General features: G+C 44.0%; 3 protein-coding genes across 3 annotated transcripts; 1 reads left to right on the top strand and 2 right to left on the bottom strand.

The window, feature by feature from the left end:
• Positions 1-65,061: 65,061 nt before the first annotated feature.
• Positions 65,062-267,643, bottom strand: CTNNA1 (catenin alpha 1). The gene is made up of 18 exons (XM_084637020.1): positions 267,498-267,643; positions 231,500-231,606; positions 224,143-224,338; positions 213,804-213,970; positions 212,919-213,038; positions 206,809-207,075; positions 202,196-202,399; positions 139,705-139,785; positions 138,752-138,904; positions 113,846-113,938; positions 99,318-99,474; positions 90,757-90,957; positions 87,581-87,732; positions 83,984-84,094; positions 79,580-79,761; positions 78,716-78,821; positions 70,173-70,307; positions 65,062-66,292 (listed from the first exon to the last, which is right to left on the bottom strand). Exons 2-18 carry the CDS (start codon positions 231,602-231,604, stop codon positions 66,005-66,007), a joined length of 2,718 nt encoding a protein of 905 aa, XP_084493146.1. The 5' UTR covers positions 231,605-231,606; positions 267,498-267,643; the 3' UTR covers positions 65,062-66,004.
• LRRTM2 (leucine rich repeat transmembrane neuronal 2) lies at positions 143,615-148,259 on the top strand (the record flags this gene model as incomplete). The annotated part of the gene is made up of 3 exons (XM_084637948.1): positions 143,615-143,710; positions 146,219-146,292; positions 147,013-148,259. 3 exons carry the CDS (start codon positions 143,615-143,617, stop codon positions 148,172-148,174), a joined length of 1,332 nt encoding a protein of 443 aa, XP_084494074.1. The 3' UTR covers positions 148,175-148,259.
• Positions 197,832-199,913, bottom strand: LOC311525098 (uncharacterized protein). The gene is made up of 2 exons (XM_084636902.1): positions 198,905-199,913; positions 197,832-198,317 (listed from the first exon to the last, which is right to left on the bottom strand). Exons 1-2 carry the CDS (start codon positions 199,461-199,463, stop codon positions 198,163-198,165), a joined length of 714 nt encoding a protein of 237 aa, XP_084493028.1. The 5' UTR covers positions 199,464-199,913; the 3' UTR covers positions 197,832-198,162.
• Positions 267,644-288,358: the final 20,715 nt, after the last annotated feature.

Below are 288,358 nucleotides of genomic sequence, written 5' to 3'. Positions count from 1 at the left end.
GTAGGGACCTTGAGGCACCATCGTAGCTCAGTCTCCCTGGACCAATCCATCTGACGTCTGCCAGCAGAGGAGTTAGTCTGGATGCCCATCCACCCCAGTCAAGAGCAGCCAACAGTTTTTGGCCACTCCTGAAGAAAGGGCTGGATTTAAACCAATAACCTAAAGATTAGAGATTCTATAATCTGCTGCTAATCCTACTTCTTTGAAAAGGATTTTGAATAAACTGTGTTACTGGAGCAGTCAGAGTACGTAGTCATGGGGCAAAAGGTTTCCAGCCAAATCCCTCAAAAGCAGTGGTAGGTCCTATCAGAAGCACACACTATGTAGACACAAGAGGATAGAAGCAAATCCGCCTTGCTGCCCCTTCAAGGGCCCATCATCATGTTGCAAACATCTCAAGTAGGGAAGGACATCTACAAAGTAACTAACAGCCCAGAGAGTCAGGGCTGGCAGAGGAGGACATGTGCAGAAATCTGATGATGCAGGAGATTGCTGATCAGAGGATGATTAAAGTATTATCGTGTCTAAGGTGCGACAAATGCTTCCAGGAAAAAATCCTCTGCTAGCAGCTATGAGGGGATGGGAAGGAAATGAAGAAGTAAACATTGAAAGGGTACTTTGGACTGGAGATTTTGGGGGGGGGGGGCATTTTACTAGGATCTCGTCTCGCCTTCCTTCCTAAAGCTCCAAGGCAGATTGACCCATCGTCTTTCTGGACTGGAAGGGTAGGATTTACATCGCAGATCAAGCAGCTGAAAGCAAGATGGGATTCAAGGTACTGCCTCCGTAATGCTTCCAGGCTCTTCCCTCCACAGCAAGAGTGGTCAGTGTTTTTAACTCATTCTTTGCTGCCTCACCTGCCCAGTTCCATAGGTAACTCTAAGCAGGAGAGTGGATAGTTGCTAATAGTTTATAAAAGAGCGAGAGGACTGAAAGGCAAGCCTTTTTCCCCAGCAACATTACATAGCTTCATCACATCTACATTGCCATATATTTTTAGACAGGTTGATATTTATGGTCCGTGTTAGGTTTATTTTTAAATCCCAGGATGCAATCATGAGTATCAAGGAAGCAGGGACTTACTGATTATGCAAGCAGTCCTGTGAATAGAGAAGGTTATGTTTATAACATCCTCTCTTTAGCAGCTCAGTGTTCTGAGTGTTCTGACTAAAACTGGGTCACTACAGTCGTTTCTGAGGAACATCCCGCGTAGGCCTCTATTTTCACTTTGTCTTTCCCTGTTGCTCCATTTTTGCAAGCCTGGAATTTTCAGCTTTCTTGTTTGCTAAAACTTCTGTTGCTAAATACCACGCGTCCAGGTCTGTCGAATCTCAATGTACATCTTGGCCAAAGGCCGGAGCCTAGGAGGCCTAGCAGATGGAGGGACCCATTTGGGCGACTGACAAACCACTATAGAGGCTGCTGGCACTCCGCCACCAGAGGGGTTCTCCTGTCACAGGGTCTTCCTGGTGACACAAAGATACACCCCTCATCCATGCCGAGGGTTCTTTTGCAAAACAAGGTCAAGCTATAACCAATCAGCAGGGCTAAGGGGTGCTGAGACTTCAAGGTAACTCCTCCGGATCCCTATCAGCCTGTTTTCAGGCCTGCTTGTGCACCAGAGACTTTCTTTCCTTTTGCCAGGGAGGTAAGAGCAGGTGCCGGTGCTGAGTGTGTTAGCTCTGTTGGCAGACAAGTCGTCCCCAATTCTCCCTCAGGACCTGGCAGGGGTTGTTCTTCAGTGGCTCAAGTCCTCCCTTTTTGAACGGGGTTCTCTTCCCCTCATACAGGGTCCATCAGCGGGTCCATTTTCTTGCCCCTCCTGTGCCCTGGTGGAGGCTGCAAGGGAAGGCCGTGAGACAGAGTGGGCCGCGGTGCTGTTGGCACAGGTGTGATGCTCAGCTCTAAGTCTCCTTTCCCTCGAGCCTAGATGTTGCAGGCTCCATCCTGCTACAAGAACAAGATAGCTAATGCTCAGTCTGGCTGAGATGGGGTGCTGGGGCTGGTGGGATGAAGCCACTGGCTCAGCATTTCTCCATCTTTCCATGCTGGCAACCCCTTATTCAAAGCCAAAAATGTTTGCAACCCCCTTACAGAAGCCAGAGTATCATGTATGCCAGTGCTAGCAGTGATATGCCGATAGAACTCCTGTGTGTTTCTGGAATGGGGAATACCTGACCTTGAAGGGTAAGGGTGGGCGGGCAACAGGGAGCAAGGTGGTGGGAGAGGGGCGCTCGCATGGACATGAAAGGAGCAGAGCTACAGCTACTAAATTTGGCCTCACAATCTCTGAAGCTTTTGGTTGCCCCTGAGCCACTCTGCAAATGTTGTTTGCTTTGCTTTAGAATCGGAATAGCAGCTTCAGTGCCTCAGGACCCTCCAGGATTGCCTGCCATGACCTTGCTGGGGGTTGTGACCCACTATGAAACATTGCCCTAGATAAACTGAACATGCCATCCACAGGCAGAGTGCTTGCCAAGGAGAGTCTCAAGCCCCTGGGCATATCTGAAGTCCCTTCATCCAACTCTTCAAGGCATTTAGAGAGTTTGAGGACCTAGGACCCAACCCCTCCCGCGGCTGGCTACCATGAGCTCCTCCTGGAAGGCCATGCTGAAGCCAGCTGCTTAGTGGTAGGGGGTCAGTGTGAGCACGTGTGCTCTGTACCCACTACCCCACTGCCTCCAGGTGCTGGGTTTGCTGGCTAGGTCCTGGTTCCTGAGAGGGCCTCTCCCCTTTCACAGGAGCTGAGAGGATCTGGTGCTTGTGCCGAGAGTCTGCCCGTGTGTGGGGGGAAAATCAATGCCCGCCTGGAAGCCCATCAGACCTGCAGCTTGGTCACCTTCAGAGCACCACACTTTGCCCAATCTACAGTGCTGCCTTTGCTCTTGGTGCTCCCAAGTTCCTGTTGCTTGTTTTCATGCATGATGGGCCAGATGCCATGGCGATACAAACACCATCAATTATCTAAATGCAGCCTGGCCTCTCATTAGCAGGTCACTCTGAATCATTCAACAGGAGTTGATCTCACAGGCCTATTTCAAATCAGAACCCTGCTTGCCTCTCTCTGCCGCTGGTACCTGAACCAGCTGGCAGCTCCCCAGACTCCAGGGTACACTGGTCACTCCCTGGTGGCGATGGGAATGAGCCTTCCCAGTGCTACGGTATCCTGTCCAGAACTGCACCGCACTGCTCCAGTTCCATCCACCCTAGCAGCAAGCTCTCACCCTCCTCTGCCTCCCCTCGACCACAGTAGGCTGAGATGTTGCATCACCACCTACCCTTCCTCCTGCTTTTCTAACTATTGGAGGTGGGGGTTAAAATCACTGCTGAGCTGCAATATTGCACCCTTTGGTGTCTCCCACTAGTTCTAGTCACAATCATTCATTCACAGAGTCCAAGACCAGAAGGAATCATTCTGATCATGTCTGACCTCCTGCACAGCACAGGCCTGAGAAGCTCACCCTGTGAGTCCCGCACCTAGCCCAGTCCTGTTGGCTGAGCGGTAGTCTCTCTTTTAGAAAGATAGCCAGTCTTGATGTACAGACCTCAGGTGACGGAGAGTCCACACCTCCCTAGGATTCAGCACAGCTGACATCCGTCCTTGCTGTCCCTTCCACTCCTTACTTTGCCCTTCTAGAGCGCTTTGCATACAAATCTCAAGGCATTTTACAGGCATCAGGTGGGTATTAACACCTTCACTCTACAGGGGGGAGTCATTATCAGCGTGTCAGATGCGGAAACTGAGGCACAGAGCAGTTCACATGGCTTACATCGCTGGGAACGGAATCCAGACATTGCTGGTTGCCAATGTCTGCTTTAACCATTAGACAACACTTCCTTGTTACGTCTAACTTCCTCATGTCAATCCCCCAAGAAAAGTGAAAGTAGCCCCTCAGAGCCCTGGGAGCAGCAGTCCCCAAGCCCCAGTCTCCAGAGGAGAGGGTCATCCCCAGAGCATGGGGGCAAATGTGTATCTGGCAAATGTGTATCTGTGATAACAGGGCATGTGCTCTTGCACAGATACCCATGCTCTGCACTAGGGTCCCAATGGGCACTGCCAGACTGGAGCAATGTCACTATCTGAGGATGGCCTGGTTGGAGCAGACGACATGATCTTCACTTGGGATTTGCGAGTTGTCATTGTTGTCTGTTGTCATTTGTGAGTTCAGTGTATTTTCAGGTCAGTTCCTGCCCTGTCTGGATCCACTGAGGGCTGGAATGTGTCTTTAAGGCTCTTTCCATGTCTGGTATGGTTGGGAGGGGGGCTGCTCACAGAGACTGTGGAGCAAGATCCTGACCTCAGTTAAACCATGTGCAAATGGAGGTAAGTGGCGTTAAGGTGGATTGGAGGAACTCTGCAGTCAGAGAGCTCAGAGTCCGACCAGTGTTCCGGAAGGGTCCTTGTGGCTAAGTGTGCAGACCTGCTCAGCCCCCATACTGACACATACAGCCAAATTTTCAAAAAATTTCACTCAACATGCTTCCAGTGTGCTGAGCTCTTTGGCACATCCAGCCCTAGGTGTCTCAGCTCCTGATCCTTAACTCCCCTCCCCCACACAATAAAGAGGGGAACTCAAGGCCCTGTGTCTTTTTCAGTTTGGTTTATTACCTAAAGCTAACATTTTGGGGTCAGATTTTAACAAAACCCCAATCTCTCTTTCACATGTGTCCATCTGAGATGATTTTATTTTTAAGTGCTCTGGAAACCGATTTCATGGACAAATCATTTTCCCACAGCCTTTGCAACCCAGATACTGAAGCATGTTCTAGTGTGGGAGATACTCAGGATGACTTGGGCTAGTCAGTTTCCACCTTGGTTTCAAATCAAAGGGGAGACAAAGGAAAGAATGTAACAAATGGCACATAGATCAATGAGTAAAGCAAGTTAAAATTCCTGCTGTTTTAAAAGTCTGAGGTGTGAGAACCCCAAGGCAGGGCTGGTGTTTTTAAAGTTTGTAGCTTTTGACATGACAGCACCTCTCTACTTTGTCTTCACCCACAACTATTTCACATTTGGGAACAATATATACCTTCAAGTCAGCGGTACCTGCATGGCCCCACAGTATGCCAACATTTTTATGGCTGACTTAGAACAACGCTTCCTTAGCTCTCATCCTCTAATGCCCCTACTCTACTTGCACTTCATTGATGACATCTTCATCATCTGGACCCATGGAAAAGAAGCCCTTGAGGAATTCCACCATGATTTCAACAATTTCCATGCCACCATCAACCTCAGCCTGGACCAGTCCACACAAGCGGTCCATTTCCTGGACACTACTGTGCTAATAAGCGATGGTCACATAAACACCACCCTATACCGGAAACCTATTGACCACTGTACTTACCTACATGCCTCCAGCTTTCATCCAGGACACGCCACATGATCCATTGTCTACAGTCAAGCTCTACGATACAGCCGCATTTGCTCCCACCCCTCAGACAGAGACAACCTACAAGATCTCTATCAAGCATTATTAAAACTACACTACCCACCTGCTGAAGTGAAAAAACAGATTGACAGAGCCAGAAGAGTACCCAGAAATCTACTACAGGACAGGCCCAACAAAGAAAATAACAGAACGCCACTAGCCGTCACCTTCAGCCCCCAACTAAAACCTCTCCAGTGCATCATCAAAGATTTACAACCTATCCTGAAAAATGATCCCTCACTCTCACAGATCTTGGGAGACAGACCAGTCCTTGCTTACAGACAGCCCCCCAACCTGAAGCAAATATTCACCAGCAACCACACACCAAAAACTCTAACCGAGGAACCTATCCTTGCAACAAAGCCCGATGCCAACTCTGTCCACATATTTATTCAAGTGACACCATCATAGGACCTAATCACATTAGTCACGCCATCAGGGGCTCGTTCACCTGCACATCTACCAATGTGATATATGCCATCGTGTGCCAGCAATGGCCCTCTGCCATGTACATTGGCCAAACTGGACAGTCTCTACGCAAAAGAATAAATGGACAAAAATCTGACATTGGGAATCATAAAATTCAAAAACTGGTAGGAGAACACTTCAACCTCTCTGGCCACTCAGTAAAAGATTTAAGGGTGGCAATTTTGCAACAGAAAAGCTTCAAAAACAGACTCCCATGAGAAACTGCTAAGCTTGAATTAATATGCAAACTAGATACCATTAACTTGGGTTTGAACAGAGACTGGGATTGGCTGGGTCATTACACATATTGAATCTATTTCCTTAAGTTAAGTATCCTCACACCTTCTTGTCAACTGTCTAAATGGGCCATCCTGATTATCACTACAAAAGTTTTTTTCTCCTGCTGATAATAGCTCATCTTAACTAATTAGCCTCAGCTGTAGCTCACGAAAGCTTATGCTCAAATAAATTGGTTAGTCTCTAAGGTGCCACAAGTACTCCTACACTTTGTATGGTAACTTCCAACTTATCTGTGTGTGTGTGTGTGTGTGTGTAATGTTCCATTCTATGCATCAAATAAATTTTGTTAGTCTCTACGGTGCCACAAGTACTCCTTGTTCTTTTTGTGGATATAGACTAACATGGCTGCTGCTCTGAAACCTCTCTACTAAAGAAATTCTTTAACAGATTGACAGGTCACTCCAAAACAAACCGATAGGATTCAGTGGTGCCAGAACAGGAGGGGCCAGAGGGCCATGGCCCAACCACTTTTTGCTGCCCCCTCTGCCCCCTTCCCCTCCTCTTCACCCTGAAGCCTCAGCCCCCGGCCAGGCCAGTGTGGAGCCTGGCTGGGGAGAGGAGCCTGGGCAGTTGTGGGAGCTGTGGCGGACCCTCCACCTGCTAGGAGGAGGGGGTGGTGGGGGGCACTGAAAGCAGCTCCAGGCCCTTGTCCCTGTCCCCCGGCTCCCCAGCTGGCCCAGGGCAGGTGGACATGGAGGGTCCGTGCCAGCTCTCCACAACCTGGATCTGGCTGGGGGGGCCTCGGAGCAGCAGCCCAGCCATGGTAAGAGCCAGGCTGTGGGCAGATGTGGGGAGCCATGGACCTTCCACCTGCCCTGGGCAGGAGGCTCGGGGACATGGGCAGGGGGCTGATTTTGGCCCGGCTCACCCCACCCCGGGCAGAGGGGCACTTTGGCTTCCAGCTTAGCCGGGCATGGGGCCTCAGCGGGGAGAGGAGGGGCAGGGGAGAAGCCTCAGAGGGTGGGATTCCCGGCCCTCCACTTTTGGAAAGGCTCCGGTGCCCCTTACTCTCCAAAAGGACTGAACTTCTGTCCCACCACAGACCCTGCTACCATACTAACATGGAGAGAGCTAGAAGAATTCTTCTGATTCCGCCTCCAAGAATTCTCTCACGTCGACATCACCCACAACTGCCACGTCCCCACCAACAGTTGTCAGAAAAAAGAATCATCTGATTGAACAAACCACAGTGGATGAAACCACACACTTGATCATTACATTGATTGTTGCCTTCAGGAAAAAAAATTGAAATCTGTAGTAAACATCACACCCACCACAATCTCTCCACCTCCAAGAGGACAGCCATACAGTTCCTGATATCCAATCGCTAGACCAGGGGTTGGCAACCTGTGGCACGTGTGCCAATTTTTACTGGCACGCTGCTGCCAGCTGGGGTCCCGGCTGCCAGCCCCGCTCAGCCCGCTGCCTGTCTAGGTGAACGGAACCCCAGGCAGACAGCGGGCTGACCAGGGCCGGTGGCTGGGACCCCGGCTGTCAGAAGCCGGTGGACGGACCCCAGACCGACAGCAGGCTGAGCAGTCCGCCAGCCCCTTGCCAGCTGGGATCTCGGCTGCCAGCCCCGCTCAGCCCGCTGCCAGCCTGAGTGAACGGAACCCCAGGCCAGCAGCGGCTGAGTGGGGCCAGCGGCCAGGACCCTGGTTGGCAGGAGCTGATGGAACCCCAGACTGGCAGTGCGTGAGCCGCTGCCAGTCTGGGGTTCTGTCCACCACCGAGCTCAGCCCACTGACGGTCTGGGGTTCCAGCTGCTGGCCCCTTGCCAGCTGGGGTCCCGGCCATTGGCCCCGCTCAGCCTGCTGCCGACCTGGGATACCAGCGCTGGCCCTGCTCACCTCGCTGCTGGTCCGGGGTTCCAGCCGCCTGGCCCCCTGCCTACCAGGGTCCAGGCCTCCGGCTCTACTCAGCCCTCCTGCCAGCTTGGGGTACCAGCAGTCAGCCTAGGGCTCTGCTCCTGGCCTGGGCCCAGCGCTCTGCAGCCATTATCAAAAATTACACTACAATTAGCTTAAAAACTTGAAAACTTAAAAACTTTGTATATTACAGTAATCATTAACAAATGTATAATGTTAATAAATACTTAAGTTTGATGAAACAAAGTAGTTGTACTTATGTGCCTGTGCTTAATTTGTGTTTTTGATGATTTACCTTCTAAAAAAATCTCGCATGTGGTCAGAAAGGGCATCTCGCACCCCTAGGGGGTGCATGCACCCCAGGTTAAAAACCACTGCACTAAACTGATAAGATCTGCATTTTAATTTAATTTTAAATGAAGCTTCTTAAACATTTAAAAACCTTGTTTACTTTACATACAACAATAGTTTAGTTATATAATATAGACTTAGAGAGAGAGACCTTCTAAAAACGTTAAAATGTATTACCGGCATGCGAAACCTTAGCACACTATTTCTGAAAGGTTGCCGACCCCTGTGCTAGACAGTGATCAAACCAGCAGACAAAGGGGGTGCCATGGTAATTCTCAAGCATGACGACTGTGTCGATGAGGCCAAATGACAACTCTCCTGCACCACCTACTATAAAGCACTCAAAGAAGACCCCACCCCACAATTTACCCAGGATTTAAGGATATCATCAATTCCCTCTCCAAACAGCTCCAAGAAAAACTCTACAAACTCATTCTCCATGAACCCACCCAGGGACCTTCTGCGTGCTTCCCAAGATACACAAACAAGGGAAACCAAGCAGACCCATCCTATTGGCCATGGCACACTTACTGAAAGAATATTGGGACTCATAGAAAACATTCTCAAACCACTCACCACACAAAGGGCCAACTTCCTCCAGCACACAACTGAATTCCTCCACAAACTCCACCACATTAACAACCTCCCTCAGAATACCATCCTGGACACCATGGATATCACCTCTTTATACACCTACATTCTTCACAGTGACGGCACTGCTGCCTGCCTCAAATATCTACAAGACAATGGACAACCCTTATATATCCAACCCAAAGACATTGCCACACTCATCCATTTCATCCTCATCCATAACCATTTACATTCAAGAACAAATACTTTGTTCAAACCATGAGAACAGCCATGGGTACTATGATGGCTTCCCAATATGCCAACCTCTTCATGGGCCACACTGAGGAAGAATTTCTGGATAAATGCACTACAAAACCAATGCTATACCTGAGATACATTGGTTTTGTAGTGCATTTATGGTTGATGATATTTTTATCCTCTGGACAGATGACCTAAACTCCCTCATAAATTTCTACCACAACTTCAACAACAACCACCCATCTATCAAACTCTCTCTAGACTACTCCCGCACCAGCATTAACTTCTTGGACACTAGGATCAGCTTCAACAATGGAACGCTACAGCCAACTATATACAAGAAACCCACAGATCACCACACCTACCTTTCCAGATCCAGTAACCACCCCAAGACAGCAAGATATCTGTTTTCAACATCCAGGCACTCAGATACCACAGAATATGTTCTGAGGAGAAAGTCTAGGATATACACCTTCACACACTTAAAACCACCTTTACCAAACAAGGAAGCTCTACCAGAGAAGTAGATCACCTCATGGAACTGGTCACTCAAATACCCTCAGAGGACCTGCTTTATACAGGAAGAAAAAAACCTTTGACTGCACACCCCAAGTTGTCACCTTGCACCCCACACTGGAACCCGTATGGGGTATCATTAAACAATTACAACCCAGATTCGATGGGGACCACATCCTGAAATAAATCTTTCCTGAACCCTCTCTTCTAGCTTCAAACAACCCCCAAACCTCACCAAGCTCATCATCAGAAGCAAGCTCCCCACAAACCAGCACATACCACCTCAAAGCAGCACCAGCCCCTCCCAGAATAACGGACACAAAACCCACAGACATATCTCCACTGCTGCAATGGTCAGCACCCCCACAACACACCTTTCAAGACCTGTTGGTCCTACACATGCCGATCACAACATGTGCTGTACCTCATCCAGTGTCCTAAATTCCCCAATAACAACTAGGTGGGTGAAACCAGATAATCACTATGGTCTCTAATGAGCTCACACAGAAAAATGATTAGATAAACTTGTGGGCAAACAATTGTCACAAAATAATCACTCCGTATCTCATCTCTGAGTCCTCATCTTCAAAGGAAATCTGCACAACACATTCAAAAGATGAGCCTTGGAATTTAAATTATTAACTTTGCTAGACACTAAAAATCATTGTCTTAATAAAGATGCTGGATTTATGGTTTATTGCAACAGTCTGTAACCCATCAACCTCCCTTTTTTGTCTTATGACTGCAGAGGTATTAACGAGCCACTTCACTTTGAATGGCCTTTCATAATGTGTGTTAAGTACTTATGCTAAACAATCTGTCCCACCTTGTATTTAGCTTATAGGCATACCTTTCCCAGGGCTTGTCTTCACTACTGGGGTAAATTGACCTAAATTACGGTACTCCAGCTACGTGAATAATGTAGCTGGAGTCAATGTAGCTTAGGTCGACTTACCCCGATGTCTTCGCTGCACTGTATGGACGAGAGATGCTGTCTGGTCAACTAATCTTACTCTGCTCAAGGAACTGGAGTACGGGAGTCGACCAGAGAGCACTCTGCCATCGATTTTTCACTAGATCTCCTAAATCCACCCCTGCTGTATCGACTGCAGCAGCATCGATCTCCCTGTAGCGAAGACCAGCTCCCAGACCTGAAGAAGCTTGTCTCTCTCTCCAACAGAAGCTGCTCCAGTAAAAGATATTACTTCCCCCACCTTGTATCTCTGATATCCTGGGACCAACAAAGCAACAACGCTGCAAACACGATTATTGCTTTACAAAAAGAAAAGGAGTACTTGTGGCACCTTAGAGACTAACCAATTTATTTGAGCATGAGCTTTCGTGAGCTACAGCTCACTTCATCGGATGCATACTGTGGAAACTGCAGAAGACATTATATACACACAGAGACCATGAAACAATACCTCCTCCCACCCCACTGTCCTGCTGGTAATAGCTTATCTAAAGTGATCATCAAGTTGTGGATTTGGGCCACAAATCCAGGTTTTCTCACCCTCCGCCCCCCCCCCCCGCCCCCACCCCCACACACAAACTCACTCTCCTGCTGGTAATAGCCCATCCAAAGTGACCACTCTCTTCACAATGTGTATGATAATCAAGGTGGGCCATTTCCTGCACAAATCCAGGTTCTCTCACCCCCTCACCCCCCTCCAAAAACCACACACACAAACTCACTATCCTGCTGGTAATAGCTCATCCAAAGTGACCATTCTCCCTACAATGTGCATGATAATCAAGGTGGGCCATTTCCAGCACAAATCCAGGTTCTCTCACACACACCCCCGCCCCAGCCAGGGAAACACACACACACACAAACCTGAAAGCCTGGATTTGTGCAGGGTGAGAAAACCTGGATTTGTGCTGGAAATGGCCCAACTTGATGATCACTTTAGATAAGCTATTACCAGCAGGACAGTGGGGTGGGAGGAGGTATTGTTTCATGGTCTCTGTGTGTATATAATGTCTTCTGCAGTTTCCACTGTATGCATCCGATGAAGTGAGCTGTAGCTCACGAAAGCTCATGCTCAGATAAATTAGTTAGTCTCTAAGGTGCCACAAGTACTCCTTTTCTTTTTGCGAATACAGACTAACAGGGCTGGTACTCTGAAACCTGTCCCTTTACAGTTATCCATCCCTTTACATGTTCTAAGTGCTTCACAAATATTAACTAATTGAATGAGGCTAGTCTTGTACCCTCATTTAACAAACAAATTCCAATCACACGAGGTATTTGGGGAGTCATTTCAAACTGGTTTACTGAGGCAAACTGCTTAACATGGAGGAGAAAATGAGCTGGATTCACACAAAGCATAACATTCAAGAGAATTAAGTACAATAGCTTCTGCAGCCTCCATCAGCTCCCACATTCTGTATGGCCCAGCCGGCTCCCCATCATCTCACTGTACTTACAATCCACTTCCCCAAACACATGGCTTTTTCCATATTTCAATGAGGGTATTTTTTTTTTATCTATCTTATGCACTGTCCATAAAACTCCAGATGCAGGAACAATCAATATCCCAGCACACAGCATGAAATAAATCTGAGCCAATGCAACGTCAACATAAACACGGCCATTCTCCCCAGTCTTCAGACACCAAGGACAAATCACACATGTGACCATGCCAGCTGTGACAGGACACAGTGAGGTGGGAAGATCTCTAAGATACACAGTCCAACCCATAAGGAGCTATGTGGTTACAATTAACCCCTTAGGTTGCACCCAGAAAAGCGACCAGGGCCCAATGCAAATAGCACAGGTGCAGCGTACCCCATGCAAGACACGCACCAGGCATTTCAACAGCTGCATCCTCGCACAGAGTGCAGCGCAACGGCCCACTAGAAATCCCGTCCGCCACTTGCCCAGTTCCCACACACAACAGCTAACCACATCCACTGAAAGACCTGTAGCCAAAGCCCCTGAGGCTGCATAGTGACGGGGTGGCTGACAGCGGCATCTTTACCAGATAGCTGCTAGTGAGGATTTCCGAAAGACAAGCTCAGCCTGCCGCGGAGCCCTGGCTCTGCCTCAGCAGGTCCCAGTCTGACCTCCACACACTGGGATATACCTGCCTGCTCCATGACACACCTGTTTCACCACCACCACCCACACACCTGCTGTCTTCCGCCACCTACCATTGACCAAAATGACACTGACCTCATCCATATGGTCATAGAAACTTCATTGGAGCAGCCCCTGTCAGGTATCTCCAGTGCTTCCTGGTCCAGGTCAGAGGTACCATCTATACTGGCCAAACCTGAGTGCAGGGTGAATGCTTACACTATGGGATAAGGATGCTGCTGGATGCATTTTGACACTCACGGCCAAGTCAGATTCACATGGTGTTGGGGGGGTGTGGGGGAGGGAGTGAGACTCCCTCTTATTGTCTCCGAATAGGGTGACCATATTTCCCAAAGGGAAAATGGGACACTGCAGGGGGCTGGCCCGATCTCACCCATGCCACCACCTCTCCCATGTGGGGCTGGCCCGAGCCACTCACCCGGGGCACGCTTCCCTCTCCTGCCCCCCTCGCAGGGCTGGTGTCATTGCTCACTTGAGTCCAGGCTGCCCCACCGTGTGAGGCTGGGGCTGGTGGTGCTGCTCGCCTGAGCCCTGTCTCCCCCTGTGCCCACTCATCCCCCGGCATGCTTGTTGGGAACACTGGGGCATGGCCACTAGGTAACTCGAGGGGATGGAAGACCACGAGTGTCGATGAAGCCCCCTCGCACTAGGCCCCGGTGTCCTTGGCCCCCCCCCCCCTCCTGCCTAGAGGCACTTGCAGCAGCTCTGCGTGCTAGGCCCAAGTGTCCCTGGCCCCCCCCGCCTGGAGGCCCACACAGCAGTTATGCTGAGAATCTGCAACAGTATGTTGCAGAGTCAGACTGCCTGAAACTAAGCAAGGCCAAACAGGGGAGATATGGAAGAACAATGCTGAATAAAGCAGCTTTATGTATAGTTTAACAAATGATACAGAGAATCAGGGAACTAGCTGGGAACTGGATTGGCTGGCTATATGGATACTTGGAGCAGCTTGCTATTGGATAAGTATGCTGGGAAAAAGGATGTATAAAAGCCTGTGTAACTTCCTGCTCTGTTGTGCAGGATTTGAGATTCAAATCTCCCTGTACCTTTTTGAAGCTTCAAATAAACTTTTCTGCTTCTCCACCCCATTGTGATTATTGGGTGCAGCACACCGGGTAATGAACCAACTCAAGCTGTTGTTCAGCCTCTCGGCACTGGGTGCCGGCAACAGGTTTTGGCGTCCCTGGGTGGGCTCGAGGCTGCAATTTAGCCTTGCCCGGACCCCTCCTGGAGGTCGAGGATTGCGGCAAGAACCGACGCCCAGCGCGCACCGGTGAGTTCATCGGGGGCCTCGGAGGAAACGCGATTTGATCGACCCCAGAGGGCACAACGGTGCAACGCACTCATATAGTGGAGAAGCAGTTGTGGACGGCGGTGAAGAACCGGTCCCTTAGACGTGGGGGAGGAGCAGCTACAGGACGGCGGTGAAGAACCGGTCCCTTGGATAAGGTAGGAACCTTTTAAAATCCAGATTATATGCTCTGTTGGAACCTGGGGACACCCAGAGTTACCCTGTAGGTATGGGACAGGGACAGAGCTCAGAGGTTAGGGCACGGTGTACGCCCCTTGAGTGCATTCTAGCAAACTGGAAGGTATTTGGTGCGGATCCGATGACTAAGAGCCAATTAAAACGATTCTGTACAGTTGACTGGCCTCAATATCAACTAGAGGACCAGGAGTGGTGGCCACCAGGAGGGTCAATTAATTACAACACAATCCTTCAGTTACTCCTGTTCTGTCAGAGAACAAGGAAATGGAATGAACATATGTATGCACATTTGTTTCTGACTTTATGTACTCGACCAGATATTTTACAGCGCTGTAATCTGACTCCAACTGGTTCGGTAGCAGCTAATGTTAGTCCCCAGACCCCCACCCCCACTGTAATGGCAGAGCCGGTGTCCCCTTCGGCCCCTACACCCACACCTTGTAAGTCCCCAATGGTTGGCCTATACCCCTTAATCACCGAAACTAAAGTCGCCCGGTCTGGATCAGACAGGCGTCCTGCCACAGCTATGCAGGTTTATACTCATGTGCCCTTTAATCCTGTGGATTTGGCTGCTTTCAAAGCACAGGCAGGAGAGTTTTCCACCAACCCAAGCAGGTTTATATCAGTCTTTGAGGGGTGCCTCAGTAGTCACAAGCCGATTGAGACGACTGTAATATCCTCCTGAGAACCCTGTTGTCTGAGGTGGAGAGGGATCAGGTTACAGCTAAGGCAAGGGGAGCGTCAGCTTTCAAGCGAAAGAAAGGAAGCTATCTGTCAAGTTCCCACCCCAAGTAACCGTAAGCGGCTCAGGGCATTTCTGGGTATGGCAGGCTTTTGCAGGATATGGATCCCAGAGTTTGGACTGTGGGCTAAACCCCTGTACGACTGTGTAAAAGGAGCAGATCATGACCCCTTCTATTGGACCCCAGAGGCTGACAGGGCATTTAAAATCCTGAAAAGAAAATTGATGGAAGCCCCGGCTCTGGGCCTGCCAGATCTCTCTAAGCCGTTTCAGTTGTATGTACATGAATGAAGGGGGGTGGCCCTAGGAGTGCTTACACAGTTGTTAGGAGCATGGAAGCGTCCTGTGGCTTATTTTTCTAAGCAATTGGATCAGGTTGCAAAGGGTTGGCCGGCATGTTTACGGGCGGTCGCAGCTACTGCCCTATTGCTTGAGGAAGCCGAGAAGCTAACATTGGGAGGGGTTATGCAAATCTATACTCCCCATATGGTCCGAGCCTTATTGGATGCAAAGGGAGGGCTTTGGCTCACCCAGGCTCGGATTGCTCGGTACCAGGCTAAGCTGTTAGAGAACTCTGAAGTCACCCTACAGCCTTGCCCCTCCCTTAACCCAGCCACTCTCTTGCCAGAAACAGAGGAACAGAAACATGACTGTTTAGAGATCATAGATGTCCAGTACTCCAGCCGTCCGGATTTAAAGAATGTACCTCTCCCAAATGCAGATTATGAGTGGTACACTGATGGTAGCAGTACTGTAATAGATGGACAAAGGAGGGCGGGTTATGCTGTTGTGACCCTCCATGACACTGTGGAAGCTGAAGGTTTGCCTGCTGGGACCTCTGCCCAGCTTGCTGAACTAATAGCCCTGACCCGTGCACTTGAACTGTCAAAAGGAAAGCGGGTCAACATTTTTACTGATTCAAAGTATGCTTTTGGTGTGCTGCATGCTCATGCTGGCCTATGAAAGCAAAGGGGAATGCTGACAGCCCAAGGCTCCCCAGTCAAGTACGGGCCCCAAATCCTCCGGCTCCTAGAAGCCGTACAACTCCCCTCGGAAGTGGCGGTGGTACACTGTAAAGCCCATCAAAGGGAGGATCAAGATGTGGCCAGAGGTAACACCCGGGCAGATAGAGAGGCTAAGCATGCTGCCACCCTGCCATCCCCTCAGGCTGAGAACGCCCATATACATGCCCTTATCCCATCAGTAGGGGAGCTTCCAACCCCTCAGTACTCTGGGGAGGAGAGACAGCTAACTGACAAACTCGGTCTCCGGGAAAAGGAGGGATGGCTCCATTCCCCGGAAGGGAAGGTCCTCTTACCAAAGGGCTTAATCCGGCCAGTGCTGCAGAAACTACATCAAACCACTCATGCTGGCAGGGAAGCACTTATCCAGCTAATGGGAAAATACTTTATCACTTCCGGACTCCGACCCCTGGCTGCCCAGGTACAAGCGGACTGCTTAGTCTGCCAAAAGAATAACCCCCGACCGGGACATCCTGTGCCACCAGCTGCCCTAGAACCCACTCCGGGCCCCGGACAAGTGTGGCAAATAGACTTTACTGAGTTTCCCCGGACCCAAGGGTTCAAATATCTCCTTGTTATAGTGGATCGGTTCAGCGGATGGCCAGAAGCCTTCCCATGCCGTAACTGCACTGCCAGGACAGTGGCCCTCAAGTTTGTTAAGGAGCTCATTCCTCGCTTTGGACTCCCCCTGTGGATGGAATCTGACAATGGGACACACTTCACGTCAAAAATCATTCAAAGCATCTCACATGCCTTACAGATCCCCTGGAAACTCCATACGCCCTGGAGACCGCAAGCCAGTGGTGTAGTGGAGCGTACCAATCAGACCCTTAAACGGCATCTCTCAAAAGTGTGCCAAGAAGCCTCACTGCGATGGCCTGATGCTTTGCCCCTCGTCCTACTCCGTATCCGCGTTCTCCCAAAGGGTAGATTAGGGCTCAGTCCCTTTGAAATTATGTTTGGAAGGGCATGGCCCATGAATGGCACCCCGGTTCTGTCAGGGGAATGGGAGTTGGGTAATGTTTTTTTGTCACAGTATATGTGTTCCCTGTCTGCTGTTCTCTTGTCTCTTCACAGGTATACCAAGGATTCCCAGCCTCTCCCCTTGGACTCTCCCGTTCGCTCCTTACAGCCCGGTGACTCTGTGCTTGTTCGCACCTGGAAAGACGAGCCTCTCCAGGAAAAGTGGAAAGGACCCTATACCGTCCTGCTGATCTCCCATACAGCGGCAAAGATCGAGGGACACAAGAACTGGATCCATCACTCTCGTCTGAAGGCAGTACCCGCCCCCTCGTCAGCAGGACAGTGAACCGTCCAACCTGCTGACTCCTCATCTAGTGACGATCTCGGACTAAAGCTACTGTTTAAAAGACACAAATAGCGGGCACCTTAATGCTAAAATGGGCCCACCCAGGTACTGGAGACCCTGGGTTGGGAAGACTCTGGTAATAATTAATTGGGTAACATTGTTATTCTTTGTATTGGTATTTTCAAATTGTGCATATCGGGAGCATTATGAGATCTATGAAAAGGTGGTACAGGCTGAGGCCCATGCCCGAGCCGGAGCACAGGTTGCCTATACTGCCCCAGAGAACGATTGGTTGCAAACCTTGTTTTCAGGCTGGGGTCTGTCGTCTTGGCTTGGTGGTTTATTTAGCCTGCTATTGAAATTTCTCTTTCCTATACTGCTTGTATTACTGGTATTATGCTGTGCGGTATCATGTGTCAGGGCCCTTTTGCAAAAGTTAATAAGTCATTCTCTTCAGGGCTATCACAAAGTGCTTATGCAAAGTTATATTGTAAAGAAATAAGTAGCCCAAGTGAGAAAACTCAGAGCCAAGGCTGTTGAGTGTTCTCAAAGGGGGGAGTTGTTGGGAACACTGGGGCATGGCCACTAGGTAACTCGAGGGGATGGAAGACCACGAGTGTCGATGAAGCCCCCTTGCACTAGGCCCCGGTGTCCTTGGCCCCCCCCCCTCCTGCCTAGAGGCACTTGCAGCAGCTCTGCGTGCTAGGCCCAAGTGTCCTTGGCCCCCACACCTGGAGGCACACACAGCAGTTATGCTGAGAATCTGCAACAGTATGTTGCAGAGTCAGACTGCCTGAAACTAAGCAAGGCCAAACAGGGGAGATATGGAAGAACAATGCTGAATAAAGCAGCTTTATGTATAGTTTAACAAATGATACAGAGAATCAGGGAACTAGCTGGGAACTGGATTGGCTGGCTATATGGATACTTGGAGCAGCTTGCTATTGGATAAGTATGCTGGGAAAAAGGATGTATAAAAGCCTGTGTAACTTCCTGCTCTGTTGTACAGGATTTGAGATTCAAATCTCCCTGTACCTTTTTGAAGCTTCAAATAAACTTTTCTGCTTCTCCACCCCGTTGTGATTATTGGGTGCAGCACACCGGGTAACGAACCAACTCAAGCTGTTGTTCAGCCTCTCGGCACTGGGTGCCGGCAATATGCTCCTCTGCACCCTGCTTCTTTTTTACAAAAATGGGCATTTGCCCAACTTGCTCTTGCAACTGATCCAATGGGAGAAATGCTGCTTTTGCCAGAAATGGCCAGGACAGCCAGGATAGGGCTTTAAAAAGGGACTCACCCAGCCAAAACAGGACATATGGTCACCCTCGCTCTCAATCCATTTGCCCACCTCTGATGCCTTTTCCAGTGGGCCAGGCAGAGCCACAGCATTCAGCAGGTCCCTGGGGGCTCCAGATAGTCATCTCCCTCTGGGGCTTTCCACGTGAGTATTCAGATGACATGTCTCGATGCTGCAGGGTTGGTATCAGAGATGGGCCCGAATCACAGCATCAGACCCACACTCCAGTGAGCTTGGGAGCTGGATCCCTGTCTTGGAGCTGGGAGCAGGCTTTCGCTCCCTTCTTTCTCCTCCCACAAGGTGCCCTAGTTTTCCCCTCCAGTAATTTATTTTGATGAAAGGCAAAGTGCCATGCAGCCGCGAGTATGGGGCTTAGCACAGTGCACAGGGTCCCCACAAGTGCTGGCGGAGAAATGGTGGGTTTGCTGCAAAAAACTTTGAGCAACAAAATTTTAAAAAAATGTTTTGCAGAAATCCAGTGTTTTTATGACAAACATTTGCCTCATTGCAAAACCAGAACATTTCAAAGAGGCACAAATGTCCCATTTGAAAGAAAGAAGACTGTTTTTCATTAAAAAAGTGTTGACTGGACAATCCGTCCGGGTCTAGCCCTCACTAACCAATCATGGAGTCATTCAGCTGAGAAACAAGCTTGACCTTGTTCCCTTGGATTTGAAACAGCACCCAGGGTCTCTATCCCGTGTTTTAAATGGAGCCCAGGGCATGGTGGGGCAGGATACAGGGAGATAAGCCAGTCATATCTGTCATCATGATCTTCTGCTGTCAATGAAGAGAGGGCAGACATCCATTCTCATCCACCTGGACCTCTCCTGCAGCATTTGACATGGTCATTTGTGTGATACTGCTGCCTTGTGAAAGAGTGGTGGTGAGGGTCCAGAGGAATGCACCAAAATGGTGACTCTACTGCTGAGTAGTGGTGGGAAACCACACCTCCACCACTACTCCCTTCCATAGGTGCTGGAACTAGAGTGCTGGGGGAGGCTGCCGCACCCCCTGGCTTGAAGTGGTTTCCATCATATACGAGGTTTACAGTTTGGTTCAATGACTCTCAGTACCCCCACTGTACAAATTGTTCCAGCACCCCTGGTCCCCTCTTGTGGAGTCCCACAAGGATGAATCCTCTCTCTGGCCCTATTTACTATGGGAACCGGTCAGATGTCATGGAGTCAGGTGCCAGCAATATGCAGATGGACACACAGCTGTACTTCTCTGTACAGTCAACCACTCAAAGACAGCCAGCGCTTGGAAGAGATCAGTTCAGGAATGAAGAACAGCTGGCTGAAGCTGAGCAAGAGAGAGGGAATGGTAGTGGGCCGAGGAAAGTATTGTGAAGTGTTTGTAGCCATGGTGAAGTCTCCGTTGGTTGAAGGGTCACATCCACAGCTGGTCAATGCAAGCTGTAGTTTAGGACAAGAGTGACAGAGCCTGCCCAAAAGTGGGGAGGTCAGGGACCACAGCCCCCGCCCCTCCTCTTCTGCCTGAGGCCCCACCCCCAGCCAAGCCAGAGCAGGCTGGGAGCCACAGACCCTCCACCTGCCCAGGGTGAGGGGGGTTGAGAGCAGCCCTTGGCCCGTATCCCTGCCCCCTGGACTCCAGCCCAGGGCAGGTGGAGGGTCCAAAGCGCAGCTCCCCACAGCTGCCTGCGCGGCTCTAACCCTGGCTGGGCTGTGGCCCCCAAGCTGGACTTGGGTCCAGGTAAGAGTCAGGCACAGGCAGCTGTGGGGCACCGCAGACCCTCCTGCCCTGGGCGGGGGGAGGGCCAAGGGACAGGGGCTGCTCTCGACCCCCACACCCGAGGCAGGTGAAGGGTCCATGACATGGTGCCCCACAACTGTCTGGGCTCCAGCTGCTGGCCTGGCTGGTGAGGGGGCAGGAGAGAGACGGGCCCCCTGACAAAACATGGATGGGCCATGGCCCCCTGCCCTTCCCCCATCCTGGTGCCCTGGTTGAGGAGCACTCATGGATTCCTCACTGACAAAGAGTTCTCATGTAGCAGCATCTGCAACTAATGCTTTTTATCATCTCCGATGGGCTAGGAGACTCGGTCTCATCCTAGCCTCAGTTATACATGCCTTCGTCACCTCTCAGTTGCACTACAGCAGTGTGATATACCTGGGCATGATCTACCTTCAGTACTTAGGAAACTCCAGCTAGTACAGAATGCCACAGCGCCTCTCCCCGGCAAGACAGGCTACTGAGAGCACATCAGACCTGTCCTCCACTGTCTACAAGCTCAAAGTCCCAGTTTTATCTTCAAGGCACTCCATGGCCTGGGCACAAAGTATCTAAAAGGCCATCTAATGCTCCAAGCCAAAGAACATGGTTGACAGGTCTGCTCCTCTGTCACAAAAGAACTCACAACAATAAGAGCAAAGCTTGTCTGTGTGAGAAACAGAATTTTCTCTGGGGCTGGTCCAAGGCTGTGGAATTAATTCTTCCAGGACCTAAGGAGCACCCCAAACCTCCCCACCTATCACTTCAAGTGCAAGCCCTTCTCTGACACAAATACAGATCAATCTCTCTGCATGTGTGTATATTATTTATATATGGTATATATAATCCACAAGACAACATTCCCCGGCATACACTCCTCTTCTGGGGAGAGAATGAGAGAACACACACAGGACAGATGTTAGACTTGTCACTTAATGCCCTGCTTGAAGGTGCTCAGAGACTCTGGTGAGGAGTGTGGTATAAGTACCTATAATGGAATGGAATAGAACTACCGAGTCTTGGTGCCTTGATTTGAGGAGTTCCCCAAACCTGGAGACGCAGCACCTTAGCCCCTCCTTCCCCTCTCTGGCACAGGCTCTTGGTTCTTCCTGGGTCCCTGTGAGGTCCCAGAAGAAGACACCACAAACACACACAGGGCTTGTGTTGTCACAGGACCACGCATTGTTGTTACAGCCAGTGAAGCAGAGAGTGGGAAGCGAGGAAATGGTAAGCAATGTCTTCCCTCTGTGCCGAAGCAAAGGCTCCAGCCATGCTGGGAGTGGGAAGAAAGGAGCACAGAAAACCCAGGCTTAACACTGTTTGCACGTTGACTTGCAGTTCAGCATCACCATTTGCCTTGCAAACAGCCAGAGCACTAACATGCCACCCTAGCACCATCTCTGGCCTCCGGCTACTCTCCCTTAAAACATAAGGCTTCTTTCTTCATGCCTCACACGCTGCTAGTTGCATTGGCTGGGTACTCACTCCTGGTTAGGATCACTGACTGTGTCAAATGGTCTCTTCCCTCAGCAGACAATTCTTGTCTCTGCCCTTAACTCATCACCTGCCACAGGAGCACAAAGAAATGTGGCCAGTCACCTAAACCCTGCTTCTGATTTTAGCCTGCCCTTTCCTGTCACCGCGGCACAGCCACCTCCCTGATTTTATTGGGCAGGCCACGCAGGCTAATAGCTCAGAATGCCAATGAAACCAGAACCAATATGGGGAGGCATACTTTAAAATAATCCATGCATCCACCTCAATGGCATTGCACAAGCAGACAGAGCTATGCCCCGAACAACCCCAGTAACCCGAACATCTGGACTCGTAGAGCACCTAGAATCAGCACCTAGAGTTCCAGATGGCTGGTGAGTCCCACCTAGTCCCCCCTCTCCCCAGCACAGGGCTGTTCCTTACGCAGCATTCCCCAAGCCAAGGACCTTCTCCCACTTCTGCTGGGGAACAATACCAGCACCTAGCACCACTCACAGCCTCATTTGGGGCCAGATCCAAGCCCATTGAGTTAAATAGAAACACCCCCATTGGCTCCTGTGACCAGGCCCTACACCTTACCTTCCTTAACGTCCTCCCAGGACTCCTGTCCCCATGCACTCCTCGAAATGACCCCCCTCTCTCTTTGGCATTTGCATGGTATCTGCAGACTGCAGCTGTAGCCCTATAAGTCATTGTTTAACCACATGACACTTAGCTCTTCTCAGCTCTCCTTGTGAGCCAATCCCTCCTGCCTCTGAGGGGTTTTAATGCTCCTCTCTGAACTTTGCCCACTACCAAAAGCAAAATCCCTCCAGCCCATAATACTTCTACTTTGCCCTGATGTATCAAAGCAGCTGCTCAGGGTCAACCCCTGCAGCCAAGGTAGCATCTGGCGACTCCTGCTTGGGGCAAAGCAAGACTGTCCCCCCATCACAGGAGCTTGCCGACAGTCTCTGTTCCACTTAGCCATACTAGTGCTCCAGCCAAACACTGCCTCCTTGAAACGAGGCTGACGGGGGCAAAGGGAGGCAACCCAAGGAGTTGTTACAAGCAGGCTGCAGCCCCCTCTTTGCCCTTATTACAGAGGTACAGCCTGCAGAGACTACAGACAGTTCCCAGCATGCAACACTCCAGCAGCCTTTGTGAGGCAAGGGGCTGGAACAATGTACCTCGAGAGCAGTAGTCTCTGGGGACCCGGCCTTAGAAAGGAAAGCCTTTGCCATCTGTTCCATTTTATACCCATCCCATGGGTGCCTCAGGTGCCTAGCAAGTGGCCTGTGCATCCCAAAATTGGGGTACCTCGGGTGTGAGGAGAAATGTAACTGACAGCAGGTTCCAGTGCATCTGGATTCTGGTCCCACTGACCCACCAATGAGGTTATGATTCAGCTGCCGTGGAGATGCTTACTGAAAATGAAGGTGGTGGAGGGAGAGGTCTGATTTTCCAAGGAATTCAATAGTATAAAAAGTCTCTCTAAATTATGCATGAGGCAGTCTGCAAAAGGTCTAGAAGTAGTTTTGTTTACATCTTTCCCAGGCGATGAGAAAGGCTGAAGAGATGCACACAAATGAGAGAGAGAGAGAGAGAGAGAGAGAGAGAGATGGGGGTGGGTGAGGAGGAAGGGACAGTACTTTGAGATGTAGAAAACACTGTTCTAGGCCGTGTAACAACACTGGCCAAATCCCCCCCTCCAAGTCAGATCCTCCGGCCCCTGTGAGTCACTCCAGCAGCACCAAGGGGCGGGAAGCTGGCCAGATCTCACCAGCTGAAAATTGCCCAGGTGTGAGAGAGCCCTCAGCTCACAGAGCTCCTCTGGTGCCCCAAAGCACCACTGCACGCTGGCTGTTCTCAAAGGGCCCCCCCGGGTTACAGATTACAGCAGCCTCCAGGCTGCTCAGCGCTCTGCCATTGCAGCATAGCGCTGGGTTAGGGTGCTGCAACTAGCAGCCTGGTGGGCGTCTCAATGTCTGGCACTTTAACTCACGGAATTCAATCGCTTTGAGGCTCCCAGGGCCTGGTATTGTTCCATATGTTACATGTTATCAAGCATGTGGGCAGATACCTAGCCCTGGGGTTAACATGAAGATGGATAACCTCCCTTTCCTCCTCCCCCAGATTCTTAGGGTACGTCTTCGATCTATCGGGGACCAGTTTAACACGTCTCATCTAGATAAATCGATCCCCGAATCGACGCCTGTACTCCACCTCGGCAGGCGGAGTACCTGGTGTCGCCGCGGTCGACTCGCCGCCATGAGGATGGCCAGGTAAGTCGAACTAAGATACTTCGACTTCAGCTATGTGAATAGCGTAGCTGAAGTTGCGTATCTTAGTTCAACCCCCCCAAGCATAGCCTAGGCCTTTGTCAAGAGGGGATTCCAAAGCTAAAGCAAATGGTTTGAAAACTGCAAACCCATTGTCCTTGCTGGTGACAAAAAACACTAGGGAAACCCTATTCATCAGAGAGTCTCTGATGGCTCATGCCTAGGGTGACCATAGGGCTCGTTTTGGCCGGGACAGTTCCCTTTTTTAAGCCCTGTCCTGGCCATCCCTACTTTTTTGGCAAATGTGAGCATTTGTCTCATTTGCTCTTGCCAACTTGATCAGTTCTCAAGAGCAAATGGGACAAATACCCACTTTTGTCCAAAAAAAAGAAAAAAGAAAAGAAAAGAAAGAAAAAGTGGGGTGGGGTCGGAGGAACGTGCAGCTGCAAGCAGAGCATCAGCCCCACAAGGGGGACAGCAGGACTCTGTCGCAGGGGGGCTGGCAGGGTGCGAGCAACCAGCGGCAGCCTTGCGTGGGAAGCCAGCAGGGTTAGAGTGACCAGAGCCACCCCTGCGTGGGGAGAAGGACCTTGGACGAGTGGCAGGGGTCAGCCCCATAAGCAGGGTAAGAGGGCTCGGGCAAGGCGGGGGGGATCAGGCCAGGCCCATGTGGTGTCCCATCTTTCCCTTTGGGAAATATGGTCACCCTAGTCATGCCGAGAGCTGGAGTAATTCAGCTGGAACTTAGCAGTGTGGGCTGGGCATTGTAGGGGTGTTGTGGTTTTGGGAGAGGAGGGGGAGTGTTGAAGGGTGTCTGAGCATGTGTGAAAGTTCACGCTACAGTGCAAATCCCAGAGACACACACGCTACCCCTGGTGATGCACACCTATTGGGGATGAGCGGGTGTGTCTCTCTGCTCTCCACTACACATGCCTGCCCGGTTCAACTGTTAGGTAGGAATAAATGGTCAGTTTTCAAAATGGAGAGAGGTAAATAGTGGTGTCTGTTAGAGGGCTTTCCCTCAACCCTCCCACTTCCCTGGTTCTTGTCACGCAGACAGCAAGCAGCAAAAGACCAGAAGTCCAAAGTGCAGACAATGCAATGTTTCTGGGGTTAGTTTCAAGCAAACATGTCCATAGCTCTACAGTGTTCCATTCCCGGCTCTGAAGCCACAGAGCCTTGCCTTTGTCCCCATTCCCAACTCCTCCGTAGCAGGTCCAAATATACCTGCAGTGCACATTCACAGTCCCACCCCTTACAATTTAGGGTCATGTTTCATTTTGGGCCTGGGGTCCTCATCCCACCCATTTTGTATCCCATGGGAGGCGTAAGGAGTGAGACTGTGCTCCGGTTGGCATTTCTTTGGTCTTTTAGTGTTTTATACCCACTCACCTGCAAGCCCCTTTGACCCCCCAGACTGGTTGCTTGATTTTGCCTTGAGGTAGGGGTTCAGGCAATCTTAAAGTGTGCTCTGAGTAACACTTTAACTGCTCTTATCTGTTCCCATACATAGAATCATAGAATATCAGGGTTGGACGGGACCTCAGGAGGTCATCTAGTCCAACCCCCTGCTCAAAGCAGGACCAATCCCCAATGTACTAACAAATCCACCTGACTAGCCAGAAGCAACATCACAGTGACTTTGTCCCTTGTTTACACATATTATTATAAGAGTATCAAAAAGTCAAACCCAAAATTCTATCCCAGGCTAACAAACAGACCTATATACTAACAGCGTCCCCCAGAGGTCTGTACTGGGACAAATGCTATTCAACATATTCATAAATGATCTGGAAAAAGGGGTAAACAGTGAGGTGGCAAAATTTGCAGATGATATAAAACTCCTCAAGATAGTTAAGACCCAGGCAGACTGTGAAGAGCTATAAAAGGATCTCTCAAAACTGGGTGACCGGGCAACAAAATGGCAGATTTCAGAGTAGCAGCTGTATTAGTCTGTATTCGCAAAAAGAAAAGGAGGACTTGTGGCACTTTAGAGACTAACAAATTTATTTGCGCATAAACTAAAAGCTTATGCTCAAATAAAAATGGCAGATGAAATTCAATGTTGATCAATGCAAAGTAATGCACATTGGAAAACATAATTCCAACTATACATATAAAATGATGGGGTCTAAATTAGCTGTTACCACTCAAGAAAGAGATCTTGGAGTCATTGTGGATAGTTCTCTGAAAACATCCACTCACTGTGCAGCGGCAGTCAAAAATGTGAACAGAATGTTGGGAATCATTAAGAAAGGGATAGATAATAAGACAGAAAATATCATATTGCCTCTAAATAAATCCATGGTAAATCCACATCTTGAATACCGCGTGTAGATATGGTCACCCATCTCAAAAAAGATATACTGGAACTGGAAAAGGTTCAGAAAAGGGCACCACAAATTATTAGGGGGTATGGAACGGCTGCTGTATGAGGAGAGATTAATAAGACTGGGACTTTTCAGCTTGGAAAAAAGACGACTAACAGGGGATATGATAGAGGTCTATAAAATTATGACTGGTGTGGAGAAAGTAAATAAGGAAGTGTTATTTACTCCTTCTCAGAACACAAGAACTAGGGGGTCACCAAATGAAATTAATAGGCAACAGGTTTAAAACAAACAAAAGGAAGTATTTTTTCACCCAACGCACAGTCAACCAGTGAAACGCCTTGCCAGAGGATGTTGTGAAGGCCAAGACTATAACAGGGTTACAAAAAGAACTAGAGAAATTCATGGAGCATAGGTCCATCAATGGCTATAAGCCAGGATGGGCGGGGATGGTGTTCCTAGCCTCTGTTTGCCAGAAGCTGGGCATGGGCGATCGAGGATGGATCACATGATGATACCTGCTCTGTCATTCCCTCTGGGGCACCTGGCATTGGCCACTGTCGGAAAACAGGATACTGGGCTAGATGGACCTTTGGTCTGACCGAGTATGGCCGTTCTTGTTCTTCACCGTTTACGAACGTCGCCCTCCAATCGCTGCTCTATAGTACAACAGCAGCAAGCTGGGGAACAGACATTAAATCTCAAACTACCGTAGTTAGAGGAAGGGGAGCTTAGGGAAGTCACCAGATGAGGACGAAGCAATTCCGGGTTCTGTTCACAGCCCCAGGCTCCCACGTGACCTTGGGCCAGTCATTTCACTCTGTCTCCATTCCCTCTCTGAAGAATGGGAGGATAAACTAGTTAATGTTTGGGATGTGCTCAGGTATGACCCAGATAGACTTGGAGGTGAATCACCTGGGTCCTATACCGGCGTGTAGTTCAGCTGGGACCTGCTATTGGGAAAAGCAATCTTGCCAATAATGCTACTTGAATGTGGTGGCAGCTTGGGCCACATCCTGCCCTCAGTCCATGCACATGCCTTGCCACATGGGCAGCTGCAGGTGTTTTGGCAAGTCCAGACTAGTGGGAGGGTGCAATACAACAGGGATGGCCAAAATCAGAGCCCAAGAGGTACCTTTGTGTGATCCATGTAGAACAGAGGCCTCCGCATGCTAGTAGGTGGGTAGACCTGAGGCCTGTTGTAATCAGGACACAGTGGTAAGTTTTATGCTTTGTCCATTTTTATGTGAGCAGTTACTATGGCAGAGTTACAGGTGGGGAAAACAGGTGATTTATTGGCCCATTTTCTCATGTGAGGCTGGTGAATTAGGCAGCAGCATACAAATGGGCACAGCTCCAAACTCCTTGGCCTGCCTGGGATGTTATGTCCATTTAAGACCAACATAAAGCTGTCACCCAAACACACCAGCAAGGCTGGTGGAATCAGTCAGCCAAGCACAAGCTGTTGCAGTGTGGGAAGCAGCTGCTGGAGCTGTGCCAATAAGAGAGCGTGGTCCTCTTGCTGGGTGTGTATCTGGATTTACGGCCCACAAGACAGCAAAGTGACCTCACTTATTACAATGGCACAAAATCCATGCACCTCTTCTACCAAACTTGGCTCAAACTAGCCTCCCAAGTGGTCTGCCACAGCACTGCGCCAAACCCCTCTCCAACATGCCAGAGCAGTAGCTTCATCACAGCTTGGCCATGTATGTTACAGTCAGTGTAAGTTACACAGGAAGAAAAGCAATTTATCTTCAGGAAGCAGCATGGGCCAGCAGGCAGGATGCTGTCTTGGGACTCAGAGCAGGGTTCTTTTCCCAGCTCTGCCACTGACTTGCTGGTTGACCTTGGGCAAGTCACTTCACCGCCCTGCCTCTCCCACAGTTTGTGTGTTTAGAGTGTGAGCTCTTTGAGGCAGGGAGTCTCTTGCTTTGTGTCTGTGCAACACCCAACACAATAAAAGCCTCCAGGCCCTCTGTAATCCTAACAGTGACAAACTCTGCCTAGGTGAAGCAGGTCTGTGTTGAACTGCAGCGAGCCATTTCTGTTCTCTGTCATTTTAGGAGGAATTTCTCTCTCCCACCTCAACTCTGAACCTGCTGCGAGCAGCACTTTCTTCTGTGAACTAGAGCTAAATGGCTGATGTTTCAGAGGTACTGAGCTCCTGGGGATAGGAGCTGTGAGTGCTCAGCCCCTTGCCAATTGGGCCCACAGGCTCTGCTAGGGAAGGTTTTGTTAGCGTGGCTTGTTAAACTGCATAAGATGTATCATGACAGTTTCCCTTTAATGTAGAAAATAATACACAGCAAGACCACTAAGTAATAAACAGTGACTGCCTAATAATAGTGATTATCACCCTGTGCTGCAGATTGAACAGTATGCCTTAATGAGCATTGTCTTGCTTTCTGTATAACAATGCTGGGAGTATTTTAGCAGCATGAACCCTCCCAGCTACAGGAGACTGGGCTGGATGCGATTCTGCCTCTTGCATCAGCAGCACAGTCGCTAGCCATGCCTGTTGCATTACGGTAGGGCCTTGAGGCCCCACCTGAGATTGGGGTCCCATTATGCTGGGTGCTGCCCAGGTACACAGTGAGGGGCCATCCCACCCCAACAGGGCTTACAGGACAGAGTTTCTCAAATATGGCCATCATGGCAGCATGCAGCCCTCAGGGGCTTTTCTTGCAGTCACAGTCTCCTGGGGTGTGTGTGTGGGGGGTGCAATATAGCAAACCCTCCCTGTCGCTCCCAGATGCACCACCTTCGTGTTGATTGCTGGGGCTGCCAGCAGGGTTGGGTCCTGTCCCCCTTTGGAGACACCTGGGGCAACACACTGGAGGAGCAGGCAGCCAGTGAATTCCCCACCTTCCCAGTGGCAGTGGGGCTCAGGCTTTGGGCTCCAGGCCCTGGCTGCCTCCTCAGCCCTTCACCCACTAACCTCCATTGCCCCTGGCCCCTGTTGCCTTTCCCAACTCCCCATGCAGGGCTTAATTTGTTCCCAGGCTTGGCAGGGCTGAGTAAATCTGCTGTGAAAAGTGATACTTATATGTTTGTTAATATCACTTTTGACAAGAGACTTACCAGCTAGCAATAAATAAATAATGATTTGGATGTGTGTATTTATTTGTTTTTCCTAAAGCTGATTACGTATTTTAGGAAGAAGTGTGAGAGCAGCCACCAGCAAGAGTTGGTGGCCATACGCTGAGTCCACCAAAAAATTTGTCCAGAGAACACCCAGGGTGTGGCGGCACAGACAGGTGAACTAACTAGTCCAAGGTCACCCAGCAGGTCTGCGCAGGTCAGTCTAGCCTCCTGGCTGCTATGAAGTCCTGCCTGGCTCCAATGCACAGGGACAACCGCCCAGTTGCAGGTGTGTGTTTGTTTGATTTGTTACACCAATGGGGCACTACAGTCAGTGACAGGGTGAGCTCCCCTCACCATGCCCTGCCAGTGCTCCCTGACACCAACCACAGCTCCATCAGCCTCCACCTGCCCCAAGCCTCAGCCACCCCCCTGAGAGCGAGCCAGGGTGCCCATTAGTGCTCTCCCGTGCAGAGGGAAGACCCACAGTGGTGAGGGGTGGCAGATCTCTCCATCACTGCCAGCGCCACTTTTCAGAGTTTGTGACTGGGCCAGAGCTGGGGAGCAGAAGCTGGCCACCAAACGACTCACAGCACAAGCAATGGCTCAATTAGCTGTCTGCCCCCTGCTCCCACCACTATGCTAAGAACACAGGGGTTAGTACTGGTAGGGAAAGGCAGCAGCTCAGCCTGCAGAGGGTGTGCTGGGGGGCTCAGCGGGGGAGGCCTGCAGCAAGTGGGTCCCAAGGAATGGCCCCAAGGCTCAGAGTCCAGGAGGGGCAGGTAACGTCTGAGCTGGGAAGCCGCTCCAAGGGCCAGGGGAGAGGCTGGGAAGGAGCCAGCACAAGCTATTTTTATTGCTTCCGTTGAGATGGTGAACATGTGAGTGACCCACCTCAGCCATGCATCTTGTGACACCAACTCCCCCCCCGCCCCGAGGTTCCCCCACCTCCCCACCAGGCCTGAGGGGAGGGGTAGCGTTACTGTGGGCAGGAGGTAGGGAGGTCGAGAGACCTGGGAGGATGGGGTTTTAATCAGGATGGTGGTGACTCTCGCTTTCTCCCTCCAGCCCAAATTAACAAGAAAACATTTCCATGGTTAACAACAGATGGTGCATCTGCAGCTATGTGAGTACTTCGAGTATATGCAGGGGGGCACCAATGGGCAGAGCGCGGGGGGGCTGCTGGTCAATGCCTACAACTCAGATGTGGAGGTGTGGAAAGGCAGAATTGTTTATGAGTTAGGAGAAGGAAGGGGCAGGATAGAGTGCTTGCTTACAAAACCACAGTAGTTGCTTTTCCTGATTCGATCCTGCCCTGCTGCTCCCTCCATGGGTAAATTACACTATCTGCTAGTGACCACAATGTAACTTAAGGCAGCTGGGAAGGCACCTCTCTGCTTTTGTCTGTCTATGTCTGCCTGCAATGCCATGACTGCAACAGCCAGAGGCCTCAATCAGAGCTCTCCAACCAGGGCATGACTCCCAAGTTTTGGGACAGTTCAGTCACCACAGGAGACAGGGCCAAAAAGATTCCCAAACCCACAACCCCTGGCTGAGTTCTACTGTTTCCAAACCTGGCTCTTCCTAGTGCAGCAGGGCCTTGGGGAAGCTCAGGGCCTGATTCAATGGCAAAGGGTTCCTATTCATTTCAGGGGACTTTGGACCAGGGCCTACTTGAGGAGACAAGATTCCTCAGTGGAGATTAGAAATGCGGTCTGGAGAAACCGCTGCACTGCAGCCAACCCCCATAGCAGCAAGACATCACATCCACAATCATCACACAACTAGCAGTCCCCGTGCCTCTCCCTTCTTGTAGTTGGTGACACTTTCTGAGCATGCTGGCTCCTGGTGGTCAAGGCTGTTGCATACTACCTAACTGGAACATGTTAGGAACATCTGATTCCACTATAACAGCACTCAGAATTCCCCACAATTAGCATTGCAGCTTTTAGTAAGTATCTTGGTAGGACAAAACAGCTAGGTAAGCATGACACCTGTAAACCCTGCTACAGCCCTGTCTGGTGACATTGGCATGACCCACCTTGGCAATGGATCCCATATAATGTGCTGAAATCACCGCAGGACATTTTCTGATTTTCAACCTTAGCAATATTAGATCTTGACTCTGCTTTTTCTGCAGGACTGGAGCAGGCCAGCAGCCAGAGCTGGGTGAAAAACAGATTTTTCAGTTCACTTGCAATTCTGAAAACAATTGTTGTTTCAGGTCAAACTGAAAATAAAGGTTTTTGGGGGGGCAAATCACAAAATAGAAAAAAAATCATTTTGATTTTGAGCATTTTAAAATGTTTTTAATTTAAAAAATAAAACCAAGGGAAATTTTGAAACGAAAGATAATTTTGAGCAAAATAACTAAACTTTTTGATTTTTCCAGAATTCGTACTTTTTTTTAAACTAAAACTATTCGGCAAAAATCAACATGGATTTATGAAATGTTCCAGTGGTGCAGAAACTGAATTTTGCACCAAAAAAGTTTGGACTATTTTTTTTGACCAGTTCTGGTAATGACATCACAATAGGCAGTCCTGCACTGAAATTCTCAGGCATCTAATGAGTAGGGGGCAAATATAGCAAATCTTAAGTTTTGTCTACATAAGACAGTTGCACTTGTTCAGTCAAACCTCTGCGTTGATGCTCTTATTCATGTTTAAGGGTGGCATACTCAGTTCAAACAACAATTCCTAGCCAATTTATGCTAAATTCAAATAAACCAGATTTAAATTTAAATATGAGCATTTACATGGTCTTTTGCACTGGTTTAAAAATCACACCATGCAACTCTGCATGCAGACAAGTCTACACACAAAGGAGGTACTGCTATGATCAAAGTGGTAGAACCCTTCTTGCATAGATGCATTGATACTACTACAAATGTGCTTATACTAGTAAAGTTCATTCCTATAGGGGGAAGGGAAAATAAGCTACACCAGTAAAAGGCATCTGTAGATCCGTGTGAATTCATCCACACTACAGCTTAGACTAGCCTAACTATACTTGTTAAAAACCCCCACATTCCTAACCACCATAATTATACCAAGAGAGAAACAGTGCCTAGACCAGACCAAGCACTATTTTGGTTTGTTTATTTTGGTATGTTCCAATTCACTTTTAACTTGATAGAAAAAATATTCTTGGAATTCATATTGATGTTATCCATTAACTTTTTTTAAATGGGAATTCTTCGCAGCCTAGGTCTAACTGAAGCAGAGTTAACGTAACCCAGCCCCACCCAGCAGCTCTAAGGGTCCAGCACTATGGAAGGAGGCAAGGAGAAGAGGGGGACTGGATGTCAGCTCATAACGCTGTCCGTTCCATTTATCCTACTGCCAAAACGAGACGACGCCAAGGCAGAGGGATGTGTTTTATTAACTGCAGAGCATGATTGACAGGGTCTGCTCATCATGTGACTGAGATATCATAAGCAGCCCCGGGGCAGACTCAAGAGCTGGCTTTGTACACGGACCTAGCCTCACATTTTCAAAAGGTTTCCATATCAAAACTAACAAAATGCTCATGAGTCAGCCACAACTCATGTCCATCTGCCCAGGTTGGATCTACAGGAGTAGGACTCTCTGGCCTAAGAAACAGGATTTTTAAACAGACTTGAATGGTAAATTTAGCAAATTTACTAAACCATATAGTTAGCAAATTTCCTAGATTTTAAGAAGCCAAGTTACTTTTATTCCCTCTGCAGCATGGATAAGTTAGTGCTAAAAAACACCTAGTTCGACATAGAAACCCCAAGAGGAACATGTACAAAGATGTCCTAAGAACATGTATAGCCTTCGCATCTGAACACATAGCTATGGGCTGCCCCTCTGTTTCTGCAGGGTGAAGCCAAGACTGGCTGGCTACTGGGACTGAATGGCTACGGAACTCCACTAACTTCTGTTCATCCCGCCAAGGAGATAAGTGCATGAGTAAATACCCCGCTCCCTAAGTACCTTATAGAGGAGGCAAGGAGCATTCACTACACAGATAGGGAAACTGAGGCAGAGGGAGATGCAAGTTGCAAGGTGACCAGCCCAGTAGTAGTAGTAGCAGAGCAGGGAACAGAACCCAGGTCTCCTGACTCCCAGTCCAGTATCCCCTCAACTGGGTGAGGCTGTTCCATGGAAGGAGAGCAGAGTGTATTAATTTCTTCTGTGAAAAATTATAGCTCTGAACTGGCACTTCTTACTCAGGCAAAACTCCCACTGAAGCCAATGTAGGTTTTCCCTGAAAGGAGCAGATCTGGACTGGGCCCTATGTGAAAGTACATGACGGGGCATGGCTCTCAGGCGCCAGGCAGATAGCCAGCATAGCTCTCAGTATAGCAGCGTTTGGTCATTGCACGGCCCATTTTGATGCACTAAGAGACTACAGTACCCAGGCAGACGGAAGAGATGACTCAGGTTAGACAGGATTGGCCCTCAAAGGCTCACTGACATGCTGAAATCTCCAGGATAAAATACAGCCATCAAAAAATGCTTTCTCCGAGTACAAGTCAATCAGCTCCCAGACAAGGCAATGCTGCTCAGCTGCACTAGGAGAGGCAAAGGTATGTATTACTGACCCTTAGTACGTGCCTTGGGCTCCTAGTGAGGCAAAGGGATACTGCACATGCTGGAGTCACAGCTCTGACTGGGGGCTTGGCCTCTCACCATTAACTATTCTAGGACTGGAAGTCTCGTTCCCTATATAAACGTCCAATCTCCCCTGACTCTCCAAGTTGTAGGCCTCAGTGACTGCTGCCACCACCTTTCCTGGCTTATTCAGTGTGGCCAGGCTCAAAAATTCAAAGACCACAAGATTGGTCCCAAAATAATTGAAAAATAGATTACATAGAGGCTTTGCTCTGCCTTGCCATGTTTGAACTTCCCCTGCTCCCCCAACACGCGAGCAGCTGCTGGCGTCTAAGTCTCCCAAGTGCACAGAGCGAGGTAATTCCAGCCCCACTGCAGCTCTCACCAGACCCCAGCTGAGATCACAATACACACATTGGTGTAAGATGCCACCTAACTGTGCAGAGCTTCCAGCTTCTCCCCCAAATTCCAGCTAGTGAATTCCATGCTCCCCATGCGAAGCCTCCACATCAGTTCATCACTCACCCCCAGCCCTGCCTCTGCTGCTCTTGCAGCTCCAGGGAATCCTTCACCCCTCTCACCCCATGCCTGGCCCAGCTGTCACGAAGAGACAGGCTCCAGCAAGGCCTGGAATTCCAGCACTGGGGCTAAATTATGAGAGCTGGAATGCCACGATAGCTGCCCTCGCATCCACCAACGGGGAATCACGTGGGCTCAGTGCTTCTGCTAACATGAGAAGCAGTGCCCTGGCGGGCAATGGCCATGCTCCCTTTGCCTGTCCCAGGCATTGCACAGATGAAGGGGGCAAAGCCCACCTCCCCACTGACCCAGGCTGTCTGCAGACTCAGGCAGGCCTCCCTGTGCCTGTCACATTTAGAAAGATTCCTTCACAAGAATGCAGGTGAGAGGTTTAGCTATTTTCTCTTCATTAAAGTGGAGGGTTGGGAGCCGTTTTTGCTGCCAGTCTCATTCAATGGGGAATTACGTGGCCATTTACACAGCTCTGTAAGTGCATTGTGCACCAGGGCTGGGCTGGGCTGGGCTGGAAGCAGTGGTGAACTGGAGCCGGTGGTTAAATTTTGAAGCAGTTTTAGAACCGGTTGTTAACCCGCTTCCCTGCAGGGGGCGCTGAGGCTTCGATGGGCTCCAGCTGGGAAGTGACGTATTTTCTCCTCTGGCCGCCGGGAGCACTGCGCTGTGGGAGCCATGTGGGCTGCCACCTGGCCGGGGGCACGAGCACTGTTGCTGCTGCTGCTCCCCCGACCCCTGGCCCTGGGGCTCCCGCTGCTGCCTGGCGGGTCCCCGGCTGCTCTGCTGGGCCTGGGCTGCATCCTGCTGCTCCGAGCCGCTCTCCCCGTGAACGCCCACCACCCTGCCCGCAGCCAGCCCCCGCCCCCAGCCACCCCCTGCCCGCACCCCCTGCCCTGCCCGCAGCCAGCCCCTGCTGCACCCCCTGCCCTGCCCGCAGCCAGCCCGTCTCCAGCCAGCCCTGCACCCCCCTTCCCTGCCTGCAGCCAGCCCCTACCTCCACTCAGCACCTGCCCTGACTCCAGCCAACCCTGCACCCTCCTGTCTCCAGCCAGCTCCGCACCCCCTGCCCTGCCCTGCCCGCAGCCAGCCTTGCACTCCCTGCTTCCAGATAGCCCTGCCCCATGCCTGTCTGCAGCTGGCCCCACGTCCACTGGTGCCCTGCAGTTCCCAGGGCAGTAACCCTGCACACCTGCTTCAATGAGGGGGGCATGGAGCAGCTGGGACCCACACATGTGCACACCCTAGGGTGACCAGACAGAAAGTGTGAAAAATCAGGACACGGGGTTGGGGGTAATAGGAGCCTATATAAGAAAAAGACCCCAAAATTGGGACTGTCCCTATAAAATCGGGACATCTGGTCACCCTAGCACACTCCCAGAGAGTGGCGGGGACCCACACATGTGAAACGGAGCTCATTTCTAGTTCAGGCCCATCTTTTTAAAAAAGAACTTTAGGCAGGGTTAACATACATCCGTATTTTCCTGGACAGGTCAGGCTTTTTGGTTCTTAAATTGCCGTCCGGGAGGAATTTTTAATTTTTAAAAATTTAAAAAATTTAAAATTTAAAAATTTTTAAAAATTCCTCCCTGGGAAAATACGGACGTATGGTAACCCTGTTGGTACAAAAAATACATACGGGGCACATCCCTTAAATCAGAACTTTTTATAGGGAACCGGTTGTTAAGATTTTGGCAGCTTATCACTGGCTGGAAGTGTGCTTCTCCTGTGCACAGCTGGGCGAGCAGAGACATCCTGAAAGGCTTATAGAACAATTTGCAACATGCTGCCTCAAGATTTTTGCTACCCCATTAACTCTGAAGAGAGAGCAGCCCCCCCCAGCAGGTTCTTCAGGAGGGGTCTCTGCCTTTTTGCAATGCAGAGAGCTCCAAGATGAGCAGGGTCACAGTTGTGATGGACAGGCCCAGTGGCAGTGGTGATGGGGGAGGGGAGTGGCCTGTCTATCTCAGTACAGGCTGAAAGCAGCAAGAGCGGGAGGTAAAGAGAGTTTTAACATCCAGGAAAAACCACCTGACAAAGCCACTAGGAACTGTCTGGATTTATAGAAATGATCCCACTTAGGGCCAAATTCAAATCTCACTCATTAGCGTAGAGGCGATGGAGTTACTGTGACCTATGCTAGGAACAGAGCTGAACGTGGCCCTGCATGTCACGGTGTACTCACGGCTTTGAAGAGGAACCACACTCACGTGGGGCTCTTGACAATGACATTAGCACTGATGTGACATAGCAGATCCTGTAACCCCATCCCGTGGGCCTGTGCAGGTGGGGTATGGCAGGCATTGATCTTTGTTCGCCCCCCATCATTCCCCCACTGGATTCGACTCAATGGGGGCATGAGGACAGATGGCAGGGTCCATTTTGGTCAATTTTGAGCAGGGGGTTGGACTAGATGACCTTCTGAGGTCCCTTCCAACCCTGATATTCTATGATTCTATGAAATATCTGCCCTGTCAATAACTATAGGGAACATGTCACTAGCTGTGACATAATGTGAAGTTGCCTTAGTGACTGCCCCATGGCTGGAAGGAATGTTTGTGTTTGGAGCAAGGCTACATAGATATAGTGGCAAGCCCTAAGGTTTGAAAATAAGTCACTTTCATGTTTTCAGATGTTTATACTGTGAAATTGCAGATGTTGTAAGAAGGTCATGGAGGAGGGCGTGTCACAAAGCTGTTGGGGGTGGGGGTCGTGGGATTGCCCCCCTAACTTCTGCACCGCAGCAGCTCTGGAGCTTCCTGTAGCCAGAGGAGGTATCCAGAGGTAGGTCTGATCTCCCCCCACTGACAGCAGCAGTGCATGAGAAGAAGTCCTGTCCCTCCCCAGCCCAGCTGGGACTAGCAGCTAGGAGCCCCCGGCTGGGGCACTCCCAGCAGCACAGGAGAGATCAGATCAGAGGTGGGCAAACTACGGCCTGCGGGCCACATCCGGCCCGCAGGACCGTCCTGCCCGGCCCCTGAGCTCCCGGGCAGGGAGGCTAGCCCCCGGCCCCTCCCCCGCTGTCCGCTTGGCTGGCTCCAGCATGGTAAGGGGGAGGGGCGGGGTTGGATAAGGGCAGGGGGTGCCCAGGGGCAGTCAGGGGACAGGGAGCAGGGGGAGTTGGATAGGGATCATGGCAGTCAGGTAAGGGGGGCAGGTGTTGGATGGGGGCGGAGTCCTGAGGGGCAGTTAGAGGAGGGGGATCCTGGGAGTGGGCGGTCAGGGGTCAAGGAGTGGGGGGTGGGTGTTGGATGGGTTGGGGATTCTGAAGGGGGCAGGAAGAGGGAGGAGTCAGATAGGGGGTGGAGGCCAGGCTTTCTGGGAAGGCACAGCCCTCCCTGCCCGGCTCTCCATACAGTTGTGCACCCCCATTGTTGCCCTCGGGCCAAAAAGTTTGCTCACCCTCGGATCAGACCCACTTCTGGGAACCTCCTCTGGCTGCAGGAAGCCTCAAAGCTGCTGCTTTAAGAGCCGAGCTCTAAAGGCAGAGCAGCAGTGGAGTTTCCTGCAACCAGGGGTGTTATCTGGAGGTCGATCTGACCCCTCCACCGCCAAGAGTGGCCATGCAGGGGAAGAGAAAGTCCAGTCCCTCCCCAGCCTGGCCAGGACTAGCAGCTGGAGCCTGGCGCATGGCACCCCAGCTAAGGTGGCCCCAGTCCTGCCCCTTCCCTACCCCTCCAAGAGCTAGATGTCACAGCCAGGAATTTGGTAGAGCCCTATATATGTGTACTCTGCTCCAGCATCTGTGCTCCTGGGGGAAGGGCATACAGGTCTTGCTGCTCTGCTCTAACTCCAGGCCCCACTGAAACCAGCAGGGTCTCTCAGTAAAAGACCTCAATTCAGTGGTTAAAATCAACATGATGTAACAATGAACTAACACACATTATGTGGAAATATTGAACAGTAGAGCACATTAAGTAAAATCTGGACAATCTCCCTGCCGATTACCTCTTGCAGAGGCTGTCAAACGCATTCCAAGCAAAGAGTTGCAAAGCTAGCAGAGTCCCCCCAGGCACTATATGGAGCCCACGTGCCATGCACTAAATGGCAACATGAAATGGTCAATGGCTATTTACAGTCAGAGAGATTGTAAACAGTGCCATCTTGCTCCACAGATCCACTCTCTGGGGCTACTTGGACTCCATCTGCTTAGCTGGGCAAGGTTTGCACTCCATTAGCATGAAGCAACCATTTGAGATGGGAGAGCAAGCTGAATTCTGTTCCGGCTCCCACATCACCAACACAACCACATCTGTTGTTTGTATTCCAGGGACACCCCAATATGCTCGACTCTGAACTCAGAGTTAGAGACAGTCCCTGCCCTGAACAATATACCCTCTAAATAAATGAGACAGACTGGGGTGGGCAGAGGGAATATTTCCTATTGCACAAATGGGGAATGAGGTTCAGACAGACGAAGGCTCAGCTCTTAACTTCCACTGAAATCAGTGGGAGTTTGGCACCTACATGCCTTTGAGGAAATGGGCCTAAGTGACTGGCCCAAGGCCACACAGGGAGTATGTGGCAGAGCTAGGACTTGACCTCAGCTCCCCTGAGACCCAAACCAGTGTCCTGACACCTAGACCATCATGCCCTCTAAGCTGGCCTCACTTTTGTCTGCTGGTGGACTGACCTCTCTGAAGGGTGTAGTCCTCCATTATAGGGTACAGAGCTCACAGAGGCAGTTCAGGCTTGCCCCTCCACACTGCTCCACCAGTGAGCTTCATCCCAGCACCTGAGAGACCATCTAGGGGTAAAGAAGTCACCTGAAATCCCAGTCAATCTTTGATCTCTGCAAGGGTGGGTGGGGTGCGTGTGGGGACATCTTACAACTTCATGGAGCAGCTAGTCTGGCTCCACAGCTGAGGCTGAACATTGCCCTTAGAGCAGGGATTCCAGCTCTTTGCTATGTATAGAAAATGCAGCCTATCTGCACCACACTGATGGCTCTCACCCACCGAGCACAGAATGGGTTTCCTGAGAATTCACAAGTAAACTGGTGATGAGTTAGAGTTAAAATTAATTTACAGATAGGTCCTTTCAGAAACGGTCAGATGTTTTTGGTGCCCAATGGATCTTAACAGACGGATACAGTTTTTAAACTCCCCACATGGCAACTCCCTGGAAATTTGACGATAGGCTACATTTGAACACATTAACTTTTAATGGTCATTTCTTTTGCCATCATTCCCTCAGCACAGACAGAACGATCTTCTTCAGAATTCAATGAAGAGTTGTCCTCTTGTCCCAGTTGCTCTGCTACGCCCATCCTGCCCCACTGGATGGCCTGAAGATACTGGAGTGGCAGAGACTTAACTGCAGAATTGATTCTATCTCAGGGTTTTATACTGCTGTCCATCACTGTAGTAACTGAGTGCCTTCCATGTCTAATCAATAGCCACATCCCTAGAGGACTCCATGCAATCACAAGCTCTTCTCTCTTTGGTGATCAAGACTCTGCTTGGGGTTTGTTCTTGGTTTCTTGTTAGATAGTTTTTTTTTAAAGGCTGATTTGTTTTCAGTTCCTTTTGTTGGTTGGCTGGTGTTTGTGTGGAAGGGGCTGTCACCATTGTGACCAGCTGGGACAAAATACATTGGATGAAATCGCAATTGAGATCAAGGGCAAAACTACCATTGATTTCACCTCTGGAACCTCCTATGGCCTTTTGTTAAAGCAGAGTTCTCCTTAGAAACATGCCCATGGTTTATATAAGATGACTTTGATGTTTCCAGGAGTTAAGATCAGGGATATCTTATAGGTGTAGATGTACTGATTGAATGTGTTAGATTGTCTGACTCCCTAGAATACATACCTGGGCCATTCACATGTGCACTACAGAAATTTGCACTCAAATTCATACATGAAAACTGGGGAGTTGCAGAGTAAACAGCTGTTACGGTGCAGAGATGAGCGCTTGCTGCAGTATTTCTACTCTCTCTCTCCACCCAAGGTGGTTCTGTGACACCCATCACAGCAGTATCTAGTACACAATGTTGCATTGTAGGTCAGGAAAAGGACAACACGCTGGATAAACTCTGTGCACAGCAGGAAGTCAAGAGAAGATGAAAGAACAGACCTAGCAAAACACAGAGCCCTGTTCTAAGCTTCCTTTCTGGGCGGCCTCCTGTCAATATCTTGTATTCCATATGGACACCTTGACTTTACAGAAAGGATTGTAAGCATGTCCTAGCCTGTTTGCTGTGTCTCTGCTTGTTAAGCTAGAAGAATGGACAGGCAATGAATTTCCAGATCATTGTTAGGGGGCTTATTCCTTCACCCACTTACTTCCCTGGTCCTTCTCGCATGAACAGAGAGCAACAATACCCGAAGTCCAAAGGTGCAAACAATTCGATGTTTATTGGGGTGAACTTCCAGCAAGCATGATTCCAGTTTCCTTCCTTAGTATCCTCCTTCCCAGCTCTGACACCACAAAGCCTTACACCTGTGTCCCTGTTCCCATTCCTGCCCTTAGCCAAACATGATTCCAACTTCCTTACTCCCTTTCCCTGTTCCCATTTCCCCCTTTAGCAAAACAGGATTCCAATTTTCTTACCCCCATTCCCTGTTCCCATCTCACACACCCACATGCCCACCCCCACCCACACCCCGTCACTTCCTCATTGACTACAGATTATATAGTAAAACTTGAGTTCTGCTTAGCTATACCTTAACCAATCATTTTCCTGAAATTTAACTAACCAATCCTAACATATTGTAACATGATTATGTACCCAATTATATCCCACCACCTCAATTAGTTTACACCCAGCAAAATTAATTATACAGCAGACAGGAACAATCACAGAACCAGACAGAGATTATACAGACAAACAACAGCAAAGTGGGAACTATAATGACAAAACAATACAGAAGTGAGGATTTCACATCCCAGCTATTGATAAGTGAGTTCTTGCCAGACAGGATGCTATCAAACTAAGTTTCCTTTTACATTTTCTAGGCACTTCCCTTTCTCTGGAGGTGATAGGAATACAATCCTGTCCTGATAGTGCCTAACAGCCCAATAGCACCTTATTTCAATGTGACTAGTTTGGAATGTGAGGATGTGACCGTTCGCTTCCCAGCTTATGGCTGCCTCTGCTGCTTAGCCAAAGGCCTTAGCCTAAGAACAGGGCCTCAGACTGTCACAGTAAGAGAAGGCCCTTACACCAGCAGACAGTGATTTTGATTCTTTCTTTTATACCTCTATCACTAGCCAAGTGATAAGAATACACCTAAATTCTTAGAGTACAGGCCTTTGCAGACAGGCCTGAATATCTATATCCTAACAATCATTGCCTGCCCTGGGTGCCCAGCGGACCTACGGGGAAAGCGACACAACCTTTCCATCAATGCCCTAGGTTGTGGCGAGTCGCTATTACATGGATCTCTCAATCCAGGACAAGGCTTTGAAACATACCCTACAACTCACGCTGGGCCAGCTGTGCTGGCTATTAACAGTGGTGGCAGCAGGAAACCGACGCCGCCAAGGCATTTCCCTTTGGATCTGATGCTGGGCTGTGCTTGCCCAGTGCCGAGTTGTGGTATGTGGCATGCTGGCCTGAGGCACTCTGAGCGGCTCCAGGGAGCCAAGCACAGGCCCAGAGGCAAGGACTGGCTGTGTTCTCATTCCCGCTCCGCCCCCACCTGCTGGGAGGCCGTGGGCCAGTCCTTGGACAGCTATTAACTGGGGATAATTTACCCCCTCCCTCACCTGCACACTGGGGAGATCAGTTAACCCAGCCGTACAGTAGTCTCTCTCCCACTAGCCAAGAGTGAGGAACTATTTGGCTGGGTGAGCAGATCGTACCTGTCCTACTGCAGCACCCAGAAGCCTTGCTCCTGGCCCCAGGCTGCTGTATGGTGCCTACCAGGCTGAGCCAATGGCTCAGGAAACCCAATTCTATGACCCTTTCCAGTCATCAGCTTCCTGCAGTGCCCTGGGTGACTGGCTGCCAGCACAGGTGCCAGGCTTGTGGTCACGCAGGCCCTTGGGACATGGAAAATAGTTCCTGAGAAAGGGGAAACTGCTTCTCTGAACTCCCTAGAGCAGGGGGGCCTCAGCACAGGCGGGCCTCAGCACAGGCCAACAGGAGTCAGGGGAGATGGATGGAGCCAGGCCCAGAGCAGTGGAGGAGGGCTGGGGAGAGAAGAGCAACTGGGCTGGAACAGGGCAAGAAGGGGATAGCGGGAAGGAAGGGAGCAGCGGCTGGGGTTTGGCACGGTGGAGCCAGAGGAGAGAAGCGGCCTGTGACTGGACGGGGACCAGCGAGCATCTGAGCAGATGGAAAGGGAAAGCTCCAGAACAGAGGCAGAGCTATGGGAGTGGGCAGGAAAACCAAGTGTCATTTGGGGATGGAGCGGGAGGGGGAAGCTCAGGGAGCAGAGTCTAGCTGGGTGAGGGAGGCGCCCTGAGCAGAGGGCTTTTGGGAGAGCTGGTTCCTGGGGCTCCAGGAGCCTCACTGCTGCTGCCTGGCTGGACTTCTGTGTTTAGATGTTGCTTGTAATTATTAGAATTGGGAGCACTGGCTGTTGGGAGTCTGAAAGGACAGGAAACGGGGGGAGGAGTCGAAAAGACCGAGGGAGAGCTATTGAGGGTGCAACAGCAGCTTGGAAAAGAGGTTTCCACTTTAAAAAATAAAGTCCTGGTGAAGTTTGTTAGTACCTTGCCTGGCTATTACAACATTTTGGCAACGAGGATGGATCTTCTGCCTCTGAACCCACCTGCACCCTTTCTACAAAGCCCACCTGAGCCTCCAATTGCTTTTACTGCCTGGATCCATATGTTTGAGACTTATCTGCTTGCAATCAGTGCTACAGAGATTTCTGAAGTAAGAAAGCGTGCTCTGCTAATCCACGGCCTTGCAGCAGAAGGGCAGTGTATATTTTACACTTTTCCCCTTGCAGATGATAAATATGAGACTGCACTCTCTGCATTAAAGAACTTTTTTGTGCCAAAAGTGAATGTAGTAGCTAATTGCTACAGATTTCACCAGCGTGAGCAGAAACCAGGGGAGACTGTAATGCAGTATATTGCTTCCCTGAGGAGTCTGATTGTGATTTGTGACTTTGGGAATATGGCAGATGAGATGATTAGAGACCAGCTCATTGAGAAAACAACCATGCTTCTTGTAAGAGAACGTGTACTTCTAGAACCACAACTTGCACTAGAAAAAGCAATAACCATTGCTACCCAGATTGAGTCAGCTACAGCTGAAGCCAAAATAATGAGCATGGATACAGGAGGCACAGTCCAGGCTGTGACTCCTTTGCGGAAAAGTTCACTATCACTACAGGCAAACAATTACAAGAGGAAAACTAATGAAACATCACAACTTCCTCTGCCACAGGTGGGCTGGGCACACTGGAGCTCCAGGCTGGCAGAGTACATGGGCTGGGGAGGCCACGCCTGTGCGTGCTGAGGTGGGAGGAGATGGCCTCACAGTCACCACCCTAGTGCTGAGGGGGTGAGAGCCCAGGCACAAACCCTTACATTTGAGTGAGAGCAGATGTAGCCGCAGGAAGTGGTCAGTGCTAGAACCCCTGCCCACCTCTTGGCCCCAACCCATACAGGGAGCACCCTGCAGCAAGCTCCAAGGGCCGACTCCGAGGTCTGGCACCTGCCTGTTAACAGAAGTGTGCCATAACTCAATTCTCCCCATGCTCCTAACTAATGAGGATGCCTCCAGCCATTTAAAAAAAGACTAGCCTTTGAAGACAGCCCCTTCCTTTCCAGGGACTGCTGGGAAGGGACATGTGGCTGCACAGCGTACAGGATGAGAGACTGGCTGTCCCTGTGTAACACTCTGTGTAAGAAAGATCATGGACATACACTGGCAGCAGTTAACGCTCCAGCACAGGCTCATTCCTTGCAGAAGTCAAAAGGAAAAGCCAGTGTAATGTTTTAGAGCCTGCAGATTACAGCAGTTTGCTCCAAACCAGCATCCCAATTCCAGCTCCCTAGACAGAGGTGCGTGGGGATTATCACACTGATGTTGACAGTGGGGTCTTGGAGATTAGCTGCTGTGTCTCCAAATGCACCGCAGAACAAAGCCCACTATGTGATTAGAGCTGGGGAGAAATTCGGAAAAAATTCAAGGTATCAAACGTTTTCCTGTTCCAAATCAGAATGAAAAGTCAAAATCTTGAAAATGATCTCAAACTGAAAATCCAAACAACGTTTTGGTTCAGGTTAAAGGAAACGTTCAATTTTTGACACTTTTCTCCAGCCTTTAAGGGTAAATGTACCAACATTCCCAAACAAAATAATTTTGACTCAGCAACCTGAAACTCTTTGTTCTGAAAACATCGAATTGGGACACTGAATTTCAAAACTTTTGTCAGTAATTCTGAGTTGGGAGAGTCACTGAAACCAGTCCTTGGGAACAGTTTCAGGTTTAAGGAAATGCCATTTTTGAGGGAAAAGTTAGTAAAAAAAATTCCTGATGGCTCTAGCTGTGCTGTCACTAACTATCTGCTTTCCCACTGCTGCCACCCATGAATGATACCTTGGGGGCTGCTGCTGACTTTCACCCACCCAAAACTGCATCAGCATTGGGCTCACGTGTACCCCGGAAATCAGCAACATTACTGCACAACTTGTGCACTGACCAGATCAGACTGGGCTCTTCCTTTTGTTGGGCACCTGGGCCATGCTTTTGCAGGCTTTTAAGTAGGGCAAAACCAACAGCCACCCCCACCTACCCTGGCATTTGTTCCTATCAGATCTCACCAGCTAAGCAGGTTCTGATCCATCCTAGGATGGGAGACCAGAAAACCCAGAGGCTGCAGCATTTTTTGCTGATCCCTGTGATGCACGTCCCTGGTGACTTGTTTTCTTAACTCATGTGTTCCGAGTGGGCTTTAAATGAGCCCAAACCTGCTTCCCCACCTATTCCTGCCACAAGAGAGCTCACCACTTTGGACACAGTCTGATGACTTTGGCAAAGCAGCCCAAGAACAGCAAGGCATCCTGGCTCACAGCACTCCGATGACAGCAAGTCCATAGCAGCAGCAGTTTTCATGCCGTCAACAAGAGCACAAGCGGCCCCCCCCATTCAGCATACAGTCATGTCTAAACCCCAGCTGAGAGGCAGACTGTCATTCAGCGCTACCCACTAACTGACAAGGGAAGGAGCAGGTCAGTGTTAGTTTCACCTGTCCACAAATTTAATAACTGGATCCTGGGCTAGGATACAGCTAGCACCAAGCGTTAATTACAGGCTTGTTTCAGAAACGACAGGACCCCTTCCACTGGAGAGCAATTCATGATAATTACAGAGCAGCTCACCCCAACTGCCTGCTAAGTGTGCAATTAACTCCCATCACTTCTGAAACAGTCCTAGCTTATTTCAGTCCCTTGCAGGACACAAACAACCACCGCATCGTCCTGCCGACGCCCCGTGACAATCAGTTTGTCCAACCAGAAAACACATGGACCCACTGTTCTCTCCAGTCAGAGCTTGTGGGACTGTTGCCTTAGCACCTAGGACTGCACATCCAAGTGGGGGAAGCCTGGTCAGTTGGAGGGTGGGAGACCTCTGTGGAAAACACAGGTGTTACAGGCCATGGGGGTGTGTAGCAGCCTTTCCTCAGCCAAGGCCCCAGGAAGATGGGCACACGTGACTGCCCTTCACATCAAACCTAGGTCCTGCTCAGCTGTGATCAGTCTGCTGGCATGGTGCTTTTCACAGTTGGGGTGGTGGTGGTGGAGGGCACGAGTGTACCAAGGGCCCTGGACAGATCCCAGGAGGGTACGCACACTGCTAAATCCCATCTCCAGTTTTCAGTACAGATGATATTCTTCACTTCCTGTCCTAACCTGTTGGACATGTTCCTGTATACTGTTATTCAGGCTGCTGAATCCTGGCTGTAACAGGTGTAAAGAACTTTATGATCCTTTGTCACGAAAGGTCCCTATAAGCACAAGTATACTGATGGGAAAACTGCCATGGAGTTAAGGCCCCGAGGCAGTCTGGAATCCTAGCCCAGCTTGGCTCCTGTCCTCTCCCTCCCCAGCCAGGGAAAGCACAATCTGATGGCTAAGGAGCAGCCTGCTCTGGTAGAACAACTGTGGCAGCAGGGGCTGTGGTCCAGGCTGGGATGGATCCTGCATGCTCCCCTCCCACCTTGTCTCCCAGTGAGTATTTGGCCTATCCCAGCTGTGCTCCTCCTGGGCAGTTGTCATTCCTAGCAGCCACCCTGGCTCCAGGCCCTGGTTACTCCTGGCCAGTGTTACCCTGGGGGCGGGGGGCAGTTCCACTGGGAGCCTGGGGCTCCAGAGACATTGGATACTTCTTTTCACCCTCCCCTTCTGCCGCTTGGCGAGCCCCTGGGCTCCCCAGCCAGAGCTGCCCACTCCACGAACCCAAGGGCTGTTTGCTTGAGGGGCTGCCTCACTCTGTCAGGACCTTCTCTGGCTGCTAGGCTGCGGTGAAGCCCCCTGCTGTGCTGGCTGAGCAGTGGGGCCCCTGTCCCTGGGGGATTTGCCTCAGCCTTGCATCTAACCAATGGAACCCCACTAAGTCCTCATCCTTGGCAACTCAGCCCACAGCAGGGTTCCTGACCTGTGGGGTTAGGTTTGGCTCCCCATGCTAGCCACTCACAGATTTGGGGGAACCCACCAGTCTCTCTTGATGCACACCAACACACTTGGGGTTCTCCCCCCATCCCACAATACCATCCAACCCCCTTCCTGCCTTGGTGCCACTGGACAGGGTCAGGAGAATTGACCCTGCCCTGGCACTCGTCTTTCCCATCCCCACCGCCTGCACCTTCTCGGGATCTCTCCCCCCAGCACTCTCCTTACCCCCCTCCCAATCTCTCAGAACATCTCATCCCGATCCCCAATGCAGGGACTCAACTCTCCGCTCCATGCCAAGCCCATTGTCTCCTCCTCCCTGGGGACCCCCAAGATCATCACTTGGACAGGACTCTCCTGCTCAGGCTGCCAGACGCCATGCTACATAACCTCAGGAAGAATGCAGGAGAAAGCCACTGGCTGGCCCACAGCCAGGAGATTCTCTATGGGTCCTAGTGCAGCCTGGTGAACTGAGGCAGGGCCAGCACAGTGCATAGCTAGATATACAGTCCATGTGGAGGAATCGCTTCATACCCCCTGCTGAGCAGCTGCCGTGCTGTGGCCTGGCTCATCACACACTCAGCACTTGGTCAAGGGGTTTGGAGAAGAGACAGTTTTATTCCCTGAGGCCGCGTGACAGGTTGGGAAGAACAATCCAGCACCACTAACAGTCATAGCGCTCAGCCCTGGCCCAGAGCCATCAGCAGGGATCTCCACAGCATGGCTGAATGGAGAGAGCATTGGAGAGGGGCTCAGAAATGCTACGCTTTAGTCCTGGCTCTGCCACTGGCTGTGGGGTGACCTTGGACAACTCACTTCCCTGCTCTCTGATTCAGTTTCCCCACCTGTAAAAGGGGAATAATGATACTGACCTCCTTTGTAAAGCACTGTGAGATCTAGGGATGAGATCTGTTTCTCAAATGGTGGGTCCCCGCAAAGAAGGGTCCAGATGGATCCTGCATGCCCCGAAGCACTCCTCCCCTTCTCCACAATGCTCTCACTTTCGCAGAGAGCAGACAACAACAGAGGAGAGGGATCCGGGCAGCAGTAGAGGACAGGGCTGGAACCAGTGAGCAGACAATCAACAGCCTGGTAGTGATCACAGCATGGCTGTGGGAAGGGAGGGGCTGCAGGAAGGGAGGGACAAGCTGGGGGAGGCGGGGAGTGGGTATGGGCTGAGGAGGGGAGAGCAGGGGACTGGAAGACTGAGAAGGGGGAAACAGGGATAATAGCAGGTCCTCCAGAAAGACAAATGTAGCTGGTGGGTGACCTTAATATAACATGTGGGGAACCTCTCCACTCGCTGAGCTCAGCTCTTTGTTCTTATTTGTTCCTCTCTGCAGCTGAGATTTCCAAGCTGCCTAGGGGGGCTCAGGCCCCCAGATCCAGGCAGTGCTACAGTAAGTCCAGCTCCCACTAGTGGGAAACAGGCAGCTTTGAGAATGGGCGAGACTCAGGTTATTATTTATATTGCCGTGGGGCCTAGGAGTCCCAGTCACTGACCAGCCCCCCCCCCTTTGTGCTAGGCACTGTACACACACAGAACAAACATGCTTGATTAGCAGGGCACTTGTTAAGTGTCTGCTCCCACGTTCCTTACAGAAGCCATCGGCGTCTCTGAGCTTCTATCCCGCTTCCCACAGTACCCTGTGCTGAGGGCACTGGAGGTTGAGCTACTCCGTAGGGCCAACCACCCCTAGAACATACAGCATTGGATAGCAATGAACTAATCATGCAGTCTGTGGTTCTGGCCACTGTCACCAGTCAAACATCCAAAGGCCAGGCCCCATCCTCTGAACAGCTGCATACCTCCCATGACACAAACACCTGCTGTGCCACTTCTCCGCCCCCCCTCCACAGGGAGAGGGGGCAAAGAATCATAGAATCATAGAATATCAGGGTTGGAAGGGACCTCAGGAGGTCATCTAGTCCAACCCCCTGCTCAAAAGCAGGACCCATCCCCAATTAAATCATCCCAGCCAGGGCTTTGTCAAGCCTGACCTTAAAAACTTCTAAGGAAGGAGATTCCACCACCTCCCTAGGCAACGCATTCCAGTGTTTCACCACCCTCCTAGTGAAAAAGTTTTTCCTAATATCCAATCTAAACCTCCCCCACTGCAACTTGAGACCATTATTCCTTGTCCTGTCCTCTTCCACCACTGAGAATAGTCTAGAACCATCCTCTCTGGAACCACCTCTCAGGTAGTTGAAAGCAGCTATCAAATCCCCCCTCATTCTTCTCTTCCGCAGACTAAACAATCCCAGTTCCCTCAGCCTCTCCTCATAAGTCATGTGTTCCAGACCCCTAATCATTTTTGTTGCCGTTCGCTGGACTCTTTCCAATTTATCCACATCCTTCTTGTAGTGTGGGGCCCAAAACTGGACACAGTACTCCAGATGAGGCCTCACCAATGTCGAATAGAGGGGGACGATCACATCCCTCGATCTGCTGGCAATGCCCCTACTTATACATCCCAAAATGCCATTGGTCTTCTTGGCAACAAGGGCACACTGCTGACTCAAGAGAAGCTGCACTTACGCTGCCCCACGGCACAAACCTGCCCTAATCCCAGCCAACCGTAAAGGAAACTCAGAATTGAAGAAGCCTGCCAAGACACCATATCTAAGTACAGCAATGACCCTTACCTAGGCAGTTACATTAACAAGCTGATGGAGCCCAACTGCCAATGGAGCAGACTCCCAAAGGAGAGGGCTTCTCGGAGATTGAGGGCCGTGGCCAAGAGGGATTCAGCAGCCCTGGCAGTGATGCATTGAGAGGCTCGGGTGCTCTGTGATGCTGGTCTTACCCCAATAACCTAACAGCCTGCATAGTCGATGGGTATGTGTACACGAATTAAAGCAGGAGGCCACTTCTCTCTTATTTGCTGTGAGTAAGGCAGAGGTTCTCAATCTCTTCCATACGGAGACAGCCTCACCATCCCATTTAGCAATATGGAAAGTACAGGGTGGCCAGATTCCCATGCTCTTCTTTGCAATCCCCACATTGACAGCGCTGGTGGAAGGGCGAATAGAACCAGGAAGGCTGGGAAGGAGAGCTAATCCAGGTGTCATGGCCAAATTCCAGTCTGGGCATTTCCATTCTGCCTCCCTCCGCTCCCCCCTCCGCTCCTGCCCTAAACTCTTGTGTAGTGACTCTGTGCCCCATTGAACAGCTGCTGTGCTCCACCCCAGAAATGGCTGTATTTCTCTGGTGGATCCCTGTATGTAGCTTACATGGGCCCTTGAGAGTGAGAGTTGCTGAAAAGAATTAAATATCATTTCCCTCATTAACAGGGAGCCCAGGGCAGGCTGAACTGCTTTAAAAAGACCATTTGAAAAGACCACTTATTTCTGTAAATTTCCCAAAGCCACAAGACTCAGAGCCAGTCCCACCTCCCCAGGGGCACAGAGAGTCCTCAGCCAGAGCTTTAACTGGAGCAGCAGTTTGCCAGGAAGACAGTTACCAATCAGACTGTCACAGGACCATTGGGCTACACAGCAAAAAGCATCACCTACAGAAAGGTAAGCAGTGGCAGGAACCAGACAGACATGTGGAGGGATGTGACAGTGGAGGCCAGCAGCCTTGGAGGAGTCTCTGTGCATCTTTGCTTGAGGGACATGTGACTCCACTGGGCAGCAGCAAAAATAACCCATTCTAGCCAACGAGGCCCCTGCGGGTGCAGCAAGGAAGCCAAACTCAGTGTGGGATCTGACCCAGCCCTATAACCCCTACTGTGAAGCTCCCCTACAAGGAGGCCCCTCCTATTATCACACAGCTGTTCCCTGTGAATCCTCAGCTCCCAGCCTGGACTGACAGCTGCATGTCATACCCCTGTGGGAGAGCTGAGCTGGGAGTTCACTGCTGGCTGAGAAAAAAGCAGCTGCACCAGCTCTGGCTGGAACTGTGTTTGAGACTAACTCCAGCCCTGCCAGGTACTGGTTTGGCTGGGGCCAGAGCATGTTCAAAGCTGGCTGCCACCTTGACCAGGGACAGCATTCTAAAACCCCTTTCATAGATGTCCCATGCATACAGGCTGATACTGGTGTGAAGCCAGGGGAGCTGGAAGGCTGTGCCACAGGCTCCAGGCTTTGCAACCAAGGGAAGGCTCTTTCCCACACCCCTCCCCACCCAGGCCACAGGCAAGTGGCTGGTTTTCCCCTTCTGTTCCAATGCAGCCCTGCTGTTCTCTGACAGGAACAGCCCCTGGAGCAGGAGCGGCCTCCAGATTGCTCTAACTTTCACTGTGGGCTGCATGGGACCAAGAATACAAGTGGTATAACGGGTGCTTAAAGCCACCTTTGTCCCCCACCAGTTCGCTCCTGCTCCAAGCACTGCTCAGGAGGAATGGAGATCTGGCCCAGCCCGTAGCCCCCCTGACAATGGCTGGAGCAGAGGAACATGTGGTTTTAAAATGACTCCCTCTATCTGCTACTCCCCCCAGTTCCCATCTTTCACACATCTGCTTCTGCATTTGCTCCAGAATTTGCACGTTCTGGAAGACCTATCCTTTCAGGAGTCATGGTCTGTATATTCCAGATGTCACTGTGTTGTAGGAGCCAGCGAGCACGAGAGGAACATCTATTTTATAAGCATATTACAAACTCTCCTGTGTCAGATCAGAAGCGCCTGTTTTGCATTTCATGTGGAGTTTCTCTTCACAAAAAGAGCTTCGTGGATGTGCTGCACTGAAAACAGATACAATTGTAGGCTATCACTTTACATTTCCAGGGGTTTTCTTGGTTCTGCTTGCAAGCAGGGGGCTCAGTAAGGAAGACTGATATGTGACGTGGAGCTAGCAGCAGAGATCTAAAGACAACCTAAAGTGGGGTGAGTTGTGCCTTTCTATTTTAGGGAGCAGTCTGCTTTGTTGCTCTCTGTTTTGGGGTTCCTGTGTGTTATTCTGAATTCTAAGAAACAGTGTTACGCTGAAACCTTCCAGAAAGTGTTTTATATTTGCATTGTGGCAGAGCTCCGACCTTCTCCCCATGGGTCCCGCGCTTCCAGGCGGTCTATGCTAGCTTCAGAGGCTCACTGCAACCCTCCACATAGTCCTCCTCTCTCTAGGGCCAGGGCTACAGTCTACTGAGCCCTTTTCATCATAAGCCAGCAATGGAGGTTGGTGAGAGAATTCCCAGAGTCTCTATTGATCCTATGGCCTCATGCCAAAACAGTTTAGCATTCTGTCCTGACAGGGGCCTGTTTTCCCCTCCCAGGAGGTGTTTCTGTAGTGGTGGGTTGGGGGGGAACCCGGGCCCACCCTCTACACCGGGTTCCGGCCCAGGGACCCTAATGGTAGCAGCTGTTGGCAGCCAACTTTTCGCTGCCAGAGTTGCTGCATTTCCCTGAGCCATTTCCCCACAGCTCTCCTGCTTCTCCCTTCTTCACCCTTACCTTAGGGCTCCCTTACCAATGACTTGAGGGTGTCTTCATTATCCAGCCCTTCAGCCGTACTTCCTCTCCTCTGGCTCTTCTCTGCCTGATTGGAGTGAGCCCTTTTATATTATCAAAGGGGCCTTAATTAGAGTCAGGTGGTCATATTAGCTTAATGGCCTCACCTGACTCTTTGCAGGTTAATTGGACTCAGGTGTTCTCATTAGCCTGGAACAGCCCCTGCTCTGGTCAGTCAGGGAACTGTTAATCCAGTGGCCAGTATATCTGCCTTCTGCTACTCTGCTGTACCCAACTGGCCTAGGTCTATCACAGTATCTAACTTCTCTGTGCATGAGGCATGAACATAACACTGGAGTCACCAGGAGCTCCTGTACCAAGTGGTGGGCTTTGTATCAGGTGGAGAATTGATCTCTTCAGCATCAAGGTTAAAGTGAACCTTCCATTATAGCACCAGAGCTGAGCCCCTTCCAAACTCTCACATCCACAGCAACGCACCTGTCGCATGTCTGGCACAAACACAGGCTAGGTTTGAAGTGTCTAGCTAGTGAGAGATGAGGGTTTAACAAAATAAAGGATTTGCGGAAATTTTTCTTATTTCTCTGTAGTTCGTGATATCTCAAGCGCAGGTTAACCTACGAATGGCAAATTGGTTTAAAGGGTGATGGCTTTGGCAAAGACAGGGGCTTTAGCTAATTTGCTGGAAGACGTGTGTGGTTACTAAATACAATTGGTTCATGCACTAGGAATGCTGGAGCGTTTCCTATGGTAGCATGGCCTATACCCAGCACATAAGCTGTCAGGGCTCTACCCACACAAAACTCCAGATCCATAAAGGGACTTAGACTTCTGAAGTCCAGATATAGGCTCCTCTGTGAGCAACAAAATCCCTGTTCAGCTGTCATCAGTAGGTGCCTAAATGTCTGCTGTAAAAGTACTCCAGGTACCTAAGTTCCTGCCTCAGGCAGAGTGAGGCAGCAACATGCATGCGTCAAGTCCAGTGCGACCCACAGACAGGGATATAGGATAGGTGTTCCTCAGGGGCTGATCTGGTACCAGTGCTCAGAGGCTGCCTAACGCCACACAAAACAGTTAGGGGTGGAGGGAGAGGAGTCCTTCCTTGTGACCTTTAACCCAGTGGTTAAGGTATTCACTGGCGTATGGGAGACCGCTATTCAATTCCCCTCTTTGCCTGATGAGAAGGGACCTGAACAGGGACCTGCAACCTCTCAAGTGAATGCTCTAGCTGCTGGGCTAGAGAGCGATCCTCACTTTTTCTTGTCCAAAGAATAGTTACATTTTTAAATTAAAGTGGAACAGCTTTAACAGGAGAGACAGACCACATCAGAGCATGCCACAGCCTAGTGGTGGGCACTCTTCTGAATCCCTTTGTGGGTCCAGGCAAAGAGCGAAACTGACTATCCACAAAGCAAACAGCAACCCAGAGGTTAGAGGGAAGATGTTTCCCTTGGTCATTCAGAGCCATCACGAGTGTTGTTTGTAAGCACAGTAGCTAAAGAGACACAGAGGGGTGATTTCTAAGTTGACCATCTCCTTAAGCAGCCACTCAAGGGATGGACCATAATCATAGCTGCGGTGAGCTGTCGAATAAAGAGGGGCCAGAACTGTGCTCAGTATAGCTGGGGATACTGGAGTCAGTCTCTTAAGATAGGGGTTGCCTGTCACTAGTCTTATGGCTTTTGTTTTCCTTAAAGCTCCAGCTCCTGGAGTCCAGTGATTACTGGAGACTCGGCTTCCAGTTAAAAAAGGATGTTTCTAGCCCATCTCACTGCAGAGAAGTGCTGGAAAACCCAAATCCTACAGGCTCAAGAACTGGACTGCATATAAAAATCCAACATGTGTTATTTTTAGAATCGCAGGTTTTGGGGGCCTGACCCATGATTTTGAATGCTTGGGTTGGCGCTCCCAAAGGAGCTGGTGCCTAAATACCTTTGGGGACCTGGGCCACACCCCTCACAAATCAATGACAAAAAGCCACTGAGACGCTCCTGTACCGATGGGACAGCTGTGCTGTGCATCTGGTATCTCCATGTGGCACACCAACCCATGGGTGGTAAAACTGCCCGAGTCTTGTCTATGCTACTGATTCCATTGATGCAACCGGAGTACTACAGTGATTACTTTTGCTTTCACAGACAAGGTCCTCTGTTAGGAGAGTGCTGCAAGATGGCTTCTGTTCCTAGTCTAATCAGACTTTTCTCTCAGGAACACCCTAGTAATCCTTTGGCATCTGGAATGACATTTTGCCCAGCAATCATGTTGGCACAAATGTGGGAGCGTGAACACACCTCTAAACAAATGAGCCCCATTGCCAATAATTCAGTTAGCGCCAGGCTTAGCCATCAGCGCCTCGGGGCTGTGAAGTGCTGCTCCATTGTCAGAAGATTCACATTTAAAGAGTTCCTTTTCACTCTGCTACTGCCTGATCTGGACCTGGTGTTCGACTTAACAGCATTCTCAGAAGCATGGATGAAGCGTCAACATTTACCTTTTGTAAAATCAAGTATTCCACTCTGCCTATGGTTAGCCTCTCTCATTAGTAGCTGCATCCCTGACTGCACACAATTTATCCTGAAAGAAACGGAGGAAAAGCACAGAGGGATGCAAGTAGATCAAACCACAGGTGTGACACACATGCATATACGGAAATGTTTCTTGGTCTGCAATAACATCTGTGAGTTTAAAAAAACCTCCAATCCTCTACAGATTCCTTCCCATTTAGTAAACATTTTGCTGTATTTTTAGTGCTGGCTGAGGCACAAACATATTTTGTTTTGGTTGACTTCCCTCTGCTTGAGCACCCACCTCATCAGTATCAGAGAAACATGTACAGAACAGGAGTTTCACATGCCTATAATGCAAAGTGAGAGGGTCACCAGTACTTGGGGTGTGTGCGCAAACCGGCTTATTTTAAAACAGATTCACTGGTCAAGGAAATATGTTACTTACCATACAGGAATGAATTGGAGATGTTTTGTCCTTATGGGTCCTCCACTGTAGCATGTATGCACACCTGGGCACTTTCAACTAAAGAATGCAAAGTAGTGTCTATGGGCCCGCCCCTGCTAAAAGCAGCACCTCGCACCTCCAGACAAAGGCATACGGAGGCACAGGCCCACTGCCACTCGGTTCCTTCTGGACAGCGAAGCAGAGTCTCCACTCCTGAGGGGCAGAAAAGTGGAAGGTGGAGCAATTACATGGACAAAACATCTTGAAGAAGGACCGCATCGTCAAAGGTGGCAGCATCCTTGGAAGCTGGGTAGATGGTGTAATGCTGGGCAAAGGTGCAAATGGAAGACCAAGTTGCAGTCCTATGGACGTCTATTATGGGAACATCATTCAGTAGAGCTATAAATGTGGACTGAGAGCTAGTGGAATATGCTATCACTCTGAGGGAGCTGCATCCCAGTGGATTCATAGCAGGTTAAAATGTGCCTTGATGGTCTGAGTGGAAATAGGTTGTCCTTTCACTCTCTCCGCAAATGATACAAATCATCTGGGAGAGACCCAAAAAGGCTTTGTCCTGTCAAAGTAGAAGGCAATAACCCTTCTGACATCTCGTGTATGTAGGCTGGCCTCCTCTCTGGAACCATTGGGCATTGAGTAGGACACTGGTAGATGGCTCTTGATTAGTATGGAATTACAAAGAGACCTTAGGGAGGAAGCAAGGATGGAGACATCGTGTAACCTTATCTCTACAGAAGGTAGAGAATGGTGGATCTGCCATGAAAGCACCAAGCTCTCCCATTTGTCTAGCGATAAGGAACAAAGTCTTGAGGGAGAGGTAGAGGAGAAAACAGGTGATCATGTGTTGAAAAGGGGGTTTCCTCAGGGCACCAAGAACGAAATTAAGGTCCTGTTGGGGACCATATCGGGGTAAAAGATTGTGTAAGACCTTGAGAAATCTGGCTGTAGCAGGGTGGGCAAAAACTGAGAAGGCCTCAAGTGAGTGGAAGGTTGCAATAGCGGTCAAATGTACTCTGAAGTCAGTGATGGACCTTGTGTCTTCAAATCCAATAGGTAGTCCATGATTTTAGAGAGTGGAACCTCCAATACTTAAGAGTGATGAGGACACCAGGACTGGAAGAGTTCCCACTTTTGAAAGTAAGTTTTGTGAGTAGTAGGTTTCCAGATAGGAGAACTGACTGTACGTATCTGAACAGGTAGGTTCCATGCCCAAGAACCATCTAGGAACTTTGCTCTCAGGTTCAGGGTGGAGAGGCTGGGGTGGAGGAGGGTCCCAGAATTCTGTGACAGGAGAGCTGTTCTGAGTTGAAGTGGGAGAGGCATTACCACAGAGAGGTAGAGGAGGTTCAAAATCCATACGTTTTGGCCAGGATAACCCTCGCTCTCTGTTGTAGTCTGAGCAAGGTCTGAAGGATCAAATACACGGTCACTGTCTATTCCTCCATATAGCAGGAGCTGCATGGTGGCAGATCCCTGCCTCCTTACATGCCTGGATTTGGAGGCACGAGGTGCTGCTCTGCACAAGCACAGACACCAGACTCTGCTTTGCATTCTCTGGGTAAGAGTGCAGCGGAGCACCCGTAGGGATATGCAACTTCAGGTTCTTCTTGAAGTATATCAGCTCACCAGAGAAACTGATTCAAGGGAATTAAAGAAAAAATTCTTTCAGTAGAGAACAGCTGCCTCAGAGAAGTGCAGAATGTTAGAGAGCTCGATTTAGAAAGCTTCTCATGTGCAAAAGGCTAGGATGCTTTTTCAAATGCTATTTTAACCAAATCAGGTTGTTTTAACTGTGATTTGTTAGAAACAACAATGCCAAAACAAAGTAAATGATTTGTTAACTGGCTATCAATAACACATATTAATCACTGAGGAAGGTCTTAAAGGGGCAATTTGAAATCTAATTAATTTAAAAACAGCAGTTTCAGATCCTGCACTTGCTCACATAAGCCCCAGCCAACTTCTATGGTTCTGCGATCATTTTCCCATCTTTAAAAGTATTGGTTTCTCCCCTGGTGCTGAAGGAAAGACCCACACAAACAACTGATGGAGCAATCTGAAAGGGGAAAAGGAGTACTTTTTGTAACTTCTCACAGCCATCTTGGATGCTTCTGGAACCAGTTAAAAATAGAGACAGAGGGGTGATGTTTACCCCTTGATATAAAAGTCCTTGCACTTTTATATCATGCTTTCCTTTACTTCTCAGTCTCAAAGCACTTTACGAAGCTGAGCAATGTTATTGCTCCCATTTTACAGATTGTAATATAGAGGCGAGGGCAAAACATTTGTAACAAGTGGTCACTGGGTGAAAGTGGCCAAGACTCCTTGGGACAGGTTTTCAGTGGTGCTGAGCACCCACAGCTCCCATTATCTTTGGTACTCAGCACTTCTTGAACAGCAGGCATTAAATTAGCTACTAATCCTGAGGGTGGCACCCTCTAAATTGGTAGACATTTTAAAAAATGTGAAGTTGTAGTGATTTCCCTGCAGTCACCTACACTGACTCAGTGCCAGTCTGGAACAGGACCTAACAGCCCCTAGGCCTGTGTTTGGTCCACTAGGTCTAGCTGGCCCTGACTTGCTGTACCTGTACAGAAAATAAATTGCACTTAAAATTCTCTTCACATCAGAAGATCTTTAAATGTCAGGCAGGCAGGAAAACAAGAATTCCATTTTGCAAAAAAATGTTTGGAGCCAGAAGGAAGATCACCTTGTCTGACTTGCTGGATAGCACCAGTTCTGAAGTTTTCTTGTTCTGTATCATCATGAAAACAAGACCTGAACATTTTCATGAAAAAAACGAACAACAAAACACGATAGATACCCCTCACCCCAAATATCCAATTACCCAGTGGTTCGGGCACTCACCTGGGACATAGGAGATCCAGATTTAAGTCCCTTCTCTGTCTGATTCAGAGCAAGCAGAGCCCCAACCTGGCTTAGTCTGGTGATTAGGTTTGTCCGTCCAGGGGTGAAAGTAACTCAAAGGACTTACCGGTATGGAGGGTGGCCGGGGTCCTGAGCAAGGTGGTAGTAGGGGGCTCAGCTGGAAGGGGTGGGGCCTTGGGTGGAAGGGGAGGGACTGGGGCCAGACTCCCCCATGCAGCCGTTCAGCACCACCTGGTGCCGATTTAAAGGGCCCGGGGCTCCAGTAGCCGGGAGCCCCGGGCCCTTTAAATCACCACCGGAGCCCCATGGTAGTGGTAGCAGCGGCCGGGAGCTCTGAGACTCTGCTGGCAATTTAAAGGTCCAAGGCCTCCAGTGGCTGACGGGAGCCCCGGGCCCTTTTAAATTGCTGGGCCCTGGGGAAACTGCCCCCTGCCGGTATGGTCAGCTGTGTACCAGCTCTTACCAGTATGCTGTACCAGACCATACTGGCTTACTTTCACCTCTGTCCATCTCAACTCTATCCTAGAACTGAGAAATCTTCCAGATGAAAGTTTTGTTGAAATATTTCCATTTTGAAAAAATTTGGTGTTTTCCAACAAAAAACGTTTTGTCAAAGAGATTCCTGATCCGGTCTACATAAAAAGCTACCTGAAGTCCGTGCAAGCCAATTTGGAAATAGAAGTTCCAAAGGCAACAGTTTACAATCACACACATGCTTCCTTTTTGTGGGGAATAAAGTCTAGAAAGCACCCATGATAGGAACAAAGCTGACTGGCTGGCAATTAAATGGAGAGAGGTGAAAGAACGAGATAATTTCAGCCATAACCCAAACCTATTGAGTGAAGCCAGCACTACTTCAAGAAAGGAGTAATATGTTACCTCTTGTTAGGATGTCAAGATGCGAGCCCATACATTTAACGCAGAAGTCTAGCTAGAACTTTATTAGAGATCCAATTGAAAAGAATTACAGTAATTACTGCTTGATGTAATTAAGTGTTGGGGTAAGGATTTCAGCAATTTGTCTCATCCACTCCTGTCAAATGTGAGGAATATTCCTCTAACAAGATAAACGAATCAGCAGAACTGATGCAAGCTAAAGAACCAGTATGCAAGTATAAGGCTTCCAGTCTTCTACCCACCTGGTGCTTAATGAAATAGAGGCCATGTTGGATACTATGGTATCAGGTTTATTGGCGTACATCTAGCTGCCTTAACTTGATACTTACTCACTTACTAGAAAAATTTCTCTCATCCAGGATTTAAAAGATATGAGAAAGATGGCATAGAAACAGCAACTGTGTGAAGGAAAGAATCATTCCGTCATTGATGCAATGTGGAAATTTGGACTATACTGTACCTTCTAACTGCACATGGAAGTACTTCGCGTCATGGGTGGCTCTAAATATGATGTTTCCAAACACACTGTAACTATGGCTGCTAATCATGACACCATCACGATCAGCCTCAGCAGGCACTTGGCCCTCTGCCTGTAACCAGCTCCCAACACTTACTGATGTGTAGAAGAAACTGGTCTGCTTCCGCCCTTCTCTGAGTGCATTGCCCCCCTAATGGTGCTGAGGCAGCCCCATAGCCCCAATCTGGTACTTATGCAGTACTATCAATCCCAAGTGTAGCAACACCCTGCAAGGAATGCGGAGGGAGGACCATGGGTTGCAGGAGGCAACAGCGTAGAGGAGGCAAATGGCTAGAATATTAACTGCTGCTGAATCAGCTCTGTAAATAAAGCTTGCTTTAATAACGAGAACATTTACTTTAATAAGACTGGACTCCTTATGTTATTACTTAGCAGGGAGATATACCACGCCTTCAGAAGTCATGAGATGAGTCTCCAGGGGTTACATTTTCAAGCTTTTCTTCACAATCACAAGGGCTAGAAAAGAACGAATAAGACATTTGGATGCATGTAAGCTGTTCAAGAACAGCATGAGATGCATGTGCAGCAGAAGTGAGATCCACATGGACAAATACTCAATTTTTTTAAAAACTGAAGCTGAGATAGTCATGTAATCCTCTGACTCAAAGAGCTGGGACTCTTAAGAAAAACACCAGATATCAGAAGCATTAGCAACATTCCCTTCTGAAGTCAATAGGAGTACTCATGAACTTAGAATCAGCACATGCTTAAGCACCTTGCTGAACTGGAGCCTACCTGCTTGTCCTGCAGGTTCTCTATAGACATCTCAGTACATGCAGCTGGCAAAGGGAGCATGTTTTTGTCATTCACTAAACCCATTTGGTTTTTTAGACCAGGATATCCTCATCTGCAGTCTGCGTTACATTCATTGCTTTTGTACTAGATCTCTCCTATAAACTGCATCCCAAAACTCTTTACAAAGCCAACTGCAACACCATGGAGCGGGAATGCAAAGGCATAGGCAAGCAAGCTGAGAGGCTTCACGTAAGATCTGAAGTGAGATGGAGTGTCGATAAGACAGCTAACCTGGAAGGGTGTGGCACATCGCAAAAGCTACCCATGAGAAGGCACTCAGATCTACTGGGAACCAATTATGAAGAAGCAAGAGCATGGCAATTTAAGGAGCTGAAGCAAAGAGGGGAGGAGAGAGCACCAAAATACTTGAAACCAACTGGAGGAGTTTTAAAAACAAACACTTGAGAAAGTAGAATTCTGGAGTCTAAGGAGCTTGTTGGGGAGCTCACAGCAAAGTTGGAGTAGTCAAGAGATAAAAGCACACAGAGAAATTAAGGCAATGAGCTATTACAAGGAGCAGTGACAGGGGTGGCTGAATTTCAGTTCATTTACCAGTGAACAGTTTGTAAAGTGCTTTGGAATCCTTCAGCAGAAGGAACTTGTGTGTTACTTGATTCAGCCATCGATGTGATTAATTCCCAAGGTATGTAGTAACATAGGAAGTTTTGATTTCAATACAGAGCTATTCCGATATGCTGAGTTTTCAGCAGCTGAATTCTACCTTAAAATACAGGGGGCAGTATCAGCTCAACATTACCTCTCAGGGTCCAGGGTAAGGGCAGCTGGCTGTAATCTCATCTGCATACCCCTCTAAAGCATTTGAGATTTAACCTGATCAATGTATAAAAGTTGCACCAATGTAAATGGATTAAAAAACTGATTTTAGTTACTTGTGTCCCTGCGGTTTTGCACCAGTTTACAACTGGCCATTATCAATTGAATTGAATTAACCTAAACTAAATTGATGTAAATCAACTTGTGACTACACAGGAGTTTGCACTGGCTTAACTAAATCGATCAAAAACACAGATCTTTGTGAAGCTGGTGGACATTTGTGTTTAGACAAGCCTCATCAGGGTGAGCAGTGACCATATGAGAGCAAAGTCTTTGTAAACAAAACATTTAGCTGTTTATCCCATAACAAAAATTGAAAACCAGATTCAATGCAATATTAAACTAAGTCATCTCATTACTTAGACGTTTTTTCTCACACCAACCATTAAGAATACTTCAATTTAATTGGACCTGTTCTTTAGAAAAGTCATGTCTAAGTGTGTAGCCTTATGTAGTGAAGGGATCATTATCTCTATTTTAAATTTGGGGACAGAGGTACAAAGAAAGCAGTTTACCAAAGGTCATGCAGCCATTCAATAGCACAACTGGGATCAGGACCTCACAAAACTCCCACTCAGGTGCACCATCCACTGAGACAATGTTGCCTGTGTCAAAATTCAGTGATTAATCCAGATTACGTGCCACCTGAGGCACGTTGTGCATATGCTAAGAAGAGTCGTCAGCCCTGCCTTAGATAACACAGCGGAATAGACTACAGCATATGATGCAGCTCTCTCAGAAAGAAGATATGCATCAGATTTTAACAGCAGGCCACTAGTTACGCAGTGGGCTAGTTCCACACTCTATAAATCTCGCAACCAGGAACAAAGTGCTCATGAGGCACCACATCACCATGCTGTCTGAGCCCTTTAAAAGAACAGCCTACACTACTGAATGGGGCTCACCTCCATTCTCTTCCCCATCTGTCCACACTTGCTCAATTCCTATCCCCATTCAATTCTAAAATTGCCTTCCAGACTGGAAACTCCAGTAGGCCCCATTATAATCCTTCAGCTGGTCTCCATTGGCTTCTACTGGAGGACGAATCCCTCCCACTGATCTACTGCTCTGTTCCAAAGAGCTGGTGGTCAGCTGGAAAAGCCTCAGTGACATCTGGCACTTCATGGACTCTCAGCTACTGCAGAGGCAGGCGATCGGTGTAGGTACTCACAAGCTACCAGGACAGGCAAACCACTTTAGAAACTAGAAAAGTTGGTTCTTCCATGTGCATTTTATCACATACCTCCACTTTGTAGATAAACTTTGTGTCTTCCTGGACTTCAAACTTTTCCCTTTCTCATCTCTCCCTCATCTTCTACCTCTAGGAAGAGGGCCGAGGTAAGTTTCACTTTACTCCAGGTCTGCTAGAATCCTTTTCCTTGCCTCAGCCTCCTACCTTGACTTTTAGAGCTTTATATGATCCAGATCTCTTTGGTGGGCCTCCAGAATGCTATGGGTCCTCAACACACATTCCAGGAAGCAATTCAGCCCTCTCAGATTTGTCTAATTTGGGGAGTGAGGAAAATTTCCCAGGACGATCCTTCAAACAAGCCAGGATCCTGAAAGCTACTAGTTCCCAAGGAATCAGAAGGATGTGCTTACGATGGAGAATTGTCAATTCTAGACTAACTTGAGGCTTCAAGAGGTTTGGCTGTTACGAGGCTTGTATAAAATCCTGTAGTCCACCATACCCCTACCTGCTCTCACCTTTGTTTTTTTAGGAAGGGGTTGGAGGGGACAAATGGGAGGGACAGTGATCTGTTACATTCCTCTACCATTTTCCATGGGGAGGATGGAAAGCCCCACTTCTAGGAGGCAACTCACCCTCTTGTGAAGTGGAGCACACAGGGCATATCCTGTCTCTTCGTAGGCCTCACTCCATCTTTGTACAGCTGGTAATGGCTCCCTCCTCTGCACTCTACCAGCTGGGGATGTAGCTGAGGCATGGAGAGAGAGAGGCAGTTCCAAACCTGCTTCCCAACTGCTCAGTGTAACAACCTCTACTGGCTAGAGGCCCATACTGCTTCTGCAGAAGCCCTTAGGCAGTAGATGGCACAGTCCCCATGATACTGCTGGGACTGTCAGTGCTGAGTATGCATTTGTAAAACCGAGGCCTGGAAGTCATGCCTAACCACACAAGCATTCAGATTCCTATCCCTATTCAGTTCTAACTTGCCCTCCAGTTTTCATAGCCTCTCCCCTCCTCTCTCAGAAGTCACCCCCACTCTAACTTCAGTAACTGTTGAGTTCTCTCCCCCATCCTCTCTGAGAAATCCCTGCCTTCTTGCGAGGTGTAACCCTTAAACCACTCTAGCTTGTTTTAATCCTCCATACGAAGGACTAGTTCAGCCTCTTGCTAAATTTGGCTTCGTGGCATTTGATTTGGATTTTCAAATTAAATTTAAATCAATTGTGGCTATATTGAAATTTGTTGCTACCTTAATGACTTATAAGTTCTGCATACAAAATACAATAGCTAGCCAACTTTTATATAAAAATAAAGATTACTACTTTAAATTTTTCTGAACATCTAGAGAGTTTTTTTTTAAGCTAATCAGATTTTTTTAAACTAAGGTAATGTGTTTATTTTGGTGAGAGAGTCACCAAACAGCCTAGGGCAGATAAGGTTAAAATAACATTATTTTAAAGGTTAAGGACAAAAATGACTCTTCCCACACTGTTTGCAAAGAAACTAGCTCATTAACCCTTAAATGCCAGTGCCTCTGGCATACTTTGAGTCATCTTTTAAAAACAGATCCGTTTTGCCTATAGTATCTATAAATGCAGCACATTTGTAGGGTAGCATAAAAGCTCTTATATAATACAGACAGTACACTTATATTGAAGAGGACAAGATATAATTTGCTTGGAAAACAGAATAAATTCAGCAAAAATATCCTTACAGAAAACTTATATGAGTGATGTAAATGCTTATTCTGATCAGCATTTTTGTACTGAAGTAGCAATACCTTGAATATATTTTAAGTCTGATTTATTTTAAAAAGCGTAGTAAATTGCTACGTTGATCAAGGTAAATCAAGCCATACCTTCTTAACACATCAATGACTGGCTCTATAAAATTTAATTACCGTCAAAATGATTAAATCCAGAACAGGTCATTTTCTTTTTTTAAAAAGTGTGCTTTTAAATACAGCAAAGCAAACTTTGACCTCTACAATGCACTAACTTTTTTTTTTTAAAACAAATTCATAAAATTTAAATAAGACAGCAAAATTATACCTTGTAGCTAAAGTTATCACAAATAATGTAAAATCTAAACTGTAGCCTGAATAAACACTATTGCTGGATTTCTTTGCAAGCCTAAGGCAGGATGCATAGCAATTATCAGAAATGAGTACAACGATGAATTTGCATTTGAATGCTGGGGGGAAAAATGCTAAATTTACAGCATGACAACACACCAGCTGATAAAGCAACTTTATTAGTGTCCTGCGGCAAAGTACATTAGTAATTTGTAACCAAGCATTAAAATTCTCATTTTGTGTCATAAAAAAAGTAATCAGTTTCCTCCATGATGCATTATATGTTTTACTGAATTTCTTATGGGTTCTCCTCCTGGAAAGACATACATGAAAAACCCTTAACAAAAGGTCTATTGCAAAGTAACCAGAAAATACTTTACCCGCAAGATGCTCTAATGGGCATGACTCACCATTTTCTGTCAAATAGCTCTAATACCCACAGCTCAAGTAGTATCTTGGAAAACAGCAATTTTAAACAAATGCAACAAAAAGTTCTATTCCAAATTAAAAAAGAAAAATCAAACCCAAAAATCAAAGGTCAGAAAAGTGTGCAACAGTGTATTACTTTCCCAGATGTTTTTCCACTGCTGCCTTACTGTATAAGAAGTACAGCTAGCACCTGCTATCCTCATACTCTAACACACAAAGTTTATCCCCTACACACACCATATGTGACTACATGAATGCACCCATCAGTAATTTAATTCTCTCTTTTGAGTGATGTTTTCCTCTTGATCACAATGTAAAACTGCGGTCACTGAAAGGCATAATATGATCCAACTATTAAGGTTAATGATTAGTGTTACTGTACGATTCTTTGGTTATAGGATATATTTTAGTTTAGCACAGTTATACAAAATAATTGTCACCTAGAAATATGCCCCTGAAGTCTAAAAGCAACCTAATATTAAAACATTTGCAGACTGAGGTTGTATTGATTGAATTTATAAATTTGGAGTATTTCCCCATGTAATCTAAACAAAGTTATCCAAATTATATTAAGTAAATACATTTTAATGAATAGTAAACTTTTGAAATCCTTAGAATATTAAAAGTAAAGTTCTGGAAGTAGCAGTAGTGGAAAAACTTCTCTTTAAATACTCTCCATTGCCTTGAACTCGCTGAGAGCCTGCACAGGATTAACATGCTTCTTCTGGGATGCTCTTTTGATTTTGGTTTGAGTTTCATCCTGTTTCTCTCTCTTGACCAGAGGTTTCTTCTCTGGAGCCTTCATTTTCCAAGACACAGCAGGAAGGTTCAGGGAAGCCATTCCTTGGGACTTTTGATATTTAGTAGATGCCACATAGGAAGCCTTCACAGTTTGCACCACTGCATTCATCAGGTTCTTTGCAGCCTGGATCAGAGACATAGCACTGTCCACCTACAATAGATATCATAATCATCATCTGTGTTTGGCAATGCCCATAACTCGCTACGCACTGCAAGAACTAAGCAAATGCAAGAGGTTTCTAGAATTCTTACAATATTTTAAGGTAATACATCTTCTTATTAAAGGCACCCTCAGAAGGATTTCCAAAAATGATGCTATGTTTTCTGACTCTTGGTGATGAGAAACTGACTCATGCCATCAGACAAATGAGCAGTATTTCTGTGCTCTCAATGGTGCCTTTTCCATATTTATGACTATTTAAAATATTTGTACTTGGCTATTTGCTGTCAGTCTTGTGGCTGCCTGCTGTCAGTCTTGTGGATGCCCTATCACAGCAGCTTCCACTTCAATTAAGTGTATCATAGCTATGAGGATATCTTAATCGCTGACTGGTAAATATTTAAGTCACAATGGCATATTAAATCATATTAAGAGGAAGATACTATTATGCAGTTTCAGCCAGTGATGAAGTCCATGCAAGAAAGATTAAAGAGAGGAAAGCTGCATTAGAGAAAACAAAGTTCTTTTAGAGTAAGGAAAAGATGAAGGGTAAAATTATACTCTGGGAGACCAAATTTTAGCTCCTGCCAAATTACCAGTGTAGGAGATGAACCAGTGGAGTAGAGGGCCACACCCAATTTGCACAAAATTGAGCAGATTATGTCAGCTGTCCTCTTTACATATGGGGGTGTGGTTTGCAGAGACACGAGATGCCTGCAAGCACTGCTGCAGTTCAGACAGGTATGGCATGAAGGATTACATGCTAGGATCTCAAGTTTCTGCTGGATGTATCTTCATATTAATGGTTATAGATAGAGGCTGCCTTTGGGCTGTAATTTGGGCACCCAAATGTAGTTTATTTACTTAGCAATTTTTATTATGGAAAAAAAGGGGAACTTAAGGAGAAGAATGGAACTCAGCTTCTCTGTTGCTCATGCCAAGGGCCTTTTTAAAGAGAAGTTGAAAGGAAGGGGCAGTCTGAAGGAACTGTATTTATGACAAGGAGGTGCAGAAGGAAGAACATGCAAAAATGCAATGGAGAAAGACACTGGGGCAGATGAGAGCTGAACTAAGGGAAGAAGCTGGAGCAAGATCTAGGACATGAAGGCTGTGTGCATCAAGACAGACCAATACCACACAGTCTTGCTGAAATAATGGCTTATCCTCTCCAATTCTAGGAGTCTATTTTGAGCCCAACACTATGCAGCTTATGCGTCTGTCCTATTATAACTCACTGCCATTTTAAAACAGTATATTTTAAGTCTACTTTATTGCCACGAGTGCCCATACATATAACAAAAGGAATAGCTACATACACTTGAGAGTTCACATGCATAACCCCCTGGGCAAACTAACAGTCAGATTGATTGGGACACTCAGAATAGGCTGTAGACCACGTTGCTGATCTTTAGTGACCCTTGATTTTATGAAAATTTCTGTTCTAACTGAAAGCCTGGGTATTAAGCAGGTATCATACCACTTGTTGCCTTTTGGAAGCTCACTGCACAACTACACTTAAGCTGATATTTTTACCTCTTGGTAAATTACTACATTTTAAAGAACTGGTTGGCATGCCAGTCTTGGTGTTGTGCAGTTGCTCTGTGTGCTTCCTTTTCATTCTAGTCAAACTGCATATTGGCTGCTTTGCCAGCAAACTGGTGCAGCCACTAAGCAATTCTTGGAGTCTCTTGAAAAAATAAGACTGTGTCCTGGCTTTGAAAGAGACCTAACCATTGACTAATGTGATCCATCACATCTGCATAGACTGGCCAACTACATCAAGCACTGTAAGGGCACTCCAAGTGCCCAGATCAAGTATATCCTCCCTAGAACTCAAGACATTTTAGGATAATAAACTGCTTAAGAAGCACGTTGCAGCACTTGGAGTCTAACCCGAGCTGCAGATTCACTGAGTAGATTGTTTCAGGGAGCTGCTAACAGCAAACTGGCTATTTCTTTTTCAGAGGGCCTGCTGTTCTCAGGGTCTGTGTCCTTTAAAAAAAAATAAAATTACAGCTTTTCAAAAGACTGCTTGTTGTAGGTCCTAGAATGGTCTGAAGCAGTTTTCAGCCTGCGTGATCCAGAAGTGGTATAAGTACTTCAGACTCCCCCTATGATTTATATAGCTCCAGTGTGCTTGATGCTTTACCAATTAAGAGAGCCCTTGCCTCAAGGAGCTCACAATTTGGTAGCTAGTGACCAGATCTGAATGACAAGTCTGTGCTGGGCCCTGGTGTGCTCCCCTCCATTCAATCAATCTAACCTGCTGTCCTTAACCTAACCATCAATTTGGAAAAATATATTTTTATCTTCACTGCTCTTTACAGAATTTTTCCCACTGTGAAGAAAATCTGTATTATGCAAAACATGTGGGAGGGAAGCAACTAAATTCTTGAATTTTCCTGCTTGTATTCTCTTTGCCATAGTTCATTCCAGTTGCTCAGTGATGCTTTGCCAAATTCTTGCTCTGGAATTGTGTGTGTATTTGTAGTTCAGGGTACAAATTGTTAATATTTATTTTTTAAAGACAGTACCCGATTCAATGGGAGGCAGTGGACTATCTTTTACAGCACAGATTTTTATCCAATAATCTGGTAGAGGCCAAAAAGTGTGGGAACATTTAGCCATGTTCTTATTCAATGAAAAGAGCTAAAAATAAGGAGACTGTAGTAAAGATACTAGCCTACTAATATGAACTAATTTATGTCTGAAGGATATGTAAAATTAAAAAGGAATTTTATAATCACAGTAAAACCCTAGAGCACATTCTTGTATAATGACATATCTAGTATTTTGACACCACAATGCCTTCAGCTCCACAGATAACAGCCATGCATCACAGATACATAGCAACACATGTTTTGCTGCATCTTATCGCTCAGTTCCTCACTTCTGGCAGTTTGAGCATGTCCTGCTGCCAGTAGTGAGAGGGTGGCAGAGAAATCTCTTTCTGACATAAAGCTATTATGCAGCTATTCCTATATTCCTTCCAGTAGCCACTTGTCAGTGCAAAAAGCAGTAAAGTGAAAAACTGTACAAGATACTTGCACAAATAAGGAACTGTATAAAGGTTTCTAGTATATGAAACACCTTAGGAAAGATCAGATTTTAAATTTACTTTTAATGACTCAACTGTTAGTATTGAGTTACCAATCCCTTTTGTCCCTCCATAGACTAAACCCTGTATTAACTCCCCAGCATCCTTACTGCTTTCACCCAATTAGAACATAAGTGACTATAGTAAACAAGTTGGAGCATGGCAAAAGATTTCATAAATTTAGCTGTTTCCCTCCTATGTAATCTACAGCATGCAGATTCTTCTCAGTGAGGAAAAAAAGTTTGCAGTACAATGAAGACAAGAATGCATTTACTAAATTGGAGTAAGGAATAAGGTTGGCCTTACAGCAGCTTTCAGCTGTCACCAAATAGTGGAGCAACTAAAAAAAGTTTAACTTCAGGCATAGTTATTTTGAAATAAATATCCCTAGATAATTACAAGGCCACCCTATTCAAAGTCTCTATGAAAACATGGGATAGATTAAGAAATGTACATAAAATTATGCTGATTAAGATGATTTAATCCCACTGTATGTAAAATCAATAGCCTGTGGAAAAAGTGGTAGAGCATTACAAATTTATAGTAAAATGTCTTGCTGAGGGTTATCGGCTAGTAATGAAAGCTGAAAAGTAGTTTGAAGATTATTCTGCCTTCAAGTAGAGGCAGTTATAAAACTTGCAAGGGTTTAAAGTTTGGATATAAACTCATGTGCCTTTCACTTTATCTATAAGCCTTTAACACAAAAGCTTAAACTGGGAAAACTGTTCAACCTAGAAAGAAAAACATGAAATGGAACTATCAGATCTTACATACCCCAGAGACGACCAGTTCTCCTCCAAGGTTTTGAACTTCTGCCTTAACTTTGCTACAGATGTTCAACTGATGGCAGTATAAAGCAATACGCTGTAGATAGGCTAGAAGGTCTTGTTTGCAGGCAGAATCTGGGCACTGAAAATAGAAAATTGTTATTTCAGAATTTTGAAAAGCAAGCATACTAATTTTTAAAGCTAACTACCCTGACCCAGGTCAATCAAAAAGAAGCTTAACTTGTTCAGCTATGTATCTATCATGATGAATACACTTATTTTATGTATTTATAGACATCCAGCCATCTACTTTCACTGACAAATGGTATGAAAAAAGTGAATAAAGAAACGCTGCAGTAATAAGTGATCATATTAAAAATGGAATACATATTTGTAATATCTGTACAACAGTTCTGACATACCACTAACGCCACACAATATTTCTAGTAATGCAAGGCAAATGATAATTTTGAAGAATTTCTTGCATTTGAGTTCAAACCCCTTATTTAAGCCTAAATTAACTAGCAGCAAAATTGCATTTAGAAGTCATTAAACATTAGTATCTGCTAAATGTTGAGATTGTAGGATGAGAAGTCATTGACTTGCAAGAGATGATAAATCCACTGTGCAATCAAAATGTGTTCTCAAAAGTTGGCATTGGGAGACAGGACTTTCATGTTCTCATCTGCTCGTTCACTAGCCTTGTTGTGTGATCTTGGAAAATTTCCTAGCCTTTCTACACCTGTTTTGCTAACAGGTATAGTATTTGCACACCACATAGATACTGAAGATGCATTTGTGAAGCACTGATACAGCACTTTGCATCCTAGGATCTCAAGTTAGCACTTGTAAATCCTACTTGCAACTCAATCAAGAATAGTGCCTCGGACGGTGATCTTCCATTTTAAATGAAATGCTTGCACTAGTGAATAACGACCCCTGTAATTCCTCTTACGTAATATCTCCAAAAGAACAGATATGTGGTCCTGACTACCTCAAACCTCTTATCAGTGTGGTAACTCGATTCCTGATAAGGCGTGAAAGTGCTTCAGCAAATGCTATTGCATTAAATCACACAGATATAAATTTTTTAGCTGTGTAATAAAGTGGCTACTGGGCACAGTACCGCAATAGAGAAGCCCATTTGTTCAGCCCTTGTGGTGCATTGTGGAAGGAGAACATGCTCCCCTGATAGAACAAGATGGAAGTATGTTGAATGACCTTAAAGAGTCAAGTGCTCTGGTGACAGGTTTCAGAGTAGCAGCCGTGATAGTCTGTATCAGCAAAAAGAACGAGGAGTACTTGTGGCACCTTAGAGACTAACAAATGTATCTGATCATAAGCTTTCATGGGCTAAAACCCACTTCATCGGATGTATGCAGTGGAAAATACAGTAGGTACGTACGTACGCACACACAGAGAGAGAGAACACACATGAAAAAATGGGTGTTGCCATACCCACTATAATGAGAGTGATCAGTTAAGGTGAGCTATTAGCAGCAGGAGAAAAAACAAAAAAAACCTTTTGTAGTGATAATCAGGATGGCCCATTTCCAACAGTTCACAAGAAGGTATGAGTAACAGTAGGGGGAAAAATAAGCATAGGGAAATAGTTTTACTTTGTCTAATGACCCATCCACTCCCAGTCTTTATTCAAGCCTAATTTAATGGTGTCCAGTTTGCAAATTAATTCCAATTCAGCAGTTTCTCGTTGGAGTCTGTTTTTGAAGTTTTTTTGTTGTAGTAGTGCCATTTTAGGTCTGTAATTGAGTGACCAGGGAGATTGAAGTGTTCTCCGACTGGTTTTTGGATGTTACAATTCTTGACGTCTGATTTATGTCCATTTATTCTTTTACGTAGAGACTGTCCGGTTTGGCCAATGTACACGGCAGAGGGGCATGCTGGCTCATGATGGCATATATCACATTAGTAGATGTGCAGGTGAACGAGCCTCTGATAGTGTGGCTGATGTGATTAGGTCCAATGATGGTGTCCCCTAAATAGATATGTGGGCAGAGTTGGCAAAGGGCTGCAAGGATAGGTACATCTAAGATACAACCACATTTGCTCCAACCCCTCTGACAGAGGGGAACACCTACAAGATCTCGATCAAGCAATCTTACAACTACAATACCCACCTGCTGAAGTGAAGAAACAGACTGACAGAGCCAGAAGAGTACCCAGAAGTTACCTACTACAGGACAGGCCCAGCAAAGAAAGTAATAGAACGCCACTAGCTGTCACCTTCAGCCCCCGACTAAAACCTCTCCAGTGCATCACCAAGGATCTACAACCTATCCTGAAGGACGATCCCTCACTCTCACATATCTTGGGAGACAGACCAGTCCTTACTTACAGTCAGCCCCCCCAACCTGAAACAAACACTCACCAGCAACCACATACCACACAACAAAAACACTAACCCAGGAACCTATCCTTGCAACAAAGCCGGTTGCCAACTCTGTCCACATATTTTTTCATGTTCTCGGTGTACATTTATATCTTCCTACTGTATTTTCCACTGCAGGCATTGGATGAAGTGGATTTTAGTCCACAAAAGCGTATGCTCAAATAAATTTATTAGTCTCTAAGGTGCCACAAGTACTCCTCATTCAAGTGCTCTGGTGTTTCTCAGCCTCATTCCCATATGAAAAACAGAGGAGCCCATCTGAGTGGCAGCCACAGTCCACAATATGCTCTGTACATTTGAGATGAAGAGGATATATACACAATCACATAATGTATAGGAAGACTGGAGTTTAGCATGTATTGTAGTTATCTTTAAAAATGCCAGTAGCACGGCTAACTGGCATGGCTTCTGCAAAGAAAAGTGTTTCTCTCTAACCTATTAGAGTTCTTTGTGTATGTCAACAAAATAGTGGATAAAGGAGAACTGGCTGACGATCTGGAATTTCAAAAAGCTTTTGACAAAGTCCCTCAAGAGAGGCTGGTAAGAAACCCATGTCACAGGTGAGAATTAACATCCTTTCATGTTAGCAACTAGACAAAAGGACACATAACAAAAAGAATAAATGGTCAGTTTTCACCATGGCAAAAGGTTAACAGGAAAGGGTCACAAAGTTCAGTACCAATACTGGAGTTTAGCATATTTATCAATTACAGACACTGAAAGGACGTTAATGTTACAGGGTTGAGCACTCAAGAGTTATCAAATGCCAAAATTAAAATGATCTATATAATGAGGCCAAGAGAGATTAAGCCAAACATCAACAGGTGTCTCCACTAGTTCTGGGTGCTAAGTGACTCAAGTTTGGCTGCAGTCACCTAGAGACCTGCATCCTCCAGAGCAGTTAGCATTTTTATAGCACTCAACATATAAAGCACTGTACAGACAATTAATCCTCCACTTCCTGAAAGGTAGGCAGCTACACACTTGTAGTAGAAAGAGAGCTTGAAGCATGGGGCCTGGTATGATGTCTGGAGCCTGAATTAAAGTGACCAAAAGTCAGGCCCGGCTGATATTAAGCAAAGTTAGCAAGAGTAAGCCCTGTTACAAGACAGATGCCTGCTTGCAAGTTCACTATCCGATACATGAACAGGGCTGGCATTTCAAAAACACAAGCACTCCTAAGCACTATGTATTCACATAAATACATTCCAGAAGGATCGCGCCAGAACACTCTAATACAAGGTTATGGTGTAAACTAACTCCCTGAACATAATACAGGACACACTGACCCTTCCAAAGGGTAAGGTCAGGATGACAGGGTAACAGCTAGAGATGTTTTGATTGAACCAACACGTACAAAGTAAAGGGCGGTAACTAACCACACCAGAAGGGCAATACATAAACTTGTTTGTAATAGTGTATAAAAGAGGGGTCACTGAGTGGGTCTCTCTCTCCGGCTGAGTGGGGAGTGGAAAGTCCAGTCACTCACTCAGCCAAGTTCATTGTGATGGGAATACATGTATTAAGTGTACCTGTAGCACATATAGGGCACTAATACCCTGCTTTGTTGGCAATAAACCTGGCCAAGTGCCTTTGCCACTGAACGGAGTCTGTGGTCTTCCTGGGCAATTCGATCAAAGTCTGCTGTATGGGCTATCTGGCCAGAGCCGGTGCAGCATGCAGAGAGAACGAACGTTGCCAACAACTGACAACAGATGGAGAAACAGAGGAAGACCAAATGACTTGCCCAGCCTCATACTGAATCAGTGTTTGAGCCTAGACTAGAAATCAGGACCTCCTGACTCCTACCACTTAACATTCCTTCAGATTACACTGCCTTGCTGAGTAACCAAAGGTTACACTGACTTCAGTTATAGCTGTGTCAGCCTTTAAGACACCTTGAGCCTGATTTTCAGGATAGGCAACACATAACTAGTAGCCATGTGTAAAAAGGTTGGTTTAAGTGATTTGCCCAGTGGCACATACAAAGTCCCTGACAGAGATACATAAAAGAATCAGGTTCTGTTTCTGGCATTCACCTGCCCCACAACTACAAAACATTGCATATTGGAAGGAATAATTTGAACTACTTAGGCATTTTATTGAGTTCCAAATTAAGGAAACAGACATTGGCATTGGCCTCACTATAGATAGCTCAATGAATGAGAGCTGCTGCATGTTCAGCAACTGTAAAGAAAGAAAATATTGTTCAGCTGCATAAGGAATGGGATAGAAAATAATGTATTATGGTGTTATTCCACAATACAAACCAAAAGATCATCATCACCTGGAAACCTGTGTTCAGTTCCAGTCACACTACTTCTAAAAGCTGATTGCAGACATGGGGGTGGGGATGGGAGGTTTGTTCCGAGATTGTTTAGTTCACAGAGTACGATGAATGAAAGTGAACATGATGATGAAGGTATACAAGATAAGGAATGGTATCCAGAAGATTAAATAGGAGCACCCAATGTATCACTGCCCCTTCATGTTATGGCAACAAGGATTTTAATTAAACTAAAAGGCAAATTTAAAACTGCTAAAAAATAAACACTTCTTTATCAGCCAATTAACTTCTGAAAGAAAGAAAATTAAGTAACATTTCAGGGGATAAATCAGTCATTAACTGATTGGGGGAGTCAGGAAGAAATGGTCACTATGAGCAAGTTATTCTTAACTCCCATGACATTTTTTGCAGCTCCCTCAAAAGGATCTTGTATTGGCCATTGTCCAGTGTCCTGTCTGACTAGATGGGGCATTAATCTGCTGTGGTATGGCTCCCATCAGTGAGGTACCCATCTCTGTGACTGTTAGAGGAAGTCAATGTCATTCACATTCATCAGTTGGCCTCCAATAGCTCAAAACTGGAAAACTTGCTGAGGCACTTAGAAAAGTTCAACAAGATTTGGCTGTTAAAACTCAAACCTCAGATTGTTAATCATACAGACCTGACAAAAACACCATGCATTAAAAATGTGGACACATTTTTACAAGACTTCCTAAGAAATGGAACAAAACTTTCTTAAAGAAAACAAGGCCACTCCATTGGAATTTACTTACTAACAGAAAGCAACTGATAGGTTCAAGTTGGCAGGCAGAACCATTTTCCTTTCCAGCATGATACCCCCATTTTAGAATCCGAACATTGTAATTTTTGTGGGTTAAACCTTGACACTGTGCCAGTGACCCAGAGAGCAAATTCCACTACATGCATAATACATGAGTTTTGCATCATGCAGTTACAAAACCTGTAAGAGGACATTTAGTGGAGGAAAAATGTTTATTGCTACTGGATAATCATTTTGGCAACACACAGCAGCAACAGCCAAATGAGAAAGCACTAATCCTACATCAGAATACAGTTTTCCAAAAGCAGCCTTACATTGTGTTAGCATCAGGCATAATCAAAATCTTGCCTAATGTAAGAGCGCTAGGAGAGACTGCTATTACTTTATTGGAAAGCTGGGGAAATGCATAAGCTTTCCCTACTGGTTCACTGTGATTTCACAAATTGGCAATTGATGTACCTCCTACAACTATCAAAGATTGGGAGCAACAGAAATATTGTCAGAGTGATTTGTAAGTGTTCTGGTAGAGACAGGAGAATGAATTTTATGAGACCCTCCATTGTGTTGCAATCATTTCAATTTCTTAAGGTATTTGCAACTTACTGATATTCCCTCCATTCAAAAAATCCTGATATTTTGAGTGAAAGATGAAACACCTTTGGGAAAATCTTAAGTTGACACTTTTCAGCTGACTTGAAATACCTTTGATAATAGCACATTTCCTTAGAGGCCATAAAAGCTATAAAACTATCTGAGAGCAGGAGTTAGGATTTTCTGACACACTAACATGAGGGTCACGATTTACCTAGGGCCATGTGGTTAACACAACATGACAGTGCACCCCTTAATTCAGTTCCTGCCCTTGGCATATGAAGGCATTAACACTCCATTGGAATAGCTGTATTGCAAGTCTTCTGTAATTGTAAAATAGTTCTACATTAACAGATTACTGAACCGATTTCTATAGGTACATCCACACTTTATGGTGACATGCAGAGCACAGCCACTACACACACAACTACCACAGGTATAAATAGCAGCGTAGACTGAGAGGCATGGCCTAGGTGACAAGAACAGCGTCCCCGCTGCTGAAGATCTTCCCTCCTGTCCAAGCCTCTCCCTGCCATATGTAGTTACATATGTCCTACATGCTGCTGCAAGTGTAGCCAAGACCTGTGAGTATGCAAGCAGACTCAATGAAACATATAAACTGAAAGCTTTAGAAGAATATAGGGTTTGAAAAAAGTTATAGTCTTGCCAATATGACTAACAGTCACCTCCTGCTTGTCTCCCCATCTCCTCATGATACCTGTTAATTTTTTAAAAAATTGACTTTTGCAATCAAAGTAATCCAAAATATGCATTTAAAGAGTTTTATTGTCTATTTGTTGTGAGAGCACATCATGGCCTTTTCATCATCTGCAGTGTGTGCGTGGAACACTATTTTAATGTGTAACAACAGAAGACTTCAGCTAACAGAGTTCACTGTAGATTTCAGAAAGCAAGCTAATTCTGAAATCTTGCCCTGCTTGTCTGAGGAGGTGGCATCTCCCCATTCTTCACTTTAATGCCATATCTTCACTCACTGCTGACAAGTGGGGGAAAGGGGGGTGGAAGGGGGGGGGGGGGAACAGTCTGAAGCAGCCTTTCCATACTATCCCATTGAGCTGCTGGCAGTTTATTAATATTAAACATTCAGTAAAACTAATACATTTATATTAGTCACAATAACTGTCTCTGGAAGCTGGATGAAACAATTAAAACATCTGCATTGTTTTTAAGAGTTAATTCTTGTTTAAATAAAAACATTTGTCTCATTTTTGAATCACATGCTGTGAATTTGTATTCAGAGAGAGAGAGAGGGAGAGAGAGACTGAAAAAAAACTACTTAGCTCTGTGCAAAAGTAAAGCTTGGTTAATGACAAACCTCAAACCTAAGCTATTTGTATTTCAGGGCCTCTCAGGAGCACCAACTATCATGAACACCACAGATTTCTTTAGTCTTAGTTAGATGTCTGTGCTTATCTGATAACATTTTTGATAAAACAAGATTTTTGTTTTATTGTGATTGTCACTGTGGTATGAATACCTTGTGGGATGACATGAGCACTTGGTTCATTACATGACTGATCAAGCTAAACCCTGTTAACATTTCTGTGACAAAGCAAAGCTCCATTGACAGTCCTCTTGCCAATGGGCTTTAAGCTGGCGAGTTCAAGTACAGAATAAGGAAACAGCTGCCTACCCTGCTGACATTGTAGTGCAATATTAGTGGGAATGGTGGTCCTTTTTGAATAAAACACGAATAATAAACCTATTCTGCCCATCTCTCCCGTATATCCATATAGAAGATAGAGATCCTGTGGAGCATTTCAAATATAACTCACTGATAACTCTACTCTCAAACATCTCCGCAGAAACAGAAAGATTAAAATCAAGGCTGTGCCTGATCTATTGCTGGGAACATAATGATCTTTACTGTAAAAAGAAAAGGAGTACTTGTGGCACCTTAGAGACTAACCAGTTTATTTGAGCATGAGCTTTCGTGAGCTACAGCTCACTTCATCGGATGCATACCGTGGAAACAGTCCACGGTATGTATCCGATGAAGTGAGCTGTAGCTCACAAAAGCTCATGCTCAAATAAATTGGTTAGTCTCTAAGGTGCCACAAGTACTCCTTTTCTTTTTGCGAATACAGACTAACATGGCTGTTACTCTGAAACCGATCTTTACTGTGTTGCCTAGAGAGTCACATTGTTGCTTTGCGAAGCACTCGGGGATATCTCGAGTATGAAAAAAAAAATTCTATTCTTTTCAGCTAATATAAAGAAACTAGGTGCTTAATTTAAAACAATGAGCTGTTAAAAGTATTTTTGCTGTATGCGTTCGGGGTTTATGTTGATGGGGTAGCAAAGCAGTTGGGAGAAACAAGGTCAGAAGAGCTGTATTCAGGAAGGGATTGTAGAAAACTAGGTAAGTACTTAAGCCGCCAAAACCAAATGTTCTCAAGGATCCACACAGAACAATTACTCAGTTGTGATGGAGGCTTATGAAGATGAAGGACTACTTACATGGTCAGCAATAGCCCGTCCTAGCTTGTCCATTCTTGACCCAGCCTCTGCAATTTTCTTGGCAGCACTAATCACATCTGATGTATTTTTTAGTGGTCCTTTACCTCTGCAAAACAAAGTAGATTCTACTTTTTGGCACCAAAAACAAGCATGTTGCTTCTCTCATATTTTCCATTTTTCAGACTCCCTAACTGAACTGTATTCACATGGGTAAGGTGGACTTGCATATTAAAAATAAGCAGCTCACAGGAAAGCTATCACACATGCTATAGCATATCAATAGCTCTCTCATTTGTAAGTCAAGTTTCCTCAATGAGTTCACAAATCATCTTTGTCAAGTCTATAAAGGGCCCATGTTTTGTGAAAAAAACCTGCTTTTTAGGATATTTATACCAATTGTTTCAAGCAATGCAATACACGATTATACATTGTAATACTTCCGAAGTTACATATGTTCTGTGACTATCTTGTTTTTATGGAATCAATGCCTGAGAAAAACCTTCTCAGCTTAAAGAAAAGCTTAACTGTTAAATTTCAAACCACAAGACAAGTTTAAACATGTTCAGGAAAACAACCTTAGGCCAGATTCGTGAACAGACAAACCAATTTATTATCTGGTCAATTTATGACAATTTGTAAGTTTTGAAAACTACACATCAGTACACTTACAGATGTGTAGTTTTTAAATTAAAAACACACCGATAACACTGTTACTTCAAAGCTAAAATTGTAAAAATGCAGGAATTTCAAATATTTGCACTTAGAAAAGTTAGGGTTATATTGGCCAGGGCATTTTACTGAGAGAAGATGAACATCTGAGAAAGTTAGCACCTGTACAAGTTTAAGTACGTGAAAGAGACTCACCTGGTGAAGTCTGTCATTTCCATCATAATCATACACATTTGTTTTGCCAATACAATAATATCATTACCGCTGTCATCCCATTTTGATACTTCAGCATCCAATTTACTCTTCTCTTCCTGGAAGCTTGCTACTTGCTCAGCAATTTTAGCTTTTTGCTCTTGAGGGAGTTGAGCCATGATAGCCTGAAATAAAGTGATTTTCCATATTTCCTTATTCAGTTATTTGTAAAAAGGACTTTTTTGAATAGTGTCACTAATAATCAATCTAAAGTGATGCACATACAGATAACCTTTAATAGGCTTCTTTTGACCTAAAGGGCTGATAGGCCCATTTCTCCTCATCTTGAACCAAAAGTTTATGACTATATGATTATCTACCAACATTACAGAATAAGGGTTACCTGGAAAGCTGCTGGGTTGATTTCTCAAGAACTGTAATCATGTCTGTTTAACAAAATTGCTAGACTCCTTCAAAGAAGTTTAAGGTGTAAGACAGTATTTTCTCTTCCCTTTTCACAAAGGAAAGTTGTGTGAATGAGGACAGATTATCTTTTTGTGTGAAATACAATAGTTTTAATGACAAGCTATCAGGGTGGATAAAAAATCAATGTTTTTTAAAATTAAAATCAGATTTTATTTTAAGTTTTTCATTATGAAAATAAACCTTTTTAAAATGAAATCTGACCTAAACTTATCTAAATGTTTCAAAAGATTACAATAAATCCATAAGCCTCTATTAAAAGATCTCCGAGGTAAAGTCTGCTCTTCTACATAAAGAATGAACTGAGGAAAACATCGAACTTTGGAGGCCAAGCTTTATAAATATGACCCGATAGGTCATGTGTGTGTTAAGGGCTTGATCCTGGGGGAGGGACCAAAGGGCTGTGCTACTGGCTGCAACAGACTGGCAAAGTCATCACAGGTGTTGGGACCCAGCCTCTGACTCGAGGAGACACCATCATATATCTCATCAGAATTATCCACTGAGCCCACCTGGGTGGTCTCACACTTGTATTTTATAGCTTCTCCCTGCTGAGCTCTGATTGGCTCAGTTCTCAAGTTATGAATATTTCTGGACAGTTCTCGGCACTTCAAGTAAATGGCCTAGGGAGGCGTGCGTGTGCGTACATGTACACACACAGAGATACAAACAGAAATCCATTAACTTCTCATCGGCCTCCCTCTATCTCTAAACAAACAAGATACTGCAGTGGGTTACACGAGCAAAAATCTGGAGTGCTATTTTATTTTTCTGAGGATAGGGGTGGTGGGAGAGTTAGGGAACAAGGGAGAAGAAGCAGAGCATGCAACCAGAAAGGAGAAACACTGGTGTCAAAGCAGGACACTGAGAAGAAGGGAAAACATTCTTCAGAGTGCAGACTCTAGTGTTGATTTCAACACCAGGGAACTGGAGAAAAAACTGTCATGGCTGCAGGTCATAAAAGAGACCCTATTTGGAAATATTTTCAAGAAATTCCTCTACCTCTGTGTAAAAAAAGGAACATGTGGCCAAACTGTGCAAACAAAGATGCAAGCCCTGGCTGTCGGAATGAAACAACATTACGAAGAATGCTTCTCAGAAGGCAATGTCTTTCAAGATGACGTGGGACTTGTCTGAACAATCTGGATCAACTCGTTAATAAACTTTTTGCACTATTCTTATGGACTACCTAGGCCTTACTATGCTAGTAAATGATAAAAAAGAGACATCAGGCTAAAGAGAAATGTAGAAGATATACTCATTATACTGAAATATACTAATTCCATAGCCTAGGACAAACTGCAGAAAAACTGCTGCTGTATTGCTGATGCTGTTGAAACTTGGAAAATTTCAAGGAGATGCTGAAGAAATACTCAATGAAGTTAACTTGCAGGCAGTAAAGTAGATTGGTCAACAACCTTACTCCACTTCATTTTCTTGCCAATGTTCTCAACCCAACATACCAGGGTAGATGCATAAATGCTGAATAAAATGATGCTGCTATGATGTGCATATAAAGATCACCAATCAATCATGCCAACCAAAATAAATTTCAGGGCTGGAGGTGAAGCATTCAAGCAGTACGTTTGCTGCTGCTGTTTTTGAGAAAGTCACTCCACTGTACTGGTGGAAGTCACTAGCTAAGCACCTGGAACAATGTCTGTTGAAGTGCTAGGCCAGCTTTTGACAGCAGTAGCCTCTTCTGCAGCCACAGAAAGTGCAAATGAAGAAAATATTCTAATTCATTTGAAGTTGAGAAATCAACTGGAAGTTGAAAAAGCAGGAAAACTGGTCTCTCCCTTACAGATTATGAATAAAATACATGGCACGAGGGGATGAGATCTATTAGTTTTAAAAGTCTGAAGGACAGGTTAAATAACTTTGGAGACTGTTCTCATTTTCAAGAGACTTAGGCAAGCAGGAACTTAAGATCCAGTCACTTTCACTGAGCCCTGGTCTACAGTGTGTGTGGGGGAGGGGGAGGGAGGAGAGAAGAAATCGATCTAAGTTACGCAACTTCAGCTCAGTGAATAATGTAGCTGAAGTCGACGTACTTAGGTAGACTTACTGCGGTGTCTCCACCGCAGTGAGTTGACTGCTGCCGCTCCCCCATCGACTCTGCCTACGCCTCTTGCGGCATTGGGTACAGGAGTCGACGGGAGAGTGCTTGGGGATCGATTTATCACGTCTAGACTAGATGTGATAAATTGATCCCCGCTGGATCGATCGCTGCCCAGTGAACCAGCGGGTAGTGAAAGACATACCCTTAGGCATATTTGAAAATTTACCCAAGCTGAACTGAAATAATCAGTTTAATTCACTGACTACAGTTAACCCTTCTTTTCCTTTAATAAATCATTTAGTTGTAAATACGAAATAATGTTTTGATTAGAGAAGTTTACTACCCAAAACATTTAAGGTTGTTTTGTTTAATAGAAGTTTTATATTCTATCTTAAGTGTTTGTTTAAATTCCAGTACCATGCTGACGCAGGACACAAATCATAATAAAAAAAGTTATCTAGTAAATAAGCAATACTAAAATGTGCAATTAAGTATCTGAAAATATTAAGCTACATATCTGCTTAAATAAAAGTATATAGTTCTAGTATACCCTCCTAGATAGCAAAAAGATGTACCAAGTCTACCATAAAGGCTGTATTTAGTTGTAAATGAACATGTTTTCATGGTTATATAAACCAATGAAAACACACCTTTCTTTAGAAAATAACTAAATACAAATGAAAAAGTTGATTAAAATTGATGATTTAAATCGAGACTTTCCACTTGGTGATTTGTATCAATCCACCCTGCAAGCTACACATGGGTATTTCCAATTACTACGAAGTTCAGAATGAAGATTACAATTTTACAAGATTACAACAGATAGCTGAAGTGATTTATTAGGTTACGTTTACCCCCAACATGTAATATAGCAACTCAAATCTACCCTTCTTACAGGAAAAGTAGGAACACCATAGAGCTGGGTAGCAGGAATTCCATTATAATAGCAGGAGAAAAGGAATTCAAACAATGACAGACACCTGATATCAGGCTATGCCCCAAGTACACTACATACCTGACAACTTTTTTTAGTTTGGAGTGAGTTGGAGAGGGAAAGTGGAGAAAATGTTTACAGGGAAAGAACACACTCCCTGCAAGTGACTCCAAAGCCAAGCGTGCTAAAAATTTGATAAATAAGGACCAACTGCTCTTGTATGGCTTTAGGTGACTTAAAAAAAGTGTTGAACACCAGAAATCTTTTGTGGCATCATCCCAAGAGCATAAAACACTATTGACCTAAGGTGCAACAGTAAAGGCTGTATTACTTTAATATACCATTTCTAGTTTTTCAGTCATTAAATTATTCAATATTGTACATTGGTGCTTTCATTTTTAACTGTCATAGGAAAGGAAGTTGGCTTGAATAATTTTTTGAGGCTGCTGTCTTTCAGCAGACCCTTTCTTAAAAGTTCAGTGGACTTTCTAAAAGGCTTTTTGTAGAAAATGGCTAAGCTTGTGGCAGTATCTATTTCTAGTCTGCAGTTCCAACAACCAGGAAAAAGAACACATCAATTTGCCACAGATAGACTTGTTTACCAGCCAAAAATTCACATGCCTAAAAAAGGGGAGCAACTATTTCAGATCTGTGATGTGAAAGTCTACAATAGTTTATCTATATCGAGAGGATTCTGGTCTTTCAGAATACCCAAAACAAAGCAGACACTGATGTTTTTAAAATGTAATGTCTCTCTTAGCTGCCTCTTGAGGCAGTGGAAATGGAGATTAATGTCAGTTTTCTGACCTAGCATTTTCAAGAGAGAAATAGAACCAGGCTTCTTAAGTGACAGATTTAAACATTGGATTTTCAGAACAAGTTAAACTGTTTCTTGTAGAATATGTAATGTTTAAAATATTTTCCTTACTCTTGCACTTTGCCCAGCAATGAGCTGATCGTCTTCAGTTTGAACACTTGTTCTGCTTCTGACATCAAAGTCTTCAGTCTCAAAATCAGAGTCATCCAACTCTTCAGGAGTCTAAAGAGAAGAAAAAAGTATAATTCATCACAAGTCATTCAGATCAACAGAAGTGAATCAATCTTTCCACAACCTATAAAAAATACCTTCTGGTCAGCTGTTTAACATCGGGGGTAGGAGGAGGACACAGAATAACTACAGTGCATTATTTAGGCTTTCAACTGAGAGTAAGTCAGAATTCTCTCCAGTTTATGTTATTCATATGACTATATGTCTGACTGCTCGAACCTGAAGTTTACAGTTAAGTAATTGCAGAGGGCCCTAAAATGTGTGCTAAACATCGAATAAGGTTAAAGGAGTGTATTCAAGATTTGGACTATATGAAAAGACAGTTACACGGAATCCAAATTACATAAGGTATACCTTGTACTTAATTGTTTTATTCAGAGAGCCCACATCAAAACTCAAGTCCCAAAATCATCTTTTAAAGCCTATTTCAGAATAGCAGCTGTTCTACTGTTTAGGACAATTAAAAATCAAAGCTTAACAGGGTTAACAGTAGCTACAGTAAACCAAAATTTATTCTTACCATCCTCCTGGCAAAACTTAAAATTTGCAGTTAATAGGGTCAATTTTTATGTTATAGGCTAAGCTCAGCTGACCTAATTCCCATTTGGGGTTTATTTTTGCTGCTGTCAGTATACAGCTGAAACGGCAGCAAAATTTTAAACATCTGCTTATATTAAAATACTACATCTTTACCTAGGCTGCCACATTTTTATGACAAGTTTGCAGGGCTGTAGTAAGAAGGAACTTGACTGAAGAGTGCAATATTTGCTGTGAACAGGTTTAAAGATGTAAGTAGTTCTTACCCGCTCCTTTACTACAATTTAATTTTTATAATGTGTTTTCCAATACAGGCATCTTGCAATACAAAGGAAGATTATGGATGGTTGTGTTAGCCAAAAATGCAGGCTGGTCAAGTAAGCTCGTACTGAACCTGGTGTCCTTCCCAGCCCTCACTTTAAGTAAGAGATTGCTTCATTTCCACATACGAATGTGAGAACGCATGTGAACTACTACCTTAGTGTGTCAGAATAAAGGCATGTAAGGTACTATTCTCTAAGCAAATGGGGAAATATTCTTGTGTGTTTGTACTGTTTTTGGTTACAAAAACACCTGGAGATACAACTGAATACTGATGCAATATTAAATGTATTTTATTATCTGAAGGACTATGTACAAAAGACTTATCACTCAGATGGACTGCTCCGAGTATGTTCACTCATCTCTCAATACTTTCTTAACTTACCTTTTTATTATTTACTCCTGTTAGAGCCTCAGATATAACCCAGCTAACTGGATTCTTTTCTAGTTTAGGTATCACTAATGTTAACTATGTGTTAACAGAACCTATTACTATCAAAGCCTGAGACAGAAAGAATGCAGCCCGACTTTCAGAACCCAGGTCAAGAATCCATGGTTATCTTTTGACTCTAAAATGGAGCAAATCTGAGATGAAGACGAGAACATTAAAACAATGGCACTGAAAAAACTTGCATCAGTTGTCACAGGTTAACAGTTCAGTGGAGAAATTAGAGTGAAGGCATTTTTGCCCCCCACAAGCTCCTTTGTGGGTTAATTTTAGTCTTGGAATTAACTGAAAATGTGAGGTATAAGGCAACTACAGCATTTAGCATTTGACTTTTCATTCTGTTACCACAGAACCATAGTGTCAGTCAAAACTAATGAACTTCTTCCATTGAAACGGTGGAGATAATGCACACTAACACGACAATGAGGGCTGTGCAGCTTTATGGTTTCAGATCATAACCTTTTCTCCATGTTCCCACTCCCCACCAATCTCAGTGATTTCCTGTACTCCAAATTAAAGATAACAAATCCAAGTGAATACATGAGAGGTTTCTGATGTGTAGTTTTGTCTTGCAACATGGACTCTAGAAGGGAAGTATTTACCTTTATAGAAGAAAAAAGGGTTCTGCTCATGCACAAAGATTTTGGCTTTCCTTTTCAGAGCAGGGTTGCTTCTGAATTCCAATTTGAAACAGAAAAGCCTGTAAAAATGGTGCTCCTTCTGTTATCTGTTTTGAGGGCTCTATTTTATTCTAAGTAAGTTCTACAACTCAAGCCCTTCAGCACGCAAACAATCAAGTGTTTTAACGTTTTGACTTTTTTCAGGTCACTGATATGTCACCACCGAATGAACTGCCTTTAGCTACTGGCAATTGCAATATAGCCATGGAATCCTATCATCATAAACGTGTCTTCTCCCCAGCACAGATGAGCAGCAGGAAAATGTCAGGATTCCTGGCACTGCCAGCTCTGCTGATTGCTGAATGCATATAATTAGCAACTGTACCTCCTTGTTTTGAGCAACAAGACTCATAGAAGGGGGTGAATAAAATTAATTTGTAGCATGTCCAGGGAACGGGATCCCAACTAATAACGGTGCTCCATGGAAAAGGGGGTATATATCAAAGAGTCTTAAACTGCAATAGTTTCTCACTTTTTCTCTGCCCTCCCTTAGGTTTTCGTTTAAGCAAGCAAAGGTAACACATGAATATCATGATGGTTGTTACAGTCAGTGATGTGCTGGGGTTACGTACTGCAAATTTACCTACCAAGACATTTGGAACCAGTGGACAATATGAAACCTCTACAGGAAAGGCTCATTTCCAACCTTACACAAATTGTCTTCGGTAGAGAGACATTCACTGTTGAGGCATGGGAAGAAGGGGAGAGGAATAGAAAACCTTAAATCCATTTGCTATCACTAAGCCCTGGTTCATATTAAGGTCTGAAAAGCCCACATGTAAGCCTGATACTTCCTTTTTGTGCCTTCAAATCACTGCAGGTGCCCTTTTGCACCTTCAAGTAATACCATTTAGATGACTGTCTCCTTATCAGGTAGGGAGACATCCAAGTTTAATTAACTGCATTTGCAAATTGCAGGCACAGAAAAGGAAATGAAATTCTTACAAGCTAGCCCCCATTTATCTATGCCGCCTGGGTTCTCAGAGAACCTGAGAACAAGGTGAGTTTCAATACCCAGATCACCTAACCTCATCTTCAAGAAACTGGTATGAAATTTCTGTAAAGTTTATTTAAGATTTGAGAAATTAAATTGGAGGTTTCTTTAAATAAAATATAAAGTCAAACCATAGCAAGAGTTAATTTGCTATTGTCTAAATCAAGGGTCATTAGTTTTAGCATATATATAAGGCAGGCAATATTGCATTATGAATAGATGCATTATTAAGGATGTTTAGCACTTCAGCTTTAATTATCAGTGATGTCCAGACCTATTTGGTGAAGTTTGCATTTTAAGATTAAAACATACAGCAGACATTTTGAAGTCCTCTTTAAAGTGATTAACAGCTTTCAGATTCATAATCTTAAGTTGTCAGTGAAAAATCTTATACTCTCCACTCTGTGTAGGAACAATATATTTTCTTAAGTTCAATAAATGCTTAGTAAAGTAAAAGTAGAATGCTGTAAAAATAAGTGAAATACAAAGTCACTCACTCTGATCATCAGTACAGCTTTTCTGATATCCCGAATTCCATCATACACCAATCGTGAAGCATCAATAAATTCGTTTTCATCCATTGGCTGAGCAGGGTCAGAACTAAGTGCTTCCACAGCAGCTTCCACTTGCTCAGTAAAACGGGGCATAACTGAATTAAGAAAACAAGCAACTGAAGCACATTTGGCCATGGTGCCCCTAATCCCCCAGCCCCAATGTACTCGAATGAAAGACGGGTAAGTTCTGTGGTACTCAAGTTGACACTAGAATTTCTGCCGCAGCTTCAGTTAATTTTAAAAATGGAGGTTATTAAAGACAAAAAAGCTAACAATCAGTTAATAGCTCAGGTTTTCTTTTGATATTAATTGCAGTTTACTTTATGATGTCACCACATTTTTAGTTTCAAATATGCTCCATATCTGCATGGCAGAGGATGTTGGGGGAAAAACCAGTAGATTTATAGTACTATACCTAAGTGGTATGGGAGGCAGTTGGGGATTGTGGGATAAGAAGGAAGTATTTGCTAAAAATGATCAGCAGGGATATATTTAAGAGATAACTTAAAACTAAACCTAAAAATGACATTTTAATACTCTACTGAAACGAAGGGCATTCATAACCTTCAACAGCTTTTGTTTCAGGCTCTACATGGACTCAGGAATAGAACACTGGATTGGTTACCATTTGTTTTTTCAGTGCTCTCTTTGGTTTTGGGGTCTGGGTTTTTTTTTTTTCTCCAAGCTCTCATGATTGCAATTTTAAAGACACAAAAGCTCAAATTCTGGAGCATAATTCTGTGAAGTAGTATGGAGCGACGCAAGTCACTGGACCCTGCAAGTCCATATCATAAGTCCAAATTCAGAAGTGGTACAAACATGGCATATATTTTTTTACAACCATTAACACACAGAGAACAGAAGTTTTATAAGGGACTTCACCTGAATCAGAATATTAATTTTGTAATTATTTCTTCCAAATTGAAAACAAGACTGAATAGACAAAGTTTAATGCCCACTGGGATATTCTGTATAGATTGAGTTAAAAAAAGAATTCTTCAGTTATGCCTTTTCAGAGCCAGGCCCCTTTAATCTAGCTTTACATGTCACTGGTAACCAAGGACTGCTAGCACTTGACCAAAGTGACACAGAGTCTTTGCAGTGGCAACAAGAGTAAGGAGATCTGTGTCATAATTCAACATGGATAAGAACACCTTTAAAATCTTTGCTCATTGGTTGGGACTTGCATCCCCTGACCTCTTCAAAAAAGATTAAGTATTTTCAGCCATTGAGTGATCAATAAGACAATAAGATCAATAAGTTCATCATTAAGTAACTTCATTATTGACTTAAGCCAGTCATTCAACCAAAATAAAATCCTGATTCAGCAGCCTCTTTCACAGAGCTCCATTAACTTTAAATTGGGGCTGTCAAGTGATTAAAAAAAATTAATTGTGATTAATCAAGTTGTTAAACGATAATGGAAATACCATTTTGGATGTTTTCTACATTTTCAAATATATTGATTTCAATTACAACACAGAACACAAAGTGTACAGTGCTCACTTTATATATATTCTTGATTACATATATTTGCACGGTAAAAAAACAAAAGAAATAGTATTTTTCAATTCACCTCATACAAGTACTGTAGTGCAATCTCTATCATGAAAGTTGAACTTCCAAATGTGGAATTATGTACAAAAAATAACTGCATTGAAAAATAAAATAAAGTCCACTCAGTCCAACTTCAGCCAATCACTCAGACAAACAAACTTGGTTACAATTTGGAGGAGATAATGCTGCCCGCTTCTTGTTTACCATGTCACCTGAAAGTGAGAACAGGCGTTTGCATAGCGCTGTTGTAGCCAACGTTGCAAGATATTTATGTGCCAGATGCGCTGAAGATTCATATGATCCTTCATCTTCAACTACCATTCCATAGGACATGTGTCCATGCTGATGATGGGTTCTGCTTGATAATGATCCAAAGCAGAGTGGACCCCAATGTATGTTCATTTTCATCATCATGAGTCAGATGTCACCAGCAGAAGGTTGATTTTCTTTTTGGTGGTTCGGGTTCTGTAGTTTCCGTATCTGAGTGTTGCTCTTCTAAGACTTCTGAAAGCGTGTGCCATACGTTGTCCCTCTCGGATTTTGCAAGGCACTTCTGATTTTAAACGTTGGGTCGAGAGTTGTAGCTATTTTTAGAAATCTCACATTGGTATCTTTGCGTTTTGTCAAATTTGCTGTGAAAGTGTTCTTAAAACAAACACGTGCTGGTCATCATCCGAGACTGCTATAACATGAAACATATGGCAGAATGCAGGTAAAACAGAGCAGGAGACTTACAGTTTTCCCCACAAGGAGATCAGTCAGAAATTTAATTAAAGCGTTATTTTTTAATGAGCACCATCAGCATGGAAGCATATCCTCTGGAATGGCGGCCAAAGCATGAAGGGGCATACAAATATTTAGCATATCTGGCACATAAATACCTTGCAACGCCCGGCTACAAAAGTGCCATGTAAACACCTGTTCTTACTTTCAGGTGACACTGTAAATAAGAAAGCAGGCAGCAGCAGCATCTCCTGTAAATGTAAGCAAACTTGTTTGTCTTAGCAATTGGCTGAACAAGAAGTAGGACTAAGCGGACTTGTAGGTGCTAAAAAGTTTTACATTGTTTTGTTTTCGAGAGCAGTTATATAGCCAAAAAAATCTATATTTGTAAGTTGCACTTTCATGATCAAGAGATTGCACTACAGTACTTGTATGAGGTGAACTGAAAAATACCATTTCTTTTATCATTTTTAAAGTCCAAATATTTGTAATAAAAATAATATAGGAAGCACTGTACACTTTGTATTCTATGTTGTAATAGAAATCAATATATTTGAAAATGCAGAAAAACATCCAAAAATATTTAATAAATTTCAATTGTTTAACAGTGTGATTAATCACAATACATTTTTTGAATCGTGATTAATTTTTCTGAGTTAATCGTGTGAGTTAACTGTGATTAATTGACAGCCCTACTTTGAACAGAAATTCTGCACAGGTTTTATGAAATTGAAACCTTATTCTTGTAAGTTGCATGGATATGTTTGTACCCATTTACCATTGTAGTTGTATGCTGTTTGAACCCATACATCAGTATTGAGCACTGTTTATATTCCTACCTGTATTGGACAACAACTTTGTTGCTTCCAACACCTTTTCTGTGTAGACTCCAGGTTCATAGTTATCCATTTCGGAAGTTACAACATGAATGACTCTAGCTGCACGTCCACGAATTGCACCAGCTGTTCGGTCTAAACCATCAACATCTTTTTCTTGGAGAGCAATGACACATTTGTTTACATCTTCTAAAATATGATTCTCTGGTGGCAAAAGAAATAGTATTTAGACGTGTGTGTATGTATGTATGTACGTAGACCACCCCCCCCGAAATACAGTTTTTCAGCTGCATCTGAAGTGGTTTTTTACCCACGAAAGCTTATGCCCAAATAAATCTGTTAGTCTTTAAGATGCCACCGAACTCGTCGTCGTTTTTGTGGATAGAGACTAACACGGATACCCCCTGATAGTTTTCAGCAGATGAAGCTTCAACACCTCCTCTTTAAAATAAGCTCCAACCACACTTTCTGAAGCATTAACAATATTTTAAATCAAGTTTGTTGCAATCAATGGGCAGATGCCTCTCCAAACTGGCTGTCAAAATCCTAGTCCACATACTATGTGGAATACAAATTTATCCCAGTCCTAGGGCTTGGTTGTATCAACACAAGAGTTGAGAGTTCAGCTCATGTCTACCTAGCCTTGTCTGTTCTGAGATTCCTTCCTCATTAGTCCACACCCTTTCCACTTGCCTTGTATGTAGATGGGATAATGAGCCATCTTGCCTCTGACTCATCCAACCCTTTTAATTTTCTAACAGGATCAACATCTCTTAACAGGATGAGGTGTTTCTAGTATACATTACTAGCTTTGGACAATCCTGCTATGCAAGTCTACAATACAAATCACAATTTTACTACATAAGATCATCAAATGATTAATCCACATCCTATTTTAAAATTAGACAATCAAATGGAACAGTATCTGGAAGTTCTCGCTTTCAGGCTCCTTCATTCTTTCAACAAAAACCTCAGTTATGAATACCAGAGTTATGGACTGATCAGTCAACCACACACCTCATTTGGAACCAGAAGTACACAATCAGGCAGCAGCAGAAACCAAAAAAAAGAGCAAATACAGTACAGTACTGTGTTAAACGTAAACTAAAGGGAAAGTTTAAAGAAAGATTTGATAAGGTAAGGAAACAGGTTCTGTGCTGGTTTCATTTAAATTAAGGTGGTTAAAAGCAGCATTTTCCTTCTGCATAATATAACTTTGAGATTAAGTTAACTAAATTAATGTTTAGCTGTAAACTTTTGAAAGAACCACCACAATGTTTTGTTCAGAATTACGAACAGCCTCCATTCCCGAGGTGTTTGTAACTCTGGAGTTCTACTGTAGATATTATTCACTGATTCATAAGAGAATGGAAGTACTCCAGTTTTGTGATTTTTGTATTTGCTTTTAAAGTAAGGAATCTGAGATTAAATATCAGTTGAGAAAGTTACAAAATGCTCATATAAAAAACAATAGTGAAACATGCAGTTACTACTCCTGAGGGAATTCTGTACCCCAAAAATAAAAATTCTGCATACAGTATATTAAAATTCTGCAAAATGCTGCAAATTTTATTTGTCAATAAATGTGTAGGCTCCAAGGCGGCAATGGGAAGCACAGGCTACTGGCTGCATGGAGGTGGGAGATCACCCTACAGCCCTTCCTGAGCTCTCCCTCCCCCCGGACAGGGACTCAGCAGTGATGCTGCACCCATGACACAGTGCAAGGGCTGGGCCTGCCCCAGAAACACCCTGGGGCCCTGCTCCTCTGCACCAGGTGCAGGCAGGCAGGCTCAGCCCAGCAGGATCCAAGCGTGGGGCAATCTGGCTGAATATGGCTCAGTGAGGGATCTGGATGCACTGGGACTCTGCAGGGGGTCCAGGTAAAGGTGGCTGGGGCTCAGCAGGGGAGTCTGGATGAGGGGGAAGTGAGGCTCGGCGGGGTGGGGTCCAGGTGCAGCTGGTTGGGGTTTGGGGGAGTGGGGGTTCAGGTTCTGGCAGATCGAGTTGGGGGGGGTTCGATGGGCCAGCTTAACAGGGGAGCCCCAGCTGCTGCCAAGGGGCCGCCATATGCTGGGTTACCGCTTCCCCCCAATCGCCATCACTCCCACATCCCCCTTCCCTATTCCATCCCTCTTCCTCCCCCCGACCCCACTTGCCCTGCCCCATCGCAGGCACTCACTATTGTACAGAATACAGGGTGCCCAGCACACACACTGGAAAGACAACTAGCAATAGGACCCAGGCAGAGTCAGTGAGACAGAGCTGTGAGGCAGCTCTGCGCTCACAGAAATTTGGGGGTGGCGGGGAGCCACATGTACCCTCCCACACCTCGCCTCTGGGGACACAATGCCCCCCCAACTTTACACCCAGGGGCATCCCCAGCCCCTCTGCAGTGATTTACCCCTCTGCGGCTGCTCTGGAAACCAGAAACAAGGTGCCCCCGCTGTTGGGGAGCAGGCATATGACCACTCTTACAGCTTACCTTTGCTTGCCTGTCATTTTCTGCATAGAAGCAAAGAAATCTGTGGGTGACATGCACAGTGGCTCAGAATTCCTCCAGGAGTAAGTTATAAAAGCCTAGGCTGAGATTTTCAAAACTGCCTAAAATTTGGATACCCAGATCTGAGAGTCTTAGCTCTAATGTTTGGATATTGTTAGATGTCAGTTTTGTACACTTGTGCCGTTTTTACCTAGCATTAACATTTGAACATTGTGCTGCTAGCCAGAAAAATAACTAGCTCTGAAACACCGAACTAGCAGGGGCCCCCACGAGAAAATAGTATTCTGTAGTATTACAACTTTTTTTTATGGAAGGGCCAGTGGCGTAGCCAGGTGGACCAAACAGGGGCAGCGATCACAAAAAAGGCGCCACCCACTGCGGTGCTTTTACTCACCCAGAGGCACTCCAGGTCTTCGGCGGTGGGTCCTTCAGTGCTGCCGAACACACCTGGAGCGAATGAAGGACCCATCGCTGAAGACCTGGAGCGCCGCCAGGTGAGTAAAAATTAAAAAGGCCCTTAATTAAAGGGCCCCCGAAATTGCTTTGCGCCAGGCCCCCTGAATCCTCTGGGCAGCCCTGCCTCCCTGGCCAGGAGCCGGGCAGGATGGTCCTGCGGGCTGTAGTTTGCCCACCCTTGGGCTAGGGACACCCAGAGAATGGGGTTGTATCCCTGACCATCTTGGCCAACAGCCACTGATGGACCTATCCTCCAGGAACTTATCTAGTTCTTTTTTTGAATCCAGTTATAGATTTAGCGTTCAGAATATTTCCTGGCAACAAGTTCCACAGGGTGACTATGCGTTGTGTGAAGTAGTACTGCTTTTTGTTTGTTTTAACCCGGCTGCCTATTAATTTCTTTGGGTGATCCTTGGTTTTTCTGTTATAAGGGGTAAACTTCCTTATTTACTTTCTCCCTCTATCCTTTTATGATTTTATAGACCTCTATCACTTTCCCCCTTAGTTGTCTTTTTCTCCCCCTAAGATGAACAATTGGACTTTTTATGGAAGTTGTTTCAGACCCCCAATCATTTTTGTTGCCTCTCTTTCTGTACTTTTTCCAATCCATATATATATTATATATATATATATATTTAATTTATTTTTAGTTGTGACGATTAGAACTGCACAAAGTATTCAAGGTGTGGGCATACTTAGATTTATAGATTGGCACTATGATATTTTCTGTCTTATTATCTAGCCCCTTCCTAATGGTTCCTAACATTGCTAGCTTTTTTGACTGTCGCTGCACATTGAGTGGATGTTTTCAAAGAACTATTCACAGTGACTCCAAGATTTCTTTCTTGAGTGGAACAGCTAATTTAAATCTCATTATTTTGTATGAATAGGTGGGATTATGTTTTCCAATGTGTGTTACTTTGCATTTATCAACACTGAATGGATGGGAATCTGGGAGGCAGTGACCATGAGTTGGTTGAGTTCAGGATCCTGACGCAGGGAAGAAAGGTAAGCAGCAGGATACGGACCCTGGACTTCAGGAAAGCAGACTTCGACTCCCTCAGGGAACGGATGGCCAGGATCCCCTGGGGGACTAACTTGAAGGGGAAAGGAGTCCAGGAGAGCTGGCTGTATTTCAAGGAATCCCTGTTGAGGTTACAGGGACAAACCATCCCGATGAGTCGAAAGAATAGTAAATATGGCAGGCGACCAGCTTGGCTTAATGGTGAAATCCTAGCGGATCTTAAACATAAAAAAGAAGCTTACAAGAAGTGGAAGGTTGGACATATGACCAGGGAAGAGTATAAAAATATTGCTCGGGCATGTAGGAATGTTATCAGGAGGGCCAAATCGCACCTGGAGCTGCAGCTAGCCAGAGATGTCAAGAGTAACAAGAAGGGTTTCTTCAGGTATGTTGGCAACAAGAAGAAAGCCAAGGAATGTGTGGGCCCCTTACTGAATGAGGGAGGCAACCTAGTGACAGAGGATGTGGAAAAAGCTAATGTACTCAATGCTTTTTTTGCCTCTGTTTTCACTAACAAGGTCAGCTCCCAGACTGCTGCGCTGGGCATCACAAAATGCGGAAGAGATGGCCAGCCCTCTGTGGAGATAGAGGCGGTTAGGGACTATTTAGAAAAGCTGGACGTGCACAAGTCCATGGGGCCGGACAAGTTGCATCCGAGAGTGCTGAAGGAATTGGCGGCTGTGATTGCAGAGCCACTGGCCATTATCTTTGAAAACTCGTGGCAAACCGGGGAAGTCCCGGATGACTGGAAAAAGGCTAATGTAGTGCCAATCTTTAAAAAAGGGAAGAAGGAAGATCCTGGGAACTACAGGCCAGTCAGCCTCACCTAAGTCCCTGGAAAAATCATGGAGCAGGTCCTCAAAGAATCAATCCTGAAGCACTTGCATGAGAGGAAAGTGATCAGGAACAGCCAGCATGGATTCACCAAGGGAAGGTCATGCCTGACTAATCTAATCGCCTTTTATGATGAGATTACTGGTTCTGTGGATGAAGGGAAAGCAGTGGATGTATTGTTTCTTGACTTTAGCAAAGCTTTTGACACGGTCTCCCATAGTATTCTTGTCAGCAAGTTAAGGAAGTATGGGCTGGATGAATGCACTATAAGGTGGGTAGAAAGCTGGCTAGATTGTCGGGCTCAACGGGTAGTGATCAATGGCTCCATGTCTAGTTGGCAGCCGGTATCAAGTGGAGTGCCCCAGGGGTCGGTCCTGGGGCCGGTTTTATTCAATATCTTCATAAATGATCTGGAGGATGGTGTGGATTGCACTCTCAGCAAATTTGCGGATGATACTAAACTGGGAGGAGTGGTAGATACACTGGAGGGGAGGGATAGGATACAGAAGGACCTAGACCAATTGGAAGATTGGGCCAAAAGGAATCTGATGAGGTTCAATAAGGATAAGTGCAGGGTCCTGCACTTAGGACGGAAGAACCCAATGCACAGCTACAGACTAGGGACCGAATGGCTAGGCAGCAGTTCTGCGGAAAAGGACCTAGGGGTGACAGTGGACGAGAAGCTGGATATGAGTCAGCAGTGTGCCCTTGTTGCCAAGAAGGCCAATGGCATTTTGGGATGTATAAGTAGGGGCATAGCGAGCAGATCGAGGGACGTGATCGTTCCCCTCTATTCGACATTGGTGAGGCCTCATCTGGAGTACTGTGTCCAGTTTTGGGCCCCACACTTCAAGAAGGATGTGGATAAATTGGAGAGAGTCCAGCGAAGGGCAACAAAAATGATTAGGGGACTGGAACACATGAGTTATGAGGAGAGGCTGAGGGAGCTGGGATTGTTTAGCCTGCAGAAGAGAAGAATGAAGGGGGATTTGATAGCTGCTTTCAACTACCTGAAAGGGGGTTCCAAAGAGGATGGCTCTAGACTGTTCTCAATGGTAGCAGATGACAGAACGAGGAGTAATGGTCTCAAGTTGCAGTGGGGGAGGTTTAGATTGGATATTAGGAAAAACTTTTTCACTAAGAGGGTGGTGAAACACTGGAATGCGTTACCTAGGGAGGTGGTAGAATCTCCTTCCTTAGAGGTTTTTAAGGTCAGGCTTGACAAAGCCCTGGCTGGGATGATTTAACTGGGAATTGGTCCTGCTTTGAGCAGGGGGTTGGACTAGATGACCTTCTGGGGTCCCTTCCAACCCTGATATTCTATGATTCTATGATTCTAATAGTCATTCTGTTGCCCAGTCACGCAGTTTTGAGAGATCCCTTTGTAATTCTTCCATCGACCTCACTACCTACCACCTCTCGGGGAGGTGGATTACCGAAACTGATTACCTACCCCTCCTGTCGGCATAGACAGTGCCTCCAACTGAACCGCTACAGAGGCGCAGTGGTCTACACTTTTCAAGTGGAGGCACTGGAACAATAGTTAAGCTTATATAAGATTAGCAAGGCCAGGTACCACATTTCAAGAGCTTCTTGAAGCACCATGAGCAAAATTCTGCTTCACTTATACTAGGTTATTTCACTAACAACTGGGGTTGCACAAGTTCAGTTGAGGGCAGAATTTGGCCGTAAGAGTGCAAAGTGTGTTCATTAGTAATTTGATAATTCAGTGAACAGATAGGAGGTACAGAAAAGCCGGCAAAGATAAAATGTAATACAAATATTTAAAGCAATAGAGACAGAGAGCTTGGAAGTGAAACCACTAGAAAAAGCGGCAATATCAGAACAAAATCTACACTGTTTACTCCTCAGAGTTCCTCAATGAAAAAAATTATGCCAGACACCACTTAAAGCCTCTATGGTGACATTAACCTTAGTGAACTAAGTGAATGATGTGACTTCATTGCTCTGTGACAACAGTTACAGAAATGCAAGGTGCCCAGTGGAACCCCGATGCAGAGGGTGTTCCCAGGCACGGGTTGGTGTTGATAGCCAAGATAATCTTGAGCTGTTGGTTATTTTCCAGCTGGATAAGAACATAGGATAGTGGCAACAAAATTAGTTGTCTTCATATAAAGTAAAGTACTTGGGAGTATTGGTGAGTTAAGTATCCACTTGCTTCTGTGCTCCACTCTTTTGCTAACTGAAATGAACACTTGCCAATCTCCTATTTAGTGCACCAGCTTCACACTGAGCAGAACAATTAACTGCCCTGCTAGATACACTGTATTACAGTCCTTTTACATTCAACTTATGTCTATTACCAAAAGACTTTTTGTAATGATTTAATGACCCCAAATAAACCATCCCCATCACTAATTTATCCAAAATGGTTTGAAATGTTAGCTAGTATGTAAGCTGGAAAGTGTGAACAGATAAAGTAAATTGCTTTTATATGGAAAGTTTGTCAAAGTTAAAATAAAATTTAAAGTCTTATCACTTTGCTGCAAATCATAGATTCATAGATATTTAGGTCAGAAGGGACCATTATGATCATCTAGTCTGACCTCCTGCACAAATCAAATCTATCTCCTTAAGAATTCATTGAATACAAATACAAGGTCCATTTGCTGAATGCTCTCAATACCCTCAAGTTCCAGTATTTCAAAGACATTCTGTGCTAAGAGCATATTTGAGGTCATCTGTTTCTCTTTGTTCAGATAGTCACTGCTCCTGAGAAAGGTACTTCACATTTCTAGTGACTCACCAAGACCAGCAACAAGACCCTGAAATCTTTCAGAGTAATTAAACTCAGTGGGCTAACAATATAGTCTGCTTCTCCTATAGTTTAATACCAGTGTCTCTCTTGGGGTGAGATGGTGGGAGGGAGTAGGCCATAGTCAACTGTTTCTGCAGTTTGAGAACTTTTCCAAGCACGTTTTACAACAGACACATGCTGGGAGGCCTTATAAAAGAGGATGCTGCACAGCCCTGAAAATTTTTACAATTTGTTTATATTCACTGCCATATTCCAAACAGGCCATAAACATGAGACCATCAATTACTTATTATGCTTAAAACGAGTATACTTACCCAGAACTATGCACCTCTATTGCTGTGCAATTTCAACTACCAATACTGTAACAACCATGAAGATGTAAGATGTAGAACCCCATGGTATTCAACTGCCTTGCAAGCGACTATGAGCTCATCCCAAAGACAAAGTTGGTATTAAAAGTATAGGACGTCAGAATTCAAACATATTTATTGTTAACTCCCTTTTAAATTAGAACTTCAAGTTCTCTCCTATAGTTCCTACATAACTTACCTCCATGAACATCTTTTGAATACTGGTACTTTCACAGCATTTGAGATGCTCAGTCTGTTTGTACAAGGAAAACTGGGTCCCTAATTCTCCACTGGTAGCAGCAACAGTTGAAATTATAGTAGTCAGGACTCAGGTGTTTACATGGAGTTAAAAATGCCTGCATTATGTCTATACTGTAACTGCTGGTAGAGCTACACTGGTGAATTATGGATTTTAGTTTCGTTATTGTAGACAAATGCCTCAGCAAGTATTTGAGACATCTGGTAAATAAGGAATACATTTACTGAACTCTTTCAAAACAGAATTCCAATTTATCATGATGGGATAAAGAATTTCATTTGACAAACGTTGTCTTATGTGAGTGCCATTTACTGCGCCTATTAGTTTGTGTTTAGTTTGCAAGTAGGAAACCTTGTTGTTACCTGAAACAGCCAGGAAGTCATCGATGGAAGTAATGTCATCTACAGCATCTGTCAATACACGGACTTGCTTTTCCCATTGTTCTTTGAAGAGATCCATGTTTTCTTGCGCTAGTTTACTTTGTGGTTTGGCAGCCAGAGCCAATGCAGCATTGATAACCTGTAAAATGTGTTACATGTTCAAAATTTACTCTTATTTCATGCAGTTAAATCAGTAAGTTACATTCAGTCAGTCATTCAGGTGTGAGCAGGCAAGCTCAGCCCAGCAGGATCCAAGTGTGGAGGCTTAGTGGGGGGATCCAGGTGTGGGGCAATCTGGATGCAGGCAGCTCAGTGAGGGATCTGGATGCACAGGGGCTCATTGGGGGGTTCTGGGTGCAGGGGCAATGGGACTCTGCAGGAGGGTCCAGGTGAGCCCCAGTTACCTTCAGTGGGGGGTCATATGGGGTTTCAGTGGGGTGGTCCAGGTGCTGGGGTAGTAAGGCTTGGGGAGTCCAGGTGCAGCTGTTTGGGGCTCAGTGGACTTGGGGTCCAGTGGGTCTGCTAAACAGGAGAGCCCCAGCTGCTGCAGTGGGGACGCCCGGGCGCTCACTATTGTACAGAAAACAGGGCATCCAGCACAATGGGGAAGATGACTGGCACCAGGACCCAGGCAGAGTCAGTGAGCTGTGCTCACGGGAATAGGGAGTGGGGGGGGACAAGCAGTGGCACATGACCCCGCATGCCTTGCCTCTGGGCATCCCCAGCCCCATCCATATGGGGTGATTAATCTCTCCACTGGTTGTTCCAGGTGCCGGAAACAAGGTGCCTGCTGTGATTGAGGAGGGGGCCTGTGACCATGCTTGCAGCTTCACTTTGCTTTCCTGCAGAAAACGACGGGGAAGCAAAGAAATCTGTGGAGGGACATGAATTCTGCATGCACGCACTGGCGCAGAATTCCCTCAGGAGTAACAGCAGAAGTGGTATATTTTAGATGGGATAGGGTGTGCTTGACACATCTGAAGTGTTTCCTAAATACCTTGGCCAGAACACTGACGAAGGGAATGAAATGCGCCAGGAAAGGTGACATTTTCCAGAATTAGAACTACACATTATCTGTGAATTTGATGAATTAAAAGAAAATCTACTCTGTATCCACCCAATAAATCTTACAGCAGCCTAATTGTTCTAGGAATTAACTGTACAAGACCTTGATAGTCCAAAAATGAAAAGGCAGAAAGTTTGTTCATGCGGTTTTATCTGCTACCTCTCCCAAAACTGCTCCCACTTCTTGAATCAACCCCCTAGAGGCTTCTTCAAGCCTGCCTTCTAATTACTTCCATCTATTCAGGAAAAAAAACAATGTGACTTCAAAAATTAAGCTGTTGGAATTTGCTGAATAGAGAGTATAAAGAGAGACTATAGAGTACATATTACACAAGCTATTCAGTCAATTTCAAGAGTAAAAACCCTCTGAAACTTCAGTAAGAAACACTGATCTTAGAACCTTTCCTTGATTCAGCATTGTCTCAAAGTTTTATTACCCATATTTTAGGGACACTAGCTGGAAACATTATCCCACCATATTGCCACCAGACGCCAAGAAGAGAAATGGAAATGACTACATATGACACTAAAGAAAAAAATTTAGCTTAATGCACCTAAGTGGGGGTGGGTGAGGGGGAAGGAGATAATTTCCATCCCAGAATACTGAATGAATTGGCATATGAGATTCCTAGCCCAGTAACAAGGTTTTTACTAAGTCTATCTATTCAGGAGATCAGTCAGCATTGGGGAAGTGGGGGCGAACAATCTCAAATCTTTGGTTCGCCGATGACATTGATGGCTTGGCAGGCAGCGAAGATGAACTTACCTACCTTGTGAAACGATGGATGAAACCTCCGCAAAATACAGCGTGGAAATCAGTGTAGAGAAAACCAAGCTGATCAAAACAAATGTGACAGGATCAGCTCACATATCACTGTCAGTGGACAAGAGCTTGAGAGAGTGAAACAGTTCAAGTATTTGGGGGCAATCACAGGCAGAAATTCTGGCAAGAACCGCGCAAACAGCAGCAAAGCTAAAGCCAATTTGGAGGAATAAGAACATCTCCCTGCAATCCAAACTGAAACTGCTGCATGCATTGGTCATCTCTATTTTTCTATATGTGTGCGACACATGGACCCTTCCAGTAGAACTTGAATGGAAAATACAGGTAGTAGAGATGAGATACTTCCGTAAAATCCTGGACTTCTCCTACTTTGACTATGTTACTAACGAAGAGGTCCACATCATCATCACCCAATGCGCTGGGTCACATGAAGATTTCCTGATGATCGTGAAGAAGCGCAAGCTGAAGTGGTTCAGCCATGTAACAAGATCTGGCCTATCCAAGATCCTCTTCCATGGGACAGTACAGGGGAAGATAAGAGGTAGATGGAAGAAGAGATAGACTGACAACATAAAATAGTGGACAGGAATGGACTTCGCGAAGACCCAAGCTCTGACAGACAATCGTCAGGGGTGGAGACAATTAGTTGATTGCTCATCAATGATGGTGCCCCAATGACCAATGCGGTTATGGGAGTGATGATGATCTATTCAGGGGCGGAGATATAAGACTAGAGAGTAGCTAACATTGTATATTTAAGAATACCTCTTCTTACTGCAAATCCAGTAAGACCCAAAACAGAGAGGAAGGCGGAGCAGAATACAGATAGACACCACACAACTCTAAAAGCTTTTAATTAGATGTAAGGAACTTCCATTTCTTCTTCGGGTGCTGGTCCCTATGTGTATTCCATACATGGGTGGCAGACAAACAGTATTCAGACCAGAAGGGAGGTGCACATATGAAGTCAGAAAAGATACTTGAACTGTAGACCCCGCGTCGGCAGCAGAGGCCCAACTAGCGCATAATGTTTTGTGAATGAACTCCAGGTTGCCAGATTCCTACTGCATTAATAGCTTAAAGCCACTTAAAAACTAGCCCACAAGTAGCCTGAGTACCCAGATAATGACAACGCTGATTACAAATGAAAGAATGTAAAGAAATTTAATGTAGTTGGTAACTACTTATGTGCTTTACTTTCTGCATTTCTCTAAGCATAGACAATGGAAAAAAACCCATCTATTCTACTACCTTTAATTCATTTCACTTTCAGTGTCCTATTGCTCTAATGTTTGGGTTTCAAACACCGCACAGAAATCTTTGCCTACAAACTATTTTCAGCCAGATACTTAGTCTTTTTAAAAAAGGTTTTGGCCAGCAGCCACAAACCTTGTCCTGACCTCTCCCCTGGACACTCTCAGGGGGCAGGAGTGTGGGACAAAGGGTGTGCTCTGCCCACCCGGGTGCATGATGGGAGGGACACCTTGACATCAGCCCCTACATGGCTCTGTGCTGATAAGGAGGTTTGTGGTCCTGAGCAGCTGTGGCCAGCAGCGGCTCCATGGAGGAGCAGAGGCAGTACAGCTGGAGGCAACAGAGGAGGAGATAGACCTGGGTGTATGGGTTGATCAGAGGATGACTATGAGCCATCAGTGTGATACAGCTATGAAAAAGGCAAATACAATCCTAGAATGTATTAGTGAGGCATTTCCAATACAGATAAAGAAGCATTAATGCCATTGGACAAGGCAGTGGTAAGACCTTATTTGGAATACTCTGTACAATTCTGGTCACCCAGGTTCAAGACTAATTTAAACTGGAATAGTTGCAGACAAGAGCTACTGGGATGATCAGTGGAATGGAGGCTGTCTTATGAGAGGAGACTGGAAGAGCTTAGCTTGTTTAGACGAGCAAAAAAGGCTGAGCAAAAAAGGCTGAGAAGGGATATATTTGCTCTCTATACATGTATTGGGGGTAATTTTAGGGATGGTGAAGAGCTATTTAAGCTAGACGACAATGTTGGCACAAGCACAAATGGATATAAAACGTCCATGAACAAAGTTCAGGCTGGAAATTGGGAGGTTTCTAACCTTCAGAAGGGTGTTATTCTTGAACAGCCTCCTAATAGGAGCTGTGGGTGCAAACAACTTAACTGGTTTTGAGAGCACGCTGGACAAATTGAGTGAGATTGTCTGACCAGGTTGCCTGTGATGGTTGGAGGAAGGGTTCAACAATCCTGGGGCTCACTTCCAATTTATGTCTGTGTTCCTAAAGCTCATGCTTTAGGCTTTCAGCCAGCCACTGGCAGGAGTCAGGAAGGGATATCCCTCACCCCCACCCAATGTATTTTGGCAGTGTTTCGTTTTATTTAAATCTCCTTCCTGTGAAGAATCAGGGATGGCCACAACTGGAGAAGAAACATTGCGTGGCAAGGGCCAGGACTCTGAAGTGGCATCGAGCACATTCATTCGGTGCTTGGCTGGCTGGTTCTTGCTCACATACTCAGGGTCCAACTGATCGCCATATGTGAGGTCAGGAAGGATTTTTCCCCCAGGTCTGATTGGCAGTGACCTTGGGTTTGTTTGTTTTTTTTGCCTTCCTCGGCAGCCTGTGGATGTGGGTCACTTGCCAGGATTATCTGGGTGTCTCATTTAATCATTTTCCTGCCATTGCAGGAACCTCGAACACTGACGCACCTTGGTCCCTCCTATTTTCTGTCTGAGGCACAGAAGAGTCTAGTCTCCTGAAGGCTTTAATATTTTGGTTTCATTTCAGTTGTTGGGTTTAGTGTTTGGCTGCTGGGTGGTGTTGGTGTCCTGTGATATCCAAAAGGTCAGACTAGACGATCTACTGGTCCCTTCTGGCCTAAACTCCTACAGCCATGATAATAAACAATACTGATTTTTGTTTTCAAACACAAGCTTTGGAACAAATTAACTAAGTTTGGTCTATATCTTTTTCCACTGTGCCTTTTTAAAGCTATATATTATTTCCCAAAGCTGTGAGCAAAACAGTAAGCAACAGATGCGCCTCCTTTTATAAAATCCATTTTTTCCACCTATCTGATTCATTCAGAAGTGTCACAACCCATTCTTTAAATATAACTCACTAATTACAGAGTGATGATGATGTTAAACATGTCATAATGGCACTGAATGAATCAGACAGGAGAAGCTGGCTGATTTACTCAAGGGATCTCGGAAATTAGCAACGATTGGGGGGAAAAATGCAGAGAAGTTATATTGCGCTACGGAGACTAGTATGTTATGTTACTTTTTCAGCCCTGAAGATTTGGGCTGAAATCCTGATTTAAGTTACAAGTGAAAATGAGCTTGATAGGTTCTGTAATGTAAACAAATAATGACAATTTAGCATGAGTGGCAAGCTGCCTAACAGAGATGAAGGGCTGAAAAATGGCACTGAAGGGACTGCACTCTGTCTGGTGTGCTCAGTCACAAGCTTTCACAAGCACAAGTTTTACTTTCCCTCCACCCCAGGAAAGTAATGAAGACAAATTTACACTTGAGTGTACTGAATACACTAATTTACTAACCTGTTATGAACATGGCTCTTTCTTGAGTTTTGAAAGTTTCTGAGTGAAGCTTCCTATTGCCTAAGAAAATGGATTTCAAAGATATTTGGGTTCCCAACTTTTTTTTTTTTTTTTTAAATCTCACAAATGTTCAGCAATTGTTTTTAAAAGGAATAAGTTGTAATTCATCACCCTACGACTATTACGGTATGAACTAAATCAGAGGTTCATCGTAGCCAGTGTTGCACTGGATGTGCAATAGGAAGATGCAAGGGCAGTATGTCTTATGTTTAGGATCCTGTTATTCAGTCAAGGCTAATGTCAGTTGTGTTTCATCCTGGCAGAGAAGATGGAAGCAGAACCTCTCTCTCCAAGACTCTATACTCACGGTCTGGTACAGGAACTGCTGGACCTGTTCCCCCCGGCCTGGTTATTTAATGCATTATCAGCCTGTCAGTCAAAAGAGCAGGATCTAGACATCCACAACTCTCCGGACATGAATCTCAGTAATAAGAACCCTAGAAGGGAAGGATAAAAGGGGCAACCCTCCAGAAGTTCTCTCAGCCCTGTATTTTGCTAGTAACCATGACTACCAAAACAGAGGCTGGTAACGTAGAGCCTTAGAATCCTGAATTTATCCTTCTCCTAGTTCCCTTTGCAATTGCAAGCATGAAAACATGCTTCAGGGAGTATTAAAACCAGGTAACATTAATGCCAGTGACACACATGCTGCTTGTATCTGCACAATGTATGCTCTGAAAAAGGAAACTGTCTTGGTATTTTTTCTTAGAATAAAGTATAGCTACCCAACCTTGCACCCTGATCAGCTACCTTTCCCTGCAATGATGGAGGTGATTACAGGTATAAAAGCAGGCCCTATAGTCTCCTTGATAAAGCAATTTCTCAAAAGCTACAATTTTTAACATACTAATGCTGATAAAATTGAACACAAAAAATGAACTATATAAAAACCCTTCAGAAAAGGCAGTGAGTCTTCCAGGAAGAAAAGTGATTTTGGTTTTCCACATATCCCCCATAAAAAGGGAGAGCTAAGTCAGTGAAAGTGCTTCATTAAAAGTTGAGAGGTAAGATTATCTTTCCAACAAGCAGGTATGGCTATGAACCCTTATACTTGGGAAGTAGCCAGCAGCAAGACAGAAATGAAAGAAAAAACAAAGAAATCTCAAAGGCTGACTATAGGATCAGTGTGAAGTTTAAAGGGGAAACCTCACCAGGAAGAAGCTCTGTGCCAAAGACTTTCTCAGCTGAAACTCTGAAATCCAGCTTGTAAGGTCTGGCAAAGATTAGTGCAGGGCCCGGTAGTAGCTTCACAATTGTCTTTTACTGAGGCACATTCCATCTCCATCCACAAGGTGGCTACCAACCTGGAGTAGTATGCCCAAATTCCATCTGCGCTATCAGGCCTTTAACTCTGTACATACAGTTTGTGGTCTAAGCAGAATACCTCTCATGGCTTCTTCTTTAACTATATACATTTTCTGGATGGATTGTGGCTGTATCGACAGTCCCTTTTCAAGCATGTGCATTTGCATTTTTAGAACGCAGACACACCTACAGAACAGTCAGTCAAAGAAATCAAATGAATCTGCCATCAGCCACCCACTTCAAAGGAGAAGAAAATGGGCACACAGAGGAACCATCTGTCACATGGGACAAAAACTGTAGATTTATTTTGGAGGGCTCGAAGAGCAGGCTAACCAGCAGGTCATAACTGTTTGCTGACCAAGGGAATTGGAGGATGTGTTAGGGAACAGTGCACTGGGCTGAGCAGCTGTTGGAGAAGCAGTGATCAGCATTCTTCTTTTTAGTATAACCTATGTGATGCACTTCACCTTTTTGCACATACACCTCTCCTTGCACAGTCTGTTTCACTGCTGCTGGAGTCCAGCTCAAGGAGTACAGCTTTTTTGTGGCTCTGAGCCAAGTTGGCTGCTGGAAGCTGGAGATACAGTATAAGAGGAAGAAAATCAGTAGAAGTGGACTGAAAGATCGTGGGGGAGAAAAAATAAGGATGGAATGGAATTTGGGGGGGAAGAAAAAGCTAGTTATGTTAGTATTTGGGGACTGCAGCAATAAGAGCTCAGAAGCGGTCAGTCATCACTCCTGCAGGAGGACTCCTCCCAGGGCTAGCAGAGAGACAGCCGCCTGTTTCTTCAGGGAAAAGGATCAGAGCCAAGTGTACAGGTTAGTGGAAGTGTCTAATTCAAAAAAGCTGTAATAAACTTGGGAATTGCATTACATCCTCACTCCCTATTTATTTTTACTGCTGCTTGACAGGAAATGGAGAAGCGACTTTCCTGCTTTGCAATCCAAGTGGCTGAAAAAGTAAAGTGTTCAGCTCAAGTCAAAAGAGAAAAAATAGGCTTGGGTGACAGCCAATGGTCAACATGTTTACTTCGGGAAAAAAAACGTGCAAAGCAAGAACAGCTTAGCCTTCCTTCTCAGGTGCTTTTAACACCTGTAAAAGCGTAACTTCAGCGTTAAAATCTCTGCTTTACAGAAAAATGTAGGTGGTTTACTTAGGGGTAGAAAAAGTGTTCAAAATTTAAAACACTGCATGCTCTAAATGTGGACAAAGCCATCTACCATTCCGCCGCCAGAACCCCTCCCCCCTTCCACAAAGGCACGCTTAACTGGTGCAACAGATGTGCATATTAATGACAATTAAGTCATCTCCATTTACATCCAACTCCAGTGTTGGAATCATGTGCCAAACTTCAGTGTACTTCACTAGGACTATGAGTTGGGGCACTGAAACTGAAGCACCTCACCTGGAAGCCAAATGTAAGAAACAATGAGAGGTTTTGTCTTTTCTAGATGTGCTGGCACTGATCAGTTGAAAAATTAAAGTTGTGAGCAAAAAAAATTAATTGCTTTCAACTGTAATTCATTACTTGTCCCAATGGGCTTAGAGTAGTCAGTATCTTCCCGGTCACACTAGAACGTTTACTCTGGTAATGTTATAGCAGTTAAAAGGACGCTTAGGGCTTGTCTACATAAAAAAGAAATTTACTGCTATAATTTCCCATGAAGATATACTGACTTTATAATTAGAAAGTGCCTTTTTCTGATTTAGATTATACTTCTTTAAAAGGCATATCCACAGGGGGTGTTGTTCTGACATAACTACACCAGTAAATAAACAAGCCCTTAAATTTGTGTGTGTCCCAGTTAGTATAAGAACTGGAAGAACTTTTAAATAGACTTATTTATTTTTCAATATTTGTGCTGTTCCCACTTTGCATTTCACTGAATTAGAACAATGAAGATAAACAAAACCTCTGAAGCATACCAGTCTGTTTTTAACTAGCAGCTGTTCTCACACTACAGTCTATAGAGCAAGTTCTGTCCACTATAAAACAGTCTACAACAGTAACACTTACTGCTACTTGCCACCTTGCTTTTCAGCCCCTCCTTTCCCACCCTCTCTTCTAGGCCCAGAATAGCAAAATGGCTGCTCAGGATTCTTGTGCTGTCTTCTTGACTTCATCCCATTTGTCTCCTACTGGTTCCCTTCTAAAGAGAGTCTGCCTATTGACCCCTGACCAGATCTTGAGAGGTTCGGACCTGGGATCAAACTATAAGCTATATGTTAGGAAACGCTAAGGTGCTTAAGGAAATGATCATAAAAACAATTAAAGCTACAATGCACAGGAACAGAAGATGTAAAATAAAATTGAAAATAGGCTTTCAATAAGCTTGAGGCCTAACAGGGCCCAGCAGTTAGCATAAGACCTGACTAGTTAGCCTTGGGGCTTGTCTACACTTAAAACGCTACAGCGGCACAGCTGCATCGCTGTAGAACTTCAGTGTAGACACTGGTAGTGTAGGTAATCTACCTGCCCAAGAGGCGGTAGCTAGGTCAACAGATGAATGCTTCCATTGACCTAGTGCTGTCTACACGGGGACTCGGGTTAGTTTAACTATGCAGCTCAGGGTTGTAGATTTTTCACATCTCTGACTGAGGTGATTTAACCGATCTAATTTTCTCGTGTGGACCAGACCTAAGTGTTTGACCTAGGGCTAAAAGATTTAGCAATATGTATCTTGTGAGAAAATACAATATAACGAACTGATCTTAAATTAACAGATTTTAGGGGCTTTTTGGCACACATAATCATGAAGTGAAACCAGATTTATGTTTTGAAATATACTGATGTAAATAACTTCCACGACCAGACAAGACCTTCATTACTGTTCCCCAGTGTAACAGATGTGGGCTGGAGGCTGAAACCCAATCAAATATGGTCCCAGATGTGTGGGGGCTTGAAGTAAAACGGTTGTAAAAAATTGTCAGACCAACCCCTTAGCTGGGAAATTAGGATGACAGTGTCAATCCCACTTACCGTGCTTCTGCCAATTCTTTCCATCCTCACACCTGATGGTTTCCATCAAGTTGTGATATGCACAATGCAGAAGGCCATTCTGCTATATTTATCTTATTTTACTATGGTTGCAATTATAGTTGCTTCTATTTGGATACTAAAAGTCTTCATGTATCTAGATATGTGACTCAATCTCATTTCCTATAACAAATTTCAAGGAGCTACTGAGTAAAAGAACCTGAATTAATCAAATGCTACATCATCAGTTTCTGTACTGTCTAGGTACATTTATTTTCGTATTTAGCTTTTACTTCAGATTCTCTGTTTTGACAGAAGTGCCATTAGAATACTTCAAGACTCCTGAATTAGGCATTGGAAGGGTTAGGTCAGGTATTTGGCTGCTGCATTTAGAGGAGATGCACTAACCTTTCAAATGGGTGGAGAAAGGAGCAGGTACTGCTTGGGTAACAAAGTCTTTGGCATAAAAGAGGGAGGAAGCCTCCTTCCCCAAACAGGACAACAAGTGGGCTGGAGATATAACCATGTGCACAGTGGCAGCTGAAAAACCTGCAGCAGGGTGCGTGATTTCTTTTTTAAAACCATTAAAATTTTAAAGCTTTGTTTAGGATTTGCCAGTCTCTGCATGGGATTTTTCACACTAATATCCTTTATATGCTGTGTCAGTAGGTGTGATCAGCATATGTTACCATCTGTTTCATCAGGTATCTATAAGCAATTAGTTGCTTTTCAAGCATTTCAAAAATATGAATGTAAGGATGTGAAACAGAGTTATTAAAAACAAGATGTTAATATGATAAAAGGCCAAATTTATTTTTAAAAAGTGTCACTCTACCCAGGAATTAGCTAAAATCTGTTTAATAGGCCTGATTCACACAACTCTGTGCAGGGAGGCACAAGGTAGGCCAGGAGGCCCGTTTGCACTAATACAGGGCTGGCATTGACCCCACGGAAGGGCAGGTGATGTTGTGTCCTGTCCTTTCAGGGTTTCTTCAGAGATAGGGAAGTTTTAATACCACCAGGGCTCCCTAGGGTCCCTGCCTGCAGAGGCCATACGGAGATGTGTTGAGTCAGCTCCCACTACCCCCAACTTTTGGGTTAAGCCAGTCACCTATGACCCTCAGCAGAGGAGAGATCACAAGTGTTTTCTGTTCCTAGTGAATTTTCTGGCAGGGGGCTTTCTCCAGCAGGCTCTTTGCTGTCAAAAACTGACACCACCTGGAGTGAAATTTAGCCAGATATTAGTTTTATAACATTTAAATCTATATCACTAACATTCAGATAACAGTCTGCAACTGAGCTTTACTTGGGTCTATTCAAGCCTCTTTCCAAACATAAGTGAAGTGAGAGCAGTCAATGTCCAGCCGTTAAATAACAGCATCACATCACAACATTGCAAAGTATCTCCAAAACTCTACTTCCTTTCAAGAGCCGTACAACAATGTCAAGTTCCCCTCTTAGCTTTCTGCACACCTACCACGTGTGTTATGCATGTTATTCTTATCAACATTTGACGTCTATCAAAATCATCTACTCAAATATTCCTAACTCAAAATGCATTTTAAAATCTCCAAAAACAGATTTTCACGTTTCTAAACAGAGTTGAATTCCAGGGGGATTGAGTTTCTTTCTTTCAGTAAGATCTAACCAACTTCCACAAGCTACATTTTAGTTTTATCTTAACCAGTAGAATGCTACCCAGTATCTGAGTCAGGTGGATGAGATGGAAACTGGCGTTCGGGGCTGAGAGAGGCTCAGGTGAAGGACATATTTCCAGGGTTTATGGGAAGACAGCAGACGCTGGATGTCAGGAGGTGGGCTGTGGGAGTTTCCAGAACGAAGTGAAAATATTAGATTGCAGGAAAGCTAGTGGTATCAGTGTCATGGGGTGGGGGGTGGAAGAACTTGCAAAGGGGGGCGGTGAAAGAGTTAAGAGGTTTGCCAACCCAAGGATTACTATAACTGTTTAAGAACTAAGTTATTAAAAAACAAGTCTTTTAAACTTCCAAGTATCAAAGCAACTCTTGTGTGAAGTGCTTGCCATTCTCCCCAATAGTAAGTTTACGACCTATTTAAAGGCTTGGAGAGGGCAGAAAACATTTATCTCAGAATGTGTGGGTTGAGTTAGTGACATTACAAAAATCTCTCTGTTCCTCAAAGTCTCCAAGTTTTTAAACTTTTAGGTACTGGAGTTCCAAGATACAGCACTCTGCTGATTCAGCCCTTAGTCAGACTCTCTCCTATCGCCTCTCCCCAAAGCCCTGGCGATTAGTTCTACAGAATGTGTAAATTATTTGCTTGTTGCCTCAAAGTCCTCACTAACATTGTAATTTTACAACCTCTAAACCAAAAAAATCTCTTTAAAATGCACACTAGTTCCGAGGCCTGAAGTTTCAGATGTAAAACAGTGGAAATTAAATGTAGATTATCTAGGATAAATGAATAGAAAGTTTTTTCTTAAAGAATTCCCATTTTTACAGCAAGTTGTCCTTTCTTACATTCCATTTTGGTCTCATCCATTTCAGATGCAAATGGATAGAAACAACTTTATAATCAGCACTGATTATGTACAGGAGTATTTAAGAATATTCCATGATGTGCTGCTTCCTCTTCCAACATCTTTCTGAAGAATGTATTATACATTTGGTTTTTAGTGCAATATATAATTTCTGTGACTAAGGCTTTGGTTCCTTCCCCAACTTTACATCCGTCATGAATTTGTCTTTATTTTCACTATCTCACACACATATAAAAGCTTGTTTGAACGTGGTAGAGTACATGGAAGTTTTGTGATGCTGGTCTTGAGAAGTCAGAATCATGTTAACACATTAGCAGAAGACTTTCAATAATATACATCCTCACACTATGAAAAACATTCAGATGAGTTCAAAAGGTAATTTTTCAGGAAGGAAGCTCACACTGTTCACCAGGTCTTCCACCCCATTGGTGTGCTTAGGAATGCTCCATTTTTTATGCATAAACTAGCTCTTAATGTAAGTTTTAATGTAGTTTACAAATATGTAATATACTCTAAGTATAGTGCAGGGGAATTCAGCTGACCTAATGTTATGATTGTCCTAATGTTTCTTCCTGAACCAATAGAGAGTTCTCAATATTGCAACTGGTCTCCCCAGGCTTTAAATGTGGCACTGGTTAACTGGAGACTCGTGCATTGGAAGGGAACATGTTAATCTATATCTATGACTGAAAAGTCATTAGGAAGACTGATTTTTGCCAATTTGTCCAGACTTAGCAACTTTTAGTTCACTTAAAAGCTTCCTACAAGTAAGAAAAGTATCTTCTTGCTTTTAATGTAGCCAAACTGCCAGACTGAGAGCCTCTGAGCCCATATAGTAAGCCAGTGGTCCCCCAACTTTTTCCATCACCCCCCGCCTTACCCCAAAGGAACCTGTCCATGCCAACCCCCATCCACCCCTGAAACTGCGGTTGGGAGCCGGGGCTGGGAGCAGAGCGATGACTGGGGCTGAGAGCTGAGGAGAGGAATGGAGCCAGGGCTCCAGCTGGGGCCAGGAGCGGAGTTGGGACCGGGGCTGTGCCTGGGGGCTGAGCAGGGTTGGGTGCCTCTCCCTCCCTGCACCCGTGGGGGCTGGCCTGGGCCCCATCTCACATTCCTTCATGCGCCTCTAGGGGAGCACGCCCCAGTTTGGAGAACACTGTATTAAGCTGACAGAATTCTTTATCCGTATGCAATTTTTCCACTTTTAACAATGGATGAACAGGACATTATATTTTTAAAATATATATTTCCTTATCCTCTTGTAATTGTTTATTTCTGTATTTCAGATCTCTGAATTTGTCACTGGCCTTCCTTTAAGCGATCATGAGCATTGACAAGCACCAAACGTCTGTGGTTCACTCCTGCTACCTAGTCATAAGTATTTATGACATCAAAACTTAGGTGATTAAATAGGACAGCCTAGTGCTTTACTGTTTTCCTGGTTGCAATAAAGAACTGTGAATCAAAAAAAATGTGATCTTAACCAAAAGTTTGATTGGTTTGATCTATTTTTTTTCTCCCTATCAAAGAGGATCTTTAATAAGTTTATGAGTTCTACTACTTGGACAAGATCATTTTACAGCAACTTAGTAAAGGGCATGTAAAGTATTTAGCATTTCATATTATGGTCATATCTTAAACCTACTCATTTTGATAGATGCAATTGTACTTTCTTCATACCACATTCTTCTGCAACATGAGCATGCATATATACTATATATCTTTACTAGTGACTGTCTAGCAGTTTGTCTAGACATAACTATTTGAATCTAGTGGGTCACATATTATGTACTAAGAAAAGGAGTACTTGTGGCACCTTAGAGACTAACCAATTTATTTGAGCATGAGCTTTCGTGAGCTACAGCTCACTTCATCGGATGCATACCGTGGAAACTGCAGAAGGCGTCTTCTGCAGTTTCCACGGTATGCATCCGATGAAGTGAGCTGTAGCTCACGAAAGCTCATGCTCAAATAAATTGGTTAGTCGCTAAGGTGCCACAAGTACTCCTTTTCTTTTTGTGAATACAGACTAACATGGCTGTTACTCTGAAACCTGATATTATGTACTAGTAGATGTAGTAGTAGGCTAATCAGATAGCCTAAAATCACAAACCAACTCTTCTGGCATATGTTTTTAGGGAAGTTCCTGTCCCAGTTGTTCTTCCTTCAATACCCAGTCCACTTCCACTGCTTCAGATATTCCCTCCTCCCATGTACACCTATGAAATATTCAAGCTTGCAAATTACCTGAGGACAGAGAGTTTCAAGCTGGCTTGCTGACATGCGAACTAGTTTCACACCTTCTTCATTGTTTGAGATGGAACAGGCCAAGTTGGCAACCTATATTGGAGAGAGAGAGAAAAAAACTTTAAAAAAGCAGTTTTTATTTCTGTTTAACATGCAAAAATTACAACCTCTTTGTTCTGTGATCAAGAAGCCTTCAAGAAATGCTCTCCTAGTTCTTGAAACTCAATCTAATACAGCTTTGCAATCACCAGCAACATCTGTTTTGTCACAAGCCAGCAGATCATAAAATAGTCATTCAAATAAGAAAGGCTGTCATCAGTGCTCCCATTTACTCAACTGAGAGGTTGCCACAAGGGCACCATTAATGATACTTGAAGTCACAGTTAAGTGCCCATTCCTACTTATAAACTACATCAGAATGAAAAAGCTGTAAGCCAACTATTTTATTTTAAAAATGTAGGGATGAACAAATTGCTGACCATCTGAGGGTTAAGCCTTATAGTACTTATTACCTAAACCCTCTTCCCTGAACAATCACCACATGAAAATGCTGGAGCATACAAAGTCAAAATGTTTGAAGATACAACATACATATATAGTGCACAACTGCAGTAGTACCGTGAAGCTTAATCTACTTTAAAAAAAAAAAAAAAAAGTACCTTTGCATGGAAAGTGCCTTAGCTACTGTATATGGAAACGTAATTAGCTATTATTGCATAAAAAACATTTCAGTTTAGCTTAACAATTTGACCTCCCTTAAAACTGCAGGATTCTGGGAAACATAACATCCCCCACCACCACAGTGCAGAGAAAATCACTGACCGAAGTTACGAGATCTATGCAAAACAGTATTTACTGGTGCAGACAGAGCTCAAGAGCACCTACTATTCCCCAAGATTTGCATGGAGTCTTGTGATGCTAAAACAGTAGATCAAATTTTTAGCCTAAAACCTGACAGTTTCTCTTTAAGTGGGCCATCTTGAAACAAAGACCTTTTGGGTGCGGGAGGGATGGGGGAGGAAGAGAAGGGGCATAGAATATTTTTATTTTGTTTTTTTAGCAATGGAAGGTATTCTGCATATTGGAGCTGCTCTCAGGGGAGGAAAATCTAAAGTTGAATTATGTTCCTTATTTGACGGGTGAATGACAAGCTTATTTTGAGCTCCAATACAGTTACATTTGAGCCTAGAAAGATGTAAAAATAGCATAAAGACAACTGAACTAAGATAAACATTGTGTACCATCCTACTAGAAATGGCAAAAGGCACCTGCCCAAAGTAGTGACTGAATCTCAAAGACGATAACTCAAGTTATGTTCAGTAAGGCCAATAAATGCACCATATATCTAACCAAACATATTTTTAGAGAAAATGTGGGGTAGTTACCTTATTTAATTGAAGTATACTACCTATTCATACATAAGATTTTAGATAAAGTTAACAGGAACTACAGCCAGATATTACTTTTTTCAATGCCTTTCATTCACTTCCTTTACCATAGTCTTTACCGCATCTAGAAAACATTCCTGCAGCAGCGACAACAGATAATAATCACATATCAATAAACCTAAGTGAAGAGTCTTGCCACTTCCATTAGTAATACTACAGCTCAAAGTAAATTCATGATGCAGAAACTTCTCACCCCACACCCTCAGTTCCTAATTGAGTGATGAATGATAGAAGATCAAACAGTCTCCTGATCAGCGGTACATTTCAAATTCTCAATGGCTGAGTACACAATGGTGGTGGAATAATCTTAGATTATTATTCATCCAAGTGCATAAATGTACAAGAAAAATGATAATGTAATAAAGTTGCTCTTTCCAAAACTAGAGTTCAGGTTCTATCGGCTTTTAGTAATATCATTGGTGTGTTAGCCTTATAGCTTTTATTTAGTTTAATTAGTTTTCATCGAAAAAAAATTACATCTTAAAATTGAGCTAAGAGTGACAGAGTAAATCTTCAGCGGACTGCCAGGTGGGACAGTGGTTTTTATGGACTGTGTAGTTTCAAAGGGGCATAAAAAGTTTTTGATTTAGCAAAAGCTCATTTTTATTGGGCTGCACTGAGTGTGAAAACAGCACACTGAAAAATCCCTTAAACTGCTGTTCTGCTCTGAAAAATGACTTGGTATGGTTCAATGTTTTTCCTCTCCCTATCGAACTATGTTCAGTTTTGTACATAAGGATCTTCTCCCTAAAATACCATGCCTGCGTACTAAGAATCTGAGCATCAACCTGAGCTCTTTTCCATCTTGCATATCATCAACAAAGAAGATTCTGGTGGCCATTTAGACCCCTAGGTATTGTACATATCAAAACCCAAAGAAGATAAGACAACTGCTGAACAAACAATTCTGTTGATGCATAAAATGGAACAGAATCACGCTGTGCTGGTAGCAAGCTAATGATAGTAAAAAAAATACACAGTACAATTTTTACTGTTGGTCACTAAAATGAGTGGCTGTGACTTTGAATGTTCACCGTTGGCAAATTGAAGTAGAGAGTCATCATTTTTACACAGTCAATTTCCAGAGTTACTAGGGAGTCTATTATCCCTAGCACATGCTGAAATTAGTGACCACTGGTCAATGTAAACTCTACACAATGTGTTCAACTCTTGTGTTTTTACTGCATGTCATGATTTGATACATTTTTCTTTAAGCACCAGTTTGCAGAGTTCTATAATTGTGAGAATCTCCGCTTTCATTAAAAAAAAAGCTTCTTGCCCTCGTGGTTGTGGAGAAAGTCTTGAACCCTAAAGATTTAGAACGCAAAAGCAACTAAGAAGAGCCCCCAGTGTATTTTTTGTACTTGAAATTTTTTTTTTATTAATCCCAAAGTTTTTAGGACCTTCACTGGATTGGCAATATTGCCGACGGGCTACATTTTAATGTGATTCAGCTTCTAAATCTGTACCTAATTAAATGACCAGATTCTCAGTAGTGAACAGGACCTCAGAGCCCCCATGGCACACTAGCACCACACACACACACACACAAGTGGATACTGAATGGAAGCTGTATAGAACTGCCTGGAGAGTGGCATACAACAGCCAGATATGGGAGAGACTGGCTTCTCCAAGCATAACTTGCTGAATTAAGAACAGTGTATCCAACCTGAATGCAAAAAAGGAAATCAAATTAAAAATCTGATGCTTAGTGATATTTTAAGAAATTTATTTTGTATTGTATATTCATTTCTTCCCCTTATCTCCTTGATGCTGGTAATCCTTCCTTGATAACTATCCTGCCGGGACTGCAAGTAACTACAGAATATATGAAATTCCATTGCAACATGTAACCCAAGAATATGGTTTCAAATGATTTGCACAATGGTTGACAAAAACCTCAGTTTTGTAAATGATGTACTAAGCTCCTAATCAAGAAGGAAACTGCACTATAATGTGCATTTAAAATTCTTCTTCAATATTTCTTAGGTGTATTGTGGCAGATATTCCCAAAGACCACATAACAGTTGAGAGGAAGGACAGTCTTGTAGTTATGGCAATGGAGTGACACCCCAAAGAACTAGGTTTTGTTCTTGGCTCTGCCAGAGTTCCTATCTTACCTTGGACAAGTCACTGTCTCTATACTTTAGCCCTCCATCTGTAACAGAAGGAGAAGACCTCAAAATGATTGTGTGAGGATAAAGTAATATATAAGGATAAAGTAGGGAGTCATAAAAGTCTATAAAATACAGCTAATTACTAAGTCTCCTTTAAAACCAAATCTAAGACAGTTACCTTTTCCGTAACTGGTGTTCTTTGAGATGAGTTGCTCATATCCATTAAGAGCGCTCTTAGATATCACGCTGCTCCTTCATCCTAGGTTTGAAGGACTTGCAGATACAACTCATCACTGAAGGCAGGGCAGTAGAGTTCAAAGTAATGACCAGAGTGGCTAGAACAGGCATTGTGGGACACTTCTGGAGGCCGATCAGAGCGAACTAACAGACCAGGGCATCCACACTGACGCCGCAGCGCTCCAGTGGGGACGCACAAAATGTTATTCCACTCGCCGAGGTAGAGTACCAGGAGCGGACCAGCTGCAGAGTCAGTGCGCTCTACGTGCCTTGCCAGTGTGGTCGGGTAGTGAGCTAGTGTGCCCAGGGCTCCTTTAATGCGCTGTAACTCGCAAGTGTAGCCAAGCCCTAAAATTTTGAAAGAACTATTCCTATACTGGGATGGACTGAGGAAAAATAAAAAGTCAGAGAAAGCAAGAGCACACTAAGGGCTTGGCTACAGTTGCGAGTTACAGCGCACTAAAGCAGTCCCGGGCACCCTAGCTCACTACCCGTCCACACTGGCAAGACATGTAGAGCGCTCTAACTCCGCAGCTAGAGCACTTCTGGTACTCCACCTTGGCGAGTGGAATAACATTTGATGCGCCTCAACTGCAACGCCCCGGTGTCAGTGTGAATGAGGTTTTGCATTACTGTGCTCTGATCGGCCTCCAGTAAGGTCCCATAATCCCCTTTAGTCAAGTGGCCACTCTTCTCATTGTTTTGGAATCGTTGCAGGAATGCGGATATGCCCTTTCAAAGCTCCGTTTCTGACAGCTGGCAGCTTATCTGCTCCGAGACAAAGCAAACATTACTATGGAATGGTGTGTGTGTGGAGTATGAGTGGAGTGTGAGTGTGAGACAGACAGACAGGAGGGGGGTCTGCTGCTGTCTGAACTTACAAGATAGTATGTGGACATGCTCCCAGTGCCCCCAAAACCCATTCTCTCTCCCCCCACATACACACAACACATGACCTGTCACACTCCACCCCACCCCCCTCATTTGAAAAGCACGCTTCAGTCACTTGCATGCTGGGATAGCTGCCCACAATGCACCACTCCAAATGCAAGTGCTGCAAATATGGCCACGCCAGTGGCTTGAAGCTGTCTGTGTGGACAGACTATAGCGCTTTCCCTACTGCGCTCTACAAAGGCTGGTTTAACTCAAAGCTCTACTTCTGCAAGTGTAGCCACGCCCTAACTCTTGTCAACAAGAAGAGTAAAAAAAGTGCTACTTTTAACTTTTTAGCTCCCCCGCTCCATTTCCCCCCAAGTCTTTTCTAATTTAACGGTCAAGAACAGGTTTCCCTCCCCCCATACTGAAAAAAAAAAATGAAGAAGAGGGCGTGGAACTCGAAAATCCAAAACAAAACATTCATTTCAATTAGAATTTTCCTGCATTGTTCACAAATGTTAACAGAATCCATCCCCAACACACCATCCTTAGTTTACACACCATAATTAGTTTACACATCATACAATAAGTTGCAAAGGGGACAAAGTTCCACAGTGGATCCCTTTGAGAGTTTACATTTTAAGAGTTGAAGCCAAGAAACAGTTACTAGCCTATTAAACATTTACGGTCATGATGATTTTTTTTAATCTGCCAATCATATAGAAAAAACTAGTCAAAAGGTACACTGAGTGGAACTCTGGTCTAAAGCTAAAATAAATGCTATTCTTAGGGCTGTGCACACTTGATTATGCTGGTGCAAAAACAAGAGCAATTGTAATTTCAAGCTTCATTATAAACAAGGGATAAAAATTGGTAGGCAAAACGTTTTCAGGCTTCAAAAGGCTGGAGTCAAAGTTTAAAAAGGTTCTTGATTGCCTTTAAGAGAAAGTTAATTGGGCAGGTGACAGAAATGCAAAAACAGGGAAACAATGAAATCAGAGCCCTGGGTACTCACATGCCCCCTATCAATGTAATACTCAATCACCTCCTTAGTATTTAAAATTAAAACTCCACCCTTTCTTCCAAGCCTGTAGGAGATAACTTTACTCATTTATCAGTTGCGTTTGTACGTGTAGAATTTATCAAGGGAAAGAAAAGTTGAAGAGTTTTTCTTTTAACTCTGAACATGACCAGGCTTGTGGCCATTATTTCTTCAGGTATTGAGTTTTATAGTCTAGGTCCAGCTCCTATGAAAGCTCAGTGTCTTACACTGATAAGCCTCCCCCATACTGAAAGACAATTTCTTTCTTCAGTGGAGCGTAACTGTCATGTGAGCTCAGCCATGGAGTGAGGAAATTTCCTTAACAAGGCAGGGCCAGAGACCTTCCAGCTTCTGGGCTATGATTAATGGATCAAAGGAAAGACCAGTGATCCTGATTCAACCACGAAGACTCACTGATTTCAACAAATTCCAAAGCAGACTAAAAGATAGCAGCACTATACCCAGAGGACAAGGAATGGAGGACCTGGTGAATCATCATCATTGTATGGCTAACCTTGGCCATCAGCACACGCTGGACTCAATGGTCCACTGTTCCTCCCCATTGCCCACACAGATCGTTTTTCTGACACCTGGCACCAGTTGAAAACAGGGAAAGAAACTTGAATGCTGACAGCAAAAAAATAAGCTAATGCAGACAGGAATTAGATGTTTCATTCTCAAAGCCTACGCAGAGGCTATTACAGGCCAAAAGAACCTTCCTATTTTCCTCCACTGAAGCTGCCAAAACCTGCCCCAAGGGGCTACTTAGGGTGGTAAACTGCTTCATTCTTGAGCATCTGCAACCTGCATCAGAACTGAGCACCACATGCAAGAAAGAACCTCCTACTGGCTGAGATCACACGTATTCTCAGACAGCATGGATCTGCTCTACCTATACACACCAACAGCCCGCCTGCATTCCCAGATTTCATTACATTCACTCATCAAGAAGTTCTGGACACTCTTAAGGAATTTCAGCCTAAGACTTGTGACTCTGACCCTGCACTTCTTGGGCTTGTGAGAGAAAGTCATGAATTGGTGCCCCTCCTGAACAATAGAGCCAGCACATCATTCAGAAAAGGAATCTTCCCTTCTTCTCTTTTTCACATGCAAGAGCCCAATCAACTAGAAGAAACTGACCAGGGATATATCTGTTCTGGCCAACCATCATGCATCAAGTCTCCCCATTCCTGAGCAAGCTCATAGAGAGGCTAGACATGGGCCAATTATAAGCTCACCTACTGAAACTAACATTCTCGACCTAGCACAATCCAGACTCAAACCAGGATATGTAAATGAAACTCTTTTAGTGAGGTTCACAGATCTCCTCCCGTCAACTGATAAGAGGGCAGACATCCATTCTCATCCTCCTGGACCTCTCTGCAGCATTTAACACCACTGATCACGAGATACTGTTGTCTCAGAGGAGTCCAGGATAATGTATTAAAATGGTTTGAGTCCCTTCTGGAGAGGCACATCAAGTGAGTGGTGATGGAAACTGCACTACCACTAAACCCCTTTCAGGAGTCCCACAAAGATCAATTCTCTCTCTGGTCCTATTCAGCACCTACTAAGTGAAGAGGTCAAATGACATGGACCCAAGAAACCAACAACATGCAAAGCTCTAATTATCCTTTACCACATATGAACACACCACTGCCACCAAGATGGCGCAATGATTGGACAAGATCAGTTCATGGATGAACAGCAGCTGGCTGAAGCTGAACCTGAGCAAAACAGAAATGATGCTGGAGGACAGAGGAAAGTATTTTGAAGAGTCTGCAGTCTCCTTTGATGAACGTATACATCCACAATTGGTTAATTCAGTCCATAGTTTAGCATCAGCTAGAAATCAGAGAGTACTTCTAAGCTCTCACATAAACATGAGGCTATCATCACCATTCGCTAGGAGACTCCGTTCCCTTGTGGTGGTGGATGACCTGCTCTCAGTTATTCACATCTTCCTCATTGCTCAGCTGAGTACAGCAATGTGATATACCTGAGCACGAAGCCTTCAGACTTTAGAAACTCTAACCAGCACAAAACACTGCAGCAACATAGGGAACCACAAACATACTGACCCTATCTTCTCTCTCTACACGGTTTTCCAATAGAATTTCAAATCAAGGTCAAAGTCTCAGTCCTTATCTTCAAGATGCTCCATGGCCTGGGTCCAGGGCATGTAAACAACTGCCTAAACTCCAGGATGAAGACTGGTCAATAACCACAGCTCTCTGGCACAACAGAACTCTACAGTAAAGCAGGACACAGGACTCTCTTGGTGACTGGTCCCAGATAGTGTAATCAACACCCCAAGGAACTAAGCTCCATCACAAACCACTATCTTCCACTTGAAGTGCAAGCCACATTTCTTTGACCTTACTTTCTAACAAATACAGATATCTATTTAAAAAAACCCCAAACCTAAAATCCTGCCTAAAGGAGACACTTCAAAAGGACAGGCTTCTCATGAGGAGAGTATGAGAAAACACATGAGATGTTTAGTCATGTTGCCTTAATGCACTACCAAAAAACAATCAGATAGTACGGTAATTAGCGTTGTATATGAACCTTCATAGAATAATAGGTCAATACACTGAACTATTTTGGCTATAACAAAACGAACTGGTCTGGGGAGCCAGTGCAGAAAGCAGTATTTCATTTCAAATCACATCTGTGCTCTACAGATTTTCAGTCAAAAGAAAATGACTTCTACTTTCACTTGTTTTAAATCTTTGTCAAAGTGCTTCAGTATGCGTGCTTTGGCTTACATATTTAGAATGGTCTCTATGGCCCTCAACACTTGAGTCTACTTTGGCTATGCCAGGAAGTCCCAACTGCTGCAGTCGAAACATCTTTCCATATGACAGATTCTGACAGGAAATGGGTCAAAAGTGCAGGTAGTCATGAAGATTAAAAATGCTATGATCCTTTCTGTCTACAGCCAGGTGAGACTGCCAACGTTTTATCATGTACCTACCTTACCTAGTCTTAGCTATGAACACACCTTATGGTCCTTTTTCAGTAGTTCCTTGTATTGGAACTTTAAGCCAGTTACTTGTACTTGGCTGGGATGTCAATCTTTTCTCTCCACTGCCATTATTGCCCGCTCAACTGCTTAATATTTCTATGGTACATGGGGGCTGGTTAATGTAATTTAGGACACATTTAATAATGTAGGAAGGATAGCATATAAGAATTCAAAAATCAGTGTGTTTTACTAGAGGCAGTCTTTCAGACATCACTTTCACCAATAAAACCTTTCTATGTATTGTGGCTACTAGATCAGGTGAATTGGATACCAGAACACACACTCTCTCTCTCCACCTATGAATAGCAAGCAAAGATTATTAAGTTTATGGACTTTAGCCAAAAATTTCAAATGTGGTGCCTATAGTTATGTAATTGGGCCAATTTTCAGTGATGCAGAGCACCTGTGGCTTACAAATCCTATCTAATTAATGTAAGTAAACTGCATTTCTGAAAAAAGGGACAGAGAAAGTAATACTTACTGGAGGAATTCCTTCTACAAATGAAACTGATTACATTACTTGTCTCAACTCCAACACTGCAAGCGATTAATAAGATTAAAATTCAGGTACGCGCCAACTGCATTAAGCTATTGTTGGTAACTTATACATGAAGAATTAAAATACAGGTATCCATTCACAAACCATGCAAAAAAGCTATTTAAGTGCTGTTGGGATGAAAAGATTGAGATACCTAGAGTAGAAAGTAATTTAGCCTTTTACTGCTTTCCACCTATCTTGAATTTAAAAAAAAAAAGTCAGTGTAAAAACACTTTTACACTGATAAGTACAGTTGTGTAACACCTTATAATGACTTTTTCCTACTCATTGTCTCTGCCTGTCACTGAAGAGAACTGCTTCTATGGAGGAATGGGAGAGGGAGAGACACTAATACCCAAACAATGCCAGCTCCTCTAATTCCCATTTGCCTCCACTGCCCATAACCTTGGCATCTTCCTTTGGCTGGAAAGCTTAACATTTGTAATTCTACCAATTGCCACCTCTTCAGAAATCCTCTTATACAGCAATATTGTCATGACTTTGCTCTGCTGAAAAATATTCATTCAGGTTTATCTACATTTATTTTGACTACTGCCGTTCCATTGTATGGCTGCCTTCTAAGACCAGTGAATAAGCAGAATACTCAAAACCACCACCAACTGCCCATTCATCTCAAGATTCAGTTCAAAGGTACATCATCTATTTAATTTCAAACTCTCCATTAGCTTGTTCCAGGCTCTCTCCCTCCATTCTGGTCTTTATTTCTTTTCAGATTTCATTTTAAGTAAGTCCTTTGCCTATGCCCAGTTTTTCTTCTCCCTCTGCTTATTGGCCTCATGAATTAGTGAGCACTTTCAGTGCCCATCCTTCCATACACCAACATTTTATGGAACCTGCAATCATAGAATATCAGGGTTTTAAAAACTTCCAAGGAAGGAGATTCCACCACCTCCCTAGGTAACGCATTTCAGTGTTTCACCACCCCCCTAGTGAAAGTTTTTCTTAATATCTAACCTAAACCTCCCCCACTGCAACTTGAAACCATTACTCCTCATTCTGTCATCTGCTACCACTGAGAACAGTCTAGATCCATCCTCTTTGGAACCCCCTTTCAGGTAGTTGAAAGCAGCTATCAAATCCTCCCTCATTCTTCTCTTCTGCAGACTAAACGATCCCAGTTCCTCAGCCTCTCCTCATAGTCCTGTGTTCCAGTCCTCTAATCATTTTTGTTGCCCTCCGCTGGATGCTTTCAAATTTTTTCACATCCTTCTTGTAGTGTGGGGCCCAAAACTGGACACACTACTCCAGATGAGGCCTCACCAATGTCAAATAGAAGGGAGTGATCACAGCCCTCGATCTGCTGGCAACGCCCTTACTTATACAGCCCAAAATGCCATTGGCCTTCTTGGCAACAAGAGCACACTGTTGACTCATATCCAGCTTCTTGCCCACTGTAACCCGTAGGTCCTTTTCTGTAGAACTGCTGCCGAGCCATTCGGTCCCTAGTCTGTAGCGGTGCATGGGATTCTTCTGTCCTAAGTGCAGGACTCTGCACTTGTCCTTGTTGAACCTCATCAGATTTCTTTTGGCCCAGTCCTCTAATTTGTCTAGCGCCCTCTGTATCCTATCCCTACCCTCCAGCATATCTACCTCTCCTCCCAGTTTAGTGTCATCTGCAAACTTGCTGAGGGTGTAGTCCACGCCATCGTCCAGGTCATCAAAGAAGATATTGAACAAAACCGGCCCCAGGACCGACCCTTGGGGCACTCCACTTGATACTGGCTGCCAACTAGACATGGAGCCATTGATCACTACCTGTTCAGCCCGACGATCTAGCCAGCTTTCTATCCACTTTATAGTCCATTCATCCAGCCCATACTTTAACTTGCTGGCAAGAATACCATGGGAGACCGTGTCAAAAGCTTTGCTAAAGTCAAGAAACAACATGTCCACTGCTTTCCCCTCATCCACAGAGCCAATTATCTCATCATAGAAGGCAATTAGATTAGTCAGGCATGACTTGCCTGTGGTGAATCCATGCTGACTGTTCCTGATCACTTTCCTTTCCACTAAGCGCTTCAGAATTGATTCCATGAGGACCTGCTCCATGATTTTTCCAGGGACTGAGGTGAGGCTGACTGGCCTGTAGTTCCCCGGATCCTCCTCCTCCACTTTTTTAAAAGATGGGCACTACATTAGCCTTTTTCCAGTCGTCCAGGACCTCCCCCGATCACCATGAGTTTTCAAAGATAATGGCCAATGGCTCTGCAATCGCATCTGCCAACTCCTTTAGCACTCTCGGATGCAGTGCATTCGGCCCCATGGACTTGTGCTCGTCCAGCTTTTCTAAATAGTCCCGAACCACTTCTTTCTCGTATGATTCTATGTAGTGTTCAGATGCTGTGTAATATGCTACAAAGTTTGTACTATAAAAAGGACTGTGTTTTCATTTGTGTATGAATGCTGTGCTGAGTTTGTACATCTTGATTTGTTGAGAAATAGAAGAGAACAACGCTTTGAGGGTTTATTTTGCTTGCAGTTATAAAGCTGTGAGAAGATAGTGTTCTAAAGATATTAAGTGCATCAAATCAATTAATATGCAAGGATTAGCTGATTATAATTAGCTTGCTGAGGGAGGTTAGCTTGGTCTGGAAGATGTATCAGATTTTAGATGATATATTAAAGAAATGTTGGTCATTTACTGCACATATTTGTTTCAAACTGCTGTCTGGATTATCCATAGCTAAATTAGTTGAAGAAAAATGGAGTTGGCCTCCTGTTTGGTTGAATACAGACTTTATATATTTTGCTCTCTCTTTAACTTGGGAAACACAAATTAAAAATGATTAATGAATTGTGCATCTCAGCCTTTTCCTCACCCTGAATCTGGGGCCATTTTTTTCTCTAACACAAACTTAACTTTGAACTCAAAATCGCAAATCAAATGGGGACTTTGGTTTTCAGAGATTTCTGATAAAGTAGCTCACTGACCAGAGAAAGTAGGGGTTCTGATACCATGGTAAGGACCGTGGTATGAGCCTAGATAGATTAAAGTCCAAGAATTCAGAAGTACATGTTTTCATGTCAATATTTGATTCTTTCTGATGCCAAATATTTTGCTTCTTTTCAATATGACTTTTCATCTGTGACTTAAACTTCTGATTTTCAGTTACAACAGGACTGATACAAACTGAAAAACAGATTCTAAACTTTCATTTTAGAAAAGTTATTTCCTAGCCCTTCTAGTTGAAATAACCTTCAACTTCAGCAACTAGATTCAATCGAGATATAGCACTGGCTCATGCCTAAGTCATAAAGTTTTTAATAAGATGAGTATATAAAATTACCACATTTAAGGTTTTTTGAGGCAGGAATTCTGGGACCAAGTGTGAAAGTTACTGTAGGAAATGGGAAAGAGTGAATGAGTTTGAAGTCACAAATGGAAAAACTTTACTAATCCCTGAAATAGATCATTGACGGAGAAGGAAGCACCAGAATTTTATTCTCACTAAAATCATAATTTGATTCTCACTGGGTAAATCCTGACAATGGGGAAATAATCTCTACATGTGAGAACCTAATGCCCTAAGAAAAGCTGCCTACGTAATCCCTTTCGATAATCAGCATAGTTCCCTCTTCACCTAAGAAGTTGATGCCTCTGAAAGAGCATACAGAGAACTCTGCTTCCTGGTCTTACATCAAGCCTTCTTTGTAGTAAAGGCTTTAAGGTAAAATCCCATCTAAGAACAGAACACTCTGGACACCAGGTTGCTGGAGGAAAAAATAAATAATAATTGAATTTTTTTTTACTTTTTTTAAATTTTAAAATATTAGGAACATCCCCATCCCAAAATATCCTTCAGCAGATCTTGCGTCAAGTCCATGACATTTCTAGTTGACAAATGCCTACTGCAAGCATCCATCAGTGACTTCTTTCTAAAGTACCTTTTTAACTGCATCACTACAATCCCTTTTTTAAAGTTAAAATAAGTCTCCCAATTAAACTGCATAGTGCAAGACAGTTGACAAAAGTCAAATTTAAGGTTTTGTTTTTCTGACTTACTAAAAATGTTGTGGACACAAGCTCTTTCTTTTCTCAATATTTACTGGCCTTTCACTTTTGAAATAGGAACCGAAGCACTGAAGTTGATTTTACAAAGTTGTCTCCTGACATTTAGTGGCCTGTGCCAAATGTTATGCTGGTCTAAGTCCAGCTGTTAAGATAACACATGCATATAAGAACACTTTGAGAAGGGAAAGGAAAAGTCAACCAGGCAATGACACACAACTTTGGTTGGAATGGAAGCCATGCTTCAGGATAGTCTAGTGAGGGGACTGAAGAGTCACACAGTAAGCTTGAAGATTCTGCGGTCTCCCCTAGGGAGCAAACAGCAGGTTCTGCCTTAGGCACAATGGAGAAAAATCAGTGATTTAAATTACAAAAATTGATGTTTTGAGGTATTAGTTGGTGAGTGCTACAGACCACCAAATCGCACTAAGGAACAGGATGACTGCCTCCTTATGCGCCTAACTAACATGCAGGAATAAAACTTTGTGATCAGGAGGGGATTTCAATTTGAGTGGCATATGCTCAGATCTCATGCTACCAATACTAAAGCATGCCTGGAATTTCTAAACATTATAGATGACAATTTCCTACCTCAAAAAATGTTGCAGCCAACATGGGGGAATTCTTTATTAGACCTTGTCTTAACATATAAAAGAGGACCAGATCACAGAATAAAATAAATAATGGTAGCTTAGGTACAAGTGATCATAGTTTGATCACATTTATAATGTGGAAGCAAAATAAAGTCCAGATCAGTAGTATTACACATGCAGCTTAAAAGTGGCCAATTCCACAAAGCTGAAAAAACAATTATGATCCAAATCAGCTGGGAGAAAATTTAATCAGAAAAATGTGAATGACAACTGGGAATCATTTAAAAACACCTTACTAAAGGCCCCATAAGCCACAATTACACAATTGAGTAAGGCAGCTGGGCTGGTTGAAAAAAACTGACCTGGTTTGGAGGGGAAGTGAAGGCCACTAATACAACCTTTTTTTAAAAAATAAAAGACATAAATGGAAGAAAGGAGAAGTCGATAGTAACTGAGATACATGAGAGAGGGGAACCCAGTCAGCCAGTTAGCTATAAAATTACTCTTAGTAGCTGTTCTCTACTTGCTTTCCCTGTAAAGGATTAACAAGTCCACAGGTAAAAGAAAAGGAGTGGGCACCTGACCAAAAGAGCCAAAGGGAGGGCTAGAACTTTTTAAAATTGGGAAAAGACTTCCCTTTGTCTGGGTGTTGTGGTTCTTCAGGGAGCAGTTATGCTGTGAGAAGTTGAAGGCCAGATATGAAAATCATCAGATCATATCTAGAACTACTTATTTAACAACTCAGATATGTAAGTAAATCAAGAATGTTAAAAAAAGACATGATTTGGTTTATTTCTGTTTATTTTTATTGGCTTGTGGACTCCTCTGTGTTAACCCCAAATGCTTTTTATTTTTCTTGTAACCTTTAAGCTGGACCTCAAGAAGGTTATTCTTGATGTTTAATTTTTGTAAGTGGTTTTTTTTAAATCTAGCAAAAGCCTAAGTTCCAGATGTATTTTCTTTTTGTTTTTAATAACATTTACCCTTTAAGAAAAAGATTGAATTTTTGGTGTCCTGAGAGGTTTGTGCATATGTTGTTTAATTAGCTGGAGCAACAGCTAACTTCCTTTGTTTTCTTTCTCAGCTCTTTCCCAGAAGCGGGTTGAAAGGGCTTGAGGGTACCTCATAGGAAGGAATTCCCAAGTGCGCCTTCCTGGGTTCCAAGGGGTTTGCATTTGGGTGGTGGCAGCATCTATCCAACCAACGCCAGAGAAAAGCTGTAACCTTGGGAGTTTAATACCAGCCTGGAGTGGCCAGTATTAATTTTTAGAATCCTTGCAGGCCCACACCTTCTGCACTCGAAGTGCCAGAGAGGGGTATCAGCCTTGACGGTAACAAATATAAATCAGATGTTAGGAATGATAGAAAATTGATAGGGAGGCAAAGGCACATCAGCAGAAATCTATGGCCAGCAGAGTTAAGGGCAATAAGGAATTTAAGTATAATAGGAACAAAAAGAACCCTGAAAATGATATTGGCCTATTTCTAGATGGAAATGGTAGAATTATCATAATGCTGTAGTAGGAAGAGCGCCTGAAATATAAGCCCTTGTATTAGAGGCCTGGTATGAGGCAAAATCTGCTCACAAAATTTGGCAAAAAGAGGGCTAATATTGCAAATACACATTCCTAAGAAGTGCTCGTCAAAAAGTGCTCAAGCAAACACATCCCAATATTAGGTACCAGAACATCCCGATATCAAGGATGGTACAAAAACATTACCCATGGATAACAGGAACACACTGTACCCTCCTAAAAGATACAGTCACGATGACAGTATGTAATAAAAATGTTTTAATCAAACCAACACGTACAAGAGAATGGGTGATAACCAGTGACATCGGGGGCCGTAACTATGTCAAAGGGCAGTACTAACTTGTTTGTATCGGGGTATAAAAATGTCTCAAAAAAGTATTTGTCTGGCCTTAGAGAGGAATGAAAAGACCCGCAGTTCACTAAGCTGGTCTATTGTTTCAGGAATACATGTATTAGTGGTATGGTAGAGTCTGCGGAATACTAGTACCCATACTTTGTCAAACAGTAAACCTGGCTGGGTGCTTTCGTCCCTTAACGGATCTTGTGGTCGTTGTGTGGTTCACTTGAGGTCGCCGTGCCAGCTGTCTGAGCAGGGCTAGGACGGCACACACAGAAAATAAGCGTGCGCGCGCACACACACAGAGCCAAACATCTGTCAACATCTAACCACAAATGCAAGAAAGGCGGAAGCATTCAGTATTTCTATTCTATATTGGGGATACACAGTCTCATCATATGAGGAGAACATTATTTCCATTCCACTAGCACCTCTGGAGGATGTTACATTAGCTACTAAAGTTAGACATTTTTAAGCCAGCAGGTCCAACTAAAACTTGTGCCCAAGAGTTTTAAAAGAGTTGGCTGAGGAGTTCGTTGGATCATAAATGTTGATTTTTCAGTACGTTTTGGAGTACTGGGATAGATCCATAAAGCTAATATGCCAATTTCTGAAAAGGATAAACAGACCGACCCAAGTAATTATAGGCCAGTGAACCTGACATTGATCCTGTGCAAGATAATGGAACAGCTAATATGGGATTGGATTAATAAAGAATTAAAAGAGGATAATTAATGCAAATCAGCACATTTGACTTGGTATTGCACAACAGATTAAAAACTAGAAAGATAAAAAGTAACATGGCACACATTAAATGGATTAAAGTCTGGCTAACTGATGGTCTCAAAATGTAATTGTAAACAACGAATTATCACCAAGCAGGTATTTTTCCAGTGGGGTCCTACAGGGATGAGTTCTTGGCCTTATGTTATTTAACATGTCTATTAAGACCTGAAAGAAAACCACCACCATTGATAAAGTTTGCAGGTGACAAAAAAAGAGGGAAACAGTAAATAATAAAGAGGACAGGTCACTGATTCTGAGCAATCTCAATTGCTTGGTAAACTGGGCGCAAGCAAACAAATGTGTTTTAACATGGGTAAACTAAGTGTATACCTCTAGGAACAATGAATTAGGCCATACTCACAGGATAGGGCACTATCCTGAGAAGCAGTGACTCAAAGATTTGGGGGTTATGGTGGATATTCAGCCAACCATGAGCTCCCAGTGCGACAATGTGATCAAAAGAAATAATTCTGCCAAATTTTGAAGTGAGGCAAACCACTGAACAGGTGGAAGTCACTGGCTAAGTACCAGGATTCGTTGAAATGCTAAACCGGGGTGGGCAACCTATGGCACGCATACCAAAGGCGGCATGTGAGCTGATTTACAGTGGCACTCTGCTGCCGGCCTGGGGTTCAGTCTGCCAGCCCCTCGTCCCGGCAGCTCCACTGCTGGCCTGCGGTCCTGGCCGCCGGGCCCGCTCAGCCTGCTGCCAGCCTGGATAGACAGAACACTGGGCCGGCAGTGCGCTGAGCGGGGCCGACCACCAGAACCCCAGACCAGCAGCGGGCTGAGCAGCTCAGCCTGCTGCTGGTCCGCAGTTCCATCTGCCAGTCCCTGCCAGCTGGGGTCCCAGCCGCAGACCCCACTCAGCCCGCTGACAGTCTGGGGTTCTGTCCGCTGGCCCCTGTAAATGTAAAATGTATTACTGGCAAACCATTTATTTACTGTAATTTAAGAAGACTTGGCACCCCACTTCTGAAAGGTTGCTGACCTCTGTGTTAAACCATCTTTTGACAATAGTGTCTTCTGCACAGAGACTAGTTCAGTTCAATGACTAGTTCATTCTGTACAGAAGATACTATTGTCAAAAGAATTAAGAAACCAATTGGAAGTAGAAAAAGCAAGAAAGTTTCTTTTCTTCTTCTGATCTATGAATAAAACCTAAACGTACAGATGAGATACACTAGTTCCAAAAATCGTGACTTACAATCAGTTCAATTCACTACTACATTTCCTTTCTTTAATAAATTGGTTTTAAATGCAAAACAAACCTTTTTTCTTGTGTCCAGCACATTTAAGGTAGTTTTATTTAATAAACAATTCAAGTGCTATTTTTGTGCATTCTTAACTTGAATTTCCATCAAAACAGAGTAAAAAAATAACCTAATAAATCATTTTTCATTTTCTAACAAAAATGGAAAAATTAAGAATCTGAATAAATGTAAGTTAAGCTATATAATTGCTTAAAATGAATATGCATAGATAGCGTATCCTCGTATTTAGCAAAAAGCACCACCAAATTTAGTGTAAAGGCTATATTTAGTTGCAAATCAACATGTTTTATTGGTTACCAAAGAAAATCAACTTTTCTTTAAGAAAATAACTAAAAATTACAAATGGAAAACACGATTAAAATGATTGCTTAAATCAGGGTTTCCTGCTTGCAGATTTAAACCGTGATTAAAATTGGTGATTTAAATTAATCCACCCTGGCTGTAGGTTTGACTGCTGATGCTACTGAAGATGAGGGGGAAAAGAGTAACCTCTTACATTTTTAATTAGGGACATTATAATTTATAATTCATTTCTGCAGGACTTCTCCTATGTCACCTTAACATATCTGTTCTCAAAATAACTTTTTGATACTCAATTTTTCTTTTTTTGTATTAATTCCATTATAATGCAGGGTAAAAGATTGTTAACCCATTAAATTAGCTTAGTGATTTTGAAAGCCATCTGAAGAATGCTATCCAATGTGGCAGGAGGAAGTGAGGCAATCCACACACAGCCCTCAAATTAATAAAATGTAGTTAGTTTCCCCCCTCTATTGAGACTGAGTCACCAAACTCAATTGGGCATCCAACTGAAGCTCTTTGGGACATGGAAACTATTGTTTATCTGTGATGCACAGACCTCTCAAGTGTGCCAGATTTTTGTAGGATGTTCCACATTTTGGTTGCACAGTTGCACCACGGGGCATGCCAGTGACATTCTGCCAGGAGGACAGAAGAGCATGCAACAAAATAAGTTCAGCCTAGGGAGCCAGAAGGCATAGAGTTCAAATCTCACCTCTACTGATGTGTATTTTATTACTGTGCACTTCAAAACCCTTCTTATTGAGCAAGCATTTGTAGCCCTGCCACAGAAGGCAATCAATTATCTTTCCCCCATTATAAAAAGAAGTTGAGAGAAAGGCTGCAGAGTCACTTCAGGAAGAGCTGAGACTAGAACCAGGTCTCCAATATGAGAGATTCAAGTTTCATCCGCATTGCTACTGCTTTAGTAAACAATAAGTGAACAATACTTCCATCCTGGAGCCAAGAACCCAGGATTCCTGATCCGCAGTGTTCTATTTTTGTCTAGATTAGAAAATAGCTGTGTAAATCACTGGCAGAATATGTACTGCATTCCCCTCTCGTGGCTGGTCCACAAAGAAGATGGCTGTTATTCCTGTCGATCAAGTGGTAGAGATCCGTGCCAGGGTTCTGAAAGACCAGGTGTAAAGCCTTCTGGTGATCCAAGGGGAAGGTTAACTATTGTGTCCAGTGGGTCCATACCCGGCCTGTGCACCCATGCCAAACAGACATGGAGGGCTGAAGACATAACCTGGCGTGCTGGACCGCATATATGCAGGCTGTCATATGCTCCAACAGTTTCACGCAATTTCTGGCTGTGGTTGTGGGAAACCGGCGAAGGTTTTCGGTAATGTCCAAGAGTGCTTGGAAGTGCAGCTCCGGCAGGAATGCCGTGGCCTGCGTGGAGTCCAAGAGAGCCCCTATGAATTCTATTTGCTGCGTTGGGGACAGTGTGGATTTGGGCATGTTCAGTATGAGGCCCAGCCTGTAGAATGTGGCCCGGGCCAGGGACACGTGCTGTGCGTCCCATGCTTGGGACTCGGCCTTGATGAGCCGGTCATCTAGGTATGGGAATACATCTCTACCCTGATATAACGCAGTCCACGGGAGCCAAAAAAATCTTACCGTGTTATACGTGAAACCGTGTTATATGAAACTTGCTTTGGCCTCCCTGCTCCTTGTCCCCTGACTGCCCCCTCCAGAGATCCCCCCGTCCCTAATCACCCCCAGGACCCTACTCCCTTCCCACACCCCCTGCTCCTTGTCCCGACTGCCCCCCCCCCCCCATAGGCACTCACCAGCCGCGGCGGGAAGCAGAGCAACGTGGCCCCAGCTTGCTCCACTCCGCCAGCTCCCAACCGCGGTACTCCTTTCCCCAACCTCCCCACACTCACTGGAGGCAGGAAGTGGACCCCCCCTCCCCTGCTGCTGGTGAGTGCGGGGGGACAGGAAGAAATCCCTTCCCCCAGCCCCTCCCCCGAGCAACATGGCTGGGCCAGGGTGAGGGAAGCACAGCAGGCTGCTCCTGGCCCCCACTAATCAACCAGGCCACTCTGGGCCCCCAAAAGTGCCCACCCACAGCTCCTGCCTCCCAGACCCAGGGCACGGGAGGCCTGCTTTACTGCATTGTATTCAAACCCATGTTATATCGGGTCGTGTTATAACGGGGTAGAGGTGTACTTGGACCTAATGTTTGCGGAGGAAGGCTGCCATGACCGCCATACACTTAGTGAATGCCCGAGGTGCTGTTGAGAGCCCAAACAGGAGCACCCTGACCACGAAACATCTGTGGGCCGGGATAATAGATATATGGAAGTACACATCTTTCAAGTCAAGGGCGGCGTACCAGTTCCTGGGATCCAGGGAAGGAATGATGGTGGCCAGAGAGATTGTTCACCTTCCTTATGAATGTGTTGAGATCTTGCAGGTCCAGGATAGGCTGGAACCCACCTTTGGCCTTGGAGATGGGGAAATTGTGGGAATAGAATCCCTTGCCCCATAACTCCTGAGAAACCTCCTCTATTGCCCCTAGAGCGAGGAGCGATTGCACCTCCTGCATGAGGAGTTGTTCATGAGAATGGTCCCTGAAGAGGGACAGGGAAGTGGGGGTGAGAGGGAACAGAATTGGATAGCATATCCCACCCCTACTGTGCTGAGGACCCAACAACCTGACGTGATCTGGGATCAAGCACAGTAGAAGCGGGAGAGTCGATCCACAAAGTGGGGAGGGGTAAGGATCGAAGACTGAAGCTGACGCTCCGTCCTCGGGCGCATTTCAAAAGTTTGGCTTCGGGCCCGGGGCTGTTTGGCTGAGCCCTGGCCTTGGCCTGAGGAGGGGGCCTCCTATTATTTCTGCCCCATCTCCTTGACGAGTCTTGCCTAGGAGGCCCAGAGTAGAAGCGGGACAAGGGCTGAGGCTTAAAAGGCTGTCTTTGAGGTGCTGGGGTGTGCACCTCAAAGACTTCAAAGTCGCCCGTGAGTCCTTAAGGCTGTGTAGGCAAGAGTCTGTATTTTGGGCGAACAATGCCACACAGTCGAAGGGGAGGCCTGTATTGTGTTCTGGACCTCAGGTGTTATCCCCAAGACCTGGAGCCATGCACTGTGCCTCACTGCAATGGCGATGGCCATGGTCTGTCCAACCGAGTCCGCTGTGTCTAAAGTGGCCTGGAGGGAGGTTCTGGAAACCACCCTGCCCTCCTCAAGGAGCGCGCTAAATTCCTTGTGAGAGTCAGCAGGAAGTAATTCCTGGAACTTTGCCAAAGAGCTCCAAGAGTTGAAAGCACAGCAGCTGAGTACAGCTTGTTGGTTGGCCACTCAAAGCTGGAGCCCCACAGTCGAGTAGACCTTCCGGCCGAAAAGGTCCAGCCTCTTAGCGTCCCGTGACTTAGGCGCAGGACCTGGCTGTCCTTGCCGCATCGACCACCGAAGTCCCCGGTTGGGAGTGGGTGAAAAGGTGTTCATACCCTTTCTGTGGCACAAAATATCGTCTTTCCACCCCTTTAGCGGTAGGTGATATAGAGGCGGGAGTTTGCCAAAGCACCTCAGTGGTGTTTTGGACGTTCTTATGAGGGGCAAGGCCACCCTAGAAGGACCCTCAGGGACAAGGATGTCCACCATCCGGTCAGGCTCCTCCATGACCTCCTCTTCCTGGAGACTGACGTTTAGGGCCACCCTCCTAAGGAGGTCCTGGTGACCCTTGGTGTCCATCGCTGGGAGGGTGGTGGTGCCTGCCACCGCCTCGTTTGGTGAGAAGGAGGCAGCAGCCTGTGGGACAGGGAGATGGTGAGCGGCGCCACAACATCATAGACTTGCCATGATGATTAACCAGAAGTGGTGCCGCCATCAGTGCAGCAAAGAGTGATGGAGTCACATGCAGTGCCAGGCTAGACGTTTCAGCCAGTGCTGTTGACAGTGCCTGGGCTTGTGGTGCCGGGCCCCGCAAGTGCGGGGCCGAGGACTGCACTATCATGGCAATGAGGTCTTGCGCTGCCTCCAAATCCTTCTGAGTGGGGGAGTCTATCAGCACCCGACTCGACAGGCCTCCCATTGGGGCTGGAGTCAACGGTGCCAGGTCTTGAGGCCCAGACCATGGGTGTTCTGCCGGGGAATGCACCCCACTGGAGCTCCCTCGCAGCTTCTTGATGGGGGAACGACCCTTGTCTGCCTTCTTTTTCTTATGTGGCACTGGGGACTGCGAACGGTGCCAGCTGGTGGCACTGGCCTTACAGGTTGGGGAGTGGCACCCATGCTCCTTGGAGGAGTCCTTCCCCTGTGCCAGGACATCCTGTGCTGGGGCACTGCACACCGATGATGCTGGTGCCTCTTCCAGTGCCAGCTGTAGGCGGAGGGCCAACTCCATCAGTAGGAGCTTCAAACGATAGTCCCACTCTCTCTTAGTCCTGGGTCTGAAGCTCCTGCAAATTGGGCGCTTATCTGTCTGATGGCCTTCTCCTAAATACTTGAGACAGGCAGCATGTGGCTCGCTTGTGGGCACAGGTTTCGCACACCTCTCGCATGCCTTAAACCCCTGCGACCGAGGCATGCCCTGGTGCCTGGGGAAACTAGGACTGGGTTGGGGGAAAGCCCCCCGAAGGACCTCCAACTAATGTAACACAAGCGAACAACTATATACAACTAAAAAAAGGGAACAACTAGGTAGGCACTTGTGAATGCAAGAGACTGAGCTGCGCCAATGACCGTTATTGTTGGTAAGAAGAAACTGAGCAGGCGGCAGGGACCTATACACACTGCCATAAAGGCGCCACTCCAGGTGTCTCCACAGCTGACCGATAGGTACCGTTAGGGGAAAAAACCTTCCGACGATCTTGCACGCGGCGCATGCACGCCTATCGGACTGCACATGAGCTATCACTCGAAGAAGAGAGTTAACGGGCAAACTGGCAGTCTAAATTAATTTAGTCTAAATTAATTTAGTCCTGGTAGTCTAAATTAATTCCCCTTGCTTTATTTATGAATACTACCTCCAAACTGTTTAAATATATGTTAACTATTTCAACGAAAACATTATCTAGCCGTATGTGATTCCTGTGCTGAAAGACCTTACAGTCTCTCATGTGTATGTGCGATGGTACCAAGAGTCCCTTAAACTAGTGAGAAAGTGGCTTGCAGAATTAATGCAGGAGTTAGATCAATGAAAGATTGACAACTGCCTTGTTCCTGAAGAAAAAATAAATAAAAGAGTTGTATGAAAAACGCAAGATTATTCTAAAAGTCACATGGACTCATTTGTAGTTCAACAGCAGAATGGGATTATTATACAGTACATTTTGATCAGCATTTGACTTTTTAGACTGCAATTGAGGTTAGTGGTGAGAATTAATCATTCAGCCGACCACTTGACAGTATATACAGAATAAAACTTTTAAAGATTTGGCAAAAATCTAACTATGCACGAGCAGTAAACAATTACAACTGTAGATTTATGTTCCTTTATAATTTTGTTTGCAATATTGCACAAAACTAAATGTGAATAATAAGGCAGCAGGTCATTATTACTAAGACATATGCAGTAAGACCTGGAATGAACTTGAATTTTTTTCTTAACTGCAATACCAGTTGCCAAAGACATTAACTTTTATGGTAGATGGACTTGTATTATGTATTTTAATTAAAACTGATAAGTCTCCGATTTAAGTTAGTGTTCTTAGAAAACAGTCTTACAGACAGGAAAAATTTCCATTTGACGACTTATGTTTTCAAATAATATTCTTAAATTGACCTTATCTAAGGTTTTTGTATCAAAATTCTTATTTTTGTACAGAAATTTGTAGTGTTCATTCCACAAGCCTTTGCATAAAGACCAATTTCACTAGCAATAATAGATGTTTCAAATGACATTTACAACAACATATATTTTGGACTCAATACACCAGCATGAAGGAGACAATGATTACTTATGTCTCTGCTTAGAATAATCTCAGTTAGTGTAGTATACCCAGACAAACAACAAATCCACAGGTTGAAACTACAACTTTACAAACATTCAAAGTATAGTTTGAAAATACGATGCATCTTTTTATGCTATACGTGATCACTAAAAAACACAAGCTATGGAAAAAGAAACTGTTGATCACCACTTACGTAAGTGAGTTAGTCTGTAGAAAACTATCAGCATAGGTTTATACCTAGGCTTGGCAGGATTCGATCTAAAAATCGATATATGTCAGTAAACATCAATTTCCGATGACATGCTGAAATCAATGAAAAAGATCTATCGGTAACCGTGGGCAGCAATACAGCCTCTCCCATTTGCGCCTGCAGTCCCACTGTCATGGGAGTGGGAGAGGGGGTCTATGACAGACCTTCTGCAACTCTGCTGGTCAGGGCCCCGCTCTCTCACTCACCAGCCACTATTCAGCAGCAGCACCCCGTGCCCAGGGCTCATCCTCCTCTTCGCAGTCCTGGCTGGGAGGTCTCTGCTCTGCCAGGCTAGGACTGCAGCCTCCCCTGCAACTTGAGGCCAAGTATCTTGGCCCTCTCGGCTAGGCAGGAAGCCCCTGCAACACCACTTTCCACGCTGCCCTAACCCTAACACCAAATCTCTTCCCCTTGATATCTAACAATTGTAAAAAGGGTACAAAACAAAATTAATATTAATCATTGAAGTTAGAAAAAATCTAATCCAATTATGCCAAGCCTATTTATACTATAAAATGTGTTAACTGCTAGAACAGTTTGAAAATTAGAAATTATGCTAAAATTAGTAAAACTGTTAACTTCAGTTGGTTTGTATGACCTTACCTCAATCAACTTATTGGCATGTTCACGGAAAACCTGTGCATACTCCTTAACTTCTTTTTCATTCCCATTCTTGGCAGCTTCAATCAACACTAAAAGTGGAACGTTGGTTTCCAGAAAAGAATCGGACACATGATCCATAACAGCTTTGCGGAGCTAAGAATTAAAATGAAAATTAGTTGGGATTTTCGGCACAGAGTTCAACTGCTGTTTTCTTGCATCTTAACAAGAAAATGTTTACCACGATAAGGATCTTGAATATTTGTTAAGCAATTGCTCCCTCTGTTGCTGTGTGTGACCAGGGCTCTCTCTATTCGGGTTGGCCACGCAGTTTTTGCGCCAATTTAATCAAATTGGTTAAGTCAGTGCAACCCCCCATTTGAGCACATTAATATTTATTTACAATGTGAAGATATTGGCTTAGCTTCAGTGACTAAATCTGCACTTTTCCTGCTGAATATTAAAATTAACACCATTATTTTTGTATTTAATTCAACGTAAGGATTTTGAAAAGTTAAAATAAACTCAACTCTCCTATATATTTTGCTACATCCACATTTGGGTTTAAAGTGAACTTTTTCCCCTTTAATAGTGAACTGTCCCTAAGCGTTAGCATTATACACACTCTTGCTACAGGTGTACTTGTTTGTAATTTGAGTCCAAAGTGTTTTATTTTAATTCAACATCTAAAATGTCTTCTCTGTATAGTTATCTATAGGAGATTGCAATTCAAACCCTAATACTGTCACTCAAACAAAGCGCTGTAAGCTTCTAGCTTTCAATGAACTAGACAAGAAAAAGAAAAAGAAAAAGAAAAAAAAAAAGAGCGAAACTACTGTCATTACAGAACGTAAAGCACTCAGATAAACAAAACATTTCCAACAGGAAACATTCAGAATTGCACTAATTTCTATAAACACTTACTACATTACATTAATATTTTACTCATTCTGTACCTGTCTACGCAGGTCCCTGGTCTTTTTAGTCATTTTGTCTATTGCAGAATTCAGCGCGTCACTTCTTTCTTTGCGTCCAGCCTGTAAAGCAAGAGAGGCTAAGATAAATACAATATTTTGTGTTGGACAGGAGACAGTATTCACATCTTTAAATAGTAAGAAAAACAGCAGGTTACACCAATGGAAAGCTAAAAATGACCTCTGGATTCACCTCCTTATTCAACAAGGCTATTGGTGTTTCTTCCCATCTCATGCTTTCCTTCCTCTACATTTTCTTCTTAGAGGAACTATGGGGGAAGTTAGAGGGGTTTTCAGAGGTCTAAGCTAGAGACTGATCCAAAAAAGTCTTCAAATACGAAGTCTTAGATCCCTTCTTGATTGATCTGACAACCACACAGTTTCTTGTGCTTGATTCACTCTGATTCAGACTTGCAGCACATCCTGTATGAGAGCAATAATTAAGTCCTGAAACTCTTATGACTCCATCAGAAAGCATGAAAGCCCATGACTCCGACTCTCACATTGGTATAAAAAGATACAGACAGTACACGAACATTTGATGGCTGACCTTCACCCAAACATTTTAAGTACTAAAATGGTTAGTCCAAAGTGGTCACTCATGGGACAAGAAGCATTCCCCTAAAGAGTTTTGCATTTCACTTCAACCATAGTGGACAATTCACATGTAGCCAAAACCATAAGCCACAATTTAAGTACTTTTAAATATAGAAAGCTTAAAAAAAAGTACTTAAGTTCAACACAAATATCAAGCGTAAAAATCCAACACCAATCTCAAAACCAAAACCTATGTAAGGAAGAGCAGTGGATTCCATGAGCCTATGGTACAGTAGGGATCTGGGCAGTGTTGCAAAGGAGAAAGAAGGTTACAACTTGGCTTTGATTAAGCAGATATGAGGCTAGGAGAATATTGAGCTCAAATGTAATCATTTATATTAAGAAATTCTAACAGTGATCTTAACACACGATTAGTTTCTAGTTCTGAATATACAGTATATAGCTTTAAACTAGCCTTTAAGCAACCACAAAGCAATTTTACGAAGTTCTGCACTATGCTCAATGTAATTATACTGCTGAGAGAAGAAGAGATTAGCCACCATTAATGTGTGTGTATGCTGAGAAAAGAACACATTAACCACCATTAATGTAAGTGTATGCTAATTATCAAATGATAGGTTGATTTGGAAGACTTGGATCAGCAACTTTGAAATCTTAATCAAAGATCTGGAGTTCTGAATAAAACAGATGTTATGTGATTGATGGGATTAAACCCCAACTGGGAACAGCAAGGCTGGGTTTATTTTGACCGCTATTACGCGTGTGTCTGCACTACAAACAAGGTGACCTATATTAGGTTGACTTACAGGTCCACACTGCTTTCCTTCCGTCAGTGGTGCATGTCCTCACCAGAAGCACCTCCACCAACTTAAGAGTGGCCTGTTCTCAGCTCCCCACTCCCTGCCAGGAGCCTGGGCGCAGGACACTGAGAGCCCAGGCAGCAGCCAGGCTCTAGAGGGCGCCCTCCACCCACTCTGGGGTGATAGAGCTGTGAGTGGCTTTCTTGTCAATTTCACGTGTGAAATTGACAAGAATGACAGCCAACAGCCTATGTAAGTAACCCACAGTGTCTACACTGACACTGCATTGCCTAACTACACTGACGTACGCCCTTCTCCGCTCGTGGAGGTGGAGTTATGTTGGTGTAGTAAGCCACTTACATTGTGGGAGTAAGGCTGTAGTGTGTACACTGACATAACTAGGTTGATGTAAGCGACCTTACGTCGACTTAGTTCTGTAGTATAGACCAGCCTTAGTTACCAACCATGATAGCCAAGAGCTGTCATGTCCATGGTCAACTGAACTGATTCTGTGTCACAAAGTGGTTACAAGACAAAGAAGCACCACAAACTGAAGTTACTATTGGAACAAAAATTAGTTTAGCTATTCCCTCTTCCTTGTATCACAATGCAGCCCATTAAAATCTCACCCAACCCCTGCCAAAAAAAAATCATTTTTTTTAAATTATACAGAAGAAAAACTAATTATTCTAATTACTACAATAATTTCTACCCCCAGTGAGGGGCAGTAGCTTTCTCCAGCTGACAAAGTGCTGTCCACACCAGCGCTTTTTGTTAAAATTTTTGTTGGTTGAGGGGGTATTTTTTTTACCAACAAAAGTGCAACGTAGACATAGCCTTGACATGCTCTTAGTTCAACCACAAATTGCTGGGCTGGATGCAGGAATCACTGGGTGAAATTCTATGGCCTGGGTGACACAGGAGGTCAGACTAGATGATCATCATGGTCCCTTCTGGCCTTAAAATGTATGAATCTAGACTTGTGTAGTCTAAACTGCACCAGAGTTCTGCCAGTGCAGCCTGTGGCTTTGATGCAAATGTGGCCCAACAAGACTATGGGTCCCAACTTGCAGGGTTCCATTTTTCACTGGTTGTGGTAAAATGATGGATTGGTTGTTGGGACTTGTAGTCTCTGCAAGCCTCATCTCTTACTGAAAGATATGGGCAGCTGAAATATGCTTCATTTTTATGCAAAGTAGATACAGCCCTTTGGCTGCTGGCAGATTGCCAGTGCAGCCCTCAGAAGGGCAAAATGTAGAGAAATTCGAGAAATCCTGTGAAAGCTGTCTTATTCAGCATTGTATAGAGCCTGTGTACTGTCACTTGAGTGCTTTGTAAAGCTAACAAACTGGAAATTTACAGCTTCTCATTTTAATTTCAGATCAATTGTGTTGCTTCTCCTACCAGTAGCACGTTGCTGGTGGTACCGGTTAACACAGATGAGAATTACAAAATCCCAGTGTGGTGTTAAACTAATGCTTAGGAGGGTTACTGTCTAAAGGCAATAAAACAGTTTTCTTTTTCTTTGTGGAGCATGTTGTTCTTCTGCCATGTAGTGGTTGATGTTTGGCACATTGCAGGTTGGCTTTCTGTTTCAGAAATCAGTGACATGTAGTCTCTAGGTATGCAGACAGTCCCGTCTTTCAGAAATCTCAGTCCACTTCCAGGGGTCCACTGTGCTTCCAGAATTGATTCTAGTTAAAAGCAGAGAATAAGCTCCTGCTGCTTGCAAAAACTAACAATACAGCACTACTTGTCGTGTGAAAACTTGCTTGCACGGTCAGAAAAAAATTTAAGACTATGCATAGCAGTGTCATCTACTAGTTTCTCCCATAGCAAACATTTTGCAGCAAAGATTGAAAGGGTGTGTATTTGGGAAGGGGAAAACAGCATTTCTCTCCCAGTCACACTAGTGGTACCAAAAAGGCCTCACAACAATTCTGTTTCACCCTACACCTTGGTTTTATCAGAAGAACTGGATGCTATGGTAAAGGAATCCACCAGAAAAAGTACACACACTCAGACTAAGATCAGAAAGGTCCATCATGATAATCTAGTCTAGGGGGTTCTCTCAACAAATTTTTGGTGGCCTCAGCGTGCGGCCACCGACTCTTGCTGGTGGCCACACTGACCATTTTCCCTAAAATAATTAACTTTAGGAAAAACAAATAAATATGCACATATACACATGTCCAAATTATTGTAATTTATTTATGGAGGGTTTATTCAGACTCAGTAATGAAAAATAATTTCCAGTTGTCTCTATTCTTTACTGGACCTAAACAGAATAGAAACACAAATAAGGTGCTTTGCATGTTCTTGTCTTTTTGTTGTTGTTGCTTTTGCTTTTTCGGTTGTGCTTTTTTTTTTTCTTCTTAAACTTGTTACCTGGTAAGTCTTCTGCTGTGAAAAGTGATACTTGTATGTTTGTTAATACCACTTTTCACAGCAGACTTACGCAGCCCCAGGAAGCTCTGGGACAAATTAAGTCCTGAATCGGGAGGCGGGCAGGGAGGCAGCAGGACCCAGTGACAATGGCAAGGATAGTGAGCCTGGGGCCAGAGCCTGCCACCACGTGGATGGAGCCTGAAGCCCCGTGGCTGAAGCCTGCCTCCCCTACCCCTGGGAAAGTGAGGAATTCACCAACTGCCTGCACCTCCAGATTTTCTGTCCCCGGAGGGGAGGCAGGGCCCAACCTCTGCTAGCAGCCCTGAGAGGGGCCACTGCTTTCTCCTCCCACCCATCAAAGCCCAGATCGCTGTGGCCGCAAGAAAAGGCCCTGGTGGCCGCATTTGAGAAACACTGGACTAGAGCAAACTTGGAAATATTTAGACAGTGTAATTTAATACACAACCAGGACACTTTAATTTTCTTAATTATGGTCAATTATAGTGTTCATATGGCTCTCTCTCACACCCAAACTTCTACTTGATGCCTCAATGAAATCATAGCTCTGTTTAAGGCAAAACAGTCTGCCACAAAATTACAACTTCACTACAGGATCGGAGAGAATGAAGAGTTAGGGAAAGAAGGCACAAAGTTTTGTTTAAACACAAAACACTTCAGAAAGCAGTAACACTGATTATAAAGTATGGAGGGATATTTTTTGTTTTTAAGTCCTGTATTTGAGTTTTGCACCTTTCCTATCAGTATGAAAGTCCCCTAAGGCCATCTTACATTAACATGAAGCAAAAAGAAAAGGAGTACTTGTGGCACCTTAGAGACTAACCAATTTATTTGAGCATGAGCTTTCGTGTCCTTTTCTTTTTGCGAATACAGACTAACACGGCTGTTACTCTGAAAATTAACATGAAGGTTTTCCTTCTCTGCAGTTCATGCATTGAAGACATTTCCATGTCACTGTGTGGAACTCAAAATGAATATGCTGTTGTAACAGTTTAAAATGCACCTCATTGCATCATAACTTTAAGTCACAGGGTAAAGGAATCAAAAAAGAGAGCATACTCAAGAAAACAGAAGAGGAAAGTTAGAAACAACATTATCTGGGTTAAAGCAGCCTTACCAAAAAATAGCCATGAAAATTCGCCAGCTCATTTACCCTGTGTTATCAGTTATCATGGAAAATAAGTGGTATTTTTGTGTACCCTGGGTGCATACAGCTAGTTAAGAGTTGTTTCAGAGTAACAGCCGTGTTAGTCTGTATTCGCAAAAAGAAAAGGAGTACTTGTGGCACCTTAGAGACTAAGGAATTTATTTGAGCATTTATTTATTTATTTGAGCATTACACTAGTTAAGAGTATAGTTCCTCTAAATCTCATTGAATGTCTGAGCTCTTGATGAGAGACACTGACTTGGCAGCAACAGTACAGGCAGACAGCTTTACAAGCTTTCCCAAGAACATAGTTCTACCAGTGCATCTTAATTCTAAACATGCAACATCACTGTTGTTCTGGCCTGGACGTTCTGTTGCACAGATTCCCAGCAAAACTAATGTGAACTTCTAGTCACGGGGGTGGGGGGATGAGGAGGAAGCTAACTTCTGGTGATTAAAGTGAACCATCAAACTCCTCACTTGATCTCAAACCTGATTTGAGCCCCAGCCTGAAATGCAGAGCGCACAGCATTACCTCCACCCAATCCCCAGGAACAATCATCTTCAGTTTTGTTAAAAGTTGAGAAAAATATGATTTTGAAAGTAGCGACAATCTAATTTATTCTAAGGAAAACGAATTTCACACACTTGAAGTTTTATTTTTTCAGAGATTTGTCGTTCTTAATTGTAAGTTTATTATTTTCTTTGTTACTTTGGAGATGTGAACAACTTAGCTTCACTTCCCCACATTCCAGCAATATCTAAGCAAAATGTTTTCCTTCTTGTTCATTCTAAAGACAAAGAAGGAATGTAGCTCTAAAATGCCAGATAATTCACTTCACTGTTCCAGTTGGTGCTAAATCAGCATTCTCCTATTACTACTCAAACAATGTGTGCAAAGTTATTTATGTGCAGGAAAATACAATACAAAATGAGCAAGAGCCAGGATTAAAAGACTGTTCACAATCCTAGCTGTACACTGCTTGAGGCTGTCTGAAGATAGCAAGCAAAATGTACTACAGAAAAAACTGATTACAAATCATTCTTACTCCTTGAATTGTACGGATGAAGTGTTCTTACAGTTGATTTTTCCTCTATCAGTAGTTTAACAGGATCACAGTATGCATCATAATGCTTTAAAACAGAAAAGCTTCTGGAAAACCCAAACAAAAGGAACGTCACCAAGTGACGTCAGCCTATATACAGTTCTGTGTGGTCGCAGCGCATAAGCAAATCCATTCTTGTATCGTTTCCCTGAAAAGCTTTTCAGTAAATGCACTCATGCTACTACAGGAGCTTCTCTCAGCAATAAGCCACCCATCTGCCATCAACAAGTTAAGATTAAAAGAACCCACAGCCGTGGAAAAAGAACGTGAGCTTCAATAAAACCACTGAGCAGTCACAGGAGGAGGAAAAAACCAACAATTTATATTCAGCATTGATTCCACAATTACAGACCTGTCACATGAAATCAAGCCAACGAATTTAAAAGGAGTATTTTGAGAGAGCATGGTGGATTCAGTCTTACACTAATATCGAAGGACACTAGAAAACAGTAAATTATTCAAAGGCTGTCTTACATTAGAGCCTTTTACAGACTCACTGCGTTGAGTCTAAAACTACGACTGAATGCAACCTCCAATGTACTCAAAAGAATGGGTAAGTTTACACATTTATATATACCTTTTATGACGAAAGAACAGCTATGCTTTAGAAAAACAGAGGTACTAAAAATAGATTTTCTGAACTGAAGCCTTTTAAAGGCATGTTCAGATTGTCACTTATTGAAGATTATAATGTAGATAAAGATTTGTATGAAGGACAATATCCAAGTACTCTGTATTTAGTAAGTTTATTAGTTCTTACATTCAGAAGTAGCTTTTTAGAGATGCATGAAAGTAATCTGCAGTGAAATCTTTCACCATAATGTTCTAAGTGTACATGATCTGATAAGAATATCCTATCTTGTTGTTTCCCTAAATTATATTCTGCAGGCTTACATTTCAAGTGGCCATTAGGGGCTCCTATGCTGGCAGCACTATATGCAATGAGTATGGTTTTAAAATTGCTGCCTGCCTTGGGCATGGCTTGTCCACCAAAATGTCGCTGTGAGAAGCTGCTCTTTTACTGTGACTCTCAGGGGTTTCACTCAGTGCCAAACACCACTGACAAGGGCTCTCTAGGTTTGTCACTGAGGCACAATTATATTTCGGAACTTGAAAGGGATCAATTTGCAAGCTTCAGTCAACTTACTTGGCTTCACTTAGATCATAATCAAATTGCAACAGTAAGAGAAGATTCTTTTCAAGGACTATATAAACTTAAGGAATTAATCCTAAATTCAAACAAAATCTTTTATTTGCCCAACACAACTTTTAGCCAACTGCTGAACCTGCAAAATTTGGACCTCTCTTTTAATCAGTTATCCTCTCTGCATCCTGAGTTGTTTTATGGACTTCGCAAACTGCAAACCTTGCATTTACGTTCCAACTCCCTGCGGACTATCCCAGTCCGCCTTTTCTGGGACTGTCGTAGTCTGGAGTTTCTGGATCTGAGCACAAATCGCTTGCGAAGTTTGGCTCGCAATGGATTTGCAGGATTAATCAAACTGAGGGAGCTTCACCTAGAGCACAACCAGCTGACAAAGATTAATTTTGCTCATTTCCTACGGCTAAGCAGTCTGCACACGCTCTTCTTGCAGTGGAACAAAATTAGCAACTTGACATGTGGGATGGAGTGGACCTGGGGCACCTTAGAAAAACTGGATTTGACTGGAAATGAAATCAAAGCCATTGATTTGACAGTTTTTGAAACTATGCCTAATCTTAAAATACTCCTAATGGATAACAACAAGCTAACCACTCTGGATTCCAAGATCTTAAATTCACTTACATCCATAACTACAGTGGGCCTCTCCAGCAATCTGTGGGAATGCAGTCCAAAGATATGTGAATTAGCCACATGGCTGAGTGGTTTTCAAGGTCGGTGGGAGCACTCCATACTGTGCCACAGCCCAGACCACACCCAAGGAGAGGATATTCTAGATGCGGTTTACGGTTTTCAGCTTTGCTGGAATTTATCAACTATTGTTACATCCATGGTTACGAGTTACAGATCTCCAACTACTGAGTATACAAAAAGAATAAGCTCATCAAATTTCCATATGGGAGACAAAGAAATTCCAACTACTGCAGGCATAGTCGTTACTACTGAAGAACATTTCACCGAACCAAACAATGCCATCTTCACTCAGCGGGTAATTACAGGAACAATGGCTTTATTATTTTCTTTCTTTTTTATCATTTTTATAGTGTTCATCTCCAGAAAATGCTGCCCTCCCACATTAAGAAGAATTAGGCAGTGTTCAATGATTCAAAACCACAGGCAACTCCGATCCCAAACACGGCTACATATGTCAAACATGTCAGACCAAGGACCATATAATGAATATGAACCCACCCATGAAGGACCTTTCATCATCATTAATGGCTATGGACAGTGCAAGTGTCAGCAACTGCCATATAAAGAATGTGAAGTATAATATCTACAAGTCATCAAAAATTAAAACCAGATAAGTAACTTATTTTAAAATTGATGGGGACCTACATATGATTCTAATTTTTAGAAATGTTGACATAAATCCTAATTTTCCAAACTATTTAATGGAGGCATTGTTTTTGAAGTGGTGCAGTATTTTAAAGTTTTTTTTAATAAAATCATATTTTCAGTGTTAAAGCAGCAATGATTATATTAAATTTGCACTCAATGTTTGAAAGTCTAAAAAGATGCTCACCTCAAAACATGTACAATGTTTCATGTTATGTAATTATATGACTATGTGTAAATATTTATACTTAAGTCTCCATAGTCTACTTTTTCTAATGAAAATAGTCTGAATGAAAGGAAGCTAGATATATGTACAGAGATCTGTGAGGGAACATACATTACATTTGTTCCATTGTAGCTATGTGATCACAAACATTCCAGTTGGCTCAGTTCACTTTTCAAGGTTGACTTGCAGGAAGATTTTCCTTTTGTGATAATCTGACTCTTAAATCTACAATCAGAGAAGAATGGGAAGGGGATTTTTCAAGCGTATTGGAGACTGGTGATTTTAAATATTGTTTTCCTACCTCCATATTGATAGTCAGCCTTGCCTAAATGTACCTTTGCTAAAGCTCACAGCAAATTTACAATACAGCAGTTTTATAGAATTACAAACCGACTCTCCAAATGCTTAGAAAGTACTCAAGTGCTTATGTAAGAAGACTCGATACAATGCAATCAATTTTAAGTATTAAATGTGTTTAACTCTGATTAGATCTCTGGTTTGACTTGATAATTGGCACAGCTTTTCAAATAATTTAGGCAAATTATTTGGGACTATGAATGAAGGGTATTTCAACAGCTTCTCATGTGTAAGTACTCTGAATGCAAATTTTAACGAAAAGCAAATATCAATTTGGGGGTGAAAAGGGACTAGGGAGGGAAGAAGCCCTCTCCTGTCCTCCCCACAGCAGTTTCTTCATCTTGCCTAGAAGCTATTTTCATGCACTAACACGACAGGTTTCTCTGGAGACAGAATTAACCCCTGCAATATAAGCTTTCACTTATCCTATTCTTGTGAAACCCCCAACCTTCCCAAAGTCAAAGTAGTTAAACATTTTTTTTAATTGTTCAGTTGATAAATTATAATTAGCTTAGAAAGTATTTAATTGAAAAATGTTTCATTTTATACTTCAGTGATATGAGATGAGAAGGCCCTATGCTATTTGCTATTTACTCACCTTGGAAACTCAATTTTCTTTTATCCAGAAGTAGCATGTGCTATAAACTCTATTATGAAATTACATGTAAATATTTGGAGATCTATGCAGCCACAGTGGTTTTAGACACCACAAATATAAAATTACAATATTTTAAAGAAAATTGCTCAAAATATTGTAAACTTTAACCAAAGTTACTAGACTAAGGGGGAATTTATATATATAAATATGTATATATATTTAAAATGTGTTCTGTGTCAAATGCTGCAGTGTTCGACAATTAGCAGCAGCACACAACTGGAGAAAACAATTCCTCAGTGTTGACATACTGTAATTATTGATTTATTCAAGGTATGTTAATTATGTGTTGTACCAAACTTCTAAAAACTTTTAGAACAGATAGTCAGTGCACAAGTCTGTTTGCTTTTAGTAAACTCAGCATTATATTTACACACACACACTTAGGGTACAACTATACAACATTGTGATGTTTTATTGTGAAAGAAATAGGTCTCAGATAAATAAATGGGGCTTCAGATAATATTTTTTATAAATATTTTTAAATTATTCTCTTGTGCTATCCACATGCTTCCCATTACCTTTATGGAACACATGACTTATGAGGAGAGGCTGAGGGAATTGGGATTGTTTAGTCTGCGGAAGGGAAGAATGAGGGCGGGGGGATCTGATAGCTGCTTTCAACTACCTGAAAGGGGGTTCCAAAGAGGATGGATCTAGACTGTTCTCAGTGGTGGCAGATGACAGAACGAGGAGTAATGGTCTCAAGTTGCAGTGGGGGAGGTTTAGGTTGGATATTAGGAAAAACTTTTTCACTAGGAGGGTGGTAAAACACTGGAATGCGTTACCTAGGGAGGTGGTAGAATCTCCTTCCTTAGAGGTTTTTAAGGTCAGGCTTGACAAAGCCCTGGCTGGGATGATTTAGTTGCGGATTGGTCCTGCTTTGAGCAGGGGGTTGGACTAGATGACCTCCTGAGGTCCCTTCCAACCCTGATATTCTATGATTCTATGTTACATGAAACTGTAGTGTCCCAAATTAGCAAGAAAAAAAATATATACATTTTCTTATTCTCCAAGATTTTGTATTCTATTAAGGCAAGTGCATTCAGTAAAGACTAGGTTCCCATAATTTTTTTAATGAACCCATTTACTGTTAGAACCCAACTACAGACTGATTATCTTGCATTACAACTATCCCAATTACTTTCAGCCATATAGAGTACCTTCTAAGCATACAGAGGAAGTGGTAGGAGGAGGATGAGAAGGGGATGTTCTGATGATTAAATCACACATGCAGTGAGGCCAGATCTAAGTTCAAAAAGTAGATTTACTGGCACCAAGTATATTGAACCACTTGTGATAAAAGATTTAATTTAATCTTTTACAAATATTAAGTATTCGTGGCCCTTCATTTACATCTAAGCTTCAGTCTTGCCCTCCGATATGTGAGCAGGCATCATTTCGTATCTTGTTAAAAATCTGTGCATGTCTGTGAAAGCACAATAGCTTTACTAGCTTTAGTCGTGTAAATTACTGGGTATTAGCGGGCAGGATCAAGCCCTTGAAGTGCTAGCTTTCATAAGAGTCTTTGCAAGTGCAGCCTTAGGTGCAAACAGATGTGCTCAGGAATTAGAATCACTGATCATTCCAGCAATGGTGGGTAATCAAATGCTTTTGCTGCGGTATCCCCACTCAGGAAGTTAGGGCTAAATTTCTGCTGCTCACAGCCCCTAACACAAGAGTATGTTCTCTCCTTATCCAATAAGATCCTACTGTTGTCCTTTGGTCGAAAAGTGACTTGAAATCCTTCACTCCAGCGTGGAGAGGGAAGTAGTGGGTGGGGCAATGGCTGTCATGCTATCCCCAGGAGTATGTGGCTGTGTTGCATTTGCAATTCTGAATACGAGTCCTTATTAGCAGTCATTTTTAACATAGTTTACAGTCATGATTAAGGAATGCTAGCAGGCTTCCAGCCTACCTTGTCAACAGGGCTATGTCTAAAACCATTCCCCTTGTTTGCCATGCCCCAAAACCCAAACAGAACAATGTTTGCCCCCAACCATTAGTAACCATCCAGTCCTCTAGAATTTCACCACTCTCCCCTCCCTCAGACTTCCAGGAACCAGCTTTCAGCCAATGCACCCACACCCCTTTTGAACCAGTACTCTAGGCTCAGCCTTGCCTAGAGATGGTAAAGCAGTAAGGCACACACACAATCTAATGCCATGTAAGCTGTGGAGACAAGATAAGATTTAGCAGCCTCTGAATCACCCATTTTTACACAAAGCTAATCTCCCAACTGCCTCAGAACATAATTGCCACTCCCTAGCAGCATTTAGCCTTCAGAAGTCAACGTCCACCATTCAGCGAATGACTGTTGGACGTTCACACATTAGACCCCAGCAGTGAATATTACATTCAATGTAGTGTGCGGTCATGTAATCTAGATGATAACAAATGCTGGCAATGAAAATTTAACCAGGTTTCCCTAATAATAAGCAGTAAGTAGCGAGCTATGCCAGTGTCCTTTGCAAGAACTCATTAGAGGGAGCAATTCCAAGTGATTTAAAAATTGTTTTCCATTCAATTGTTTGTGACTCCATCACCACAATAATTTTATTTCGTTTGCCAAACACTTATTTCTTGTGTTTCTTGTTTAGCACAAGCCAAGGTGGCTTGGTTTAACTTGTGTTCCAGTAGCAGGACTAATGACCACGGCCTACGTTCTGTCTTTTGGTTGCTGAGTCTACGTTCAGATGCACTGCATGCAGTCACAGCTCCTATCAAGTTTAGTTGGAATTCTTAGAGCTTAGCACTTTTACACACACAATTAATGTATGTGTAGACAGCTGAAGAATTGCTTGCCATCCTCTAGAGCATTCTCCAAAGCCCACTCACCCTCTGCTCCATTCTCCACCCAATTTGCTCATCCTGTGGGCCCCCCCCCACACCTTCAGTCTCAGTGACATTTGAATCCAACATCTGGAACCAGTTTAAATCATAGTACTTGAGTGGACCAGAATAAGGAAGACTGAGCTCTCCCATTTCTAGTAATTTCTCTGCAATGGTGGATTTTTCCCCCCACTTATTTTTTAACTTTGAAGAACTGCCTGATAAGGCATTGGGCGAGTCAAGTCTTGTTCCTGTACTACTTAATAGTGCTCAATCAACAGGAGGTTAATACTGTTATCAGACGTAAGGCTACCCGGGCCCATAAGCATTGGGGGATTAAGCTAAATTTCAATGACAAACTAATTTATGTGCAAATTCAAGTGTCTGTGTCCACATCAAGCTACAGCCCTTTGAAGACAGCCACCTATTGCCAACACTTGAGAGCAGAAATATCAGCTTGCTTTTTAAGACAGAAATCTGCACTAACACTTGTTTCCTAATGTACCTAAGTTAATTTTTTTACTAGTTTAATGAAATGAAAGTTGATTGAATTTTGTAATTGGGGTAGTTTAAAACTTATCTGTTTAGCTTAATGTAATCAATTTGGAAAACTAGATTTCATCTTCCAAAGAAGTGGATTTCCACACAATGACGACACTTCAGAGGGGGATGGAGTATCTTCCTTCTCCCACAGATAAAACAAAATCGAGGGAGGTTTATTAGTAGTGCCAAGTCATTCATGTCAATTCCTCTTTCCAGAACTAGAACTGAGATTTATCCATAAACTGAGGCTGTCAGTTTTTTCTTTTAAATGATCATCCATTGATTGCTAGTGGCACAGTTAAATGCCATTGTGCAGTCAAGTTGGGGATCATGCATTTCATATTTTGTATTAAACACCTTCTTTAGAGAAAAGTACTAGGGAAAGGTACTAGGATCTAATCAAATCTTATCTACTATCTAAGGTAGGCAAACTCATACTACCTAATAAGGTCAAAACAACAAGCTTTCAGATCTATGAAGTAAGCATACGAAAGGCTCCATCTGCTACACTTTCAACTAAACTTTCATAATGGTTAAAAAAACCCCACAGATTTTAACAGAGTAGTGAACTTTTTCTACCAACATTGAGACCAGAGATTAAAAAGCAGAGTCCCAAATGCATTGTATTCAAGTCATGTTAAAGAGCCATTTTCTGGTGGGGGTGAAAATACAAAATGGAGTAAATTGAAGTGCAGTGTACAGAAAGGTTTTGTTATTAAAACTGTGTATACCATAAAACTGAATTTGCCTCTTTTTTTCCTGCCTTCTCAAACAAATATCTAGAAATGTCCAGTTTTATGGTAATGTAAAATTAGTAGTCACACCACTTCAAAGCGGACTGCCTAGAAATCTCAGTAGTGAAGTGTCGGACAGTCTGTTTACTGTACACCAATATGTTGCTTTCAATTACAGTTTATGGACTGAAAAAGTCTGAGTATCTGAACTCTTCATGCAGTCTGTTTCTTTATTGAGTCTAGAAAGTTTCTTGCAGAGGGAATATGAGTTATTGCTCATGAAAGGTGACAGATTAATGGCTCTGGAGACAGAACCCTTTGTACTCATCTATTTAATATACAGCAATACCTTCCACACATCACTGACAGTATGCCTCAACTATGACCTTGGAGTAGCCATCTGCAAGATTGAGAGAATAGTTCCCTCTCTATTCTTGTTCAGTCTTTAGACTCTCTATTGCCACAATCAACAATCAATGGTGCCAATTGGGGTGGTGGGTAATTCAGACAGAGCCACCTGTGAACTCAATAAGGACAAGCAACCCAAATCATTTAAAGATAGTATGTGCTGGTGGTTTAGTCTCAACTTTGAATCATCACCAAGCAGAACCAGATATGAACTGCTGACCTCAAAGAAAGTTCCATAGCCCATTATCACGGTCTTGAATTATCCAGTACAGTTCTCAGTACAGGCTACTTGCAGTGATATTCTCAAACACTGGTTATTAAATCAACAAAGATGCTTTTCTTCCGTCGCTTAAAGAGATTCAGAGTTAGAGGATGTTAACTTACTAAAATTTCTTTAAAAGTACTTAACTAAAACAAGAGAACTTAAAATGACAGAAAAAAGTTTACTTAATTTGCAAACAACCAAAAATTAAATAGTTTAATTGTAGCTACATTTACTATAGGAGAATATTTCCTTAAAGAAAGGTTTGTATGTGCAAAACAATGAATAAAATGACTACTTTTAAAAAATGCAGAATATCAATGTTTACTATAGTTGGCTCTAACAACCCCCTAAATTCCTTTCTGCCTTCAAAAAACTGCATAACGTTTAATCTAAAATCAATACAGAAATATAAATGGGATACTTAGAATTTTCCATTTAAGTCCTCCTATGTGTGACTAGTAACAATTAAGGAACTTTATTCACAATATGATTAATGCTGTTCCTAGTAATTTTGACAAGGATACTGCAGAACTCCAAATCTCTAGCTAGAAATTCTTGACTAACACCTTAAAAAGAGAACTGCAAAAGTGATTTGAAAACTGAGGCAAGTCTGATAATGTGCTGAAATACCCCAACAAACAGGAGGTGGGATACATTCAACACAAATCTTCCTTAACATTAAAAGCTCCTTCCCCAAGCCTTTAATACCAATTAATCAAAATATGCACAGAATACATGATTTGTTACTGATGCTAGAGTCATGCTTTGCTATCTGATATACAGAAAATGTATTCTGGGGTGTATTTTTTGAAAAAGGGCCAAATGACAACACTAGAATTTTTTTAGATGAATTCAGCACAAAAATAACTCAAGAATCTGGCTACTTGAGGCATTAAGCACGTATTTTTACAATTAAAGGCAACCTTCAATATTGTGGAAGGGTAGGGAAGGCTACAAATAACTACTAGTGGCCTCTTCTATTCTTTCTGATGTATAAAAATCTAAAAACTGTAGAATTGCTTGCCTTAGCCTTCTAGACTGGACCGGAGTTTTCCATGTAAACAGAGATGACTTGAGAAGTACTGAAGTGATATTGCAAGGGAAAAAAAAAGTGAAAGTTGAGCTATTAAAACAAGGGTGTTTTGCAGAGAAAGTGGATGAAATATCTTTTATTGAACCAACTTCTCTTGGTGAAAGAGAGAAGCTTTCAGGATCCACAGAGCTGCTCTTCTTCTGAACAAAGAGAATAAGCTATGACCTCACATACTATGGTGTGCTTCATGTTCTGGCACCAACATAGCTACAACACTGCAAGCAAAGGAGTTTTAGTCAGACTATTTAACTTCAATTATTAATTAGCATTTTGGAAAAATGATCCTTCATTCAAGAGGTCTGAACTCTAACAATACACATCTTGAGACTTCCAGTAGGTTTGTCAACAAACCCAGCTGACATTCCTGATTACCAAAAAAACGTTATAAGCTTTCAGGCCCTCTTTATGTAGCATACAGAAGCACCGATAGGTACACTCCCATTTAAAAAATTCTTAGTCGGTCACTTAAATCAGTTCAAGTTTGCTTTGACATTAACTTTTCAGGCATTTTTCTTCACATGTATTTTACAAACTGAGTATTTGGGATTCTTTTTCAAAGCCAACAACTGAAGAAAAACTGTTTCCCTCCCCACATTTTCCATCCTGCAAGCTAGGATCAACATACTCACTTGGTCATGTAGGACATGTGCAATTGTTTTATACCAATTCAATGCCGCTTAGTCTTCTAAAAGAAGTCAGGAAGTAAGAGTTCATTCATCAAGAAGAATCATAAACACTGAAAAGGTCATAATTCTTTACAGGCAAGAACAATTAATTCTGTATTATAAATCAAGAATATAAATCTTACGTCCAACCTAATTGCTCAGAGTCTGAACTTCAAGTGTTACAACTGCTACACTATTTTAAAAATAAGTGTATTGAGGATTTTTTCTCAGCTTGAGCACACAGCCTTCTAATAAAAGGTACAGGCATCTTACATTTGGTAAGTAGCAAAGGTGGGCCAATACTTCCCAGATACTTTAAGAGTCCGCAGATTTTCCTTCATGTCTAAAGTTCTATTTGGACAATTTTAAGACTACCATGCAGATAAGGAATATGCCAGTTCAGAAACAATGAGATAGATAAGATGGAGGGATATATTTCCTGAGGAAAAAGGAAGGTATAGTTTTACGGTACACCTTACAATGATTAATAAAAGACCAAAAGCAGACAGAAAATGGTTGCTAATTCACTCACCCTATGGACAGTCTTCTTCATTACTAGCAACACTGTCTTCAGATTTCAGAACTCTAAGAAGATGGTAGCCACAATAGGCTTAAAGGGTGACAGGTAGAGAAAAGCACACCTAGTTTAAAATGAAGGCTCTGAGGAACATATAGCTCTGGGCCATTCAGGGTATGTCTACACGACAATTAAAAACCCACAACTGGCCTGCGTCAGCTGACTCAGGGTAAGGGGCTGTTTAATTGCGGTGTAGAAGTTCTCCTCTTGCTGGAGCCTGGGCTCTGGGACACTGCAATTAAAACAGCCCCTTGACCCAAGTCAGCTGCCATGGGCGTTTAATTGCAATGTAGACATACCCATACTGGCAGTACAGCAGCAGTGAATCCTGGAAATAAGGGGCTGGTGACCTTGATAAAATTGTCAGTCTCATTCATCTAGGCTCAAAACCAACACCAAGCCCTAGATCTTTAGAGAGGCGATAGCCAGGCATATGAATAGGCTAGACTGCAGAGAGCACAGGCTGAACAAGATGTGGCATGTCTTTCATCTTTGACCTGACAAGCATCGATGCACCATAGTCTGCAACAGCATGACAGTGGGGTTCTCCTTTTATGAGTTACTTTTATACCAACTCAGTCTTTATAACTACCATCTCTTTTTAACAGGTGTGTTTCCACACAAATTTTCTAAGTCAGAGTTCTCCCTGAGATGCTGATTAGGAAATTTCCTGCTCACAAGAATCCGTCTGTTTGCATAAGACTACCACACCAGGGCCTCAGAGGATAGTATGAGGTCATTTGGATGATTTCTCACTTTTAAGATTACTTTTAGGTTCATAGAGAAGAGTGAGAACAGCCATGCTGAAGGAATCCATAGTCAAACTGAACTGGATACCAAAGGTAATAACCCCTTGTCTTTTGTGTGCGGACAGGAAGTAAGATGTTTAAACCCAACTGCCTCCACCTGTTGGGAAGCAACTAGAATACCGCCAGAAGAAGGGTCCACTTCTCCCAGGTGGATGAATTATTTGCTCAAGTCACCTGCAAAGATTTATTTCCTTGCAATTTGTGAAGTAATTAATTAGTAATTGAGAGCTTTATTTTCTAGCCTTCAGTTTGAAATTCAGGCTTCTATTGTTTTTGGACACACCTTGCTTAATTTCACTGGAGACAAGTAGATAGCTGCCTTCCCTCCTGTCTGGGAGAAAACCAGTTTCTTTGTGTTCATTCACAGACTTCAAAACATAATACCAGTGAGTATCCACAATTCCTCATATAATGTTAATAGAGTCATTTTAAAATAAATATTGATCAGTGTGTCATCAGCTTTCATAAAAGACCTGACTTGATACGCTTTTGTAATACAATTGTATTGTATATAATAAGTCGATTCACTTACTTATTTAAGGTTCAGAGCCCTGTATTTAAGAGACTCTTCCACAACCAACTATCCAAGTTAATGTCTTCATTTACCTTTTATGTAAATGTGCCTTCATTGTCACTGCCTGATGATCAGGCTAGTCAGACTAACAAGTACAAACTCCTTGGTCTAAGGCAGATTGGGCTTCTGCATGACTTGGCAAACACATTGTAAAGAAAATAATTCTAGCACATACCCATAATTTTTAGTATACACCCTGTGCATACCTCACACAAGAATATTATGATCAGTGAGTTAGTTTTCCAAATGACTTATTACATGCCACTCTTTGGGTATATATCATGACAACAGCATGTTAGGTTTGGTGAATATGTCAGGCCTGACAAAAGTTGCTGACGCAATAGTGAACCACCAGCATGCCTCTGAATCACAGCCAGTTGCTTGATAATATGGAGAATGAAGACAGACTGACTCATGCAGGAAAAAAATGTTGAGATGCCTGTTTTACAGTTAACCACTTATCTTTGAATTTCAAACCCAAGAAGTCTAGATTAAACAAAGAAATGGATAGTGAATTCTGAAGTCTTCTAGATTCTTATTTCCTCTTTTTCATGACAGCCCAATAGACTGCATAAGGTGATCAAAAAGCTGTTGACCTGAAGACAAAGATGGTGGAAGCCAACAGATCTCCATGAAAGATGTGAGTCATTAGGATGATTTAAACAGTTTTAGTTCTAACTAGTACAGCACCCAGTGCTGGAACCTCTATGTAACTGTTGAAGAGAACACATTCATGTTTCCTCATTCATTTGGATGCTTCCTTTCATAATACCCAGGTAATACCTAATAGATTCTCTGAACGTATCAGGCAGTTGTGAGTAAGCTGCCAACTGGAATTTTGTCAGCCATTAGCGATGTCTACTTTACTGGCACACAGATCTCAGTAAGCACACGTCCAGGTGCACGAGAAGTATACTACTAAGCTAGAGTAGAATGAACCAATACTAGCAGATTAGATATTCAATGTATAAGGGAAATCTACTCAACTATGTAGAAAGTAACAACACCATATTACACATCACTCTTGGTCCAAAAATGGCAATGCTGGACAACTATTTCACAGAGAACTACTGCATAGCTCAAATATTAGTTTACTTGGTGAAGCTAAAAAATGCTTACCAGACACAGCAATCATATTTCTCTTTCAATATTTGACATCAACTACATTCAGTTAAATTCTTTTTTCAGTAACTCCACTGACTTTGGATTTATGCCGAGCTTATCCCCTACTTTGTAAGTATTCACGACAGTGCCTACTTCTTCACACACTACAAAACAACCGTATTACAAGGCTTTATTTGCAGCTCTTTTCTTGTACTGATATAAATTCATTAATGGCTTCACTATTTGAGATCTAGAGTAGAGCTGCTGTGCTATTGTTAAATAAAACTAACAGGCATAATCTACAACTTTTAAGTTAACAGTTTTAGTTTCTACTTCCTATTTGAAATGGGGGGAAAACAGGACAGTGGTTTTAAATTTCATAATTGCTAGAAATAGAAAATAGAGTCAGTTTAATATTTGGTGCATTTATCAGTCTACTGTAGATTTTAATAGTCTTTTCTTTACAAACCCTTTTCTACAGGTTTATTAATCATTAGTTCACATTTCTGCTGCTTACCTGTATCAGATCTCTTAGTGCAAACTATTCCACTTACCAAATTTTCACAATTAAGAAAGCAAATTCTCCATCTCTACCAAACCCACTATTCATGAACCCTGTTCACCACCCTTCCTCTTCTCCTCATACAAGTTTCTGTGGGGAGCTCATCTTATTTTATCCTATCCCTTCTTCTCTTTCAGGGTCTCTAAATACCAAGGACTCTAGATGAGGCTGGTAATTTCTTTGATTTGTTTCATGCTTGCTGGAAACTTGTTTTAAATTGGAGTGTCATACATTTTAATTTATGTTGCAAATTAAAAAAAACCCAACAACCTAGTTTCTGGCCTTAAATGACCACTTATTTATTCCATTGTAGCAAGGTGAGGGAAGATTGGTAATGAAACCAAAATTCACAGGGAAATACATCAGAAATGGTGAGTCCTATATTTTAACACTGTAACTTGATACCAGCAGTGAACAAACAGTGAAAGCTCAGCAAAAAAAGCTTTCATAATTCAAGGAAGGAATTTTCAGGAGAGACTTACTACTCTGAAACAGCTGCCAGGCTCCACTGTTTCATACTTATGCTTAGTTATAAACATCGGCTAAGATGAGGACAAAATTATGTTGAAAGCAAAGAGACTTACATTTAGCATTTTAACCAAGTCTTTGTTTTACTATAATTATCCACTATGGATTTGGAAATTCCATCTTCCCACCCAACAACTAAACACTTTAGGCTCCCAGCACCAGTGTACTAGCTATGTGTGTCAATAGTTTTTGACTCTACGCCATAATGTAGAATGGAATATAATCAGCATTTCTTGGTTATTCTTCAGTAAGATTGCTTCCACATGCACCCCCCCCCCCCCCCAGCAAAAACGTGCTAACGTTAAAATAAAACTAGGTCCAGGTCAATTTCCAATTAGAACTCAATCATGGACCGCCTTGTAGAAGCGGCATGTTGTCACTGACAGGGAATGCTTTAAAGTAGTTCAGAAACACTCTTAGTCTAATTAAATCATTTATATTCCCTCAAGATCCTAATGGATCCTAACCCACAGAAGGCTAGACTAGAAGGGTGAAGCCTCAAAGATATAGGGGCACTGCAGACAAAAAACAAAAACAAAAACAAAATAAACTAAAAATCAAAGTTCAAAATCTAGGATTTTTATTTTAAATCAGATGTTTTTATTTAAGTTACACATTTTGTTAAAATAAACCAATTTAAAATTAAGTCTGAAATTATGAGAGCCAAAGTCCTAAATTTACTATGATGTATTAAAATGATTAAAGATAAAGAAAATCAAATAGTGTATGTTTGCTGCTGAAATTTTAAAGAAAGTCAAACCCTGAACTGGTGAAACATATTGGCTAAGCAAATGGAACCAGAATTTGACAATAGCAACCTCTTCTGCAGGCAACTCCTAATATTCTCTTGATTTCAGTTTATTCAACTAGTTCAGTTCATTCAAAATTAAGAAATGGATTGGTAGCTGAAAAAGCAGAAAAGTTTGTTTTTCTCTTCTAATCTATGATTAAAAATGAGGTGGGAGGAAATGAGATCTACTAGATCTAAAATCTTGAAGGATGTCAAGGACAGAAATAAGCAGTTCAATTCACCAACTATATTTAATAAAGCAGATTCAAATACTAAATATATTTTGATAACACTCTCTTATCCAGCAAGTTTAAAACAAATTTAAAATGTTGGGTTTTACATTTAATTAAATTTCAATTTCCAGCCAAATGCAGCTTCATACAAATAGAGTAAAAAAATTAAATGATTTAATAGGAAATGCATCATCTACCATTTTGTAACAAATGTAAAAATTAAAACTCTGAATAAAGGAATGTTAAGTTAAGCTATATAATTGCTTAAATAAATGTGTATTGATTAGTGTAGCCTCCTGATTATCAAAAAGTAGTACCACACTTAGAGTAAAAGCTAATTTAGTTTCAAAACATGTTTTAATGATTACCAACCAATGAGAATCTCTCTCTCCTTAGGAAATGAACTAAAGTACAAATGCAAAACAAAATTAAATTTTCTTTAAGTCAAGGTTTCCTATCTGCTAATTTATATCAAAGTGATTTAAATCAATCCATCATGTACAGAAGTTTAAGTGGAAATGGCAAGATCCTCAGGAATAGGGATGCCCCACTTCAGAAAGGCTAGAATAATTTTCAAAAAGAAAAACAGCAAGAATGCCAAAGCCTTTTAATGGCACAGTTTACCACAGTTTTGTTATACTAATAAGACAAAAACCAGCAGGATCTTATTAAAGGAGTTCTGTATTAAAATCACAAATGAGTTTGATTCCCCATAGTTTAAATTCCAGGGTATTACTAATTAAGAGGTCTCTTGGTTTTTGGTACTGTTTCTCTCCCTGTGTGTGTGAAACTTGCAAGCTGCTAATTGTGTTATGTTCTCAGAGCAATTCTTTGTAACTACTACTCACACAGAGAGATACTCAAAGCAATACTCTGTAACAACAGAAACAGCACCCATAGACTCCCCGCCCTTTTGTTGTATTCATCTTGCTTTGTTAACAATTGTGATTAAAATAGAGAGAGAGGATGTATGTGGATGGATGCTTGGTGTGGATAATAACTGAATGATCAGGGAGGTGCCAGCCTAAGAATGCAGTGTCCATCGGCTGAAGAAGGCGTCAAGTGGAAATAACCAGAGGACCCCAGAAGGGCAGAGTGGAATGCACCCAACAGCCTCAAGAATGCGAGAACCAAAGAACAAGATAACATCTGGCAGCACGGAGCCGTCAGGAATGTTTCGTCTGCTCATTGATTCAGCAACAGCATGAGGCAATTCCCATAGACTGGCATAGGAAGAAATGCCTAATAAAATGGGCTCTAGAAAGTGAGAACTTTGGGGTCTGATTCTGCAAACCAACTTCCAGGAGCATCACATGAGCATCTGACAAGGCCCTGCTCCCCCCTCATGTCCAGGCCACCTGGCCAGTGGCTTGGCATGAGCAACTCTAAGGCTGGTAACTATGATAACAACCTTGCAGAACCTGTGTGTGTGTGTGTGTGTGTGTGTGTGTGTGTGTGTGTGTGTGTGTGTGTGTGTGAATAAATATGAAATTGAATGGAATGTTATAGCTATAAACTAACTGCTTACTATGATTCTTTCTGTATTCACAATAAATGTGGCATTTTGCCTTTTCCCCTTTAATGAGATCCTGCTGGTTTTTATTTTATTGGTATAACAGTTTGGACCCCAGTATGAAATCCCTAACATCAAATGGATGGAGTCCAGGATTTGCCACCTAATTTCTCAGAAAATACTGGGTCCTATTTGTATTCCAATATGAGTTCTTGGCCTAAAAGCAAAGTGCCCAGTATTAGGTTACACTACAGGTCTAGGCATGAAATCAACAATATCTGCAGATTTCTCGGACACCTTCTCATCCCCCAGGAATCCCAACAGAAGCAAACATTCCTTGTAAAGAAGCCTCTTCAGCTTTTAGCATAGAACTGTGGAATGGAAGACCGAACTAGAAACGCTCATGCCAGATCCAATGGCGCAAAAGCTACTAAAAGCAGTTGTTCGGTTTCTGAAGTTAGTTAGATCTTCTGGAGAACAATCCAGAAGTCTAATATGTCCAAGTTAAAACAGAACAGGCAAATTAGAACCTTTGCCGCAAAACAAAAAAAATTATAACAAGTATGAACATCAACAATGGAACTCTTGACAGACATGCTGAAACCACATTACATGGTTACCAGGGCACAAGGATACACATTCAAGAGACCTGAGAGAGGGGAGAAATTTGGAACAAGAATTTCCAGAAGCTACAGATAGATCTTGCCAGCTTTTACATTAGTGAACATAAGAGAAAAGCCAATTAGGAATTATTTTAATTGAAACTGTGAAATTTAGCTACCAACAAAAAATGACTAAGGTTTTAAACCTTGCCGAGTAGCTACTGTAATGTGTTCCTTTCCTCTCTGAAAAAGAAGCCAAATGAATCAATGACAGACCTCCTTCCCACACTGTGTGGGTAAATTAGGGATTTGATCCTCTCTCATCTTCACAGACAACTGTAAAGAGAATTATAGTTCAGTTCATTAAGGTGAACCAGGCTACCAAGATTACAGAGACTATATTGATAGCACCTAGACAGTAAGAGTGAAAACATATTGCCAGCACAGCCCCAAAAGCCTTCACACCTATTGTCAACCAGGAACTCAGACTACAAACTGTATTTCAGAAAACCTGAACATGCAGCTGCCACCAGATTCTCAGATTATTTTAAGTCGTTTAATATTTCAGTATTTAGTTTAACAAATGAAAAGTGTTCTCTTCAATCTTAATTGAATTGATGGGTAATGGTATGTAAAAAAAAGCAAGAGTGATTGAACCCTAACATACCATTCCTATTAGTGAAGAAAAAAGGATCTGGTTATACAATGAAAAAGAAACACTTAAAGGGGTGCCAGAACACTGAGAAAAACCTCAAACAATGAAATTGTAAAATGGGCATTGAAGTTTTTCTTAGCCAGAAGGCAAATGCTTTTAAAGATTACAGTTGTCCAAACCAAATTTATATTAAAGTCAACATGACTGCATTATGTACTTGTTACACCAAAATAAAGCCACCTATTTATTACAAGCAAGGTTTTGACCCTGATTTGCCAAAACAAAATAAATTGGTTTGAAGTCTTACGGGCAAAATGCCCCAGGTTTAATTTTGATAGTTTGAGGCAAAATCAGACAAGATCATTGGAAGAGGTGATCTCATCTAAAGTTTCTCATATTCTTTGCTCAGAACTCCAGAAATGTTTGCTCTAGAAACAAAGTTGTGTTAAAACTATTGATAAGAGCACACACGCAGGCCTTCAATGACCTTTTTGGGGAGGAAGGAAGAGAGAAGGAACCTGTAAATGGCAACAGCTTATAACTAAGGCTATGTTTATGTCACGGAGGTCATGGAAGTCACGGAATCAGTGACTTCCAGAAACCTCCGTGACATTCTCTGCTTCAGCCCCACGGGCTACGGGACTCTGGAGCTGGCAGCCAGCAGGGCCCTGGCAGGGTTCTAGCAACAGGGAACAGACTCCTGCGGCAGCCCTCCTCAGGGTGCCAGTGATGGGCGACAGCCTCGGCAGGGGGAGGGGGACGCCTCGGGTGAGTGGCTGGGGATGTCCCGTTTTCTCTTTGGGAAATATGGTCACCCTGCAGCTCCCAGCCGCCGTGGGCAGAGGGGGAACCCCGCATCTCCCAGCCACAAGGTGCGTGGAGGGGGAAAGAATGGGACGATGGGGCCACAGCAGCAAAAGTCACAGACAGGTCACGGCTTCCGTGAATTTTTGTTTATTGCCAGTGACCTGTCTATGACTTTTACAAAAAATAACCATGACAAAATCTTCACCTTACTTATAAGTATCATAAAGGTTGAGAGTTGAGGAAACCTGAATAGCCTGGAAGGAGGGAGAGATGGAATCCTGAAGACAGGTTCTTAAGGGTTCAGTATTAGAGAATCAAGTTCAATGGTTTCATCCTTCAGGTTCTAAATATTTAGAAGATACTGAACTTCATATTACCAAAACTCCTACCTCCTCCCTTCAAGAAATATGCTTCTTTTAAACAGTCTTCCAGCGAGCTGTTTCTCCACTTCTCAACTTGCTCCCCTCCGGAATGGAATCAGCAAGAGAGTGAAGTAAATCTTACGTACGTTGGAGAATAAGTATTTCATGGGGAGCCGAGTGACCCCACATAGGCAGGCCGGGTGGCAGCCCTGAGAAGTGGCTAGGCAGAGAGAACAGGGTCTTCTATAGCTTTAAAAGAACAGAGCTACAGAGGTGGGAGTGGACGAAAGGAAAAAAAGGACAATAAGAAAACAAGGAGAATTACTCTGCACCTGTCCCTCAAATTAAAACCCTATAACGGAGCATGCTTGTTCTAAGGGTTAATTTAGGTAGTAAGTACAAGGTTGCAGAAGGAGACTCATATTGGATTGTCAAATCAATGGGAAAACAACTGCAGACACAATCTATAATTGGAGTTTAAGACACAATCCTATCTCTTCCCATACTATAATCAGAATCTGATAGCCATAGAAGAACCCCAATAATTCAAAGAGGTTATTTTTCAACAAGTCCAATACCCAGTACTTGTTTGCTCCTCTGACATTTTACAGCTCTACTCTTCCTTTTATCTCCCTCCACAGTTCTTTTCTTGGTCATCCTCCACCATTGTCCCCCAGTCAGCCCACTAACTCTGCACTTCCCTGTGCTGCAGGAAGTTTACCAATCCAGGTCGGTTTCACTGCTGCTACCTTTAGGGTTCTGAACAGTGAACCTGAAAGCTGACCAGAATTCTTCCCTTAACTGTTCAGGAGTACATAGACTCAAAGCCCATATCCTACTCTGCTGTCTACACAGGGTTTTCAACATGTGCCTAATCTTTTGTTCAGCTCCTGTGGCCAAAGTAGGCTGCAACATGGTTTTGATCTGCCCTTGTGGGCAGGCATTTTTGAGCCCTAAAGTAGTACTCCAGACAGAAAAAAGCCAGACAAGACTAGAGTCTGAAAGTGATAGCTCAATTAGCAGAGGTTCCCAAGTTGCAGGCCACAAATCACTCAGTACTTCCCTAATATTACTTCCCCATTTAAACTGCTATAAATACCACAGGATTATTATGTTTAGAAGCGAGAGAAGAGATATTTACAATTGTGCAGACTAAAGGTGATCTATAAGAAACCCCAATTAGAATGTAGTCGTACATGCTATTAAAAAGTTTGACAATCTCTGAATCAAGGCAAGAAGGGTTAGTGCCAGCTTTTAAGAGAGATTCAAAGTAAGACATTCCAGAGTAGACTATTTTTATTTTCCATTTCAAAGTGACAGGAGCCCCATGGTGTGATTTCTATTCTAGTGAGTGACTAGATCCTGTAGGTTTAACAGGTAGCCTAAAAATACCTTAAAAAGTCTATAGGATGAAACCTCAATAGCTTATTCCCAATACTTCGATATATTTTCTCCGACACTGGCAACAGAATCACAGTTTAGCATCAACATCAAATGTAAACTCCTGGGCAATTAACTGTCTAGACCAGTGGTTTTCAAACTTTTTTCTGGGGACCCAGTTGAAGAAAAGTGTTCATGTCCGCAACCCAACGGAGATGGGGATGAGGGGTTTGGGGTGTGGGAGAGACTCAGGGCTGGGGCAGAGGGTCAGGCTCTGGGTGCAAGTTCTGGGGTGGGGGCAAGGATGAGGGGTTCGGAGTGTGGGAGGGGGCTCTGGGCTGGGGCAGGGAGTTGGGGTGCAGGAAGGGATCAGGGCTCTGGGTTGGGGGTGCAGGCTCTGCAATGAGGCCCAGGAATGAGGAATTTGGGGGGGCTCAGGGCTGGGAGTGCAGGCTCTGGGGTGGTGCTGGGGATGAGGGGTTTGGGGTGCAAGAAGGGATTCCAGGTTTGGGGGGGGCTCAGGGCTGGGGATTGGGGCACAGACTTCACTCCAGCGGCTCCCGGTCAGCAGTGCAGCCAGGGTGCAGAGGCAGGCTTCCTGCCTGTCCTAGCACCATGGACCGCACTGCGGCCCGGAAGCGGCCAGCAACAGGTCCAGCTCCTAGGCGGAGGTGCACAAGTGGCTTTGCACGACTCTCTGGCCAATGGGAGGGCGCAGCTGATGCTCGGGGTGGGGGTAGCGCGTGGAGCCCCGTGGCCCCCCGCCTAGAAGCCGGACCCACTGCTGGCCGCTTGCAGGGCGCAGCGCAGTGTCAGAAAAGGTAGGCAGTAGCCTCCCTTCGCTGGGCAGCACCACCCACGGGACTTTTAATGTCCCAGTAGGCAGTGCTGACCAGAGCAAGGCGACCCAGTCCCTTTCATGCCACACCCAGTACTGGCTTGCAACCCACGGTTTGAAAAACGCTGGTCTAGACTGACATGTCTGTTCCATGTTCTTTAGAACGACAGAGAATTGTGTTTATCTACTACTTTTGGTAAAATGTACTCTAAAAGATGCAAATGTTGGATCTAATCAACTGGATGGCATAGTGTGGGGAAGAGTTTAATGACTAAAAATATGAATCCGAGAAACAAGTAGGCACTCTAGAAATAAAGTTGAACCAGTGTTCAAATTATAAGTCTGATTTTTAACATCTAACACAGGAAGAGGAAGATCACTAAACATTTTAGAAATTACTTGAGATGTAGCAGAGGGAGGTAAGGAAAGCACCATTATTCCACCCTAAAAAGTAGTTTTGTAAAATGGCTTTTATAGCTGGGTTAAAAATTAGTTCCTAACTCTTTGGCTCTCCTTCCTTTATTTCAAAAACAGAAAAAATAAGTATGTATATGGATCTGTAGAGCAGCTCATGCAGAGGGCATATTAAAAAGTTTTTCATGGAGACATCCATCCATCCACCTTAGGCATAAAAAACCATCAACCACAGTATTTAAAGAACCAAATACACATTTTAAAAAAACTGAAATTGACTTGGAACAGGTTCTGTTCTTGTCATCATAGAATTAGGCTGAGTATGGTCCTCCTCTGTACCCAAAATTTCTCCAAAATATACCATATATAAAGTAACTTCCACTACAGATCCTCACATCTTTCACTCCAAGCAAAAGAGCCAACTCTCCTCCCAAAATACATAAGCCTTACAGCAGGCTTTGAAGGTAATCAAATTGGGGCCATCACACCAAACATTCTAGAGCAGAGGACCCAACACAAGATACTCTGCCAGTAGTCCCCTCCCTTTTGAGCCAAAGGATTGTTAGGGCATGGCTACACTTGCAGATGTAGAGCGCTTTGAGTTAAACCAGCCTTCGTAGAGCGCAGTAGTGAAAGTGCTGCTGTCTGTCCACACTGACCGCTTCAAGCGCACTGGTGTGACCACATTTGCGGCACTTGCAGCGGCATTGGGTGCGGTGCATTATGGGCAGCTATCCCAGCATGCAAGTGACTGCAACGTGCTTTTCAAATGGGGGAGGGGAGGAGAGAGTGTGTTGTGTGTATGTGGGGGGAGAGAGAGTGGGTGGGGAGGCTGAGAGCATGTCTGCATGCTGTCTCGTAAGTTCAGACCGCAGCAGGACCTCCCCCCCAGCATTCCACACTAATGGTTGCTTTGTCCTGGAGCAGATAAGCATGCCAGCTGTCAGAAATGGAGCAATCAAAGGGCATATCCAAATTCCTACAGTGATTCAAAAACAATGACAGGAGTGGTCACTTGATTTAAGGGGATTATGGGACGTTTCTGGAGCGTGATCAGAGTGCAGTAATGCAACACCTTGTCCACACTGGCGCCGCGGCGCTCCAGTGGGGGTGCAGCAAACGTTATTCCACTCACCAAGGTGGAGTACAAACCACGCTGTAGCCACAGAGTCAGAGCATGCTACGTTCCTTGCCAGTGTGGATAGGTAGTGAGCTAGTGCTCCCGGGGCTCCTTTATTGTGCTGTAACTCACAAGTGCAGCCAAGCCCTTAGTGTTAGCATCTCTGCTAATCTCAATTGCTGCAACATCACTTAGAAAGAAATGCAGACTGAGGCAGCTGGGTTCCAAACCATTTTGGGCTTTATAGGTCAAAATCAGGATCTTGATGTTTATCTGGAAGTTAGACAGAGGCCAGTATAGCCTCTGAACTGTTGGTGTAGTGCACTTTCTATGCAATGCACTTAGTAAGCAAACAGCTGCAGCCTTGACTACTGATATTTCTAGAGCACTCAAGAGCAGCTGATGACCGAACAAACCCTAAATTACAAACTTAAGTGGCAAGCACAAGATAGCCAATACAATATCTGCCAAGTCTACAAGCATTACCTTAATTTCACTGTTAGCCAGTCAAGCCCATATCCAAGTTCTAGTGTAATTCGGCTATGAAGCAAGTCATTCAATTCCATCAGATGGGAAAACTCAGTATACTAAGTGAGAGTGACAACACCCATGAGACAAAGCTGTCTGAGCAAACAAGCAGTTGCTCGGTATTGTGGAGACCTTTCAAAGAATGGAAGGAAATCAGTCACAAGCAATTCTTTTCACCCCTAACCAGGGATTGCAGATTTATCCAACTATATGTCAAAAGCTATACTGAAGCTAGGAAAAAAAGACTAAAAACGTGGTTACCTGATCAGTTACTGTTCAAAGGAGATCTACCAGTGCAACTAGCAGGGTTTACCGTGCTCAGACCTGAAAACAGATTTATTGGAGGAATTAAGTTGAGGACTAAGTATTACCAGCATTGCTTTGCTATCATCTTCGCAAAATGATCTCTCTCAGAAAGTGACATTTGAAACAGATTGACAGTGAGCAAGACTGTAAATGTTCGGGACTGTTTCTTGTTCAAACACTTAATTGTGCTGCTCTATTTGAGGACGCATTCTTCTCCTGAAGGGAGCCATAAAGGATGGCCTCTAATAAAGTACATAGTAATTCTCCTTTGAACTGTACTCCTGACTGGTGAAGGCTGAGTCTGGAAGTTAACCAGTACTTCCAAAAGATCTATGTACAATGCTAGCGGAAACGCAAACTGAGAAGTTCTTTCATTTTTCCCCATCAACACATTGGTACAAGATTCTTGGTAAGATGCAATCTGCTGTGGTCTTTTGGTGACAGTAGGAAGTTGGGATGGAGAAGAAAGAATCTCTGATCAATTAATGGAAAATAAGAGGCAAGATGTTGATATATCTTTGGCCCATAATGAGCAAGTGAACTGGAGGATGTTCATGGCAGCATAAATGACAGGAGGACAGTGGTTTGTAGTGCATATTTCAAATGCGGCGTAAGTGGGTGTAAGTGTCTGTAGTTTCCATTTTGAGGCTGGGTGGGGAATTCCAGACCACAGTTAAAAGGTGGTTTTTTGAATGGGAAATATTTAGAGATTGTGTTAACTATGACAATATTTGAATATTTACCTTTCGTCTACTTGTTGATTTCCATACTTTTAATTGTGCAGGCGTTTTTAACAAGCATTTCTTCATACAATGAAGTCTTAACACTAAAATCTTCATTTTAACGTGAATCAGTAGCCTGCACTAAAAAAAAGTTCAAGGTTTTCTTCTTGAGGAATTATTTGAATCATTAGCAAGAAATATGAAAAGCAAGTAAAGCCCTGAAGTTGTTATAAGAATGCCACAAAATATATATTCTTGTAGACATTACATACACATGAGCATCCCCCACCATGTGAAGCCTAGAGAAAAAGTTGTCTGAAGGACTATAATTGGAATATCACAAGACACCTCTAATGCAAAACTCATAGAAGTAAGCCAGGCCCAGGCAGAATGTGCACTTCGCAAACGGAAGAGGATGCATTATGAATCTGGGAATAAAGCCATCAAATTCCTGGCAAGACAGACCAGACAAATGGATAATAAAACAATCCCACAATCTCACTAAGCCAGAGACAGTTAATATAGCCTTTACCCATTACTACAAGCATGTACATAAATAAACCACAAAAGCTATTTGAATATATCCTTCAAAGGAAAAAAGAAAAAAGAAAAAAAAGGGACCAACAGCTTCTACTCAGATGATAGTGAAGAGAAAAATGGAAACTGAAGGGTCTTCAACAGGAAGCCCAAGCTATTAAAGATTTGGAAGTAGCATCACCAACAGATGACTCATTATCTGGGGCGTTTGCTAACAAGCATTTCAAGATTTCTAGCCTTAATGCTATCACAAGACAGTAGGGAAAAAAATACCCTCTCTCTTTCACAAGTAAAGTCAAAACTTACTCCAAAACCAAATTTTAAATCACGTGAATAATAAAAATCTTTACCATCAATCCAAGAATTAACAAATGATTGAAAATGTTTTATTTAGAGGAACCAAGCATGAATGTCCCTCACTCCAAACTCCTTTTACTGGTAGACCTCCAACAAGCAACTAACTCACTGAGGAACTGTATAGGATTTAAAAGGAATTAAGATGAGACCTGTATAGCATGATACTTTAGAGAGACAATATCATGCTATTATTTATAAAGCCAACTAATGAGACCACTATTGTTGCAGCTAATGAGAAATTTTTAAAATATTTATCTAGTATAAGCTTGACACACCTGAGGTAGTCCCCATTGTTTAAAAATCAGAGTAGCAGCAAACCAGCTAACCAATTTACGATTAAGTAACACTTGGGATGGAACAGCAGTGTAGTAACAAGCGTGCTGCAGATGTGCCTATGAGGGAAACTAGGTAATACTGGCTATTTACGGTGCAGAAGGTTGAATTTATACAGAGGCAAGTGTGTTTTAATCAGTATTTTCCCTTTTACCAATACAACTTTTTCTTGCCTATTGAATGCTTTCTTTGACAACCTGAATAAGGAAAAAAATAAGCAACCTTCGTGGAAAAGGCAAATAAAAGATGAGAGATTACAGGTATCTAAGACTGTAACTTGATGAAAATCTTCCTGATGACATCAAGTGTGGTAGATCATGGAACAAAAAAATTTTAACTGAACATGAATTTCATCTCAGCCTAGTAAGGATGCTAAAGGCACTAGCCATGAGCAATATGGCCAGAGCGAGGCTTCGGAATGCAGATATTGGCAAAGTTTGTCTTTCCAGGATAGAAGTTGGGGGGGGGAAAAAAAAACTTCTGATGTGTAGGTAAAATATATTCTTGCCCTTTTACAGAATTTCCTAAATGTCATATGGCAGAGCCCATATTTTAAAAATAGTCACATCACTTTATAATCAGCAACAGACGACATTTTTACAATTGTGTGAAAGCTGTTCAAGATGAAACTTTAAATGAGCTTGGCCAGTTCAAGGCTTGTAGCCAGAAATGCAATTTTAGACTGTATTGTGAATGTCTCTTCAGGATATGCAAGACCTAGTGCTTAATTGCTGCCATTTCTCTGTATGGTTACTTTTATCATGTTCTTGATTTCCCCATTTATTTCAACAGTACTTTCTAGGAGTTTCACTCTGTGGGAACTGTATATCCAGGAATATGCTTTTTCTTTCATGAAACTTACTCTAGGCTCACATACAAGGACACATGTCCTGGGCTGCTAGGACACTACAGAAATATTGAAAGGAAGGGAGAATGAGGACATACCAATTCATCAACTCCCAATTCAACGAAGGAATTCTGATCTTAAATCCCTTCGCTCCCCCCAAGAATTTATATCTACTAAATAAAGTTTGCTAAAATTGGACTATTGGTATATAGTATTACATCCCATAAGCTTTTTTTTTTTAAAATTGCTTTTGTAGCAGCCCCCCTCCACCACTACCACCACAGCTTTTTAGTCTAATTAAGTTAAGAGGTCCAACAGGAAGCAGAATGATTGCATTTTAAAATAAATGTTGGGGACCATTAATCCAGAACATCTCACTGCCCCCGGGCAAGAAAGGGCAGCTTTGAGCACTGCTCTCTTGCCTCATTGCAATGATTTCTGCACTCACTTTTTATTTTCTTTGCTCTGTTTATTGACGTCTACAACAAGGGAGACAAAGACCAACCCTGCCTTGGCATGAGACAGACAACTTGATCAAATAGCACAGATCTATAACAGTAAACTTCAGTCGTGTTTTTGAATTTCCACCAATTATGTTACCTATCTCCTATAGTCCGAAAAGAGCCAAGGTACAATTCATTGAGTGTCTTCATAACCTCTCTCCTTTCACTCAAGGCAAACAGTCCATCACAAAAAGGATGGAGGAAAGAGCACATAAACCTCAAAATACTAAAGGAATCCATGTGGCATGCACTATCCTGCAATGAGACTCAGAAAAGTTCCCCCACATAAAACAGAAGAGGGAGTTTCTGAGATGAGGAAGATGTATGTGTGATGGGTTTTCCTGGGGTGCAGCACGAACTGTGGGACTGCTGGGCACTCTGTTCCACCAACCTGGGCTCCCTCTCACACTGTGATGCTGTTGGCAAGCTACAAACCTCTGGCAGGTACATCCGATGAAGTGAGCTGTAGGTCACAAAAGCTCATCCTCAAATAAATTGGTTAGTCTCTAAGGTGCCACAAGTACTCCTTTTCTTTTGTGAATTTACACAAACATCCACAGGCAGGGACATACTCAACTGAGTTACATGAATACTTCTCCCAGCCACTCATGAACCAACAACAGAGGCTCCAGCCAATTCCCTCCAGCTCCCCAGTTTTGCACCCCAGAACTGTGCTATCTTCCCAGGCCAGAAGCCTGATCAGCGTAAGTTTATTACCCAGTCTGCCCCTCCCTCAATATGGGGAGAACATACAAAAGCCTTTGTAAACTGAGCTGAGATTTCCCAAGCACTTCAACCAAAACACACGGTTTTAGGTAAAATATAAAACAGACTTTTTAAGTACAGAAAGATAGATTTTTAAAGTTATTATAACTGATAGGCACAAAAGGTCAGAGATGATTACCAAAGAAAATAAAAGGTAAGCACATATGCTAAATCTTAAACCTTATTACACTAGGCAGTATTTAGATCAAGACGTTCTCACTCCACTAGATGTTACAGTTCTTAATACTCCTTAGTTGAAGTCTTTGTCTTCCCAGCGTTCTTGTTCCTTCCAGTGTAGGTGGGGAGGAGAAAGGCAAAATCATGAAGCCACTGCCCCCATTTTGATATTTAGGAGGATTTAGTTGGGAATTGGTCCTGCTTTGAGCAGAGGGTTGGACTAGATGACCTCCTGAGGTCCCTTCCAACCCTGATATTCTGTTATTCTATTTTATATCCTCAGTCCATATGCCTGGAAAATACTAGCTCAGACACGTCCTGGTGGGCTTTGCTGAGTCACTGAGTTGGGCAATCCCCTATTGTGTGATGCTTGGGCAGGCCTCTTACAGTATTGTAAATCCCTTGATTACAACTCTCCTGCTAATGATAGTGTAATACCCTCCTGGGAGTGGTTCACCTCCCTACATTTCAGTAACAAATATACAACAAAATTTCGTAACTTCATACACACTAATAATATACATATTTGGACAGAACAATGGGTTTCAGCAGATCATGACTTTTCATATGACCTCTTACATGGCATATTTTGTATGAAATGTATCATAATTATATGAGAGGGTGAATATGAAGGTTCCAGGGTGCTGCTTTGAGGTACAGAGTGCCACAGTATGTAAAGCTCCTATGAAGTACAAATCCAGGCCATCTAAGCAAACAGCAGCCACCTGGCATTGAGGGCCTGCTAAATAAGGCACCATGCCCAATTAAAGTAATTGTTCAGCCAGCTAACATGAACAGACTGGATCATTAATTATAGTTGGCACAGTGCAACTCGCTGAACAACAAAGCCTACTGAAGATAAGACTCCCATTACTATTAGCTGGCTCTTCCTAATAACTGGGATTCCCTCCCGAGGGGGTAAAAGGATGCCATAACATCATCTAGAAGGAAGGTCTCAACTATGGGATTGCTTCCCTCTGCTCCAGCTTGATGTTCTCCTTCCCTCAGATCTTCTTCCTCTTTAATAGTACAGAGGCTGTCAGACTAAGGGTAGGACTGTTCTATTGTGTAACTGAAAGTCTCATCTATATAATTCTGGGTATGCCTATGCTGAAAATGCTATAGCGACACGGCTGCAGTGGTGCTGCTGTACTGCTTCAGTGTAGTCACTACTTAAGTCAACAGGCAGGGTTCTGCCATCAGCACAGGTAATCCACCTCCCTCAGAGCAGGTAGCTAGGCCAACAGAAGAATTCTTCTGTTGACCTAACACTGTCTACACTAGGCATTAGGTCAGCATAACTACATCTCTCAGGTGAGAGAATTTTTCACATCCCTGACAAGATATAGCTATGCCAATACATGTTCTCACGGTAGACCAGCCCTAGATCTCTCTTAGCTCCTCTAGTTCATAGAATCATAGAGTATCAGGGTTGGAAGGGACCTCAGGAGGTCATCTAGTCCAACCCCCTGCTCAAAAGCAGGACCAATCCCCAAACAAATCATCCCAGCCAGGGCTTTGTCAAGCCTGACCTTAAAAACTTCTAAGGAGGGAGATTCCACCACCTCCCTAGGTAACGCATTCCAGTGTTTCACCACCCTCCTAGTGAAAAAGTTTTTCCTAATATCCAACCTAAACCTCCCCCACTGCAACTTGAGACCATTACTCCTTGTCCTGTCCTCTTCCACCACTGAGAATAGTCTAGAACCATCCTCTCTGGAACCACCTCTCAGGTAGTTGAAAGCAGCTATCAAATCCCCCCTCATTCTTCTCTTCTGCAGACTAAACAATCCCAGTTCCCTCAGCCTCTCCTCATAACTCATGTGTTCCAGACCCCTAATCATTTTTGTTGCCCTTCGCTGGACTCTTTCCAATTTATCCACATCCTTCTTGTAGTGTGGGGCCCAAAACTGGACACAATACTCCAGATGAGGCCTCACCAATGTCGAATAGAGGGGGACGATCACGTCCCTCGATCTGCTCGCTATGCCCCTACTTCTACATCCCAAAATGCCATTGGCCTTCTTGGCAACAAGGGCACACTGCTGACTCATATCCAGCTTCTCGTCCACTGTCACCCCTAGGTCCTTTTCCGCAGAACTGCTGCCTAGCCATTCGGTCCCTAGTCTGTAGCTGTGCATTGGGTTCTTCCGTCCTAAGTGCAGGACCCTGCACTTATCCTTATTGAACCCCATCAGATTTCTTTTGGCCCAATCCTCCAATTTGTCTAGGTCCCTCTGTATCCTATCCCTACCTGCCACCGTACCTACCACTCCTCCCAGTTTAGTATCATCCGCAAATTTGCTGAGAGTGCAATCCACACCATCCTCCAGATCATTTATGAAGATATTGAACAAAACTGGCCCCAGGACCGACCTCTGGGGCACTCCACTTGACACCGGCTGCCAACTAGACATGGAGCCATTGATCACTACCCGTTGAGCCCGACAATCTAGCCAACTTTCTACCCACCTTATAGTGCATTCATCCAGCCCGTACTTCTTTAACTTGCTGACAAGAATACTGTGGGAGACCGTATCAAAAGCTTTGCTAAAGTCAAGATACAATACATCCACTGCTGTCCCTTCATCCACAGAACCAGTAATCTCATCATAGAAGGCGATTAGATTAGTCAGGCATGACCTTCCCTTGGTGAATCCATGCTGACTGTTCCTGATTACTTTCCTCTCATGTAAGTGCTTCAGGATTGATTCTTTGAGGACCTGCTCCATGATTTTTCCGGGGGACTGAAGTGAGGCTGACTGGCCTGTAGTTCCCAGGATCCTCCTCCTTCCCTTTTTTAAAGATTGGCACTACATTAGCCTTTTTCCAGTCATCCGGGACTTCCCCTGTTCACCACGAGTTTTCAAAGAAGCCAGAGTAGTTCAGCTACTCTGGCTTCAAGAGTCCACATTGTGTCTGAGGGCCATGAGCTTCTTACACCATAAGCACACCTGTCTACAACGCAGGTAATCATACATGCTGCATTCAGTACAGTCAACTGGATAGCCTCCATGCTGCTGCTGGACTTCTGCTTTTTTACTTTTGCAGGTTTTTTGTGGAGCTGGTGTGGTTACTGGCCTAAGTTTATAGTATGTTTATTAGGTGTAGTTCCCTCACAAAACTCCTGTTTGATGAATGTGTCTTTTTGTAAAACCAACCCCATACTAACAGGTAAACATCCCTATTTTCCCTCCTTTAATGGAATTAAAAAGCCCCAACCCTGCCAAGTATCCCCTATAAAAAGGTACTGAATACCCTTAACTTCCATCAAAACCAAAGGGAGTTGAGGGCACTCAGCACCTCACATGGTCAAGCTCTAAATCAACACATCTCCAATAGTAAACAAGAATCTATCAGAACCATAATTGATCACAGTGGCAGAATCACATTTAAGAAGTCATTCAACGAGTCTGAACAATGCTGTAAACAAGATTAGTTGGATAATTTACTCTGAAAAAAGTTGTTCATGGACTCTACTCAGGGTAGTCCCATTTACTGAATACTATGGATTAACTTCATGCAACCACATATTTGAACATGTCTACAGAGTCAGACCCACATCACTCAAGTTTCAGATTAACTTCCATTTCATTTTACTGGCATGAAGGTCAGACAGTAACTATAAGAACTAGCTAACTACAACCTATAAAGGCCACTCTCCAGTCTGCCTCAACTGCCTTGTAACTGCAAACTCATTTGGTAAATTATTGACTGGCACATTATACAGCACACCATAATAAACTAGGGTAGAGTGACTTATAAGGTATCCTATGCAAGATTCCTCTATTTCAGAAATGTAACTGTTTGCATATGCAATCATATTACAGTAACAGGTTTTCATATTTTTATTTTTAAAGAAAAAAGTTTGCTGGGTCACTAGTGAGGTATAAAATAAATGCACAACTCCATGGTCTTATCACAAAACAAAAACAGACTTAGCCTAACTTGTGCTAAGTATTCTATGCCCCTCCAGCTGATCACCATCCCAATGCCTCAAAGCACGTTATGCATGTCAAACTTATTCACTTAAATTTAACCCCCCACCATCTTAGATTACAATTGCACATTGCAACATTTGAGAAACATCTGAGCTGGAACAAGGCCATGTCAAGGGAAGTAAAAGAGCTGGAGATTATTATGAGCAAACAAAAACAGGGAATTTAAAAGTTAAATTGCAAGTCTAAGCTGCCATGACAGACAGACAGTGGGGGACCATTAAAAACTTTCAAGTTTCACTCAACACAATTACTGCAGTACTGCCAGTATTCCTTTGCATTTCCCCATACTAACAATAGAAAATACCAACACAATCACTAAGGTTATGTTACTGCAAGGAGTTAAATAAGGCAGTTGGCTTTTTTTTATTATTATTATTATTAAACAAACCACCTTCTATAGGTATAGAAAGCCTAACAGCTGGTCAGAACTATCACATACCAAAACAAGCCACAGTAAGAGTTAAAACATTAACATGTTTACATTTTCTACATTTCCCCTTTAAGTAACAAACTTGCACAATTTTCCACAGAAAGTCACCTGATATGCAGTCAGAACTTAATGCTCTGAAGCTACTGAAGAGATGAATATATGTCCCCGACATCCCCCAACAGGTGAGTTTTGGACCAGAAGTGATGCGAGTGAGCACTACTAAGAGAGCTAGGCATTTACCTTCCCTGTCTAATGAACACAGTCTTTTCTCATTTAACATAGGTACCATGACCAATGGAGTTAAAGCATGCTCACTATAGGTTAAAACAGCAGGAAGACAGAATATTATGGTTTATTCTCTTTTGGAAGAAAGACTGAGGCAATTACCATTTGTCACTAGATTTGTCAGATGGGTTCTTAAATCATTTTAAGATTTCTCATTCACTAAACTGCTTCAGCAGCAAAGCTCAATTGCTAGTCCTAGAGACATTTTGTGCATCATGATGAGAGATATTTAACTTCAAAGCCTTTTGGTCTGAATAAGAGCTAGAATACTGCATTTTAGAATTCTTTGGGTTTCCTGTTGATTTTAAGTATAATCATCTCATTTTAGAGTACAACGTGGGTATTTCAGGAATGTGGGTGCACAGCATCAAGATTTTCGTGCTGTTTTTCACAATCAGAGGGCACAAAACACTGAGATTCACTTTAACGAAGTGGGGGAAAAAAAACGCAAGTGCCTTTCGGAGCCTCAGATTGGAAACTACACTTTGAGAACTGGCCCACCACAGTGAAGCAAAATGAAATCTAGCTCAAGATAGCCCATTACTACAGCCTTCAGAACAGTGTGTGTTAAACTAATCTGAAATCAGCTCTGTTAATCATCCATAGAATCATAGAATCATAGAATATCAGGGTTGGAAGGGACCCCAGAAGGTCATCTAGTCCAACCCCCTGCTCAAAGCAGGACCAATTCCCAGTTAAATCATCCCAGCCAGGGCTTTGTCAAGCCTGACCTTAAAAACCTCTAAGGAAGGAGATTCTACCACCTCCCTAGGTAACGCATTCCAGTGTTTCACCACCCTCTTAGTGAAAAAGTTTTTCCTAATATCCAATCTAAACCTCCCCCACTGCAACTTGAGACCATTACTCCTCGTTCTGTCATCTGCTACCATTGAGAACAGTCTAGAGCCATCCTCTTTGGAACCCCCTTTCAGGTAGTTGAAAGCAGCTATCAAATCCCCCCTCATTCTTCTCTTCTGCAGGCTAAACAATCCCAGCTCCCTCAGCCTCTCCTCATAACTCATGTGTTCCAGTCCCCTAATCATTTTTGTTGCCCTTCGCTGGACTCTCTCCAATTTATCCACATCCTTCTTGAAGTGTGGGGCCCAAAACTGGACACAGTACTCCAGATGAGGCCTCACCAATGTCGAATAGAGGGGAACGATCACGTCCCTCGATCTGCTCGCTATGCCCCTACTTATACATCCCAAAATGCCATTGGCCTTCTTGGCAACAAGGGCACACTGCTGACTCATATCCAGCTTCTCGTCCACTGTCACCCCTAGGTCCTTTTCTGCAGAACTGCTGCCTAGCCATTCGGTCCCTAGTCTGTAGCTGTGCATTGGGTTCTTCCGTCCTAAGTGCAGGACCCTGCACTTATCCTTATTGAACCTCATCAGATTCCTTTTGGCCCAATCTTCCAATTGGTCTAGGTCCTTCTGTATCCTATCCCTCCCCTCCAGCGTATCTACCACTCCTCCCAGTTTAGTATCACAGGCATCCAAGTAACACAGGCATCCAGTAATTAACTTGTACATCACACGGAAGTTAGATGTCCTGCCTCAAGCCGGTTGAAAGTAGAAAGGGACAGAAATGCAGGCAGACAAGCCAGAAAAATTCCATACCTTAAATCCTTGCATCCTCAGTCTTCCGGAGTTACTTACAGAACTGCTCCACTAATAATGCAGAATTTAACTTCTGACTGTACTCATAGGAACAGTACCTCAACTACAAAATAGTCTACCCATTTGCTATGTCCATTGATAATTCTCCCTGCCCCCCCCCCGCTCTTTTTTTAAGACTAAAGATCTTTAGTCTTAAAGACTCCTACAACAGATATGACAACATAATTGAAAGTGTAGTAATACAGCCATTTATACCAAGGTATAGCATTCAAAGAGAGAGTTGCCAAAACAAAGCCACCACAGGATTTTGGCATGTTATCCATTAGCCATTTGTAAAATGACAGTACACCTACCCAAATGTGTCTCCCATTAAATGGCTTCCAAGTGACTACTGGGACTCAGTCTTCAAGAGTGATTCCAAAGTGGCAGCCATAGTTGATTATGGGAGCTTCAATGATTTCTGGTCCTTGGAGACTTGCAGGCCAGAAACACTAAATAAAAGCACTACATTTGCTAGTATCCTAGAATCTTAAGTTCCCCTCCCATATTTTAATCTTTCTTCCCCCAACCTACCAAAAAGTTTTGCAATTCCATCAGAACAATGAAACAAAAATAAAAGTAGGGTGAAAATTCCTGCTTAAACGCCATGAAGCCCAGTTATTGCTGGACTCTCCATTCAACATCTTATGCATTAGGAAACTCAAGGACCTAAAAATGGGGAAGAGTAGAGGTGAGAGCAAGAAGAAATTGAACTTTTGCTATCAGTTTCCCCAGCGTGGAAAACATGGGGCATTATTGCACTATTTTCAGGAATGTTATGCAAGACTCAGTTTACCCACCTACTTCTGTAATGTGAACTAGCTAGACTCAAAGGGTTAACTTCGGCACAGAGCTCTCCACCAACGTGACCAGGAAGAGAAAATTATCTGAATTGACTCAGTCCCCCAGTACTTCACCAGGGATAGAGGTGATAAGGATTTCAAGTACTGTCTCTGGCCCACCTGGCATCCCCTCTTTGGAAAAGGATCCTCCCGATCAATCCTTAAGGTGGGACAGCTGAAGCAAAAAGGGCTGGGTTCTGTTAACTACAAGGTCTGACAAAGTGGAAGAGGCCTCTGGTAGAGATGCTCTGGAGACAGAGATAGGAGCAGCAGACATGAAGGTTCCCTACAACTCAAGGAGGAAGGCAGCCTGGGCTAAGCAGAGCCTGATTACTTAAGCAAGGAGAAGTTAGGAAAGGTTAGGTAAGAGTCCTATATATAAGGCTGCTTTGCTATTTTAACTCTTCCTTGACCACAGTGTTCCTGTTAACAATTAAATTGTTTGTTTTTTTAAAAACACTGAATTGTGTCACTGAATATGCTTTCTGGTTACAAAGCTTCTGAGAGCTAGACTACTCCTCCAGGGAACCAAACTAATCTGGCTCTGCTTAACGAGCCATGGTGCGAAATGGGGTGCTGAGGCCTAGAGGCCCAGTCTGAAGGTATCAGTCACGGGAATCCCTCTTGAGTGAAGTGGAGGCTCAGTGCCTATCACTAGGAAGTTACACTCACACAAGATTGCAGAAGGGTACAAGCCATAGCATGCACCATGATCCATGACATCCAGAATTATACTTAGACCACATCTTCATGAAATACAAAATTTTCCAGTGTATAAGTGTTAACCTGGATCCACTGTTTTATACTGTCAGATAGTTTGTGAAATACAGATCAGTGCTTTTACGGCACAGAACCCCGAAAAATGCTTAGCAGTTAATCAAGCCAAAAATAAGCTTATCTAGTGAAAATTTAAAAAAAAAATTTGTTTGGTAAATTCTTTCCACACATTGTGTAAGTGTCAAGGATATAGATAATGTCAACTCAAATTCCCATTTGCAATAACGCACAGATGACAGGACCTCAGGTGTATACTGTACAGACAAAAAGATTCAGAATAGGCAAGGCAATATTTTTCCTGGTTGCGTATGAAAACGGAGCACCTAGTCAACAGCAAGAACAGTTGGTCTTGACATTCAAGTTTTAGTGTGTATGCCACGAGTCAATTTCCAGGATATAACCTGAACAAATGGCTACACATCACATAATATGTGAACTTCAATCTGAAGTTCAGAGGTTTTTAAAAAAAATGTGTTAGAAGTAAGTACAGTTCATTCATGAAAACTTAAGCTTAGAGCAGTGGTCAAAAACCTGTTGATCACGATCGACTGGCTGATCCCAGACACTCTCCCAGACAATTGCAAACTCTGGTGGTGCAGCGGGGCTGCCACTAACGCAGGCTCCCTGCCTGTCCCGGCCGCACACTGCTCTTGGAAGCGGGCAGCGCGGCCCCGCAGCCCCATGAGGGTGTGTGTATGTGTGTGGGGTGGGGGTAGGCAGGCGCAGGAGTCTCCATGCCCTGCTCTTGCCTGCAAGCACCACCCCCACAGCTCCCACTGGCCAGGAATGGCCAATGGGAGCTGAGGGGACGGTGCCTGCAGAGAGGAGCAGCATGCAGAGGCCATGCTCCCATTGGGCCACAAAGATGCACTGGCCCCTTCCGGGAGCAGTGTGGGGCTGGGGCAGGCAGGGAGCCTGCCTTAGCCTTGCTGTGCCGCCGACAGGGAGCTGCCTGAGGTAAGTGTTGCCTGGCAGGAGCCAGCACCCTGTACCCCCTCCTGTACCCCAACCTCCTGCCCCAGCCCTGAGCCCCCCTCCTGCACCCAAACTCCCTCCCAGAGTTTGCACCCCTCAACTCCTCCTGCATCCCAACCCCCTGTCCCAGGCTCAGCCCAGAGCCCCCTCCCACACTGAGAACCCCTCAGCCCCAGCCCAGAGCCCACATCCCTTCCCAGACCCCTGCCCGGTGAAAGTGAGTGAGGGTGGGGGAGAACGAGCGACAGAGAGGGGGGAATGGAGTGAGCAGGGTGAGGCCTTGGGAAGGGGCGGGGTAAATCTTGGGTTGCCTGTAAATTCAAAAAGTGATCTTGGGCATAAAAAGGTTGGAGACCACTGGTTTAGAGGAACATGTTGGAGAATAGTTTGGCTCACAGTCTGATACGTAGACTAAGAAACAGGACCTGTGCAATATTAGCATTTGAGAAAAATATAACTTCTAGGCAGGGAACACATCTCTGTATGTATCTGTATGGCATTAGCACAACAAGACCTCATCCCTAATTGGAACTATTGGCACTCTGTAGTAAGTCATAGTTTTGGGGGTTTGTGTGTTCTACCATGAGCGTCAATTCAGTGAGAGTGTTCTTGATCTTTCAAAGAGGCAAAGAGTCCTGTGGCACCTTGTAGACTAACAGACATATTGGAGCATAAGCTTTCATGAGTGAATACCCACTTTGTCTGTTAGTCTACAAGGTGCCACAGGACTCTGCCGCTTTTACAGATCCAGACTAACACGGCTACCCCTCTGATACTCGATCTTTCAATAATGCATATTTTTTTTAAAGGTCAGAAGATCATAAACATTTTCAAATAATCTTGAATGAGACATTCTAGAATCTTAGCAAAATGTTCTCCATTTAACTTAACCCAACAAAGACCACCACCAAAAAAAAACCCCACAAAAAAACAAATACGCAAGCACCTTTCTGAACTGTGAACTATAAAATGCTCATTTTATTTCCATGAGCCTAGACACTATTGCGGTTTGGCACATTGGAAAGGCAAGGGATGGAGGTACACCGAGCTAAGCTATCACTCAAGCCATTTAACTAGGCTGGAGCAAAAATTAATACATTCAATTATTTTCTGGTGTAACAAAGAACTGCCTGTGATTATAGGATATGCTGTTTTCTCTGCTCTTCCCCTCCTGCCCCTGTTGTCTGCTTCCCTCCCACCCCGCCAGGATCCTTTTCTTACTCTAAGTCCTCCCTTCCATATTCCTTCCAGTCACTACTTGTTTAAACAGGATGACTAATGCTTTTAGTATTCATAAACAGATATAACCACAGTTAAAGCTGAAGAACAAGAGGCCACCCTACCATGGACTATGGTTCCAAGTATACAAGGAAGCATGTGCACACTAACACATTGCACCCCTTTATCGCCAACAGGCAAGGAATTCTGCCCTGATCCAAACCCTTCTGGAGGTGGTTACTAAGAGATTATTATTTCCCACCCTGCGAAGAACAGAGTGGGGTCAGGAGTCTTTGTTCCATTTGATTACTCTCCCAAAGATGCTCCACCCTTCCTTCAGGCCATGGGAGGAATGTGTCCAAGATTCTCCCCACGCTCCCCCGTCAGTATTCCCCCCTTAAATTTCTTTGTTCAATCCGGTCATTACTGGAAGTAACAAGAAATGCTTATTATTCCCTGCATTGTGAGAGTTAGGCGAGGAGATAGGATCAGAGTAGGCTTGGAGGCCTGGGACACAATACCACACTTTGAAGTGAACCCAGAATATTCATGACATATCAGCATCATGGAAACAAGCTACATATGAACATTCAGTCTAAAAAAGTAGAATAAGAACATGTCTAACCGTCAGAGCATGGCACTTTGAATCAGGATTTCTGGATCAGGGTTCTACTCCAGACTTTCACTGACTGTGTGATCTTGTCCAAGTTAAAACTCTATGCTTTATTTCCCCCTCATGCCCAGCTGCAACAGGAGTATCACTTGCCTACTAGCACTAAATGCCCTCACAACTATAAAGAAATGCAAAGAGTGCCTGAACTCTTCTCCTCCACCCACCCACCCCAATCTTCTAGTCAGCAGTTTGCAGGAAGACACATGAAATCCATAGTCTATCTTTGAGGGGGTAAAAGAAAGAAGGGGAGTTATGGCTTAGGTTTAATGTACATGTCAGATTTTTGTTTTTCCATCCAAGAGGGAAATTAAAACGTCAAGTTGTGTGTGTAATACTTTTCCAGGATGAGAGCATGATCATGCTGGAGGCTAAAATCCTGTATCTACAGATCAGTAGTCACTGTGAAAATTATGTTTTATTCCATCCATGCACCATCATTTTGCCTTTGAAAGACCACTCAAGTAGCACTGTTTACGGCTTCATTAATAAGTGCCATTCTATTTTACAGTATATTTAAGAGGACTGAGGATTTAGCATTTTGCATGAATTTAAGATTTTTTTCCAAAAGATTAATTCACAGAATAGAGAATTTTGAAGAAGAAACCAAATTTAGCATTGTAATTTTTTTTTGTAAAAGCAATTTACAGCTGTGACAAAAAGCAAGTTAATTACTCAGGAAGCTGTGGCATTTGTCAGCTAGTATGAAGTTATGAGCCATGCCAATTGTGTTTGCAGGGGTGGCCAACCTGTGGCTCCGGAGCTGCATGCGGCTCTTTTGAGGATAATATGCAGCTCCTTGCATACGCGCTGACTCTGGGGCTGGAGCTACAGACATTAACTTTCCAATGTGCCAGGGGGTGCTCACTGCTCAACCCCCTACTCTGCCATCACTCCACCCCTTCCCCCAAGCCTGCCATGCACTCACTGCTTCCCCCCCTCGTCCCCACCCCCACCTCCACCCCGAGCTTCCTGCACATGCGAAACAGCTGATTGCACGAGGCGCTGACTGGCGGGGCTGCTGGCAGGGATGCGGGTGGGTGAGAGGCACTGGGGGCTGGAGCGGGGGGAGCTGACGGGGTGCTGATGTATTACTGTGGGTCTTTGGCAATATACACTGGTAAATTCTGGCTCCTTCTCAGGCTCAGGTTGGCCACCACTGGTGTTTGCATTTTATATTTCGAGAAAAGCCTCAAAACTACTATACTACAGTCTTTTTGGAAAAATTCAAAGACTTCAGCTAATAAAACCTCTTGCTCACAGCTGAACAGAGGAAAGGGGGGGGGGGGGAAGAGGAGAAGAGCGATTGAGCACTTTGGCAGCAGATTTCCTCTCCTGGACATGTAGGCAACTCTTAGCACTTAAGTTTGATCTCCTTAATGCCATGATCTTTGTGGCCACAGACATACCTTCACTATACAACCGTTCCAAGTGAGGTGATGGTGAGCAGTAACCCAGAGACCCCAGTTATTTCAATGTAATCAGCGTGGTTCTATACTAACAAATAAGGCTAAGAACCACAGCTACTATTAAATAACCTCTCTCTCATTCACGTACCATCAGCCTCGATTCCCATTCTTTCAAGAATACGCTGTAATAATTTCCAAAGGAAGGGGATCCAAGATCAAGGTTGATTGCTGAAGTGCATTCTTGAATTGGGCTTAAAATATGGAGCATTAATTTTGACTTGCCTTCCATATGCCTGCACTGACTGCCAGGATGCAGCCTTGTTTCTCTGCAATACGGTCATTTCTGATATACACTGAAGAAACTGCTTTTGATCTGATGGAATGTGTTCCAAGACTTTCAGGTATTGATCCACCTGCATGGTCAAAGATTTGGCTGCAATAAACTGTAATCATTTACAGTCTCCACATGTCACAATCTAAATAGTCAGGCTGGACAGCGCTACACACAGTCAGTGAATGTTCTATATCACACAGCAGTGCTATTTATCAGCACCTGAGCCACTTGTGGGGGGGAGAGGACAAGTGGGAAAGTGGAGATTTGAAAAGCTTTAACACGCAAACAGACTGCACAAAGATCCAATACATTTGTGTACGTTCTAGCTTGTCAATTTCCTCAGGGCTCCATGTGTTAAAGAGACAAGCTTCCCAACTCTTGTGAAGACATCCAACACTACCATCTCTCTCACACTGCTCAAGGATAGAATGGCACATACTCTGGCTGAATCCATCCTCAAGTTTTCAGATTCCCTCACACGATGGGCACTATTGTACTGAGTGTCTAGCTGCAACAGATTAAACAGCCTTTCCTCAACCAACAGGAAAGAGGCCTGATCAGTGATTATGGTAAATAGCTTCCTATATGTTCATTATCTCTAAGTTTAAGAGGCAGCAAACTGTTGTGTCAAAAATTTAATTGGGTGGCTTGCACCAGTATAAAAAAAATATATATGTTCCATGGGACATATGCCGTGCCTGTTACTGAACTGATAACTCCTATTAAATCATCCCCCCAGCACCTCCTTGGGATAAGAGTCCCTGAAAAGAAGAGATACCCAAATCCTCCCCACCCCTCAGAGTACTGAAGAGTTAATGCTTAATGTATTTTCAAAGCCTTAATGTATGTTTTAAAGCTTTACATCCTACCCTAATTTTCAAGCTCAGTAACAAAGTAACTAAACAACACAGAAAGGCAAAAATCACTGATCGTTGTTTATTACAAGCTCAGTGTAGTCAGAAGAGAGAAGACGGATCATATTGAGTGAAAACCTCGGTGTTTAACATAAGGTTTTCATCTAATGTCCTGTGGCCTATTTTCCAACATAAGAAATGTCATACAATCAGAACAATGGTCTACTAGGCCTGTATCCTGTCTGACAGCGGCTAGTGCCACTACAGGGCAGTTGAAGCGATCCACCCATCTTCCCCTCTCAGTTTCTTGCGGTCAGAGGTTTAGGATTGCTGCAAACATGGTGTCACAACCCTGACGATCTTGGCTAATAGCCAATGATGGACCTGTCCTCCATGGACTTGTCTAGTGTATTTTTTGGTGTGTGTGTGTGTGTGTGTGTGTGTGTAAAAATATAAATTTACACACACACACACACACACACACACACCATATATATATATATATGGTAACCTCCAATCACAATCCCCAGCATTTATCCTGAATAACAGAACAAACTAAATGGATGTCAGCCAGGTTTACGTCTACAGAAAGAATGTCCACACACAAAGCAGTACTGAGTCACTTAAACTGATACAGCCCCCTTCCCTCCCCTTAAACTGAGTGCAGTTTCTGCATTTAGACAAGGCCTATGCGGTGGCGGTGGTGTGGAGTAGCAGCACAAAATCCCATCTTGCCCTTTTCGATCCATTAGGAGGGTCAGTGAGGAGGCAAGAGCAAGGGTACTTTTGGAATAACAATATCCAGTTTCCTATGCCCATTTTACCTATTCCAACTAATGCTGGTGTATGCCCGGCCAAAGGCAAGACACACCGAGATATGGATGAGAACTACCTGTCTGAAGATCAATCTGGATAAAATTCAGGTAATACTGAAGTGTTAGGAAGAGATTGGCAAGAATTATATCTGTCTCTGGTATTGTGGGTGTTTCCCCCCACAGTTTGTTACTGGAGTTCAATCAAGGGAAGTGATGTCACTATCAGTTGGTTCAGGGTGGCTCCATCCTAAACAGTGTCTGGTTAGGACATACTGAAGGGCCTCAACTTATTTTTGTCTCTAGACATCTATGTATTAATTTTGGCAATCGTGAATAAGTGCTTTTTTTGGCATATTGTAAAACACAATTACTTAAATGTGTGTTCTGCATCTTGCTTAATATGATAAAATTAAACTTGACGTTCACTTGAGCATCATTCAAGTGGATTCTTGGAGGTAGAGGAAAGAATATATAGCACATTGATACAACTGTAAGTGGCTGCTGGACAGCCAAACTACATACAAACACTTTAGCATTTTTGTTTTCATTTAATAAAATCCTTCCAGGACTCAAATACTTGGAGTATTTGAATGATCTACCACAGTTAACTGTTAAGAAACTTATTTAAATCTTGAGATAGTTTTATGTTATAGATGGAGTTGTAGTTGTCAATGTTTGAGAACTCAACTTCAGTTCCTCGCATCCAAAAACAACCTGGCTGGACTGTTTATGCTCCTCCCCAGTCAGTCAGGCTGAACCAAAGCTTTTGGTCCTCCTACTGCAATAGCAGGGTTTTTAGCCCACTCTTCTTGCTCTTCCGCTCAGCACTATTACTAAAAACTTTTAGTTAAGTAAAAGGAAAATTTCAAAGGGGAAAACTATTCACTATACAAGGTGAGAGAGCACTCCCATAAAGACAGACATCAGTATCACAAACCCTAGCCTTGAAGTTTAAAAAGAAGAGTTACTTGAAGAGCCCCGCGCGGATATAAAATTTGTACCCTCATCCGATCCACGATTTGCAAACATGCTCCGTGGATATAAAGCAGATATCCGCAGATTTGCAGGGCTCTAGTTATTTGCTGAATCCTGCAAACTGGACTAACGACAGCGTGTGTTGCAATCCCTCTTAAGAAAAAAAAAAAGTTAAGACTTGGAAGGAAGTGCCTCAAAAACAAAAGGCCTTAGCCTCAGAGAATCTCTGAGCAAACAGCATGTATATCAAAGAAAAATTCCAATCCTCTATGTCTTTTGTGTACTTCCTTAAAGTCCACATTATCCCTGGACAGTCTCCGCAGACTTCTCCACCAAAGAACAAATTCTAAACTGCAAGTGTGAAACAAGCAGCCTGATGGATTATTTTACATCAGGCACTTGTGTCTGTAAATTTGTTATGTAAACTAATGAGCAATTATCCTCCACCAGAGCTGGCATTGAGGTTATAATGCAGAAGCTACTGGATTGCAGTGAAGTTGAGAAACCAAGCTTATGGAGGAAGATGTTGATGGCTTAGAAAACATGTCAGTCACTGCTGGTAAAGGACAGGTGCTCTCAGGGATAAAAAGACGAGGAAATATGCATGGAACTAAAGGAAGAGGCCACAGTTCTGAAACCAGCCACAGGGGGGCAAGATTCCCTCCTCGGTTTAGTGCAACAGTCACATTTCATGCCTTTAGGACGGGGGGGGGCAAACTTTTTGGCCTCAGGGCCACATCTGGGAATAGAAATTGTATGGTGGGCCATGAAAGCTCACAAAATTGGGGTTAGGGGTGTGGACTCTTGGGTGGGGCCAGAAATGAGTTCAGGGTGCGGGAGGGGGCTCTGGGCTGGGACGCGGGAGAGGGGGCAGAGAGTGAGGGCTCTGGCTGGTGGTACAGCCTCTGGGCTGGGGCTGAGGAGTTTGGGGTGTAAGAGGGTGCTCTGGGCTGGGACCGAGGGGTTCAGAGGGCAGGAGGGGGAATCATGGCTGGGGCAGAGGGTTGGGGTGTGGGAAGGGGTGCGGGAAGGGGTGCAGGCTATGGCTAAGGCTGCAGGCTCTGGGGTGGGGCTGCAGATGAGGGATTTGGGGTGCAGGAGAGTGCTCTGGAGGATGAGAGGGGGATCAGGGCTGGGGCAGGTGGTTGGGGCATGGTGAGAGGTTCAGGGGCGCAGGCTCCGGGCGATGCTTACTGCAAGCAGTTCCCGGAAGCAGCGGCATGTCCCTTCTCTGGCTCCTATGCAGAGGCGCTGCCAGGCAGCTCTGCACACTGCCCCATCCGCAGGCACCGCCCCTTCAGCTCCCATTGGCTGCGGTTGCCGGCCAATGGAAGCTGCGGGGGCGGTGCTTGGGGCAGGGCAGCGTGCAGAGGAGAGACCCTGGCTGCCCCTATGCATAGGAGCCGGAGGAGGGCCATGCTGCTGCTTCTCGGAGCCATGTGAAGTGGCCCCTGACTCTGCCCCCAAGCTGGGGTGCTGGAGGGGGAAAGCCCCAGAACCCGCTCCCCAGCAGGAGTTCGAGGGCCAGATTAAAATGGCTGGTGGGCCAAATCCAGCCTGCAGGCAGTAGTGTGCCCACCCCTGCTTTAGGGTCAAGTTGGGAACCTTAATGATGATGCCAGCAGGTGCTAAGGACACTGGAGAAGCCTCAGACAAGTCTGGTGAATATACCTCTTGCTGCTTAAAACTGCACTTCTAGCACATGGAATCAAATGGAAAATGTCATGCCACACCACAATAAGAACTTGATGCCCATAACCTTTTACAGAGCACTTAGGGATGGAACCCAAGCGATCAGAGAATTAATCATCTTATCCATTGTCCTCAAAACACAAAAATTTAAGTCAGAGTACACACTATTTAGGATTCAGAGTAACAGCCGTGTTAGTCTGTATTCGCAAAAAGAAAAGGAGTACTTGTGGCACCTTAGAGACTAACCAATTTATTTGAGCATGAGCTTTCGTGAGCTACAGCTCACTTCATCAGATGGATACCGTGGAAACTGCAGCAGACTTTATATACACACAGAGAATATGAAACAATACCTCCTCCCACCCCACTGTCCTGCTGGTAATAGCTTATCTAAAGTGATCATCAAGTTGGGCCATTTCCTGCACAAATCCAGGTTCTCTCACCCCCTCACCCCCCTCCCAAAAACCACACACACAAACTCACTATCCTGCTGGTAATAGCTCATCCAAAGTGACCACTCTCCCTACAATGTGCATGATAATCAAGGTGGGCCATTTCCAGCACAAATCCAGCACAAATCTCCCTACCAACACTACAGAAAGAGGGATTCTAGGTGGACTCCTCCTGAAGGTCGAAACAGCAGACTGGACTTCTACATAGAGTGCTTCCGCCAACGTGCACGGGCTGAAATTGTGGAAAAGCAGCATCACTTGCCCCATAACCTCAGCCATGCGGAACGCAATGCCATCCACAGCCTCAAAAACAACTCTGACATCATAATCAAGAAGGCTGACAAAGGAGGTGCTGTTGTCATCATGAATAGGTCGGAATATGAACAAGAGGCTGCTCGGCAGCTCTCCAACACGAGTTTCTACAAGCCATTACCCTATGATCCCACTGAGAGTTACCAAAAGCAACTACAGCATTTGCTCAAGAAACTTCCTGAAAAAGCACAAGATCAAATCCGCACAGACACACCCCTGGAACCCCGACCTGGGATATTCTAACCTGGAAATCCTGGGCACCCCATCATCTCAGGTTTGGCACCCTGACAGCAGGATTGTCTGGCTATGTAGACTCCCTCCTCAGGCCCAACGCTACCAGCACTCCCAGCTACCTTCGAGACACCACTGACTTCCTGAGGAAACTTCAATCCATCGGTGATCTTCCTGATAACACCATCCTGGCCACTATGGATGTAGAAGCCCTCTACACCAACATTCCACACAAAGATGGACTACAAGCCGTCAAGAACACTATCCCCGATAATGTCACGGCTAACCTGGTGGCTGAACTTTGTGACTTTGTCCTTACCCATAACTATTTTACATTTGGGGACAATGTATACCTTCAGATCAGCGGCACTGCTACGGGTACCCGCATGGCCCCACAGTATGCCAACATTTTTATAGCTGATTTAGAACAACGCTTCCTCAGCTCTCGTCCCCTAAAGCCCCTACTCTACTTGCGCTATATTGATGACATCTTCATCATCTGGACCCATGGAAAAGAAGCCCTTGAGGAATTCCACCATGATTTCAACAATTTCCATCCCACCATCAACCTCAGCCTGGTCCAGTCCACACAAGAGATCCACTTCCTGGACACGACAGTGCTCATAAACAATGGTCACATAAACACCACCCTATACCGGAAACCTACTGACCGCTATTCCTACCTGCATGCCTCCAGCTTTCACCCTGACCACACCACACGATCCATTGTCTACAGCCAAGCTCTGCGATACAACCGCATTTGCTCCAACCCCTCAGACAGAGACAAACACCTACAAGATCTCTGTCAAGCTTTCTTACAACTACAATACCCACCTGCGGAAGTAAAGAAACAGATTGATAGAGCCAGAAGAGTTCCCAGAAGTTACCTACTACAGGACAGGCCTAACAAAGAAAATAACAGAACGCCACTAGCCGTCACCTTCAGCCCCCAACTAAAACCCCTCCAACGCATTATTAAGGATCTACAACCTATCCTAAAGGAAAGCAGTGGATGTATTCTTTCTTGACTTTAGCAAAGCTTTTGACACGGTCTCCCACAGTGTTCTTGTCAGCAAGTTAAAGAAGTATGGGCTGGATGAATGCACTATAAAGTGGGTAGAAAGCTGGCTAGATTGTCAGGCTCAACGGGTAGTGATCAATGGCTCCATGTCTAGTTGGCAGCCGGTATCAAGTGGAGTCAAGGGTCGGTCCTGGGGCCAGTTTTGTTCAATATCTTCATAAATGATCTGGAGGATGGTGTGGATTGCACTCTCAGCAAATTTGCGGATGATACTAAACTGGGAGGAGTGGTAGATATGCTGGAGGGGAGGGATAGGATACAGAAGGACCTAGACAAATTGGAGGATTGGGCCAAAAGAAATCTGATGAGGTTCAATAAGGATAAGTGCAGGGTCCTGCACTTAGGATGGAAGAATCCAATGCACCGCTACAGACTAGGGACCGAATGGCTAGGCAGCAGTTATGCGGAAAAGGACCTAGGGGTGACAGTGGACGAGAAGCTGGATATGAGTCAGCAGTGTGCCAGTCAGCAGTGTGCCAAAGGCCAATGGCATTTTGGGATGTATAAGTAGGGGCATAGCGAGCAGATCAAGGGACGTGATCGTTCCCCTCTATTCAACGTTGGTGAGGCCTCATCTGGAGTACTGTGTCCAGTTTTGGGCCCCACACTACAAGAAGGATGTGGATAAATTGGAAAGAGTCCAGTGGAGGGCAACAAAAATGATTAGGGGACTGGAACACATGAGTTATGAGGAGAGGCTGAGGAAAATGGGATTGTTTAGTATGCGGAAGAGAAGAGTGAGGGGGGATTTGATAGCTGCTTTCAACTACCTGAAAGGGGGTTCCAAAGAGGATGGCTCTAGACTGTTCTCAATGGTAGCAGATGACAGAACGAGGAGTAATGGTCTCAAGTTGCAGTGGGGGAGGTTTAGGTTGGATATTAGGAAAAACTTTTTCACTAAGAGGGTGGTGAAACACTGGAATGCGTTACCTAGGGAGGTGGTAGAATCTCCTTCCTTAGAGGTTTTTAAGGTCAGGCTTGACAAAGCCCTGGCTGGGATGATTTAACTGGGAATTGGTCCTGCTTCGAGCAGGGGGTTGGACTAGATGACCTTCAGGGGTCCCTTCCAACCCTGATATTCTATGATTCTATGATATTCTATGACCCAACACTCTCACAAATCTTGGGAGACAGGCCAGTCCTTGCCTACAGACAGCCCCGCAACCTGAAGCAAATACTCACCAACAACCACATACCACACAACAGAACCACTAACCCAGGAACTTATCCTTGCAACAAAGCCCGTTGCCAACTGTGCCCACATATCTATTCAGGGGACACCATCACAGGGCCTAATAACATCAGCCACACTATCAGAGGCTCATTCACCTGCACATCCACCAATGTGATATATGCCATCATGTGCCAGCAATGCCCCTCTGCCATTTACATTGGTCAAACTGGACAGTCTCTACGTAAAAGAATAAATGGACACAAATCAGATGTCAAGAATTATAACATTCATAAACCAGTCGGAGAACACTTCAATCTTTCTGGTCACGCAATCACAGACATGAAGGTCGCTATCTTACAACAAAAAAAACTTCAGATCCAGACTCCAGCGAGAAACTGCTGAATAGGAATTCATTTGCAAATTGGATACTATTAATTTAGGCTTAAATAGAGATTGGGAGTGGCTAAGTCATTATGCAAGGTAGCCTATTTCCCCTTGTTTTTTCCTCCCCCCCCCCCCACCCCAGATGTTCTGGTTTAACTTGGATTTAAACTTGGAGAGTGGTCAGTTTGGATGAGCTATTACCAGCAGGAGAGTGAGTTTGTGTGTGTATGGGGGTGGGGGAGTGAGAAAACATGGATTTGTGCTGGAAATGGCCCAACTTGATGATCACTTTAGATAAGCTATTACCAGCAGGACAGTGGGGTGGGAGGAGGTATTGTTTCATATTCTCTGTGTGTATGTAAAGTCTGCTGTAGTTTCCATGGTATGCATCCGATGAAGTGAGCTGTAGCTCACGAAAGCTCATGCTCAAATAAATTGGTTAGTCTCTAAGGTGCCACAAGTACTCCTTTTCTTTTCACTATTTAGGAGCAGCTCTAGTATGCCTACAGCATCTGAAAGGCATCCCAGAAGCTATAGAAGTCTTTAGAAATAGTCTCTAAGGGTATGTCTACACTACGGAATTAGGTCGAATTTATAGAAGTTGTTTTCTTAGAAATCGATTTTATATATTTGAGTGTGTGTGTCCCCACAGAAAATGCTCTAAGTGCATTAACTCGGCAGAGTGCTTCCACAGTACCGAGGCAAGTGTTGACTTCCGGAGTGTTGCACTGTGGGTAGCTATCCCACAATTCCCGCACTCTCCGTTGCCCATTGGAATTCTGGGTTGAGATCCCAATGCCTGATGGGGCTAAAACATTGTCGCGGGTGGTTCTGGGTACATATCAAGCCCCTGTTCCCTCCCTCCCTCCGTGAAAGCAAGGGCAGACAATCGTTTCGTGCCTTTTTTCCTGAGTTACCTGTGCAGACGCCATACCATGGCAAGCATGGAGCCCGCTCAGGTAACCGCCACCGTATGTCTCCTGGGTGCTGGCAGACGCGGTACTGCATTGCTACACAGTAGCAGCAACCCATTGCCTTCTGGCAGCAGACGGTGCAATACGACCAGTAGCCGTCATAGTCATGTCCGAGGTGCTCCTGGCCACATCGGCCAGGAGCGCCTGGGCAGACATGGGCGCAGAGACTAAATTTGGAGTGACTTGACCAGGTCATTCTCTTTAGTCCTGCAGTCAGTCCTATTGAACCGTCTTATGGTGAGCAGGCAGACGATACGGATTGCTAGCAGTCGTATTGCACCATTTTCTGCCGAGCAGCCATAAGATGAGGATGGCATGCAGTCCTTCTGCACCGTCTGCTGCCAGCCAAAGATGTAAAAGATAGATGGAGTGGATCACAACAAGAAATAGACCAGATTTGTTTTGTACTCATTTGCTTCCCCCCATCCCCGTCTAGGGGACTCATCCCTCTAGGTCACACTGCAGTCACTCACAGAGAAGGTGCAGCAAGGTAAATCTAGCCATGTATCAATCAGAGGCCAGACTAACCTCCTTGTTCCAATAAGAACAATAACTTAGGTGCACCATTTCTTATTGGAACCCTCCGTGAAGTCCTGCCTGAAATACTCCTTGATGTTAAGCCACCCCCTTTGTTGATTTTAGCTCCCTGAAGCCAATCCTGTAAGCCATGTTGTCAGTCGCCCCTCCCTCCGTCAGAGCAACGGCAGACAATCGTTCTGCACCTTTTTTCTGTGCGGACGCCATACCAAAGCAAGCATGGAGGCCGCTCAGCTCACTTTGGCAATTAGGAGCACATTAAACACCACATGCTTTATCCAGCAGTATATGCAGCACCAGAACCTGGCAGAGCGATACCAGGCGAGGAGGCGATGTCAGCGCGGTCACGTGAGTGATCAGGACATGGACACAGATTTCTCTCAAAGCATGGGCCCTACCAATGCATGCATCATGGTGCTAATGGGGCAGGTTCATGCGGTGGAACGCTGATTCTGGGCTCGGGAAACAAGCACAGACTGGTGGGACCGCATAGTGTTGCGGGTCTGGGACGATTCCCAGTGGCTGCGAAACTTTCGCATGCATACGGGCACTTTCATGGAACTTTGTGACTTGCTTTCCCCTGCCCTGAGGCGCATGAATACCAAGATGAGAGCAGCCCTCACAGTTGAGAAGCGAGTGGCGATAGCCCTGTGGAAGCTTGCAAAGCCAGACAGCTACCGCTCAGTTAGGAATCAATTTGGAGTGGGCAAATCTACTGTGGGGGCTGCTGTGATGCAAGTAGCCCACGCAATCAAAGATCTGCTGATATCAAGGGTAGTGACCCTGGGAAATGTGCAGGTCATAGTGGATGGCTTTGCTGCAATGGGATTCCCTAACTGTGGTGGGGCCATAGACGGAACCCATATCCCTATCTTGGCACCGGAGCACCAAGCTGCCGAGTACATAAACCGCAAGGGGTACTTTTTAATAGTGCTGCAAGCTCTGGTGGATCACAAGGGACGTTTCACCATCATCAATGTGGGATGGCCGGGAAAGGTGCATGATGCTCGCATCTTCAGGAACTCTGGTCTGTTTCAAAAGCTGCAGGAAGGGACTTTATTCCCAGACCAGAAAATAACTGTTGGGGATGTTGAAATGCCTATATGTATCCTTGGGGACCCAGCCTACCCCTTAATGCCATGGCTCATGAAGCTGTACACAGGCAGCCTGGACAGTAGTCAGGAGCTGTTCAACTACAGGCTGAGCAAATGCAGAATGGTGGTAGAATGTGCATTTGGACGTTTAAAGGCGCGCTGGCGCAGTTTATTGACTCGCTTAGACCTCAGCGAAACCAATATTCCCACTGTTATTACTGCTTGCTGTGTGCTCCACAATATCTGTGAGAGTAAGGGAGAGACGTTTATGGCGGGGTGGGAGGTTGAGGCAAATTGCCTGGCTGCTCGTTACGCGCAGCCGGACACCAGGGTGGTTAGAAGAGCACAGGAGGGCGCAGTACACATCAGAGAAGCTTTGAAAACCAGTTTCATGACTGGCCAGGCTACGGTGTGAAAGTTCTCTTTGTTTCTCCTTGATGAAACCCCCCCCACCCCTTGGTTCACTCTACTTCTCTGCAAGCTAACCACCCTCCCCTCCTCCCTTTAATCATTGCTTGCAGAGGCAATAAAGTCATTGCTGCTTCACATTCATGCATTCTTTATTCATTCATCACACAAATAGGGGGACGACTACCAAAGTAGCCCAGGAGGGGTGGTGGAGGAGGGAAGGAAAATGCCACACAGCACTTTAAAAGTTTACAACTTTAAAATTTATTGAATGCCAGCCTTCTTTTTTTTGGGCAATCCTCTGTGGTGGAGTGGCTGGTTGGCCGGTGGCCCCCCCACCACGTTCTTGGGCGTCTGGGTGTGGAGGCTATGGAACTTGGGAAGGAGGGCGGTTGGTTACACAGGGGCTGTAGTGGCAGTCTGTACTCGGGCTGCCTTTGCTGCAGCTCAACCACACACTGGAGCATACTGGTTTGGTCCTCCAGCAGCCTCAGCATTAAATCCGGCCTCCTCATCACACTGTCGCCACATTTGAGCCCTGTCTTCAGCCCGCCACTTACTTTCTTCAGCCCGCCACCTCTCCTCCCGGTCATTTTGTGCTTTCCTGCACTCTGACATTATTTGCCTCCACGCATTCGTCTGTGCTCTATCAGTGTGGGAGGACAGCACGAGCTCAGAGAACATTTCATCATAAGTGCGTGTTTTTTTTTCTTTCTAATCTTCACTAGCCTCTGGGAAGGAGAAGATCCTGTGATCACTGAAACACATGCAGCTGGTGGAGAAAAAAAAAGGGACAGCGGTATTTAAAAAGACATTTTATAAAACAGTGGCTACACTCTTTCAGGGTAAACCTTGCTGTTAACATTACATACATAGTACATGTGCTTTCGTTACAAGGTCGCATTTTGCCTCCCCCCACCGTGTGGCTACCCTCTCAACCCTGCCCCCTCCCCGTGGCTAACAGCGAGGAACATTTCTGTTCAGCCGCAGGCAAACAGCTCAGCAGGAACAGGCACCTCTGAATGTCCCCTGAGGAAAAGCACCCTATTTCAACCAGGAGACCATGAAGGATATCTCACTCTCCTGAGGATAACACAGAGAGATACAGAACGGATGTTGTTTGAACGCCAGCAAACATACACTGCAATGCTTTGTTCTACAATGATTCCCGAGTACGTGTTACTGGCCTGGAGTGGTAAAGTGTCCTACCATGAAGGACACAATAAGGCTGCCCTCCCCAGAAACCTTTTGCAAAGGCTGTGGGAGTACATCCAGGAGAGCCGCGAATGCCAGGGCAAATCAATCCTTTCACATGCTTGCTTTTAAACCATGTATAGTATTTTAAAAAGGTACACTCACCAGAGGTCCCTTCTCCGTCTGCCGGGTCCAGGAGGCAGCCTTGGGTGGGTTCGGGGGGTACTGGCTCCAGGTCCAGGGTGAGAAACAGTTGCTGGCTGTTGGGAAAACCGGTTTCTCCGCTTGCTTGCTGTGAGCTATCTTCTTCATCCCCAAAACCTGCTTCCGTGTTGCCTCCATCTCCATTGAAGGAGTCAAACAACACGGCTGGGGTAGTGGTGGTTGAACCCCCTAAAATGGCATGCAGCTCATCATAGAAGCGGCATGTTCGGGGCTCTGACCCGGAGCGGCCGTTCGCCCCTCTGGTTTTCTGGTAGGCTTGCCCCAGCTCCTTAAGTTTCACATGGTAGTGCTTCGAATCCCTGTTATGGCCTCTGTCCTTCATGCCCTGGGAGATTTTGACAAAGGTTTTGGCATTTCGAAAACTGGAACGGAGTTCTGATAGCACGGATTCCTCTCCCCATACAGCGATCAGATCCCGTACCTCCCGTTCAGTCCATGCTGGAGCTCTTTTGCGATTCTGGGACTCCATCATGGTCACCTCTGCTGATGAGCTCTGCATGGTCACCTGCAGCTTGCCATGCTGCCCAAACAGGAAATGAGATTCAAAAGTTCGCAGTTCTTTTCCCGTCTACCCGGCCAGTGCATCTGAGTTGAGAGTGCTGTCCAGAGCAGTCACAATGGAGCACTCTGGGATAGCCCCCGGAGGCCAATACCATCGAATTGTGTCCAAAGTACCCCAAATTCGACCCGGCAAGGCCGATTTAAGTGCTAATCCACTTGTCAGGGGTGGAGTACGGAAATAGATTTTAAGAGCCCTTTGAGTCGAAATAAAGGGCTTCATCGTGTGGACGGGTGCATGTTTACATCCATTTAACGCTGCTAAATTCAACCTAAAGTCCTAGTGTAGACCAGGGCTAACACTGGAAGTGTGTCTACCTAAGGACATTTCTATCCCCAAACCCACATTTTCAGTATGATCCTACCTCAGTCTTCCATTTCAAAACTTGGCACTTTTCAATACCTCTGCCTCTATCACTCACATCAGATTTATGATGCACAATTAGTATTGTGCAATTCAAGGAAAGACTTAATGCTTGATCATGGTCTTCTGCAGCCTTAATTTCCTTTTTTTAATAGGAGAGACTGTGGAAAAACAAGTCTACATCAACTGAAGAAAGCTACATTCTGTAGCAGCGCTTTGTTCCCTTTTCACCATTAAAAACTGCCTATGTGATTCCTTTTTTGACAAACATTTTTTGAGATTTTTCTAGCTGAGATATATATTTTTAAACGGTGTCCCAAATTTTCACCATGACTTATCAATTGCTTTTTCCACTTGATTTCACTGAGCTTCTAATCTCATTTTTCCAAAATAGGCTGCCTATAATCACAGTAGGGCAGGGATCTAAAAAAAAATTCATTACGCATCACTAATTTCACAATGTGTTAAAAATAAAGATAAATAAGAATACATTCTTCCCAGCTCAGAAGATATACTTTTAACTAACATACCACACAGGTTAACAGTACACAGCTAAACAAAGAAGATACCCATCCTGGCAGAAATAAATCCACAACCTTGAAGTCTTGTACTGGCAACTGACCAAATTCCAACATCCTCATCCTTCCCCCATCAAAAAATCAGGACATTTACTTCTTGCTACAGTTTTAGTTCTCAACTGGTAGGCATGTATTCTCAAAATCTAGCTGCCACCCTAGATGATTCACATGAAGGTGTAAAACACCCTATAATATAATTATCTTGCCCACAGGGTGAATTTTTTTCCCTAAGTGCCATAAGTTAGTGATTTGCTTCTGATCTGCAATACAAGAGTTTATATCCCTCTTTAAAAAAAAAATTCAGAGCTACTGTAATCGGGGATGTTCTCATTTTCCATATAAATACTTAATTTTTGAATTCTGTCAAGCATTTAATGTGTAGTGGCAATGAGTTTCACAGTTTAAATGTACATTGTAAAAATTATTCTCTTTTAATGGTTAGAAGTTTTTTGCCTTTCAGTTGTTTGACTGTCCTTGTTCTATATTGTAAGACAGCATTTCTATTTACCTTCCCCATTACCATTACTTATTTTGAAAATCTTCTCTAAACTAAACAGTCCTAATCTTTCTTTGTTTTTCCACAAACACTTGGAGGTGTTTCCATGCCATTAATCACTTTTGTCATATATGGATTCCTTCTACTTCAGCCTTTAGATGGGTTGGTCAGAAATAAAAAAACACTCCCCACCCCAATACAGTGCCTCTGGTTAGTTAATTTTTCACTCAGAAATGCACACTCTCTTGTCTTTGTTATCAAATCATTAACTTCATCAGCCACCCTATAAGCCCATTTATCTAGTTTTCTAGGGTACTTAACAGTCCCTCAAGAAGTTCACTTGTTTTCATTTATTTAAATAAATTCTGCCATCTGCAAGTTGCCATCTCAAGTCCAGTACCTTCTCCTGAACATTTTGTTAATAGGTCCAGGGCTTAATATTACAGAACATGGAGACATTCCATTATTCAATTTTCAACATGGCAAAAGGCTACCCTCTATTCCTACCTAGTCTGGTAGAAGTAGAGAAAAGTTAGACAGTCGAAAAAAGAGCCATGGGCCCGAAAATATGTAGGCTGATCTAATCTTCAGAGTGACATAACTGAAATAAGTGTATCCAGGTTCTTCACAGAGAAAAAACAAATAGATACTTTAACCATTTTAGACAGTCTAAACTTCAACTCCTTGAGGGCAAACTGCTCAGAATCCAATGCTAACAATGGATTTTTGGGGGGCCAGAAAAGTACTGCAATTCTCACTGTGTGAATTTAAAATTAAAGCATCATGGTTGATCAAATTGAGTGAAAGTAACTCACAATCAATCCTGAAATGCAGACATTTGATTAAAAAATAATTATACACAGAGATACAAAGTTAATTGAAAAGATATTGAAAAACACCTTCCTGCCATCATCCCCAAATTATTGAAAGTTCTGCTGATTATGTATTACATTCTAATTCTTCTTTATGTTACAAAATTTAAACCAATAACTTGTTAAGAATGCATTCAAACAGACAATTTCTGGAATTAGGATTTTATGGCTATAAGCAGCTTCTTGGAAGAGTAAGGAAAGAAAAAAAGAGGCCCACTGTTTTCATTTTCAGTATTATTATTCCCTTTATGCAAATAAGATGCTTTTTAAGATCAAGGAATACAGTTTCATTGCTAGTTTTAAAGTCCTCCTATATAAAAGTTAAAACCACCACCTTAAAATTAGGATATCTAGAATACTTACATTCCCCATGTACTCTGAAAGTAGATCCTGCAAGGCCTGTCGCACTGCATTACACTCTGCAACTATGCGTTCCCGTCGGTCATCACGTGTGCAGGATGAATCAGCCATTAGGGCTGCTCCACTAATGATGCTCTCCAGGCGCTCTTCCAGGGAAGGCCTAAAACGTTCCTCACTGAAGCTCAAAGGATCCACAATAATTTGTTTCTAGTAAAGGAAAGTTTACAGTAATCAGTAACTGACATCACTGGTTACCATTTTTCATCAAAAATGAGTCAGTCTTGGAATAGTTACAGCAAATCCATTCTCCATCCTGAAAGACAACCAAAAAAAAGTGTGCTTGTGATAGATGAGAACAAACTTTCCCAGGTAGTCTAGTAAATTTTTAGAGGCTTCCCCAATGGATTACATTACTGCAAGAAATGACTAAATGTCAACATACAATGCTAAACAAAATTTGGCCACAAGAAAGCATGTTACAGGAATTACAAATTAAAAAATGCCTTGATAAATCAGGTTATGCTACTGAACTCTAGGTAACTTTCAATCTGTACAAGTCTTAGTTATTTCAGCTGTCAAATGCAATTACCCCCATCATAAACAAGATGATTTTGGAAGTTTATCTAGTGTAGATTAACTATGGGGATACTCTGCATGATTACACAGAGGGGGAGGGAAGGAAAGCGACTGGATAAATTGAACAGGCTACAATGTAAGTTGTTTTCAGAAGCAAAGGTTTTGATGTGAAATATTTACAGTAAGATTTAAACATCACAGAAGTCAATAACTTCAAGCAAAATCACTCGTTTATATTAATTGAGTCTTACTGCAACACAGCTCATACTGAGAGAGTTAAGGCTCCACCAGCTGATCTATTTTCAATCCCTTTTTTGGGGTGGGGGGGAAGAAGGGTCATAATGCCATCACAGAAATTCATTTCAGTCTGAAAGTATGTGACTTTTTCAAATAAACTGCAGAAACTTTTATGGAAATTGGGGGGGGGGGGGGGGGCGCGGCGGCGCCATTTTTGGTGCTTTAGAAAGAAAGCTGAAACTTCTGAATTGACATTCAGACAGTCAGTTCATAACATGGACTAAGTTCCAAGAACACTCACTTCATTTCGCAGCCACTTTTTCCTCTTCCTAGACACCACGGCTACTATAGGAATTCTCAAAAAGAAAAGGAGTCCTTGTGGCACCTTAGAGACTAACCAATTTATTTGAGCATGAGCTTTCGTGAGCTACAGCTCACTTCATCGGATGCATACCGTGGAAAAAACACGAATTCTGAAGCACGTAGGGTCTCTTTAGAGCACATTACAGTGTTCTTCCTACACATTTAGAGTGTAGTACTGCAAATCTGAACCATCAATACAAGCTATTGACATGCTACTGATCCAGTATGGCACTGGAGCAGGGTGGATTTGATTTAAATCAAATCGATTTAAATCATAATTTAAATCACTATTCAGAAAGACTCAATTTAATCATGGATTTCTACATAAAAGGGCATTCTTGTTGGTTGTTATAACCTTAATACATATTCTTCACCACAAAGAGATAAATGAGACCCAAAACTGGGTATCTTTTACGCCCTGCTGACATTAAAGGTTTTCCCTTCTAGTGAGAGAATGGTATGGTAGATCTCAAATCAATGAAGGCTATACTCAGAAAGACCTCAAGACTTCTGGAATATGCTGCTCTAACAGTTTCACTTTTGTTTCTACTACCTGTTCCTTCTCACATTTATCTCCAGACTTCTTCTCCTTGTCCAGATGTATTCCGCCCCCAACAATCTTGTATTCATTGAACTTTTTTGTAACTTTGAACTTAGGAGGTAAGGGATTGACTGTGTTCACAATTTTGCAGAGGGACACTAGGGTTGAGGTCTGTTATTTCTCACCTCTATATATTATTTATTTATTTACAAACTTTTTGCTGTTAACAAGCATGCTATCTCTGGAGACACACATCCACAGTTCGAGACCTGCAAAACAAAGCATCTCTGATGGTATCTTCTAGACTGAGCAATGAGTCCCATTGGGCAGATAGAAAGATTAACCTAAATAATCTATACAGAAGTCCCTGGAACTCTATAACATTGGGTCCCTAATCCATGAACTATTGGAATTCATTTACAAAGCTTTTCTTAAACATTACATGAATATATTGCCTCATATGATAGATTTAATAATCCCTATTCCAGGATGAGATAGGTTTTTCCCTCAAAATCCGATTTAAATAAAAAAAAGTGTTTTGGTCTGTTTTTTTAAAATCATTGATTTTTATCTACCCTACACTGGAGCCAGATATAGTTAACCAGACTTGTATCTTTTGGTACTTATTTAAAGTTATATTATGGTTCTAATACCACAGTGAGGCAGAAGCACAGTCTATACAACAAGAACTCACTGCTACTTGGCTGGTTTCAGAGTAACAGCCGTGTTTGTCTGTATTTGCAAAAAGAAAAGGAGTACTTGTGGCACCTTAGAGGCTAACCAATTTATTTGAGCATAAGCTTTTATGAGCTACAGCTCACTTCATTGAATGCATCCGATGAAGTGAGCTATAGCTCACGAAAGCTTATGCTCAGATAAATTGGTTAGTCTCTAAGGTGCCACAAGTACTCCTTTTCATTTTACTACTTGGCTGTTAGCAGGGAATTACATGCAGAGATGAAGGTCTGATTCAATGAACGCCTATTCTCTTTCTCCCCCTTCTTCTAGTGGGAAGTGAAGGCATGTAAAAGCATTATAGCTATTCACCCTGGCCTAATAAGCCACTGACTACACTGTAAGAGAAGACTCACTTGCTGAAGTCTGAGGGCCATAAAGCCCACCCATGCAACACTTGAGCCACTTCTATTTAAATTAGCAGAACAAAAAGTTAGGTACTTGGTCCTACTAGAAACACCACATTTAGCGATTTGAGCTAAATCAGCAAAGCCAAAGGCTGAACTACAGTGCAGTTCTACCATTACCATCTCCCCAAACCTACTCTTTAATATGGAATGCTTTTATATAACAAAGCTTAATCATAAAATCGCCAATCTCATGTTAGCACCCAGTAGTGCCAGTCAAGATTAAGGATTCCATTAGGTTAAATGTAGAAGAGGATACAACCTAAAACACTTGTCTGGAAATTTCTCTGAAGCCTCTTTAACCATTGTTAACCCTGGTTCAAATGCACAAACATTAGCAACACTGGAAACCTTAGTGTAGATGGCGGACTCTGGCAAGCCATTTTCAGGCACTATGTCAATTAAACTTACTCAGAGCAACTATAAATCAATATGGTGCCAAAAGCAGCTGCTAGAGCCTGAAGTCTATATTAGGACTTCTGAATGTTGCAAACATCGATTCAGCTGACCCAATTACAGGTGGAGTTTTCTGTAAAAATTCCCTAGTTTAGGCAAAGCCTAGAGATTAAGTGTATGGGGGAAAAGAGATTTAATATACAAGCAAAGTGAGCAAGGTGGCTGCCACATGTCTATTGCATATTTTTATAGATTATTTTGTTTTCCTTTTTTTGGAAGGGTAAGAGAACAAGTGTTCATAGAGGAGAGTGGGTAAAGAAAAAGAGGTAGGGGAAAAAAGGGGGAGTAACAGTTGCCACTGTGAGGCAGGCTAGCTGAATAGTGGGAAGTGCGAGAGACTTAACAAAAACATCTGTATTAAATGTTTCCCAAAGGAGGTTTTTATGAAGTATATTACTAAAAACTTCTTTATTATTCAAAGGTCATTGTAGCTACAGAAACCAAGACCAAGGCTGCCATCAGTAATAATTTTGAAGCTAATCTAGTATCCCAAATAATCTCTCTAATAAGCATGCAATAAAGTATGTGATTGAGGTGACCTCCATCTAGTAATACAGACAAACAAGTGCCAGTAAAGATACTTCATACTGAACATTCTGAATGAGTTTCCAGTAAAGTTTCATCCCAGTGCACCCAGATACCACATCATGAGTCATATTAAACAGGCACTTGGACTTTTGGAACAGTAGTTTTCTACTAGTCTCAGAGCACTTATGGCATACACCCCTCCTCTCTGAATAATCTCCAAACTGAATAATTCTCAAAGGTCACAATACAACATTTTTCAGCAAAGAGCTAGTGGCATTGTTGTGAGAGCCCATGCTATTAAGAGCACATTACTTATTACTACACTACACGAATGTATTAGATAGTAGAGAATATTTACTGTCACGCTATAGTGTATTAAATAATTAAAGCTATACTAATTTCAAAATCATGACCAGAAGATAGTGATTAAGTCTCTTTATTTTGTTTATAAAAGGCTAGTTTGCTCTTAATTTGGCAATTCACAAGTCTCCAGTCAAAATCAGCATGGCTCTTGTGTGTATTTACAGTCATCATAAATTCTAATTTTATCATCAATGAAAGGTTTGATGATCACAAAAATAGGGAGCCTTTAATACTAGCTGAAAGATCACTTTGTACTGAAGTACAGTAGTCTCTATATATTGATAACAGATTATCCTCCCTCAAAATACAATTTCATGGTTGTCAAAGTTACTCCCATGAGCTTTTCTCGTCTTTAACTGATTTACAAGCAGATTTAAGGTATACTTTTTTCAAAGAGGTTCAATACTTACATCAAAGTTGTTAAGCGCATAAGCCAGCTCTCCCCCTCCTCCTTGCTGTTGGGCAGCATCATCAGATGCTGTGGCTTGGGCTGCATTTGAGATGCCTGTGACCGCCTGCTGCAGTTGTTTGTAAATCAAGTCCCTGTTGGCTTTGTAAGCTGCTACATCTGGGTGCTGCAGACAGGCCTGAGAAGCAGTGTAAAGTATAGGAATGTTCTTCTGCAGAATTCCTCTAGCTGCAGCCATCTGATCACGATGACCCACATCTTTCAATTCCTGCAAGGAAAACCTAATCAATACTGAAAGACATTTCTGATACTCAGTATCTACATACTTTCCCCTGAAGAGGCATAGGAGCATGATCTTTGCTTAACATGAAGCTACACCTCAGCTAGGCAACATTACTTCCCACGCATGCAGTTAATAAAAATTTGGCTACCTTTAGAACAGTTGCATAAAGACTGATGTTATGCAACCATTCATAATTCTGCTTTCTAAAATTACAAGCTAAGATATTACTTGACATAAGAGCAGATAATTGTTTTCAATGCTCACTGACAGATATTGCAATTTCCTGCAATATCTTGAACAAACCTTACTGAATTAACTAAGTATCTCATGAGCTCATTGTATTAAAAATGCAAGTATGTATGTATGATGATGGGGTTGTATTTAACTTCGAAGGGGAAGAGAGCACTAATGTCAACACCGGGAAACATAATGAGCTTCAAAAGACTTAAAAACAATGGGTCAGGCAGGTGAGTGAGTTTCCAGGAAAGTTGAGAACACTAATTACCCACCTCTGAAACCAGCCTTTATCTGGCCAATTACCTATTCACAGTCTCTGCAGAGCAAAGATGCAAAATGGACTGGAGTGAGTCTCTAATTCATAGATGTGCTTGTTCTGAGCCAAGACAATCATGAACTTATATCCACAGAAAACCCCCTTCATGAGGTGTGAAGGACTGTTCACCTGCCAGAGCCCTTGCTGGAGTTGGGGTGAGCTCTAGTAAACTTCTTAGCACGTGTGTAATTTAAAACAAAAACAAAAAAAAACCCTATGTTTTTGCTATAATGCCTTTACCTTAAGAAGAAATGTGCTTGCTTAAAGCTGTGATAGTGTAACTGCTACAGTTAAGTTGTTTATATCCTCTGAGGAGAGAAGCAAAGCAGGCCTGCTTTAGGCAGTCCAACTTTGCTGGGGAATTCACAGTGGAGTTGCGCAGCCTTAAAATACTCCCATCAGAAAGGGGAGAGCTGCTTCTCCCCACCAAAACAGGTGACTGCTGCAGAGCCAGAAGCCTAGATGTAGGTGCCTCTGTAGGACCATGAGGGAGAAATACAGGTGCAATTTCCCTGACCTGTGATACTGACAATAGACCCGGACATCATCCGTCATATTGTATTGATTCCTAATGTTTAGGAAAGCAGATAAGCTTTAAACAGCAGGATGCAGTGGTTACATAGGTTTTGGATTGTTATGTGGCAACAGGCTGGAGTGACAAGTTTCATTTTCTTAACCTCACTCTACATTCAAATAATTGCACAGTATTTCCTCTTAAATCTTCAAAGGGGTAACATTTATTCTTTTAGATTAGTGGTAAGAGCCAAGTTAGTTTTTATTGCCAAGTGTGAGATCAGACTAAATTCCAGATACTTTCTTTTCCCAAGATGTAGACACACTTATCTAATATCCTTCACACAATAGCAGTGTATAAGCACTGAAGTCCAATTATAAATCTGAATTTTCAGTGTCTCAATCATTTATTCAAAGGCCATAAAGCTCCCCCTTTTGGGTTTGTCATTTGTAATTTCAAGATGTTTTAAAGGACCCACACCTGGTTCTAGGAACATTTTTGCTGTATATGAACTTAAATATCTTTTAGAGCAGTAGTAATAAGTTTTTCTAATAGTAGCTTGCAGAATACAAAGTCTTCCACTCTAAGCCACATTGAGCCAAACACTTTATCACTGCAGTTAAATATTTCCTTTCTTCCTCCCTTCCCCAGTGCTGAAGTTCACTAAAGACTCAAATGGAGAAAAAAATCAGAGTGAAAAGCCATGTTTTATTTGAATTAATCTAAATGTATGGCCAAATACATTCCAAGAAAATGAGTCTGTAACACTAGATATAGGAGTGCATTCTACATTACATGTAATTGAGGTGAAAGGTTCCTGGCATATCAGTAATTGAAGCTTTCTTTTCCAAAGGAAAGAAGGAATAGTATTCAAAGAGAAAAAACTAATGGAACATGAAAAAGGCATGTTTTCCTTCCATGAAAGGGGGACAGGTAACTCAGACAATGACGACTCACACTTTCCTCTTGGGCATATAGACTATGAGAGTCCCACTGCCATTGCATAAAGCACATCAAGGATAGGGTCACACCGTTTAAAAAACAAAACAAAAAACACACATACACCCCCACAATGGCACACAAATATTGGTCACGAATCTAAAGATGTCATGCACATTTGTCAGGAACTATCGGTTAGGATCAGATTCAATTTTTAAATTCTCTAGCTGTACCAAAAAAAAAAAAAAAAAATCTATCAGATCATCCTTTGGTGTTTTCCTTTTATACATGCACATAAGAAAGAATGGGAAGATTAATCAACTGTGATTTGCACAAGGAGGAATGTATTTGACTACTCAAGAAATGCCCTGTCTTTTCTTCTGTCTCATTTAAGAAGTTGTTTTGGGCATTTAAAATCTTCCCTAGGTGTTCTAATATTGAGTCTCTCCTCTCCCACATCCAGTCAGAGTGAATCCTGTCCGTCTCTCTCTAATCTTCACAGATATTTAGGCCTTGCCTACATTTAAAGGCGGTTGCTGATGTAGCTATACCTGCAATACCTCTTTAATGGACACAATTTCTTTGGCTTGTATAGCTTAAGCCAGTGTCCTGAATGAATAAGCTATAAGGCTTTTTGCTGGTATAACTGCATCTACACCAGGGCTTTTGTTGGCACAGTTATATTTCCTTAAAAAACAGGACCTTCCTCATTTAAGAGAAGTGCTGTACAAACACAGACTACCACATCCCTGAAAGCTAAGGCATAACTGGGAAGCTAATAAAGAGATTACTGGCAATGAAGATAGATGTCTGCAGAGTAAGAGTGAAAATTATTACTATTAGAAAGTATTAGACATAGACAGAGCATATCAGTAATAAGTCAGGTAGCTGCCATCAGTAATCCAATAAGAAAGTTTCTGTAGAACATTTTTCAGGCATTGGGCTGGAATGCATGCAGTGAGGGTGGGAAGTCTGCAACTGGAGTGGCTTTCCTCCTCTTCTCTTTTAATGTTCAAAGAGGCAGCTGCATTCATTTTTTATTTTTCCCCATATATGGCAAAGACACTCAGGGCACTGGATAGATGCTTTTTTAATGTCTACATACATTTAAATGAAACAGTGAGAGGCAGGAAGCTGTTCAATTTGCTGGAAAAATAAGCCATTATGCCCAATGTACTTTGTTAGCCTCATACAGCATTCATTCATACATCTATTCCCCAAAACAGCTACTAAATTTTTTCTGAAAAGTTTAAGTATTTTTATTAGTTTTACTAACACCTACAATTACAACTTCCCTTTCAACATTTATACCGTATCTTTGACTTAAGTAAATGCAGAGCACAAAGCAGTGCCTACCCTGGACTCTACAGGCACAGGCCTTAATCTGATTTGTAACTCTTGACAAAGTCTCTCCCTAGACTAGAACAAAAAAAGATTCCCCATTCTTCCAAATATGTGCATTTATGATCCCCCAAGACTAGGTAAATGGGCAGACTAGGGATGTAAAAGGTTAATCCCGGGATGGGCCGCCACGCCCAGATGATATTTTTAATCGTTTAAGCGGTTAACTTTTTAAACAGTATTTACATCCCTAAGACAGATCTTGCAGCATGCCCTGAAGCCCAACCAGTTTAGATTATTTTGGACTGGGTACATAGGAAGTGTGGTGGGCTCTAGCTCAAGCACCTTCAGTGACTGTGGTGGGGGCAGCAGTATGGCAAAGGAAGAAAAACATCTCGGGTAAATCAGTCCCAAGCCATCATTTATTGAGCTGGATGCAGCACCTAGCCCAAGAGGGTGCATTTATATGTCAGAAGCAAACTTTAAAATTCCACCACCCATAGAAAGCCAGTACAGACTAGCTTCAGTTTCCATGCTGATTTAAAAGGGGTTGTTCCATGTGGACAGTGTTGCAGGAATCTGGCCTTGAGGTGATAGTAGCAAGGTCTGCATCTGAAAGAATCTCCAAACTAGAGTGAAGAGGTAATAAAATTTTTTACACTGCTGCCAAGCGGTTGCTTAACAGCACTTTCTGGATTGCTACCTTTAATACTTGATGGGCACAAAACAAAACAATGAGGGGGTCAGATAATGCTAGATGTATGCTCTAGCAACCAGCTTCACTTCAGTTTTATTTAGACTGAGCTTCCACCAGCTAGCTCTCATCCATGCCTCATTCCATCTAGACACTATGCCAGTGACTACAATTTACACCCAATTTGGATTTAACTATGCCTGCATGAGTTTTCCCAAACACTCTTTTTGGAGTATGACCATTATAAATAGGAGATCCAATACTTGTCAGCATCTTTCATACGAGGAACTTAATGCACTTTATGAAAGGCAAAACATACTAAATCAATGAAGTCAGCTACCAGTTAGGCACTACTCATAGTGGAAGAAATTAAAACAGTGATCGGCCTCCTATCACAGTTTCTTTTCCGAGCTCTGCCACTGTCTTGTTAAGTTCAGAGTCCCAAAGCTCTAGTCACATCATGCTCAGAAGGACAATAAGTACTTGATAGAGAAACATTAAGTTTAATAGCCATACCTTACAGCAAAGGGGAAGGTGAAGTAAACATCCCAAGCAGAAATATAGGAGGGATAGATAATACTGAAGCCAAGTAAGACCTATAACTAAGCGGAGGAGGCATTATGAGCACAAACATTGCTCATGTGGCAGAAGACAAACCTTTCACATAGCAGATTGACTAGCAACACAAACACCCACCTATCTCAATTGCAGGTTTATTATAATACATATACACACTGTTTTCAGGCAAATGTCTTGCACTTCACTAATTACATTTTTAAAATATGCATTATCCAATTGTCTCTTAGTCTAGCTTCCTTTATATGAACAGAGAGTCAGTGATATGCTAGAAGTTTTACGTCATACAAATAGCATGAACACTAATGCAATAGTTAATTTAGAAAGACCACACCATTTCAAACTGATAAGACTATTCACCCATCTTTACTTTTCAATGTAACTGACATTTATTAATCTATAGGAATAACTCATGACAGGAAAACCATTAAGCAAAACAAATTGACACATTTAAGATTAAGCCGCGTTCACCAAATTATTCAGATGTACAGATATTGACTACCAAAAAAAAAAAAGTCCTTTAAAGGAGGCTGATTAGAAAATAGTGGAGAGATTGCTGAAGCGTTTATTTGCTCAAGGTAATAAGACAATCCAAAAACAAACACCCTAATTAAATGCAAATACCTATATTAATGCAACATTGTGGTTTAGACTATACCCTCTCAGAAGTATTACTACTTATCAGAAACCATAATTCTGCTCCCTTACTTATATGTATAGTTTTGTACACAAGTACCAAAATATTACAGCACAGATTGTGCAATGTTGCCAAGTTACAGTTGCTGTGGGAACCATAAGTTTAAAATCAAGTCCCTGATATTGTGTGTGAGTGTGTGTGAGAGTGTGTGTGTACTGCATTAGTGGCTGTTCCATTAAAAATAAATGTATTTGTCTATAAATTTGTTATAATAAGTACTATAGTACATCTCAACAGAGTTCTTACTAGGATGCAGATTCAATTTTTGAACACTGTGGGTGTAGTGCATAGCAACCAACAAAAGATGTAATGTTTATTAGCAGTGCCTTGGGCTCAGAAGTCATGCAGAGGGGCCCAGTCATGTTTTCGAAATGTGGTTTTGCTTTGTTTTTTGTTGGGTTGTTTTGTTGTTGCAGTTTTTTGTTGGCTTCTTTTTTTGGGGGGGATGGGAGGGCGGCAGGGGAGAGAACACCTAAGACACTGAAGACCAAATAAAAAAGTACTGTTACTGTACCTGCTGTCTTTTGGCTGCCATTATATTAAGCTTATCCACTTCTGGTTTGAGCGCTTTGTATTGTATTCCTAAATCCTGTTCAGTACCTGCATTTCTTAATTTCAGGATACCTTCTTCCACCTACAAGAGAGCGTAGATATATTTAACTATCCAGTGTACAATTTGCAGAAAAATCCAAGACATTTTATAGCTCAATTAACAAGCAGGGGTTTTTTTTTTGTTTTTTGTTTTAAACTTTATGTACTTGAAAGGCTAGCAGACTAAGTTTGGGCTGCTTTTTCTGATGGGTTTTTCCTCCAAGAAATATGCTTTCGCATATTTTTCTGTGTTTAAAAAGGCAATTCCAGAGCACAGTATGATAAAGCAATATTAACGCAAGTATGTACATATGGTATTATGGATGGGCACACCTGTTAAAACAAGTATCTGTTTCAAACCTCAACAAACCTATCAGTGTCCCACTTTTTTCCAGGAAGTTAGGACTAGTTTTTAGTTACTCCTGTCCTCAAGAGGTTTGTGCAATTTTCCCCCAAACAGTATCCAGCAGAGTCATTTAGCAAAATAAAACTGATAGTTACTACAATCAGAAGTGTCAGAATATTCCAATAAGGATGGGAGCTGGGGAATCATAATACACATAATTAACAGCTCATTGTATCCTAAATACGAGTTCAATACCTTCTGCGTAATGTTTAGAACAACTGAAACAGTCAAATACAGAATGGCAACACAGACCCAGTTTGCATTGGGAGCAACAGACTCAGGAGCAGAACAGCCTAGTTGTAGGGACAATACACAAAAAAAGACAGCTTGTCAGAATAAGCCTAACATATGTTGGACAACGGAAAATGAAATACTGAGTTACAGAGGAAAAACCACACTTACAACTTTAAGCTGAACAAGTAGCTTGTAGACATCCGCCATGTCAGCCAAGATAAGCAGCCGGGTAACAGCAGACAGGAGAGCACGGGCTGCTCGTACCATGTTCCCTCGTTTCACTGAAGAGCAGGGATCATCTGCAAACTCTCCTGAGGCACTCTTCATTGAGTCACCTGCACAAATATTAGCAAGACTATCTTTTCTTAGGTTTAGAATGTTACATACTTCATTTCAGAATTACACTTTGAAAGATCAGGGATTTATTTGAATAGGTTCAATCTTAGAAAGTATCAGAAAGTGTTCACTCCTCAGTTACTGTACCCAGTGATTACTATAAATCTGAAGGTACTTGCACTTCATTCTTCCCAGTGTGGACAGTAAGCATTAAAAATGTCACAAACACTAGATTCATATTTTGCACACAAAGTTCAGTTTTAGCCTTTGTTTCAAACTAGAGGAACTAGAACCTTGGGTGGGGGGGGGGGGGAACCTACCAAAGTTTCAGCAAGCAGGCTAAAAGCATCAGTAAAGAAGGTATTGCAAGGGTTCAACTTACAAAGTTTAGAAACATCACACAACATGAAGTCTCTAATCATGTTTAAATATGCTTAGAATAACTTGAAGGGTTACAGTGAACTTAAATACACTTGCGGAAATTTCACTCCCTTACAAATTGCTGCAAGTTACAGCCAAGATTACTAAGCATTTGAATAAACAAATACTTTGTGTATAGTCAGAGTCCCATGTTTGCATGGGTCTTTCACACAGCAACAAGGGAGAAAACATTTAAAATCCACACAAGGAAGTGTTGTTTTAAAAGTAGAATATAGTATCTAAACTAGTTGGCTCAATTTCAAGTTGACTATCTCTGAAGAAAAACCGGAGGGTGGGGGGGGACCCGACATGCGTGGGAGAAAGAGAGGAGAGGGGAAGACAGGACTATAATTTCCTGGCTTCCAGTTAATGCTAGGGTCACATCTACACTACTGCACTTACATCGGTAAAGGCACACAGACATGGTTGCGCCACTGTACCGCTTATGGTGGAGATGCTCAAAGTTGACGGGAAAGATGCGGTAGCTATGGCAGCAGGAGAAGCTGACATAATGCTGTCTGCACCAGCGCTTAAGTCCATAGAACTTACATTGCTCAGGGGTGTGGATTATTCATACCCCTGAGCAACATCAATTGTACCGAAGTAACCTGTAGTGTATACAAGGGTCTAGGTTTTGAAAAAAGCCAATTATCTTAATTATCTGGAAACACAGAACTGAAGTTCCTCAAACAAAAACTTTAATTTGGCTCTTATATTCCTACCAAAAGGTACAGGAGGGCCTAACCCTGGGGAATTTCTGCAACAATCCCACTGTTAAATTCAGCTACACCAAGCTTAAAATAGCTCATATGCAGTCTCTAGCAACTTCCAGGGTTTTTAACCACAATCTCTCAAACCTGTACATATATCATTCTAGAAAGAGGCTATATGATGCAGACTCAGTGCCCAAGCTTTCTACTTCTAAATACCTAGAATCCGAACATGACAGCTAGGTGCTTGGATCTCTCAGTCAAGACCCAGTGTGGCTATTTATAGTCCTTATAAAAACACCACCACAGTTCAGACAGTTGAAGTTTCCCACTGACGAAAAAGAAGGTATCCTGGCTATTTTCAATGCTAGCCACAACACACTGTCCCAAACAGAGCTGAAAAGATTGTTATAAGTTAAACTGTGAATGGTCTTGAAAATGTACCACACAGCTTATTGTTAAAAAGTATCTCAATTAGTTTTCACAAGCTAGAAGTAGAATGTGTGTTTACTTTGTATGTTGGGTATTACATAATACTGATGTAAAGCTGCTTAAAAACTACCTCTTCAGGGAAGTTAAAACCCCAAAATGTTTTGATATTTAGACCAAATATGCTGCAAATTGGTTCACAGTATAAAGATTTAAAAAAAAAAAAAGAGTGACACAAGCAAGTTGTCTATTGAAGAAATTGAATTATACTGTGATATTCCTACTGTACTTTTTGAACTGTAGTCTATGGATTTCACTTGTTAAGTAAAACAAATCTATTCTTATTACAATGCAGAGGCAAGAGCCACTTCGGTGATTAGACACCCTCATTCAGTTTGACTCCACCGCCATTCAGAAGCGTGGAAAAGTCAGTTCGTCCACATTAAGAGGAGCAAGTAGAGTCATTTAGACTTCTTTCCCTGTGCTGCACACTACCCCTGCAGTGAAGTAGTTCAGATCACAACAATACTTCTGGAATTATGAGGGATAAAAGTGGTTCTTGGAGCTCTTCATATTTCAAGATCTCAACTGTCCTCCTTTCCTCAAGCCCCTACAATTGCTTCAATTCAGAGTATGCCAGAGATTCTCAGACAGTGGACTGTGGATCACTGGGGATCAGTAGAAAATTTGCTAGTCTATTTCCAGGTGATAAATCACGAGACACCTAAAGGTGCTGTGAATTTTCCTAATATCACTCATCCACATATTCAATTGTTACAACTGCCACAGAAAGAACATGCAATTGTGAATGTTCAGAGAGGTGTTTCTAAAGCAGCCTCTACTTTTCATTACATTTGAGTTAAGAGAACAGTCACTTGGGAATCAGAGCATCAAATGTTGCTTCATTTAACACTAGTCATTTATAGAAAAGGTATTCAGTACACATGAATGCTTTGTGTCTTTCTACATAAAACTTCCTTTTACATCTAGACACAATCAGTTAACTTTAACAAAGAACTCAGAATCCTCTAGCTAACATTTAGTTAAGACTGAGGATTTCTATTTTCTATATCCACTCACCACAAAGTTTATGGGAGCTTTTATGAGGTTGACCAAGTGTGCCTTCCCCAGTGCACCAGTACTTCATATTACCATATGTTGGTGCAGTCAGTTGATTTAAAACCACCATGGACATTCTAGTCTGTAGACTTAAAAATCAGTGACAGAGCTAGTCCCAGGGGTTGAATCCCAGAATGTACAATAAATGGTTAAACACTAAGCCAATTGCTAAACTTGAATGTATGAGGTGATAGGTACCCCAAAATTGGCATAGGCAGCTTTATAAACCATGTATGAATTTTGGGGAGTGGTAGGGGACACAAGACCTTTAGAGATTGACAGTCATACCTAAAATATAAGTCTGGCTTATTTTTGCAAATTTGAAGGAAAAAAATTAAGTGTTACAAGTTTAGGGAGGGTGGAAAAGGTGCTCAGTGCTCTTGCAACTGATTTGAAGTTCTTCTGTAAGATAAAGTCTTGTGAACTCCTGGTTCCACAGAAGTCTGTGACAAAATCTCAGACTTCAGTGGAGCCAGGATTTCAGTCTATGAGTCTATGATACAGAACTTGGAATAGTAAACTGAGTTTCTTCCACAGTGAAGATGTAGCAATAGTAATCTAACCCAAATAAAATTTTCCTCAGACAGGAGCTTAATCAGCTACTCCTTGACATGGTTACTAAAGAAAAAAAGAAAAAAAAAAATCAGTAACTGATGAAGAGTTTAACTTGTAGGAATGTGTAAAAAAAATCTTGAGATTAAAAAGCTTAGAATTAGTTTAATTCTGAACTCAACCAAGTTCAGTAGTGTTATATCCTGGGAAGAGTCTCCAAATGGTAAGCAGTTCTTTGGGATTGAGTTTTTAAAGTTAAAGTTAGATATTTCATTAAATGATGTAAGATTGGACATCTCTCTTGAGTAAATGGGCTATTAGACCTTACATCAAGGCACTCAACTGCCACCCCTGCTCACTCCCACCCAGAATGGTCCCTAGAATAGGATGCTGTCTGATCACTATGGAGAATGAGGTCCCACTGTGTTCTTCACAAATATATTTAAGATAAGCAATAAGCTGCGTTCAGTGTTTTGCCACATGAAGCATCTTTGAGTTTTTGTAAAACAAAACCAGTTCCAAATATCAAGCTACAGCTGCCCAGTTACGGCATTTCCAACTGGAGATGTTAAGGATAGAAAAATCTTAAATTGACACACATGAATTGCAAAACTGTATTGGATCACTGGTCCACCTAGTTTGGTATCCTGCGGATCCAAAAGCAGCCAGTACAAACTTGCATCAAAAAGGTGCAAAAACCCCTGCAGTAGGCAGCTATGAAGTTTAAGCAAGTTAATTCTCTGTTCTCCTTCCCTTTCAAACACAATGGCTTCATCTAGTGTTTTTGTAAAGCAACAAGAGGTAAAAACTGATTTTGGGGGGTGGGAGGGGATATTTCTCAGGGGACTGCCACACACACGCACACAAAACGTTAGTTATGCCATTTTGACATAAGGGTTGCAGATTTAGCATTATTAGTTATTTTGTGCCCTTAGGTATTTCTCACCCAATTTGAGTCCCGCAGGGGACTTTCAGGCTGGGAAGAAAAAGGTCTCACTATGTATGCATGAAAGCACTAAATCTGACAGGCATATTTCAGTCTCAACATTAAGATATGCAGTTACATTCAAGCTTTCATAGTATGGCCCACTAGCAAGACTTATTTTAGCCTCTATAGAAAAATTGAAGAGCTTAAGTAACACTCTCTTAAATGGAGGAGAAAAAAGGAGAGAGCAAGAACTTGCGTATGAGATCTACCAAATGTTAAGTGAAGTGTTTTTACACATTTTTTTGGATGGATAGTAGGAGAGGAAAAAGTTTAAGAGTGTGTACCTCTGATGCAAGTAAATGACAAAATCATTTTCCTGTGTCAATAGTCTGCTTTTGCCATTTCTGCCTCTGACAGCTAAAAACCGCAAACTATGCCCCAATTATCCCCCACCTTGATTACTGCACACCTCAAGGCGCCATCTCTCACACTCCATATTCCTCCCTCAGACTGTTCACATTCCCCCACCCCCAATCTGTTCCACTGGCTACCTATTCTCCACCACTTGAAGGCCAGGATAGAAGTTTGATATCAAAGTCCCCATCTGTATACCGCCACCCCAGCGTACATATCCAACCCCACATCTTGCCAGTGATACCACCCTCAATGCTCAGTTCAATGGAGTGAGAAGAGGCTTTCCATACTGTCCCCTATATCTGAAAGGCCTTCTATTGCAGCTTGCCAAGCTACCACCTTTTGTTCAAAACTCCCCTGATTACTCACTTTCCCCATGCCTACAAAACGCAAGTTGATAATTATGGAATTTTGTCCATTCCTCATTGAGCCTTCCTTGACAGGTAGAGACAACAAGGACTTCATAGTTGGTTTTAAAAAAATTTCAGTTGTCCTGGCTTGATCGGACAGATGTTTATGGGCTCTTTAGAAACAGTCACACTTTGAAATAAGCCTGAAAAATCTGAACTCTCAAACCTGGTTGGCTACAAGTAACAGTATTAATCACACTGTTCTATTTCCTACAAAAAGTGACCAGAGGCCCTTACAAATTTGTGATTCTCATGACATAACTAGAATCAGTTTGCTTAAACCATAAGAGCTCTAGCTGAGCTTTCTGAAACAGTTTAAACAAGTTAGGCACCTAACTCCCATTAAGTTTCCATGGGATTTGGACACTGTCCCTTTGAAATATTCTACCTTAGTCTCTTCCTAAACTGTATCACTCTGATGTACCAAGGGAAATTAAGGATTTATGTTTTATTTTGTTACGTGATCTGTCCCATTGCTCAGGTTCAGAATAGCTTCATTCACAAGTAAAATGTTTAGTTGAATATTCTCTCAAATGGGAGTATTGTTATTAACTAGCTCCTTTCAGAAGCTGGTTAGTTACAGCGTTGCTTACCATGGTAGCTGCTGTTTTTATCAACTACATTATCTTCACAGAACCATTTAGAAGGCACATCCATATCCCTTGAGCCCAACATTCTACTAACAGAAGATATAAAGTTACCACGCCCTCTTCAGTTCCTTTATATCCACCAGCCAGAACTGTCAAAGAACCTACCTCCTTTTTAGAAGAAGTGTTGTAGCTTAGATCTGAGTTTCAAGGTCATTTTTAAAGTTTTAGAATTACATTAGCTAGATCTATGAGTTACAGATCAGAGCAGTGGTTCTCAACCTATTTACTACTGTGGGCCGCATCCAATACTACCTCTACAATCCTGAGAATGTCACATGAGCCGCAGCTATGTGCTGATTGGGCCACAAGTGGCCCACGGGCCACAGGTTGAGAACCACTGGATCAGAGGGTTTGGTTTTATTTAATTTTTTTCTGGTAGATTCGTATGCACTACTGAAGACAGGTTTATCTATTACATACTACTCAAAAGGTATAGGATTACAGAACCAAGGTGACACTGCTGATCACATTTTACCTAACAGAAAATATGTACATCTTCTGTATACTTAAGAACTCTGAACCTGATTGAACCAACTGACTAATGCTGCACTACTTTAGAGACAGTAGCCCAGGAACAGAGAGATGAAGTACTGCAAGTAACTGACAAGAGGCTATTTCTCATTGTTTCTGATGAACAAAGACAAGGATAATTTACACAGGCAGTTCAGAAATAACATTTTAGAAATACAGTGAAAGTTATAAGGAATAGGGACCAAAATGGCAATTTAGATGAAGTATGTTTATTCATACCACTCTTCTGGTCTCAGGGTGCTAGGTTTCTCTAAAAAATACTTACACACTTTGATATTCATTGGCATGCAGGCACTCCAGAATGGTCTATGACCACAATAAAGCTGACAAGAAGTGGATAGGAACAGCATGAATTGTGCATGTGAACCAAAATATAGTTCATCCAGGATCAGCTTTACTCCCATGACCCTTCAGAAAGATGTACTAAAGTTTTAACAAGCTGGATCCAAGACCTAGACCCTTGTCACCGGGTCCAGTTGGGTTACAAGTACTGGATTTGGGTATGAAGAAAAAAAAAATTCGACCCTCTAAGGGGCTCAGGTTCAGCCATTTCTTTTTCCTGCTTTGTGCATGTGGTTCCAACTTCCTAAAGCACTCCTCTGACTTCGTCTGTCAATTATCCTCCTCCTCTGCTTTTCCTCTCCACTCCTCAGCCCTTCCTCTTCTGCCATTCCCCCTGCCCCACGGTCCTGTTCTCCTCAACTCCCCCCCCCCCCCCCCGCCATATTCTTCCCCTTCCCTCAACTCCATCCTCAGTCCCCAGCCCTTCTGACCCCTGGGGGACATCACAGCCCCGCCTCTGGTAGCAAGGTACTCTGAGCAGGAATGACACTGGTAGTGCTACAAAACAAAACTCCCCAAAGAGCAACTGTGGTAGATTCAAAGGGGAGTGGAAGCTGTAATGGTACCACCACTGCAGTACGTAGAGCATCCCAGTGTTGCTGACAGGTTGAGCCAATTGGGAGAAAATCAGGGACAGGTCCCTGTCCCTTTCGTTCCTTTGAATGAATGGGGTGGTGGGTGACAGCCTCCCAGGCCTGCATGCAGAGGTCTGAACCCTGGGCTTGCACTGCTGGGCAAGCAGATGCTCTGGATGAGGTGGCAAAGCTGCTTGGTCTTATCCCAGAGATATGCATCTATGCAAACAGCTGCCGATCCACAGATCCCTGTGACAGAGGTGGCTTCCTTGCTGCAGGGGCCAAGCTCACCAGTTCTCGCAGGCTGAGCTTCTGTGGGGCAAAACACAACACTGATTCTCTGGGCATAGACCACCCCACCTCTAACCATAGCTCCCAGAGCAAAAACTAACTCCCTACAAGTGTTGGGCATGAGTTGGGTATGAAAACAATTTGACACTCCTGGGCTTGGTTCAGGTTCAGGTCGGGCTTTAAACTTAGGCTCAAGCAGACCTCTACAAAGAGGCATATAGTCTTGACAATCCAGGAGGCTCACACAACAGCCAGTCTTATTTTATTATTCAATATAAACATTTAAGAGCTGGTCTACGCTACAAAGTTAGGTCAACTTAACCACATCACTCAGCAATGTGGAAAACCATGTGCAAATGTAATTAAACTGATCTAAGCCCAGGTGTAGGCACTGCTAGGTTGATGGAAGACTTAGCCACTGCCTCTCAGAGAAGAGTATTTACTACAGCAACCGAAGAATCACTTCCATTTCTGTAAAAAGTGCTGGGGTAGCACAGCAACATTTCTTGAGTAGAAGATTGACCCCATATATTGCATTAATAAAGCACATTCAGTAATATAGAGAACCTACAGTTCACTAATTCAACTACAGAATCAGAGAGCTATTTTATGCTAATATTCAGCTCTCCATTCTAAATCAGTCTTACCCATGATTGGGACGAGATGTAGTTTACTGACCTCAACATAACATTTTGTCCCTAACAAAATCAAAGCACTGTCATTCGGCAGTGACATAGGCAAAAGACCAGTCCTGTTAATTTAGAAATTAAATCAATTGTAGTGAACAAGAATTATATTCGTGCTGTATATTAGCCAGATTCTCAAGAGACAGAGCTCCCTATAATAGTCTTAGATACATAGAACTAGCAAAGTCAGATGGCAATTTAGATAGGAACATTGCAAACGAATAGCACCCAGAGATTTGGTCAGACTCTTGTATGTTCTACCTCTGTAGAGGCCTCAGCTATTTATGCGTAGAAATATAAATGCAGGCTCAGGAAAACCAGCATCTGTTCACTTTGATAACAAGGATTTCCCAACGTGAAGCAAAAATGCAAGGTTAACACTAAGCCAGCCCAAGTGTTATGTAACCCAGAGATATATGTATGTAACCCAGAGATATGTAACCCAGAGATCACATTAGTGCAGGGTGTGCAAACTTACTAGGCACCATCAGGCAGAGGGACCTCCCAAATACATCGGACCTTGATGTTTGGGGAAAGTTGGCAGGGAAGGAAAAGGGGTGGAGAAAGGAAAAGGGCACGAGCAAAAGAAAATTGCTGTGAACATCCTCACAGCTCCAAAACAAAATAAGATTCTCTCATCCTGCTGCAGAAAGGATGCCAGACTAGTTTAAAAAGTTTAGTGTATTATATATACACACACTTCAATACATCAAGTCATTCAATTGCTTCACATGCATGCCCCTACACAATTCAATATACAAGAGAGGATACCTGTATTTTGTAGGAACAAGAAAGAGCAAGGTAGCACAGGATTTTGGGAAGAAGAGCCCAACATCTACTGTTATTTGCCTAAAAAGTTTTCTGAAGGGCTGTTGCTGCTCTGTTAATCCAGCCTACGTGCACTGTGATAAATATGCAATCTCCTTCGTGCAAATTGTCCCAACAGCTTAGCCCCGTGGCCATGCCAGGGCAATATGCAATGCAACATCAAAAGCAAGGAGTGCAAAACTTCATTGGGATGGGCCAAGAGAGTCAGATGCCCAATAAGCACTCAGAAGCAATTAGAAAAGATTGTTTGGATAACCTTTATCAATATTTTTTTAAATCAGAGAGTGGCCATAGCCCAATTAGCGCTAGTTATACATCAAGTTTAATTTGAGTTGTTGATGGTATGGGAAGGAAGGAGAAATGGAGAAGCCGTAAAGGGTGAAAGTAGTATTTCACCCTTCTAGAACGCTCACAGCTGAAGGAATTTTGTTCCCAAAGAGTCACTGCCAGACTCAAGTGCAGAAAATTTCAGCTATAAGAGCTGAATGTTTTGGAAAGTTAACTGGGGGATCGAGTCATATTGATACAGTTTAACAATCTTTATTACCACTGCTCACTATAACGTTGTGGAAAGATCAACTAGCACACAGCTTGAGGAATTTCTTCCTCCTTTGCACAGAGCTTCATTTGTAGCTCATCATCAGCACCACTAATAACTACAGTAACTCCTCACTTAACGTTGTCCCAGTTAATATTGTTTTGTGGTTAAGTTGCTGATCAATTAGAGAACATGCTCGTTTAAAGTTGCCAAATGCTCCTTTATAACACTGTTTGGCAGCCACCTGCTTTGTCCATTGCTTGCGGGAAGAGCAGCCCCTTGGAGCTAGCTGGTGAGGACTTGGAACCAGGGTGGAGTCACTCAACAGGCTATCAACTGCTGAGCAGTTCAGCTGTCCCTCCCCACACTTCCGTGTGCTGCTCCTGCCCTCTGCCTTGGTATGGCAATATTTCATTTTAAACATTCCCCATGTTTAAAGAATTGTACTTTATAAAATTAAGCTTTTACAGAAAACCTCTCCTAAAGAAAGTTTATTTTGTGAATAAAATTAAGTTGAAAATGCCCTTTAAAGAATGTAATCCATTTCTCTCTTCTGTAGTGTAGACTATTTACTTGTGGCACCTGTGCTGTTTAAACTACTAAAGCGATATTTAAATGGAGGGAAATTGAAGGACAAAGTTTGGAAGCTGAACGCACACAGATAAAATTATGGGCATTAGAAAGAATAGCTAAAAGACAGACTTGAGAGAAACTCAGATTTAAGTTATCACAAAAATACGTCACCTACCTTGCTTGCGAACATCTTCCACAGCTGCCACTAGTTCCTCTTTAAGAAACTGACTCTCTTTTGCAATTTTGTCTCCCTTCTCCAAGAAATTCTCTGTTGCTTGTTCAACTGATGCAGCCAAAACATGGGCTTTCTTAGAACGTCCTCTTTTTTTGTTGGAAGGACCCTTGTTACTGGTATTAACTAGTGTTGTAACCTGAAAAAAGGGATAATTTATAGTTGAGATGTATACCGAATAAGTATATGTAACATGAAACAAGATACAAGCTTATCAACCTAATCGCTTGGATTTTCTGAATCAAAAGCATATTTGCAATACCTATGCTGACTTCAAGTAGGCAGTACTTAATTGCCAGTAAATTCATTTTTGAGCAGTTTTCATGGTTCTTTAATCAAGAAGCATAGTGACATTGTAATTAGACAAGTATGATAAACTTAAGCTAAAGTGCTTAGTGAGGGGTTTGTTGTTTAAGAAGCAGACAAAAATTGATTAAAAGTTAGGTGCATCTTTTTCTATGCATCATTAAGCTACAATTTCAGCAAGAGGCCAGGGCTATTTTGGATTTGGCTTCACACAAGAAGAATCCAAGTTTGAAACAATTAGTTCAGGACCGTTTTTAAGACTTTGAAACATTTTAAAAGATGAACAGGATTGAAGTGGCACATCTACAGAAAGCTAGCTTCACAGCCTTTCTTCAGTCCAAGACTGAAGGGATGAGGGACTTTGCAAGCAAAGTGATTTTACAGCCAAATTAGATGGCTGCAACCTGTCATCAAGTTCTCATTTAATCACTTTTCTAGGTGCAGTTCGTACCACCACCTGTAAGTGTAAGGTTGACTGACACTTTCCATTTTAAGACCCTGGTGAAGCTTTATAAGCAACTGAAAACAAGTTTTAACCATTTTGGCTCAATTTTTCCATGATCAATGTCTGCCTCAGGCTGAAGTTTTTTGGAAAGTTCCAGCAAAACACAGGTCATTTCAATCTGGCATCATTCTATTAATAGGTATTCTTTGTTTGAAGTTGTTTAACCTATTATGCATCCACTTAATGGTAGTTCTGCTGTGCCTGCATTTCTCCAGCTTACATATCAGAATGTTATAACATAAGAATAGCCATACTGGGTCAGACCAAAGGTCCATCTAGCCCAGTATCCTGTCTTCCGATAGTGGTCAATGCCAGGTGCCCCAGAGGGAATAAAACAAAGATAATCAAGTGATCCATTCCCTGTCACTCATTCCCAGCTTCTGGCAAACAGAGGCTAGGGACATCATCCCTGCCCATCCTGGCTAATAGCCATTGATGAACTTATCCTCCATGAATTTATCTAGTTTTTTTTTTTAAACCCTGTTCTCATCTTGGCCTTCATAACAACCACTAGCAAAGAGTGCCACAACAGCTGACTATGCATTGTGAGAAGAAATACTTCCTTTTCTTTGTTTTAAACCTGCTGCCTATTAATTTCATTTGGTGCCCTCTAGTTCTTGTGTAATGAGGAGTAAGCAACACTTCCTTATTTACTTTCTCCACTTCAGTCATGATTTTATAGACCTCAATCATATTCCCCCTTAGTCGTCTCTTTTACAAGATGAAAAGTCCCAGTCTTATTAATCTCTCCTCATACGGAAGCCACTCCATATCCCTAATCATTTCTGTTACTCTTTTGAACCTTTCAGTTCCAACATATCTTTTTTGAGATGGAGCAAACCACATCTGCATGCATTATTCAAGATGTGGGCATATGATGGATTTCTATGGAAGCAATATCATATTTTCTCTGACCTATCCCTTTCCTAATGATTCCCAACATTCTTTGCTTTTTTGACTGCCACTGTACATTCAGTGGATATTTTCAGAGAACTATCCACAATGACTCCAAGATCTCTTTCTTGAGTCACCCAGTTTTGAAAGAGCCTTTTGTAGCTCTTCGCAGTCTGCTTGAGAACTAACTATCTTGAGTAGTTCTGTATCATCTCCAAATTTTGCCACCTCATTGTTTACCCCTTTTTCCAAATCATTTATGAATATGTTGAACAAGACTGGTCCCAGTACAGACCCCCGGGGGACACCACTCTACCGCTCTCCATTCTGAAAACGGACCATTTATTCCTAACCTTTGTTTCCTATCTTTTAACCAGTTACCAATCCATGAGAGGACCTTCCCTTTTATCCCATGACAGCTTACTTTGCTTAAGAGCCTTTGGTGAGGGACCTTGTCAAAGGCTTTTTGAAAATCTAAGTACATTATATCAACTGGATCCCCTTAACCACATGCTTGTTGACTGCCTCAAAGAATTCTAGCAGATTGATGAGGCATGATTTCCCTTTACAAAAATCATGTTGACCTCTTCCAACAAATTATGTTCAGCTAGGTGTGTCAGACATTTTTGTTCTTTATATTTTCCAACCAGTTTACCCGGTACTAAAGTCAGGCTTACCAGCCTGAATTGTCAGGATCACCTCTGGAGCCCTTTTTAAAAATTGGCATCACGTCATGTGGGACTGTGGCCTGGTCTACACGGGGGTGGGGGGTGTTTCCAACCTAAGATACACAACTTCCCTCGTGTCCTCATGGCATGGGATCGACTGCTGTCGCTCCCCCATCGACTCCGCTTCTGCCTCTCGCCGCGGTGGAGTACAGGGGTCGACGGCAGAGTGATTGGGGATCAATTTATCACATCTACTCTAGACATGATAAAATCGATCCCCGATAGATCAATCGCTACCCGCCAATCTGGGGGTCAAAAGCCTTGCTGAAGTTGAGGTATATTATGTTCACTGCATCCCCCCATCCACCAAACCAATTACACGGTCAAAAAAAATGAAATCAAGCTGGTCTGGCATGATTTGTTCTTAATAAAGCCACACTGGCTGCTAGTGATTACCCCTTCATCCTCTAGGTATTTGCAAACTGAATGTTTTATACTTTGTTCTACTGGCTTCCTAGGTATTGGGGTCAGGATGATGCGTCTATAAATTCCCCAGCTCCTCCTTTTTCCCTCTTTTTAAAGATGGACATTATGTTTGCCCTTCTCCAGTCTTCTGGGACCTCTCGTCATCCATGAGTTTGCAAATATTATTGCCAATAGTGAAGAGATTTCTTCAGCTAATTTCTTCAGCAAGCTGTGGTGACGTGAATTCATTCAAATCAGTCAGAAGATCTGAAGTGTTCTTTACTTATCCAGATCTGCATCCCTTCCCCCTTTACAGTCTATGGTAACTTCACTAATTATCCAGTCACGTTATTCTTTGTGAAAAGACTGAAGCAAAGGAGGCATTGAGCTGCTCTGTCTTCCTATCAACTTCCATTACCAGCTCACCGTTTCCATTGAGTAATGGATCCACACCATCCCCGATCTTTGTCTGACATTTGCAGAATCCCTTCTTGTTGTCTCTAACATTTCTTGCCAGCGGTAACTCATTCTTTGCCATGGCTTTCCTGATTTTGTCCCTACATGCTCGTGCTATTCCCATGTATACCTTCCTTGGTGACATGCCCCTACTTCCAGCTTCTTGTGCAGCCACATTGGCCTCCTGTAGCTCTTATCTTTCCTCTGCATCAGAATAGTTTGATGTTGAGCATCTAGTATTACATTTTTTAGGAACTGCCAATCCCTTTCAACTCCTTTTCTTCCTAATTGGTCTTTCCATGGGACCTTGCCTATATTTCTCTGAGTTGGTTGAAAATCTGCCTTTCTGAAGTACAGTGTCCTTGTTTTGCTGTTCTCATATCCTCCTTTCATTAGGCTCTTGAATTCTATCAGATCAGCAACACTAAGTTCCCGATCATTTTCACATTTGTAACTAATTCATCCCTGTTGATCAACACCATATCCAAAATGGATGACTCCCTAGTTGTTGCCTCAATTTTCTGAATCAGGAAGTTGTCCCCTGCACAAGAACGAACTTGCAGGACATATGTTTTGCTATAATAAGCATCCAACAAATATCAGGGAAGTTAAAATCCCACATTAATATTAGCTTGTGTGTGTTCGCTAATCTGGTCACCTGCTTGTAGAATGCCTCATCCACTTCCTCTTCTTGATTTGATGCATTATAATAGACCGCCCCACCATAAGATCACTGCTATTCTTTTCCCTTTTTATCCTCATCCGAAGACTCTCAGTAGGTCTGCCACCCACTTTCTCTTGGGCCTTGGAGCAAGTGTATACATTCTTGATATAGAGCACAATCCCTCCTCCTTTTTTCCCCCCATACCTATCCTTCTGGAACAAGCTATATCCCTCAGTGCTGGTACTGCAATCATGGGAGTTATCCCACCAAGTCACATTTTTCTTCATATACCATGTTTTCCAGTTCATCCTGCTTGTTCCCCATACTTGTATTGGTATACAGGCATCAAATATATTTTGCAGACTGTCCTGTTGCTTTTATTTTTGCCTCATGACCACCCACGTGGGCGTCAAAAGTCCATGATAGAATTTGTTTTTTGTCATCCCCCCTGCAATTTGCTCTTTTAAAAGCCCCAGTAAGGCACATGTAAAAGAGCTACTTTGCAGCCTTCATGTTCTTCTAAAGTACTCAAGTCAGAAAATGAAAGAATTGAAGTGGTCTGTGCAGACTTAATTTGGCTTCTTTGTGCATATGCATTATGAGAGTCTAGTTATGTGACCACACACCCCCCTTCTCTCTCGCCCCTGCACCCAAAGAGGTTTAATTTAAAAGCCAGTAGGGAAGTGTCTATCTGAAAATTCACTGTCCTCCAATAGCAATGTCTGCAGATCCTACAGAAAGGATCCCATCTGTAGTGTTACTATAAAGGTGGAACCACGCTGGACAAAGCCATTTACTTGGTAGTGCTCCAATAAGAACAGATTTCATCCACCATTGCTTGTACATCTAGTTTTAAAAAGATCAAGGACTTACAGGGGGTCTTACAAATTTCTCAATACAAAAAAGTATAATCTTTCCAGCCAGGAAGCTGCCATGGCTCTAAGGAAAAATAAGTCTTGATAGACACTGGCAGAAAGATACTATTTGATCTATGAAGCACATGACTCTGGGGCACATACACCTTGATACAGACAACTGACGTTTTCTTGACTCTTACCAACAGGCAAGACAAATACCGCTGTTGATTTATGGTCTCTATTATTCTTTAGTAGCATTCTGAAATGTGCTTAAAATGGGTAATAAAGTCTGGTTTTCTTTACACCTAAGTAATCTCAGTAAGTAGCTTCAAAATGTCAAACTGAAGAGGTACAAGATCTGCCATTTGTTTAGCTTCTTATATTTTTAACAGGAAGTTACCAAAACTGATCACTTAAGATTCAACTGTAACAGTCCCACTTCTTGACATGTAGCTTTAAAACACTAGCTACACAAAAGTTTTTAGGCCATTCTTGACTTGAACTGGTACAACTAGTGGGTTTTTTGTTTTAAGTTTTAGGATTTAAGTTCAGTTTTTGTCATAGTGCATAAGCATTCACTTATGACAACAGGTCACAGGAATCTTCCTCATCTGCAGCTACACTTCTGTGGCACAGCTCCATGATCAACAGCCCACTCTCGAGCTTATATTTCATAAGGGAACCTCCAGGATGTAGAGCACACTCCTCTTCAGTGGCAGGACCTCTGACAGATTTCACCTGGGCCAGGTCTCCCTTTGGGAAACAAAATGGATGCTCTAGAAACTTCAAGGGCTAATGAAGTGGCTCTAGCTCCTCAAAAGGTCAATCTACTTGCCTATCAGTGGACCCATGGCAGGTAAGAAGCCCTCTTTGGTGATGACTGTCCTTCACTAGGGACAGTTTTCACCAACGGATAATCTCAGTTCATGCACTAAATTTACTGCAAGAGGAAGTTTGCTTTACCTTCTTCCGGTTATTTTCCCTGTCACACCACTTAGAGCACTTGGAACTGCAGGTACAGGCTGTTGCTGCTGCACTACCTCATGAAAGAAAATTATCCTGTACTCAGAATGTCCTGAAAAAAAGTTTGTTCTTTTGATGATGTCAATTGAATTTCCCTAAAGGGAGAAATCTATGAATGACACTGAATTTGCAAGGATACAGAACTAAATGGTAGGAAATCCAATGGCATTTTACAACTTTAGAAACAGAAAATAATGGTAAGTTCATCAAGAAGTAGAAAGTCTACTTCTTGCCAATGAATGATGGGGTATTTAGCTTTGGAAACAGAACCTGACTGATTGCAAGATCTGCAGACCTTCACACATTGAAGAAAGTTTTTCAGATCTCCAGAACTGTGACATTCTGTACAAACTGGCAAAATTATTTAAGTTCCCTATTCTTAAACAGGCTAGATGCTACTATAATTCTTTCCCCAATGCACTTTAAGAGGTCTGCATGAGAAACCCTTTGCTGCAAATCTTCAGAGTGCCCAAAGTATCTTTATTGGGTGTCTCCATCCTGTAGGCCTTACAAGGTATGCACCCATCCTCTCCATCTCCTTCAGTACACTTTATTATGTAATTAGTCACACGTACAAAGCAAAGTCTTCAGTGGCTGAACACTACACAAAAGTTTAGTGGACATTTTACAAGTATAAGCATGCAATTGTCGAAGAGTTCTGTGTCAAAGGAAAACTAAGTTTGACCATGGCACCTTTTCTAAATGAGAGTTTGTTCCATTACCTATTTCAACTTTTACTCCTCCCAACTAATTCTGGCTATAGACATGTATTAAAAGGGCTTCTAGTATTTTCAAATAGGAAAATATCTAGTTGCCTTGTACTGCAGGCAACAACCACTTGTGCTCAAAATTTTCACTGTTTGGCTGCTCTCCCCAAAGTGAGCTTTTTGCTTATAAAAGCTTTCTATCTAACAGGGAATTCAAATGAAAGCTGTTATGCAGTTTTAACTATAGCAGTTGCTGCTCTTCCCACCATAAGGGCTTTTAGTCCACCAGAATTCTAATGCAAGACAGAACTTTCTACAGCATCTCGGTTTCTAATGACACAATTAGAAAGAACAATATTTAGACAAGAACAATTGAATAAGTTTCACCTAAAGGATTCTTGTTGGAAAAAAAAAACCTGTACCACAGAGGAGAGAATAAACTGAGCGCAAGTACAATAAAACTTCAGCAGCAATGTGATATGCGCTTTTTGCACTTCTGATTAAATGAAGGACTGTGTTATATTAAGTTGTGACAAAAAGCAAAAAAAACACAGTCTAAGATTAAGACTAGAAGTATGCTTACCACCAACAGACTGAGCAAAAAGCCTTTTGTTCTTGATCCCCCACGTCCCCCTCCACCTATCTATTTCAGACCAGGTTTTCATTTCTGGACTTCAAACTTCAAGGTATGAGGATTAATCATCAAATTGAAAAACTTACCAAAAACTTGAGAGCTTGATATACAGATTTCTTACCTGTGTTACCAGGGGCTCCAATAGTCTTTCAACTGCCAGTGTTCTTATCTCTAAACTTTTGGGATCCCATTTGAAGTTAACACTGCCTGCATTAACAGTAGTCATTTCTTTGAGAGAGAGAGAGAGAGAGAGAGAGAGAGAGAGAAAAAAAGTTAACTTCAGTCTTACTAGGTCTTCTTTGTTATGACGGATTGATTTTGAAATGAAACATAAGGATTATATGAAAGTGCTACATTATAGTTACTACTTAAAGCCAAATTTGCACTGCCTTTGGAAATACCAGTTTTGAATTCGCTTCCCATTTTATCATTTCAGTGCAAAATTGTGTTTTCAGTTATGACACCATGATTGTTACGTTTGTTTAGGTTAAATAAGCCTAGAACAACTACCTAAAATATAGTATTTCCAAGCAGAGTGCCCCATCAAAAGTGTTTTGGTGGTTAATTTGTCTTATTTTGACTAAGGTCAGTCTCTAGCTAATATTTTGTGAGTCAGAAACCAGCTTCCCTCCAACCCCCAGTTACTTCTCAAACCCAAATTGAGGCTGTTTTCTTTTAACAGTTTAAATACAAAGTCAGCTTACATTCAGCTATAGCAATGCTGCTACATACAGCCAAAAAGCTTGAGAATGTTCAACTGCTGTACAACTTCCATATTTATCAATATTTCATGGCTAGAACCAACGCTTTCCCTTAAAATCTCCCACTACAAGGCTGCTTTACAGCTTTATGAATACAGTAGAACCTCAGAGTTACAAACCCCCTCCATTCCTGAAAGGTTGGCAACTCCTAAATGTTTTTTCAGAGTTACGAACATTATGGTTGTTCTTTCAAAAGTTTACAACTGAACATTGATTTAATACAGCTTTGAAACTTTACTACGCAGAAGAAAAATGCTTTTAACCATCTTACTTTAGATGAAACAAGCACAGAAACAGTTTCTTTATCTTGTCAGATTTTTTTTAACTCTCCCCCCCCCCCACCCTTTAAGTAGTTTATGTTTAAACACAGCACTGTACTGTATTTGCTGCCACCTGATTGTATACTTCCAGTTCCAAATCAGGTGTGTAACTGACTGGTCAGTTCATAATTCTGGTGTTTGTAACTCAGGTTCTACTGTACATGCTTGAAGCCATAGCTAAGCCCCATCTTCCTCATAAAGAGATTTCATGTTTACACCCCCACTGAACAGTCAAGTGGCACTTCACAATTCTCTTTGGTATTTTTCCTAAGACACTGAAGAAACCTGATCCATCTCTCCAAGAGTACCATGGTTTCAAGAATAGAACTAACATGCTGAAGAGACAAAATGAATTAAGGAAATACCCAGTTTTAGCTTTACCTCCCGACAGTACTCAGATTGCTAAAACAATGACACAACCAGACAAACACACACAGATAAGCAACAACTTGATTCTAGGGAACCCGGTATTTAAATATTTACAGGTGTGCAAGACCAGTTCCAGGTTACTTTTTAAGCCATAGGTCACAATTTCTGGCTCTCCATGCTTTAAATGATACCTGATGTTTGACGTTACACCCTTTGATCTCCTATGTAGGATAGTTATTTTTAAACGTGACCTCCAAATAAAAAAATATTTTGGTTTGTCTCCTTTGTGCTTCTTTATACTGTGAGCCTGAAAGCATGCTTCTCTTGAAAAAGCATTTATTCCCATATTTATCTTGGAAGTACCAGAAAAATTTTATCCAGTTTTTGTTGGGGGACTACTTTAAAGACGGAGGCATGGTCTACACTACACTTAGGTTTACAAGAACAAGGAGTCACCAATGAAGTTAACAGGCAGCAGGTTTAAAACAAAAGTAAGTGCTTCTTCACACAATGCACAGTGAACTGTGGAACTCTTTGCCAGGCGACACTGTGAAGGCCAAAACCATAACAGGGTTCAAGAGAAAAATTAGATAAGTTGATGGAGGATAGGTCCTTCGATGGCTATTAGCCAAGATGGTCAAGGATGTAACCCCATGCCCTGGGTGTCCCTAAGCCTCTTACAGCCAGATGCTCTGATTGGATGACAGGAGGTAGATCACTTGATAACTGCCCTGTTCTATTCCCTTTGAAGCACCTGGCACTGGACACAGTCTGAAGACAGGATACTGGACCATAAGTCACACGGGATATAAGTTGCCTTGCCTCAACCTATTTGTACATATGTCTACTCAAATTTGTCTCGGACCTACATAAACAGCCATTTACAGCAATGCGGCGACAGCTGACCTACTGAGGTTGACACAATGCAAGTGTAGACATTGAATAACCTGTGCTGACCCTAGCGGTCCTCAAGAAGCTGTCCCATAATGTGCCCATTCCCTGTGACACTGTCTGCTCTGGTCACAATTGTAAGCTCCACTGCCCAGGGGTTCCACAGACTGGAAGCCACTCCATCCCCTTAAAACTCCTGCGTGTTTTTTAAATACCTTTTCCTGATTGCCCACCTTAGCAAGCACAAGTAGCAGCTCACCCTCATGCAACTGCCCAACTGACCATGACAACTCCACTCACTAGACATACTTCTGCCTGGAACAGATGGGAGATACTGGATCTCCTGCACTTGTGGAGAGAAAAAGCTGCGCAAGCATAGATATGGACCAGCCATAGGAAGATGGGCATTATTAATAGATTGCCTGCATCCCAGGTACAAAGGGGTTCAACAGGGATCAGCAGCGCCACGTAAACACAAAGGAAATTTGCCAGCCATATCACGAAGCCAACAATAGATATGGTTCTGAGCCACAGACGGGCTGCTTTAACAATGGGCTGCATGCCATACTTGGCAGAAACCCTACCAGCACCCTACAGACCACTCTGGATACCTCAGAAAAAGCCCAAGACGGAGACCCCTGCCTTGAACAGCAAAGAGAAGGTAAAACGGGAAGATGCAACATGGGACCCCAGCCACACTGCAAGTCAGGACCTGTTTGAGACTCCATCACAGTCTAATCAGTCTCACCAGGTAGGTATGGAGGAGTGTTATGAACTGGAAGGAATCTCAGGTAAGCGTGCGTGTGCATTCTTCAATACAACATTTTAAATTAGAGATTGTGCTCCTCCCATCCCCAAATTAAGATAAAGTATCTGATTTTTATTGGTTTTCTTGCATGAGAAAAGGTAGCAGCACAAAGGTAGAGTTGGCAGTTGCTTTAATATGCTGAACACCCATACATCAGAAGTTCAAGGATTCAAAAAGTTAAGGTTTTATAATGGTTAAGACAAATTACCAACATCACTTGTCTAAATATAAAAAGTAAATATCCTTAAATCACACACTGAGTTCTCAAGTAACATTTTTCTGCCTACCAGTAAGTTTCAATTATCATTGGGGAAAAAATTGGTCAGTGTGTGTGTACACTATGAAAATCATTTACCAACAAAAAATCTAATCCTTCAAAGTTTGAGATATAGGCCTTGTCTACACTGAAGTTTCTATGCAGTAAAGCAGCTTTTTGCTTTGTAACTCCTGAAGCGTACACACTGCCAAGCCACTTATTGCGCAGAAAATGCACAGTTGCAGCGCTGTACAAACAAAACCAAACCAAAACAAATACAGCCTGACAAAAGGCGTACAGCTTTCTGCACCAGGGGTACAGTTCCACAGTGCCAGTGTAGACACCCTGGTCGACTGGCGACTGGCCTATGGAAGGTGTCCCACAATGCCTGTTCTTGCCTCTCTGGTCATCAGTTTGACCTCTACTGCCCTGCCCTCAGGTGACTGTCATCCCCACCCCGTAAATTCCTTTGGAATTTTGGAAGTCCCCTTCCTGTTTGCTCAGTGATGCATGCAGTGGTCTCAGCGCATCTTTCCAGGTAGCCCTGCTTGGAGCACTGCGGAGCTGCTGGACCTCAACAGCATTTGGGGAAAGGAGGCTGTCCAGTCCGAGCTGCACTCCGACCGCAGGAATTATACCACCTACAGACAGATTTCACAATGCATGACCGAAAGGGGCAGTGACCAGGACACACTGCAGTGCAGGGTCAAAGTGAAAGAGCTGCAGAATGCCTACCACAAGGTGTGGGAAGCAAACCGCTGCTCTGGTGCTGTTCGTTCTATAAAGAGTTGGACACAATACTCTGTGGCAACACCACCTCGACTGCAAAGGCCACTGTGGATACTTCGGTGGCTTGCATGCCAGTCAAGAGTGGACCAAGCCAGAAGGAAGAAATCTTGGACAAGGATGTGGAGGGGGAGGGAGACCCAGAGGCAAAGGAGAACTTGGAGGCCAGAGATGCACGCAGCTAGGAGCTCTTTTCTACTCCAGAGCACGCTAGCCAGTCACAGCTGTCGGATCTTGGCAAAGCGCAAACAGGAGAAGATGCCCCTGGTAAGTGGATTTGATTTTGTGAATTGCTGAAGTGAGGAGTTGAGGGCAGGAGGGTTGCAGAAAGCAGGCTGTGTCTGTATGATATGCGTACCACCACATGCCTAGTCTGAGCAGTAGAATAGAGTGTTGATTGATTCCCTCACTTCATGGGAATCTGCCTCAGAGAACTCTCATGAAGATACTGGGCAATCTGCTACCACAAGTTCTTTGGCAGAGCTGCTTTGTTTCTTGTCCCATTAACTTTTCTGCACCAGTCTGCCATCGCTGGAGGGGTGGGGATGGGACAAGAGAAACCATTGCTGCAAACAGGTGAGCCACATAAGGGCCAGGGTAGAAGCTGCAGACTTGGAGAAGATCCTCCCTTGATTCCCTGCTCACCTTCAGCAGTGAAATATCTTCCACAACGAACACAGGCCTGTGGAAAACGTGGGGACAGGAATGATTATCAGGCTCCTACTACAGTGCTGGCTCTCCCCAAGAGCCACATGCCCAGTGTACAGTAGGGTCTGGGAACACTGTTTTATGCTGTCCCTGTGGTTACTCACCATTTTGAGGGTCTTGTGGCTCATACGTGCTTGCCTGGGGTCAGACAGTAACAGGTATGTGAATAGCAGCGGTGTTTTAAATCATTGAATCAGTGTTGTTGTGTGTGTTGCAAACAATACTGCTTCTGTAAAATGTTGCGTTTTGGCTACACACAGATGGACCTTGAGAGAATGGCCTCCCCCTTTGTTCTCGCCGGCTGAACGACTGCGCAGAATTAGAAAGCAGTTACGAAGAACTAAGGAGGACTTTCTCCATGAGGTTATGATGCACTCCGTGGCCGAGAAACAGGAATTGAAGGAGTGGCGGGACAGTGAGAAGAAGGACTGAAAGGAGAACGTGTAGCTCTAGAATGAAGCCACAGAGCGTCTCTTGAATGTTATGGAGCACCAAGCAGACACGATCCAAGTGATACTAACACTGCAAACCAAGCAGCTCCCCACCCACCCTCCCCTGCAGCCACTGTCACAAAACTCTTTCCCATGTGCTTCACACACACCACCACCACCCTCTTAACCTCCTGGCTCCAGTCTGTACCTGCGGCATTCCACTCCTCCCCCGTCACAGTCCAGCACTGCGGACTCCCAGTACCCACTGCACTCAACACCCGTCGTCCTTCAATTTAGCCCTGCTGAAGTACAGTACCCATTGCGCTATGCTCCAAAAGACAAGGTTGTCTAGGATAGCTGGACATACACAAATCTTTAACCACAGACCCCACCTTCTCCTGGGTCTTTCCCTTCCCCTATCCCCCTCAGTGCTGATGTGTTTTTTTGTTGGTCTCTCCCCTCCGGTTGTGTTTTTAATAAAAATTGTGCTGGTTTGAAAGCAATCTTTATTCTATTAACTGAAAGCAAACAGAGCCCTGTAAAGCAACATACAATATCGTAAACTTTCATATTGCATCGCCTACACCAATCACAATTACCTTCTAGCATTACAAGCTCAGCACTCCCGAACATAACAAATATTAGCAGCTTTCAGCTCCAAATTGCTGCCTCAAGGCATCCCTGATCCTTATGGGCCTGCGCTGCGCCCCTCTAATAGCCCTGGTCTCTGGCTGTTCAAATTCGGCCTCCAGGCACTAAGCCTCAGCCGTCAAGCACTGAGTGAAGCTTTCAACCTTCTTTTCACAATTATGATGGAGCATAAAGCAAGCGGCTATAAGCATAGGAATATTGTCATTCGCCAGACCAAGCTTCCCATATAGGTAGCGCCAGCAGATCTTTAAACGGCCAAAAGAACACTCCACAGTCATTCTGCACTTGCTCTGCCTGTTGTTGAACCACTCCTTGCTGCTGTCAAGGTGCCCTGCATACGGCTTCATAAGCCACGGCATTAAGGGGTAGGCGGGGTCTCCCAGGATCACGATGGACATTTCGACTTCCCCTACGGTGATCTTCCAGTTCGTGAAGGAAGTCCCTGCTTGAAGCTTCCTGAACAGGCCAGTGTTCCGAAAGATGCGTGCGTCATGCACCATTCCGGAGCAGCCTGCCTTAATGTCTGTGAAATGCCCACGGTGATCCACAAAAAGTGCCTGGAGAACCATAGAAAAATACCCCTTCCAATTAATGTACTCAGTGGCTAGGTGATCTGGTGCCACAATTGGAATATGCGTGCCATCTATTGCCCCTCCAGAGTTAGGAAAGCCCATTTGGGCAAAGCCATCCACAATGTCACGCACGTTGCCCAGAGTCATGGTCTTTTGGAGCAGGATGTGATTAATAGCCCTACACACTTCCATCAACACGAGACCAACGGTTGACTTTCCCACTCTGAACTGGTTAGGGACCAAATTGGTAGCAGACTGGAGTAGCCAGCTTCCACAGAGTGCAATTGCCACACGCTTCTCCAATGGCAAGGCAGCTCTCATTTTCATGTCCTTGCGCCACAGGGCTGAGGCGAGCTCATCACACAGTCCCATGAATGTGGCTTTCCTCATCTGAAAGTTCTGCAGCCACTGCTAGTCTCCCAGATGTGCATCACGATGTGATCCCACCACTCAGTACAAGCAATCTCGTGTCAAAGCAGTGCGTGGAGAGATCAATGATGCACTCCTCTTGCCTTTGTAGTTTATGGAATAACTCCACTGCCACTCGTGATGTGTTAGTCAGAGCAAGCAGCATGCTGGTCAACAGTTTGGGATCCATTCCTGCAGACTGAAGAGACAGAGTGGGGTACACATCCCGTTGAAAGATAGCACCAAATGCGAACGGAAGCACAGGGATTGCTGGGATGCAAAGCAATGCATCATGGGGCATTCGGACAGGACCCAGGATGCCCCACAACCCCCTCCGCCGAAATTTCTGTGCTCACCTAAAGTTTCCTTTAGACCAGCAGCAAGCGTGCGTCACAGATTTATTCTTACAGAGAAAATCCATTAAAAACAGGTGACCCCCACCACCCCATAACTCCAACAAGGGCTCTGATAGGACTCAATCCTTTACCCCACCAAGAGTTTGTGGTTACAAATTCATGACAGCATCAGTTTAGAACTAGCACATCCTTGAATAGGTTAGCCTTTCCTTTATACAGCGTGGGCCTTCCACAGACTCTGGAACAGGTAATCAGCAGAGAATGGTCCTCTCCTCGGGATGCAGCTTCAAAATTTGCATAACTGGAGATAAGGAATTTGCATTCATTTCTCCCTCAACATTCCCCTGGTGGCTACTTGATACAGTGTTACAAAAGTCCATTCCCAACTGGCAAGTTATTCAATTGTAAACACCACTTTCCAAGGTTCACATCCCATCTCACTCAGAGGTTACCTACAATCCTGGCCCTCTATAATACATAACCCTCCCACTTAATGCAATGTACTCCAAACATACTTAACTAAGTAAGGTCTCCCAGGGATATTGTCAGAAACTGGTATGTGTCACATTCCGCCCCTGGAGAAGCCATTACCCTATAGGAACATGCTCCAAATACCAAAAGAGGGATTTTACTCCATGCTTTGTATGCCTCAAACTAGATAATCCATCTGGAAGTCAGTGACAGGCTTTTTTGACCCTTACTAAAGGATGGGCATAAGAGAAAGAGCTGTAGATCTACAACATTCTGCAAGTTAGATATATTTCAGTTGCAAAACACACATCTAGCATATGCCATAAGCATTTTCCCTTTGAATGTTATTCATAGATTAAGACCAGAAGGGATGATCATTATGATACAGCAGGTCAGACACTAGACTATAACACAGACATTCCCCAAAACAACTGCTGGAACAAAATTCTTTTAGAAAGACATCCACTCTTGATTTAAAAGTTACCAATAATGAAGAATCCACCACAACCCTTAGTAAATTGTTCCTATGGTTAATTACCCTCACTGTAAAAAATTTACATAATTCCCAGTCTGAATTTGTCTAGCTTCAACTTGTAGTATTTTAAGCCCAAATAAAAGCAGCACTATCTCTTGAGCTCAGTATAAAAAGTGAATTAATCTTAGGGAAAAACAGTTGGTTCCATTTTGAGCACTACTTTATACATGTGAATAATGCAGTATGGGGAGGGATGAGTGGGGGGGCGGGGAGACAGGGAGAAGGGGGTTACTGGATAATACCCTTAACTCAAAACACTTACCTGGCTACAGTTATAGCCACCAGAAAGTGTTGCGCTCTGAATGGTTTGACTGCCTGTTAGGCAAGGGCAGGGGTGGGCAAACTTTTTGGATGAGGGGTTGGGGGTGCAGGAGGGTGCTCTGGGCTGGGACTGAGGGGCTCAGAGGAGGGGAGGGGGATCAGGGCTAGGGCAGGGGTACAAGAGGAGGCCAGGGAGCAGGCTCCAGGCGGTGCTTACCTCAAGCAGCTCCTGGAAGCAGCAGCATGTCCCGCCTCAGGCTCCTATGTGGAGGTGTGGCCAGGCAGCTCTGCACGCTGCCCCATCCACAGGCACCACCCCTGCAGCTCCCATTGGCCGTGGTTCCTGGCCAATGGGAGCTGCGGGGACAGCACTTGAGGCCGGGGGCAGCGTGCAGAGCCCCCTGGCTGTCCCTATGCATAGAAGCCAGAGCAGGGACATGCCGCTGCTTCTGGGAGCCGCACCAAGCCACGGCACAGGGCAAGCCCCGGACCCCGCTCCCCGGTGGGAGCTTGAGGGCTGGATTAAAATGTCTGAAGGGCCGGATGTGGCCCCCAGGCCATAGTTTGCCCACCCTTGGGCAAGGATGTTCAGCATAAACCAGGCTCTTAAGGACAAGTTTAAGCTGTTCTGAGTGATTGGAGGCAGAAAGATCTAGCAATGCTACAAGCAGGCTGAAAATCCAATGTTAAGATCTGTGGACCTCACCTAGTTAAAAGGGCTCCTATTCAACCCCAAATTCCCTCTACCCATCTGTCAAACCCTTCAGTTGTCCCCCTTGCTCTGATCCTATACCCTAGCATAGATACAGTAAAGTTGCTTTCTCATTATAGAAATCTTTAGTAGCTAGATTTAGGGATAGCACAAACTGAAATATATATAAAAAAACAAAACAAAAAATCCCCCACTCAGGATATTGTACTAACTCTATTCCTTTTAGTAACTGAATATTTATATCAAATCACAGAGACCACAGCATTCAGGTCCTGCTAGACAACTCTAGTCAGTTTCAGTGAGTGGTTGAAAGTTTCAAGTATTATACCAGCCCTTGAAGTATACCCCCCCATCCACTTTGTCTTCACTTACAATTTTGCATTTTACATGCTTGTCTTCATTGCTGATGTGCCAAAGGCCCATGTGGAATTATGTGAAGTTACTAATTTGAAGTTACAGATAAACTAGAATACAGAAAAATGTTTCTCTAATTCAGGGGTGGCCAACCTGTGGCTCCGGAGACACATGCGGCTCTTCAGAAGTTAATATGCAGCTCCTTGTATAGGCACCAACTCCAGGGCTGGAGCTACAAGCACCAACTTTCCAGTGTGCTGGGGAATGCTCACTGCTCAACCCCTGGCTCTGCCACAGGCCCTGCCCCCACTCCACCCCTTCCTGCCCCCTCCCATGAGTCTGCAGTGTCCTCTCTCCTACCATGCCAGGAAACAGCTGATCAGGAGGTGCTGGGATAGGGGAGGGGGGGGGAGCACTGATTGGTGGGTCTGCCGGTGGGTGGGTGGCGTTGGGAGCAGGGGGAGCTACTGGCTCTTTGGCAATGTATATTGGTAAATTCTGGCTCTCTCTCAGGCTCAGGTTGGCCACCCCTGCTAATTACTTAGAAGCAAAACCCAAGATTACCCAAGTAATTTTCTAAAACTGATACTGCTTTTAAAAAAAAGGGAAGCTACTATCACAGTTCAGAGCAACTGCGCCTGTATTCCCCCTCTGTGGGCCAGCAAAGGCACCAACTTTTAGGCTTCTGGCTCTCCAGCCATCCTCTCTCCTGGGATGAGGCCCATGATTTTTCTCAAACTGCACAGTACCTTGCCTACTGAATTCCCCAGCAAGTCAGACTGCTTAAATAGTCCTGCTTTGCTTTCTCCTCAGAGTCTATAAACAGTATAATTGCCCCACAGCTATCAGTTACCACACAGCTCTTTACAAGCAACCACATCTCTCGTTAAGCATTACAAAGAAAAACATTAAACACAAGTCAGCTTACATGCATACTAATAAGCTTACCAGAGATCAGGCCCCTCCCCCACCAAGGACTCCAGCAGCTGATCAATCCTTCAAACCCCACCAAGGGATTTTTGTATGGTTACAAGTTCATAGCTCATAACTAGCACCCCCACGAATCTCAGTAACTCCTTTATGCAATGTTGTAGCTCTGCCAGTACTAGAATATTAGAGATAACATGGGTGAGACATAATCGCTTATTGGACAGATGAGTTTTTGAGTTACACAGGTCTGGGAAAGACCCAAGAGCTCTGGACAGCTCCAAAGCTTGTCTCTCTGACCACAAAAGTGATCCAATAAAAGATAACCTCACACACCTTTTCTCACACACCTCAAACAGGGTTTTTTCACACCCCTGAGTGAGGAAGTTGCAGCGCTGTAAGTTGCCTGTGTAAACAAGCTCTTAGTTTATATAGTTATAAGCCTCCTCACCCCATACATTCCTTTGCAAATTTGAAAGTCCAAGCAAACATGAAGGGGTGATGCATGCAATGGACTCAGCACATCTTTCCAAGTGGCCAAGCCTGCTCCACACACCAGGCGATCCCCCGCTTGGAGCAATGCTGAGCTGCTGAACCTCATCAGCATTTGGGGAGAGGAGGCTGTCCAGTCCCAGCTGCGCTCCAGCCGTAGGAATTTTGATACCTACAGACAGATTTCACGATGCATGATACAAAGGGGCCATGAATGGGACATATTGCAGTGTAGGGTAAAAGTGAAGGAGCTGCGGAATGCCTATTACAAGTCGCGGGAGGCAAACCACTGCTCCGGTGCTGCGCCCACGAGCTGCCGATACTATGAAGAACTGGACACAATACTCAGAGGCGACCCCAGCTCCACTGCAAAGGCCCCTGTGGATATTTTGCTGGCTCGCATGCCAGTCAAGAGTGGATCAAGCCAGGAGGAGGAAATCTTGGATGAAGAGGGGGAGTGGGACCCAGAGGATAACTTGAAGCCCAAAGATACATGCAGTCAGGAGCGCTTTTTTATTTTTACCCTGGAGGAGACTAGCCAGTTACAGCAGTCGGATCATGGCAAAGCACAAACAGGAGAGGAGGCCCTGGTAAGTGGATCTGATTTGGGGAATTGCTGAAGCGAGTTGTTGGGGGGCAGGAGTGTTGCAGAAAGCAAGTTTGTCTCCCACATGCCTGGTCTGAGCAGGCTGTTGATAGACTCCCTCACTTCACGGGAATCTCCCTCACAGATCTCCAGGAAATGTGTGTGGAGATACTGGGCAATCCACAGCCTCAGGTTCCTCTGCAGAGCTGCTTTGGAGAAGACCCTCCCTTGATTCCCTGCTCACCGTCAGCAGCGAGATCTCTTCCATAATGACCACTTCCTGTGGAAAGTGTGGGGTCAGGAATGATTATGGGGCCCTCCCTATAGTGCTGGCTCTCCCCAAGAACCACATGCCCAGTGTACAGCAGGGTCCGGGAAGAATAATTTACCTTGTTCCTACGGCTACTCACCATTTTGGGGGCCTTGTGGATCATGTGTGATTGCCTGTGGTCAGCTAGTTAGCGACAGATGTGTGAGTCATGGCTGTGTTTTAAAGCCCTCAATCAGTGTTGTCTGTGTTGCAAACAATACTGCTTCTGTAAAATGTTGCATTTGAACTTCAGAGATGACCTTGGGAGCTCAGCCTCCCTCTTTGTTATCAGAGGCAGAATGGCTGCGCAGAATTAGAAAGTGGCCAAGAACAACTAAGGAGGACTTTCTCCGTGAGGTTATGATGCACTCCGCTGCTGAGAAACAGGAATTGAAGGACTGGCGGGACTGCAAGAAGAGGGACCGAAAGGAGAATGCGGTACACCAGAAAGAAGCCACGGAGCTTCTCTTAAACATTATGGAGCGCCAAGTGGACATGCTCCAGGCGATACTAGCTCTTTAAACCGAGCAGCTCTGCACTGGCCCTCCCCTGCAGCTGCTGTCCCAAAACTCTTTCCTATGTGCTTCACACACACAGCCAACACACTTATCAACCTCCTGGCTCCACTTTCTACCTGCAGCATTCCACTCCTCCCTCCTCACAGTCCAGCACTCCCACTATCATTTGCACTCAATACCTATCCCTCTGCAGTTTGGCCCTGCTGAAGTACAGCACCTGCAGCATTGTACTCCAAAGAAGGCGGCTGGGTATGATCCCTGGAGCTCACAAAAGCTTATGCTCAAATAAATTGGTTAGTCTCTAAGGTGCCACAAGTACCCCTTTTCTTTTTGCGAATACAGACTAAACAAGGCTGCTACTCTGAAACAAATCTTTAGCTGTCCCAGGACCCCTCCTCCTCTTGAGACCTTCTCTTTCCCCATCCCCCTCCCCACTGATGAATTTTTTTGGTTGACTCTTTCCTCCGGTTGTTATCTTTTAAAAAAAAAATTCTGTTTGAAGGCAATCTTTATTCTATTAAGTGGAAAAAAAGAGCACTGCAAAGCAACAGACAATTATGTCAAGGCCCCTTCTTGCATCATGTGCACCAATCACCTCCTAACATTACAAGCACTGCAATCCCCAGCATAGCAACAAATATTAGTGGCTTTCAGCTTCAAATTGCTGCCTCAAGACATCCCTGAGCCTTATGGCCCTGCACTGTGCCCCTCTAATAGCCCTGGTCTCTGGCTGTTCAAATTCAGCCTCCAGGTGCTTAGCCTCAGAGGTCCAGCCCTGAGTGAAACTTCATAGATATTAAGGTCAGAAGGGACCATTATGATCATCTAGTCTGACCTCCTGCACAATGCAGGCCACAGAATCTCACCCTTCCCTTCACAAATATTATGGCACGTACCGCACACATCTATAAGCACAGAAATACTGTCATCAGCCTTGTTCAGCTTCCCATACAGGCATTGCCAGCAGGCTTTTAAAACAGCCAAATGCACACTCCAGTGTCATTCCGCACTTGCTCAGCCTGTTTTTGAACCGCTCCTTGCTGCTGTCAAGGTGCCCTGTGTATGGCTTCATAAGCCATGGAACTAAGGGGTAGGAAAGGTCTCCCGGGATCACAATGGGTATTTCGACTTCCCCTACGGTGATCTTCTGGTTCGGGAAGAAAGTCCCTGCTTGAAGCTTCGTGAACAGGCCAGTGTTCCGAAAGATGCGTGCATTATGCACCTTTCCTGACCAGCCTGCCTTAATGTCCATGACATGCCCACAGAGATACACAAGTGCCTGGAGAACCATAGAGAAATACCCCTTCCAATTAATGTACTCGGTGGCTAGATGGTCTGGTGCCACAATTGGAACATGCGTGCCATCTATCACTCCTCCGCAGTTAGGGAAGCCCACTTGGGCAAAGCCATCCACAATGTCATGTGCCCATAGTCACAGTCTTTCAGAGCAGGATGCGATTAATGGCCCTACACACTTCCATCAATACAACTCCAACGGTCAACTTTCCCACTCTGAACAGGTTAGCAACAGATCAGTAGCAGTCTGGAATAGCCAGCTTCCACAGTGCAATTGCCACATGCTTCTCCAACGGCAAGGCAGCTCTCATTCTCGTGTCCTTGTGCCACAGGTCTGAGGTGAACTCATCACACAGTCCCATGAATGTGGCTTTCCTCATCTGAAAGTTCTGCAGCCACTGCTCATCATCCCAGATGTGCATGACAATGATCCCATCACTCAATGCTCGTTTCCCTGAGCCCAAAAAGCATCTTTCCACTGTGGTCAGCACCTCCGTGAGTGCCACAAGCAATCTCGTGTCAAAGTTACCATGCGTGGTGAGATCAATGTTGCACTCCTCTTTCTTTTGTAGTTTAAGGAATAACTCCACTGCCACTCGTGACATGTTGGTCAGAGCAAACAGCATACTGGTCAGCAGTTTGGAATCCATTCCTGCAGCCCAAAAGAGGTAGGGGGTGCAATACACAAACCACTGAAAGAGAGCGCCAAATGAGGATGGAAGCACAGGGATTGCTGGGATGTGAAGCAATGCATCACGGGGCATTGGGTCTGGACCCAGGATGCTCTGGGACCTCTGTTGTCTTCCCACACAGCAAAAGAGAAAGAGGTACTCTGTGGGGTAGTTGCCCAGAGTGCACCGCTCCAAATAGTACCGCAAGTGTGAACACGCTATTGCGCAGCCAGCTGTCAGTGTGAACACACAATAGCCATTTTCCTTCTGCGCTCTGAGTGGCACTGTAACTTTGCCAGCGTAGACGTGCCCTCAATAAAATCTCCCAAAGAGTGCAGGAAACTGTCATATTGATCACAGCAACTTTTTACATTTAATTTCCTTTAAAAAAAAAAGTCTTTAACCGACCCCCTCCCAGCTGCCTTATTCCCTCATCATCAACAGGTAAAGTCATCATTCCAGCTACAAATCCTCCAGTAACCCATGAAAACCCTGTCACATTCTTCCTTTGAGTCAGATGCCCTCACACAAAGGCATTTTTTCAACATGTGATCCTGTCACACATATACCCCTATGCACATTCTGGTGTGTTACCCCTCCCCGTCAAGACACGTTTCAATAGGACAGGGATAAGGCCTATCAGATCTTGACAGCTTCTCTACTGTAATTCCTTTACAGGTCCAAATTACTTACAATTTAACTTGACTTTAAAAGTATGTTATTTTTCCACCCTCCACTTTAAGAATCAGAACCTTGGCATTTTATCAGGGAAGAATAAGTACAACCAAAGTTTCTAAAGTTAGATTTAATGCACATGAGGTCTAATTCTTTCATGGGGGAGGTGGAAGACATGCTCTTCTCAAACATCTAATAAGATGCTCTCAAGACCATAACAATGATGATTTCACAAAAAGCAAGCATTTTCAGAATTGAAATGCTTACACAATAGCCTGATGCCTTTACTTACATAAAGCTTTTTTCATTCTTGTTTGGCATAAACATGTTGCCTCAAAAGAATTAAAGGAGCTGTGTGAGAGTCCAATTGCAGCAAACATAGGAGATATTGTATTAGTTTATCATTCGGTTAAAATATCCCTTAAACTGATAGAGGACATCCTCAGATTGAGCACAGAACCATGCTCATATCCTTTTAATTATTCAAAGCCATACTGCAGTCCTTCAGAATAGCTGTCTGATTTAATCTCTTAGACTATTGGTTGCCAAAAGTTAAACTATTCAAGCAGGATTCTAGCCAAATGCAGGGAAGCCTGACTTGGTGTGAAGGTATTACTAGAGGTAAAAACAAAAACACGCAACAAGATTTATTAGAGAGAGTGCATAAAGATAAATAGATATTTAGAAGCTTAAGTGAAGACACCCTACTTCTTTAAAGATCTAGTTGCATCACACTACTTTTGAGAGGAGGGAGAAGAGGATATTCACTTTGAATAGTTGATTGAAAAGTGAAAAATAGCTAACAATAAAGCATGCTACACATAACAGAAGGAAAAAGCATGCTCCTTTTACCCTCAGTACTACCAGTGCATTTTGATCCTACACTGCAATGCTCAAACCCGCACAAACCTCAGTGCCACAAAGTCTTCTAACACCGGAGACAAATCCACACATTGCCAAATGAGCTACTTCAATTATTAGCAGAGGTGCCAGGGGATCTGCAACCAGATTAGTTTTCCCAGCAAATATGTTTTCACTGCAGAGTTAGCCCATGCTCTTACTCAAGCGTTACCCTTAAAAAACCCCACACCCTCCATTCACACATTCACCCTCTCATCTGAGTTTAGCGGTGCTTTCAACTCAAGCAAGCTGGCTCAGCTAGTTAAAGCCAAGGATGGTCTTTCACTTGGGCTGGTAACCCTCTCACTTTGCAGACTGGACAAAGGTCAAGACACTTGCGTGTGACAGTCCAATGCCTTCTCATAATTCCCCTTCGGTTTGCAGACCAGACCAACAGCTGGGACAAACAATTGGCTGCACCCAGTTCAGTCTGTAGCCTTATTCTGGAGGACCAGCTCTGTTTATTTTTTTAAACAAAAGGAAATTGGAACAAAAAGCAACAGTCCTGTTCTCCAACTAAGAATGTCAATAGCTTAATGTGCTGGTCCTTCCCCCAACACAGGTCTTTCCTGCCCTCCCTCAGCCTCCCTCCATAGGCACAAGAAAGAGTGCTCCCAGCCCTCTCCTAAATCCTGCCTCTCAGAGCTGGGGCACTTCTTTAAATCCCCTCGCTGGAAATTATCAGCCCCATCACTTAATGCTTCCAGCTGGGTCACGATTCCCAGCACCTGCCAGCTGGGCTCCATTCCAGAACAGGGCCAGCTGCTCCCTGGAACCCTAGCCCTTAAAAGGAGTAGGCCACCCTGTTACACACACATGCCCATGTACCCAGAAGTACAGACAAGCTCTCCCATTATTCACTGAGAAGGAATCAGAGCAGCTCAGCTTACTTCAGCATGAAGAACTGTGGGATGTGACCCCAGAAGTCAGAGCAACACACAGGAAATTGCAGCCCTAGTGAGGATACAGTTGTCTTCATGTAGAGCCATGCAGCTGCACCACAGCAGCACTTAAGTGAAGACACTCCTATGCTGAAGGGAGAACTTCTTTCATCAGCATAGTTAATCTACCTCCCCAAGAGGTGGTAACTATGTCAGAAGCAGCTCTCCCACTGTCATAGTTCTGTCTACACAAGGGATCAGGTCAGTATAACTATGTCGCTCAGAGGATATGGATTTCGCACCCTCTGAGCAACATAGGGATACCGCTATAGGTCTGTAGGGTAGACCTGGCCAGTAGCTTGGGGTATGGCTTTGCAGTGTGACTCCTCACACTTGAGCTAGGTGAACCTGGGTGCTGATCAGAACTGAACACATATCCTAAAAGAAAAAGGGCAACCCTCAAACAAGCGAAGTCTGGGCTACGTCTACATTACCACTATGTCAACATTACTTAGGTCGCTCAAGGTGTGAATAAACCACCCTGAGCGACATAAATTACACTGACACAGGCACTCATGTGCACAGCGCTGCGTCGGTGGGAAAGCTTCTCCCGCAGACCTAGCTTCTGCCGCTTGTGGAGGTGGTTTTATTATGCCAACAGGAGAGCTCTCTTCCATCAGCATGGAGCATCTTCACCAGACATGCTGCAGCAATACAGCTGCATCAGTACAGCTATGCCGTTGCAGTGCCATACATGTAGACTTATCCTTGGACACCCATAGAGTAGCAAATTTTACCAACAAACATGGATTCAAGTTTCTACTACAAATTAGCCAACTTTATCAGTTGGTACAAGAATCTGTCAGTGCTGCAAGATGAATTCTTGCTTGGCTTTCCAAACAAAACAAAAAACAAAACAACACACACACCCGGATTACTGGCAATAAGAAGCAAAGAAATCATGGTATTTTTGTTTTGATCTACTTAAGCATTCAATCTGCAGTAAAAGTGCAATCTATAAGCCATGCAGTTAGAAATAATGAAGATTGGCCTCACTCATATCCTAAAGCTACCTTTTTGTTCCTAAATTACTATGAATGTGTAGTATACTGCATTCTTTGGCTGAAAAGTCTTTTAATCCAGACGTTTATTAGAAGTTTTAAATACAGAAAGATATACGGACTGAAGTTATCTGGTTTGTTAGAGCCCAAGACAGCAAATCTTTAGTTAACATCACCTCATTCTTCAAAATACTACTGTAATTAAAGGCTAACCCCAAAGCCTTCCTGAGGCAGACATGATTTTAGTACATACAATATACGAAAGATCCTTTCTTAAAGCTCTAAATTTGAAGTCAGCATGTATGGGGAGCCAATTTCATTCCTCCACTGCGATGATTAATTTGGTTAGTCCACAAAAATGGTTCAGCACAGTTGTAAAAAATCCACACTTCAAGGGAAACGAGCAACTGGATGACATTTTATCTTTGAAACCACACTTTCTATTTTTTTAAATTTCTGAAGTATTTAAAGAAACAGAACATATTTGAAAGTGGACATCAGAAACACTAGATTCTAATTTCAATCTGTGAATGAAAGCGAACCACTCTGACAAGAATGGAGTGGTGAGATTAAGGTTTGTGTTATATCTATTAGAAGACAATAAGAAAAATTAAACAACTCCACAGAAGCTGGAAGAGAATAGAGAGTCATTGGTGACTGGAGAAGGGCACTGCCAGTGTGCAGTCAATTGTAATTGACTACTCAGGAGTCAAAGCTGCGAGTTATTGGATGGATTTGGTTTGCTGGAATCTAGATGCTTACATAAAGGTACACCTAATAATGTATCCTATGAAGAGAAAGAGAAAAAACTTATATTTCAAACTTAGATTAAGCCCTCACCTAATTTCTGAAATTGTGAAAGCTGCTGATTTATGTAGCAAATGAGTGATTAGTATTAATGATCACTAAACATCAGTGTATGTTATTTGACTTGCATGCTTAACACGGTAGGAAACAACTGAATGGACTAGAGAAAAACATAATTTATCCTGGGTTGTTAAATAGCAAGGCAAAAGGATTCATGGTCATATGAATAGTGCAGAAAATTTTTTTTTCCAAGATCAGTTGTGCTACTGAATGAAAGCATCTACTGAAGCAAAAGAGCAGATCAGTGATGTTCCTGCAAGCAAGGTATTTTCTATGCTATTGTCATAATCAAAAGTCACAATGATGACTTAAGGCCCTGCCCAGGACTTCAGCAGCTCTTTGTCAGCTTCATTCAGAAACAACCTGCTATGTCTTACACAAAAAGTGGCAGAATTTAGTGATCAAGCCATAAAACTTAAAAGGCAAAGACATGAACTTGATAAGTTAAAACCTCCTCCAACACTAAGAATATCAACTTAAATGAAACATAAAATTAGTTATTAACTGAAGCACTTCAACATGACTATTCTCCTTCTGGCAGCTTTAGACTCATAGGTCCGCTACTAGTTCTTTGCTTGCAACATCTAGAAGAACCAACACTAATATAAAGCAAGCTGGCTGACTGAACAGAAGATGTAACATGTTGTTGGCTACAAGTATGCCTGGGGGGAGGGATTTTACATCTGAAAAGAAAAGCACGAAGTATAGCACCACAAAATTGCTCAAAGATGGGGAGCGGGGGTGTGGTATGAGAGGTCTTCACACTTTGCTTTTCAATGATCTGAAACCCATGATAAAACTAGCAAGAGAATTTTTCAGATTTAGTCACCTTGAACTTCTGATGTATGGGTGTTCACAATATTAAAGCTCTGTTAAAAAAAGTCACTAATACTCAACAGTCCCACAGAATTTTCCAACTTCAGCCAGCTTTCTCCCACCCCGTAAGCCTTATGGAATTTTTTTGATGACAGCTTCCCAATGATATGAAGAGGAATTTTCAGACTCTATATTTGAATCCATCCACCATTAAATAAGTTGACATGTGCATTAGAGTGAGGAGGACTGAGCAAAACAATACACATTGTATATGAAAACTCTACATAGGCACTGAATTTGCAAAGCAACTGAAGGAGGTTTTGGAGCAATTTGATTATAAGGTCAATTACACAGCTATAGACTTAATGGAAGTCTAGCTGATCCAATTAAAGAACTCAAACTACACAAAGAAAATAGAAAACTACATCAAAATGGAAGTAGAGTCATGACAGAAAACACTGTTCATTCAAAAGACCTGAAATCCTGTTCAGCATCAACAGCTTGCACAGGTATGTCACTCCCAAGATTTTGGTCAGACCCCCTTCAACATTAAGCAATAAGTCTTTACAAAGAAGTTAGATCTTACTAACACTGACTTATGCTCCTCACAGGAGGCATGCAAAAGAGCGGGTACAGGAAAAGCAGCTCTTAAATCCATGTTAGTAGACGGGGACTAGGACATGTACAATTGTGCTTGTATTCTCAGGGAGGTGTGTGATTTGGAAAGCACATCAATTGCCACCTTGCATGTTGTACATGACCATAGGGGTTTCTACAGCACCTATAAATGCAGTACCTAAGCTCTTCCTGGCACAGATCTAGCCCAAATCCATCTTCCACTTTTCTACTCCATACAACCACCACATACAGAGACAGTCTTTTAAGCCTTTAAATCAGGGGAGGGCAAATTTTTTGGCCTGAGGGCCACATCACGTTTCCAAAATTGTATGGAGGGCCAGTTAGGAGAGGCTGTGTCACCCCAAACTCCTATCCAACCCCCCCGCGCCACGCTTCTCACCCCGACAAGCGCCCCCCCCCAGGACTCCTGCCCCATCCACCACCCCCTCCTCCATGTCCCCTGACCACCTCCAGACCCCCCCCCCAACCTGACTTGCCCCCCGATCACCCTGCCCCCTCCCACCCCCCAACTCCCCTGCCCTCTAACCGTGCTGCCTGGGGCACCGGTGGCTGGTGGCGCTACAGCCGCGCTGCCCACACCACCAGGTCAGGCTGCGCCTCTGCAACTGCGCTGCTTGGCCGCCCAGAGCATTGCGCTGGCAGCACAGCGTGCTGAGGCTGCGGGGGAGGGGGAAACAGCAGGGGAGTGGCCGGGGCGAGCCTCCCAGACCAGGAGCTCAGGGGCTGAGCAGGAGGGGCCCGTGGGCCACAGTTCGCCCACCTCTGCTTTAAATACTTAACTGTTTTTACAGCAGCTTCTGATGTCCTCAACGATACTTTACGAACAACTGAGGGCATGGCTACACTTGCAGATGTAGAGCGCTTTGAGTTAAACCAGCCCTCAGAGAGCACAGTAGGTAAAGCACTGCAGTCTGTCCACACTGAGAGCTGCAAGCGCACTGGCGTGAGCACATTTTCAGCAGCGTTGGGAGCAGCGCATTATGGGCAGCTATCCCACAGAGCCTCTTTTCCCATTCTGGCGCTGTGGCTTGTGGGAAGGAGGTAGGGCATTCTGGGTCCTGTCCCAATGCCCCGTGATGCACTGGTTCGCATCCCAGCAATCCCTGTGCTTCTGTCCACATTTTGCGCCATCTTTCAAGGTTTTTTTGTACCACACGCTCTCTCTTCCCTTTCGGTCTGCGGGAATGGAGCCCAAACTGCTGAGGAATATGCTGACGAGTCTTGCCAGCACGTCATGTTTGGCAGTCGAGTCACTCCTTAAGATCCAAACTGACAGTGAGGACTCCGACAATGATATTGACTCGAGTAACACATACAACACAAGATTGCTTGTGGCACTCATGGACATGCTCAAACTGTGGAACGCCACTTTTGGGCTCGGGAAACAGGTACTGAGTGGTGGGATCATGTTGTCATGCAAGCCTAGGATGACTAACAGTAGCTGCAGGACTTTTGGATGAGAAAAGCCACATTCCTGGGACGGTGCGATGAGCTCGCCCCCATCCTGCGGCGCAAGGACACAAGACTGACAGCTGCCCTGAAGGTGGAGAAGCGGGTAGCTATTGCAATCTGGAAGCTAGCAACTCCAGACAGCTACCGATCGGTCGCTAACCAGTTTGGAGTGGGAAAGTCAACCGCTGGAATTGTGTTGATGCAAGTTTGCATTAATCACATCCTGCTCAGAAGAACCAGAACTCCGGGTAACGTGCATGACATTGTGGCTGGCATTGCACAAATGAGTTTCCTAACTGTGGAGTGGCGATAGATGGCATGTATATTCCAATTCTGGCATCAGACCACCGAGTACATTAATAGGAAGGGGTATTTCTCTATTTTCTCCAGGCGCTTGTGGATCACCGGGAGCGTTTCATTGACATTAATGCAGGCTGGCCCGGAAAGGTGCATGACGCGCGCATCTTTCAGAACACTGGCCGGTTCAGGAAGCTGCAAGCTGGGACTTTTTTCCCAGACCAGAAGATCACCATAGCGGAAGTTGAAATGCCCATTGTGATCCTTGGAGACCCCGCTTACCCTTTAATGCTGTGGCTCATGAAACCCTACACAGGGAGCCTTGACAGCAGCAAGGAGCGGTTCAACAACAGGCTGAGTCGGTGCAGAATGACTGTGGAGTGTGCTTTAGGCCATTTAAAGGGCCGTTGGTGCTCTCTGTATGGGAAGCTGGGCCTGGCTGACGACAACATCCCCACGGTTATATCCACGTGCTGTACCCTCCGTAACATTTGTGAAGGGAAGGGTGAATGATTCACTAAGGCACGAAACTCAGAGGTTCAATACCTGGAGGCTGAATTTGAACAGCCAGAGAGCAGGGCTATTAAAGGGGCCTAGCACGGAGCTGCAAGGAATAGGGATGCCTTGAGGGAGCAATTTGAAGCTGAAAGCCACCAGTAATGTCTGGTGTCCTGCATGGGAGTGAAGTGCAGTGGTTCTAATGTTAGTAGGAATCTGTGTTTGCTACGCTGACTTGCAGTGCCTGTTTCTTTCCTGGGCTAAGGTATCTTTTACTTAATGCAATAATAAAGAAGGTTTTCAAAGCCAAACAATCCATTTATTGAAAAGAAAATGCATTTATTGAAAAGAAACAACTGCTTGGGAAACAGAACAATCACAAATTTGCATATGTCCTGTTATCATACTCAGCCTCCCTGTCTGGAGTGCTGTGCAATGAGTGCTACACTTCAGGATGGCTATAATGCATGGTGATGGGGGCTGAGTGCAGTGAGTAAGGCTTGTAGTTTTCAGGGCTGGGCGGTGAAGCTACAGGTGTTGGAGGCAGCTAGTGGCAATAAGAATCTGGATGTTGGGGAAAGTGTTTTGGGACAACTGGGGGGGGGGGGGAGGGCACGGTAGTGCTCCACGTGCATGGCTACGAGCGCCTAGATCGAGTCCGCTTGGCGCTCCATGATGATTATCAGCGGATCCATGCTTTGCTGCTAGAGCTCCGTGCTTTTGTGCCGGCACTTCTCATTCTGCTGGCAGATCCCCCTTTTACTCTCCTTCCACTCCTGCACTTTTAGATTCTCGTTAAGGGACTGTTGCATTACTTCACTACCTCTTTTTAAATCTCTTCCCATATGACACAAATGAAACTAAAACAAAAAACCACTCATACTGGAACAGTAGGGGTTATGCCTGTAAACTATTAAACCTGCCCGAATATAGACAAAGCCTAAGTCACTTGATCATTTGGGCCTTGTCTACACTGGGATATTGTTATCCACCCCGATTCTTATTAATTTTTGGCCTCAATGACAATTGGGCATTCAGTAAAAATGAGTTCCTTTTATCGGTTACTAATTACTCTTTAAATTTCACTGAATGCTCCACTGTTCTTGTGTTGAGATGGGGAGGACACAAGCGCTAGATCTACAATCTCTATGTCATTCGTCACTTTCATACACACTTATGTCCCCACTATTCACCTTAAAAAGGAGATGAATAAATTCCATTTTTTTCCAATTACTGTTCATGTGAGTTTTTCTACGCCTCTAATCATTTGTCACCAGGGTCTGCAATATCCTTTTTGAAATGGGCTGACCAGTACTGCACACTGTTCTGAAAGAGGGTATACTACTATTTATATAGTGACCTTGTGACATCATCTGTATTACTCTCTCTTATTCCTTGTGCATCCTACCACCTTGTTTGCCAGTTTTGACCTCAGCAGCATATTGAATCGAAGTCTTCGTCAGGCGGTCTACAACGATACAAAGGTCCCTTTCCTGTGTTGCCACAAATAATTTAGAACTCTGTATGGCATATGAGTAGCTCAAATTTTAATACAATATGCATTACTTTCCATTTATCAACACTGAACTTCTATCTGACATCATGTTGCCCATTCAACAGCTATAAATCCCTCTGAAGAACGTCAGTCTTCTTAGTACCTCACTGCTCACCTCCTTTCCAGATTATTAATAAATATATAGACAGACCTACCGTGGAACCTTGTGGCACCCAGCTGCAGGGTCTGGGATGATGCAGTGTTCTCAGCTGCTCCAGGATATCTGCAGCCATTGGGGATCACATTTAACCTTTTGCTATGATGAACATTAGTCATTTATTTCTTCTCTGTTTTCTCTCTCCCAGACAGTTTGATTTATGACAATACTTTTCTCCCCCATGAGCACTTAGTTTTAGCAGCTTCTTGTAAAAGACCTTGTCAAAAACCCTTTGAAAATCTAAAATTAGATCAACTGGTTTTCCTTTATCCACTCCTTTTATCAGAATTCTTTGAACACAATCAGTAGATTAGCAAGATGCAATTCCCTTTTGCACAAACCATGCTTGTTAGACCCTGCCATACTTTTCAGGTGTTTAATTCTATTTTTTAATCATTATTTCAACCAGTTTACCAGGTGCAAGTGTAAGGGTTACTGGTCAGCAATCCCCTGGATTACCAATAGGGCCTTTTTAAAATATAGGTACAACACTTATTATCCTCCAGTTTTCTGATATAGAAGTCATTTTTAATGAGACTGTATTTTGCTAAAGTTAATCATGCCTTAAAATGTTAGTTGTCATTTTATACACAACTTGTCCTTGCCTAAGTTATATTAAAATGTGTGTAAGGCATTTAATAGGATGCATTTTCTCAGTGTAGAGAAGACATTGGAGAGTTGCTATCCATTTTTCAACATCCCTGTCACTGAAAGCAGAAGCTTTCACGAAAGGCAGGGTGAGACAGTAGTAAAAGGCACACTATCAGTAGCAAAGGTGCATAAGACAACCTACCTAGTAGAAGTGGAAAAACATTTCTCACGCTATCCACTACAAACCTTGCCTTCTTTCTTAAAGAAGTCTCTTTACTTGAGCTGTGCGTCCGGAGAGAGGGCACTGTTACCAACACAAGTACCCAATCCTGCAGCTGAGTGGCTTACTCTGCTCTCACCCATTATTTTGGGTCACTGACTAAAGAAGGGAGCAACTCAAGCGGCTCCTCATTTCTGGACTGCCAGCTGCTAGGCTTATTGACTGGACACCTGAGGGATCCACTCTGCAGGACTGAGCACACATACCTACACTTTCATTGTTGCATTACTTGCCACATCCTCAACCAAGGCCTGGAGTGAGCAGAGTTAAGTCCCCCCAAACCCATCCATGGATATGGCCCCTCCCTCCCTAAGAACTGTAGGAGCACAGGAGAGGCCGGTTCTGACGCCTACCTTCTCTAGATCAGCAGTTCTCAAACTTTTGTACTGGTGACCCCTTTCACACAGCAAACCTCTGAGTGCGACCCCCCTTATAAATTAAAAACACACATTTAACACTATTATAAATGCTGGAGGCAAAGCAGGGTTTGGTGGTGGAGGCTGACAGCTTGTGAGCCCCACATAATAACCTTGAAACCCACTGAGGGGTCATGACCCCAAGTTTGAGAACCCCTGCTGTAGATCTTCACCAGTCACTATTCAGAGCCATTCCATATTAAACGAGTGGAGAATTAGATTTGAATAAGTAAATTAAAAATTCTCCAAGATAGAAACATAACAGAGGGTTCCTGCAATAGCCTAGCACAATGGGTCTGAAACTTCTACGCCATAATGCAATACAAATTAATAAGTGGCACAGCAGAAGACATATCAGGGAGAGACAATAAGGCCAAGGAACGAAAAGACAACATTTTCCCTATGTCTTTAGAATGCTTTAAATCCCTAGAGGAGCTACATATTTCTACAGTACAAAGCTATACAAAGACCAAAAAAATAAGGGCTTGTCTATACTAGGAAGTTTCCCCATGATGAATCCCCATCTGGGCCCTCTTACTCAGGAGAAAAAGTGCCTTTTTCCAGCTCATCTTATGTCACTTTGAAAGCAGTATAAGCTAAACTGGAAAAAAGCACCCTTTCCAGAATAAGAGCATCCACATGGAGACATATCAATAGATTTATACCCATAAGTTCTCCCATGTAGACAAGGCCTTAAAACCCCCATCCAAGCCATCTGCATAAAGCAACCCAGAATTACTGATCTTCTACATCCTACAACTTCTCACTAAGAGAAAGCTTCATAGTAGGTTTAAATCTACAAGTCAGACAATCACTCCATTTTTGTCATTTGTCTGATTTCCTCCATATTCAACACACCTGGTTCCCACCCACACTTTATCTTGCTTTGGCAAATCAGGGAGTCAAACTTAAATCAAGATACCCGCTTGCTTCTGCTGGAGAATGGCAAGGTCACATGCACACGTAAGTAGGAAAGCTATTTGTATCTTATCAGTACTGCATGCAATACAGAAAGTCAGTTTACTATTGACCTCATTCCTTCTTCTTGAAGGGTAGTCGGGGCAGAAAGAATGTTAGTCTTGTCTTCACTACATTCCCTGTTCATCCTGGAACAAGGCTGATGTAACCTCATTTTCCAACCAGAAAGACTCCAATCTGCAGCTGGATCTGAAATTTTGTTTTTTATTCTTCGTCTGTTAAACTCCATGCTCTACTTTTATCATTGCTTTATGACACAACAAGTGATTCTCAAAAGCTTCCCTGTTTAGTTTAGTTCCTCCAATAATAAGTATTGGGATAAATAACCACCCACAGAATTGTAATCTTGTACATTGGGTAAGCTAATTACTACTTTTAAAGCTGTAGTCTCAAACATCTGCAACCTTTCTCCAAAGCTGCAAACCAATCCTTGAGGAACAAAATCTGAATTGTAGATCCATTGAGTGGAGTTACTCCAAACTAGCGATAACACTAAATTTGTTATAAACACTATAAAACTCCCAATTTGTTAGTATTTCAAGGTAAGTATGCAACTTGTTCTTTTAAATCATCTTGGCTGGTATATAACTAGACACAGCACTAGCATAAGGCTGTTATAAAGAAAATGGAAGTAATAATCTCCTACCAAACTTCCACATTACAGAAGCACATTTTGGAATCAACAGTCCAGTCCTTTCAAAAAGGATATTCAGAATATGACAATTTTAGCAATTCCAGAATATACCCAATTTCTTAGAATGATTCTTTCCATAGCTGCTCAGCCACTTAAGTACTGAAAAGTAACAGGGTGGATAAAAATCAATTTAAAAAAAAAAACAATGGATTTTTTATTTAAATTGGATTTTTTTGATCAAATGATTTTTGAGGAAAAACAATCTAAAGTTAAAGATACATTATAGCTCAAAGATATCTCTTCATGCAATAGGGATTACAAATTCTAATTCAACAGTATGAGACTATATATTCATGTAATGTTTAAGAAAAGTTTTGTAAATGAGTTCCAATAGTTCATGGATTAGGGACCGAATCTTATGGGATTCCAGGGGCTTCTGTATAGATTATTTAGGTTAATCTTTCTATCTACCCAATGGGACTCAGTGCTCAGTCTAGAAGATACCATATTCAGAGATGCTTAGTTTTGCAGTTCTCAAACTGTGGATTTGTGTCTCCAGAGATAACATGCTTGTTAACAGCAAAAATGTTTTTAAATAAATAAATATACAGAGGTGAGAAATAACAGACCTCAACACTGTGCAAATCTGCAAATTTGTGTACATAGTCAATCCCTTACCTCTCTCTAAAAGTGCAAAGTTTCAAAAAGTTTAATGTATAGAAGAAGATTGTTGGGGGCAGAATAGATCTGGACAAGGAGAAGAAGTCTGGAGATAAATGTGAGAAGAGATGGACAGGCAGTAGAAACAAAAGTGAAACTGTTTGAGCAGCATATTCCAGAAGTGTACCCTTCATTGATTTGAGATCTACCATACCATTCTCTCACTAGAATGGAAAACTTATAATGGCAGCAGGGCGTAAGAGAGACCCAGTTTGGAAATAAGAACCATTCAAGAAATACAGGTTTGCTGGTGATGTTTTAAAAGAAACTCACACCAGTGAACTGGTGGAAATGATAATCTCACTTTTAACAGCAGTAGCTCCTTCTATCAGTGTAGAAAGAATATTTTCTTCCTTTGGACTAATTCATTCCAAATTGAGAAATCATTTGGGACCTGAAAAAGCAATAAAGCTTGTTTTTCTTTTCCAGGTTATGAACAAACAGGAAAATGAAGGTAAAGACGACTGAGAAGCCAATATTTTATGTTTCTCATGTTGACCTGGCCAACACAGTCAATTTAAATTTTTTTTTAATATTTCATTAACTATTTTAGTTAACAATTTTAACAAAAACAAACCTGATTTAAAAAAAACTTGAATGTTTAACTAAATTCAAAAATTCATATGCTTGTTTGTTATAATATTATATGTTTGCTGTTGAAGAAAAAAATCTAGAATACATAACGTTGTTTTAGTTAAATAAAACAATTGAAATGTCTGTCTGGTCATAGAACATCAGGGTTGGAAGGGACCTCAGGAGATCATTTAGTCCAACCCACTGCTCAAAGCAGGACCAATCCGCAACTAAATCATCCCAGCCAGAGACTTGTCAAGCCTGATCTTAAAAACCTCAAAAGAAGGAGATTCCACCACCTCCCTAGGTAACGTATTCCAGTGCTTCACCACCTCCTAGGGAAACTTTTTTTCCTAATATCCAACCTAAACCTCCCCCACTACAACTTGAGACCATTACTCCTCATGCTGCCATCTGCTACCACTGAGAACAGTCTAGATCCATGCTCTTTGGAACCCCCTTTCAGGTAGTTGAAAGCAGCTATCAAATCCCCCCATCATTCTTCTCTTCCGGAGACTAAACAACTCCAGTTCCCTGAGCCGCTCCTCATAAGTCATGTGTTCCAGTCCCCTAATAATTTTTGTTGCCCTCTGCTGGACGCTTTCCAATTTTTTCACATCCTTCTTGTAGTGTGGGGCCCAAAACTGGACACAATACTCCAGATGAGGCCTCACCAATGTCGAATAGAGAGGGACAATCACATCCCTCAATCTGCTGGTAACGCCCCTACTTATACAGCCTAAAACGCCATTGGCCTTCTTGGCAACAAGGGCACACTGTTGACTCATATCCAGCTTCTCGTCCACTGTAACCCCTAGGTCCTTCTCTGCAGAACTGCTGCCTAGCCATTCGGTCCCTAGTCTGTAGCGGTGCATGGGATTCTTCTGTCCTAAGTGCAGGACTCTGCACTTGTCCTTGTTGAACCTCATCAGATTTCTTTTGGCCCAATCCTCTAATTTGTCTAGGGCCCTCTGTATCCTATCCCTACTCTCCAGCGTATCTACCTCTCCTCCCAGTTTAGTGTTATGCAAACTTGCTGAGGGTGCAGTCCACGCCATCCTCCAGATCATTAATGAAGATATTAAACAAAACCGGCCCCAGGACCGACCCTTGGGACACTCCACTTGATACTGGCTGCCAACTAGACATGAAGCCTTTGATCACTACCCGTTGAGCCAGACTATCTAGCCAGCTTTCTATCCACCTTATAGTATGGGCTGAATGAATGGACTTTAACTTGCTAGCAAGAAAACTGTAGGAGACCATGTCAAAAGCTTTGCGAAAGTCAAGGAACAACACGTCCACTGCTTTCCCCTCATCCACAGAGCCAATTATCTCGTCATAGAATGCAATTAGATTAGTCAGGCGTGACTTGCCCTTGGTGAATCCATGCTGACTGTTCCTGATCACTTTGCTCTCCTCTAAGTGCTTCAGAATTGATTCCTTGAGGACCTGCTCCATGATTTTTCCAGGGACTGAGGTGAGGATGACTGGCCTGTAGTTCCCAGGATAACTCCTCCTTCCCTTTTTTAAAGATGGGCACTACATTAGCCTTTTTCCAGTCATCCGGGACTTCCCCCGATCACCATGAGTTTTCAAAGACAATAGCCAATGGCTCTGCAATCACAGCCGCCAACTCCTTTCAGCACTCTCGGATGCAACGCATCCAGCCCCATGGACTTGTGCTCGTCCAGCTTTTCTAAATAGTCCCTAACCACTTCTTTCTCCACAGAGGCCTGGTCACCTCCTCCCCATGCTGTGCTGCCCAGTGCAGTAGTCTGAGAGCTGACCTTGTTCATGAAGACAGGCAAAAAAAGCATTGAGTACATTAGCTTTTTCCACATCCTCTGTCACTAGGTTGCCTCCCTCATTCAGTAAGGGGCCACACTTTCCTGGACTTTCTTCTTGTTGCTAACATACCTGAAGAAACCCTTCTTGTTACTCTTAACATCTCTTGCTAGATGCAACTCCAGGTGTGATTTGGCCTTCCTGATTTCACTCCTGCATGCCTGAGCAATATTTTTATACTCATCCCTGGTCATTTGTCCAATCTTCCTCTTCTTGTAAGCTTCTTTTTTGTATTTAAGATCAGCAAGGATTTCACTGTTAAGCCAAGCTGGTCGCCTGCCATATTTACTATTCTTTCTACACATCAGGATGGTTTGTCCCTGTAACCTCAATAAGGATTCTTTAAAATAGAGCCAGCTCTCCTGGACTCCTTTCCCCCTCATGTTATTCTCCCAGGGGATCTTGCCCATCAGTTCTCTGAGGGAGTCAAAGTCTGCTTTTCTGAAGTCCAGGGTCCGTATTCTGCTGCTCGCCTTTCTTCCTTGTGTCAGGATCCTGAACTCGACCATCTCAGGGTCACTGCCTCCCAGGTTCCCATCCACTTTTGCTTCCCCTACTAATTCTTCCTGGTTTGTGAGCAGCAGGTCAAGACCAGCGCTGGTGATGTTCTCCTCCTAATACACCATGGCAAGAAAATCCTCCTGTATTAATGATTAACCCGTTGAATTGGAGATATTTATGAAGTCATTGGGAGGTGAACTATCTGCTTCAATTACCTTTGGTAAATGAAATAACCAAACAATCATTCACTTTCTCATATAGCTGTAAAACTAATCTGAAAGGTTTTCAAAATAAATCACTTTAAAAATATATAGTGTATACCTTCTAAAAAACGAAACGTACATCTGTCTCTGAATTGTGAAGACTATGTATTAAGGTTATAACAACCAACAAGAACGCACTTTTATGTAAGAAATTCATGATTAAATCGAGTCTTCCTGACTAGTGATTTAAATCAAATCCACCCTGAAAAGTAACATAGAGCTTGTCTACACAGGAAAGTTGTATCAGCTAAAAATTAAATCTGTATAACTGGTCTTGTGGAGATTTATTCTGAAATAAGAATGGCTATTTTTGGTTTACCTTGAATTCCTTGCACAGCAAGCAAAGCTAGACCACATGAGAAAGTATATCCACATTGGAAGCTTCACCAGTATCAATTCACTCCTTACCTCAGTGGTTCTCAACTCTGGTCCACTGCTTGTTCAGGGAAAGCCCCTGGCGGGCCGGGCCGGTTTGTTTACCTGCCGCGACAGCAGGTTCAGCAGATCGCAGTTCCCACTGGCCGCAGTTCGCCACCAAGCCAATAGGGGCTGCAGAAAGCGGCGCGGGCCGAGGGATGTGCTGGCCGCCCTTCCTGCAGCCCCCATTGGCCTGGAGCAGTGAACCATGGCCAGCGGGAGCCGCGATCAGCTGAACCTGCAGACGCGGCAGGTAAACAAACCGGCCCGGCACGCCAGGAGCTTTCCCTGAACAAGCAGTGGACCAGAGTTGAGAACCACTGCCTTAGCTTATATTGGTATAAAACTTTCCTGTGTTGACAAACCCTTACGTGCATAAATTTTCAAGTTCAGCAGAATAAGTATTTGGGGATTTCTAAGAAAAAGGCATTGTGTTACAAGAGAAAAGAACACAAACATTCATTGGGCCTACAGTCCAGTTTCAGGTTAACACCTCAGTAAGTATTCTTCCGGCCATATTCTATTTGATGTCCAGTTAATTCAAAAGCTGTAGTAAGTTCAATTTAATATCCAACACTGTTTTACTGATAAAACAAGCATTTTATCATCACTTAAGTCCTCACTCCAGGCTTATCTTAATATCTATGGATTACTTCAGTTTCATCACAGATGGTAAGTAACATTTCCAATTAATTCCTTGCATGAGAAAGGAATTTAAGAAACCATTACCACAGTTTGACAACAGGATCTAATTTCAATTCATATTAAAAGTCTACTTAAATATATTTCTAGTTTAAACATTGCCATTGTTGATTCTTTTGTAAGATCAATTTCTCAATGAGTTGCAAGAAGGGAGGCATTCAAATAGTTGATCTATGCAATATTCTTGTTTAAATCTGTTATCCTTCAATTAATTTTATTTGGACTATAGAACTTCTCTGAATGAAGAAACATAACTGTATGAATTTCTTGCCATTACCCATGTCTAACAGCATCTCAAAATTCACAAGAAGAAACCAAAGTGAATATACTAATTCACTACTTTAGTTTCTGGGCCTCCAGATGCTTACAAACTTTACATTTAATATTAAAATAATTGTGTTGAATATTTTAGTTATTAGTGTGAGGATAAGAGTTCTAATCCCAACTCTGCCCTCCTTACATAAACATTTACTCCACTTCAGATTCTTATTAGAATTGGTTGAAAAATAAAACTAGACAAAGTTTTTAATAGCCTTTGATAATTTGTTTTGTGTTTTAGTTTTTATCTATATTTTTAAGAGAAAGGACACAATGATTCTTCTTAAGAACATTTATGTAAAGCATTTCATTTTCAAAAGAGGCCTTTTTTAAACAAAAAACTTTGTTCAAAGACATAGGCAGCTCATTATGTATTTACATTATTCTAGCACCTAGAGATCAGCCAAATCATGGGCCTATTGTACTAGATGTTGTACAGACACAGTAAACAGTCTGACACCAGAAGCTTACAGTTGAATAGACCACATAAAACAGGTCAGAGACATACAAGGGGTGGGGGGGGAAGAGACAGGAGGGAGGAAGAGACTGGGAAACAGACAAGATATGCACAGTTCTTAGGCAAGAGAAGGACGGTAGTTACAAAGCACTACCTGCTTAGTAATTTTCAGATTGGTTTCCAGTACCTACTAGGACACAGGTATGTTTTGAGGAATGACTTGGAGGAAAATATGGCGATTTTACAAGTTTGGACTGGAAGTTTTGCTACCCCACATGCATGAAGATGGGATAATTCTTGTGGTATTAAGGCTAGAATCATTGGCTGAGTAAAGATAAGCAAAACTGAGAAGAACTTTCAGGGTAAGTTTGTATATGATGTGACTGGAGGTGGGGAAGCCAATGAAGATACTTAATGGTAGAGTGAGAAGGGGAGAATGACAATCAAGCCTTTCAGAGCAGCAGTCATGTTAGTCTGTATCTGCAAAAAGAAAAGGAGTACCTGTGACACCTTAGAGACTAACAAGCCTTTGCTCTTTATCTTAATAGGTCCATCAATGGCAATTAGCCAGGATGGACAGTGATGGTATTCCTAGCCTGTTTGCAAGAAGCTAGGAATGGGCAACAGGGGATGGATCACTTGATGATTACCTGTTCTGTTCATTCCCTCTGGGACACCTAGCATTGGCTACTGTCGGAAGACAGAATACTGGGCTAGATGGACCTTTGGTCTGCCCAGTATGGCGACTCTTATGTTCTCATCTTTGCACCCACATTTTGAATGGGCTTCAGGGGAGCCAGGCCACAAGCATCAAGGCCAGATAGGAGACTAGTGCAGTAGTCAAGTGATAGACAAGGATTTTGACAGCAGGTGACCAGTGGGAGTAACTGACCAGCTCAGCACTACTGACCAGAAATAGAAGGGTTCAGAGGGATCACCAGGTAGCTGTACAGATATTGTATAAGTAACTGTGGAAGAGAAATACATCTTGTATCAGGTTCCCTACGCTCTACAATAGAAGTGAACAAACAACGGCCCGCGGAACCATCCTGCCGGGCCCCTGAGCTCCCAGTTGGGGAGGCTAGCCCCCGGCCCCTCCCCCGCAGCCTCAGTTCACTGTGCCACCAGCGCTCTGGCCTGCCGCTCGTGTCAGGCAGTGCAGCGGCATGGCTGGCTCCAGTATGGTAAGGGAGCAAGGACTGGATAAGGGGCAAGGGGTCCCAGGGGGCAGTCAGTGGACAGTCAGTGAACAGGGGGAGTTGGATAGGGGGTGGGGTCCCGGGGGCCCTCTCAGGGGGCAGGGGTGTGGACGGGGTCGTGGCAGTCAGGGGTCAAGGAGCAGGGGCGGTTGGATGGGGCAGAGGTTCTGAGGGGGGTGGGAAGTGGAAGGGGGCAGATAGGAGGCAGAGGCCAAGCTGTTTGGGGAGGCACAGCCTTCCCTACCCAGCCCTCCATACTGTTGTGCAATCCCGATGTGGCCCTTGGGCCAAAAAATTTGCCCACCCCTGCTCTATACCCACCCAGAACCTGTTGAGTAACATAGTTGTTATAATAAAGTTACACGAGTTCTCATGTGTTTTACTGCTTTTGCAAGTCAGAGGTAGACTACACAACAAGACAGCCTTAAAATAAAGCTATTGATGCCTAAAGTGAAAACCAATCCAGTGAAAACCAATCCAAGCCATTCTTCTTTATAAAATAAAGTGAGTTGCAGGCTCTTCTTATGTAACACTTTCTCTCATTCCTTACAGTGAACACAGCATAGAAACACCACTTCACAGTTTCAAGACAACACAGCAATGTGTCGATTTTGGCATGCAGCCTACATGACGATTAAGCTCCTGCCTTAATGGGAAGCACTGTATTTGCCTGGCAGACTACAGGCCTAACATTACTCATTCCAGCCACACATCTTCAACTACAAAACAAAATCCACTAGACAGAGTCCTCCACAGATAATGAAAGACAATGCCAACACATTCCCCTTACAACTGCTGCCCTTGAGAGCTAAGCATATAGGGCTAAGTCCAGTCCTCTTATTAGCTAGCACAACTTCCATCAGTGGGAGTAGGGACAAAATATAGCTGTGGTGTAAGTGGATGCAGAGTACTAGGCCATCTGACACCCCACTAAAAAGTCGAGGATTACTTGTGTACCAACAGACTATTTTCTGTACATAGAGACTGGAAAGGAACAATGTCAGCTTACAAAACAAGTTATATTTATGTGAAAACTTTTCCCCACTAACGTTACTGTAATATCTAAAAATCACTATAATTGAAATTTTAAGGACAAGTATTTTTCTATTTTGTTATCTTATGCTTTGACAGCCCCTCACAATAGTCAGTTTCCTCCTGTTTGTGCAGGTCTTTCATGCTCCAGCAGGGAAGCTGGACACAGTGAGTAGGGACGTGTTGGTAAAAAAAAAAAAAAAAAAAAAAAAAAAAAGTGGGTGGGGTGAATCTCTTTTTTGGCCCCACTGCTGTTGGTGACAGAGACAAGAGCTGTGTGTGCTCGAAAGCGGGTCTCTTTCGCCAACAGCAGCGGGGCCTATAAGAAATATTCCCCCACCAAACTTGGCCCGCTCACATCTAGGGCCAACGCGGCTACAACTTCCTAAAACAAAACCAGCGACGAGAGTTTGGGGGCAGCGCTAACGCCCGGGACTCCCGGGAGAAGAGGGCGGGGCCGGGCGCCCCCCTCCTCCCCCCGGGCTCTGTGGCAGAGGCGGCGACGGCCGTTCCGGGGCTCAAGCCCAGGGCAGCACCGGCGTGGGCCGGGGAACAGCTTCCCCCGCCGGGGGCCCGGCCCCCCGAACAGTGGGAGGCGGCCCCAGGAAGCTGTGCGGGCCGCTTCGCGCCAGGCCGCCGGGCCCCCCCGGCCTGGGCGGGGCTGGGGCAGCGCGGCTCCCGCGGGGCAAGGGGCCCTGCTCAGAGCGCGGCAGCCCAGCCTGGGGGCCGCAGCACCGTGAGGCGCCCTGGGGCCTAGCGGGAGTGGGGGCTCCTCAGGCCGGGCCCCACTGGCGGCGGCGGGCGGGACAAGCTGCTCGGCCCAGGCCCGCTGGCGGGGGGAGGGGTAACCCGGGGGTGGGGCCGCGGGCCAGGCCCCATTAGCGGCCGGAGGAGAAGTTTCCAACTCGGTGGGAGGGGAGGGGGTCCGGGCCACGAAGTTACCTGCGGGTCCCGGACGGGAAGGAGGCGCCGGTGGATCCTGAGCCCCGAGCCGCCTCAGCCGCTTTGTCTCTGCGCCGCACCCGTCCCGACTGGAGAGGAGGAAATGGGCTCTTCCGGGCACCTCCCCCGACGGCCTAGCCGGCTTTTCGTGGCACCTCCCTCTGCAGCTCCGCCGGCTCTTCCCGGCACCGCCCGCCCCGCGCAGGTGAGAGGCTGGGAGCTCTGCCCAAGCGGCTGCGGGCGGAGCGGCCGCCGCAGGAAGAGCTGAGGGGGGTGTGAGAGTGAGTCAGAGTTTCAGGTGAGAGGAAGGTGCCTGGGTCGCTGGTAGCAGGGGAGGGCCCGGCCGGGGAGGTAGAGAGCCGGGGGGTGTGTCAGGTGGGAAGATTGGGGGAGGGGTAGAGAGCCGGGGTGGGGTCTCGGATGGGGAGAGGGTGCAGTGGGCCGGAGGGTGGGGTGAGTTCGGGGGGGGCAGAGGCCTGGGGTGTCAGGTGGGGAGATGGGGGGGAGTGGGCTAGGGAGTGGGGTGAGACCTGGAGGGGGTAGAGGGCTAAGGGGGTGGGGTGAGGCCTGGGGGAGTGGAGTGGGAGCAGAAGGCTCAGGCTGAGGGATGCGGTACAGGGGATGTTGGGTGGGGTGAGACTTGGGTGGTCAGAGTGCCTGGCCCTGGAGCACAGGGATTTGGAGCTGCCAACAGGGTCTCCCCTAGGGGAATGGGGTGCATCATGGTGCCTGGCTGCAGAGGGATAGACCAAAGGAGGTAGAATGAGGCTGAAGGGGGATGGGACAGGGGCCTGCCCCATGGATCAGAGTTCCGGTCTGGATCTCAACTCCCAAAGCAATCAGGCTAAACATTGGACCTGGGATTTGGTTCAGCCTTTTACAGACTGATGCTCATTCATGACGCTGGAATCTAATCTGGGTTCAGATTTCAACCTCCTGTTCACTGAAGGAGTTTGGATCTGGAGTTTGGCTCATTCCAGTGTGAAGTACCAGAGGAGAAATTCAAATCAGGAGCCAGGTCCAGATTCCGACCCTCCTCCTAAAGTTTGGAGTGTTTGGTTCACACAAAAAACCCACCACCCCAATACTACAATGATGGACATTACTTAGATAAACCTATACATAACACTTGCATTCTTCAAACACCTCCTCTGATCCAGGATCACTGGAGATTAGTCAAACCCAACTACATTCCACTATTGAATGAGCTGGTCATACTCTTTCACTCTGCATCTTCATATGGGCAAAGAAAACTCAAGGGCTTCATTTCACTTTCTCAGCAAAGGCATGTATAATAGTGTGATTTGTTTTGTATGGATTCACCTAAACTTCTGTTCCTGTTTTGGTTGCTGTGGTTTCACAGCACACTTTTTGGAGTTTCACATTTAAATAAAGCTAAACTCAGTCAAAATCAGTCTTACTGTAACTGCTTTCCTATGAGCACTGGGCAAAAGAGTGCATTTCTCATGTCTGATCTGGGTTTGAGGTTTTTGGTTCAGGCCCATCTCTACTTTTGAGTGAACCTGATCCCAGTTTCCACAAAATTTGGGTTAATTTAAAATTTCACATCAAATACATGGGAAACTTGCCCTTTAGCCCAGTGCTGATACAAAAGCAGATACAGTAAGATTGTTTTTTACTGAGTTTCTTTATTTAAATGTAAAATCCCAGGGAGAGGGGGTGCAAAACCACAGGAACCAAAACCAGAAAAGAGGTTTAGGTGAACTTTGCAGATGTGTAATGGCTTTGGAATGGTTCAGACCAAGTGTTCAAAATTCACACTGGGACTTTTGGATTTGGGCATTCCTCCACTTACATGGTTTCTGAACCTTAGTGAATCATTTGACAAACATAGGCAGAGCTTTGAACTTGTCTTGAAGCCTGATACCAGGCATGATTAATGTGTTTCAAATTCCATAATAAGAGTTTGGTGTGTCTTTAGTTCTTACAGTTTATGACAAAGTGGAAAGTAGTGAGTGGTGGTTTTATATATATATATATATATATACACACATACACACACACACATTTTAAAAACCTTTTCACTGAAATTTGAAAAATAAATGTCACAAACTCTTATTTCTCTCAGGGTTTTGTTAATTGTTTTTTTTTCCCTTTATAAAATCTAAATGTTATATGTTAATATTTTTGACGGTGTTGCTTTTACAAAAAGATCCTGTTTTCATGCAAGTATCTTAAATACAGAAAATACTGGAAATTTTTGTCATAAAAGGACTGTCAAGCTTTGATAATGCAAACAAGGAAGATTTCAGAAAATGATGCATACTATTTTAAATGTTTAATTGAATCACGTAGAGCAAGAACCTTCATCAGAAGAAAACAGACTTTTAAGACCTGACTTAATCTAATTGAGGTAGGGTTGGCAGGGTTGCGTATGAGAAGAGTTGTCTTTAAATAGCTTTTTTTTCCCAAAATTTTTCACGAAGTACCAGTACTGTGTGAGGAAACTGACCCCTTCTATGCCATATTCAATTATTTTTGGATTGCTTTTTGTAGCGCACCTTGAGATAACTTTTGATATGAACGTTTCTATAGAAATTATGATTGCATTGTAATAGTGACTAAATTAAATTAAATTTTCGTATCTCAAACATGTTAGTGACTGAGTCATCCGAATCTACTTGCTGTTTCTATTGTCTGGCTGATGTCAATCAAAACAAGAGAGACACTTCTCAAAGAGAATATAGATGTGCCCTGTATGATTTAGCGGGAGAACAAAGCATTTCTCATCCAGATGCCCATGGGAGCCATGCTGTGGGGCCAGGAAGCATCACAGGGGAGGCACCTATTCATTCTCTGCAAGGATGAAGGTAGATTTCCCCTTAGATCATGGACCCCCTCCACTCCCCCCCCACCACAATATTAACAAGTCCCTGGCCCTGGAAGAGATAATGCACCTGGAAGAGTTTTCAGATTTCTCTCTTCTCATGGGTTTAACCAAGAGAAGGGAGCATTTAGTCCTAGGACAGAGAAAGGAGCATAGACCATCATTCCAGAGTCCTCAATGAAAATAGACCCCATGCACCAAGGGGCTAATCCTGTTGCTATTTAAGTCAATTTGAGTTTTCCCACGGAAGTCAATGGAAAGAAGATCAGGTCCTAATTCCATGACTGTAACCTTGGCTGAGAGACAATTTATTAAGATAGCATGAACTGTTCATTGTCAGTCCTCTTAACAAACCGGCTCTTTAACAGACAGATTTTTAAGGGCTTTGGGTATTCAGTTTGCACCAAACCAGGGAATCCAATCACTTATTTTTGATCTGTAACATATTCTTAATAAAATGTAGTCTATACTTCAATGGCTTACTCTCTTTCATTAATTCTTTTAATATTATGTCTTGGCCTCCTGCGCCGGCTTCTGCATTCAGCACTTATCTCATATGCTTTTTGAGACAAATGCTGGATAGAAATCAGCACAACATTGCAGGCAACAATCCCTTTTAGCTAACCAAGGATAGAAAATTAAGTGACAGTTCTGTTGGTTCATGTATCACAAGTTTAAAGATACAGCAATCAAAGCAAAAGATATAAAAATAGTCACCTTGGGGACTAGACTGGAGTTTGTCTCCTGATTAATAGCTCTCCCTGGATTACGATAACCGGGAACTCTATCAATCTGAATAAAACAGAGGGTGTTGATCAGACAAAAGACCCATAACAACAGCAGAAACTCCCAGAAGAGAAATCATCATCGAGAGTGAAACAACACTAGCAACTTGGAAACCAGTCAAGGTTTAAAAAACAAAACAAAACACTAGTTAAAAGTTGTCTGAGATGGTAGGTTTGCTCCTGAGTTTCCACTCCTAAGACTTGTGGTTTTGTAATCACACTTTCCTTTTTCTCCTCTCTTCTTTTTGCTATATGAAAAACACCCAGAAACAGGGGAAACTGATTATTACATAATGGAAGCGAAGTTGACCATAAATACTTTCATTCTCCAGCCTCTTTCAGGTACAGTAATTGTAGGTGTTATAACAATAAGTAAAACATTTCTAGACCAAAGTTTATTTTTAACTTATATTACAGTAGAATCCCAACTGTGCTGGGCATTTGATATCTTTACCCTGAAGAATTTACAATAAAAAAAAGAGACCATATAGTAGGAAACAGGTACAACATACAATTAGAGTGGTCGGCTGCATAGTAAGCGCCCATTAGTTGAATATACATTTGATCTTTTATTTATAGAATAAATGTTTTCATTTCATTGTTTGGTGAAGGAGCTCAGTGTTGAAGTACAGGAGAGGAAAGGTTGGGTTGAAAGAGGGGGATGGGGAAAAGGAAGAAGGAATCAGATGAAAGGAGAGAAGGGAGGGAGAGGAGCACAGTGGGTAACATGGAGAGAGGGGCAGCGCTGGAGGAGAGGTGGGGTGGAGATCAGTTAATGGCAAGACAGCAAATGTGGGGCAGGGGGAATCCAGAGTCCAAGTTTCAGAGGTGAATAAGTGATGATGGCAAGAGGCCCTCCCCCAATCATGCTGCTGCTCTGCACTATTTTAGAGCATCCACAGGGTTTCTCTAATGTACCCTGGACTGCTACAGCTGGACAATAAATTCAGCCAAGGAGTTGCATCACAGAAGGATCCTTGCCACCCCTCTCCTTTTTCTTCCCAAGTTCCCTTTTCCTTGCTATATCAGCAGCAGGGGTTGTGAATAGGGTAAGAATCTCTGGGTTGGTTGTGTACTGCTAGGAGAGGGATTACATTAGAATGGGGTGATCCTCCAAAGGCAGCTTAGATGGCTTCAGGGCCTGATGATGCCCTCACTGTGGTATAAAGTGGCCACACCTGAAATTCTGGTGCATGCTGTGTGAGCTCACAGTATCTATGGAACCAGTGTCTGAGCACCTCACAATCATCAATGAATTTATCTTCACAACATCCCTGTGAAGAAGGGATGAACATTCCCATTTTGCGGAGGAGGAATGGACGTACATACAGATGTAAGTAATTTTGCCCATGATCACCAGGGGAGGGAGTCTGTGACAGAACCAGGAAGAGAACGCCGAGTCCCTGAATCTTAGTCCAGTGCCTCAATCACAAGAACATTCTTCCTCTTAATGATACTTGCTGATACAAAAACACCTGGTTAGCCACCAACCCATAACTCTTTCCCTCCACCCCCAAGAAAGGTAGACTACTAGAAATAAGCCATAGTGCAAATTCAAGGAAACAGCTGGATATTGATCCAAACAGACTGCATCATCTTCAGCTGCTGAATATTCACAGGGGAAAAAATAGTACACAAATGCCCAGATGTGATCTATAATGCTAATTCAACAGCAAGTGCAGGAGCTAATAGCATGCACCTCAGCTTCCTAGAGCATATTCATCCTGAAGGAAACAGGTGAAAACCAAACAAGGACAAATTATCATGCCATTCCAAAGGGCACAGGGAGAAGCCTTAGTGCTGCTTTGCCAACTATTGAAGAGTGTAGTTGGAGCAGTTAGGATTCAACTCAGGTTCACGCAACTTTAGTATAATGAATCATCATAGCCACAGAGAAGGGGACATTTAAAAAAAAAGACCTGAGACAATGCATAGCAAAAGCCTAAGAATACGAGGAGTTGGCCTCCACACAGTGCATCTACTTGACCTTCTAATTAATAATTTTTTTCCATTTCTATGGCACCTATCTGGAAAGATCCCAAAGAGCTTCATGGCCTAAGGGCATGAAGCACCATTGAAGTGAAGCCACCAAAGGTGTGGGACACAGCAGCCAACTGTGGAGAAGAGGAAATTTTGGCCAAGGACACCGAGAAAACCTCTAACTTTTACATCAAGTACCATAGGATCCTGGGATATTTAATGTCCATACAGAGCAGACAGGATAGTTTTGGTTTTCCAGGTGTCATCTAAAGAACAAACTTCATGGCACTGGGTTATTTATCTACTTCAGGATGAGTTAATACAACACTGCTACGATGTGAACCTGACATGTCAGGGAATGTACGAATCCCAAACCAATGTCATACAATTGATTCATCACTTCATGAAAGCTTGTTTCCTTCCTAAAAGGATGACCCATGTACAAATACAAGTTGCTAGGAGGCAGAAGTCAGTGGAAGAAATAGCGTCCACCTTGAATCCATATAATTTTTGTCCTTCCATAAAGACTCCAAATTTGTTTACACTTCATAGCATGTTCCATGGAACTCTGTCAATAGAGTTGCATGGGAGCTAAGCAAGGGTAGAAGCTAGCCCCAAACATTCAATTAAGCAATAGGTAACAAAACATGGAAACTGACATTCTTTCCCAAGGTGCCACATGGAAGTGATTTGCCAAGTGATTCCAAAAGAGAGTTAGGACAACTTCTGAGTCAGCCTGAATCCCTTCACTCCTACATTAAAAGATTAATCCCTAAACCAGTCAAATTGCTCTGTTCTTCTGCCTTTTGATAATCTGAAATGTCGAAGACGGGGGGAGGCAGGTCTGCAAATGAGTTTGGTCTGATCCATTGTTATACTGAGGGGAACTGAAATGAACCTCAGCTGCAGATTTAGTCTCTCATTAAGCATTTCACTGGAAACGCTCAAAACACTTGGATGCAAAAAGGCTGCAGAGGAATGTGAAGATTCTCTTGTTCTCTGTGCAAATCCAGCCTCTTTTCCTCTACCACCTGAGAGAAGAGATACATGGCCTTTACCATTGCTAGCTGTAAACTTTCATTGCTTCCCTTGGAGAAGTTTCAAGCAAATCACAGACTAGTGCATTCTCTTTATGTCTCTTGCTGCTTTCTGCCTCTCAGCTCTATTTAATTCAATTCTAAACTCCTCTTTTCTAACACTCCTTGCTACTGTATTACACACTGAAGAATATTAATGATATGCCTCTGTAATGCATACATATAGCTGCCTCTTGTTCACTGTGAGGCAGATCTTTAGTTTAGTGTCCAGGCTAAGTAGCTCAGTTGGGTGCTGGGGATATGCACTGAGGGAAGGAGTCCTTCCCACCCAGGTTTCAGAATAGCTGTAAAGCCGTAATGTGTTCCCTCTATGGGGGAAAGTCAGGAGGTTACACATAGCAGCAGATCGTCTCACCCCACTACATCCCCAACTGCTCCACAAATGTGGACTCATAGGGAGCCTGTAAAGAGCTGGATGGGTGCACCTGCCCCCACACCCACCTAATCTTACCTTTCCTTGCACTTCCTTCAGGAGCTCTGTGTAGCTCAAAAGCTTGTCTCTCTCATCCACAGAACATGGTCCAATAAAAGATATTACCTCACCCACCTTGTCTCTGAGATTATTCTTATTTAACCAAGAGGGAAACTGAGGCAGATAGGTTCAATTACATGCCCCAAGCCACACAGGAAATCAATTAGAGCCAGGAGTAGAATTCAGGTATTCTTGAGTCCCAGCTCTGAGTTCATTCCTCTAGACTACAGTATCTTACTGGAAGGTGCCTGGTACTATGGACAAAAGCAATCAGCCCTCCCGCCTCATCAAAGCTAGAAACCTGGGCTCATGCAGCAATTTAAGAATCAAAACTTCATCTAAAGGGAGGAACAACCTTGTTGCCAAGGTGAAAAGAATTGCTACCAAAATGTGATCAGAGAGAGAATTATCAACATAAGTACACTCCGGAGCTCTTGCTCTCAGACAAGAGAATTATCAACAAGAAATCTATCCGATAAGTAGCTGCTACTGATGGGGAAGTAAAAGGAATGTGGTTGTTCTTATCAGACAGACCTAGGTTGCTCCCAATAGCTGTCAGGTTCAAATATCTTGCTGATAATTTGTCTTAGAACTCTTTCTCATTTAATTTGATTCATAGTGGAAGATCTATTCAACACAGAATCTAAAGAAAATTCCTGTTGCCCTCCTGCTGTATTGTTTGTGATCTCTCATATCCTGAGTTGGAAAAAATATTAAATGGACACCATCAACTTGATAAAAATAATAATTAAACAACAAAAATCGCACTGTCGGAAAATGTTGCACCGGCTATTGTTCCGTGTAACACCTCCAATTACTAGGAGTGAAAGCAATTAAATAACATTTCCTCCCTGTGTTTTTTGTTTTATTTTTTTAAGTTTGTCTACTTGTGCATTTGGCAGTACTCTGAGTACAGTCTCTTTTGCTGTATCTACACTAGGGGCTCCGGGTAACAATTTCCCACCTCTGCTAATACTTGTGCAGCCCCATTGGTGAGAGCAATAGTGTAGACAAGGCTCCAGGGGGCTGCTAGTCATCTAACGTTGTGTCATCTAACCCTGCTCAGAGCAGATCTAAACAATTATATAGCTCCTGCTTCCTGCTGAGTGTTTGGGGCCCAGAGTAGTAGAAGGTGATACTAACAAGTATGCACAGCAGAGATCAGGTGCCATATCCTCACATGACAGCTGGCTTCTGAAAATCCCAAAGGCTGAGCATGCAGCTGGATCCAGAGCACTCATGCAACTTCCATGTCCAGAGCAGGAAGCAGGTTTTCAAATCTCCAGTGCTGTCCATCCTCTGCTTTGAACCATCCCGAGAGTGCCCATAACTCAGCGCCCAAGATGCCCCATTCAAGGTTCCTCTGTCCACATGTCTTCCAAGTCTCAGAACATGACAACCCTACGTGTTTTGGAGAGTATCCTGCATATCGATGGTTTTGGTGCAGAGATGTAAAAGCCAACCTTTTTCTGGTGGCTTCCCATTGTTTTAGAAGAGGCACACGCAGTTTGCCGGAACAAGGCAAAGACAGGTGCACCTGATTTAAATACTACCTTAGTGCACAATCTCTATATTGGTGGCTTCATTAAGATCATTAAGATTTCAGTTATTGATGCCATGCAAATATGTATTGTAATTTCTTCCTCTGAATAATTTAGTGCCTGGGCTCCCAACCACCCTCTTTCTTCCGAGGGGTAAAACAGAGTTCCCCCTTTACACTGGGTTTGTGCACTGCTTCTGTGTCTTGCGCTCACTAGACATTCAGGCTTACCCAAAGAAATCAGAAGCCAGAATGACAACTTCCTGTACAGATTTTAAAGATTTATCCCATTGTGTCTCTGACCTCCTCAGAACGATGCTTAAGAAACATTCTTGAGCAAAAAGATCAAACAATTGGTCATAGTTCTCAGCCCCCTTTCCCTTTGCCTATTTTCTCATTAGGTCACACATTTTATAGGCGTACTCACTATGACTCATGCCAACACTTTTCTTGAGATTTCTAAATTTCAACTGTACACTTCAGTTCATGAAACCTTTGCAAGACAGCTTTTTAAAACTCAGCATATATCAAAGCTTCTTCAACTGGCATTTCATTAAATACATTTAAAGCTTTAGCAGAGAGTTTTTCAATCAGTGTGGGGACTTTCTTATTCTCTGGAACTTCATGTACTTCACATAGCCTTTCAAAAGTGGTGAGGTATTCTTTGATAAACTCTGTGTCTTTGTATGCAAGGTACAACTTATCCCAGCTTGGTGATCCTTGGATGGAGGGAATACCGGGAGATGGTGGATTCTGACCCTGCTTGTCCATTATGCTCTGGGCATGCAGCCTTTCCTTCTCTTTTTCTTGGGATTCCTTCTGTTTTGGCTCCATGGCCCACTGGTGTGCTGCTTCTTGCTGCTGCCTTTCTGCCTCCCTCTCCTTGGCTCTCATCTCTGCTTCTCACATTTGGGGTTCATGCTCTTTGTCTTTCTGCTCATTCTCCAACCTGGCCAGCTCTAGCAACATGGGTGCTTTGCTGACACTCATGTTTCTGCTTTACTTTTGTTCTATTTGCCTTATCCAAAATAAACAGAAAATAATAAAGCTGTAACCATTATTTTGATTGTTTCCAGCCACCACGCTTGAGAATCACTGAAAACTGTTCCACCAGTGCTTCCAGTGTAAATCTCCATTAAAATATCTAGCTTTGTATAAATCCTGCTTTGACTACACCACTGTCACATTCTGGGATGCAATCCAGACCAAGAAGGGATTGTGTCTCCACCTGCCTGGCAACCCTGGGTGCCTCACAATGCTCTGCTGTTGTAACTCCCAACCTGAGATCTTCACAAACAGCCTACCAGCGGGCAGGTCACATCCTGAGTGTCTGTGTATAGCTACAGCCTAGCCCAGCAGCTCTGACCCCAACTGCCTGTCAGCAACACACTAGTCACACTCTGGCTTTCACCAGCCTTGGTTACTACTTGCAGCATGACCCCAACACACTCCCAGTCCTGAATTTTCCCAAAAACATGTATTCTGCAGAGTCCAGCCTTCCCCTGGGCAGTCCAGATATTAAGATCCGTTGATCTAGTAAAAAGTCAATATTCAATAGTTTGCTACTTTTATTGGCATTACCAGTTGAGTTTAAACACAGCACTGTGTTGCTTTACATTAAAAAAATAAAGCAGAACAAAAGAAGATAAGCTATTAAATGAATTCAGGTATAAGAGATAAAGTTAGAAATAATTACAAGCAAATCAAAATGAAAACACTCATCTAAAACTTAATCTAGCAAGTATCAGGGGGTAGCCGTGTTAGTCTGTATCCACAAAAAACAACAAGGAGTCCGGTGGCACCTTAAAGACTAACAGATTTATTTGGGCATAAGCTTTTGTGGGTAAAAAACCACTTCTTCAGATACATGGAGTGAAAATTACAGATGCAGGCATTATTTACTGACACATGAAGAGAAGGGAGTTCTCACAAGTGGAGAATCAGTGTTGACAGGGGCAATTCGATCAGGGTGGATGTAGTCCACTCCCAATAATTGATGAGGAGGTGTCAATTCCAGGAGAGGCAAAGCTGCTTTTGTAATGAGCCAGCCACTCCCCGTCCCTATTCAAGCCCAAATTAATGGTGTTAAATTTGCAAATGAATTTTAGTTCTGCAGTTTCTCTTTGAAGTCTGTTTCTGAAGTTTTTTTGTTCAAGTATAGCTACATTTAAATCTATTATAGTATGTCCAGGAAGATTGAAGTGTTCTCCAACTGGCTTTTGTAAGTTACCATTCCTGATGTCCAATTTGTGTCCGTTTATTCTTTTATGTAGGGACTGTCCGGTTTGGCCAATGTACATGGCAGAGGGGCATTGCTGGCACATGATGGCATATATCACATTAGTAGACATGCAGGTGAAATGAGCCTCTGATGGTGTGGCTGATGTAGTTGGGTCCTCTGATGGTGTCGCTAGAGTAGATATGGGGACAGAGTAGGCAACGAGATTTGCTACAGGGATTGGTTCCTGGGTTAGTGTTTCTGTGGTGTGGTGTGTAGTTGCTGGTGAGTATTTGCTTCAGGTTGGGGGACTGTCTGTAAGCAAGGACTGGCCTGTCTCCCAAGGTCTGTAAGAGTGAGGGATCATTTTCCAGGATAAGTTGTAGATCGTTGATAATGTGCTGGAGAGGTTTCAGCTGGGGACTGTATGTGATGGCCAGTGGTGTTCTGTTATTTTCCTTGTTGGGCCTGTCCTGTAGTAGGTGATTTCTGGATACCCATCTTGCTCTGTCAATCTTTTTCCTCACTTCCCCAGGTGGGTATTGTAGTTTTAAGAATGCTTGATAAAGATCTTAGGTGTTTGTCTCTGTCTGAGCGACTGGAGCAAATTTGGTTGTATCTTAGCACTTGGCTGTAGACAATGGATCGTGTGATATGTCCTGGTTGGAAGCTGGAGGCATGTAGGTAAGTATAGTGGTCAGTAGGTTTCCGGTATAGGGTGGTGTTTATGTGACCATCACTTATTTCAGTTCAAGGCTTTGTTCAAGATGGCCCTTCTCACCCACACTATTTCAAGCAGTAAAGGCAGCAACATGGAGTCTGGTGGTGAAGGGGGGGAGGGATAGCTCAGTGGTTTGAGCTTTGGCCTGGTAAACCCAGGGTTGTAAGTTCAATCCTTGAGGGGGCCATTTAGGGATCCAGGGCAAAAATTGGGGATTGGTCCTGCTTTGAGCAGGGGGCTGGACTAGATGACCCCCTGAGGTCCCTTCCAACCCTGATATTCTATGAAGGAAGCACCATGCTCTTTCTCCCCACCTGTTTTGGCTGAAATGCAAATTTCTTGTGTCTCCTCCCATCTCCTCCCCAGCTGTCTAGAGGACACTGTTTACTATACACAATCCTTTGTTTAACAACCTTTGCCTAGGCAGGGCTGGGTGGTTTTGAATATGTGACTGGGCAAGAAAATGGCAGATGAAATTCAATGCTGATAAATGCAAAATAATGTTAATTGGAAAACATAATCCCAACTATACATACAAAATAATGCGCTCTAAATTAGCTGTTACCACTTAAGAAAGAGATCTTGGTGTCATGGCTAGTTCTCCAAAAACATCTGCTCAATATGCAGTGGCAGTCAAAAAAGCTAACAGAATACTAGAAACCATTAGGAAAGGGACAGACAATAAAACAGAAAATATCATAATACCACTATATAAATCAGGGGTGGCCAACCTGTGGCTCCGGAGCCGCATGCGGCTCTTTAGAGGTTAATATGCAGCTCCTTGCATAGGCGCTGACTTCAGGGCTGGAGCTACAGACATAAACTTTCCAATGTGCCAGGAGGGGCCTACTGCTCAACCCCCTGCTCAGCCCCACTCCACCCCTTCCTAGGGTGACCAGATCGCAAGAGTGAAATATCAGGACACATTGGGCGAGCGGGGTGGGGGTAGGGGTAGAAGAGAGCCACAGGTGCATGTGCCCCGACCGGAGCCATGAGAGGGGGTACACAGCCCTAGGAAGCTGCAAGAGGGGTGTACGGCCCCTGCTGCAGCCCGCACCACAAGCCAAGGGGCAAGGACTCATGGCCCCAGCTCCAGCCCCCAACAGAAGCCAAGGAGCCCGGGGCACAGGTTTCTCCTCCCTTCCTCCCTCCCAGTGCCCTCCCCCACCCCCACAACTAAACGCCCCACACAGACCCCCACTGCCCAGTGCCCTGACACACAAAGATCTCCCCCACTGCCCAGCAACTCCCAACAGACCCGCACTTCCTAGCACCCCAAAACACACAAACCTCCCCCAATGCCCAGCACCCTCCACACCCTCACAGCCCAGCACCCCACACACACCTCCCAGACACTTACTCCATCACACCCGGCCCCTTTCCCTGGCCACACTCACCAGCCCTGCTGGAAGGTCTCTGGCTCCTAGGGTCAGAGCAGCGAGGGAGGTCTCCAGACTCTCCACGTGCTGCGCCTGCCACAAGTGCGAGCTCTGTGGCTCCCATTGGCCAGGAAAAGCACCAATGGGACCTGCCGGAGCCGCGGAGTGGGGCTTGCAGGTGAGCGCAGCCCACAGAGCCCCCTAGCCCCCGCCTCCCGACCCTAAGAGCCAGAGGGACCTGCTGGGGGCGTGGTGGGGAGTCCCGGCGGTGCTTACCTGGGGTGGCTCCCAAGAAGCATCTGGCAGGTCCCACTGGCTCCTAGGGTGGGGTGGGGTGGAGGGCTCTCTGCCTGCTGCCGGTGCCTGCAAGCCACACCCCACAGCTCTGATTGGGCAGGAGGGAGCTGGTGCAGCACGCAGAGACCCCCTCCGCCGCTGTGCCCAGGGGCCACCCACACTGCAGGCTTCTGCCAGCGGACGCACGGGCGCACCACCAGGGGCTGCCCCAGGAAGTGCCGCCACACCACCCCTGGGACTTTGGCAGTGATGGTGAGCAGTCCGTCCCCGATATCGGGACAAATGGGTTAAAATTGGGACTGTCCCAATAATATTGGGATGTCTGGTCACCCTACCCCTTCCCCCAAGGCCCATGTCCCTTCCCCCAACCCTGCCATGCACTCACTGCTTCCCCCTCCCACCCTCCGAGCCACCTGCGCATGTGAAACAGCTGATTGCGGCAGGTGCTGACTGGCAGGGCTGCTGGCGGGTGGGAGGCGCTGGGGGCTGGAGCGGGGTGGGAGCTGACGGGGTGCTGATGTGTTACTGTGGCTCTTTGACAATATACATTGGTAAATTCTGGCTCCTTCTCAGGCTCAGGTTGGCCACCCCTGATATAAATCCATGGTACACCCACACCTTGAATACTGTGTGCAGTTCTAGTCATCCCATCTCAAAAAAGAGATATTAGAATTAAAAAAAGTACAGAGAAGGGCAACAAAAATGATTAGGTGTATGGAATAGCTTCCATATGAGTGTGATTAAAAAGACTACAACTGTTCAGCTTGGAAAAGAGATAATAAGGGAGGAGATGATAGAGATCTGTACAATCATGACTGGTGTGGAGAAAGTAAATAAGGAAGTGTTATTTACCTCTTTGCATAACACAAGAACTAGGGGTCACCCAATTCAATTAATAGGCAGCAGGTTTAAAACATAAGGAAGTACTTCTCCACACAACACACAGTTAATCTGTGGAACTCATTGCTGTGGGATGTTGTGTAATCCAAAAGTATAACTGGGTTTAAAAAAAATTAGATAAGTTCATGGAGGATGGATCCATCAATGGCTATTAGTCAAGATGATCAGAGGTGCAACCCCATGCTCTGGGAGTCCCTAGACTCTGATTGCCAAAAGCTGGGAATGAATGACAGGGGACGCGCTGTTCTGTTCATCCCCTCTGAAGCACCTGGCACTGGCCACTGTCAGAAGACAGGATTCTGGGGTAGGTTCACCATTGGTCTGACCCAGTATGGCCATTCTTATGTTCTTAATAACATCCTACATATAATGTTGCAACATACATTTCACCATGATAATATTGACCAGTGAGTTATTAGTTTTCAAATGATACCTCACATGGCATGTTTTGTATAAAGATTATTATAATAGTTTATAGAGCATGAATACAGGGGGGTTCCTAGTGTCACATAGAGTCAAGAGTTAAGCCAAGGTTCAGATCAAGAGTCAATACCAGGGGGTTCCAGGGGTCAACTAGAAGTCAGAATCCATATCAGAGCCAAGGTCAGTACCAGGAGTTCAGGCACAGAGGAGCTAGGGATACACTCTGTTATCTGGACATTTGTAGGCATGTCCTGTGCCCTTATATAGGGACAAGAAGCCAATCAGAGATCGCTAAGACCACTGTCAGTCAGTTCCCTGGAGGTGGAACTTCCTGTGGCATTGAATTTCTGCAGAGTGTGGGTGGCAGAAAGTGAACAGAGTCCAGCTACTACTGGGTGGTATTGTGGGTGTGTTAGTTGCCTGGTAGCCCTACAGGCCTGGTTGAAGGCCTACTGAGCCGTACACATTTACCTCTAACTGTGAATTTCCTAACAAATGTATTTTTTCAAAAAACTGCAACATTCCCTTAGGGAAAAAAGTCTTTACATAGCAAATATTTGCAACTTTTACAACTTATTGATATTTTGTGCCTGGAAATTAGGTATTTACAAATTCTTCAATGCAACAGCTTGTATGCAGAGCTAACGATAAACCAGGTTCCATTTTTTGAGCCTCCCAAATGACACTTTCAGTTAAAGGCAGGGGTCTGATGAGAACAAAAACAGTGGTGGTACTTATCAAAACTTCACCCACAAATTAAGCTCCACCCACATGAATCGCCAAAATGAGACACCATTTACACTAAATTATGCGGTGTAAAAGGGCCACCTGCCTTGTAGCACCTCCTTCTGGCCAACTGTGGCTCTGCTGAGGCTGCTTACATTTCCCCTTTGTTGGGGCAACAAAGGGTTCCCTTTAACAATCCAGGCAAGGAGAAGTGAAACTCTCCAATTAATAAAAGGAGGACTTGTGGCACCTTAGAGACTAACAAATTTATTTGAGCATAAGCTTTGCGGATACAGACTAACACGGCTGCTACTCTGAAACTCCAATTAATGTAAGTGTGGCTCCATTTAAGGAAGCCCCCTGAAAGAAGCCCTTGAACAACCATTTTAAGCTCTTACCTCAAAGCCCAGGTGTAATGGGGTGGACTAGGCCCTCAGGCCCCCTGCTGGAGGCCTGCCAAGCTTCCTAGAGCGGCTGTGTGGGAAGCAACCAATCAGGGCCTAGCAGGCTAGTATGAGAAGAGCTGCAGGGCTAGACTGAGATCAGTTCCTTGCTAGAGCTAGAGCAGCAGGACCTTGGATGAGGTAGTACTGTCAGAAATTGGGAAGAGCAAGAAGGAGCCCTGATCTGGTTGCAGGTACTCCATCAGGACAAGGCCCTGAGATAAAGGTGAAGACAGCACTGCGACTTAGACCAAGAGACACAGCAGACAGCTGATGCCTACAGGGTCCCAGGGCTGGGACCTGAAGTAGTGGGTGGGCCTGGGTCCCCCCACCCCCAACCCCCCATTAGAGTGGGAAGTGGTTGGCCTGGACATTTGAGGCACCCCAAGAGGGGGGAACTGAACTGCAGTGGCCAGCTGGAGAACTGTGGCCGGAAAGGCCCTAAGAGGGCGAAGGCATTGCCTCCAGGGAAGGAGCCCTGGGGCACTGCTCTATTCTGGAGCAGGGACAAATAGAGAGACATTACAGAGGGCACTCAGAGAGTGCCAGACTTGGCCAGAGGGCTGAGTCAATGAAGACTCACCACAAACCAGTAGAGCAGGGGTCTCAAACATACAGATGCGGCCCGCAGAGTTATTTCCTGCAGCCCACCATAGCTCCCCTCACCCTCTGCTCCACCGAGCACACCTTGTCCCGACTCCTCTGCCTACCTCCCAGCGGTAAACGAAAGGGAGCACCATGGACAACAGACCCCGGCCCCTAAGGCCAAGGAGGCGAAACGCCTGTACCTTTTTGGTAGAAAGTTGTACTCATCTGGGGGCCTTCAGTTGAGGATTGCAAACCAGCAGGCCATCCTCAACAGGCACAATTTCAACTCCTGGGCAATGGTGGGGAAGCTTAAGGACAGCTTCCTGGAAGGTTCCCAATAGGAGTTCAAGGCCTGGGTGAACGAGGGCAAGGCAGTAGCCAAGATCTCTCTCCAGGCCTCCTTGGATTCGGCAGATGCGGCGTGCCAGGAGTGGTCATGAGGTGCTCAGCGTGACTCCAGGAGTCAGGCCTGACACCCGAGGTCCAGAATACGCTCCAGAACCTCCCCTTCAAAGGGTCCAGGCTCTTCTCGGACCAGACAGACACGAGGCTGCACAGCCTCAAGGACTCGCGAGCTATGCTTAAGTCGCTGGGTATGCACACCCCAGCGACCCAGAGGAAGCCCTTTAAGCCACAGTCTTCCCCTCAACGCCAGTACCAGTCTCCCCATAGGCATGAGCCTTACCGTAGACGAGGCAGGGATAACAGGCGACGGTGCAACAACAATAGTAACAATAATGCGCCGGGCCAGAACCAAGGCCAGCACAAACCCCAGCCAGGCACTAAGACAGACTTTTGAAGGTGCGCTCAAGGACAGCGTACCAGACCAGTCACCGGATTCGTCCCTTTGTTTCCTGAACTGCCTGTCCCGTTTCTCCCGTGCGTGGTCAGGACCGTTGGGTCTTATGCACGGTGCAGAACGGGTACTCGCTGCAGTTTGCCTCCAACCTCCCTTCCCCGTCCCCCTTCAGGGACCCCTCTCCCAAGCATCTCCTACAGAAGGAAGTCCGCTTGCTGCTAGAGGCGGGGGCGGTAGAGGTGGTGCCGCACAGCCTAAGGGGGAAGGGGTTCTACTCCTGGTACTTCCTCATCCCCAAGGCCAAAGGGGGCCTTCGCCCCATCCTAGACCTGCGCGGGCTCAACAGATTCCTGGTCAAGGCCCGGTTCTCCATGGTCGCTCTGGGCACCATCATCCCTTCCCTGGATCTGGGGGACTGGTACGCTGCCCTCGACATGAAGGACGCGTACTTTCATATCGCCATCCACCCAGCACATTGGTGGTTCCTACGCTTCACCATGGGCCAAGAACATTACCAGTTTGCGGTTCTCCCATTCGGTCTAGCCACGGCCCCAACGGTGTTCACGAAGTGCATAGTAGTGGTGGCAGCCTTCTTACGGAAGCAGAGAATCCAGGTGTACCCATACCTCAACGACTGGCAGGCCGATCTGAGGCGGAAGTGTGGGGCCATGTAGAGGTAGCCCTGATATTGTTCTGCGAGCTGGGGCTCCTGGTCAACGTCCCCAAGTCCACGCTCGTACCTACGCAGAGAGTGGAATTCATAGGGGTGGTCCTGGACACGGTGCAGGCCAGGGCAAGCCTTCCAGTATCCTGATTCTGGGCTATGCAGCAAGCGGTGGCCTCCCTGTGCCAGTTTCCAACAACAACAGCCAGGTGCTGCCTGCGGCTGCTGGGCCACATGGCAGCATGCACGCACGTGGTCAGGCATGCCAGACTGAGACTCAGGACTCTGCAGGCATGGCTCGCTCGCGTGTACTGCCCAGGCAAGGACCCCCTGGACTTGGTAGTGACAGCCCCAAGGGACGTGCTGGACTCCCTACTGTGATCACAGTCCCAGCCTGTGGTTTGCGAAGGCATCCCCTTTGCTGCCCCACAACCGGACCTGACGCTGGTGACGGACACGTCAGACCATGGATGGGGGCTCACCTGGGGGACCTCATGACACAGGGCTTGTGGTCCGAAGCAGAGCAGTCGCTCCATATCAATGTGAAGGAGCTCAGGGCGGTTTGTCTCGCCTGCCAGACCTTTCACGCCACTCTGAGAGGTCACAGTGTGACAGTTCTGACAGACAACACTACTGCCATGTTTTATATAGACAAACAGGGCGGGGCTTGTTCCTCGCCACTCTGTCGCGATGCTCTCCTCCTCTGGGACCTTTGCATAGCCCATGCAATTCACCTTGAAGCATCCTATCTCCTGGGGGTATGAAACAAGCTGGCGGACTCCCTCACAGGTTGTATCGCATGCATGAGTGGACGCTCAGGGGGGACGTCATGCTTTCACTCTTCTGCAGGTGGGGGTTTTCCCGGGTAGACCTATTTGCCACCAGGGCCAATGCCCAGTGCCCGCGGTTCTGCTCATTCCAGGGCTGCAGCCAGGGCTCGCTCATGGACATGTTTGCGATCCCATGGAGAGGGGGCTTGATGTATGCCTTCCCCCTGCTTCCCTTGGTGCACAAGGTCCTACTCAAGGTGCGCAGGGACAGGGCAGCAGTGATCCTCATCACCTCAGCCTGGGCCCACCAGCACTGGTACACATCGCTCCTAGAGCTCTCGGTGGAGGCCCCAATAGTCCTGCCCCTTCACCGAGACCTCATTACACAGGACAGCGGGCGGCTTCTCCACCCTGACCTGCAGTCACTGCACCTGATGGCATGGAAACTCTGTTGCTAAACGCCCTGGAGAGCCAGTGCTCCCTGCCCATGCAGCAGATTCTGCTGGGCAGTAGAAAGCCCTCTACCAGGGTGGCCTATATGGTCAAGTGAAAAAGGTTCTCCTTGTTGGTGTGAACCCTGACAGGTGTGGCTGTGCCAGGCCCCGGTGCAGGCCATCCTGGAGTACCTCCTGCACATCAAGCAACAAGGGCTAGCCCTGTCCTCACTCAGAGTGCACCTGGCAGCCATCTCCGCCTTCCATCCGGGGTTCTTGGGCGGGCTCGGTGTTTTCCCACCCAATGGTGGGACGGTTCCTTAAAGGTTGGAGAGGGTGTTCCCATACTCCCACCCACCAGTCCCTCCATGGAACCTTAAACTGGTCCTCTCTAAGCTCATGGACCCCCTTTTGAGCCCCTCGCTTCCTGTTCTCTCCTCCACCTTTCCTGGAAGGTAGCATTTCTGGTTGCCATTACCTCGGTCAGAAGGGTGTCCGAACTGAGGGCCCTTACCTCTGAGCCACCATATACAGTATTTCAGAAGGCCAAGGTGCAGCTCCAGCCACACCCCAAGTTCCTCCCTAAGGTGGTCTCCCAATTCCATTTGGGCCACGACATTTGTCTGCCGGTGTTCTTCCCAAGACCGCATACGGACCCGAGTCACTGCAGCTTGCACACCCTGAATGTTCTATTTGGAGCACACCAAGCCCTTTCGCAAACCTGCACAGCTGTTTGTGGCTGTAGCCGAGAGGATGAAAGGCCTCCCAGTGTTGGTGCAGCGGATTTAGTCTTGGATTTCAAGCTGCATACGGGCGTGCTATGAGCTCACAGTTGTTCCGGCCCCGGCGGTCACAGCCCACTTGACCAGGGTGCAAGCAACTTCCCCGGCGTTCCTGGCACAGGTCCCGATCCAGGAGATCTGCAGAACAGCCACCTGGTCCTCGGTGCACACCTTCACAACCCACTACGCGGTCAACCAGCAGGCCAGAGAGGATACAGTGGTTGGCAGAGCGGTTCTCCGAGCAGTTGTTCCGTGACTCCTACCCTCCTCCAGAGGTAAGCTTGTGATTCACTTAATGTGGAATGGACGTGAACAAGCACTCGAAGAAGAAAAAATGGTTACTTACTTTCTCATAACTGTTGTTCTTCAAGATGTGGTGTTCACGTCCATTCCACCACCCACCCTCCTACCCCTCTGTTGGAGTCGCCGGCAAGAAGGAACTGGAGGAGGTCGGGCCAGCGGGGGTAGATATGCGGGGCGCAGTGGTGCCACTCGGGGGGCCCCGCCGGCCCGACGGGAGCCGCTAAGGGAAAAAGTTTCCGACACTCATGCATGCGGCGTGCGCACACCGAATGTGGAATGGACGTGAACAACACCTCTCAAAGAACAACAGTTACAAGAAAGTAAGTAACCGTTTTTAGCTTGCTGTCCTCTAACCCCCTGCAGGCTTCTGTTCCAGAGATGACCTGATGGCCCTGACTGTGCTGTGTTTGCGAGAACCTCAAGGATTGCCATGCAGTGACATGTACATGTAGTGAGGTACAAGACCTTTAGGAAACAAGAGCCTCGGGGCTAGGATTTTGATTGCTACAACCCTGAACTCAGCCAAAGGCCTGGCCTTGGAATTGGAGCTGGGTTTGAACTGCTCATCTGGAGGAAGCTCTAATCTTGCTGTTCCCTTTGTCTATATCTTCTACTGTTGTGTGTTTAACACTCTCACCATCACACCCACACAGCTGCCTATGGCAATCTGATAGCCCTCTGCCCAAGGACAC

This window comes from Lepidochelys olivacea (assembly GCF_965140295.1).
Source record: "Lepidochelys olivacea isolate rLepOli2 genome assembly, chromosome: 8".
Taxonomy (NCBI): Eukaryota; Metazoa; Chordata; order Testudines; family Cheloniidae; genus Lepidochelys; species Lepidochelys olivacea.
This window is presented reverse-complemented; position numbering and strand designations above follow the sequence as displayed.

What these genes read in the sequence shown, in the direction of transcription:
- CTNNA1 (XM_084637020.1), bottom strand. Translation starts at nt 231,604, where the DNA reads ATGACTACTGTTAATGCAGGCAGTGTTAACTTCAAATGGGATCCCAAA. An exon ending in TTTCAGAGTACATGGGGAAT is followed by an intron (nt 139,786 to 202,195) that starts GTAAGTATTCTA and finishes CTTGCTTTACAG; the next exon opens with GCTGGACGCAAAGAAAGAAG. An exon ending in GAGAACTGGTCGTCTCTGGG is followed by an intron (nt 66,293 to 70,172) that starts GTATGTAAGATC and finishes TATCTATTGTAG; the next exon opens with GTGGACAGTGCTATGTCTCT.
- LOC311525098 (XM_084636902.1), bottom strand. Translation starts at nt 199,463, where the DNA reads ATGCAGAGCTCATCAGCAGAGGTGACCATGATGGAGTCCCAGAATCGC. An exon ending in AGACGGAGAAGGGACCTCTG is followed by an intron (nt 198,318 to 198,904) that starts GTGAGTGTACCT and finishes TTTCTCCACCAG; the next exon opens with CTGCATGTGTTTCAGTGATC.